The 288,358-nt window shown below is 41.9% G+C and overlaps 3 protein-coding genes, 1 long non-coding RNA gene and 2 pseudogenes across 5 annotated transcripts; 3 read left to right on the forward strand and 3 right to left on the reverse strand.

Annotated features, from left to right (window-relative positions):
• Nucleotides 1–642: 642 nt before the first annotated feature.
• Nucleotides 643–11,514, reverse strand: eif6 (eukaryotic translation initiation factor 6). The gene is made up of 7 exons (XM_049586676.1): nucleotides 11,404–11,514; nucleotides 10,957–11,111; nucleotides 7,003–7,088; nucleotides 6,419–6,594; nucleotides 4,919–5,095; nucleotides 3,433–3,617; nucleotides 643–1,784 (listed from the first exon to the last, which is right to left on the reverse strand). The coding sequence occupies exons 2-7, from the start codon at nucleotides 11,061–11,063 to the stop codon at nucleotides 1,775–1,777; spliced, it is 741 nt and encodes a 246-aa protein (XP_049442633.1). The 5' UTR covers nucleotides 11,064–11,111; nucleotides 11,404–11,514; the 3' UTR covers nucleotides 643–1,774.
• Nucleotides 11,515–14,827: 3,313 nt separating this feature from the next.
• On the forward strand, nucleotides 14,828–25,265 carry LOC125895020 (uncharacterized). The gene is made up of 3 exons (XR_007450130.1): nucleotides 14,828–14,962; nucleotides 22,698–22,836; nucleotides 23,212–25,265. It is a non-coding gene; the product is annotated as an uncharacterized LOC125895020 (long non-coding RNA).
• Nucleotides 25,266–29,145: 3,880 nt separating this feature from the next.
• Nucleotides 29,146–30,922, forward strand: LOC125894816 (nuclear factor 7, brain-like; annotated as a pseudogene).
• Nucleotides 30,923–39,274: 8,352 nt separating this feature from the next.
• LOC125894849 (nuclear factor 7, brain-like) lies at nucleotides 39,275–65,969 on the forward strand (annotated as a pseudogene).
• Nucleotides 65,970–91,202: 25,233 nt separating this feature from the next.
• mmp24 (matrix metallopeptidase 24) lies at nucleotides 91,203–198,222 on the reverse strand. Of its 2 annotated transcripts, none has more exons than XM_049586307.1 (10): nucleotides 197,802–198,222; nucleotides 147,104–147,252; nucleotides 142,497–142,613; nucleotides 128,889–128,988; nucleotides 128,249–128,453; nucleotides 116,034–116,195; nucleotides 109,610–109,824; nucleotides 99,989–100,127; nucleotides 95,684–95,950; nucleotides 91,203–92,933 (listed from the first exon to the last, which is right to left on the reverse strand). In XM_049586307.1, the coding sequence occupies exons 1-10, from the start codon at nucleotides 197,937–197,939 to the stop codon at nucleotides 92,569–92,571; spliced, it is 1,857 nt and encodes a 618-aa protein (XP_049442264.1). In that variant the 5' UTR covers nucleotides 197,940–198,222; the 3' UTR covers nucleotides 91,203–92,568. The 2 variants fall into 2 exon arrangements, with proteins under 2 accessions (XP_049442264.1, XP_049442262.1); XM_049586305.1 differs by lacking the exon at nucleotides 197,802–198,222 and adding an exon at nucleotides 197,676–197,755.
• Nucleotides 198,223–230,678: 32,456 nt separating this feature from the next.
• On the reverse strand, nucleotides 230,679–262,618 carry fam83c (family with sequence similarity 83 member C). Its single transcript, XM_049586282.1, has 6 exons — nucleotides 261,483–262,618; nucleotides 253,228–253,395; nucleotides 249,270–249,394; nucleotides 238,041–238,277; nucleotides 236,120–236,551; nucleotides 230,679–235,963 (listed from the first exon to the last, which is right to left on the reverse strand). The coding sequence occupies exons 1-6, from the start codon at nucleotides 261,990–261,992 to the stop codon at nucleotides 235,576–235,578; spliced, it is 1,860 nt and encodes a 619-aa protein (XP_049442239.1). The 5' UTR covers nucleotides 261,993–262,618; the 3' UTR covers nucleotides 230,679–235,575.
• Between the last annotated feature and the right edge of the window lie 25,740 nt (nucleotides 262,619–288,358).

Consider the following 288,358-nt stretch of genomic DNA (forward strand, 5'->3'; position numbering starts at 1 on the left):
GATCTGATCTGGGGCCTAGTGCGAAGAGTTTCCCCTAGTGACAAAAATCTAATAAAATTCTTAGAAATGTGTCGTTTTCTTAGAGTTCCTCCTTAAAGTTAAGACTACATTTGGTCCTTGTAAAGATAAATAGTATTCACAGAGCATCTCAGACCTTAAAAGAGCTCCTAAGGTGACTGTTAGGAGCAGGGAGGAGGACTTTAAGAGGTTTAAGAGTTCAGAGGAGAAAATGGTGGAAACACAAAGAAGTCAGAGAAATACTCTCCAAACACTGCATGACAGTGAGTTAACGAGATGCAACAGATTAGCTCATGCAGGGAGAATATTTGTGATCACTCTCATTAGGGATTCGCACACATCTCCCACCAAACGCTTTAACGCCAGAAATAAAATGATCACAACACTGTCACAGTCCATCTCATGTCCACTGGGTGTCCTCACACTTTACAGGCTCACTAAAGGACAACCAATCACATCTGTTAAAAGAACGCATCACACACACCGGAGAACTTTCTGAAATCACTCTAAACCTTGGACTCCTTACTGAAAACTTTTAGTTTAAGTTAGAAGCTCTCTGAGAGTGTCTCAGTACGGCCCCTGACTCTGACCCCACTGTGACACAAAACAACACAAACAGATAAAAAGAGGGCGATTTACTTTATTTTACAGACAGACGAGACTGTTTGTTCAGAAATATCAACCATGTTTACACTTCACCAGGTTTTGATTTGTTACACAAAGACTCAAGTAAGAAATGTCACGCCTGGTGCAATTTGCATCTGAATCTCATGTCATATAGTCTGACAGAAACATGCGTTGCATCTTTTTTTGTGTGTCAGCATTACAAACCAGAACACCGACACATCACACTCCACCTGTGTTCCATACTGCATGCTGTGCGTTACCAGTTTGTCGGACTAAACTATAGAATCAAGTGATTTCAGACCTTAAAAGCTGAAGCGCACATTCAGACGAAGCATCACTCTAAAACCTTCAATGACGTCCTCACTTTTAAATTAGTGTCCCATCTTTGCCTTCTACACTTAAATGGACAGATGCAACCATGACTTACATTCTTCAAGCATCAGAAACATGTTGGTGATACAGTTGGCGGTGTGAGGTGTGTTGATGGGAATCCTTTACAGCTGCAGGAGACACAGTGAGAAACCAAAACCAGTTTCCTGGCTGACTTTAAGTGAAAAGCAATCAACTGTCTCCCAGTTAAGGTTTCAGAATAACATGCAGAACAAACGGCTGCTACCTCAGAGTTCAGTTCTGTTCTAATGGTGACTTTTTCATGATGCAGGCACAGAAATTAAGTACATTTTTAAATTCATTTTATCACAGCCTCGGCCACTTTTAGTCTAACTAAGCAGGGAGAAAACATTAAATCTAATTTCTCCCTGTTAGGTTAAAATAAATTCACATCAGTGCCACAAAGGCTGAAATATCTGATTCCTTAACTTGGGTTTAACTCAGCCTTGTTTCAATATTTCTGCACAGTAATAACAAACTAGCATCACACGTCTCCACCCGTCGCAGTCGACATCAGAGGAGAGGCGGTGGATGTTTCTTTTCGGAGTTAGAAAGATTAAATTCTTAAAAAAGGTACAAATGATGACTGTAATATGTCGACAGGTGTGACAGTGAAGTGTACTGTGATGGAGGAGGTGTTCTTAGGTCGAGAAATGAGGTCCAGCAGCTTGTTGTCTTCATGTGTGAGACCAGGTGAACCACAGCGGAGCTCCTCACCGGTGAAGACAGCAGAGGTGACTTACGCCATGCTGATGGAAACAGAGCAGAGGAGAGAGGACAGTTGAGATCACAGGGCAGCAACATTTAACCGCTCACTACTCCTACTGTGACGCTGCTGTCAGCCCTAGAGTGGTCTCCTTTGGTCTGAATCAGGGACTCATGTTGTTCCAAAGTTGTATAATTGCCTAGAGTTGGTTGGTGTTCTCACGGCAGCATTTACAAGAGGACCAGATCAAATGCCTTGTGTGAGAAAGCTGCTCTTGATTGGTCAGAATTTCCATGTGGGAAAAATCCAGGAAGTAAAGCAAACGTTGAAGAAGAGTACACTTGCAAGATAAATGTGACACTTTCTAATGTCACAATGGAGGGACAACTACGCAGGTTGATTTTAGCGCTGCTCATCGTGGACTATATTGCTGTCATTGTTCATTTTAGTCAAAGCATACAGTTTGAAAACGAGGCAAACGCGGCTCCAACTAGAAAACAATGTTTTGATGCATTGGATGTGCTGAATGTGCATATTAAGGCAGTACAGGAGGAGGTGCACATTAATAATCCTCCAGGACTGTAACATGCTCATGTTTAACCCAAACAATGTGTCATGTGACTGCAGTTGCTTCACATCCAGGTCGCAACACCTTCTCACCACAAACCAACCGCACCAGAGTTCCTTTGTAACCAGACTGAGACCACCTCTTCAAGAAGGTCTCAGTCCGGTTGTTTTGGTGTGTTCACACCTGCACAGAGGAACCACACTGAGGGGGCAAACAAATTAGGACGTCAGGGGTAGGGAGGAAACTGGGAGATGAACTATCCTTCAAAATGAATCAATTTCACAGAGAGCGCAGGGAGGCAGACGATACACCGATGCTGGATTCTTATTCACATGAACATCAAAACCAAAACTGAAAATATGCTGAGTCAGGTGATAAATCTCTGAGGGTTCCTCACAGAATAAACAAACTAGATGTAACATGTTCCTCAATGAGCTTTAGAGGCGCTTCTGGACTTTTGGACAGAGCCAGACTGGCTGTTTGCAGTCTTTATGCTGAGCTAAGCTAACCAGCTGTAGCATCATGAATAAGAAGAAGAAGAAGAGGAGGAGGAAGAATAATACACCTACCAGACAATAAATGTCTTGCCTCTAATTTTATAAATGAATAAAGAAATCCTCTTCAGTAAACGTGCAGAAACAACAAATGTGGCGTCCAGGAGACGTCCAGTGTGACGTAACATTACTGTAGTACTGACACAAATTAAGTTAAACTACGCTGCTAGTGCTGAGCAGTTACAAAATGAACAGATGGTAGCCAGTGTGTGTGTATGTGTGTGTGTGTATCTATCACACAACTGCAGAAACACCTTATTCAGGCTGTGAGAAAGATGAAAAGCATCTCAGACGGTAATTTTATACAGTGTGTGTGTGTTGGCGTGTAAGTGAGGAGCTGTGTGTGATGAGAGTGTTAATGAGTCAGTCTGTCCCACACGTGTTGTGAAGGATGCGTGTTACAATCATTTCAGCAGGAAGATGTGGGTCAAATCAAATCTGGGTTGTTACGAATTAACTCTGAGCTCATTAAACGAACTCCTTCAGCTGAATATGTGAGATAATGTTTACAGCTCGTACACTGGAGTGAAGATGATGATGATGATGATGATGATGTGTGTGTTAGTCACCTGTCGATGAGCGAGTCTCTCATGCTGGTGGCGATGGCGGAGGGCTGTGCCGAGTCGCTGAGTCTGAAGACGCTCTCGATGACCGACAGCTCGGTGCTGGTGGTGTCCAGGCCGCAGAACGCGCACCAGTCGTTGACCACCATCCCCGCCGCGATCACCTCACTGCCTCTGTTCACCGTGCCGGCCTGAACAGGAAGTTAGGGGCAAAATTTCACTCAGACTCACAGGATAAACTCTTAGCTTCTACTGTTGATGGATAGAGAACATGTGCCGTCTCCCGTCTGTGCAGAACTGATCTTTATCTCAGGACTCCATGACGCCGTCTCTAAGGTTGCTCTGTGATGTTGTTCTGCCTCAGCATTCGCAACCAATCAACTACAAGCACCACGAGCACTTTTATTCACCAAGACCATTCACAGCTGTGAGAGACCACAGACTGTACAAAATAATACATGTAGCCACCGTGATGTCACCCATTGGTGTTATACACTCCCATTTTGAAGCCTCAAGTTCAGCATTTCCATCACCATCTTGGTTTTTTTTGGAGCCACAAGTGGCCATATATGGATGGGATCACACCTCTCTGAGCTTCCACGTAACGAGGAAACCTTTAATGCCAAGTTCAGACCAAAGATTCACGACGAGACTAATTCGCTTTAAAAAACTGCAGAGAAAAGTTAGTGTTTTGAAGCCTCGAGTTCGGGATTTCAGCTGTCACCATCTTGGTTTTTTGGGGACAGATGTGACCATATTTGGACGCGAGGCTGGAGGTGTAGAGGAGTGAAGGGTGGATCTGACTCACAGAGCCGCTACAAAGTCCGTTCTTTATGCCGCCTTTTCTTTAAATAAACATAAAACATACACGTTGACGGCACTTTATAAAAAACAACAATGGCATTAATGTGACAGTACCAGTCACTTCCTTTCCGTGTTATATGGCGGCTGATCTCGTCCTCTGCACCTTATTGTTTTCCCACTAGACATTTACTGCCGCTGTATTTTGTCTTAGAGTTAGCTGCTAACTGCTAACAGTGTCTTTTTACATCTCCTGTCATGGGTCACATTTATCTGCTGGTTTCACAGCCTCACACTGAACGACAGATACAATCTAAATAGCATAGATAACTCGATTCAGTTAACCTCCTCTACCCGTCAATCATCACTGGGGTTGGGCCCTGCAGAGATAGTTTCTACTCGCTATGGAGCTCCAGGGTCAGCCTCCCAGATTCAGGGCACTGTGGCGGCTCCACAGAGCTGTATCAAAGTCTGTTCCCCCATCAGATAGTGTTTTCCTCTTGTCCCTCAGTGGTTAGGGTTAGAGAGAGGGTTTACCTGACCAACTATGCAGTGCCTCCGCCTCCTGACTGAACCTGGCGTTCTCACCCACATGTGCTCTCAGACACCAAAATCTGATTACTGGATTATTTAATGTGAAACAGTACTCTGTAGTACTGAGGTAATTCAGTCAGTATCCAACCGTACTCACCACGAGGGGAACTTGTAGCAGAGACGACAGCTCGTCCTGGTCTTCTATAGACGTCTTTGGGTGGACGAGGCCTCCCTGGTTGCTGAACGCGCAGTAGGAGCCGACCAGGACCTGTTCTGCGACCGTCTGACGGAAAACCTCCACCTTCAGAGTGTCTGCAAGAATCTCCTCTGTCTCCTGGATGAAGGGGGGAGAGCATGAGTCAAATTACACAGAACTTGTCATCTCAATCATTCATTTATCATATCATTTATTTGACTCGGCCATGAACAGTTTAGGTTATGAAAGAAATCACAGTTTACTAGAACCCAAATGGACTGCTCTCAGTCTGTAGCCTCATTGACACCACCGCTTCAAGGCAGGTGCTTCTAGTCTTTAGTCTGACTCGTCTGTATAAAAAGGTACAACCACAGAACCGAGGGGCGGAGTTGTCTCGCCTCTAAGAGGGCAGTGGAGGTAGTAACAGCACCAAAATGACCGTCTGTGTAAAAGGGACAGCTGGCAGGATGGGACCATTGATGGGACAGGTGTGACGTTTTGATGACACGGTATGTGTGCGACCCACCACAAGACTTTTTTGGGCATTTTTGCCTTTAGAGATAGGACAGCTAAGCATGAAGGGGGGAGAGAGAGAGAGGGGTAATGACATGCAGCAAAGGGCCACACGCTGGAGTTGAACCTGGGCCGCTGCTGCAACAGCCTTGTACATGGGGCACCTGCTCTATCCACTAAGCCACCGACGCCCCAACTGCAAGACATTTTAAAAGCAGCTAACAGCAGTTAGCAGCTAACTCAGAAAAGAACAGCAGCTGAAAATTGAAGAAACAATGAGGTCAGGGAGCTCCTTACCCTCCGAGCAGAGGACGAGATCAGCCACCATTTAACAGAGATGGTAAATTATTGTCACTGTCATCTGTTTGCGGCTCAGTTTATGTGACGTATCGTAACATATTGTGGGTCAGAGTAGCCAGAAAAGCACGCTGACTTACAAACTGCAAAATTGGACCGGATGTAGAACATCCTGGTATTTTTGGCGTACTGCATTTGACATGCTCTGTATTGGGACATACAACATCTCTCTCTAGCATGCTATATAGTATGGTAATATGGGTTTTGCAACGCACAGGTGTTGTTGTGACCACCACAGAGGGCCCGCCTCTCAAATCGTCATATTGGACAATGGGGAAAAAAGCGGAGATGACGTGGGTGCTTTTTCACTCTGAGTTCAAGTTTTTACAACCTGACGAGCTCAGAGTGCTCTGGAAAAAAAAAACGCCAGGCACCTTGTTGCAAAAACAGCAAGAAAAAAAACTTCATTCTCATTAATAACAATTCCAAAAAGCTTCCTGTGTGATCAGGGCCTTTATCACTGTGTCAGAGTTTTGTGAAAGCACCACTAGTCAACTCCACAATATTGTTATCATGTCATTATTGTTACACGGTCAGTCGTTATGAACGTCTCTTCAGGTACAACTATCAGTGTGTGTGTTTGTCACTCACCCTGTCGAGGTCGGGATGGACCAGCGCTACGTAGTCGTTGCAGGCGATGACGTTACCGAGAGCAGACAGCCTCTCCTCGACTCTCTGGATCCTCACTGTATCTGGCAGACTGTTTCTGACGTGCTGCAGCTCCTGATCTGTCGTGCTGTTGGGCATCAAAAGACCGTGACGGTTTCCTGATGACAGCACGGACAGAAAGTGATCAGGAACACTGACATGTCTGTGTCGGTGGGTTTCTTTGAGATGACATGCCTCAGGTGGCTGGTTGGAATAAATTAAGTACAAACAGTTTCCAAAGATTTGGCTTGTGTTTCTGTTTGAGCCGTTGTGTTGATGGGAAGAGAAGAAAAGAGGAGTGCGGTCAGTGTGTTTTAAAACCGGGAAAAAGTGAGGAAAAACAAAGAAAGATCAAAATCACAGGATGAAAGAAAGAAAGGTGTTGTTGTAAAGGATCAATGTGCTATAAAGACTTCCAGCAGCCAGATGAAAGAGAGAAAGTGATGTCTCTAAGGTTGCTCTGAAAGAGAAAGTGTGTGTGTGTGTGTGTGTGTGTGTGTGTGTGTGTGGTCCAGATTGTTACTCACCCACACACATCCTCCCTATGATGCGACAGCCTGCTATGGAAGCGTGAACCACTGGGATGGTTTCTGACAGTTCCCCCTCGAACACACTGCAGTCACACAAACAACAGCCTGTCACTACTTTCAGCTCTGCATGGAAACTGACCAGCGATGAACTGGACTGGCTGTTGGTTCCTGAGCCAGCTGTCGATACACAACTCATCCAAAAGATAACGGAGCCATTTACAAAAAATCTTCTCACAACTTGTTTGACTTTTGTTTGACTAAACTGCTGATGGGACGATGCTTCTTGAGCAGCATGAGTCAGTTCAAAAATGTTGGTTACATTTAACAGAGGGTTTCATGCTGGATCACTAACGTGCTGAAGGGGGTTTATACTCGTGCGGTAGAGACTTTGTCGTAACCTACAAACATGGCCGATTCCATTATCAGCATTTATACTTGTGCGGTGGTGTGTCTGTGGCACTCTGCAGTTACACCTGCAAAACACTAGTTGGTGGTGGGGTTTCTGTGAAGTGCTGTAAAGTTTAGTTGATTCAGAACACACATTAAACACACATTAAACATGGCTTAATAGAGACAGTTTCAAACACAAATCAGCTTCACTATAACTCGCAGCATTCACAGACAAACACTTGTCTTTATCTGGACACATTTTCCCCACAAATACAACATGCTAACGTTACCTCTTTGATTTGGTAGATAGGTCATCACTATGGTTTAAATTAGTTGCACTTGGTATAAATGGAAGAGTATTAAATGTGATACATAGTATTTATGAGAATGCCAAATCTTGTGTTAGAGCTGGTTATGACTTATCTGAACAATTTGTATGTAATGTAGGAGTGCCTCAGGGGGATAATTTATCACCACTATTGTTTGCACTATATTTAAATGACTTTGAAAAATATGTGAGTCAATGGTACAACGGACTTCAACTTTTCTCAACTGAATGCCGCAATGTGATAAATGGTGAAATAGGGATATATTTGAAATGATATGTCCTGCTTTACGCGGATGATACGATTGTACTGGCAGAGACTCCTTCAGCATTACAGGCCGCATTAAATGCAGTTGCTTCTTATTGTAAAAACTGGTATTTAACTGTCAACACAGACAAAACAAAGGTTGTTATTTTCTCTAGGGGGAAATTACGGATACTGCCAGAATTTAAGTTTGGTTCAGATAAATTAGAAGTTACTTTTGAGTATGACTATCTTGGAACGTTATTTCATTTTAATGGACGATTTGATAAAGCAATAGCTAAGCAAGTTAAACTAGTTAAAAGAGCTTTATTCTCCTTGGAAAACAGAGTTACTAGATTACACTTACCTGTTGATATACAATGTGAGTTATTTGACCAGCTTATAGTGCCTGTTCTTTTATATGGAAGTGAAGTCTGGGGATTTCATAAACTTGACCAGATTGAAATGCTTCACAGATCTTTCTTGAAACGTTTACTTAATGTTAATAAACGCACAGCAAATTGTATTATTTATGGAGAGTTTGGTTGAAATAGTTTAGATTTAAAGGTAAACATGAGAATGATTAACTTTTGGGTTCATTTAATTAGTCATAATACAGCAAACATCTCTTTGACTGTGTTTATTGTTTTCAAGACTTTGTATGATGACAATATTTTTCAGTGTAAATGGATTTCCAAAGTTAAAAATATTCTTGATGATTGTGGTTTATTGTATTTATGGCATGACGCTGGACGGATGAACCCTAAATATTTGAAATTAATGATTGAACGTAGATTATCTGACATGGAACCACAGAGATGGCATGAGAAATTACAAAGCAACCCTTTATGTGATAGTTATAAATTGTTTCAAACTGATTTCACTTTTGAACCTTATCTGATTATGATAAGACCTGCCGAAAGAGTTTGTTTGTCTAAGTTTCGGTGTGGAAATCATAAGTTACCTATTTCTGAGCGCAGGTATGATCGTGAAAATGTCCCCCGGAAATGTACTCTTTGTTTGACTGGCAATCGAGGAGACAAATATCATAATGTACTTGTGTGTTCTTTTTTTTGATAAAGAGAGAAGAGAGTTGGTCGGACAGGTCTACAGAGCAAATCCAAATATTTATACGTTTCAAAAGTTAATGTCATCTGGAAAAGTAAAGGTCTTGTCAAATTTGTTGAAACTTTTAAAGAAAATCTTGAATAGTTTCTCTTGATTTGCTTTGACTTGTATGTGTGTACACAAATTCTGTTTCATTTATTTTGCTGTACATTGGCTGCCGCCTGTCCTGATTTGTTAATGTTATTTTTTGTTGTCTGCCCCTTATACCCCGGGGAGGGGTCAAAAGGAATAAATGAAATTAAATGAATTAGCACAAGCCTAAGGCATTTTACATTGTATAAATTAGCCTAGTTGCTAGCAGACTTTTCCTCTACTCACATGAAGCCAGGGACAACAGCAACATTTAACAAAGGTAACGTTACAAAATTTGGCTCCACTACAACTCACAAGGTTCACTGACAAAACAACTGCCTTATAGTAAACATGTTTTCCAAACAAATATAACATGCTAACGTTATTAGCACAAGCCTATGGCATTTTACATTGTATAAGGGCGCACTCACACTAGGGCCAGTTGTTCCGTACCGTGCTGAAGCATGAATGCCCCCCCCCCCCCCTCCCCTGACCCCCACTGGCCCACACTCACATTGCCCTGAGCCCAAGTGTACTCAAGCACAGTTGCCTCCGACACATACGTCATCACGTTGAGATACGACCTCTTCATCTGACCAACGCAAACCCTTGGACGCCGCCATTGATATTGTTGTTGTGGAGGGATGGTTGCATGGCTCACACGTCATCATCATGTTTCGCACGTTGCGTACGTAACCTTGTGCACATGCGTGACCAAGTGTACCGTGCTTAAGCACACTTCTTCCAACTGTACCAGGCCAGGGAAGCGTACTGTACTCAAGCACGGTACACTTGCACTCGCACTAGCCAAATAATCTGGTTTTATTGCCTTGTGTGAGTGCACCCTATATTAGCCTAGTGATCAGCGGAGATTTCCTCTGCTCATATGAAGCCAGGATAAATCACACACAAGACTTAAAATGCTATTTTAGTGGAGGCTTTATTGTCTTCACAATTTATTGTTTCTTATCTGTGAAATTAAAGTAAATCAAAGCTTTGTTTCCACTGAGGGAAATGGTGTCAGCTTACAGAGACAGACAGGAGGTCTGTGTTGCCGCCACATGTAGTGACATTTCTGGGGAGGTGCACGTCAGGCTACAGCGTAGGGCACACTACATCGACGCAGAGCCTACACCGTAGGTATGGCGCTAATTCAACGCAGAAGTATAAATTCTGCATGAATTTCAAAGAGGATCCCAACAAATAATTAAATGTATGGAATCATGTTCTATCTGGTACGTATGTTGTGTGTGGAAAAAGGAAATGAACAGTAAGGAAAAGTGACAAGAATTGGGTGAGTTCAAGTTTAATGTGTTTAATTTAAGAAGAAAACAAAATCCATTCTATTGCTATTTATTATTGTAATCCATTGTGTCTGTAAACAGTCGCTGGGTCTGTCAGGATGGAGACACTCGCTGTAATGTGACCGACAATATTTAAGACTTTTTAGGGACCTGCAGACATCCTGTTTGCAGTTGATGTTTTCAGCTCTCGTGCATTATTGTGTTCTGGTTTTATACCTGCAGTTGTATCACACTGTGTTGTTATATTAAGTATTAAAGAGAAACCTTTGTCATTAAGCTGACACACCTCATCTTACATAAAGTCAGAGATTACCCTGTGATGACATCAGCCACGGAGGTTCAGGTCCGATCACAGCAGCAGAAGCTAATTTAGCCTCAGTGCTACACAAAACAGACTGAACCAAGCTAACACACACACACACACACACACACACACGTTTAAACTCCATTAAACTTCAGTGCCACGTGTATTAAAGGCAACACTTCACCTGTAGAAGTTCTCCGAGCCGGCGACAGCCACCAGACAGTATGTGTTGGTGAGTTTGGCGAAGCAGCCGATCTCGTTGTTTTTCTCAAACGATGCTCTCACAGCCATGATGATGATGATGATGATGGTGATGAGGAGGAGGGTTGACTTCTGATCCTGAAACAGCACGGAGTCTTTTAAACACTGGTCTTTGATCACACTCACGAGCTGGTGCTGCTGATCACATCACACACTGAGCCTGTTCATCAAATCATTTACGAGCTGAGCGGCTGTGACAGTTCAGCAGCTCCTACCGAAGCTAACCGGCTAACGTTAGCTAGCTCTCAGAAGTTTACCGCTCAGCAGCCGGAAATGAAAACGTTTCCTCCACAGGCAGCTTCAACACAAAACACACTGATGGTCGTTTTTAAATGGCTCCTGATATTCAGTGGAAAGGAGGTAAAGTTACCTGGGTACAGCTCGTGGCCTCCCAACATGCGTGGTGATTCCCTTCGACCACACGTGTTCACTTCCGCCTCGGGGGTCAACGCGATGACGTAGAACGTACCGTGCGTTATATCACCAATCAGGTCACAGTGAAGAGTTCAGAGGGAAACCACACAGCACTGTGTCTGTAAGCCACAGGGTTTTATAATGAATTTAAAAGCAACGAAGAATGAATAATAATAATAATAATAATAATAATAATAATAATAATAATTTCTTTACTTATGCTGTTGTTCACTGTTTTTAATATACAGCCTTCACCTTTCTCCCCACATGCTTGTGTACACACAGTACTCCTGTCTATTCTTTACTTCTTTTCTTTTTTACTTTACTTTTTCTTTGTAATATGGAAAAGCACAACTGCCAAGCCAGATGGAAAAAAACAAACAAAAACAAACCAAACAAAACAAAAACCTAATAATACCTAGTCCATACCCATTGAGTGCACAGGTGCCCACGTACAGTTTCACATGGTGTGTGTTTGGGATACAGGTCATAGGAAATTGCAGATTAAATAGTCAACTGAACCCATTAAGAAGAGCAATGTATTCAGACAGAGTGTTTGTGAATTTGATAGTACGATTGCTTTATTGAAAGTACAGCAGTACCATTGCCAATAGTGGGATAGTTAGTGGGCTAAAACTGTACATTAGTAGTTGAGGTAGCACGTTGAAAGGCAGATAGTTAAAGTGTTTATATGTTGTATTGACTTAAAAGTGGGGCGCACTGGTAGTTCACATGGGAAAGGTGCAGCTAGCCCTTGTTGCAGCTGTGTGGGTTGGAATCCAGCCTTTGTTCTTTGCTGCATGTCTTCCTTGCTCTCTCTCCCATCCTTCCTGTCATGCTTCACTGTCCTGTCAAATATAGGCAAAAAATGTATATTATAGAAGCTCAGTTTTAGTAAGTTTTCCAACTTTTGCCAAGAGGGAACTTTAGATATTGGTCCCTAGATTATGTTCACCCAGTTTCATGCAGATCGCTCAAACTTCCTAGGAAGAGATCCATTTGAAGTGTTTTTCAAAACATTCAAAATGGTGGAAAATCTATATAAGCGGAAGTTATGGGTTCTTGAGGCAAATGTGTTCCTCATGAGGAGAGGCATCTCTGTGCAAAGTTTCATGTCTCTACGACATACGGGGCATGAGATATGCCCATTCAAAGTTTGACATTTCAATGGGTTGCTATAGCGCCCCCCTTTGGCCAATTGATGTAATATTGCTTCATTGGCATCCTCCCATGACCCTCTACCACTGTGCCAAATTTCACATGGATTGACCAAGTCAGTGAGGAGAAACACGTGGAACAGACACACACAGAGTTTTCCTCATTATACAGTAAGAAAATAATTAAAATATAAAAAATAAGATCAGTATCAGTTATTACCATGAAAAATATATTTTATTAGAACAATAAACTTTTCTTGTACAAAAAGTGCTATGCCATAAAACATAAAGCATGTCGTATCATAACAAGATAAGTAGTTTGTTGTTATAACATGAAATGTTTCACATTATAACAAGATAAATATTATATCGTTATCACAAGAAAACAAGGAAAAAATTATTTGAATTTTGTGAATGGGTCTTTCGGGAGAAGAATATGTGTGTTTATAAATAAGAAACCAAATCCTAATTTTCTTCATTGGGCTACAACTAACTAGCTAAACTAACTAACTAGCTAAAACTATTATTACACTTTCTTATTTGAAAAAAAAAAAAAACATTTTCAAGCCCATTTTCATATATACAGCTTGTTTGCCTTTTAGTTTACAATTCAGTACAAAGAAAATTTTTGATCAGAGTAAAAGAAAAAAATAAGTAAATAAAAATATGAGAGATATAAACAACCAATACATTCACAGTCTGATAACAATAGAGAAAAAATAAAATTAAAATAACTTCACAGTTGAAGAGATGTGGGCTAAGTAATATAAGATAATAACTAATAAGTTCTAATATCTCACACACTGTGCACATTTTTATAATGACAGTGTAATTTGTTCCTTTGCTTTGACTGTGTGTAAATAAGTAGTCTTTATAGCTTTTAAATAGCTTAATATTCATGTTTTAAATAATATTTATGTAGGAAGAAGTTATGTATTAGAATGTTATTAGAATAATATTATATTAGAATGTTATGTAAGAAGTTACTTAATCACAAACAGTAGTGGATGATGGGGATTTTATATTCATGATTCATATTTAATAATGAACAGTATAAACATGTGTTTGTATCTGTAGGTTATGACCTGTCAGAAATATCATGTGTAGCTTCACTCTGTGTTCCACAGCCTCACATTTGTCTCCACATTTTTCCAGCTGCTTCACAACCTCATGTTTTCAGTCCAGATGCTCAGCGTGTGTGTGTGTGTGTGCGTGTGTGTGTGTGTGTGTGTGTGTGCATAGAAAAGGACTTAAGTCCCTCAGCTGTCTTCCCTCCGCTCTAACCTGCATAGCAACTGCACGCGCGGCTGTCCTCCTCCTCTCCCCGCGTGCAGCGCCGGGCTCTGCGCTCTGAGCCAATCGCGTCGGCCGCTCAGTGTGACGTCTTGTTTGTTGACACTTCCATTAGCTCGCCACCTGTGTGACGTCACTGCAGCAGGTTGGGGGTGGGGACGAACCAGAGCAGAGGAGGACGCAGAGAGCATCCAGGCTCAGCAGGAGGTCTCACTCCTCCCTGTTTTTATCCGCTCACATTCAACATCTGCTTTTTCTGCTGGATCCAACCAGTGAATTTAAACTGGTGAGACACTGAGGCAGGCTTGTGATGTCAGACACATGCTGTGTGACAGGTTAGAGGTTTTCAACAGATGAAAGTCTCATATTTACTCGGACATTTGAAACAGAGGGGAGATTTATGATTTACTAGAAGTGTTTTCTGGCTTTATGTTTCGGTTTTGTCAGAGAAAACAGTTCAGACATAAGGAGGACTAGTGATTGGTTTTGGCCTACTGGTGAACCCTCCTGCAGCCTTTCTATGGGAACCATCTAACCACTGCTTCCCATCAGGGTTGGACATTAGCACCCGGTGGCAGGGGGATTTTATGAACCTGCCTCCATGTTGGGTAATAAATAATCAAACCATTGAACTGTTCCATGAGCATGGGTGTGTTAGTCTAACATGATGGACTATGTATAAGACAATGTGGAGACATGTTACTGACATAAAGACAATGGCTGATGTCACAGAGCCAACACAACAGAGGACATCTCCATGAACCGAAAGTAAAAAGGCGATTTTTTTCGTGATAAATAATAATAATAATAATAATAATACGTTGTTGTTTTTTTGCTTTGGTGTCTGCATTTTGTTTATGTGCACAGAATCCCGCCCCCTTGTCCATCACAGCGCCATATTGAAGCTGGTGTGAAATAAGGAGCGGAGTGATCCCTCCTCTCGCAGTTACAGGATCTTCGGACTCCGCCGACACGTCGCACACGAAACTCTGCCTGGAAACACCGTAAAGTAACCGGCGGCCGACAGAGACGGAGCGGCCTCTCAGGACACGAGGGGTCGATTAGGTGGGATAAAATTAATTTCTGCTCCCGACAGCAGCTCTCACGTGTGTGTGTGTGTGTGTGTGTGTGTCAGTAGGCGGAGCTCTGTGTTGTAAACATGTCCGCTCCTCTCCGTCACATTAACACAGAGGTGGACTGAAGCTGTGTGAGGACTCTGACACAGTCTGTGGTCCAGATAAGACCAACACGGCGACACTGATATTAACTGGTTAATACGCCAAAATATAATTCAACAGCTAATACCTATGAAGCAGCTTCAATCATAAATACTCATACATGGGATTTAAAACGTAGTTTCAGTGGCTTCTTCCATTAAGCCTTCGAAACATCACTTTTCTTGTGCTGCCTTTTGCAAAAACTTAAATCTTGAGCAGCTATTTGGTGCGATTTGCATCAAAAACATGGGGAAAGGCAGTGTGCAACTTGGTAAGAAACGTCCCACAAATTGCAAAAAATAACAGAAATAAAATAAATTAAAAAATAAATAAAAATTTTTAAAAAATATTCTGAAAATGATTTTAAAAAAAGAATTAAAAAATAGTGAAAACTATATTTATAATAATAATAATAATAATAATAATACATTTCAAAATTATGTTGCATAACTATTATAATTTTAAGCACTCTTTCCAGGTAATTTCTTTGTTGTTGTTTTTTTTTTTTAACCTTTCTTTAAAAACAAACAACTAATTATTAATATTTGAGTCATTTCGTCTTTTGTTGCGTATTTCCTTCTTCTGACGTTTTCAAAAGAAATCAAGCCAGTTTGCTCAGGTGTCAAAGGGTTAAAAGGCTGCACTTTATACTAAGGCCACTTCAAGAGATGTGCAATTAAAAGTAGTGCAGGTTTCTGTTTCCTCAGCTGTAATGTCTCTCATGAAGCCCAGTGTGACATCCATCAGCTGATAGCAGCAGCCCTGATTCCTTAAAGTGGAGGAAGAATAAAGCTGAGGCTAACTCCTCTCACTTGCATCAAATCAATAATGCAGACAGGCTGTAATTAATCTGCCGGCGAGAGATTATTTATCTTAATTATTTCCTAGTGGGTGAACTGCATTCATGCCAACAGTGCTTCATTTAGGGGCTGTTCGTTATTTATGAGGGGGGAGGGGGGGTGCAAAAAAGGGGGAAGCAAGTCAGATAATTCTTTAAGCACTGGGAAGGGATGTTTTTTATTTTGGCAAATTTAAATAGGCTAGTTGTATTTTGTATTTATTAGAGCTCCCACGACTAAGAACTTTCCTGTCGACCAACAGCCCTCATCAGGGTCCATCAGTGGACCAACAGCCCTCATCAAGGTCCATCAGTGGACCAGCAGTCCTCATCAGGGTCCATCAGTGGACCAACAGTCCTCATCAGGGTCCATCAGTGGACCAGCAGTCCTCATCAGGGTCCATCAGTGGACCAACAGCCCTCATCAAGGTCCATCAGTGGACCAACAGCCCTCATCAAGGTCCATCAGTGGACCAGCAGTCCTCATCAGGGTCCATCAGTGGACCAACAGCCCTCATCAAGGTCCATCAGTGGACCAGCAGTCCTCATCAGGGTCCATCAGTGGACCAACAGTCCTCATCAGGGTCCATCAGTGGACCAACAGCCCTCATCAAGGTCCATCAGTGGACCAGCAGTCCTCATCAGGGTCCATCAGTGGACCAGCAGTCCTCATCAGGGTCCATCAGTGGACTAGTCTCCTGCATGTTTCTGATATTGCTGTAATGATGAAATGATATATTTTGAGTTGAAGGTGTGAGAAAGAATAGTATCAGTAACATTGTTAACACTGTGCTACATTACAGAGAAATACAAACCGTACTAATGAACCTTCATTAATATAGGCCTATATTTTATCTCCAAGTGCACGTCACACACTGAGCGAGCCGCCTGTTAATGACGCTGTGGGCTAATGGGCATGTAGCTACTTCCATGTTTCACATGATACGTCATGTTTGTAGTCGACCAATGAAGATGAGTTTACATATCACCTTGGGTTCGTCCTTCACCTTCTCAAAATGATCCCACACTTTGGATTTCCTGCCCGACATGTTATTAACTAGCCTGTGGAATAACTACAGGTACCAGTCCTGGAGATTAACCTGACTCCTGTCTGACTGCTGAGCGTGGACACTTCCTGTGTCTGTCCTTTCAAAGTAAAGTCACACATGCTCCAGTCATATAGGTTTGGATTTATTTTGACAAGGTGCAGCTCCTGATAGAGTTTCACTATTTTTTTCTGCGACTAGGTGACCAATGAAATCGTGCCGACTGATGACCTTTCTGGTCGACTGTTAGTGGGCAGCCCTGGTACTTATTTTATCACTGATTTTTAAAGACGCCTTCTAAACCCATTGATTTGTGAGGCTTCTTTAAAAATTGCCAAATTTACACCATTTGTCTTTTTTGAAAAATAATATTTTACTGCAAGGTTTCTTTCAACATCCTACAGATATTTTTTACTAATCATTTCAAAGTCTGTTGCATATTTTTATGCCTTTTGTGTAAATTAAAGCTTCAAACAAAGGGACGAGCACCCAAACACAATTACCCGAATAAATAAATAATAAATTGCAAAAATACAAAATTTGTTGTCCACTGTCTACTTGTTGTCCTCACTCCAAAGTCTGGTTGAAATCTGGCCCTTGCAGTGACTTACAGCGTCAGACACTGACGAAAAAAGCTGTCCTTTATCATCAGCATGATGCGCGGCTGGTCGCTGTTGTAGTTTAACACCACTGGGCAGCATCAGGGGGAAACGCAGCGGGACAAGAACGAAAGTTAAGGCAGCAAAAGTACGGTGGGTGGGAGGGTTCTTATATTAACTATAAATACAGGTTTGTGCACACTTTTCCAAAGCCTTTTAAAAAATTATTTCCAAATCTACTAACTTCTTGTAGTTTGTGGAATATTTCTTGACACGTTGCTCGTCGTCTTTTTATTTTTCGAAAGAAATCAAACCGATTTGCTCAGGACTCAGAGGTTTCAATACATGTGAAGGGCGTCTGAAGGCAGCACGACAAATTGATATTGTCCATGTTTCAAATTGTTAAAGAGAAAACAAAAGAAAGTCCCACCCCAGCCACCCCTCTTCTCTGATTAATACAGAACAGTCCCTTAATGAAGGAAAGAAGAACTTTATAAATACACAGTTTGGTTACAGTATGAATTCTTGTAGCCTGCTGTCAGTGGGGTCGTCTCGTCCTCAGTAGGAATCAAACTACCAACCCTCGAGGTAGATGAAGCCACATAAGTAGATAAGTAGTCACATGTAGGTTTGTGTCGAGTCCTCACAAAGGAAACACAGATTCAGTTTCCAACCGCAGAGGGCAGCACTGAAGATAAGAAAACGCTCGAGTCAAAACCAAACCATCTCTCAGAGAAAGAGAGGGGAGCTATATTTAGCTCGGCTTTCTCTCTGGCTGGCTGTTGAGGAGGGGAAGTGAGGCGACTGCGCTGAATGCTGATTGAGATGCTCTTAAATTCATGAATGAAGCATGTGGCTCACATTAACTTGTTAAACTACTCGCCTGTTACATTTTAACCCTTACAACTCTGCCACAGAAACGATCTGCCAGTGCACATAGTGGTGTTTTTGTTCACTGTGATGTCATTTTTTCAAATGCTGCACAACCTGAGCTAAGAGGTTATGTGAGTCAGTAAACCAGAATAAGTGATGAAAGTATTGATATTATGTCATATATTTAAAAAAACACAATGTTTTTTTTTTCATCAAATTTGAAAAATAAACATACAGAACATATTGATCCAAAAGATTTCTAAATGTAAAAATATGATTAAAGTATATCTTAACACACCATAAGTTATTTGAAATAAGTACAATTTTAGTTTTTGAGATATGCTCATTTTTTATGCGCATACTGCAAAGGCATTTTGATAGGTTCATCTGCACTAGAAATGTTTCCCCAGAGCCTACACTGGTATTTTTTGGTATTTCATATTTCTAAAATCTGTCCAACCTAAAAGCTAAACGGTTGTGTGTGTCAATAAACCATAATAATTGATAAAGTATTCAAATTGTGCCATAAACTTGACACTTCTGTCGACCTGCTTCTCTGCTCCTCAGGTTTTTAATGAAAGCCGTATGGCTTTTGATGTTTGAAGTCAAGTTTGTGCGTCTTAACAGATAAAATAAGACGTCTTAACACGTCAAATGTGCGTCAAGATGTGCATTAAGACGAGTTCCTAATTGGTAAGGAATAAATATTAGCACACCGTAATGATAGTAAAACGCAGGTTCTGATTCAGTGCCAGAAACTGTGCCTATAATTCATGCAAGGTATAATAGGGGACACGAATAAGATGGATACAAAGCTCAATTTTCCTGAGTTAAACACCATGTTTGTGTTTAAGAATAATTTTCTATATCATTTATACTGGATGCAAACACCACAGGCTGTGGTTTGTTCAGCCACAGTGGCCAAAGTTTATTTGGAAGAAAAAAGAACAAAAGAAATGCTCAGATTTCTCTAAAATGCTCCTGCAGCTTGATCCTAAATGTTTTTAGTTATAATATTTAGATAGATCCAAACGTTCTGTCTTTGTCTTCCATGTTTGACTCGCTGCCCGCACTTTGCTGTGGTTAAATTTTTATGTCCGTCCAGCAGAAGCTCCCTCTCTGATGTTATATTTAGGTCTGGACTAAAGGTTAGGCCCATAATCAACTTTTATGTGAAAATTATCACAAGTTATTGCTTCGCAGTTCAGCCAGAAACCCAAAGCCGTTTGTGAGGCAGTTAATCTGTGGTTTTTAAAGGCATGCTGCCTGTTTTACTGCCGCCCATTACTTCTACTAGTGTATTGACACACTGGTTACAATCTCCATTTGTCACTGTGCTGTGAATAAAATCAGTTTTGGGAGTGTAAAAATATTCAGCAGCATTTTGTTCCTGTTTGTTACGGAATCTGTGACAGAGGTGTCTCAGCAGCCCACCAGTCTGTGGCTCGTTAGGGTATGAGTACAGCTGGGAAGTCCTAGAGGGACACCTGGAAACAGCCGTCAATAGTCGCGTTTCAGATAAATTGTCAAGCGAATTTTGAAGGTCCAGTGTGTAAGATTTAGGGTGATTTAGTGGCATCTAGTGGTGAAGATTGCAGATTAAAACTAGCTGAAACTTCTCCTGGTTAGAATTCCTTCAGTGTACCAGGAGCTGAATTATCCGCGGAGGTCTCTTCCTCTCCAAAACAGACAGACCAGCTGATTTAAAGAGGATTTATACCTGTGCGGCAGACCCTACTCTGTAGCCCACGCCATTGTGAGCATTTATACTTGTGCGGTGGTGTGCCTGTGTCGCTCTGCAGTTACACCTCCAAAACACTAGTTGGCGGCAGAGGTTTCAGTGAAGTGCTGTCAAGTTTTGTTGATTCAAAACACACTTCAAACACACATTAAACACACATTAAACATGGCTTAATAGAGATAATTTCAAACACAAGGACACAAATCAGCTTCACTATAACTCGCAGCATTCACAGACAAACACTTGTCTTTATCTGGACACACAAATACAACATGCTAATATTTTTAGCACAAGCCTATGGCATTTTACATTGTATAAGTTAGCGGTATCAATTAGCGGTCAAATGAGTTGTTATATATCACCAAAAAATCCAATATTGTGCATCCCTAAAAATTCTCAGTTGGAATATGGAAACTTAACCAATAGATTGATTATTAATTAAGTCATGTGTTGCGGCTGTAACGAACAGAGCTGCTGCCAGGCTGTTTCTGTTTGTCCTCGTCTTGTGTAATTTCCCAGCATGCATTACAGATCGTGTAAAGTGTAAAACAGAGTATGATGATCCCATCAGCTAAACTCATTGAGTTGAGTTTGATTGGATTGACATCGCGGACGGATCGTTCTGGAGGGGATTAGAGATGTCCGAGCCGATAACCTATTATCTCTCTCCTCCTCTTTCTCTCCATCTGCGTCTCTCTTACTTTGTATCTTCGTCCAGTCTCACTCTCTGTCCTCTACACACACTTACCAAAATCAGAGTATCTCTCAGATCTAAATGCATTCGTTGTCTTTTTGAAGACAGTAGTCGTGCTGAATGTCTGCCCTCTGATTCCCCTCTCATTTGACTTTTCATCCAGTGAAGCTTTGATTGTTTTAATGGTGTTAAGTGTTTTTTTTTTCCCAAAATGTCAAAATTCAGCTGTAAGTTTTCCTTTTGTTACCGAAGTTCCACCGTCACTTAAAGTTAGGGTAGGCAGTTTCATTTTGGTGCCATTGGGCAAAAATCCCATAATAAGCTTTGAGCACATTGTAATTCAAGAGGCCTGAGAGAAAACTCGACTTGTGCACCTCCTCTTGGCTCCGTTTTCAGACTTTAGAAAATTTAGCCCGTGACAGGAGACTTTGGCCGATCACAGGTCATTTCAGAGAGAGGGCGTTCCTATTGGCTGTTCTACAGATGAGTGTGCACGTCCCTTCAGATGGTGAAAGCCTCATTCAACGGCGGAGAATTCTGCAGAGAAAGTTGACATCTCAGCATTTGCAGTAACTGCCTACACTGCACAGCAACCCAAAAAAGGAAGATGGACTGATCAAATAGAGTCTGACAATAGATGTAATAAAACATGTTTAAATATTGGCATTCAAGATATGGAAGTAAAAGGGCACTAATAGTTTAGCCAAACGCGTATGTAGCTAACGTTAGCTAGAGCCTCAAATCACAGTGTGTCCTCTGCCTCATAACCTGCCAATATAGACCACCTCGCCAGGAGGAGAGCGGGCAGCAGCTCAGGAGATGAGCCCCCACACAGTGGCCGCAGCAGCCAGAATCCAGATAGCATCAAACTCCAGCTCCAGGAAACCAGACAGATGGATTTTGAAACTTTCTGTTGCTGCTGTTACACCAATTACACCTGCTACTGGCAACCAGCCCGCTGTGACACCTGGCGCAGGGTTTGTGCTGTCTGATTTCGAGCTGCTACAGTCACCAAGCAAAGGTCCTGGAGTTGTTGCCCACTCTCCTCCTAGTGAAGCAGTTCACAGCGATGGATAGCAAGGGACCTGGTGGTGGCTAGCTAGTTCTTGTCACAGTTGAGGTCTGATAAACAAAGAGATAAGATTAAATAAATAAATGTATGAGAAACCCTGGGTTACTGTATGAAGCGCATGCAGACCCCCAGTGAGCAGCTGCAGCAACCAGAAACAAAACAGTGCTTCCCTCTGGATCAGTAAACTTTGAGTCAACTTTCTGTTGCTGCTGTTGCAAAGGTTAGACCAAGCGCTGCCGCTGGCTACCAACCCAAAGTGAGATGCTGATGCTGGACAATTTTGAGCCACTGCAGCCATCAACTGAAGATCCATCTCTGGAGCGGCTGCTGGCTCTTCTCTCTTCTTGTTTAATTTGTGGTCTGACAAACAGAAAGCAAGAGTGGGGGAAAGTCAGGGTGAACAAATGCACTGCCAGTAACTCAACAGTGACATAAGATTAAATAAATCAGTGTATGGCAAACACTGGGTTACTGTATGAAACACATGCATACACCTGTAGTCGTGCGGTGGGAGGGGCTTAGGACAGACAGGAAAGAGCTGCAGTAGGAGGGAGTATTTATATTTGTATAACCCTGCCTACCCCAGCTTTAACTATGACTTACTGTTACAATAATAACAGAATCAATTCACATACAGTCAACCAAATAGAAAATGCAACAGAGAGCTTCAGAACAAAGACAACTAACTGTGTATAACTCTACCTGTGTGTTGTTGCTCAGGTGTGACTTGCTGTGTTGGTGACTGTGATGATGGGAGGAGAGCAGAGCCATGAGACGAAGGCTGAGGAGAAAGAAAAAGAGGCGGATAAACATCAACAATCTGCCCCTACTGACAGCTCAGGATCTGCTGCTGCAGAAGGTATACACTAAAGTAGCTCAGTTGTAACTGAGTACATTTACTCAAGTACTTAATAATTTACATTTTATTACTTCATATTTCTACTCCACTACATTCCAGGGGGAAATATTGGACTTACTGCATGACATTATCTCACAACTTTCCAGATTAGGCTTTTACATCAGATCGCCTTCACAGTATTTCTTCAAATTTGGCACAAACGTCCACCATCCACCCCATTGTTGTCTAATTCCCTCAGAAAGTGGCTTCGCAAGGATAAATTTCAGTTTAGAGAAGTCATCTTCAACTCTTTCTGATCCTAGAAATAAACATCACAAAACACAACTGTCACTGCACACATTGTTAAACAGATCATTATGCATTTTACTCCCACAGACACCCCAGGAGAGCTGCCCCAGTGCAAGATGGGAAACAAGAAGGTGGACAACATGTGTTTCATGATCTCGTGCACCAACTGGTACTAAACTGAACCAGCAGGTTAATGAAACAGAAGACGCTGCCTTCATGGATTCACCGAAAATCCAAAACGAAGCCGTCGCTGAAGTCCCACGTGCTCCCTGCATCGTTCCACCAATCGTAAAAATGACAAATTGCCATTTTACAGCTTAAACAAATGAGATATAACATGATCATCAGTGAGCTTTAGAGGCGCTGTTAGGTAAATATTGTCACCATAGGTCGGAGCCAGGCTAGCTGTTTCCCCTGCAGTCTTTATGCTAAGCTAAGCTAACCAGTGGGGGCTTCATTTTAACATACAGATGAGAGTGGTATTGATCTTATCTAACTCTTGGCAATAAAGTGCAAAGGCTGTATTTCCACTTTATTTATAAGGGAAGACACCTGTAGCATATCGCTTACTCTTACGCTGGCACAGGTGAGAAAAATAATTTGATATCAGATATATCATGGGAATAAGGTGATTGTTGTGAGTGTCAGTCCTTTCCTTTCCGCTTCTTCAATGTATAAACTAACCAGGTAAACACATTCATTCATTTTCCGTAACCACTTATCCTGTTGGGGGTCGCGCGAGTGCTGGAGCCTATCCCAGCTGACACTGGGTGAGAGGCAGGGTTCACCCTGGACAGGTCACCAGACTATCACAGGGCTGACACATAGAGACAGACAACCATTCACACTCATATTCACACCTACGGACAATTTAGAGTCACCAATTAACCTGCATGTCTTTGGACTGTGGGAGGAAGCTGGAGCACCTGGAGGAAACCCACGCTGACACAGGGAGAACATGCAAACTCCACACAGAAGGGCTCCCACGCCCTGGGTTCGGACCAGGGTGTTGGAGGTTAAAGTCACGATCCCACACTGGCTGTCTTTAAAATCTAATTCAGTCATAAACGGAAGAGGCAGAAGAAGGGACGGAGAGAAGATGATTCATGGACTGTATGTAAGATGGCATTCAAGGAAACCCACTTACTCTAAAACTTCAATTTAATGCCCACTCCCTTTTAGTAGTCTGGTGTGGCTACACGTTTTGACAAATAAAGGCCTCTCTTAATTCGAGGCCTGGTCTGGTCGCCAAGCGGCTCATTTTCATAGAAGTTCTTTGGATGTATAAAACAGGTTGTTGGCTACCCCCTGGAGCTGACATTAGATTGCTGTATAGATCCTGCATACAAATATAAATGTTTGAACTTCTGTCAATATGGACATGCTACACATCATTAGCTTGGTTAGATTCTCCACAATTCAATAGTTCAGTTTATTTTATTGAAACTATGAGCACCAAAGAACAATTCAAGAGAGAGAGAGAACAAGAGAGACGAAAAATGGTGGTGACTCCCTACGTTACCTCTGAACTGGGCATAAAGTCAAATTGTGTGCCCATTCGTCAGTTACCTGTTAACTTATTCATATTCCTCTGGTCAGTACGAGTCTTCAGATCAAAATAATCAAAAGGGTTTTTCATAAAAATGAATCCAAGTTGTAAGTATTTGAATAGCTTTAAGTAGCGGGTGCTGAAATCCTCGGGTGCCATAAAACTCTCTCTGATGCCCCATCTGTTGGATCTAGATCAGTGATTCATAATTAATATGTTATCCGAAGCCTAATTTTTAAACAAGTAATATTCATACTGGTTAAAATCCCTGATCTTTGCTGAGCAACAGTTTTGTTTGAAAGGAATTAAAGGCCTGTCCCAAATATAGGCCTCTTGAGTTCTGTTATATCAGCGAATAATAGCCCGGGCTATTAATTGAAGTTTTACTCTAAGTGTATTTTTTTGTGGTGCCAATAAAGACTGACTGTTCTACTGATCACAGCCGAGCCGTGTATGAATATGTTTCTCGTCATGCTTTAGCAGGTTGAAGGTCGGAGAAGTAGACTAATATTTGACTGAATTATTGAGTTTTGAATTTGATGAAAATTCTTTTAACTGGCTGAAATAAAGATGTTTGATTTTTTGTGTCTCATTACTTTTCAAGATTTAAAATTAATTGTCACTATTATATTGTTCTCCTCTTAAATGTTTAAGGAATACCTCACCCACAGAATGACCATTTGTGTATCAGTTATGTTGTGTTACCTTGAATTTGAAAACTTTGTCTTTCTTGCACTCCTCCATGGAAAACTACAAACATATTGATTTACTGATCAAGTGGGGACCATGTTTAACAACAGCACAAAAAACAGTCCCTTACAGAAACTGTTGCAAAAAATAAGCAGCTTATAAACATCAGAGTGAAAAACGAGATGTGAAAAAAAAGGTAAATAAGGTCTGTGGTGAACACGAGCTAAAGAGACTTTCACATTTTGTTCTGTGACATAAAATTCATCAGTCAATACCCCAATGTGAATTTTGAAGTTTCTATGTGTCATAAGTGGGATTTAGACTTCTGCGTCATATCAATGCCGTACCTTCTGCCATCGCCTGATGTGCATCTCTGCAGACCTCCTGTTTATGTTTGTAAGGTGAAACCATTTACCTCAGTGAAAACGCTTTGGCTAGCAGCTCCAGAGAGTCTAACAACAACAGCGCCCCGCCCGCCGTCCACCTGGAGTGGGGATGCGCCGAAGCTCCAAACTGGGCTAGCAGCTCCAGGGAGTCTAACAACAACGTGAAGTGAAGCTACGGCTTTGACCGCTTCTGTCTCTCCGCCATTACGTCTTCTTTGTTGTTGAACGGGCTGCTGACTGACGAGCATAGATTCGGCGTAATGAAAAGAATCGATAAGGGAATCGTTAAGCATAAAGGCTAATGATGTCGATGAATTGGACCAGTTGGAACCGGTTCTTAACAGGAACCGGTTCTCGATTCCCATCCCTACACAAGGGACAGGTTGGTGGACATTTGGGAACTGCCCATTGGTTCGACATCCCATTGTTCCGACCATATTAAGTCCGCTCTGAAATCATCATGATGCCCTGTGGTTAAGGTCTGGTTAGGTTTAGGCACAAAAACCACTTGGTTAGGGTCAGGAAAAGATCATGGTGTGGGTTAAAATGAAAAAGAAAGTGACAAACACATAAGCCGTGAGCCTACTCCGCCTCAAGCCGGTCGCGGCGAACCATACACCCGCCGCGAGCCGTTCAGCACCGCGGACAGTCGGACTAATGGGATGTCGAACCAATGGGCTGTCGAACCAATGACATGAACCCAGACATTTTGGGGTGGAGCGCACCGTAGCTCAGTTGCAGACCCGATACTTCTGGTACCGGATGAGAGAGGATGTCACCCTCTGATGCGGTACCTGCACCAGTTGCGCATCCAAGGCCAGGCCACTCAAGACACCTCAAGCCCCCATGGGTACGGTTCAAGTGGGAGCCCCAATGGAACGTGTTGCCTTGAACATCATGGGCCGCTGAACGAGATAGAGCGCAATAACAGATATGTGCTTGTGATACAGGACTATTTCACCGAATGGGTGGAAGCCTTCCATCTCCTGGATGACAAGGCTGTAACTGTGGTGGCAGTGCTAGCCTCAGAATGGGTGTGTCATTATGGAGTGCCACAGATGGTGCACAGTGACCAAGGCAGAAAGTTAGAGTCTGAAGTGTTCCAGAAAATGTGCACATTGTTTGGTATAGATAAAACACGTACCACACCCTTCCGGCCTCAGTCTGATGGCCAAGTTGAGCATTTCAATGCCACCTTGCAAAAGATCCTGGCTACAACAGCTGGGTGTTGCCACTGAGACCAGGACTGGGACCTCATGATCCCCTACGCTGTTATGGCCTACAGAGCGACAAAGCACAGTGCAACTGGTTTCACTCCCAACTTCATGATGACCGGCAGGGAAGTGAGTGAGCCAGTCAACCTGGTAGCTGGCCTGCCACCTGATCCTGATGCAGCCCCTTCAGCCCCTGAGTATGTCCAGCACCTGGAGCTGGCACATCAAATCACCAGAGAAGCTCTTGGTGAGTGTTGGACTAAGAGTCTCATCCTACTCTCTAATGTGCTATGTGTGAGCTCAGTCCTGCGTGTTCTTTAATGAAGCAATAGGAGAAGATATTCGGTCTCAGTTAATGTAGTTTATTAAGCAGTAAAGGAATAAAATTACAGAGCTCTGGGTCTCAACTTCACGTCCCCAACGAACAACAAAGGTGTGTCAGTTCACAAAGTCTGACCTCCTGTCCTTCCCCTGACCCAGTATATTTGAGCGTAACAGAGTGTCATTGTGCTCACTGGCAGTTCCACTTCCTCCTTCGCCACACCACGCCCCTGCCTCGTGTTAATCTGACTCCTTCCCGCTGGCGGTGGGGGCGTGGTTCCTGTTTTGAAAGACAAGAGAACAACACAACTCCCTACACGTGCTGTACCTTACTATCTGTACATCACTTTCTATTCTTTTTACCATATATGAAACTAATTATCTAAGCATTGCGATATGTGCTCCTCAGACTTCATGTCTCTTCCTCTCCTGTACTTCTCCACTTCTGCAAAGCAAACACATTCAGATCAGCTGAAATCATCTCAGTATTCTCATTGTTCACATATCTAAAACTTATATAGTGAAACACAACTGATAGTAAAACACATAAAATCATTCTATTCCCAACATGAGTCTGTGAAACGTGCAAACTGCTGTCACACAGTACCAGGTTGGTGATGCTGTGTGGTACCTCATCAAATGTACACGCAAAACCAAGAACAGAGTCATAATGTTCCTCCCATCTTATGAAGGGCCATTCTTCATCCTGGGACAGTTGGACAATCTGGTGTATCGCATCCAAAAAGGCCCTAAGACCAAAGTTAAAGTGGTTCATCATGACCAGCTGAAGCCCTATCACTGCCATGATCCCCCTGGACAACACCTGGGCTATGCAGCAGGCTCAGAGCTGGACACCAATGGAGGGGTCACCAATTCTGCGGACTCTGACCTGGGTCTCTCCCAGCTGTTCTCCAGCACCGACATGGAGGGAGCATCCAGCTTCACCTCGCCAGATCCAGTAGCGGACGTTCCTGCAGCTACAGCTTCACACGCCTCCGCTTCTCCTCATCTGGACTCTTCTGCTCCTGGGGACCTTCAGGATATTGGGGGTGGTGAGGCAGAGAAATAGCATCAGGGCCATTGTCCGCAAAGGCCGAGCCGCCACCGGAAACAAATTAGGCGTTATACAATAGAGGCATAAAAAGTGCTGTTTCTAGTATGCTAATGATCTCCTACCATTGATTTTCCTCAGCCAATACATTTCAACTGCTCTCGTCTGGCAATGGAAACAGACCAAATCAATTCAACCCAGATCGCCTTTTGCAGATCTTCCTTGTTACAAAGTTTGCACAAACCTGTAACGCAGGACTATTTGTGGTTTGTGAGTCTGAATAAAATGTTCCATGCCCACAGTTTATTATTTTAAAACCTATTTGACAGATAGTTTTGCTATTTTAAGAATGCCATTGTCAGTGATACACAACATACTGCTTTCTATGTGGATCAACACTTACGATGTCCCCCACCATTTGGATCACCTATGGCTCAATGGATAGAGCATAGAGCTTCATATGCAATAGTTTACTGAGTCACAGGTTCAAAGCCCAAATATGATGATTTTTTTCACGACTGTAGAAGGTGTCTCTTTACCTGACTCCCCTGACACAAACCAGGAAACACTTTGTTATTTTTCCTCACTGAAGAGAGACACACAGACTGAAGAACAGACGACCAGATTCACCATCAAACCAAACCCTCCTCCACCACATTCACCCCACGTTTAAACAATGTTTGAACATAAACATAACTGTTGCAACGTCCTGCTGAACACCATCAGTCTACATCAGCAATGAAGGAAGTGTAACAAAGCTCCACCCCTCACCTGACTCACCTGACACAAAACAGGAAACACTTAGTTATTCTTCCTCACTGCAGAGAGACACACAGACTGAAGGACAGACGATCAGATTCACCTTCAGACCAAACTAACAACTTCCTCTGAGTGAGTTCAGCTAAAACTCCAACACTGCTGCTTCAACCTGCTGACACTCCACACACTGAAGGTGAATCTGAAGGACAGACGATCAGATTCACCTTCAGACCAAACTAACAACTTCCTCTGAGTGAGTTCAGCTAAAACTCCAACACTGCTGCTACAACCTGCTGACACTCCACACACTGAAGGTGAGTTTGACTAAAAACACCACTCAAAGTCAAAGTACATTTCAGTGAAGTTAGTAGAGGAGGGAGGGGAGCCATGACTGACTGTACTTTCTGTCTGCTGTGTTTTCAGCTTCACTCAGAGACTAAATGGCTTCCAGATCAGAGGAGGATCTCTGCTGTCCGGTCTGTCAGGACGTCTTTAGAGATCCTGTTGTTCTGTCATGTAGCCACAGCTTCTGTAAAGACTGTCTGCAGAACTGGTGGAGACAGAAACCAACACGTGAGTGTCCAGTTTGTAAGAGAAGATCTTCAAAGGGTTACCCACCTCGTAACCTGGCGTTAAAGAACCTGTGTGAGGCCTTCTTATTGGAGAGAGATCAGAGAGCTTCAGAGGCTCTCTGCAGTCTGCACTCTGAGAAACTCAAACTCTTCTGTCTGGACCATCAGCAGCCAGTGTGTGTCGTCTGCAGAGATTCAGACAAACACACCAAGCACAGATTCAGACCCATCGATGAAGCTGCACGACAACACAAGAAGGAAGCTGAGGAAACTCTGGAGCCCTTAAAGGAGAAGTTAAAGGTTTGTGAACAAGTTAAAGTGAAGTGTGAACAAACAGCAGAACACATGAAGGTCCAGGCCCGACGCACAGAGAGGCAGATTAAGGAGCAGTTTAAGAAGCTTCACCAGTTTCTAGAAGAGGAAGAGGAGGCCAGGATGGCTGCACTGAGGAGGAAGAGGAGCAGAAGAGTCAGATGATGAAGGAGAAGATGGAGGCTCTGAGCAGAGAGATAGCAGCTCTTTCAGACACAGTCAGAGCCACAGAGGACGAGCTGAGAGCTGAAGACGTCTCATTCCTGCTCAACTACAAGGCTGCAGTGGACAGAGTCCAGCAGCGCCCCCTGCTGGATGATCCACAGCTGCTATCAGGAGCTCTGATAGACGAGGCCAAACACCTGGGCAACCTGACCTTCAACATCTGGAACAAGATGAAGGACATGGTCTCCTACACTCCTCTGATTCTGGACCCAAACACTGCTCATCCAGACCTCATCCTGTCTGAAGATCTGACCAGTGTGAGACCAGGACAGAGACAGCAGCTTCCTGATAATCCAGAGAGGTTTGATTATTACTGGTCTGTCCTGGGCTCTGAGGGCTTTAACTCAGGGACTCACAGCTGGGATGTCGAGGTTGGAAACAGTACAGACTGGTCACTGGGTGTGTTAGCAGAGTCTGTCCAGAGGAAGGGACGCATAAAGTCTGGATTATGGGTAATATGGTTCCATGAAGGTAAATACTCAGCACTGTCACCATCAGCTACACTCACTGGTCTCAAAGTGAAGAAGAAGCTCCAGAGGATCAGAGTGAATCTGGACTGGAACAGAGGAAAGCTGTCGTTCTCTGATCCTGATACTAACACACACATACACACCTTCACACACACTTTCACGGAGAGGGTGTTTCCATACATTAACACTGCTGCTAAACTGAAGATATTACCACTGAAGGTCTGTGTGACAGTGGAACAGAGCAGTTAGAGATAAAGAGGATGATTATATTTATGATGTTTATTTCTTAAAGGTAAAAGCAGCTGACTTTAACCTGTTAAGCTGCACCTGTCCTCCTGCTGATATTTTTTGTTTGTTTCACTTATTTTTGTTTTATCTTTGTTATTTAGTTAGAAACCTTGCTTTATGCTGTGATTGTTGAACACTTAGTGACATATCTTTTGGCTTGTTTTAGCCTTTTTTTCATAGATACTGTTTCATTTTAAACTTGTTCATTTCTTGTTATTCTGACTTGTGAAGACCAGAAAACACTTTATAAATAAACGAACAAGTTCATGCTTGATGTAATCAAGAAAATATGATTCTGTCTTTAGAAGTATTTTCATTTAGTTTCCATCTGTTGAATTCTGCTGTTTGTTATTTTGTCAGAGAAGGAGCCGTTTAACTGAAGAAATCACATGTTGTAAGGTGGAGGTCTCAGTTTATGCTCAGACTTAATGTCAGGTTGGTGATTTAAGAACATTTATAAAAACTGATATTAATGCTGAATGTACATTTATTTCTGTTTTTCATCAACATAATAAAATATTGTTATTTCTTGGTTGTCATATTCTGCTCCTCAGTTTATTGCTTAAAGACGTGACATCTTTTATTGACCTCTCCTTTTGGACTGGACCAATGGAGCTGGAGATTTTTAACATAAGACAGAATTTAATTTAATTTGAAGGGTTAAATAAAACCTGAGCAGATTGGCCTGAAATAGTCTTTTCCACAACACACAACAAAGGCAATGAGCAGCTCTACAAGAAATTACCCAAACATTTGCAAGAAACTGGTAAAAGTTACAGGAAGATTTCCTGACAAATAGTTTAAAAAGAGGTAAAAAATAAAATAAAATAAATATACATATATATATGTATATATGAGTTTTTTGTTTTTGTTTTTTTACCTCTTTTTTTAAACTATTTGTCAGGAAATCTTCCTGACGAGAGATTTTTTTCCTATAATATAATTTGAATAATACAATTATAATAATTATTAATATTTTTCTGGCCATTTTGTCCTTTTTTAAAATAATAATTTGCCCCTCTTTCTTTTCTTTTTCTGATAATTTTCTTGTCATATTTTACTATTTTCTTGCAATTTGCAGGACATTTGTCAAGTTGCTCACAAGAAAACTGATGTCTCTCATTATTCTTAGTCAAAAATCTTAAAAGTTAAAGATCTTGTGGAATTATAGACAGCACAAATAATATTTAAAGTAAAAAAACAAAAACTATTTACTACCTGGCAATATTCAAAACTTTATTGAAAGGTGAGGGAGTTATAACTTCAGGGGAAAATGTAATATATATCAGAATTTTTATTTTCCAGTATTTTTGTGATTATTTTATATCTTGCTGTGAGACAAATATTACTGGTATTTAATGTAATCTATTACAATAGGTCTAGGAGAATTAATCACTGTACAGCTTTATACTGATGGGGAGCTACATAAGTGACTATTATGCATTCATGGAGAAGGGGTGGGAATAAATAAGTTTGTCCTTCCTCCCACTCCTTTTTGGACATGTTAATCAAATCATTAGATGTTATTTTCAGTTTTCATACCTTGTTTATTAACCTGTTTTTATGTCTGTCTAATCCTGTATGATTGGAATAGAGTGGCTAAAAGTTTGGTAGGACTTTAGATGACCTGATCTGACCTTAAATATGGGCTGAGAATATTTGAGTTTCTTTGCATTCATATATTTGCCACGCAGTCACTCAACAGGTTCCTCACCGTTTTATTAATAGACCAGCTTCACTGACTGTGTTACACCTAAGTCTGAGATGAAAGATACTTGACTGTCGTCCTTCTGTAGAGAGCAGTACGGTACACAGAGGAATGAAAGTGTGTTTCTCCTGGTCACCGGTGTAAACAAAAAGAATGATGCGACATATAGTGGGAGTGAAGCAAACACAGACAGGTACAAGCATGTGGTGCAATACAACAGACAGATACAATCAAATGAACATGACATATTCATTTTAATGCATTGATTCAGCATCCCGTGTGTGTGTGTGTGTGTGTGTGTGTGTGTGTGTGTGTGTGTGTGTGTGTAGGCTGTGTAAGCTCAGGATGTTGTTACAGAGCGTAACGTTAGTTCAGGCAGGACACCATGTCAAGCTCAGCTCACATCCCAGCTAATGGATCAGCTGATTGATGAAGGGAGTCAGCTGATAGATCGCATGATTCCTTTCTATGCAACCAATTGGTGAATCTCATTCAGGGCGCCCTATTTAAACTGCTCTGGCCTGCCTACTGTTGCTGCTTCCTCTGCAAGCTGCTTTGCAACCTGCCTCCACCCCAGCTCCTCCTTTTCATGCTGTGTCTGACTCATCAATGTCATTTCTGTTTGTCACTGATGCTGCTCTCTCTGCCTTTAGCGGGATTTACACTTGTGCATCAGCTCTATGCAGAGCCTACATACGTGGCCCACGCTGTTGTGAGCATTTGTATTTGTGTGGTGGTGTGTCTGTGTCACTCTGCAGTTACACCTCCAAAACACTAGTCGATTTTGTATTCAACACACACCTAAAACACACATTAAAAACACCTGAAACACACATTAAACACACATTAAAACACCTGAAACACACATTAAGAACACCTGAAACACACATTAAACACACATTAAGAACACCTGAAACACACATTAAAAACACCTGAAACACACATTAAACACACATTAAGAACACCTGAAACACACATTAAACACACATTAAAACACCTGAAACACACATTAAGAACACCTGAAACACACATTAAGAACACCTGAAACACACATTAAACACACATCAAACACACACCAAACACACATTAAACACACATTAAAACACCTGAAACACACATTAAAAACACCTGAAACACACATTAAACACACATTAAGAACACCTGAAACACACATTAAAAACACCTGAAACACACATTAAACACACATTAAGAACACCTGAAACACACATTAAACACACATTAAAACACCTGAAACACACATTAAGAACACCTGAAACACACATTAAGAACACATCAAACACACACCAAACACACATTAAACACACATTAAAACACCTGAAACACACATTAAAACACCTGAAACACACATTAAGAACACCTGAAACACACATTAAGAACACCTGAAACACACATTAAACACACATCAAACACACACCAAACACACATTAAACACACATTAAAACACCTGAAACACACATTAAAACACCTGAAACACACATTAAGAACACCTGAAACACACATTAAGAACACATCAAACACACACCAAACACACATTAAACACACATTAAAACACCTGAAACACACATTAAGAACACCTGAAACACACATTAAGAACACCTGAAACACACATTAAGAACACACATTAAACACACATTAAAACACCTGAAACACACATTAAAACACCTGAAACACACATTAAGAACACCTGAAACACACATTAAACACACATTAAGAACACCTGGAACACACATTAAACACACATTAAAACACCTGAAACACACATTAAACACACATTAAAACACCTGAAACACACATTAAGAACACCTGAAACACACATTAAACACACATCAAACACACACCAAACACACATTAAACACACATTAAGAACACCTGGAACACACATTAAACACACATCAAACACACATTAAACACACATTAAGAACACCTGAAACACACATTAAACACACATTAAAACACCTGAAACACACATTAAGAACACCTGAAACACACATTAAACACACATCAAACACACACCAAACACACATTAAACACACATTAAGAACACCTGGAACACACATTAAACACACATCAAACACACATTAAACACACATTAAGAACACCTGAAACACACATTAAAAACACCTGAAACACACATTAAACACACATCAAACACTGTAGTGTAAAAAGACAGATCCTGATCAAGTAGAATGATTACACTGCATAGGCGATTAAAAAAACAGAGCTATGTGATTATCATATAACTATGTTTAACGCTTAAGTTCTTATAATACTGAGTGTGGTGCATCTATATGTGTTAAAACATTGATATACATGTTAAAGTATTCATAATATGAGTTCACATTGTATCCGTAGACTAAAGCACACACGCATTCAAGTGTAAACTATCATGCTTTGTATAAGGATAACACACACACATATTCAAATGTTTGTACTATCTGATGCACATTAAAGGTTCATATTGCATGACAGCACATAAAGGCACAAGGGGCTGCATAAAGAAAGTCCCTAAAATTCACGTTTTTTAAAAATAAAGTGAAAGTGAATCCGGAGCTAAGGGTGGGAAAACTTGGGGAACTCCAGGCCCAAAGCGAAAGTATTACACCATTAAAAACGGGCCTGTTCATGATTGGACAAAAAGAAAAAGGTATCCACCAATAGAAATGGGTTAAAGTGGGATGGATTAGCAAAAAGAGGTGGAGACACTGCCCAGTCTCCACCAGCATAAAAGCAGATGCATTGAGAAGTGGTTGTCAGTCCGGCTTCGGGGCTTGACTCGATGAGTTGTATGTGTTGAGCTTGTGAACACATTAAACTCGATTGCATTGGACTCTGCCTGTCTCCAGTGATTCTTTGAGTATTGATTAACTAACTCCAAGGTATCAGATCGGCATATAAGGACAACTGAGAAGTCAAGTGGAGGACGGGGTCGGGAGCCTACAGGCCCACTTCCAGGCACCGATTTTTACCTCTACAACACACACCAAACACACATTAAACACACATTAAGAACACCTGAAACACACATTAAACACACATTAAACACACATTAAACATGGCTTAACAGAGACAGTTTCAAACACAAATCAGCTTCACTATAACTCACAGCATTCACAAACACTTGTCTTTATCTGGACACATTTTCCCCACAAATACAACATGCTAACATTATTAGCACAAGCCTATGGCATTTTACTTTGTATAAATTAGCCTAGTGGCTAGTAGAGATTTCCTCTGCTCATATGAAGCCAGGATAAATCACACACAGGACTTAAAATGCTATTTTAGTGGAGGCTTTATTGTCTTCACAATTTATTGTTTCTCATCTGTGAAATTAAAGTAAATCAAAGCTTTGTTTCCACTGAGGGAAATGGTTTCAGCTTACAGAAACAGACAGGACAACCTGATCTCACAGAAATACGTGAAATGACCACGACCTCTTAACACCACATTCCGTGGTACAACGGAAACAATACCAATGTAAAGTCAATTAGGATCCTTTGTCGTGGTGTCCACACAGATTCCCTGATTCAACGTCACGTCAACCTCATTTTCCTCAATGATATTTTTAACATTCCTGTATACACACAAAAAACAAGAAAGTGTCCTTGATAACTCAACAATATGACAGGTTAATGTCAAGGCCATAAAATAAAATAAATGTATTTTGCCAGCTTCTGATAGCGTAGGGCTTTAAGAGCATTGTGCTGTGGGCGGATGGGGCGAGTTCCACTACTGTTTTGTAGCAACTGTCTGCCGTCTGTGGGCTTCATTCCATTTCAAATTGCCGTCCGTCTGCCGTAACTGAATCCAAACGCCACTAATAAATAAATAAATAAATAAATAATAAGAAAAAAATAAGGCTGAGCACGGAAGAACCAGAGGGGAAACACCATCACATGGAGCCGTCTGCACCTGGCAACCCGGCCACCCTCCACTCCACCAGGGGAGAGCAGACCCCAAGCCAGCACCACAGAACCAGCCCCCCCCCGCCCCCCACGGCGCACATGCTCCCACTGAGGAAACACTGGAGTTAAGAACTAAACTATGATAAATGACAAAAATTATTAAGATGTAGGTCTAACATAAAATAATTTCGTTATTAAATAAATTAAAACATATAGCCCACAGTAGATAAAAGTAGAACATGCTAAAAGTAAATACAATAATAGGCTAAATAGTATCTAAGCAATAATAAAGTGTCTAAACAATAATAAATAGTATCTAAGATATCTATTAGGCTACCATTCCACTCTGTAAATAGTTTTTAATATTTCAATATAATTTTAACATTGTTTTTGCTTATTTCATTATTGTTATTATTTGTTTACTTTTTAGTAGTATTGTATTGTCTACAGTAAAAAAGAAACAAACAAGCAAAGAAACAAACAAAACTCATTTTATACACGGGGCCTTCAAAGTGCTCTCTGAAACTACACCTGGCATGGCTTGTGTCCAAAAATGAAAAAATCAAAACTTTGTCGTAGAGCTAAACCAAATACATCATTGGAAAGGTCTCAACCTGGAGAGTAACATATGTCAGTATGAAGATTCTACATGGCTCCTGCTTTCAGCCATTGACCTTTGAACCTTGACCTCAGTGCATGTTTGAGGGCTTATAACTCAGCAACTAAAGGGGGTACAGACATGGGACCAACTGTTATAGAGAGCTCTTGACCTCGGCTATCATGTGAGTGTAGTCAACAACTGGGGGTGCTGTCAGATATGGATAAAATATGGATAAAAATAATTTTCACCCATTTAGAAATTAGATATTTAAAAGCTGATTACACAAGTGTGTTTACCATCCCCTTAAAGCCCACAGTCTACTCTCAATTCTGTATTTACAACTTCCAAATCTGAGAAAAACACTTTTTAAAAACTACAATTCCCTAGGACCGCGCCATGCAGCTGGATACATATCAGCAACATAGTTGTAGTTCTTCTGATTTGCAAAGTAGGGTTCTAAATAGGGTTGTAAAAATATATATCTACCCAATATATCTAATATCAAGTAAAGCCGAACTAGTTATTACACTGCACCTAGATGAACTATATTAAGAAAAAGTAAAGATGTCGGCTAATTTTAGATATTTTAGCTAATATGCTAGAAACGCCGTTTTTGGGACGGTAGGTTTTTGCGGCTTGTAAAATAGAGTTGTAAAAAGATAGATCTACTGAATATATCTAATATCTAGTAAAGCCGAACTAGTAACGACACTGCACCTAGATGAACTATGTTAAGAAAAAGTAAGGATGTTGGTTATTTTCAGATATTTTAGCAAGATCTCTAGAAACGGCATTTTTGGGACTCCGGTTGTAGAGTTGTCAAAGAGTGATGTAAAAAAGTAAATCTACTGAATATATCAAATATCTAGTACAGCCGAACCATCATGTTATTATTATTATTATTATTATTGTTGTTATTGGTGGGAAATTATAACAGAGGAATATATTTGCCGTTTTAATATCAAGAACACTTCCGTGTTTTTGTGTGTATACAGGACGTTGTTGAATCAGGGAATCCGTGTGTCCACCACGACAATGGATCATCATTACATTGACATTGTTTCCATGGTACCGGCACGTCATTTCAATCCATTACGTGCTGCCACCACGGAATGCAGTGTTAAGAGGTTGTGGTCATTTCACGTATTTCTGTGAGATCAGGTTGGACAGGAGGTCTGCATCGCTGTGACGTGTAGTTACATTTCTGGGGAGGTGCACGTCAGGCTATGACATAGGTTATGGTGTCGGCTCTACGTCAATGCAGAGCTTATGCTGTAGGTACGGCGCTGATTTGACGCAGAAGTATAAATCCTGCATTGGGCTTTCTGCGTAGGCCCTGGGAAAGGCAGAGAGGCCCCAGAACAGAGCTGTACGGCCAAATATAATACTGCAAATGGAAATAAAGTTTTCTTAGACTAAAGTGGTCCTGACTGAAATGTTACCAACCCATGACGTACCTTTGTATATGGACAGTAGAGACATGTCCCTACCAATATTTTGGGAGAACAGAATTGTCCTCACCAATATTTGAGTGAACTCATTCACATTATGTTTGATTCTTCTCAGGCCTTTTTATCCCTGCAGCAGTCCGACAGGAAGCCAAACTACCTGGCAGAGATGCCTTTGCTCTGTAGGCGCGGTCCTTGAAGAGGTATTTATTAACAAACATATTAAAAAGAGACAAAAATTAATGCTAAAGTATTCAACAAAAACAGCTGCCATCTCTCCTCTACTGACCACTGAATGATTTTAACTCTCAGCCTCACCTGACTGGAACCTTCCACCTGCACAGGTGAACTACCCTGCCTTTCTCCTGTGCAGACTCATTGAGATAGACCAATTACAATTGTTTTGAGTTAAGTGTAATTTATTTGCATGTTAGCCCTTTCCCTCGGTGCTCCATGATCCCATTCCCAGGGTTTTATATTTTAACTCCTCCACTACAGTAACCCTCCTTTCACACTGCTTTTGAACATAAACATGCAGCTGCAACAGGCTACTGGCAGAGGAAGTGTAACAAAGCTCCACCCTCACAAGACTCACCCGCAACAAACCAGGAAACACTTTGATATTCTTCCTCACTGCAGAGAGACACACAGACTGAAGAACAGACGATCAGATTCACCTTCAGACCAAACTAACAACTTCCTCTGAGTGAGTTCAGCTAAAACTCCAACACTGCTGCTTCAACCTGCTGACACTCCACACACTGAAGGTGAGTTTGACTAAAAACACCACTCAAAGTCAAAGTACATTTCAGTGAAGTTAGTAGAGGAGGGAGGGGAGCCATGACTGCAGGCCCGCAGACCTCAATGTGATCACCGTCACTCACCGTAATGCTCCCGGCAAAAGAAGAAGTTGGACACATGGACACATACGCCCCCTTGCTCGGTTCTGACGCCATAAATAATACAATAAATAATGAAAGTAAGTGTGACTTTTATAATATTGTTCAGTTTGTTTTATGTTTGCTGTTAGGTGATGTGAATTAGCTGCACATGAGCTAATGTTAACGTTATATTTAAGCTAACGTTTAAGCATGTGTGCAATTAAACAGCTAATGTTAGTTTATGTGCAAGTGGGTGCTATTTAGCTATGCTAACGTTTTAATTACATGTGTGTGCAAGCTTGTTCACAACACCAAACTGGTCTCATACTAATATTAGAGTGCATTCGGTGGTATACGCACTATAATAATACATAACACTAGTCTTCTTAGTCTTATAAGAGACTAATCAGAGTACAAGAATGGAATTGAATTCATAGTCAATATTTTATGGCTTTGTAATCATACCTGTCGTGTCTATTCTTTTTTATTTATGGAGACACGTACCAGTGATACAAGGAGATTATCTCCCCACATCTCCAAAAAGCAGCAGCAGCAGTGCTAGGGCCACACCGCCCGCGGAAGTGCTGCGAACCGCAGCGCACCGAAATTCTCGCGCGCGCCGGAGCATTTCCGTTCACACCAGACGCGCATTTCTCCACGCTGGTCGACAAGCGCTTCTGCTCCCAGCGGTTTTCTCCGTCACATTTGGGGCTGTTTTTCCATCATGGGTAAGTAAATAACCTCATAAAATTATAACACCATGTTTTCCTAACAACTGTACATGTATGTGCACTTCTTAGTAATGACTATACTTACATGTTGATCCAATAGCTGTGGCAACAGCATCCCAACATTGATCTTTTTTACTGTTGTCCTTGTAGAATGGGTGCTGGGGGTCATACAACTCCCTGTACTTCTCCACATCCACATTCGTTTGATTCTGAAAATTGACCGGATTCTGTTGTTGTTACTTTGTTTGATTTCCTGCCTGGCTTGACACATTCCTTCGCAGCTCGCGCAGAAAATAGACCAGATGCCGAACTGATCGCTGCAAATCGTGAGCCTGCCGCGGAGCTTCCCGGCGCGGCGCGGCCAGTGTGGACGACACAGTCGGTTAACATGGGCGCCGAAAGGAAACTGCCTTCTCTTCTCGGCGCTTCGAGGCTATTCGCAGCGCTTCCGCGGGCGGTGTGTCCCTGGATGCCTGGATGGAGATGCATCCAAGAGCCTTTTGGTCAGTAAAGAAGTGCAAATGATAATTAAAGCTGCAAGCAGCGTTGGGAGGGACCTCGGCCCCCCGCCATCGTCCCCCCACGCCGTCATCTCCCAGCTCAAGTTGTGTACATAAGCCATGTGACCTAATGAAACTTTGACGTGTGTGATGATCAAACAACACATCCATATTCAATTGAAATCATGTGACCTAGTGAAAGCTTGAGTGATATGTACCGGCTGTTGAGAGGGTCTAAGTGCAGCAAACAGAAACAAATATATACTAAGACCTACAAATGTTGAATTAATATCTGATTGTATACATATGTGACACTAATCATATGTGTATTATAACAGTAGAAGTATGACACACACAGACACAGACGGCCAAGTTAACGACATGCAGAGAGGGAGAGAAGGGAGAAAGAGGACAGAGGGGGGAGAAAGAGAGACAGAGAGAGAGAGAGGGGGACAGGGAGTGGAGTGTGTGTGTGTGTGTGTATGTATGTGTGTGTAATTGTGTCGCTAAAAATTACAAATTATGAGCTGCAGGTTGCTTTAAGGTTACATTATTATTTTTCTCCATCTCTCTCTCTCTCTCTCTCTCTCTCTCTCCCTCTCCTCTCTTTCTCTCTTTATCTCTCTCTCCCTGTCGTTCTCTCTCATACATACACCCACAATGAATATTTGGTATGTATACTCTGACTTGGAGTTAAAAATCAAAAAAAATTTTTAATATTTTTATGGTTGTTTTTCAACAAAGACAAAAAGTCCTGAGGGGAACAGTGTGTATTTTTATTGAAAAATAGAAACTGCCCCAAAAATGATAATGCATCAAAATTGGTGTTGTTATTTATCATTCACATATCACAGACTGTGATAAATAAACTAAACAAATCCATCCAACATTTATTATAAAGTTAATCTTAATTCATGTTTTTTCATTAAAGTAACAGTGACTTCATGTAAATAAAATGGCAAATATATTGTGAAAATCCTCAAAAGGAATGAATATTAGATATGCATAATCTGAATACAAGTTGCTTAAAAGATTTAAGCAAAAAAATGTAGAGAAATATGTTAATATTTAATATTTTTCTGTGTTCACACCGTTCCGAAGGGGACAGGTGTGATTATTTATGAGGGGCCCGCAGGGTTAAAAATGCAAGTTTCTTATGAAGGTGGTGTGAGCTTATAATTTGAAACTTGTAGACACAAGCCATGTGACCTAATGAAACTTTGACATGTGTGATGATCAAACAACACATCCAAATTCATTTGAAATCATGTGACCTAGTGAAAGCTTGAGTGATGTGTACCGGCTGCTTTGAGGATCTAAGTGCAGCAAACAGACACAAATATATACTAAGACCTACAAATGTTGAATTAAAATCTGATTGTATACATATGTGACACTAATAATATGTGTATAATAACACTAGAAGTATGACACACACAGACAGACAGACATAGACGGCCGAGTTCTCAACATGCAGAGAGTGAGAGACGAGAGATAGAGGACAGAGGGAGGAGAGAGAGAGAGAGAGAGAGAGAGAGAGAGAGACAGAGAGAGAGAGAGAGGGGATAGGGAGTGGAGTGTGTGTGTGTGTGTGTGTGTGTGTGCATGTGTGTGTGTGTGTGTGTGTCTCTGTGTATCTGTGTGTGTCTGTGTCTGTCTGTGTGTGCCATACTTCTACTGCTATTATAGACATATGATTATTGTCATATGTATACCATCAGATATTAATATATACTTCCCACATGTTGTACCACAATAGCCAGAATCATAAGTAAAACTCAATTTTAAAAACTGTAAAGGGTTCTTATGAAGGTGGTGATCGTATATTTTGAAAGCTGTAGACATAAGCCATGTGACCTAATGAAACTTTGACATGTGTAATGATCAAACAACACATACATATTCACTTGAATTCATGTGACCTAGTGAAAGTTTGAGTGATGTGAACTGGCTGCTTTGAGGATCTAGGTGCAGCAATCACACACAAATATATACTAGTTAATGTCAGTGGAGAAAGTGAGCAGGACTACATATATTCCCATTCTTCATGAGTTAAAAGACTTTCACCAGGACATCTTGTATTTACAGGTTTTTGGTATCAGGCATTTCTTTCAGAGTTTTAGGAATGAGTTTGGTAAATGTTATACTGTCATGTCTGTGTGACCACACACACACACACACACACACACACACACACACACACTTCACTCTGGTTTGCTATGTAAACATTATACTGCAAATATAACAATGCATAACTACAAACAAAATTTTAACACAATACCAGAACATTACCATGGAAAAATCATGAATTATAAAGGACAGTGAATAACAAAAGACAATGATTTTTACAAAGACTCATCAGTTATTAAACAAAATAGCTTGTAATTTTTCATATATCATTTCCTCAAAGAAATAGATTCTTTCCTATGATTGACTTGCACTTGAAATTATGTAATTTGCTCTAACCCTCCACGTCAATCACTTGAATTAAGAGAAATCAAATTAGTGCAAATAAATGGAAATACATTTATGGTTATTTTTACAATAATTTAAAACCTCTTCATCTGTTAAAAGCTTGGGTATACAACTAATGTATGCAATCATTGTCAAGCTCAATGTCACATGTAAAGGGTGCTTTTGAAGGTATTGTGAGCTTATATTTCGAAAATTCCTCACACATCACACTATCCAGGCACCGCTGTGATAGAAGTCAACCGAGACACTGGAGCACAAAGGCTCTGGAGAAGAGGCCGAGTTACTGACATGCAGTATGGCCGAGTTAGTGACATGCAGTAACAGGACACGAGACAGAGAGATGGGGGGACAGGGAGGGAGAGAGAGTGTTTGCTGACATTTTGACATATCTCACATGTTTACATACTTCCTGTTTTTGGCAGAGGGAGTTACAGATTGCACTCAGTATACATAGTGTTGTATGCATCAAAAAGACTACATTTAATTTTTCTGTCAATTACATCAAAAGAAAGGTGTTTGATGAGACTACTGTGTTGTTGAATGTAACATTTCCTCAAAGATGTATATTCTTTCCTGATGTTTGTAACACTGTTACTGACTTGTACTTGAAATGAGGTGATTTACTGCAATCCTCCAGGTCAGTCTCTTGGTTTCAGAGACATAAAATTGATAAAATACATGGAAATACTTTTAAGGTCATTTTTAAAGTAATTTAAAACCTCATGTGTGTGTGACCACACACATACACACTTCACTCTGACACACAGACTGTCAGAGTGAAGCCTTTGTTATGCTAATTAAGGACTGCATGCAGCTCACACACAGAGCAGAATGGCTTGAAACTTTCTCAAACAAATCCTTCCAGATGCCAAACCGTGGGTCCCATCTTCAATCTGAAAACATCACCAGATAGATAAATTTGTTCTGAACGCAAACATATAAAGCTTGTATGTCTATGGACTGAAAAATGTCACCTTAATCACAAGTTTACAGTGTGTTGGTCCTCATCTTTTCTTCCAGAGATCATCATGAGGAGTTGTGTCCTGCACCTTCTAACGCTTCTAAAATCCAAACCGTTCAAGTTATGACAAAGTCCTTCACAAGTAATGTTCAGCAGGGGTAGAGCTGTAATTTGTGCAAGTTTGAAGCAGTTATGATAAACGGTTTAGGAGCAAATAATTTTTGTTCGACAGAATTTGTCAAAAACGTCATCTTACATTCAAATAACAACAGCGCACTTCCTGTTGGAGTTAGGTCAGGGGTTGCAGCGCGACATTTGTAGGTCTTGATGAGACGAACGAGACAGTTTTGGTTTGGTCTTTCTAAGTGGTTCCTACCCGTCACAGCGGGCATTTTCGTGGGTCCAGGTGGCACAACAAATCCTCAGGAGGGTTGGGAGCACATCACCTGTAACACGCCATTATATCCAAACCATTTGAGGATTGAAAAAGTTACGCACAATAATTGATAAGGACACGTTGAAGTTTTTTGTTATACTAATTAAGGACTGCATGCAGCTCACACACAGAGCAGAATGGCTTGAAACTTTCTCAAACAAATCCTTCCAGATCCCAAACCATGGGTCCCATCTCCAATCTGAAAACATCACCAGATAGATAAATTTGTTCTGAACGCAAAAATATAAAGCTTGTATGTCTATGGACTGAAAAATGTCACCTTAATCACAGGTTTACAGTGTGTTGGGAGGGAGAGAAGGGAGAAAGAGGACAGAGGGGGGAGAGAGAGAGAGAGAGAGAGAGAGAGAGAGAGAGTGTGTGTCTGTCTGTGTCTGTCTGTGTGTGCCATACTTCTACTGCTATTGTAGACATATGATTATTGTCATATGTACACCATCAGATATTAATATATACTTCCCACATGTTGTACCACAATAGCCAGAATCATAAGTCAAACTCAGTTTTAAAACAAGTCAAACTCAATTTTAAAAACTGTAAAGGGTTCTTATGAAGGTGGTGTGAGCGTATATTTTGAAAGCTGTAGACATAAGCCATGTGACCTCATGAAACTTTGACATGTGTGATGATCAAATCAAACCTCTGTCGTTTTTATATTTATTTGTTTTAATAACACTATGCACAAGGACCAGACTGTCAGTCTGTCAGATCAGCTCTGAAATGTTTAATGCTCATAATATGTAGGTCTTATTGTTTACATTTTAAAAATCTTTATGACACTTCAAAGACGTACTATCAATGACTAATAATCTCTATCAATGATGTTATTAGTCACACTGATGGAACATAATTCCTATAGCCTAATATTGCAAATTATTTGTTAATATTTCTGAGTGAGCAATGGTGCAACATTGCAGAGTCTTTAAATTTACTACATCTGTAACTGAAATACTGTCACTGAATGCTGTTGAGTCAAGAAACAAATATCGATCAATCAATCAATCAATATCACAAATCACAATTTGCCTCACAGGGCTTTACAGCATACAACATCCCTCTATCCTCAGGACCCCATGAGACAGAAGGGGAGAAAGAGAGAGAGATGCAGGAGAGATGATCATGACAGTAGCTTACAACAACATTAATGAAAGCAATAATATTAAAATTATAATTCTAGCAATTGTGGTACAATATGTTGAATTAATATCTGATAGTATACATATGTGACAATAATCATATGTGTATAATAACAGTAGAAGTATAACACACACAGACATAGACGACCGAGTTAGACATGCAGAAAGGGAGAAAAGGGAGAAAGAGGACAGAGGGGGGAGAGAGAGAGAGACAAAGAAAGAGAGAGGGGGGGTGCAGGGAGTGGAGTGTGTGTACAATATGTTGAATTAATATCTGATTGTATACATATGTGACACTAATCATATGTGTATAATAAAAGATAAACGGTGTAGGAGGAGATGTTTTTTTAAAGGAATTTCTTTATTTTAGGAAAAATCTTACTTTGAAAGGAAATAGCTCACTTCCTGTTGGATTTAGGTCAAAGGTGCGAGTGCGTGATTTGTAGGTCTTGATGAGACAAACACGGCTGTTTTGGTTTGATCTTGCTACGACGTTCCTACTGGCTGTAGCGGCCACTTTAGTGGTCTAGACTGATAGGTGGCGCTAGAGAGCCCATTTTGGCACTTTTCAGATTAATTTTTTCATTTTATAAAATTTTTCGCCAGTCCTGACATGCGTGCCAATTTTGGTGAGTTTTTGAGCATGTTCAGGGGGTCAAATTCCAGTTTAAAGTGGCGGTGGATGAAAGAAAGAATAATAATAAACGCACCAAAAACAATAGGGTCCTCGACCTTCAGCCGAGGTCCCTAATGAAAAAATGACTTATTCTGACTGGTTAGGATTTAAAAAGACAAAACGGATCTGTATTTGGTATTTTTTTATTTTTTAGTATTAGTCATGACTTAGTCCAGTTTAGGATTTTCATCTTAAACAATTACAAATATGGTGTTATGCTGTGATTTAACTGTAGTTGTGGCTGCATGCTGGATTTTTTTCTGATTTCAACTTTGGTCTTGTAACCAGATGCAGCAGAAAATCCTTGGTGACATTCAGACAGCATGGAGCTGGGTAAACAGTCACCAAGGTTTATTCCGTGAGGAGGTGATGGAGCCTGGTATTCTCCAGATGGACCATGCCAATCAGCTGCAGACGCCCTAGAAGGAGAATCAGATGAATCCAAGAATGGCACTTCTTCTCCTGTCTTCAGAATGCATGTTTTACCCCTTTTAAATATTTATATTATTTGATTAACGTTATTGTTATTACACATATTGTTATTGTTTTTATTTGTTGTTCAATAAAAAACAAACAAAAAAACAATCTAGTGATCCCCTTAATTTTGATAACATTAAAAAAGTATCTCAGGTTACATTTGATTATGATAAATACATATTAAAATATATTACTTTTTTCATAATTTAATGAATAATTAAGGTAATTTAAAGTTTTGATAGGTATTGACTGTTACTTTGTGAAACGTGTCAATCTTGTATTTCATAAGACCATAACCAAAGATTAAGTTCATTGTGTTCATCCCTGCATTTCACCACATTTATTATGGTTTATTGTCCCTCTTTGGACACCGTAGGAGTGGGTGGTGTCAAAATTTTGACTCCACCCACATTGAGGTCTGCAGGCCTGCAATCAGGGGCTTCTCAAGGACGGAGGGGAGCCATGCAGGGGCACGTCCAGAGTATTCTCTGGTAGGGGGCACAGAGGGTAACAACAGTGAATCTGGGGGGGCACTCTAAAGTAACAAAAATGAAGGCTGCCACTGACGTCTCTCTTCAATATTTTGACTGTTTTTTTCCAACCCGCGGGTCCCGCATTTATGAAATAATTTGATCTGCTCCATCCCGCCCGCACAACCACATCTATTTTCACAACCCGCCACCTAGCTTATCACAGTAATTGCACTTCACGTAGACAATGCTGCTGTCGTCTGCTGCACTAACTACCTCACAGAAATTATCCTTAACATGAGATTTAGCAGCTTGGCCTTCTTTTCTTTTAACTCTGTACTCTCCCGATAGTAATCTTTAACTCACTTCCTCTTCCATCTTCACCGCTTCATTGATTCTGGTTTGTTGTGGCTGCTGCTTGGCGGATACTCGAATATTGGTTTCTGTGGGTAGGTATTCGTTATGAAAATTTGGTATTCGATATTCTTTTTTTTTTTTTTTTAAACATATTTTTTTGGTGCTAAATGTAGTCTTTTTGTTGTTGGTTAATGTAGGTTATCAATAAAAATCAAAACTTTTAAATTGCATTGTTAAAAATGTGAAAATATAGTATCGCCTACCAACGGAGCTTGTGTGCACGGCAGGCTTGAGCGCATCCGTCTGAGGCTGTGGATCAATGCCAAGTTTAACCACTTTATCACTATTCCCTCTAACTTGTAGCTGTCTTCTCCTTATCTTTTGAATTTAATATGAATTATGGAACCGTTTTTGTCAACGTTAGTTTCCCCCATTTTGAACAATAAATTATTGTTTAAAGTTTCGACAAGTTTCTTTTGGAGTGCGTGACACAAGTGTGTTTTGAAAACAACCGTGGACTGTCACCTGCTCAACGCATCAGTACCTTGGGATGCCGTGACAGTAATAGCCAATAATGTCAAAATATCATTTACAGACCGATTTAACAGACGATCACTGCTGCCCGACCCGCAGGTCCATTTGCGGGTCCCGCAGGTTACGGGTCGACCCGCGCATCACTACTCAGCTCAGTCTATAAGGCTGTACACAACAGTAAGGCTATAGACATTATATTCTATTCAGGCCGGCAGAACCAGCAGCGCATCGGCTCTACAGTGCACGGCACTGCTGATTAACCATTTTATTGCAGCACAGAGTGTCTGCCAGCAACCAGTTACTTGCAGAGGCTTCTTACAACTTGTTTCAACGGTTCCCATTTAATCAGAGGACAAATTAAACAGGATGACTAGCCAATGTGAAAATCAAAAGAAAGCATAGAATAATGTACTGAAGGAGACTGTTGTGCCATCACATTATTTTGTGGTTTGAGAGCAAAGATCCGGTCGCCGCTGTGCAAAACTCCGCAATACAATTAGGTCCGAAAAAACCCAGAGTCCACCCTCCCGTTACGTAACATGTATTTACCTAACCTACAACAGTTTTGTTAACAAGTAGGCTATATCCGACATATTTAATCTTTAAAGACCTGCCCCACCAATAAAGTGAACATTTCTTGACCTGACCCAACCCGACCCGTGAGACCTGTGGGTTGCGGGTCTTGCCCGCGCATCACTAGTGTGCGTGTGTATGTGTGTTTTGGGGCGAAACTCCGCCGTGCATGATACAGAGAGCAAAGGAGGAGGATTCAGGCCAATCAGGACTCTCTCCGGCAGCCATTCTCGCCTCTAAACTTTTCGCTATGCTCTCACTCTCGCCAGCTCTAGCACGCCTGTGGTGTAGTATACTGTACCAGTATACTGTACAGCCCTACTATTTTCTTTATTTACTACACAGAACACTAGGATGTTTGTTGTACAGAGTTGATTTAAGAGTCTTACAGGGGATTTATGGTTGTGCGTAAACCCTACTTACCTTCGCCATTGTGAGAATTTTTACCTGTGCAGTATTGTGTCTGTGTCTCTCTGCAGTTACACCTCTGAAACGCTAGATGGCAATGGAGGTTTTTGATAAGTGCTGTTAAGTTTAGTTGATTCAAAACACACAGTAAACACACATTAAACATGGCTTAATAGAGACAGTTTCAAACACAAATCAGCTTCACTATAACTCGCAGCATTCACAGACAAACACTTGTCTTTATCTGGACACATTTTCCCCGCAAATACAACATGCTAACGTTATTAGCACAAGCCTATGGCATTTTACATTGTATACATTAGCTTAGTGGCTAGCTGATTTTTCCTCTACTCATATGAAACCAGGGACAACAGCAACATGTAACAAAGGTAATGGCACACAGTTTGGCTCCATTACAGCTCACAAGATTCATCGTCAAAACATCTGTCACACTAAACACGTTTCCAAAAAAATACAACATGCTAATGTTATTAGTACCAGCCTATGGCATTCTACATTGTATTCGTTAGCCCAGTGATGAGCAGAAATTTCCTCTTCTCATATTAAACCTGGATAAATCCCAAAGTATATATCCATTAAGGATAAATCACACACAAGACTTAAAATGCTATTTTAGTGGAGGCTTTATTGTCTTCACAATTTATTGTTTCTTATCTGTGAAATTAAAGTAAATCAAAGCTTTGTTTCCACTGAAGGAAATGGTTTCAGCTTACAGAGACAGACAGGAAGTCTGCGTCACTGCAGAACATATTACAATTCTGGGGAGGTGCACATTACGCTTAGTCAGTGATTGATGATGTTACGCAAATTCAGTGACGGAGCCACTTCCTTTGTCCTTTTTCCAAAATAAAGGCCTCCATGAGTTCAGCACACAGTCCAGTCATACAAGGTTTCAGCTTTGCTTCCGTTTTAACATGCTGTGGTGGTAAAGAGCTTTATGGCCGGTATACACTGTGCGATTTTGGGCTGTCCCAGACGAAAGATGACCATCGTGGGAGAAACGTGGTGATATATTTGGTCGTGGCTCTAAAACGGTGGTCTTACGTCACACTGTGAGACAGGTTCAAGGACGGCCGATGTCAACGTCTTGCAACCAAAGATAACCTGAGATAAAATTCAGACGGTGGCAGAAATTTAGGATGACTATCTCACAGTGTGACAGCTGCTACGACCTACGTCTACTAATCAACCAATAGAAATGCAGCAGGAAATGACACAATGGTCCCCACGACACCGGCGCTAAACCCAAACAAATGATCGCTTGCCATGGAGGTAAAACGAACAAAAAGAAGTCTGGGGAACTCCCAGAAAGAGGAAAGTTTGGTGGAGCCCATGGTGGTGCAGATGGATGACGTACGCTGATGCGGTGCATGCTGATGACGTTGCATATTGACGTACAGTACAGGCCAAAAGTTTGGACACACCTTCTCATTCAATGCTTTTTCTTTATTTTCATGACTATTTACATTGTAGATTCTCACTGAAGGCATCAAAACTATGAATGAACACATGTGGAGTTATGTACTTAACAAAAAAAGGTGAAATAACTGAAAACATGTTTTATATTCTAGTTTCTTCAAAATAGCCACCCTTTGCTCTGAATACTGCTTTGCACACTCTTGGCATTCTCTCTCTTCAAGAGGTAGTCACCTGAAATGGTTTCCACTTCACAGGTGTGCCTTATCAGGGTTAATGAGTGGAATTTCTTGCTTTATCAATGGGGTTGGGACCATCAGTTGTGTTGTGCAGAAATCAGGTTAATACACAGCCGACAGCCCTATTGGACAACTGTTAAAATTCATATTATGGCAAGAACCAATCAGCTAACTAAAGAAAAACGAGTGGCCATCATTACTTTAAGAAATGAAGGTCAGTCAGTCCGGAAAATTGCAAAAACTTGAAATGTGTCCCCAAGTGGAGTCGCAAAAACCATCAAGCGCTACAACGAAACTGGCACACATGAGGACCGACCCAGGAAAGGAAGACCAAGAGTCACCTCTGCTTCTGAGGATAAGTTCATCCGAGTCACCAGCCTCAGAAATCGCAAGTTAACAGCAGCTCAGATCAGAGACCAGATGAATGCCACACAGAGTTCTAGCAGCAGACCCATCTCTAGAACAACTGTTAAGAGGAGACTGCGAATCAGGCCTTCATGGTCAAATAGCTGCTAGGAAACCACTGCTAAGGAGAGGCAACAAGCAGAAGAGATTTGTTTGGGCCAAGAAACACAAGGAATGGACATTAGACCAGTGGAAATCTGTGCTTTGGTCTGATGAGTCCAAATTTGAGATCTTTGCTTCCAACCGCCGTGTCTTTGTGAGACGCAGAAAAGGTGAACGGATGGATTCCACATGCCTGGTTCCCACTGTGAAGCATGGAGGAGGAGGTGTGATGGTGTGGGGGTGTGACACTGTTGGGGATTTATTCAAAATTGAAGGCACACTGAACCAGCATGGCTACCACAGCATCCTGCAGCGACATGCCATCCCATCCGGTTTGCGTTTAGTTGGACGATCATTTATTTTTCAACAGGACAATGACCCCAAACACACCTCCAGGCTGTGTAAGGGCTATTTGACCAAGAAGGAGAGTGATGGAGTGCTGCGGCAGATGACCTGGCCTCCACAGTCACCGGACCTGAACCCAATGGAGATGGTTTGGGGTGAGCTGGACCGCAGAGTGAAGGCAAAGGGGCCAACAAGCGCTAAACACCTCTGGGAACTCCTTCAAGACTGTTGGAAAACCATTTCAGGTGACTACCTCTTGAAGCTCATGGAGAGAATGCCAAGAGTGTGCAAAGCAGTAATCAGAGCAAAGGGTGGCTATTTTGAAGAAACTAGAATATAAAACATGTTTTCAGTTATTTCACCTTTTTTTGTTAAGTACATAACTCCACATGTGTTCATTCATAGTTTTGATGCCTTCAGTGAGAATCTACAATGTAAATAGTCATGAAAATAAAGAAAACGCATTGAATGAGAAGGTGTGTCCAAACTTTTGGCCTGTACTGTACGTCGTAACCTGCGATTCAGTAGTAAACAGCCATCGTACAATCTGCACACATCAAACTTGACGTCGTACCAAAGTTTATTAGATCCATGTCTCACAGTGTGTCATGCAATAGTCTTATAAGATTGCTAAAATCGTACAGTGTATAGAGGGCATTACACAATGATTGACATTACCACAAGTTAATGACCACTAGGGGGACACACGGGGTGGCTAGTCAGATTACAGGGGGGGCAGGTGCCCCGTGCCCCCATGGAAGCTCTGCCTCTGGAGCCATGACTGACTGTACTTTACTACTGGGCGGCAGTAGCTCAGTCCATAGGGACCAAAATATGGAGCGTGGACTAGTGGCTGGAGAGGTGCCAGTTCACCTCCTGGGCACTGCCGAGGTGCCCTTGAGCAAGGCACCGAACCCCCAACCGCTCAGGGCGCCTCACCAAGGGCAGCCCCCTCACTCTGACATCTCTCCACCTTGTGCATGTATAGGTCCTGTTTGTGCATGTGTGTGTCTTTCGGACCTGTGTGTTAATGACAAAAAGAGTGAAAACATTGAATTTCCCCTCAGGGGGATTAATAAAGGAAATAAACTTAACTTAAACTTTCTGTCTGCTGTGTTTTCAGCTTCACTCAGAGACGAAATGGCTTCCAGATCAGAGGAGGATCTCTGCTGTCCGGTCTGTCAGGACGTCTTTAGACATCCTGTTCTTATGTCATGTAGCCACAGCTTCTGTAAAGACTGTCTGCAGAACTGGTTTAGACAAAGACAAGAACGTGAGTGTCCAGTTTGTAAGAGAAGATCTTTGTTTGAACCGCCGTGTAACCTGGTGTTAAAGAACCTGTGTGAGGCCTTCTTATTGGAGAGAGATCAGAGAGCTTCAGAGGCTCTCTGCAGTCTGCACTCTGAGAAACTCAAACTCTTCTGTCTGGACCATCAGCAGCCAGTGTGTGTCGTCTGCAGAGATTCAGAAAAACACACCAAGCACAGATTCAGACCCGTCGATGAAGCTGCACGACAACACAAGAAGGAAGTTGAGGAAACTCTGGAGCCCTTAAAGGAGAAGTTAAAGGTTTGTAAACAAGTTAAAGTGAAGTGTGAACAAACAGCACAACACATGAAGGTCCAGGCCCGACGCACAGAGAGGCAGATTAAGAAGCAGTTTAAGAAGCTTCACCAGTTTCTAGAAGACGAAGAGGAGGCCAGGATGGCTGCACTGAGGGAGGAAGAGGAGCAGAAGAGTCAGATGATGAAGGTGAAGATGGAGGCTCTGAGCAGAGAGATAGCAGCTCTTTCAGACACAGTCAGAGCCACAGAGGACGAGCTGAGAGCTGAAGACGTCTCATTCCTGCTCAACTACAAGGCTGCAGTGGACAGAGTCCAGCAGCGCCCCCTGCTGGATGATCCACAGCTGCTCTCAGGAGCTCTGATAGACGAGGCCAAACACCTGGGCAACCTGACCTTCAACATCTGGAACAAGATGAAGGACATGGTCTCCTACACTCCTCTGATCCTGGACCCAAACACTGCTCGTTCGAAACTCATCCTGTCTGAAGATCTGACCAGTGTGAGACCAGGACAGAGACAGCAGCTTCCTGATAATCCAGAGAGGTTTGATAAATACTCTTCTGTCCTGGGCTCTGAGGGCTTTAACTCAGGGACTCACAGCTGGGATGTCGAGGTTGGAGACAGTACAGCCTGGTCACTGGGTGTGTTAGCAGAGTCTGTCCAGAGGAAGGGAGATATAAAGTCTGGATTATGGGGAATATGGTTCCATGAAGGTAAATACTCAGGACTGTCACTACCAGCTACACTCACTGATCTCAAAGTGAAGAAGAAGCTCCAGAGGATCAGAGTGAATCTGGACTGGAACAGAGGAAAGCTGTCATTCTCTGATCCTGATACTAACACACACATACACACCTTCACACACACTTTAAGTCAGAGGATGTTTCCATTCATTAGCACTAATGACAAGCTGAAGATATTACCACTGAAGGTCTGTGTGACAGTGGAACAGAGCAGTTAGATTTTTTTTTCCCAGCTGTTAAAACAATGTAGAGTATATTGTCTGAATGGATGGATATATGTATGTATGTATGTATATATACAGTACAGGCCAAAAGTTTGGACACACCTTCTCATTCAATGCGTTTTCTTTATTTTCATGACTATTTACATTGTAGATTCTCACTGAAGGCATCAAAACTATGAATGAACACATGTGGAGTTATGTACTTAACAAAAAAAGGTGAAATAACTGAAAACATGTTTTATATTCTAGTTTCTTCAAAATAGCCACCCTTTGCTCTGATTACTGCTTTGCACACTCTTGGCATTCTCTCCATGAGCTTCAAGAGGTAGTCACCTGAAATGGTTTCCACTTCACAGGTGTGCCTTATCAGGGTTAATTAGTGGAATTTCTTGCTTTATCAATGGGGTTGGGACCATCAGTTGTGTTGTGCAGAAGTCAGGTTAATACACAGCCGACAGCCCTATTGGACAACTGTTAAAATTCATATTATGGCAAGAACCAATCAGCTAACTAAAGAAAAACGAGTGGCCATCATTACTTTAAGAAATGAAGGTCAGTCAGTCCGGAAAATTGCAAAAACTTGAAATGTGTCCCCAAGTGGAGTCGCAAAAACCATCAAGCGCTACAACGAAACTGGCACACATGAGGACCGACCCAGGAAAGGAAGACCAAGAGTCACCTCTGCTTCTGAGGATAAGTTCATCCGAGTCACCAGCCTCAGAAATGGCAAGTTAACAGCAGCTCAGATCAGAGACCAGATGAATGCCACACAGAGTTCTGGCAGCAGACCCATCTCTAGAACAACTGTTAAGAGGAGACTGCGTGAATCAGGCCTTCATGGTCAAATAGCTGCTAGGAAACCACTGCTAAGGAGAGGCAACAAGCAGAAGAGATTTGTTTGGGCCAAGAAACACAAGGAATGGACATTAGACCAGTGGAAATCTGTGCTTTGGTCTGATGAGTCCAAATTTGAGATCTTTGCTTCCAACCGCCGTGTCTTTGTGAGACGCAGAAAAGGTGAACGGATGGATTCCACATGCCTGGTTCCCACTGTGAAGCATGGAAGAGGAGGTGTGATGGTGTGGGGGTGTTTTGCTGGTGACACTGTTGGGGATTTATTCAAAATTGAAGGCACACTGAACCAGCATGGCTACCACAGCATCCTGCAGCGACATGCCATCCCATCCGGTTTGCGTTTAGTTGGACGATCATTTATTTTTCAACAGGACAATGACCCCAAACACACCTCCAGGCTGTGTAAGGGCTATTTGACCAAGAAGGAGAGTGATGGAGTGCTGCGACAGATGACCTGGCCTCCACAGTCACCGGACCTGAACCCAATCGACATGGTTTGGGGTGAGCTGGACCGCAGAGTGAAGGCAAAGGGGCCAACAAGTGCTAAACACCTCTGGGAACTCCTTCAAGACGGTTGGAAAACCATTTCAGGTGACTACCTCTTGAAGCTCATGGAGAGAATGCCAAGAGTGTGCAAAGCAGTAATCAGAGCAAAGGGTGGCTATTTTGAAGAAACTAGAATATAAAACATGTTTTCAGTTATTTCACCTTTTTTTGTTAAGTACATAACTCCACATGTGTTCATTCATAGTTTTGATGCCTTCAGTGAGAATCTACAATGTAAATAGTCATGAAAATAAAGAAAACACACTGAATGAGAAGGTGTGTCCAAACTTTTGGCCTGTACTGTATATATATATATATATATATATATATATATATATATATATATATATATATATATACATATATATTTCATCAAACTGTAGCCCCAATACTGAAGAAACTTTTGTACATTTAAATCTATTAAAAATTATGAAGTTCATCACTCTGTTTTTTTCAAAAACTGTAAAACTTCTTAAACCTATCTCCTCCCACAATTTTTGCTCAATTGGCACCAAACTTGCTACAGAGCATCTTCAGACTGTCCTACACAAACTGCGTTTCTCAGATTTTTGGTTTATCAAAAATTGAGCCTACAGTGCGTCAAAATGTTTGACTGTAAACGGTACGGTAAACATATACATGCAAATTCTTGCTAAATAAATCTTCACTGTTCATGAAAAAAAAGACAAAATTCTAGAGTCATGGTAGATGATGTGTGGCAAATTTCAGAATTTTATCTCAAAAACTGAATTTTTTAACAGCATTTTGAATTTTGCTCTAATGTGAACAATTGGAGTCAATGTAAAAATGGCAATTTTAAACATCAGTTTTTCACTTATGGAGCAAATCAATCATTGTTACAAACAAATTACCAACATCTCCATGCTGTCTAGATGCAATATGTGTATTTTCAGATTTTTGTCTTAATAACTGATTTTTTTTTACAGTGGTTTCAAATCTGCCTTTCCATGCATGGATGGCTGCTTTCCAACACAACAGTGAATGGCTTACTCAGTTTGTGAAGCCACTGCTGAGTTGCTACTTGCCAATTAGCTCAGAGTGGTAGATGACCGTCTTAGGTTCCAGAGGTTGCGGATTCAAGCCTCAACTGGTGCAGAATCCACATTGTAATGTAAACATCTTCTTGTGCTCCAGCTTACTGCTTAAAATTGCCTGAGCGTGACTGATCACTGTGCAGCATCTTCAAGTCTTCTTCCTGCTAGAAAATCTGCCTTCTTATGCTTGAAAATAAACCAAACTTTGCACAAAGATCCAGTGTCAATACTTCAGTGTGAAACCATCTGAGGCTTCTCACTTTGCACATAGCTCAACTAGTTAAACATCAGTTTTTCACTGATGAAGCAAATCAATCATTGTTAAAATAAATTCCATGCATGGACGGCTGCTAAACCTGCACGTCTGGCTTAGTCAATTTGTGAAGCTACACATGAATTGTCACTGACTAATTAGGTCAGTGAGATAGAAAGGCAGATTGTGTTGTTAAATTCCTAAATGTCTTCCAATTCTTGTGCTTGTTGCTCAGAATTGCCTAAAAATGTCCGGACCTGACCCATCGCTGCACAGCAGCTATAATGATGTTTATTTCTTAAAGAGAAAAGCAGCTGACTTTAACCTGTTAAGCTGCACCTGTCCTCCTGCTGATATTTTTTGTTTGTTTCACTTATTTTTATTTTATTTTTGTTATTTAGTTAGAAACCTTGCTTTATGCTGTGATTGTTGAACACTTAGTGACATATCTTTTGGCTTGTTTAGCCTTTTTTCATCGATACTGTTTCATTTTAAACTTGTTCATTTCTTGTTATTCTGACTTGTGAAGACCAGAAAACACTTTATAAATAAATGAACAAGTTCGTGCTTGATGTAATCAAGAAAATATGATTCTGTCTTTAGAAGTATTTTCATTTAGTTTCCATCTGTTGAATTCTGCTGTTTGTTATTTTGTCAGAGAAGGAGCCGTTTAACTGAAGAAATCACATGTTGTAAGGTGGAGGTCTCAGTTTATGCTCAGACTTTATGTCAGGTTGGTGATTTAAGAACATTTATAAAAACTGATATTAATGCTGAATGTACATTTATTTATGTTTTTCATCAACATAATAAAATTTTATATTACCTTGTCATTTTAAAGTGTTAAGAAATGGGTATAAATGGGTATATATATATATATATATATATATATATATATATGTACACACACACACACACACACACACACACACATACATATATACAGACCCTTTCCAAAAAATTAGAATATCATGGAAAAGTTGTTTCATTTCCATAATTCCATTCAAAAAGTTAAACTTTCATAGATTATAGATTCAGGGCCCACAATTTAAACGATTTCAAGTATTTATTTGTTTATTTTTACATAATTTGGGCTTCCAGCTCATAAAACCCACGAAAACAGGAATTCAAAAAATTAGAATACTGTGAAGAAATCACCATTTACTTCACAGTTTTTGCAGAAAAAAAAGAAAGAAATTAGAATCACATCAAATCAGTCAAAATATGGTACTTTCAAAACGATATGTCAATCTTCAATACTTGGTTGGGAATCCCTTTGCCTTAATCACTGCCTCGATGCGCCATGGCATTGAGGCAATCAGCCTGTGGCATTGCCTGGGAGTTATGGAAGCCCAGATTTCCTTGATGCTTGCTGTCAGCCCTTCTTTGTTTTTCGGTCTGGTGTCCCTCATTTTCCTCTTGATAATACCCAATAGATTCTCAATGGGGTTTAGGTCCGGCGAGTTGGCTGGCCAGTTAAGCACTGTGATGGCATGGGCATCAAACCAGGTTTTGGTGCTTCTGGCGGTATGGGCAGGGGCCAGGTCCTGCTGGAAGATGAAATCTGCATCTCCATACAGATCCTCAGCAGAAGGAATCATGAAGTCCTCTAAAACATTCTGGTAGACTGTTGCAGTGACCTTGGATTTAAGAAAGCAGAGTTTACCAACACCTGCACCGGACATTGCACCCCAAATCATGACTGACTGTGGATATTTCACACTGGACCTCAAGCAGCTTGGGTTCTGTTCCTCACCCGTCTTCCTCCAAACCCTTGGACCTTGATTCCCGAATGAAAGGCACACTTTACTTTCATCGGAAAAGAGGACCTTGGACCACTGGCCAACAGTCCAGTCCTTCTTCTCCTTGGCCCAGTTGAGACGCTTCCTACGTTGGCTCAGGCTCAGAAGTGGCTTGACCCGAGGAACCCAACAGTTGTAGCCCATCTCCTGGATGTGTCTGAATGTGGTGGTTTTGAAGCTGTGACTCCCGCCTCATTCCACTCTTTCTGGATCTCTGCCAGATTCTTGAATCTTCTCTGTTTGATAATCCGCTGAAGCCCACGGTCATCTCTTTTGCTGGTGCATCTTCTCCTGCCACATTTTGCCCTTCCACTAGACCTTCTGTTGATATGCTTGGACACAGCACTCTGTGAACAGCCAGCCTCCTTAGCTATGAACTTTTGTGGCTTACCCATCCTATGGAGGGTATCAATGACGGTCTTCTGGCCAGTTGTCAAGTCTGCAGTCTTCCCCATATTGAACCGAACTGAGACAATTTAATGACACCTGGGGAAACCTGTGCAGGTGCTTTGAGTTTAGTAGATGATTAGTGTGTGACACTCAGTTTAAAACATTCATGCCCTGCAAAATTTGGGCTGATTTCTTCACAGTATTCTAATTTTTTGAATTCCTGTTTTCGTGGGTTTTATGAGCTGGAAACCCAAATTATGTAAAAATAAACAAATAAATACTTGAAATCGTTTAAATTGTGGGCCCTGAATCTATAATCTATGAAAGTTTAACTTTTTGAATGGAATTATGGAAATGAAACAACTTTTCCATGCTATTCTAATTTTTTGGAAAGGGTCTGTATATATATACAGTACAGGCCAAAAGTTTGGACACACCTTCTCATTCAATGCGTTTTCTTTATTTTCATGACTATTTACATTGTAGATTCTCACTGAAGGCCTCACCTGAAATGGTTTTCCAACAGTCTTGAAGGAGTTCCCAGAGGTGTTTAGCACTTGTTGGCCCCTTTGCCTTCACTCTGCGGTCCAGCTCACCCCAAACCATCTCCATTGGGTTCAGGTCCGGTGACTGTGGAGGCCAGGTCATCTGCCGCAGCACTCCATCACTCTCCTTCTTGGTCAAATAGCCCTTACACAGCCTGGAGGTGTGTTTGGGGTCATTGTCCTGTTGAAAAATAAATGATCGTCCAACTAAACGCAAACCGGATGGGATGGCATGTCGCTGCAGGATGCTGTGGTAGCCATGCTGGATCAGTGTGCCTTCAATTTTGAATAAATCCCCAACAGTGTCACCAGCAAAACACCCCCACACCATCACACCTCCTCCTCCATGCTTCACAGTGGGAACCAGGCATGTGGAATCCATCCGTTCACCTTTTCTGCGTCTCACAAAGACACGGCGGTTGGAACCAAAGATCTCAAATTTGGACTCATCAGACCAAGGCACAGATTTCCACTGGTCTAATGTCCATTCCTTGTGTTTCTTGGCCCAAACAAATCTCTTCTGCTTGTTGCCTCTCCTTAGCAGTGGTTTCCTAGCAGCTATTTGACCATGAAGGCCTGATTCGCGCAGTCTCCTCTTAACAGTTGTTCTAGAGATGGGTCTGCTGCTAGAACTCTGTGTGGCATTCATCTGGTCTCTGATCTGAGCTGCTGTTAACTTGCCATTTCTGAGGCTGGTGACTCGGATGAACTTATCCTCAGAAGCAGAGGTGACTCTTGGTCTTCCTTTCCTGGGTCGGTCCTCATGTGTGCCAGTTTCGTTGTAGCGCTTGATGGTTTTTGCGACTCCACTTGGGGACACATTTCAAGTTTTTGCAATTTTCCGGACTGACTGACCTTCATTTCTTAAAGTAATGATGGCCACTCGTTTTTCTTTAGTTAGCTGATTGGTTCTTGCCATAATATGAATTTTAACAGTTGTCCAATAGGGCTGTCGGCTGTGTATTAACCTGACTTCTGCACAACACAACTGATGGTCCCAACCCCATTGATAAAGCAAGAAATTCCACTAATTAACCCTGATAAGGCACACCTGTGAAGTGGAAACCATTTCAGGTGACTACCTCTTGAAGCTCATGGAGAGAATGCCAAGAGTGTGCAAAGCAGTAATCAGAGCAAAGGGTGGCTATTTTGAAGAAACTAGAATATAAAACATGTTTTCAGTTATTTCACCTTTTTTTGTTAAGTACATAACTCCACATGTGTTCATTCATAGTTTTGATGCCTTCAGTGAGAATCTACAATGTAAATAGTCATGAAAATAAAGAAAACGCATTGAATGAGAAGGTGTGTCCAAACTTTTGGCCTGTACTGTATATATATATATATATGTATATGTATATATATATATACACACACACACACAAATGCTCACAACGGCCTACGCCGTATTTGTGCGGTGGTGTGTCTGTCACTCTGCAGTTACACCTCAAAACACTAGTTGGCGGCAGAGGTCCTAAAACACACATCAAACATGGCTTAATAGAGACAGTTTCAAACACAAATCAGCTTCACTATAACTCGCAGCATTCACAGACAAACACTTGTCTTTATCTGGACACATTTCCCCCACAAATACAACATGCTAACGTTATTAGCACAAGCCTATGGCATTTTACATTGTATATATTAGCCTAGTTGCTAGCAGAGATTTGCTCTCCTCATATGAAGCCAGGGACAACAGCAACATGTAACAAAGCTAACGTTACAAAATTTGGCTTCATTACAACTCACAAGGTTCACCGACAAAACAACTGTCTGATACTAAACACGTTTTCCAAACAAATACAACATGCTAACATTATTAGCACAAGGCTATGGCATTTTACATTGTTTTAATTAGCCTAGCAGCTAGCAGAGATTTGCTCTACTCATATGAAGCCAGGGACAACAGCAACATGTAACAAAGGTAACGTTACATAATTCAACTCCATCACAGCTCACAAGGTTCACTGACAAAACAACTGTCTTATACTAAACACGTTTTCCAAACAAATACAACATGCTAACGTTATTAACACAAGCTTATGGCATTTTACACTGTATAAATTAGCCTAGCAGCTAGCAGAGATTTCCTCTGCTCATATGAAGCCAGGATAAATCACACACAAGACTTAAAATGCTATTTTAGTGGAGGCTTTATTGTCTTCACAATTTATTGTTTCTTATCTGTGAAATTAAAGTAAATCAAAGCTTTGTTTCCACTGAGGGAAATGGTGTCAGTTTACAGAGACAGACAGGAGGTCTGCGTCACTGTGACATTTCTGGGGAGGTGCATGTCAGTCTATGACATAGGTTACAGCGTAGGCTCTACGTCAATGCAGAGCCTACGCTGTAAGTACGGCACTGATTTGATGCAGAAGTATAAATCCTGCATTAGGCTTTCTGTGTAGGCCCTGGGGAAGGCAGAGAGGCCCCAGAACAGAGCTGTTCGGCCAAATATAATACTGCACATGGAAATAAAGTTTTCTTAGACTAAAGTGGTCCTGACTGAAATGTTACCAACCCCACAACGTACCTTCGTATATGGACAGTAGAGACATGTCCCTACCAATATTTTGGGAGAACAGAATTGTTCTCACCAATATTTGAGTGAACTCCTTCACATTATCCTCATTCTAACAGTTCTGTGCACAAAAACACAGGACAAATCACGTCTAGTAATGATTCAGTCAGGAGCAGAGCATTTACTTTTTCAATACGGGATGACCCTGTACTGTGCCTGATCAGAGGTGTTGTCAGTTAGTTTAGGTATTCCACCTCTGATGAAAAGCAGCGCACAATCATGTAAACTTTGCCTCTTCAGAGAGAGTCTCAAACAGGGCTCTGTGGCTGAGGCTTTATTTCACCCTCTCTGTAGCTGGGAATGTTGGTAGGTTATTGGCCGAGGTAATGACATTGTTGACGCTGAGTAATGGACAGAAAAGTGTTGTAATATAACATTATGATGTCATGGTGAATTTGACCTTTGACCTTTTGGATATAAAACGTCATCACTTCATTAATTTATCCAATCAGACATTTGTGTGATTTTTTTTCATAATTAGCAAATGAATTCTTGAGTTTTGGCCAAAAACATGTTTTGTGAGGTCACAGTCACCTTTGACCTTCAACTAATTTATACAATGTTAAGTGCCATAGGCTTGAGATTCCAAGTACATTTTTCTGCCAAATTTAAGGACCACCAAAATCTAATCAATCTGTTGTTGAGTCCAAGTGGATGTTTGTGCCAAATTTCATTCTCGAGCTATTGCATTCACAAGAATGGGACTTACATAAGCTAAAAACATAATGTCTTCGGGCACGGCTATCACCAGGATGGAGGCATAATAAAACAATACGTCTTCACACAGCAGCGACCACACAACCTGCCACTGTTTGATCACTGGACAATAAAATAGTTTCCTTTATAACGGGAGCAAAGGGAATACAGTAGGAGGGGAACAATGGTCAATTTGAGGAATATTTTGTCTCAACCTTTCATTACACCAAATAATAAACTCACCATGGATCCAGAACTGCAGATGAATCCGTCCGATCCAGACGATGATCTGTTTGATTCTTCTCAGGCCATTTTATTCCTGCAGCAGTCCGACAGGAAGCCAAACTACCTGGCAGACGCCTTTGCCCTGTAGGCGCAGTCCTTGAAGAGGCATTTATTAACAAACAGAGATACAAAAGAGACAAAAATTAATGCTAAAGTATTCAACAAAAATAGCTGCCATCTCTCCTCTCTACTGACCACTGAATGATTTTAAGTCTCAGCCTCACCTGACTGGAACCTTACACCTGCACAGGTGAACTATCCTGCCTTTCTCCTGTGCAGACTCATTGAGATAGACCACTTACAATTGTTTTGAGTTAAGTGTAATTTATTTGCATGTTAGCCCTTTCCCTCGGTGCTCCATGATCCCATTCCCAGGGTTTTATATTTTAACTCCTCCACTACAGTAACCCTCCTTTCACACTGCTTTTGAACATAAACATGCAGCTGCAACAGGCTACTGGCAGAGGAAGTGTAACAAAGCTCCACCCCTCACAAGACTCACCCGCAACAAACCAGGAAACCGAAAGTTATTCTTCCTCACTGCAGAGAGACACACAGACTGAAGAACAGACGATCAGATTCACCTTCAGACCAAACTAACAATTTCCTCTGAGTGAGTTCAGCTAAAACTCCAACACTGCTGCTTCAACCTGCTGACACTCCACACACTGAAGGTGAGTTTGACTAAAAACACCACTCAAAGTCAAAGTACATTTCAGTGAAGTTAGTAGAGGAGGGAGGGGAGCCATGACTGACTGTACTTTCTGTCTGCTGTGTTTTCAGCTTCACTCAGAGACTAAATGGCTTCCAGATCAGAGAAGGATCTCTGCTGTCCGGTCTGTCAGGACGTCTTTAGAGATCCTGTTGTTATGTCATGTAGCCACAGCTTCTGTAAAGACTGTCTGCAGAACTGGTGGAGACAGAAACCAACACAGGAGTGTCCAGTTTGTAAGAGAAGATCTTTGTTTGAACCACCTTGTAACCTGGCGTTAAAGAACCTGTGTGAGGCCTTCTTATTGGAGAGAGATCAGAGAGCTTCAGAGGCTCTCTGCAGTCTGCACTCTGAGAAACTCAAACTCTTCTGTCTGGACCATCAGCAGCCAGTGTGTGTCATCTGCAGAGATTCAGAAAAACACACCAAGCACAGATTCAGACCCGTCGATGAAGCTGCACGACAACACAAGAAGGAAGTTGAGGAAACTCTGGAGCCCTTAAAGGAGAAGTTAAAGGTTTGTGAACAAGTTAAAGTGAAGTGTGAACAAACAGCAGAACACATGAAGGTCCAGGCCCGACAGAGAGGCAGATTAAGGAGCAGTTTAAGAAGCTTCACCAGTTTCTAGAAGAGGAAGAGGAGGCCAGGATGGCTGCACTGAGTGAGGAAGAGGAGCAGAAGAGTCAGATGATGAAGGAGAAGATGGAGGCTCTGAGCAGAGAGATAGCAGCTCTTTCAGACACAGTCAGAGCCACAGAGGACGAGCTGAGAGCTGAAGACGTCTCATTCCTGCTCAACTACAAGGCTGCAGTGGACAGAGTCCAGCAGCGCCCCCTGCTGGATGATCCACAGCTGCTCTCAGGAGCTCTGATAGACGAGGCCAAACACCTGGGCAACCTGACCTTCAACATCTGGAACAGGATGAAGTACATGGTCTCCTACACTCCTCTGATTCTGGACCCAAACACTGTGCATCCAAACCTCATCCTGTCTGAAGATCTGACCAGTGTGAGAGGAGGACAGAGACAGCAGCTTCCTGATAATCCAGAGAGGTTTGATAAATACTCTTCTGTCCTGGGCTCTGAGGGCTTTAACTCAGGGACTCACAGCTGGGATGTCGAGGTTGGAGACAGTACAGGCTGGTTTCTGGGTGTGTTAGCAGAGTCTGTCCAGAGGAAGGGACGCATACAGTCTGGATTATGGGTAATATGGTTCCATGAAGATAAATACTCAGCATGGTCACTACCAGCTACACTCACTGATCTCAAAGTGCAGAAGAAGCTCCAGAGGATCAGAGTGAATCTGGACTGGAACAGAGGAAAGCTGTCATTCTCTGATCCTGATACTAACACACACATACACACCTTCACACACACTTTCACGGAGAGGGTGTTTCCATACGTTAACACTGCTGCTAAAGTGAAGATATTACCACTGAAGGTGTGTGTGACAGTGGAACAGAGCAGTTAGAGATAAAGAGGATGATTATATTTATGATGTTTATTTCTTAAAGGTAAAAGCAGCTGACTTTAACCTGTTAAGCTGCACCTGTCCTCCTGCTGATATTTTTTGTTTGTTTCACTTATTTTTATTTTATTTTTGTTATTGAGTTGAAAACCTTGCTTTATGCTTTGATTGTTGAACACTTAGTGACATATGTTTTGGCTTGTTTAGCCTTTTTTCATAGATAGTATTTTCATTTAGTTTCCATCTGTTGAATTCTGCTGTTAGTTATTTTGTCAGAGAAGGAGCCGTTTTACTGAAGAAATCACATGTTGTAAGGTGGAGGTCTCAGTTTATGCTCAGACTTAATGTCAGGTTGGTGATTTAAGAACATTTATAAAAACTGATATTAATGCTGAATGTACATTTATTTATGTTTTTCATCAACATAATAAAATACTACTCCATCCCCATTGGTAGCTTTGTCCCCTTCTACCTATGCCAGTCCTCAATGCCTATGTGCAGTTTCACATAGATTGACCACGTCAGTGAGTAGAAAAACGTGGGACAGACAGAATGACTGACTGACAGAATGACACATTGACAGTTTCCGTGATTATGTACAGCATACCATACCATGACTTAGTCATACCAAACATTAGAAACAACACCAACATTGGTCCACAGGGGGAGCCACAGCGATCGGTCGCATTTTAGCCATTTTGAAGCATTTTTCTGTTGTTATAGCGCCACCCAGTTGCCAATTAGAGTTAAATTTCTCCAGTCACCTTGAGGCGTCCTGTTCTACATATCTACCAAGTTTAGTAAAAATCCATATGGCGGTTAGGCCTAGATAAGAAATGAGCTCTCTAGCGCCCCCATTTTGTTTGATGGGGTCAATAATGGAGGGGTCCCCTCAGATTATGTGTGCTCATATGCCTACAAAGTTGCGTGGTGATGGGTGAAACCCTTGAGATGTTCTACACCTTTATGTGATGAGCCACGCCCTCCGCAATATTCATTGCCTTATAGAAGCTCAGTTTTAGGAAGTTTTCCAACTTTTGCCAAGAGGGAACTTTAGATATTGCTCCCTAGATTATGTTCACCCAGTTTCATGCAGATCGCTCAAACTTCCTAGGAAGAGATCCATTTGAAGTGTTTTTCAAAACATTCAAAATGGCGGAAAATCTATATAAGCGGAGGTTATGGGTTCTTGAGGCAAATGTGTTCCTCATGAGGAGAGGCATCTCTGTGCAAAGTTTCATATCTCTACGACATATGGGGCATGAGATATGCCCATTCAAAGTTTCAGTGAGGAGAGAAACGTGGAACAGACACACAGAGTTTCTGTCATTATATAGTAAGACAGAGAGAGACAGAGATTTCTCCCTATAATATAATTTTAATAATACAATTATAATAATTATTAATATTTTTCACAACGAGACAATGGCTGGCTTTGACAGTGAAGAGGTTGTAAATGTTTATGCTGGGACATACGACAGCCCACAACCCTACAACTTTGAGCCAGCCAGATGGCAAAGGGAGCCAGAGCAGCCTAGGGTTCGGAGAAATGAGAGATATAGAGTTGTGGTGTGAGGAGAATGAATGGAGAGCTAGGCAGGTGTCCTGGTGAGTGGCCAGGCTAGCTGGTACTAGCTAACAAGATCTAACACTGTGTTCACATTTTAACAATCAATAGGGGCCACCAACATTCACCATTTATATTAACAATGTAAGGAAATAATGTAATTAGGAGAATAATCCATATAGTCAATAACAGTGTATTAGCCTACAGTTTCATGTGCCTGATCACTGGCACCTGAGCAAGTGCAGCTTGCCACTAACTTCACAGAGCAAACGTGACTTTGCATCCCCATTATGCAAAACTGAAAGGAGTAGACTGAGACAACCTGGTGTAATGTGGTAATAGTGCAGACTCAAGCCGAGGCGGTGTATGAGGAAGAACTAATGTTAGCCTGCTAAACACTCACTTTGTCGGCACATGAACGGGAGTCGGATTCGGCAGGACACAAATTAGGTGACAAATTCTAGTTTTGTTATAGTCTGATGCATGGCAATAACCTTTTACAATGAGCGCGTTTACATGCGCACTAATAAACTGATCATTATCTGATTTCTGGGGTTACCTGATTATTCAAGTGGTCATGTAAACAGCATAATCCAATAGGCTTTATCAGATAAAAGCCATTATCTGATTATGAGAAATCAGATAAACACACCTAGCTTTTTCCCCAATAGTCAGATTATTCGATGCATGTATACCCTTTAATCTGGTTTCTTTCGGGTTTTGCTATTTTATACTCCCACTCCACTACAGTTTAGAGGGAAATATTGTACTTTGTACTCCACTACGTTAATCTGACATCTTTTGTTTCCTTTCAGATAAAGATTTTACATAAAATAATATATTTTTATATTCTCAGTGTTTAAATTGTCACTTTTATTTTATCTTACTTATGTTATGCACTTTGTGTGACAAGTTTATATACAATACACTTGTACATTGCACTTTGCAGTACTTTTCCTCCAAATGTGCCCAAAGTATGTAAAATTGGCTCCACATTGATAAACTACACATTAGAATGCTCTCACATGTATTTGTTAATGATAAAAACAAACAGTACTGTAAGATTATAAGCTGTCAGCATGATGAGTGCTTTATTTTGCAAATATATGACTTGCGTACTTTGAGGTTTTTCAAGGATATGAGTACCTCCTGTAACAAGAGTTTTATGTCATGTACTTGAGGAGAAATCCAACTGAAGGACTGAATCATGTAAACCAGGTTTTTCTGATTATCACATTATTGAAGTGCATGAAAAAGCGTCAAATCGGATTATTACCATTACCTGATTATTCACAGTTATCTGATTATTGTGCACATGTAAACGTGCTCACTGTTGTGACACTGCCACATTAGGTGCAGGCCTATGTTCGTCTGCTTATTATAGTTCACAGGAATTTCCCTCGGGGATCAATTAAGTCATCATGGAGCAACTTGTCACAAAAAGTGGTCGTTTTGGCTATTTTAGGTTTTGAGAACCTCCATCCACAAAAATGGGCCGAGGCAGGGTCGGCAGTGTTCCTGATGGTGGAGCCGACGATGCTGCTGTGTGCAGAGAGGGAACAGCACCCATTCTCAGTCTCACCCAGTTGTGGTGGCGAAATCCCATTTCACACTCCATCATGTCCCCGGGAATATAACGTTAATCCTCCGGTGAAAAGTGCGCTCCAAAAATTACCACGTTATTCGTTGCTGATGCCGCAGTGAAGTCTGTCTCCTCACTTGGACAAAAAGCACCCATGCACGAAAAGTGTCACTTTTCCTATTTGTTGGAAAAGTATGAACTCTATGTCCAGATAGACTAGAGTTTGTGCAGTATCTCACCATTATGTGTAAAGCCGGACAAAACTAGCTGATAAGAAATAAATGGAGAGCTAGCTAGCCAGCTAACACACCAATGTTAGCTAAGAACCAGCAGGCGCCCGACCGACTTGCTAACGTTACTGAGTCTGACTGACCTAATGTCACTGAATTCTGACAGACTACTGACTAACATCGACTACTTACTGACTAGACAACAGACTACCGACTACCAAATGACTACCCTGATACACCGCCAAACTACTACTGTGCAGTTTACTGTACGCTGCAGGCTCAGGACGACTCTCCCATGCTATGTCATCACTGTAAATATGAAAAAAACTCAGTTTTTGGCGCAAGCCTCAGAAACCTACAATTTTCACCACATTTTTGCCCTTTTTATCTGTGAAGATGAATTCTCTTGTCAAGAAAACTGATGTCTCTCATTATTCTTACAGTCAAAAATCTAAAAATCTTAAGATCTTTCACTAAGAAGGAGTAAGATCGAGCTGACCCACTCTTAACAGTCTTCTTAGCGACCAAACGCTCACAGCTCCAGCCACGTCAGGCACATTAATATTACACTAAGCAAGGAGATGTTACAACAGTGTGCACGGTATATATTTTGATCTATTTTATACTTCAGATTTATGTTGATTTGCCTGATATCGATTGATTTTGTTTCGAAATTTGTTTGTTAAGATATAAACAGAATGAAAGCAGACAAGGTAATTACAGATCTTGTCTTGAGAAATAGCTTTCAAATTGAATCAGAGATTAAATGCATTTTCAATAGAGGCAACTTTTTAAATTGCTTTCTTTTCACTTTCTGCATCCATTTAAGATTTTACTTGAGATCGCTCTTTCAGAAACAGGAGCTGGCCACTACCACGGTGCTGAAACTAAATCAATCAATGTCAGGCACATCGATCACTCACCACTTCATCAGTGCGTAAGTCACACACAGACTACTTATTTTCCGTCTTATTGTTATTTTTCTTTGGCCAGATTTCGGTGCGTAACTTGTGCCACAGCTCTGAGTGCACACAGGGTCTTCATAAAACATAGATTCAAGATTCAATATGCACAGTAAGGACACGCGTCTCCCTGCAGAATGAAATTCGTTCTTTTCTGTCACCAATTAATGCCAAACAATATAAATCTGAAGTATAAAATAGATCAAAATTTATACGGTGCGCACTGTTTTAATGTCTCCTTGCTTACTCAAATATTAATCTGCCTGCTGAGGCTGGATCTGTGAGCGTTTGGTCACTAAGAAGACTGTCAAGAGTGGGTCAGCTCGATCTTACAACTCCTTAGTGAAAGATCTTCTTAAGCTAAGAGCGATCTGGGAAACGCGGCCATTATCATGTCAACAGGGAAAATGTGTCCAGAGTTTATGACATTTAGCGGGAGAGCTAGAGCCATTGACTAAAGCTGACGTTATTACTGCTGTAGCATGATGTTATTAAGCTAAATATTACATTTCTAACAGTGTCTGAGCTGATTTATTGACACAGCATGCTTGTAGGCTGCTGTAACGTTAGGTTTACAGAGGAAATAACGGGATGTGACTTAATCGGGTGAAAATATCGTTAGTGAAACAGTGTTAGTTAGGGAACAAGAGTCACAAAGACTCACGTATGTTAAAAGTTACTTACAACCGGTGTATGTACTGTATGTGTCCGGGGTCCTTCGCCTGTGGAACAAGTAACGTGACCACTAACTTGTCCCCAAACAAACGCATGTTTCTGTTAGGTCTATGTGTTTCACTAACATTCTTTATGTATTATGAAGAATTGTTGACTGGCCAATCAGTGGCAGAGTTGGGCCCAGAGTCACAAACAGCGCATTTCGACTGACAGAACCGGCACGGTGCTGGTTGACGAACCTAATTAAGTAGGCTACTTACAATGGCATGAAAGACAATCTGATTCTGATCTGATCGCATTCTGTTTCTTGTTGGTTATTTGACCTGCTTGTTCTCGCGATATTTCGGCTGCGCTTTGGAAAGCAGAGCTAGATGGTAAACAAACATGGCAGCACACCGGTAAGGTAAGACAGCACATTTACATGTGGTTTTCTATATGTTCTCTGACATTTATCCTAACGATATGAGGCGGTCTTTGTGGAAAAAAAGCTTGTTTAGTGGACTAACTTTGCACTTGAAGGTTGCCCGTTCACTTACGTTTTAACAGGTCTGACGCTACTATGCGCCCCGGCTGTATCTAGGCTAACGGCTAACATACTAACTATTATTTCTATATCACTAGTCACTTGAAACAAATTTAGGACGATAGGAGACAGGTTGAAATAAACCGAAATTTCCCTTTAAAGTCCACAGTGTACTCAATTCAGTATTTACAACTTCGAAATCTAGGAAAAACACTTACATATTTTTTAGATATATCAAAGGCTTTTGATACGGTGAATCATGAAATTTTTTGATCAGAAATGTTATGTTATGGTTTTAAAAAAAAAACAGGTTTTACAATGGGTTGATAATTACTTAAACAACAGAGAGCAATTTGTTGTTTTTAATGGTAATCGATCACAGCTGGCTGTACTAAAATGTGGTGTTCCACAATGCATCCATTCTAGGACCCTTGTTGTTTTTGATATATGTTAATGATCTTGCTAATGCATCAAGTTTATTGTCACCTATACTATTTGCTGATGACACAAATCTCTTTGTCACTGACAAGAATTTTGATTCCCTTATTGCCAAAGCAAATGCTGGACTCATTCATTTTTCCCATTGGTTTAAGTTAAACAAGTTATCACTCAAAGTCAAGAAATCTAACTTCATTATTTTCAGAAATAAGAACAAGAATTACAATGCAGACAGAGTCAAAATTTATATCAATAACAATGCACTTGAACAAATTTCATCAGCGAAGTTCTTAGGTGTCAACATTGATGAGAAACTCTGCTTTAAGAATCATTGTGAATTTGTTTGTAAGAAGGTTTCAAAATCGTTGGGCATTATAAAAAGGGTTAAACAGCATTTGAAAAAGAGCACACTTCTAACTTTGTATTACAGTTTAATTTATCCTTACATCTCTTACTGTAACTCTTGCTTGGGCCAGCACTTACCCTTCTTATTTACAAGCAATCCATAGATTTCAGAAATCCTTTGTAAGAATTTCCTCCAACTCTTCTTATTTAGGTAAATAACAATACTTAAGTATAGTTATTTATAGGTTTAAGAAGGGAGGGTTGCTTATAAGCCCTTTGGGCTTTATGATCTTTCCTGCACATTTTAACTGTTTCTTCCTGAATGTATGTGTAAGTGCAAACAACAATAAATAAATAAATAAATAAATAAATAAATAAATAAGTAAATAAATAATTAAAATAGTTTAGTTTATTAAAGGGAGCAAAGAGAACATGGTAGGAGAGGGGGACAATGTAAAATGGTAGGAATATTTTGTCTCAACCTTCCATAACACCAAATAATAAACTCACCATGGATCCAGAACTGCAGATGAATCCGTCCCATCCAGACGATGATCTATTTGATTCTTCTCAGGCCATTTCATCCCTGCAGCAGTCCCACACATATCTCCATATATCCAACTCAGAAACTGTCCTCAGATTTCTGACTCCCTTTCAGAGGCACCAAGTTCCCCATCTTCTCAACGACCTCCTCAACATCCAACACTTCCTCATTAAACCTTCAAAATCACATTGTTGTGGTGTGGTCCTTGAAAAGGAATTTACTGACAAAACTATTAAAACGAGACAAAAATTAATGCTAAAAAAAAACCAACAAACAGTTAAAATGTGCAGCCTGACAGGAAGCTGCCCCCTCTCCTCTCTGTTGACCACTGAATGAATTGAACTCTCAGCCTCACCTGACTGGAACCTTCCACCTGCACAGGTGAGCTGAGGGGAAGTCAACAAGTGCAAAGCATCAACAATACCTGATGGACTCATGTAAGGTTTCTCAGTTACTGCTGAAATCAGAATTTACCTATGGAGACACATACACACCCAGGAGAGCACCAAATGTAACTGAACTTGATTTACTGCAGAATAATACCACCCCTCCTCCCACAGTTTAACGGTGCCCAGTCCTTCACTGCTGAGAGCGTCTAATGAGGCAAACCTGTTTCACTGTCAGTGATTGAGCAGCACATCAACACCGACATCACACACAGAGAAACACACAGTCACTCTGTGGAACACAATTATACATACATACATTAAACAAGCATGTATTTAAGAGTTTGGATATCATATTCTTACTCCCAACTCATCAAACACAAACGCTTGGTCCCATGCGTCAAAATGGACTTTAAAAAAAAAGGATGTAACTATCGGGATGTCACCCACTGGTTTGTGGACTCCTGCTTTGAAGCCTTGAGTTTGGCATTTTGGCTGTCACCATATTGGTTTTTTGAGGCCAGAGGCTGGTGCTGTGGAGGCGCAAGGGGTGGATAGTGGCGAAGGACACTATCATCAGACAGCCTGTAGCCTTTAATTATTATAATTACTACAACTGTGAGCCTTAACCTTACTATATAATGACGAAAACTCTGTGTGTGTGTCTGTTCCAGGTTTTTCTCCTCACTGACTTGGTCAATCCATGTGAAATTTGGCACAGTGGTAGAGGGTCATGGGAGGATGCCAATGAAGCAATATTACATCAATTGGCCAAAGGGGGGCGCTATAGCAACCCATTGAAATGTCAAACTTTGAATGGGCATATCTCATGCCCCGTATGTCGTAGAGACATGAAACTTTGCACAGAGATGCCTCTCCTCATGAGGAACACATTTGCCTCAAGAACCCATTACTTCCGCTTATATAGATTTTCCGCCGTTTTGATTTTTTTGAAAAACACTTCAAATGGATCTCTTCCTAGGAAGTTTGAGCGATCTGCATGAAACTGGGTGAACATAATCTAGGGAGCAATATCTAAAGTTCCCTCTTGGCAAAAGTTGGAAAACTTCCTAAAACTGAGCTTCTATAAGGCAATGAATATTGCGGAGGGCGTGGCTCATCACATAAAGGTGTAGAACATCTCAAGGGTTTCACCCATCACCACGCAACTTTGTAGGCATATGACCACACATAATCTGAAGGGACCCCTCCATTATTGACCCCATCAAACAAAATGGGGGCGCTAGAGAGCTCATTTCTTATCTAGGCCTAACCGCCATATGGATTTTTACTAAACTTGGTAGATATGTAGAACAGGACGCCTCAAGGTGACTGGAGAAATTTAACTCTAATTGGCAACTGGGTGGTGCTATAACAACAGAAAAATGCTTCAAAATGGCTAAAATGCGACCGATCGCTGTGGCTCCCCCTGTGGACCAATGTTTTTACTTCAACTACTAATGTACAATTTTAGCCCACTAACTATCCCACTATTGCCAATGGTACTACTGTACTTTCAATAAAGCAATCGTACTATCAAACTCACAAACACTCTGTCTGAATACACTGCTCTTCTTAATGGGTTCAGTTGACTATTTAATCTGCAGTTTCCTATGAGCTGTATCCCAAACACACACCATGTGAAACTGTACGTGGGCACCTGTGCACTCAATGGGTATGGACTAGTAAAATGTAAACAGGTGAGTTGTAAACAAGTTTATATCTGCTGTAAAGCCAGCCTCAAGTGGCCATTAGAGGAACTGCAGTTTCTGGCTCTATTGTGATGGCTTTTTTTTCAGCCCCTGAGGTTGTCGTTTGGTCACACTGTGACAGCTCCTCCTGTCAACATGCTGAAGTGTCCTTGAACAGGAAAGAGTAAACTCCACAGTTGTAAAGTGCTTTTTGAAGGTGCTGTCCAGCAACAGAGCTCAGTGAAAAGGACAGTATATCACCTCACCCTTGTGCTCGTTGCCTGAATGTGTGTCCTTGTGTGTGTGTGCTGGTAGAACAAACAATATTAGGTCGACTCATCAAACTGTCGCTCTGCCGTGACACTAGTGGTCAAAAACCTCCACAGGGTACCTTTAACTTTGGTAAATGGTGATATATCGACCCATTTCAAACAACGTTACCTCTGAACATAAAGTCGGTGCAGAAAAAAATGTGATGATCCATTTGGCCAAAAACAGAGGAAATAAAAGTTTCTCATGAAAACTCCAAATGACACATTAAATTGCCATGAAATTGAATTGGTGTTTGGAGGCATCAGTATCCGCAGAGCCAGTCTGTCCAGTCCCATTACTGGGCAGGTGGTCGAACATATTGCATATCACCAGAGGAGGTACATATCGATCCCTAAAGGGGTATTTCAGCAAAATACCACAAGGCAGATTTATTATGCACATCTGGTAGATTTATACTGCACATAATCTCACAGATGCCCCAAAACTGTTAATAGACTTGCAGAAATTCATTCAGTGTCAGGGCTGTTGAACGCTACCAAGTATGAAATGTACGCTTAAATGGTGTAACACTGAATACTGTCTTTAAAAAACGTTATTGAAGCAGGAAAAACAGCAGAGCAATAAAAACACTTCCAGCTGTGAGTCTAACTCAGTTTAGGTTTCCTGCTGTCCCACACAGTGAGGACAAACAGCCATAAAATAACATAAAGAAAAGACCAACAGAGAAACTTCAAAGGCAACAGAAAGACAAAATATTCTTTAATTTTATTTCAGAAGAAGGAAATATGTGTATAAATTAGGGCTGTCAAAGGAGTAGTTATTTTATTGCTATATTTCAATGGTTAATTGTGATTAATCCGTTTTTAATCACAGGTTTAAAATTCAATTTTGAAGTCCACATTAATGATGTTGATTGGGAATCAAATGCATGCAAAGAAATTTACTTTATGATCTTGCCTTTTAGATTTATTTCCTTCAAATCAGTGCTGCGCTGCTTCAACAGTGTAGTCGAAGAGACAAAATAGCAGCACACAATTAACCCTCTGACACCCACAAAGTGTAGATACATTTTGGTCCTTTTTTTGGGGAGGGCAGGGGATCCTTTGGGAGTGATAGCAGGTCAACAGTATATTCAACATTCAAGTGGTATACACTCACCGGTCACTTTCTTAGGTACCGCTGTTCTACTGCCTGTAAATGCAAATACCTAATCAGCCAATCACGTGGCAGCAACTTAATGCATTTAGTCATGTAGACATGGTGAAGATGAGCTGCTGAAGTTCAAACGGAGCATCAGAATGATGAAGAAAGGTGATTGAAGTGACTTTGAACGTGGCATGGTTGTTGGTGCCAGACGGGCTGGTCTGAGTATTTACTGGGATTTTCAGCACAACCATCTCTAGGGTTTACAGAGGATGGTCCCAAAAAGAGAAAATATCCAGTGAGCCAAAATGCCTTGTTGATGCCAGAGGTCAGAGGAGAATGGCCAGACTGGTTCAAGATGATAGAAAGGCAACAGGAAGTCAAATAAGCACTGGTTCCAACCAAGGTGTGCAGAAGAGCATCTCTGAAGCAACAACACCTTGTCCAACCTTGAAGCAGATGGGCTACAGCAGCAGAAGACCACACCAGGTGCCACTCCTGTCAGCTAACAACAGGAAACTGAGGCGACAATTCACACGGGTTTTCTCACCAAAACTGGACAATAGAAGTCTCAAGGCAATTGAATTGAACGCAATTGGACTTGGTTTTGTCTTAGAAGACGTTTCACCTCTTATCCAAGAGGCTTCTTCAGTTCATGCTTGTCTGACTAGGCTGGAACTAGTCTGACATAATATAATATCCAATAGAGCACCTCTGGGATGTGGTAGAACGGGAGATTCTCATCATGGATGTGCAGCCGACAAATCTGCAGCAACTGTGTGATGTCATCATGTCAATATGGACCAAAGTCTCTGAGGAATGTTTCCAGTATCTTGTTGAATCTGTGACACCAAGAACTAAGGCAGTTCTGAAAGCAAAGGGGGTACAACCTGGTACCAGCAAGGTGTAACTTATAAAGTGGCCAGTGAGTGTACATCACCTGAAAGCTGGAAACCTGAAGATTAATTTGAGCAGGTGAGTCACCAGTGTCCACTGGATGCACACAAGCAGCAAACATTTCAATAGTGAGCAGCAGTTTTGTGAGGGAGCAGATGAGAGACAATATCAGATGAGCAGAAGGTCCGGTATCAGGTGTACACATGAGGAAAGCCAACACACCTGTGAGTACTTGACTGTAAGCGGGCGAGGAGTTGAGGAACCAGCAGTGACGATGAGTGGATGCCACAGCGCACACACAAAGGCGGAATGTGCAGCCACAGAAGGCCGAGTGGTTTACCAGGGATCAGATGAAGCAGGAGAATCAGAGGCAGGTGAGATCGGCAATGATAAAGCAGTGTGGGAACACGCTGGAAAGTCTTGCACGGGATGACACAGAACAATCTGGCAACGAGAGTCTGTGAAGCTGGAGTGTTTACAGCTAAGTGGAGCTGGCTTGATGAGGTGGGTGTGGTGGACCAGCAGGACCAGGAGATGTGTGGACAGATGATTGGCTGGCAAGTAGATGTGGTGGAGAGGTGAGGTTAATGGGGTTAAATGAGAGAGTGGCATGTATGGCAGGCTGGAAGTGCACACTGTGACAGCAATTATGTAGATCGCGTCCAGGGAGAAAATTTGGGACTAATACTTTTTGTTGAGTCTGATGGTTAAGTAAGTTCTATGGTAGTTAGAGGCCTAATTGGAAGACAGTATACATCATTGAAAGTAGGCTGAACATGAAGATAATTTATATATTTTAGTTCAGTAGGAGGCGACAACAAACTGAATCCAAAGACAGGAGATCTGAATTTTTTGGATAACTGAAATGATGTGCACATGTGCCATCCACTCAATGAAAAACACTTATTACAGAATGAAGTTTTCACTTTTATTGACATTTCATTGTTAACAGAGCATGGTGTTGTTGGTATATAATTGGCGTGGGACAGTAAAACCAACCAAACATAGAAAAAAAAAATCTTTGCTCCAGTCATGTTAGCATTTTAAATAATCAAACTTTGTCTTGTTAGAAATAAAAACTGGAATTACAGAATAATCTTCTTAAGTCATAAACATAAACATGCCTATTCAATATAAGCATCGTCATAAAAATGGTTTAACATTATGTGCAAAGGATGATGACTTTTATCTTAAATAAGAGAAATAAAAATACAAAACTTTTCAAAAGCTTTTGTTGGTCTTCATATTTACATGAGCTGATATCTGCTGTCCGACTGGAGAGGACGACGTGATGACTCTATAAAAAAATCCTCAAACAAAACGGTGCATCGTCTTGCATGTAAAGAAGTGAGCCAGATTTTTTTCTTTTTGATTTTATAATCAACCCATTTCGTCAAAAAACCCAAAACCAAACAAAAATCAAAAAGTATTTACAGAAAACTTTTTTTTTCTTTATAAGAAAAACTAACTGAATTGAATCTCTCTTAAAGCTATATCTGATAAAATCTCCCTACAAGTAGTAGTAGTAGTAGTTTTGATATTATCCAAAGAACTTCGATATATCTTGTTACTTCAAAAAGTCTGCCCAGACTACCTTTGATATGTTTTTATTCACCTACGTATATTTTTTTAAGAAATAAGAATGTTAGAATATAAAGGCAACAACAGGCAAGTTAAAGGAAGACTTAGCCACGTGACGCCACACTCCAAACTCACAGCAACGTTTGCCAGAGACGAGTTTGTTCTGTTTTAGCTGGAATTTGTATGGATGCACCAAAAGTTGTGAATTTTAGATCTAAAACCATTTCAGGAATAAGAAATTAGTTTTAACTCAGTGGATGCAGCAGTGACATCAGAGTGAGCGGTAAATGTTCAACTATTTAAACAAACCTGTGGACAGTGTGAAAAGAGTTTTTATTTTCTCTTGCCATTCTTGGTCTTGGATGTAGCTTTCTAAAGCAGCTGTAGCCTAGAATAAATACACTTTAACAGGAGGCTAAAATAACCTAGATACATTAATAATTACATTAGCTTGTATTAAAGCTGGGGTAGGCTGAAATCTGGAAGAGGCCAAAAAACAAACAAAAAACTGAAAATACACCCTAACCCTGCAGCTCCGCCCTCTCTTTCCTAAGCCCCTCCCACCAGAAAACAACTGGCATGTGCATGCTTCATACAGTAACCCAGTAAGTCATACATTGATTTATTTAATCTTATTTAACTGTAAAGCCCTCTCTCTGTTTATTGGACCACAAAGTAGACAAGAATTAGTTAGCTAGCCACCCCATGGTCCCTCCGCCTTTTTCCCCACCACTGTGGACTATTTCCCCGGGAGGGGAGTGGGCAGCGGCTCTGTCGTGACTTGATTCGGCCAACACAAACCCCCCAGCACTGGGTGTCACAGCAGGCTGGTGGCTAGTGGCAGTGACAGATTGAACCTGTGTAATGGCAGCAACAGAAAGTTTGCTGATTCGCGGGGAGTCTGGGCTGTCTAATCCCCCTGAGCTAGGGTTTGAACTGGTTGGATTCAGGATGCTGCGACTGCTGACTGGAGGTCTGTCTTTGGAGCTGCTGCCCACTCTCGCCTCCTGGCACGGTGGTCTGTATCGGCGGGGACAGAGGTGGAGGAAACACTGTCGGTGCTTCGCAAAGTCAAGGAAGGATCCTTAAATGGCTGAATTTCAATCAGGCTATGCTATCGAATCCCACCAAAAGATTTGTTCCAATGTCAAGGATCCTTTGAATTCTACAGAGGGCCGAGCCCTTTGTTCTGAGAATTTTCAAGAATGCGTTTGTGTATCCTCAGCAGGCATGAAGTGCCCACAGTTCATTGCGCATGATTTGCCAGAATTGAAAGTGGGGTCTCTTCAATGACCTGGACACTTGCTGAGCTGTTCCGATGTGTGTTACCCGAATGCTAGGAAGGAGTCTTGCCTAGCCTCTGTAGGACCCGACTTGGAAGGACCGTCCTACCAAGAAAGAATCCTTGACTCTAAGAAGCACAATGCGATTTGAGGCCCTAGCAAACGTTAGCAACATAAACATGAACTTGAAGCTGCACCTGTGAGCCTTTAGCACTGATTAGCAGAAGGCTAACCTATTAGCATCATTAGCAGCCAATAGGAAAGCCCTCTCTCTGAAATGACCTATGAGTGGCTAAAGTCCTCTGTCACAGGCTAGATTGACCAAAGTCTGAAAACAGAGCAAAGAAGACGTGCAGAAGTCTAGTTTTCTCTCTTTCTACTAGAATTATAATATGATCAAAGCTTATTATGGGACTTTTGCCCAATGACACCAAAGAAAAACTACCTACCCCAGCTTTAGAGGGCAAGCTTGCATGTTTTTTAGACTGAATATCAAATAAATTTGTCTTGTCTTATTTTATTTAGGGTTAGTGTAAAATAAACTTTGGTAAAAGAAGCTCATGACACTGATCAGTTGGAATAAACTGAAAGTGCCCCAGCTTAACACTGTCCATTTCATTAAAATTTGTCTTTAACCTTTCAACAATTACATTATTTTTTTAAAGGAAAATATTAGGAAACTACAGGAAATGTAAAATAAGATGTCCACAGCAACTTCCACAAATGTTTCTATATCTAAAAGACAAATCTGCATCACTGTGTTGGGACTGAAGTATTGGATCGAAGATGTGAAATAGTTTTTCTGAATTTATGATAATGCAGATGTAACATCCTTGGCAAATGTCGCCCCTGTTTGGGAGTGGCGATATCAGATAACTAAGTCTACCTTTAAAGGCAACTCACTGTTGTCCAAAGCCACCAGAACGTCACCAGACCTGGGACAAAATGGCCGCGAGGTGAAGACACCACTAAGATCAGCTCCTATGCTCCTTTTCTGAGTAAAACTGTGGAGCTGAACTGTATTTTTTTTTTTTTTGAACTTTTGTGCTTGCCACAGTGGAAACAACGCTCCTCCATTACTCTTAAATTTAAAATAATGTTTACATGATGGACACACAGTAAGTGATATGGCCAAAGAGGAGGAATGTGGCACTGGGAAAGATGAGGATTGAGTGGTGGGAGGTGGCGACAGTGGCCAGTTTGTTCCAGGTCTGCGTACAATAACCATAAAAGAGGCAAATCTTCAGAGGACCCTTTGCCCCCCGTGACATGTACAAAACCGAGTTGAATAAATACGTTTCAAACAGAAGAGCGGTGGACAGACAGTGTCCGCATAAATCTCATGTACATATATTTTTTTCTTTATGTGTGTACCATAAGTAATATGAATAGCGACAATAAATCACGACAGTATGTTTTCTTCAAGTACCCTTCTTATCTTCCACTTCCACAAACAGACATCTGCTGTAATACACTGTACTTTTGTAAACTGCTATTTCTCTCTCAGTAAATATATATACACAGTTTCAGACTTTTCATTCAGAGGGTTAAATGGAGGTGGCGTCTCTTTACAAAGCACATTATTTAAACGTGTCTGAGTAGAGATTTTTTTCAGGTAAAAGTTTTACCTGTTCACCACACTTAAAAGTCAACGGATTTCACTCTCTGTTAGCTTGTTTGCAATCATGTGACTTTTATGACGTGCAAAATTCAGATGGAGGGCAGGCAGTGATAAGTCCATATACTGGGTGAACTGGAAATGGCAAAAAGTGACTACATAACAGAGGTGGATGAACCTGCAGACAGTAGTATTGTCAGAAAATTGAAACTCATGACGGATGTGATCATACAAAACTGAGAAAACCAATTTCTGCCTATAACTTCATTGATTTGCCCGGTGTGCACACGATCGTCATGACAAATAACCTTGTCCGTACGTTACGTTTCTAACGTTACTAACATTACACGGTAAGCTGGTGAAAGTGAAGCTAGTGGACTCAATTTCTTTTATGTACAGTTGGGTCCACAACTAAAACAACTGCCATCTTGTTTCTTGGCCGGGTCAGTAAATGTGCTTGAGTATAGCTGGTTTTTAAATTTCAACTCTCTACATGGATGCACTGCTGTCAGGCTAACATTACTAGCTAACGTTAGCTAACTGTAGCTACTATCTACCTGGTGTCAAACGTTCCCAGATGTCGGGTAAGACGCTGTAAGGCTAACATTGCTTGTTAACATTGGCTAACTTTAGCTGATCTTTTCTACCTACCAGGTGTCGACAGTCCCAAGAGGTCTGGTGAAATGCTGTCAGGCTAACATTACTAGCTAACGTTAGCTAACTGTAGCTACTATCTACCTGGTGTCAAACGTTCCCAGATGTCGGGTAAGACGCTGTAAGGCTAACATTGCTTGTTAACATTGGCTAACTTTAGCTGATCTTTTCTACCTACCAGGTGTCGACAGTCCCAAGAGGTCTGGTGAAATGCTGTCAGGCTAACATTACTAGCTAACGTTAGCTAACTGTAGCTACTATCTACCTGGTGTCAAACGTTCCCAGATGTTGGGTAAGACGCTGTAAGGCTAACATTGCTTGTTAACATTGGCTAACTTTAGCTGATCTTTTCTACCTACCAGGTGTCGACAGTCCCAAGAGGTCTGGTGAAATGCTGTCAGGCTAACATTACTTGCTAACGTTAGCCAACTTTAGCTGCTCTTTTCTACCTACTAGGTCAACAGTTCCCAGACGTCTGGTGAAACGCTGTTAAAGATCAGGGTCGTGGCTAAAAACATGGAGAAGTTCTCACAACATGTAACGGCATGTTTTCCCCATGCTTTAACATTTAAGATTAGTTAACTCTGCTCCTCCAGACTGAAGACAGGTTTTTCATCCACATGTGCTGCTGTGTCTCATACCCTATTTCCACCAGATCAGTTCTGGTTCTTGAACTGGTTCCTTTCAGGACTTTTGGAACCTTGGTACTATCCAGTGAACCAGTGTTTCCACCAGATTTGATCAGAGCCAGAGTAATCAACGATGTGTCATCAACTGAGGATGTTGCACAATGCACAACTTAAGTAAACAGTAATAGCAAGATGGCGCATCGCTTTGAATACCTGCAAACTTCTGTTCTGTTATCTCAGATATTCGTTTTGATCCAAAAACGGGCACAAACCAACGATCAATGAGACTGCTGCGCGCTTTTCCCCCAATGATTTCTCACTTCATTCAGTTTATTGTTGCCTTCTCCATTCTGTCGTTCCAACCTGTAGAACATGACACGCCCAGTGATGTTGTCACGTTTTTTGGTTTCAGCTGGGAGGCAACTTTTTTAGGTTTCAAACCAATTCATTTTTGGTCGAAATGCTCTGAATGGTTCAAAATTAGTGGAACCAATTCCATGTTGGTGGAAAAGAGGTATGAGACTATTTTTTTTTTAAAAAAACGTCCCCATTTACGTGCTTTTTTCAGGACTTAATGCGACCCTTGTCATTCCTAATTTGATCGATTGGAACAGCACAAATCACAGGCATTACTGCCATGTTTGTAGTCTTTGCCTCCAGTTACCTGCCCTCCATCTGGACAACACACCGGTGTATGACGTCATTTGCAAAGAAGCTTTTAAGTACTGCAGGCCATTCAGCAACCTTTAACATAACCACTGTAACCCGATGAGGATGATGTGAGAAGAGGAGTCATTCGTTGTCAAAGCAACATCGGGGCAGCAGGAGCCTAAAAAAAAAAAATCAAAAAAAGAAAAAAGCAACCAACCAGAAAGTTGCTCTAAAAACCACTGTATAAATCAGCATGAGGAACTGCGTGAGAGGTGCTCTTCTCTCCCTCAACATCGACTGCTGAAGTGCCGCGAAGCAAGGCACTTAATCCCCGATTGCATCTGTGCAGCGACTCAGCGGCTTGCAACATATAAGGAGATGAATGGAGGTTTAATCTGCCTGTAAAACCAACACTTAGTACCTGATAGCAACACTGAAGTTAAGTAGTAATCATGTACGAGAGCTATTTTCAGCAACAACTGCACCTCTGTCATTTACATTATAAATGAGCACCAAGAACAACAATGATGGCGAGAGTGAGTGAGATGAATTAGATGATATTATTATTACATATGTTGAAGTGGAATGGAGACCCCTCGTTAGCTCGGTGGAATGTTTCCCACCCTGAGGGAAAGCTCTTCCCTCGCATCATCTCTCATGTTAAATCACGCAGTAACAAACCAGCAATGCTTCACAGCGAGCCTGGAGCGCGACTATATTTACAGTGTGTGCACCAGCGTCCAGCAGAGACGCCACACAGCTGACAACCAAAGAGCCCACAATGTCCACCCACCTCTTTGCCTGTCTAAGAAGTGCACAACAGCACAAAACCTGATTTTCATCAATAAAGTGTAAAATAATCAGCTTGACCTGTAGAGTGTTTTCCATCAGAAAATTAAGGAAGACAATCCACATATTAAAACATAACACAGTGATATATTGAGATAAACAGTCCAAAAAATGGAGCCTTTCTAAACTACTACTGGCTACAGTTCTCAGTGTCATTATCGTCCCACATAACTCCACATCAACGCTAGTTTTACTGCACGTAAACACAGAGGCTTCATTTCCCATCACTTTACACAGTCTGGTTAATAACTCTGAAGTTGTGAATTAATCTCAGTTGAAAGGTTTCATTCCAAAGTGATGGACGTCGTCTGTGAAAGAAGCAGTTCATCGATGAATATTTCAAACTAGAATTACCGCCTTGTGGTTGTTTGTCTCTGTGAAATATTAAAGTTTCTCTGAGTCTCCATCCATGTCAGTGACAACATGGATGCTTCACACACAGAAGATCTATACAATCAGCACAGTTTCAAGATTATAGTCACCAATTCAGTATCTGACCAAATGTCTCCCCTTCTGTTCCTGAGATACGACGTGTTTATGCAGAACATTGTGATGTCACAGTGAAGTTGACCTTTAACCTTTTGGATATTAAAAGTCATGACATTTTATCCTCTTAGACATTTGTATGAATTTTTGTCATCACTGGCATGTGAATTCTTGAGTTATAGCCAAAAATATGTTTTGTGAGGTCACAGTGACCTTTGACCCTAAGTGACGTTTTCAACATTTGAAACTGACACATCTATTCTCCAACGTACAGGGAGAATAAATGAGCGCTTAAAGCGAATGTTGGCAATGGGTGTAAAGTGACGGGGGCCAATAGCTCCTCCCTGAATTTTGGCCCCCTTGCTCGGACCGCACCGTCTTCAAACTCGGCCTTCACTTTGATCTCAACTGCATCTTGCACAGTTTTGACATTATTGTGTTGACAAAAAGCTGCCCACAGACAGACAGACAGACAGACGCTGTCACAGCTGGATATGATGAATCTATTAATTGAGAAAATAATCATCTGATTTATCAATGACGAAAATAGCCATTAGTTGCAGCCCTGCATGTAATCCTTAATATCGCCCAAATGTTTAAAATTCTACTTTTGGAATGCAACTTTTCAACTCTACTCACTTCAGTTTTGATCAAATGCATTTTCTTTTGTCCAGACCTTCACGCTCGAGCTGAGCAAACACAAGGAGAAAGACAAGTTCTGTCCAATAGGCAATTTTCTAAAGACAGACATTCATGTTTCCACAAACTCTCACAACCCTCCCAGCAGACACAGTGTCTACGCTTCATATAGGCTTAAAGGTAAAAGAAGCAGAATGTCTTGTTCTGTGTTTATTGGACACCCTCAAGGAACAAATGTGCGTTTTTTTTTGTTGGTTTTTTTTTAGCCCGAGTCAAAATAGCGCTGTAGGGATATTGAACGACATCGATTTGTGCTGAATGCTGCGTGTGCTGAATTGCTCTCGACAGCAGCAAGTAATTGCACGGATATGCGGCGAGAACACATTCAATTACTGCAAGACAGGGAGCTCGGTGAGTAAGGTACAAAGCTGAGCGAATGAGAACAAGAGCAAGGGCAGGGGAGGGAGATGTACAGAGGCAGACATTATGTGCTCTTCTAAATGTAAAGTAGCTTTGAGAACGATTTGCAAAGACTCACTGCACCCTGCTGCATTGTTATTGTGTGGATATGTGTGTATATATGTATATATATATATATATATATGGATTTTGTAGTAGTTAATAATCTCATCTCAGTCCAAACACAAGAATTTAAATCTTCAGCTGAAAACCATCCCAACAGTCTGAATAAACAGTGACTCAGTCAGGATGTCCCAACCCGCCCTGCCACAGTGATTCCCAGCCTGTGGCGGGAGGTCATGGACGGGGGACTCCAAACCCCCTCTGGGGCGCCGACTGGCCTCTGAGTGAACCATTATGAGTCATATCGGAGTTAATGACATTTAAATGAGCAGCTTGTGTATTTAAATAAAGCATGCTCAGTTAGAACTGCAGTGCTGCTGTTTCAGAGGATGTGCTGAGGATCGTCAGTTGATTGTTACATAAGGTGACTCACATCTACCGTCTCTGAGCGTGCATCGCTCCTCCTACACGTTCCGCTGGATAAATCTCTTCATCAAAGCTGAACATATGAACTTCACATGAAGGCATCCCAAAATTGCAGCTGTTTAAAACATCCAAATTTTCCAGAAAATACTGAAAAACATCCCAACGTTAAACTCAGTCACCAGAAAAAAAAAGTGTTGGCACTGTTTGTTACCTTGGACTGTTTCATACGTGTCAAATCAATGTTTCTAAAGTGACCTGGTATACGAGCTGACCTTGTCATCTGGAGGTGGAGGGGATGGTGGATGAGGTGTCAGTTTGGCGAGACACCTGCCAAGGTGCAGACTACAAAACTGGTTGTGACTCATTGCTGTGTTTTCAGCAGCTTTTTAGGGCACCTGCCATGGGTGATTGTGGAAACTGTTGCTGTTTTTCCTTGCGTTTTTTTAGTCGAGAAAAGAAGTTGTTTGTTTACTGAGATGTGGCTGCTTTTTGCGTTGCCAGACCCGATTTGCAAAACGCGAATGGGTCTGGACACGGAGTGTACATTTCCTCTTTTCCTGAGGGGCGGGATCAACGGCTGTCACTCAAAGTGACTTCCCTTCACACAATTGGAAAGACAGAAAACCAATCAGAGTAAAGGAAACATGCGACGTAGGCTAGCACAACGCCACTGTAAACAGACCAGCAAGCTGCAGCGGAGATGGAGCTGTCATCTTTTTCCCGATCAACGGAGCCAGTTGGTAAATTAAACTTTTACCAAACCCCGTAGGAAGGACGGCAAACACATCCTTTTGTTCAATAAAAGCTTTCAGTGCAGCCGTTTGTTCTGCTTTTAAAGAAAATGTACATTCCAGTTGGTTCAACACATTTACCATCGCAGTTTCAAAATCAGTAGCCATGTTGGTTGTTTATGAAATGCATTCACTCCGCTCCTTGTCCCTCCTATTCTGATGACGTGCCCGCCCCAAAGTAATAAATGGTTCTGATTGGCCTGAATGCGCCTTAATGATTGCATGGCCAAACTGATCTGCTGAGCGAAATAGAATATGAGCTTGTGAGATCAGGATGGTTTCAGCAGGCTAGGTGTTTGTACCACCAAATTTAGTATTTTAAGCCAAAACGTGGTCTTTCCCTAACCATGGTGGTTTTTTTAATAAATGTGCCATATAAAAATGTGCAAATACAGAGGTAAGTAGTAACACATTACAAGTAATACACAAGTAAAAAATAATTTTTTTTTTTTAAAGGAACAAATAATTTTTATGTACCTTCTTTTAAAATTGTATTTCTGTTCCTTACTCTAGCATATTTTTAGCCCCTAATCTACTTGTTACTTTACCACTTTATACCTTCTTAAAGACGAGTCTGATGTAAATTTGGGGATCAAGTGTAGGGGAGTGGAGGAGAAGCTCTACTGCAGATGCTGAGTTGCCAGCTGTCTGGAAGAAAGAGAAGCACCAGTTGTCTTTTAACCACGATGCGATGATGACGGAGCAAAACCCAGAGCAAGAGGCAGCTCTCAGAGACAATCCCTGACCACATCTGGCCACGCTCTTTATACCACAGTCTAAAAAAGTGCTGCTGTGGCTCCCAGAAAACACTGAGACCTTCGCTCTTAAAAACTCTTCTGATTTGCAATCACAGTGAAGTAAGCTGAAAATATAGTCAGCTACCTAGCGTTAGCTATGTTAATTTGTCATGCATAACGTTCGTCTTTAATGTTATGATAATGACATTAACTTATCTTGTAGCTGGTGGTCTGTTGGGCTTTTAAATTGGTGTGCTTTGGTAAACAGTTAACCTGATAATGCAGAGGTCAACGTTTAACTTTCATAATAGCAGTAGAAATCATTGCCTCCCACCTGTGTGTTTTGGTTAAAACATAACATTTTCCATCAGCCTGCACACCCAAAAAATACCAAAATGGAAAGTAACATGCGCTTTGAGTAATTTATTAACCAGGTACTTTTCTAAAATTATTTTATGGGCTTTTTGTCTTTAACTGATAGTACAGCTAAGGATGGACAGGAAAGGTGGGAGAGAAACAGGGGATGACACGCAGCAAAGGGCCACAGGTCGGAATCGAACCTGGGCCGTGACCTCAAGGTCGCCCTGACCAGGCACCTTTTTTTTTTTTTTTTTTTTTTTTACTTTTATTTGAATCATTTTTCATGGGAGTGATTGTACTTTTACTTGAGTACAGATTTTCAGTACTCTACCCACCACTGTGCAAATGTAAACCTAATGTGTCAGGGGTTTGCAGAAACACACAAAGCCAACATTTTTCCTGGCGACTGGGTTGGTAAACTGCAGTGAGTTCATGTTTTTTTTTAAAGAGGCCCAATGTGATGAGAACAGAAAATGCATTTTTCTTCTGTAAAGAGTGTTTGATCGTTTCCATCAAAGACGGGAAAAGTGACCAAACCTGACACCTCAGCCATTCGAGGCAAAATTAAGCCCCGCAGAGTGACTGTCTGCGATTGACCAATCAGACTGCAGGGTTTCTAGCACCTTTCCGAACCAGATCTGTGTGCTAGGTACCCCAACAGAGGGAGGACCAAAAATGGGGACCGTAGGGAACGCTTCTGTCGGTACCATCCACAACTTTTCACAGTGGAAACAGAAAAAAAAGCGTACCGAACTGAACTGCTGCTCGGAGGAGCAGCAGTTCAGCTGCTCGGAGGAAATGGGGCTTTAGATGATCTTATCTAATGTATTTTTCAACTGTTCTCTTTTACAGGTCGTTGTAAATTGAGACTTGAAACACGTCGCAGCACATCTGATGCTCCTCAGCACACACAAAGCAACACAAAGTGTGTTTAAAATGTGTCGACAAGTAGAAGTCAAGCAATTAGAGCCAAAGACAACTTGGAATTTTGGCACTTTTTTGACAAAACTGGAGATGAATTACAAGCTCCTTAGTTCAAACCACCAATAAAAGCACTTATTAAATCATAATGAAAGCAGATGGTGCATTGATAGAAAAAAAAAAAGATGCTGAACATCAAAAGACGTAAAGAAAGACGAGAGGGAGAGCAGTGCTGACGGAAAGAGACGGTAAAAGAAGGAAAGATTATAAATAGAGGGAGAGGAGGAACAGACTGAGAGAGGAGAGGCCAGATGGACGGGAAGAATTACAAGAGGACAGTGAGAAAAGACAGAGGGTGGACAGTCGGATTAAAGCGAGGGATATGGAGGGCGAGTAGCCCCTATTAGAGCTTTGTGAACAGAAGTACTTCATTAAGCTCGGTCGATGTCGCGGCGGCGCAGGCAGCATACTAATACAGACCCACATATATCCTCTGTGCAGCCCCCCTCCTGACCCCTCTGCCTTCCTGTATTCAAACCCTCCCTGTCCTTTTAATTTCTCTTTATATTTACTCCCTTTTGAGCATCTTGAGGAGCCTCTGGCTGCGCTCGAGTGTGGAAAGAGAGAAATACAAAGATGAGGATAAGAACGGACTAACAAACTAACTAGTTCAGCGCAGGGCTCGTATTTATCAAAGTTCTAAGAACTACACTTAAGACCCAATCCAGGATTAAAAAAGTTCTTTGCTGAGTGTGAGCGTTCAGGCACATTTATCAGGACACTTACTCCTACTTAGAGCAAAGTGTGACATTTAAGTCTGAACTCACTAATCACAAATCGTGCATCTGCAGAGCAGGACGAGCCGACATCTGTCATAGTGTTCAAAATCAAATCAAAAACGTAATTTAATGTGTTCAAAAGCCTCATTCTTTTTGTGTGGACATCTTGATACCTCAAGCAGCAGTTAATGTGAAATTAATATCAGTTTCATAAATATATAGTCAACAAGTTCTCATCACAACTCGTTAAATACCAGCGCTCTGTCAGTGGACCTACACGCCTAAATATGACATGCTATGTACCCTCCCGCGTCTGCTCTGGATGTTGTGGGATGGTGTGTTACTTAATGCTCCTTACATGCATTCTGGCTTTTCAAAATAAACTTCAGTGTTCACAGGAAATGTTCAGTTTCTGTTTGTTACATGCATAGTATTTTTCAAAGTAAAACTACAATGTAGGTAAAACACTTTGTATGTTAAGTTTACTTCCTTGAGTTTAGGCAACAGAACTCTGTGGTTAAGTTTGGAAAAAACCATCATGGTTTGGCTTCAAGGAAGTTTTAACCTGACTCCTGTCTGACCACTGAGCGTGGACACTTCCTGTGTCTGTCCTTTCAAATTAAATTCCCACATGCTCCAGTCATATAGGTTTGGATTTATTCTGACAAGGCCCAGCTCCTAACAGAGTTTCACTTTTTTTTTTTTTTTTGACCAAGCGACCAATGAAATCTTTTTGACTATTGACCTCTCTGGTTGACTATTAAGGGGCAGCCCTAGTTTTTACAAGTGTCATTAGCATAGCATGCTACACATGCTAGCACAAAACATCGTTGAAAAACAAATTCAGATAACTCGGGTGACTTTTGTTTCACAGGGAAACGAACAGTGGGCTACCGGGCAAAAGTCTGGAGTTTCTTGCTCTACATACTATGATAGTTGCCTGGTGCGTATCATACCGCCAACATCACTGACAAAACAGCAGTATTGATGCGCTGAGTGAGAACAGGCTGATATAATATATAAACAGAATTGAATTAAAAGGAAATTGGCCTGAAATTTAAATAATTTTTTTTCTGCAAGAATTCTGCTGCTGGTAGAAAAGGTGTGTCCAAGAACTGGAACATGATTAAAAACAAAATGAATACAACTTTTTGTTGTCGTTTGTAGCACTGCTATATTTAGAAATATCCAATCAGCATTCAGATAAAATAAGAAAAGTGGGCTACAATTAATTTTACTTTGTTAGCAAATGTATAACTCATCATAACCAGTGATATTTTGCATGATCACCAAAAAAATCAGCAGCTTTTATTTTGTAGTTTGTGATTTTGAGTAAACATTCAATTCAGTTTTTTACTTTTACCTTTCACTAAAGGGTTTCTGATTTTTTAAATTTTTATTCTGTAAATCTCTCAATCTGGAAAGCTCTTATGCTTAAGCTTGAAAAGAGCTATATTAAAAAATTCTTCTTCATCTTCTTCTTCTTATTATTATAATTAGGGATGCGTGATAATATCAAAATGTAATCAGAATCAGCCAAAATCAGCTTTAAAATGAGAATCGTCAAACATGCTTTTCTTAATTTGTACAATAAATGAATATTACATGCACTGAAAAGTATTGTATTTCATAGTTGGTGGGGCCTCACAATAAGAGCATGTATGCAAAATATGATGTTAAATCCACAACAGAAGAGACTTGATGATCACTAAAATTAGGTAGAGAAAAAAGTGTATATATATCGATATCGGTATCAGTTATTGGTCAAATGAGTTGTTCAATCCAATATCGTACATCCCTAAATACTATAATGAAGTTTCACTCTGAGTAAGTTTGATACACACGAGCCCTGGTTGTTCGCAGTTTGGTAAATATAAGCAAATGTGTTCGGCCTGTTGAGACAGAGATAAGGCTGCTGAACTGTCATTCTATCACTATACGCTGATGACCAGCTATTCTACACCTGCTAAAACCAATCAGTCCGAGCTGTGTAAACCAAAGCAGGGGTGTTTTAAGTTGTAATGGTGATGAAGATGTGTCTTGTGGTGTGGTGTGTGTGTGGTGAAAAAAGAGAGAAAAAGGTCCTCTTTGACAGTTTTTCAGCTCATACGACTATAAATAAATAAAATTCAGAGATCCACAAAGAGATCCTTGGTTTTCTTTTTGTTATGGCCTTTCTACCTACATTTTATCTTCAAGTTTGATATTTTGAAACAATTTCTTTTCTTTTTTTTTTTCATTAAATTTCATCTGACTTGATAGTTGAAGTAGTTCACGTGTACAAGTTGTTGTTAGAACAAACTTGGAGGTGGTGTCTGGCTTTATGGAGCATCTTCTTTCTGCTCCAGATCCTCTTTCTTTTTATTTTCACTGAGAAGGAGAGTTGTGTTGTAGGTCCCAGAAGAAATAGTTAAAGTTCAGTATCGCAGTATTAGCCATGGAGGTTTTGGGCAAATCAGGAGTGTTATCTGTCCGTAGCCAATCAGATCCTCCTGGAGTCTTTGCGGACTTGTTCTCGCTGTTCTCAGTCTGTTTTGCACGTGTCTTGCACAAAGCCCAAATCAGTATCCTTCCTGTTTTACACTGACGTGCTTGTGTCACAAGACAGGCACAAATCTTGCTCTCACACACACTTGCATACACACACTTTGAGCCAGCGTCTAAATCTACTCCCGCAGAGCATCTTCAGTGTCCGCCCTTTTATCAATAGCTAGCACAATTAGCGTCTTTCAGCATTGACATTCCATAGTTTTTTTTACTAGCGTTCTTGGCTATTAGCCAACGGAAGCTAGCTAACAGTATGACCACTGCTTGACCCCCTTCAATCCATGAACTTTGACCTCTTTGAAGGAAAGTCTGTTATACCCACTCCTGAACTGGGTATTTGTAGTAGTGCTGCGTCATGGTGTTCTGCTGCACGCCTTTGTTTTTAAACTGAAATATCGTGTACACCAGCACCAGGATACACAGCGACAGAATGCAGGGGATCACCACGGCGATGGCGTTGACCGTCGTCGGGACATCGTTTATAGTCGCCATGATGTCCACGTCATCAAGGGGCAGCTGTCGGTCTCCGCGGTTACCCTTGCTGCCGGAGTGCTCCATGTCAGACTGGTCGCAGCCCATCCAGTCGCGTAAAATGGACTTGGGGTAGCCGGGTTCCACCGTCAGTTTCTGGTTGTCGAACTTCCAGTACTCCTTCCCCTTGTAGAAGTACGTGTAGTCTGAAGATGGGAGGTGGGAAGGGATAAAGGAAAGAGAACAGATAAAGGAAGTTAGTGGGTTGATTTCTGTGATCGAGACAAAGTAAATATTAACATCAATACATTAAAACTACACAAAAACCTCATACAGCTCTGATCTCTACACTGTTTCCAATGATTTTTTATCCTTTCAAGACGTCAGATTGTGACATATTTTTATATGACCATCTCCTTCGGGCACACTACTGTGTGTGTTTACATTACATACACTGCTCCATGTAGCTACATGCTAACATCAGGGAAATGTAGTATTGGTTCTTTCTGATTTCAGATCGTGTTCCAGCTGGAACATCTCCGGTTGTGAAGACTTTGGTTTAGAAGCTTTTATTGAAATTACATTTTTTTAATATTGAAATTTGTTGAAATAATGTATGAGTTAAAAAAAGAAATGTAAGAAAGGGGCAGAGACATACAGGTTTTACTTCTACCTACTCCTTTTCAGACACTGTTGTCTTTGTCTTTATGTTTTTCATTATGTTTTTTTGTTTGTTGGTTCAAAATAAGGGCATTCATTCATTCATTCATTCATTCAAAATTACCGATTCAGTGCAAAATCACATGAGATATCACTGCGAGCAGGGAACTCCACCATGTTTACTCAGTCTGTTAAAGGCTCACTGTGTGGAGACACTTCAGTTCTTCACTCTTTAAGAAAAGCTTTCTCTTTAACTAAAAAACATCCATCAGTGTCCTCAGCTCCCTCCGTCAGCGCTGGCAGATCCCTGTGACGCAGAATCTCATTAGAGGCAATAACATTTCTGTTGTGACACGGTGGTTACAGGCAGCTACAGTATTTCAGTCCCAGCAGTGGTTGTTTTTATTGAAGGGCAATATTATGTAATGCCTGTGAGACAGACACTGTAGCTGGGAGACAAATGGGATGGTATGTGAGAGGGAGACAGAGGGAGGGAGGGGGAGAAAACATGAAGTGATTCAACCTCACAGTCTCACACACTCAGGCAGATGTGATGCAAAGCTAAAACAAGCGAATGTACGTGTTAGCTAATATTAGCATTTAATTAAATATCAGCAGGTCAGTGTGATGTTTTCTGTAATGTAATGTAATGGTTCCGTAATGTCCGTTCTGGGCTCCTGAGGAAACATGGTGGTGCAACATGGCAATCTCCACAAATGAAGATCTGCTCCGTGTGTAGACACACTATAAACACTCATTCTGAGGTAACAAAAACACAATCATTCTTATTTTTAGGTGATTAAACACTAAAGAAAACATACTTATTATATTCTACTCCATTTCTGCCAACACATCCCCCTGACTCCTGCACGATGGGGCTTTAAATGTGTGTTCAGTAATGACTTTTTAATTTAAATCTGGAATCTGTAACTCTCTGTACAGTAACACCTCCACAGCAGAGAGGTTATTAAAACTACATTTGAACTAAAGATGGCAGAGAATGACAACAAGGATATCCAGCCAAAGGGGACACACACACACACACACACACACACACACACACACACACACACTCACACACACACTTGTCTGTTGCCTCCGAAGTCCCTGCAGGACTGCTTCTCATCTAACACCAAGTCACCATGCCCAACCGACCATGTCACCGCCTCTGATCTCTCTCTCACACGCACACACTCCCTCTGAGGCCGCTGCAAGGTCATGAGGTCACGACTCGACAAGTGGAAGTGATGATGGGCACTATGTGTGAGTCTGTCGGCTTTGCTTGCGGAGGATAAACAGCGTGTTGAAGAAGAAGTAATTCAATGTGAATAAAATGAATCGTAAAGAGGCTGACTGACCGTCTGTCTGCAGTTAACTGACTGACTGACTGACTTGTTGATTAGTGACCTCATCATTTAGTTGTTTTTAGGGCTGGACACGGATATCTGATTATTTGGATTTTTGTTAGTAGGAGTGTGACGATCCATTGATCTGGATCGATATATTGATTCAGTGATCAACAATACAATATCATATTTGCAAAGTGAAAACATTGATCCATATCATCATCTTATGGTTTCGCATTTAGTTCGAAATCCTGCATCACCATCAAACAGCGGCAAGCAGACGATGACGATAATGTTATTTACTTGGGAATAAATCAGCAGTGTGGAAATATTATGGATTTTGGACAAAATACAGGTCAACTGACAGCACATGCCGTATGAAAACAATGCCGTTACAGGATAGAACAGGACATCCAACATCCCTGCCTGGCTGGACATCTCATCTCACTAACTTCTTACTATGCCAACATTAGCTGCTCTTATTCAACAATGTTCAGCTGAAAAAATGTGCATGCAGACCGAAATTCAACCGTGTTGTTCTGTCGAGAGATGCAGTGACTTAAACCAACGATGAGTGAGAATAAATCTAAATAATACATGTAATTTGTGAAGCTATGAGTGGAGGAAAACTCCACCAGCATCTATGCTAATCTATGTAACGTAAACGTGCCAAAGCTAATAATGGTTGACGAGCAAAAACAGCTGTTTTGTGTGTGAACTTTGACAGTTATTACTGAGCTGAATTTAATACTTTTGTGAAATGATGTTGCTGTAAATCTGTTTCATGGCTGTTGGGAGAAGTTGGCCTTCGGGATTTTAAGACCGACAGTCTTAAACCATATAGTTCCATTATACTGGGGAGAAGGCAGACATCTCTATGGCCAATATCTCCAACACACACTTCTCATGTTTGGTGATGCACAGACAGTGAAACCAAACTGAATACTCACATCCCTCCCTGCTGATGAAGGCTCCCTGCGGTGCGTCCGGTATTCCCTTCCACACAGTGATGGTTTTGGGGTACCCTGGGTCCACTGTGCGCTTCTCCTCATTGTAGCGCCAGTACTTGTCCCCTTTGAAGAAGTAGGTTTTCCCAACCGGCTCCCAGCGCAGCGCCGTGTCGATGCCATCTTTCGGGAGGGAGCTGTCCAGCTCCACCAGGCTGTGAGGGTAACCAGGCTCAGCCGTCACCTCCTTAAACACCCAGTACTTATCTCCTGGAAGGTGAGGGAAAATATGAGTCAGGATTATAATCATATTATACAAATTTTCAGTTACTATCTCAAGTTTATTGTCAACCTCTGTTTTTTAAGGTGCATTTAAAGCCACAGGCTGAATCAAGTGTTTTTTGTCTCTTAGTTTAATATTTACAAGTGATTATTTAATGGTTGCAATCCAGGATTCCAGATCAGCAAAATGTGTCTGCCAAGTTCTGTGTTCACAGAGAAACCCTGCTGGCAGACAGACAATATAAGAACATGACCTCCTTTAAACTGTCAGAACATAAACATAACCTTTAGAAACACATCGAGTTATGTTTCCTTTTTAAATAGAACAGAAAATAGTGAGGTCACAGTCGTGGTTACACTGTACTACAACACTACAGCTGCTTTCTACTTCACTGAGAAAACCATGCAGATTACACAGCTCCTCTGCAGCTTTGTTAAATATCCACTTCTTATTGTTCACAAGATAAATGAGGGAGAATATAAAGAGAGATTCAAAACCGCTGGTTAAATCATAGAACTACTCCATAAAAGCTCTTTTACTGGGCAATTAAATTAGCCTGACTTGACAGCAACTCCTTTTAATAGCCTGTACTCATCATCTGAAAGAAAAAAACAACATATGGGAACAATGAATACAAACACAGACACTAATAGCTTTCCTCCAGGCGCTTAATGCAGCTGGACTCAGCTGAAACTTCTTTAATAATAAACTGTACACATTACTGAGAACATGCTGGGAATATAAGCAAAGGCTATAGACCCTTTTAAAGTGCCTTCACACCTGCCCTGTTTGGCTCAGTTCAATCAAACTCAAGTTGGTATGCTCCCTCTGTGCGGTTCGTTTGTGCAGGTGTGAACACAGCAATCACACTCAGGTGTGCACCAAAACAACTGGACCAAGACCTTCTTGAAGAGGTGGTCTCAGTCCGGTTACAAACGAACTCTGGTGCAGTTTGTTTGTGGTGAGAACGTGTTCAACCTCGATTTGAACCAGCTGCAGTCACATGACACATTGTTTGGGTTAAACATGAGCATGTTACAGTCCTGGAGGATTATTAATGTTAATTATTAATCAGCCATGTTGGCTGAAAAGTTTAGATTCAAAACTTTTCAATCAAAAGCTCCAGAACATTTACTAACGGAGTTCCCTCTGAAATGTGGTGTAGATGTTGAGTAGAAGTTTCAAGCAGCATAATACGTAAGTACTTCAGTGAAGTACCCCAAAATTATACTTAAGTGCAATGCTTGAGTGAATGTTCTTAGCTATTTTCCACCACTGATGAGAGGTATAAAGGACTTCTCAGCTGTCATGCCTTAAGGCCAAGACACACCAAAAAGGCTTCAGAGAACTCACAGTAACAAAAGCCCCCTGATGCGTCGCCTCACCTCGGCTATGTCTCGGCCAAAATGTTGCACATGAACACACCACAAAGACTTCAACCAACAGCCAACCAGCATGTAAGTTCTGTGCCTGTGTCAGAGGCAATAGTCTGTATTAAAAAAAGGGAAACCAGAAGACCGTCTTGACGCTAGTTAGCCAGTTAGCACATTAACAACACAATCCAGTGTTGAAAGAACAGAGCATATTTACTGTGAACCAGAGAACAATAACACACACCATCAGGAAATGTTTCTGTTAAAGAGCTCAATGGATAAAGAAAAATAATCATACTTTATATAACAAGTTTGTTTTGTTCACTCCCTCCTGACTTTAGCTTTTTGTTTACTTTCCTCACTTATGTTTCTGTACTGTGTGCTGAGCTGAACCGCTAATCAGGGTGATTTCATTCACCAACAAGCTCTACAGTTGCCGACGCAGATTGACCATGCTTAATCAGCGTGAGCCAACTATTGTTGATGAGGGCCCCGGGCGCTAACCGAAGACTCAACATTGAGCTAAAGCCGATCATTGGCTTGGTGTGTAAGGGCCTTTACAGGCTCTGGATTATTCGTAGTGCTGTTGTTGCGCAACACACCCCCAACATCATCTTCACTGTAAAAATATAAGATTTCATAACGAGGCCCTGTGAACTAGAAAAGCTGCTTCAAGTTTTTCATGTCATCCTATGTGAGCTCATGGAGCAGAGAATTACCTGCACACAAAACACACACGTGTTCTGCCCACACATGTCCACATTGTGTGCAAGAGCCGTCTTCATGTGTCACTGTGTGTATGTGTGTGTGTGTGTTTGTGTGTGTTACAGTCTGGTTGAGCTGTGTCATTGTGTGTCTGTGTGTGTGAGTGAGAGAGTCGGCAGCTGAGAGAGCAAAGCTATTAATATCTGCTCCTGGCTGGCTGCGATAGCAGGACACTCCATCAGAAGATGTCGGTGTGTGTGTGTGTGTGTGTGTGTGTGTTACAGAGAAAGTGAGAAAGAGTGAGATAGAGATGGAAGAAGAGAGAGTGACTCCACAGTCAGCAGCTGGGGGATGAGGGAGGTTTCATACATGGACTAAAATTCTATTACTTTAGGCTGGGTGCTCCCCGCCGCAGTGCCATTCTCTATTTCACACTTTATTAAAAATATTTTCAGAAGGAGGAGGAGGGCATGTCGAGAGCAGGTCAGGGTCTACTAACACTGGAGCAGATGGTAGACGGAGATTTGTTTGATAAAAGTTTCTCTGCTGAAGACTCGACCCAGTCGACAGAAGAAAATGTTGACATTGTAGGTTTCTGCAAACCACAGATACGTCACATTTACACGTTTTATACCCATCATATCAACGTTTCTTAAGTGATGTAGTGTATGAGCTGACTTTATCATCAGGAAGTGGAGGGGCTGGTGGATGGTGTGTCATTTAGGAAGGACGCCTGCCAAGCTGCGGACCACTGTTAACAACCAACAAACAGCAAAAATAGCTGCGTGTCAGGTGGCCTTCTAGCCCCCAAACATGTTTTTTTTGTGGCTGTTTGTCCGGCAGGGATAGGGGAACAAAACAAGCAGTTGTATTTTACATAACATTGCTGCTTTTCCAGCTGGAATTGTGCCCCAAAAGACAATTTTAAGCTAAAATATGATCTTTTCTGAGCCATACCCAAGTGTTTTTTTTTGAGCCTCAACAAAACCGTACGTTACTCGCAGTGTTGTTGAAGAGCTTTGATGTATCTGCTGCATAATAACGTGCAAATGTAACGTATGTGGTTTGCAGAAATGTACAATAGCAACATTTGTTTTGTTTTTACTAGTGATTGGTTTAGAAGACTGTGAGCAGAAGTAGTTATTTTTTTGAGCTGCTTTGTGAGAAAAACTCACCATTTAGTCAAATGTACAAACTTGTATCGTATCGCATCACATCACATCGTATCATACTGAAGTTCTTGAAAATGATGCCACTGAAATTTCACTGAAAGTTGTGCACCAGCTTGACAAATATAACACCTTGTCTGGACCAAGTGACATTCTCTGAGGCTGAAAAATATTGCCAAAATGAAAGTGCCAACAATTGCAGTTCCTCCAATATCCACTTGAGGCTGGCTCCAGAAGCCATGCAATCCTTATAGACCCCCATGTTAAAATGTCCAACTTTACAGCAGAAATTACAGCCTGGTACAAAAAACTGTTTTGGTCTCTGTAGCTATTTTCAAAATGCATGACAATTGTATGGGGGCTGAATTTTTATATAACTCAACTATTTGAAAGTTATTAAGGCTTAAAGTTAGGCATAATTAAGGGAACGGCCACTTAGAGGGACAGGCTGTCACTCCTACAGCTCCACTCTCCCTTCCAAATGTTCTGACTCCCGAAAAACAAGATGGTGACTGCCAAAATGCTTCAACATGGAAATCCACAGAGCAGAGCGATTTGCGACGTCAAAGACTAAAGGCCTAGTTCCAGGCAGACCTGTGATACACTGACGTTGAATATGTGGAAGAATTGTTTGAATGAAATAAAAGATAAAGTCCTTTATCTTTTATTTTATTCTTACCTTTTGGTCCAGCACCCAGCATTAAGTTTTTTGGGATGTGCGTGCTATCTTTACCTGTTTTTGGAAGAATTGTTTGAACACATGATATTTTCCTCATACCTTTGAAGAAGACAAATTTGCCGTCAGATCTCTCGTAGGCAGCATCGATGCGAGGCGGCAGGCCCTTCCAGAACTGATCGATCTGCATGGGATAACCCTCCTGCACCTTGTTGTTCCTCAGACGCCAAAACCACCGGTCCTGAAACACAACGAGGCACAAGTTAGAAATTCAATGGGTAGGTACTGGAGATGGCTGTAATAAACCCACAGCAACTTTACAATCTACAACTCCAGTGGTTATTAAATATGAGAGTCGAAATGAGTCTGAAATGATCAGGAAGTGGATGAGAGAACTTTATTTTACTGAGCTGCAGTTTGATCACCGCTGAAAGTGTCTGATTTCATATGTGAGACAGATCTGGGAGTAATAAAGCCATGAGCATGCATGGTTCTGTTATAAATCTCAGTCATTGTGCAAGTGGGTTCACATGCACAATTTCAACTCCTGCAGTTAATAATGGATATAGAGAGCTCTAAATTAACCATTTGCATATCAGTACTTTTCTCTGCTTCACCTGAAAAGAACAGCAAAAAACAGTAATGCAAATTTCAGCGTTCAGCCATTATCCATCACAAGCCATGTTTCCATCAGCCTGTTTAGATGCACATCTAGAAGTATCGCATCGGAAAATTATGACGGAAACGCCAAAATTCGAATTAAAATCCCCTGATTCGCACAAACTAAAATACGCTCGCTTTAACCGGGTTTTGGTTGATTTGAAAAAAATGCTGATTCGCAAAACGGGGGATGGAAACAGTTATGTTCGAATTAAGTGTGATGTAGCGCACCTCTCTCCATGGTGATATCCACACTCCGGGTCGGGAAGGCGGTAATGCATTTACACGCTGGTTGCCAACCACCAGAAAACGTAGAAGAAGAAGAATGTGAGACTTGTTCTGTTTCCGGTTCTGCGGAAAACTTGCGCGAGTTCGTAGTTTTCACTGAAGTCCGTACATTTAATGGAAACACACAGGATTCGTATTTCTTTTAATACACATTTCCCAATGATTCGTTAGCTAGTGTTTTTACCAGACCTCTGGGAACAGCTGACCTAGAAGGTTGAATATTGTAGCTAAAGTTAGCTTACATTAGCTGGTAACATTAGCCTGACAGTGTTTCACCAGACCCCTGGTGACAGTTGACCCAGTAGGTAGAAAATAGAAGGTAAAGTTTGCTAATGTTAGCTAGTAACGCGAACCTGACAGTGCTGCATCCATGTACATACTTACAATGTAACTGACAGTTATAGTCAAGTTAGTTTACTCATGGGCCAAAAACAAGACAGCAGTCGTTTCAGTCGTGGACCCAACCACACAGAAAATAGAGTTCAATGAGTTTGTAGTTCGTAGTTTTCACCAAAGTCCGTACATTTAATGGAAACACACGGGCTTCATATTTCTTTTAATGCGCATTTCCCAATGATTTGAATCACTTTTGGAAGGAAACATAGCTAACTAATGTTATTTCAACAGTTTGTCAGTTACTTTAAGCTAACTATTTCAACATTAGCCATTACTTTTGGCTAACTAATGCTATTTTAACAGTTCATTGGTTACTTTAAGCTAACTGTCTCAACCATTATCCATTACTTTTGGCTAATTAATATTATTTCACCTGTTTATCAGTTACGTTTAGCTAACCGTTCATTCATCACTTTTAGCTAATTTTCTGTTTCAACATTTTGTCCGTTTCTTTTAGCTAACTTATTCAATTTTAACTGATTAATAGTTAGCCTATTGTAAGCTAACTGTTTCAACTGTTATCCATTACTTTTAGCTCACTGATGCTCTTTCAACAGTTAATTGGTTACTTTTAGCTAAATGTTTCAACTGTTTATTCACTTTAAGCTAACTAATGCTATTTCAGCTGTTTCAGCCAAAAACCACTAATGACATAGTAAGTAGTGTCCCATTTCCTAAGTTGAGATTTCAAACTAACCCCTGTGGCTTCGTTCTGAAGGGCCACTACTCAGTCGAGGGCACGTTGGTTAAAACTAGGTGTAGGGCCAAGGGGGAGAATTGGGACCAGGCTGTTCCCCTTTGCTTTTCTTTGGAAACTATCAGGGACTGTCATGTGGTTCAGTCCTTACGGTATTTGCAATTTTTCACATGCAATTTATTTCCCCCAAATCTCTATGAAAAGAAAGAGATGCTAACTCTTGGAGACGCGGCTGCAGTGACATGAATAACGTCCAGCCCATAATTCACCCGAGGTATTATGGAGGTAGATAAAAGAAGACTTGAAAAAAGAAGACTGAAAACAATGAATGAGAGGGAACGACCAGACGGACGAACAGACGGGAACAGAAAACAAAGATAAGAAAAGAGAGGTGATGCAAGGTGTACGGAGGAAATAAAGGAAGAGGAATGCAGGAGCAAAGAGATGTTAAAAGGGGAGGAAGCAGAGAGGGGAAAGAGGGAGGAAGAGGAGGAGGAGAAGAAGGCAAGCATCAATCTTAGCTCATTATCATTTGGCTTCGGTGAATCTAGGACACAGCCAAGCACAGTCCCCACTGAGCACCACACACACACACACACACACACACACACACACACCCTCCATCTCAAATGATCCGACATCATCCACTGGCCGCTAATGCTTTTCTGTGTGAACCCAAAGAGAGGAAAAAAAAGAAAATCAATGCTTCACATCCAGCAAAAGAAACCATGAGTGTTTCTCACTGAGGAAACATCCCATAATGAGTGTCTCCTTTCAAACGCCCACTGGCTCTCAGTGCTCTTTATGTCCTAGTACGCTTCTGTCCCAGAGTTAAAGGGAAAAGAAAATCGGCCTTGTTTTTGTGATCGATGGTGATGATGCATTTTTTGAAGTTATAGAAAGGCTTTTCTTTCAGGGCCATAAACTCCCTCAGCACACGATGCCACAGTTTGGCGTGTTACCACACACGTCCTGCACCGTCAATCCAACTCTGAGAGGAAGTGTTTGGAAAACTAAACGAATGGCTCTTAAGAAGACGTATCAGTGTCTGCCAAACAGACAAACGCAGCCCCCTTATTACATGAGGCCGCAGCAGAGGGCTTCGGGAAACAAACACAGAATCGTGTTTTGCTTTGGTCCGTCAAACAGATGTCATCGTCAACTGTTTCCTTAAGCTTCAGCTCAGCATTCTGGCATGAAACCATCTGTGCGTCCCAATACCCATGCAACCATATTAGTTAGTATGCCGAAAACGTTTTTGTATGTCTCAATAGTAGGGCTGCCCCTGAGAAAGAATTTTACCAGTGGACCAGCAGTCCTCATCAGGGTCCATCAGTGGACTAGTCTCCTGCATGTTTCTGATATTGCTGTAATGATGAAATGATATATTTTGAGTTGAAGGTGTGAGAAAGAATAGTATCAGTAACATTGTTAACACTGTGCTACATTACAGAGAAATACAAACCGTACTAATGAACCTTCATTAATATAGGCCTATATTTTATCTCCAAGTGCACGTCACACACTGAGCGAGCCGCCTGTTAATGACGCTGTGGGCTAATGGGCATGTAGCTACTTCCATGTTTCACATGATACGTCATGTTTGTAGTCGACCAATGAAGATGAGTTTACATATCACCTTGGGTTCGTCCTTCACCTTCTCAAAATGATCCCACACTTTGGATTTCCTGCCCGACATGTTATTAACTAGCCTGTGGAATAACTACAGGTCAAATGCAGTATATTAAAAATACCAGGATGTTCTACTGCAGCCCAGTTGCCGGAAGAAAATGTCAGCATTTTACATTTTTGCAAACCATGGATACGTTACATTTGCACGTTTCAAACTGATCAATATCTCTAAAGTGACATGTGAGCTCACTTTGTTACCAGGAGGTGGAGGGAATGATGGATGGCACATAACCTTAGTGAGACGTCTGTCAAGCTGCAGACCACTGTTTGAGACCAACAAACAACAGATGTGGTTGTTTTTCGCAATTAATCTCTGTGTTTCCACCAAATGTGGGACTTTTTTAATGAGGATATTGCCATGAAAAGTGGCTGTTTCTTTAATCAAGCTGCAACCTCCAGGGCTGAAAGTGCCAAAATCTGCAGTTCTTTGAACGACCACTTGAGGCTGGCGCAGAAGCCCCCAAAGACCTCCATGTTTAAATGTCCAACTTTACAACAAAAACTAGAAAAGCACTCAGAAAGTGCAGACCTCCGCCAAGTAGGTGATATTCCCTCCCCCTCTGCATCAGATTTTGCAGCCTGCATCACAATTAGGTTATTTGCATCACTATCATTATTAGGTTATATATGCCTTCACCATGGAGACACTGTGGTGTATTTATTTCGTTTTTATTTTGTACCAACACAGAATATAATATGTTTTTTTGTATTTTTCACTTTCTTTTTTCCAACACAGAACACTAATTTCAACTTTAGAATTACAACAATATTTAGCAAGTAGAACAAGACGTGCTTTCCGGCCACCAGATGGCGCTATTTTCACCGTCTTAATTGCTGCTGAGGCTGTCAGACCATAGACTTTATTTATTATTTTATCCACTTTGCTTCATCCGATCACCACCAAAATTCATCTGTATCATTCATATCATCGGTTCCTTGTCCCATTATCCACCTTTCCTGAAAATTTCATCAAAATCCGTTCCAAACTTTTTGAGTTATTTTGCAGACAAACAAACAAACAAACAAACAGACAAACAGACCAACGCCGGCGAAAACATAACCTCCTTGGCGGAGGTAATAAATATGTTTACAGCCTGGTACAGAAAATGGTTTTGGTCTCTGGCTAAATTCCCTCTTTATGAGAACTGAACAAGAGGTGAAATTTTATGTAACTCACGTTTACATTCTTTAAGGCTCAAAGTTTTGGCTCCAAAAAAACAATATGGCGACAGTTGAAATGACAAACCTCAGGCTTCAAAAACACATCACTGCGTTTCCAGCTGGGACTGTGCCCCCAAACTGGGTATTTTAAGCCAAAACATGATCTTTACCTCACCATAACCAAGTGGTTTTGTGCCTAAACGTAACCACACCTTGACCACAGTGTTGTTTCAACCTATCTGCTCATTAATAATATGCAAATGTAACATATCCGTGGTTTTCAGAAATCAACCAATCAATTTAACAATCAACAACATGAGCAGTTATAGCTTAAAACTGCAGGTCAACAACAGCAGAGCTCTCAGGGTTGACCTCCGTATCTGGAGAGTGTGGTGAGGTGTTCGGTTGTATTGGAACCTTGAGTGATAAGATTGGCTGCATTCGCAAGTCTGAGCTGCGGACTGTGATGGATATGAGCAAGAGGGTCAAAGTTCAAGGCACAATGTCATGATGAAGCAGTATGTCCCATTTGTAAGGGCAGCTGCAGTACATACTCAAAGTAAAGAAAAAAAGTATGTGACTTGGATCACAAACGTGGTCCAGCCCGTTCTTATTCCAAACGCTTTAAATACTGCCGCTTTGTCAGTGATCTGAGCGTTAGATGCAGATGCACAAAGGCACTGTTTGCAGCGGTAGAACATGCACTAGATGGCGTCAGTTGTTGACGCAGCAGCCACCAACCAAAGTCGTCAGATACCCGTGCTATGTCAGTGGACATCCACGTAAGATACAGATGCACAAAGACACCTTTGCCAGGGTTATGAAACACATCGGCCAGCAGCAGTTTGTAACACCACAGGTAACAATGTAATATAAGGAGCTGAAAAGTAGAGTCGAAGTGTGTTTTGAAAAGAAACAATGCATGCAAGAGGTGGAATTTGACATGGCATCCTGGAACGTTAACAACAGACACAGGAGGATACGTAGAGCGTCATATTCTGACGTGAAAGTCTACAGACAGAACGCCGATTTTTGGGATGAGAACTCGTTGTCTGGTCTGGTACTGAGAGGGTGGAAATGTAAAGCTTTAGTTCGGACTTAAACCTGCAACAACTTTTCTTTTCTGGTGTCTTGTTTTCAGCTCAACAAGTTCGACATGTTCGTGCAACAGATTTGTCAGCGAACAGTTTCTTATTTCCACACCCAACTTCTTCTCTGAAAACAGCAGTGACAGTGAACCAGAGCAGTAAAGTTGTGGGACAGATAAGCAATGAGCTGAAACTATAAGATACTATAAAAGCTGTCATAAATTAAAAAAAAACCAAGCTCCTGCTCTCGTGAGGTGCTGGCTTGCAGGCAGACATAAAGGCAACTTAAATAACAGGCCGTTATCTGAACTGTGAGCCTTCAGTTTATGCACTGATGTAATGATCTTTGCTTTCCTTTTAGTGGTAAGAAGATACACGCCCACATATTTTAAAGATATCACAACGGCACTATTTAAATATCTAATTTCCTGCTGACATTTTTACTTGTATTCATAATTTTGTGTAGAATGCTGTTTTAATAGACAGCGTACATTAGACAGTGGGAGGTAAGGGTGAGCAAAGACATTCCTGAAATATATCATCACAACTTCTTACTATACCCTCTGCACCAACCTACACACCTGCACGCTACTAAGCAGGTAGTGACCCAGTTTGAAAGAGCTGATCCACATGAAACGTATATATGCTGTATAGATGCACACCTGAGCTGAAAATAGCTCCGACTTTATCTCATTTAGACCCACTGCAACTGTAGCAGCTGCTCATTTCTCCCAGTCTGACTCCTCTCTGTTATAATGATGCACTTTATTATTAATCTTCCTACGGCTGCAGTTACTATGCGCTGACGTCTGAGGTGACCTCAGATAAAACAGCGGTCTGCTTCTGTCGCGCCATTTCATTGTGTTTTACTCAGAGTATCTTACATGTGAATATAATGCACAGCAGACATGTAGCACAGGTGGTGTCTGGAGCATGTTTGATCTTTCATGTTGAGTTGATCACCTTAAACACATGCTCGTCTTATTCTCTGCCATCTCGTCATGAAATGTCTGCAGGACATTGTCTTTTGTGAGGTAATTAAAGGAGTTTGGGCGGCAACTCTCCAACTCTCACAGTCTGCTTTATGTTTTCTTTAATGTCCATTTGCTTTATCCTCTCAAAATGTCTAGAAATAAACAGACTGGATCATAATGAGGGCAGAGTTCTCTCACTCTCCACACTGTATCTCCCACCAGAGAAGCTCCCTGCTCCAGCCTGGAGGAAGGACAGACAGCCCAGCACGGAGCCTGTCAGCTCCCTCTCCTTCTCTCCCCGCCTGCAGGGCGACACTGACAGCTCCCTAACCCCACCCCCTCTGTTTCGCTAGGCCAGTCGTGGTCAAAAGCCACCAGGCCACAGCAACAGCAATGGGAGAGGGCATCAATCAATCCATCCATCTATCTATCAGTATATATGACATGTATAATACATGTTGAATTTACATTTTAAATGAATACTGACTACGATTTTTCTTCCACACACAGCCCAAACCTGGTCTGACCTGTTGGATTTTTTGGACCGGCTGAGGTTGAGGCTGAGAACTCTAAATGTGGGTTCCTTTTTTACACTTACATGGCAAACTAAAAGTGGCTACCGGGGCATCACATCTCAGGCTGCTGTCAGCCCTAGAGTGGTCTCCTTTGGTCTGAATCAGGGACTCATGTTGTTCCAAAGTTGTATAATTGCCTAGAGTTGGTTGGTGTTCTCACGGCAGCATTTACAAGAGGACCAGATCAAATGCCTTGTGTGAGAAAGCTGCTCTTGATTGGTCAGAATTTCCATGTGGGAAAAATCCAGGAAGTAAAGCAAACGTTGAAGAAGAGTACACTTGCAAGATAAATGTGACACTTTCTAATGTCACAATGGAGGGACATTACGCAGGTTGATTTTAGCGCTGCTCATCGTGGACTATATTGCTGTCATTGTTCATTTTAGTCAAAGCATACAGTTTGAAAACGAGGCAAACGCGGCTCCAACTAGAAAACAATGTTTTGATGCATTGGATGTGCTGAATGTGCATATTAAGGCAGTACAGGAGGAGGTGCACATTAATAATCCTCCAGGACTGTAACATGCTCATGTTTAACCCAAACAATGTGTCATGTGACTGCAGTTGCTTCACATCCAGGTTGGAACACCTTCTCACCACAAACCAACCGCACCAGAGTTCCTTTGGAACCGGACTGAGGCCACCTCTTCAAGAAGGTCTACTAAAAGCAGTTACACAGGCCTGACTTAGACAGTATTTGTCACCAGACTTTTGTTGATTAGAAAAGAAATACAGACACACTAGACAAGTGAAACAGAGGGAACCAGGGTAAGACCGGTCAGAGGACAGACAGACAGACAGACAGAGAGGGGAATAGAAAAATGAAATAGTTTGTCAGGAATTCACCAGAGAGGAAAGAGACGGGTATGGACAGGTGAGCAGATAGAGAAGAGAGACGCACATCAACAGGCAGGATGGCGAACAGACGGAGAGCTAGACGGGTTTGTAACCTTTTCTAACATTCAGTTTAAAGATCAGAGACATCAAAATGGATTTTTCTTCCTCTTCTACTCTGCTCCTCAGTGTGTAACTTCCTCTCTCTATCTCACGCGCGCACACACACGCACGCACGCACGCACGCACGCACGCACGCACGCACGCACACACACACACACACACACACACATACATGTATGCTATTTCAAACTTGTCTCTCTGTTCGACAGAGTCCATAATAAACCTATACTGGGAGCACATACCTGCTAATGATCACAGACTAGATGGTACCGTATGCTGCTGGGTTTATTCTCTCATCTGCAGAGCCGTGCAGCACTACGAGACCACACATTTTTAGCACGGGTAGCTCCGATGGGAGTTGAACCCGTAACGCCGCCAGTGTCGGAGCGACCGTTACCTCCTGAGCTGCAGAGCGACCTTACTGTGCTCACAGCCACTTAGGCCCTGAATCCTCCCCACTTAATGTTCAGTTAAGCTTTATCTGAATCCCCCAGTGTCACCCTGTTTTATAGAGCAACTCAGGGCTGTATGACTCACCCTCTGCAGCAGCTAACACCCGCTTAATTACATACACAACACTGCCCTGTTCTCCAAAAGAAGCGTGAAGGTCTGCATCACAACCTTTAGCAGAAACATGCGCCATGAATTCTTCTGCAAGTCTGAAAGTTTAGGGAATTCAATATTTGTGATTATGAATACAAAATACAAGACACTCACTCAGACAACATGCGAGAAGTGTTTGGAGCAGAATGCGTCCCATCAGAAGCAGTCTGACCCCGAGTCTCTACAGAGTTGTACGGGACGGACACGCTAGAGAACCCAGCAGCTGTCCTTTCTCATGCCTTTAGTTTTGTAAATGCAGCTGGGCGATCAAGTTGAAATAAAAATACTGACTGACTTAGAGGGCTGATACCACAACATGAGGGACATCATACCTTTAATATTTGCACACATGTATCACAGAAAAGAAAACTACGCCACCAAATAAAACAATGGACCAAAAACTTATAGGTAAAATACCAACAAGTTCTCAACAACTCATCAAAAGGAGTCTCTCTATAAATTAATTTACTTAAGCCCCCACCATACATTCCACAGAAACATGTCAACACAAATCTCATCCTTTCCAACAGCAGACCGAACCAGGCGAGGCCATCGTGCAGCAGCAGCACACCAAACATCTGTTCCCGAGTCTTTTTGACCTCATGTGTATTCCCCGTGTTTCTGCTGCTCACCTTGAAGACAAACATCTCCCGTCTGAAGAAGGCCACGGTGTTGAAGTTGCCGTCACAGATGTTGGGTTTGCCGTTTCCAGGCAGTGCGGGCCGGTCGCCGGGTGGGCGCGCCGGACGGGAGTGACGGTCATGCTTGCGTTCGGAGGTGGAGTGTGTCCGTCGAGATGGTAAGGTGGGTAACGGCCGAGTGGGCTCGAGCATGGCAGTGGGGATGCCTGGTGAGAAAACACACATAACAACATGAATTATTCTGGTGTGGTGATTGATTTCTGTTTGCTCAAATACTGTCTGTGGGTTTTTGAGATAATGCAGTATCTGGGAGCTACTGAAAGAGTCACTGCGTCATTGTTTATAAGCTCCATCACTGTAACTAACTGCACTCCCTGAAGAAATATTACCATATTTTTGTAAAACTGAAACAGTGATTCCAGAGAGAAGCAGACAGAGGGGTCTACAGTCTGTGTTTGAAGGATATATCCAGGATGTCAAACTGACTCAGCAGCAACAACAGGTTAAAAAGACAAAGATAGTTAGAAGCTAAAGCCGAACTATACGCTACAGATCACAGTGTAAAAGTGTGTGTGTGTGTGTGTGTGTGAGGTGAGCTGCAAATTAAAGCAACAACAGATGTAAAAACACACAGAGACAATACATCTGTGATCAGTTCCCTAATTTAATTTTAACATTTTTTTCAATCTTTCCCTCTTTTCCAATTACTCGCTTTATTTAATTGAAGTGATCAATGTAAATGCACTTGTCCTTTAAACTCAATTAAAAATAAAAGCTAACAAAATAAAAGACGCCTGGTACATTCGTTACAGGCCTGTCAGTTTGTAGAACAGTTTTGAACAAGAGGCTGCACTGCAACGTGCAAACCACTCCTTCTCGTGGCTCCCTGCGCTTTCCCTGTCCTCGCAGTGGCAGCTTACGCTCTCGTCATCTACTTCATCGCCACTGCTGTACACAATTTAAAAGCTACAACACCCATAATTCATGTAGGAACTGCTGCAGCCAATGTGCAGCCAGCGGGAGCTGCAGGACGACTCAACCACCATGATCAGTTTTCCATGTTTTATCAGGATTCGGGATTCGGGACGACTGCTTGGATTTTGGGACTGTCCCGAATTTTTCGGGACATCTGGTCACCCTAGCAAAGTTTCCCAGCTTCCCTTCACTGGTTCCTGTACAGCAGGGTCGCTCTTTGTTTCACTGTTATAATCATTAAAAAGCAAAAGCAGCATGTGTATACATTCAGTAGGCTATATCTTCAGTAGCTGGCTAGCTAACCCTACACTTTTCAGGGTTTGATTTTGGTTTTGGAACAGGGAAGAAACGTGTATCTGTTTCCAACCTCTCCAGGTAACAAGTATCATTAATACACGACGAGCCCCAGGCACAACATTTAGCTCCACATCCACAAAACCAGCCTGAAAATGAAGGAAATCTGAAACAACTGCATTAGAGTCAATGGAGCACAGCTGTGGTGTTGTCGGACCCTGGTCTGAGCCGGCCTGATGCCACGTTATTACTGCTGCTACTTAGCGAAGAGTCAATTCTATAATTTAGTTTGAGTTGTACCGATACCGATACCAGTATCGGAAATGCCTCCGATACTGCCTAAAATGCTGTATTGGGTATCGGCGAGTACAGCCTATGACCAATCCGATACCACGTAATGCCTCACGTCGTTACGCGTATGCACGCTACAGGCAAATGAAACGGAAACGGAGCAGAGTTTAAAAAGCATTCTACTGTAGCCTTTAAAATGTCTTTTTTACCAAATTGTGTGGCTGCACTTTAACCTGTGTCTTGATCTGTGTCAACACTACATAATAATAATATAAAGTTTTATGGTATTCATTCCACTATTATGTATTTATTTCTTAATATTTTACACAGAGTTTTAGGAGTTGAGACATACAACAATTCATATCCCATCCATTTTTATTTTACATGTTGGTATCGGATCGGTACTCGGTATCAGTAGATACCTAAGGTTCAGGGATCGGAATCGGTTTCTGGAAGGAAAAAGTGGTATCGGTACATCTCTAAATTTAGTGCACTTGCACAAAAATAATCTCATCAACTCAAATGCCAGAAAAAACATTGGTATTGTACATTTCTGCAAACCACAGATATGTTACGATTTACCAACCCTGTGGTTGTTGTGTAGCTCACTTAAGGTGCACAAACCACTTGATTATAGTTAGGAAATATCATGTTCTGTTTTAAAATACCTGGTTTTGCAGGAACAATCCCAGCAAAAACAGTCTCAGTTAAAAACAACTGTTTTTCATAGCACTAACCCTGCTGGAGAAACAGTGACTGGTTGCTACAAAACACCCACATTTGGTGGCTCAAAAGCAGCTGGAAACACACTGGTGAGTTGCTAAAACTTTTGTTGTTTGTTGGTCTCAAACAGTGGACTGCAGCTTAGCAGACACCTCCACCGTCCACCATCGCCTCCACCGCCCAATGAACCAGCTCCTCTACTTCATCAGTTTAGAAACGTTTATGATACAAATGAAATCCACGAATATAAAGAATTCATGGTTTGCAGAAACGTACAATGCCAATGTTTTCTCTCGGTGTCTGAGCTGGTCTCATTTTAAAGTAAAAGCCCTCACTGAGAGTAGATGGTGAGTATTTTCAGGTGCTGGAGAGACGGAGCGGCGAGGCGAATAGGATCAACTCTCAGCAGATACAATAACCAGCTCAACACAAGTGCAGTGGAAAAACACTGTAGACCTCACTGCTTCCCTTCAACACTGACTCCAAATGTCATGACCTTTAATGTGAGGATTGTTTTTTGTCCTGAAGGAAAAAGATAACCTTCTTGCTTTCGAGCTTTAAGGAAACCAGACCAACGTAACTGAAGAGCAAAACAATCTGAGTGCATGTTATAGATACTGTAGGTTAACTGGGCGTTTGTGAAACAGTAGTAATGGAACATTAAATGTGATCTGGATGGAAATATTCTCCACTCATACATTATTTCTGATCCCAGCAGATGTGTGACTTTAAGTTTCTTTATCCTGCTTCTTTGTTTCCCAAATACATGTTACAGTACATTACAACAGAAAGCTGTCATGATTATTTCAGGGCAGATAGAAAGCGTGTCAGGAAATGTGTCTGCTGTGTCTGACAGGCCTTCACTGTTCTTTGTTCACTTAAAGGAAAAAAAAACAGTTTGCTGAAATGTGAGGCATCTTCTCTGAGAGGGAACAAAGTGTCTCTGGTGTAAACACAAAGGAAAAAGACAAAGTCACACATTTTGTTCTTTAAATTTTTTCTCTTTCCAGGCAAACACTGATGAGCGCTGCGTGTTGTTTATCAGCCTCATCCTGCTTTATATTCATCTATATTTCACCCGGTGCAGCGCTCTGCTGTTGGCTGCTGGACAACAGCTCTCCATAACTCAGCCACACTCTGGGCTTTAACATGAATAATTAATATCCAAGGTGTGCTGTTTTCGCTTTGGCAAGTTTTTGCTTTCAGGGCTCAAGTGAAGTCGAGTGTTTCTTCACTTCAAGTCTTGGATTTAAAGTGTTTAATCCCTCGGATTTTCATGGAATCAGACCCCATTGTTGATGCTATTTATGGTCTGCATTTCTTCTGCAATAGACTTTCAGTGTTTTTATTTTTTGTAGTTTCCTCTCTATATAGTTTTCATCATGCTAACACAGCATTTTCAACTTTTTTTTCCCCAACAACTGCCGCTTCACATCAAAAGTGTGTTGCACCGTTATTCCACCTCACTGTTCAGTATAAAAGGTACAATCACACAGACGGGGACAGAGTTGTTCCGCTTGTAAGACATCAGCAAAGGTAGTGACAGAGCCAAATCAAAACTGTATAAAATGTGTAAGCCAGCAGGACGGGATGACTGTGATGTTTTGAGGATGTGTGACGTGTGCAAGATTTAAAAAGCAGCTAGCAGCAATGTCTGCAAACTGGGGAGACAATGAGATCCGGCAGCTCCCTACTCTCCGAGCAGAGGGAGAGATCAGCCGCCATATTTAAGGGACAGATAATGATTGTTATTTCCATATTGTTGTTAAGAAAACACTGTAAGACACATATGTTGCTGCTGACACTGCTGTGTTAGATGTCTTTTGCTTCTTGAATGCTTGTAATGCTGTCTAAAATCAACCCAATCACCAGAAAAAATGTTGGCACTGTTTCTGCAAACAACGGAACATCACATTTCAACAATGTTGTGGTAAACATTTGGTTCAGGCACAAAAAATGCTTGGCTGACATCATGTTGTGGTTTAAAATACCCTGTTTTTGGGGGCAGTATCCCGACAGGATAAGTAGCGATTTTCGGTTAAAAAATAAACTCTCTTTGCGGCACTATTCCAAGTGAATGTTTATAGTCTAAAAAGCTGTTAGAAAAACAGTCACAGGTTGATACAAAACTTCATGTTTGGGCCCTAAAAAGTCTCCAGAAAAACAGCGATGGGTTTCCACAAAGCATCATGTTTGGAGCGTAAACAGCGGATGGAAAAACAGCGACAGATTGCTAAAAAACCCACCACATTTGGAGCCTAAAAAGCTGCTGGAAAACAGCTGCGGATCTCTACCAAACAAGACGTTTGCAGCCTAAAAAGCTGCTGCAACAACAGTGACAGTTCACTGCAAAACACCACGTTTGGGGCACAAAAAGCTGCTGGAAAAACTTTGACAGGTCGCTACAAAACATCACGTTTGGAGCCTAAAAAGCTGCTGGAAAAACAGTGACAGGTTGCTACAAAACACCACATTTGGAGCCTTAAAAGCTGCTGGAAAAACAGTGACAGATCGCTGCAAAACACCACATTTGGAGCCTTAAAAGCTGCTGCAAAAACAGTGACAGGTTGCTACAAAACACCACGTTTGGAGCCTAAAAAGCTGCTGCAAAAACAGTGACAGGTTGCTACAAAACACCGCGTTTGGAGCCTTAAAAGCTGCTGCAAAAACAGTGACAGGTTGCTGCAAAACATCACGTTTGGAGCCTAAAAAGCTGCTAGAAAAACAGTTGCGGATCTCTACCAAACACGACGTTTGCAGCCTAAAAAGCTGCTGCAACAACAGTGACAGGTCGCTGCAAATCACCATGTTTGGGGCCCAAAAAACCTCTGGAAAAACAGTGACAGGTCACTACAAAACATCACGTTTGGGGCCCAAAAAGCTGCTGGAAAAACAGCGACAGGTCGCTGCAAAACACCACATTTGGAGCCTAAAAAGCTGCTGCAAAAACAATGACAGGTTGCTGCAAAACATCACGTTTGGAGCCTAAAAAGCTGCTGCAAAAACAGTGACAGGTTGCTGCAAAACATCACGTTTGGAGCCTAAAAAGCTGCTGGAAAAACAGTGAGAGGTCGCTACAAAACACCATGTTTGGGGCCCAAAAAGCTGCTGCAAAAACAGCAATGGGTTTCCAAAAAACAACACATTTGGTGCCTGAGGAGCTGCTGGAAAACAACACTCAATATCAGACAAGATTTATTGGTTGTTGGTCTCGAGCGGTGGTCTGTAGCTTAGCAGACGTCTTGCCCAGGTGACTTGTCATCTACCACCCCTCCACCTCCCAATGACAAAGTTACCTCATATGCTACGTCACTTAAGAAATGTTGATAGGATACATAATAAACATGGAAATGGAACGTATTCATGCTTTTGCAGAAACGCATGCCAACTATTCCCTCTAGTGACTGGGCTGCTGAACTCAAACCCTGGGGCTGCATCATGTTGACGCTGTTGGGTTCTGTGTAAAAAGCAAAGCTGGTGTAATGCAGAGTCTGTGCTGCAGCAGTATCGCATGATCTCTGTGTAAAAAGGGTTGTGAAGCAGCCACAGGAATCACAATGTCTTTGTCTCAGAGGTTAACACTGATAGTTACGGTTCATCAAAGATTTATTTGTAAGACAACAGTCATTAGTTGATGTTGTTGCCACTGAGTTGTAAATCGTTCGGGGAATAACAAAGAGCAGTCAGGAGCATCATTCCCCCAAATTATGTCAAAATACAATTAGTGATGTCTGTGAGTGAAGTTCCACTTAAATGATTTCAGTTTTCAGTAACTCTTTGAAATATGGCAACATAAAATGTGCATGCTTTATGTGAATATATTCAGGAGGATAATAGTAATATCACTTCTGATCCACCTGCACCCTGTGCTGTGTTTATCTGCCCCCAGCTGGAGTCCAACCAGGAAACATTTGGAGAGCTGAGCTGCATTTTTTATCTTTGAATTTCTGCCATTTCCACACAATTTTCCACACAAAATGAGAGTGTGCATGAAAACAAGTGGATGGAAGCATAGCAGTGCCCTTCTCTGACCAAAATCAGCATCACTTTGATGGACACAAAAAACAACACAGTGTCCTCTTTAATGATTAATGCATCATTTACATCATCAGTAAATAAACTAAGTGCTCACCGTAGATTTTCTGGATGCCCTGCAGGTCGTCCAGAGGCAGTTTGAAGTTGTGCGTGTCCATGTACTGGTAGAAAGGAGCCATGATGGCACTGGGATCGTTGGAGTGCTCCAAACCCAACGCGTGACCCAACTCATGGACCGCCACCAGGAACAAATCATTACCTTGAGAGAGACAGAGGGAAGGAATAAGAGAGCGGAGTCAGCCATGAGCAGCAAATACTAAAGAGGAGACTGATGCAGAGAGAGGGATGAGGAAAAGCAGTCAGAGGGAGGAAAAGAGGGAAAGAAAGGGAAGAGGAGAAAGGAAATAAACCAAGACAAAAGGATAAATGCCACAAAGAGAAACATCATCACTTTCAGAAAGCTTTTAAAAAGATTATTTCACAGCAGAAATCAGGCAGTAAAAAAGAAAAGAAGCCCCACTTTGTGCTGCTGACAGGCCGTTCACTGGTTTTATTCAGTTAAAAAAAAAGAAAACAACACAGTTTACTAAAAAAACCCTCAACATCACGCTCCTGTATGAAACGGAACAAAGCCTCCCCAGTGTAAACACGACAGAAAAGACCAAAGACACAGCATCAGACGCAGCGGAAAAGTGAGCCAAAGTTAGCGTGTGATGCTGTTGACTCATCAGCAGTGTAATATGAATCTCACATCAAAAGAAGAATTTGTGGTAAATGGAAGCGACTGTCAGCTTGTGAATCTCAAGCTCCCACTTTTAAAGTCCAGCCTGAGCCACTTCTTCAAACGCCGCTGCCTGACGGGGATTACTTAAGAGAGCCGCAAACTGTTTAGTGCCACATCAAGTCAAATTCGCAAGTTCATACTTACACAAAATGAGATTTTAAATTTATAATCTGTGAATGTATAAATAATGTGCCGCTGAGGGAAGATTTGGAAATATGCTGCGAGAACAAGCAAATCTGTTGAATTAGGAACAGGAAAATATCCGACTGGATACGCTCCACAATCTGACGGGTCGTGTGTGAATGTTTCTGCTCAAAAACACAACTGACAGCAGGAAACTGTGCTGACTTTAAATGTCTGCAGATATATGGAAATGTTGTAAATCTGAGTTTGTTGCATCTCTCCTCTGCATGCTGTTCTCCAACCTAATCATTTCTTCTTTTAATTTTCTTTTTGTTAATCTCAGTCTCAGGTCTGTGCTTCTCTCAGCCATATAATTGTGTAACCTTGTTTGTATGCCATGTGTTGTGTCTCTCAGCTCTCATACTGCCATGTGATGTATCTGATGTTGTGTCTTTGCCTTAGTTTGCTGCCACAGATGTCTATAAATGAGAACAAGGTCCTGTCAGTACTTACTATCATTAGTCACTTAAGGCGTCTTTAGTGGATCAGACAGTGAACAGATGTTAAAAGGTGTAACTGAGTGTAAGTGTCTCATTAAAGCAGCTGGAGACAACAGACTGACAGTCTCAACACATACGATCAGAAGACGCACAGAGCTGTGATATCTATTATCTGATCTCTGATCAGTGGAACTGCTGATGATCTGTGAGAGACGTGAATGACAAAAAACTGAATAGTTATTTTAGAAAGCCAAACCTATTTTCATTATCAATTAATCAAACTTTTTCTTTCTAAATTAATTTTTTGGTCAATAGATTGATCTACAGCAAAGGCTGTGTTACATAGCTGTGGTTAACGTGTGGTTTGGTTTAGGCAAAAATTAAAAAAAAGAAAAATGTGGTTATCATGACAGAGAGTATAGCCCCTTTTACGCTGCCAGATTTTCAGTGAATGTTGGGCCGTTTTGCCGCCAAGCTGCGAGCGTTTAGACACACAGAGCCGGATTGGCGAGTTGATCCAAGGTGCCCAATTTTCCGCCTCGTAAGGTAGACATATTGAAGGAACCTTTTTGGTTTAAACAGAACGAGGCGGCCTTCTGCAATGGGAGGGGCTGTTGATGACTTGTGGGAGGAGCTGTTGATGACGCCGCACGTGCGACCCACTGGCGGTGGATAAACAGGAAACAGCTGATAGCAGGAATTAGGGAGCAGCTAGTAGCAAGAGGGAAACACAAACCTGACAGACACTGTAAAGATGAGCAACTGGGGAGACAAGGAATTGCGCGCCCTCCTTGCCCTCGCAAACGAAGAGGCCATTAACTGTCAGATGACGGGGACGGTGAAGAACGGGCCGACTTATGAGAGAATCACCGAAGGACTGACCAGCCGCAGCTTCCCTCCCACGTCACTGTTTACGTCACACGCTGAGCTACACGTTTTGTTACTTGCTCACGCCCCCCATTGCCCCGAAAAAGGCACATTCTGTATAAACAAAAGTAGGTAGGTGGCATTTTGCTGCACTCCCCGATTTTGTTTTTATACTGCCAATGCTGAAAAAAGACTGATTGGGCTTTCCTGCAGATTTGCACAACTCCTGTCTAAAAGGGGCTTGTGTTTTGGATTGAAATAACCAGTCTTGGTGGCACTATCCCCGCAGGAAACACAGCTCCTGAAGTCTCTCTGAAAAACAACTACTTTTTGTGCCAATATTTCTGCTGGAAATGCAGTAATGTTTCAGTGGAAAAAAACAACCACTTGTCTTTGCAATATTTCAGCTGGAACACGGCGAAATTTCTGTAAAAACAACTGCATTTTATGTCACTGTCTCAGCAGGAAACACAGCTGTTTTTTGTGCCACTATCTCTGCTGGAAACGCAGCAATATCTCTGTAAAAGCAACCACTTTTTTTGCCACTGTCCCAAAGGAAATGCAGTGAAGGCTCTCTGAAAAACAACCCCTTTATGTGCCACTAACATGGCAGGAAACAGCTGTTTTGGTAAAACAAAAGAAAACACTTGTTTTCATGCCACTGTCCCCGCTGGAAATGGAGTAATGTTTCAATGAAAATACAGCCACTTATCTTTGTATGATTCTGGCTGGATATGAAACGAAGTCTCTGTGAAAAACAACAACTTTTCCTGCAACTGTCTCAGCTGGAAATGCAGCAATGTTTCAGTGAGACAGAAGGCTCTGTCCGTCTCCATCTCTAACACTGAGCATAAATAAGCCCGTGGTCTGGGCTAGTTTTTCTTCTTGACATGAGACACTTGAAATGAGAAGTGCAAACTGGATCTAAACTGTGTAAATATAGGATTTTGTTGGAAATAGAAATCTTAGGTTCTGAGAGATGATGAAAGAATTTGGAGCAAAGAGTGACAATGCTCTGAGAGCAGGGTCTGAACTTGAATTATTTCTTAAATAAAGGATTTTCCAGCTGAAGCGCTCCGTCACAGTAACAAAAACAACTGCTTCTCCTGTTCATATTGCACTCCTATTACAACTAATCAAAACAGCAGGAAAGAGAATGAAAGGCTGTTTTCCCGAATGTCATGTATTCCTGCGAGGTTTATTAAAACCAGGCTCTCTGTCATAATCTTAAGAGCTGAGATTCTGAGCTGCTGTCAGACGCTTAATGACTTCTTACGGTCTGAACGCAGAGCTCAAATTAATACATTTCATCGGCTCAGTAATTGGTTTGACTCTGTTTGAACCTAATTACAGAACATAATTATCTTTTTCTCTTCACTCGGGCAGGTCTGTTTGAAGATTACAGCCAACAGATGACTTATAGACTCACTGGAACTGTGTCTGTGTTCACAAGTTCATTTTATGTTTCTGTTTCTCTCTGAGTCAAACGGTCACTTCTTCTTCTCTGTTGTCCCTGCTGACGTTGAGACATTTCAGTCTGTAACTGTGGTCTAATGTAACTAAGAATTTGTACGACTTGTTTTACTACTTGTACTTTACTTGAGTATTTCCATTTTGTGCTGCCCTCTACTTCTACACCAGGAGCTGACATCTCAAGGTGCGGACACACCAAACCAACATCAAAGAACTAGCGGCGATGAAAGCCAACTGTTTCGTCGTCGTCTACGTCGCCCTGTGTCAGCTGCATTTGAACACACTACATGGACTACATCCGACGGCCAAGTAGCACGTACGTTCTGCGCCTGCGTGAGAGAGAGCGGAGTGAGAGAGTGGTACATCCTGTCAGCCGAGGGGTTTCCTATCTGTGCAGCCGAGCACCGCAGCACCTCCACGGACTATTACATCCAGACGGTCCCGGTGTTTTCTCCTCAGGCTCCACTTCACTCAGCTGCCCGATAAACCCGCTGCTTCTTCCCACTTTAACCTGAATAACAAACCAGGGCTCGGTGCTCCGGTTGGATCCAAACGGAGAGCCGGGGCTAGCTCAGAGACTAGTGGAGGCTAACTGGCTGTGCTTCCCTCCGGTCATGTTGCGGCTAATGCTCCGCTAGCCGCTCCCAGCTAGCTCCGGTTTGTTATTCAGGTTAAAGTGTGAAGAAGCAGCGGGTCTGTGGGGCAGCTGAGTGAAGTGGAGCCTGAGGAGGAAGCACCGGTTAGCCCCAGTTTCACTACAGGCAGATTCACTCGCTACAGGGGCGAGGAAATAAAACCTGAACAGCCAATCAGAGTGATCTCTCTCACCGACAAGCTCCGTCACTGATTCAGCATGCTCAATTGACACCATCGCCAAAGTGCTGACGGTGCAGGATACACTGCAAAATCTAGGCCGACAGACGCTAATCAACGGCCCGACTTTTGTCGACGGCTGACCATCGGCTTGGTGTGTCAGGGCCCTCAGAGGGAAATACTGTACTTTTTACTCCACTTTTTACTCCACTACATTATTTTAAACTTAAAGTTACCAGTTAGTTTTAACATAAACATGATTCATCAGGTAGTTTCTAAGGACCCCAGTGCACGCTGGTTACTAGTTATAAAGGACAAACACACACCACCTCCAACTGTTTATATAAAAACCCAAAGGAATCTAATTTAGGAAAGTTTTTCCTCTTGTTGGTTTCTCTCTTGTCTGTTCTTACTGCAGCTTTCATGTTTAAAGGCCTGAGTGCTCGCTGGACTTGTAGATGCGCTCAGCTCGCCAGTCTCGACAGATTTTGTGCCCAAACTAGCTCCTGGATCATATCGTCTTGTCACATGATCAAGTAGAGACTGGACATTAGACAATATCAACACACATGTGATCCAACACTCATCATTGCGTACCCGTATGTGACATAAATATTAAAGAAAATAAGACATCATTCATTTAATTGAATAGTTTTATATATAGTTTATTCAGAGATCTTTTAGTTTATGCAGAATAAGCATGTCATTTTGTTTTTGTTTGCTCCTGACTGTTTTCAACAAAAATAAAATAAAATAAAATCATGATGGAGATGGGTTTGCATTGTTGAGGGCAGACAGCCCAGAGCAAATGGCACCATTTTTAATTTAATGTGAGGATTTAAAAAAACAAACAAACACAGGTGTCGTTCCGAGGTGGCAATCTGAATCATCCGCAATCATTCGCAAGATCTATACAATAAGCAGCCAGGATTAAGGCCTTTGCACACTGAGTCTGATGAGTTTTATTGTTCTGTTCAAAGACACATTTCCTCCTTTGACTCTCTCACCGCAGCTGCATGAAGGGGCGGAGCTGTCCTCCACATCCTTTGTGCGGCCCTCATCCTCCTCCTCTTCATCATCATCCACCTGAATATCACTGTCTGACCTGTTGAACGTAGCTGTCTGAGTTATGAGATGATTCTGTGTGTTCCTCTGTCTCGTGTCCCGCCGCCACATTTTCTTCACTGATTCTTGGTCCCACGTCTCTAAAGACTCTGACGGATGAGAGAAACAAAATCGAACCTGTTCCAAAATATTCAATGACGAACGAAAGTTTACAAAGTCAGTGTGCAAACATGACTGACACGACATGGGGTCCTATTTATTTTTAGACGTCCGACAAATTCGGACGAAAAAAATTGACTCAGTGTGCAAAGGCCGTCAGTGTCAGTGTTCCTGAGATATGACGTAGAATAATGGCCAGGTAAGTGTTTTATGCAGAACGTTATGATGTCACTGTGAAGCTGACCTTTGACCTTTTGGATATAAAATGTCATCACTTTATCATTTTATCCTCTCAGACTTTTTTGTGAAATCTTGTCATAATTAAGCAGGAATATTGAGTTTTGGTAAAAAACATGTTTTGTAAAGTCGCTCTGACCTTTGACCTTCAACCGCCAAATTCTAATGAGGCCATTGTTGAATATAAGTGGACGTTTGAGCCAAAATGGAGGAAATTCCCTCAAGGTGTTCATGAGATATCACGTTCGAGAGCATGGAATGGACGAACTGATGGACAACCCAAAAACATAATTCCTCCCACCAGGGCCAACGCCGGTGTGGAGGCATAAAAATCATGAACACTGAACTGTGGGAGGATCGATCAGCCAACAGGCCGAGTTTGGCTGAAAATCAGGGAGGGGATTGGTTTCAGCGTATAAAAATCGATATTGGTTTAATATTCAAATATTTGTCCTTCTGTACGTCTGTTTTTTATTTACTTCTCCCCTTTCTCACACCTTCACACACAAACACACTCCTCTGTCCCTGGTGCTGTTTCTTTCATGCCTCTTCTCTGCCTTTTCAGCTCTTCATCTCTCACCACAGCCCTCCTCCTCCTCCGCCTCCTCCTCCTCCCTCCCTACGCCTCCCTTTCTTCCATGTCGCAGGAAAGATAAAGATGGTTTTACAGCACAAGACGTACACTTCATGTACAGCGGCTCGAGGGAATTCCCAGTGGGCTCTCTCTATGCGTCTGCCTCCCCCCCCGTGGTTGGTCTATAGTCTGCTGCGGCGCCCCGCAGTGACGATAACTGCTTCCTCTGTCATGTTTGCCCCTGCAGCCGTCTGCCCGCCTGCGATAAAGACGATGTTTGATATCGCTGTGATGAAACCTGTCTCTCAAGTAATCCCAGTTTGACGTGTCCACAGAGTCTGCTTTGTTCAGCTCCAGCAGTTCCCCCGCTGAAATGCTCGTCTTCTTTTTTTTTTGGCAGAGATGAGTTTGCATGCCAGAGATCATTTTGTACAAGCAGCGCCTGAAATTAACTTTTTGGCTCACCTGCCAAGTCCTGCTGAAGAACAAAAAAAATTACCTGCCAAGAATATTTTTCTCTCTGCGGCCAAAATCACTAATATGTGGTACATTTTTAATAGAAATACATAATTTCCTGTCAAGAAATGAGAAATATTCTTTCAATTAGCAGATTTCTTCAACACTTGCTCCGTCACTGATACACTGGAACAAGTCTGTAAATCACTAAGATAAAGGGAATAACGTAGCTTCCTCTCCACACTGCACAGAATGAAGAGTTGCATTAGGTAAAGTCTGCACAGGGACAAAGTGGCTTCAGGGTTCCCACACATTTTCATGGACAAAAATTCAAAACTTTTCCATGACTTTTAAGGACCTATAATACATACATTTTGCCCCACTTGCCTGGCGATAGGGGTGGGAATCTCTGGGCACCTCACAATTCAATTCAGTTCCGATTCTGAGGGCAACGATTTCGATTCTAAAACGAGCCAATGAGAAAATTTACACTAGATATTGAAAAACATTATTGTAATAAAGCTGGGAATACATATCCAGTGCATGCAAACTGTATTACTTACTGTGGTAGAGATGACTACACTCCACCTGTCCATCCTCCTCATCCACAAATCTCAATGGGACTCTCCTGTCCCTCGTCGACCTCCTCAACATTTCTCCTCCAGTATTTACAAAACTATAACTGACTATAACTATCTTAGAACTATAAAAACACGAAGTATTGCAAAAAGATAAACGATGGCAAAACTACAAACTATGGTGAAAACACGAAGAAAACACGGCATAAAAAAACTCAAAAGCTCTCAAAAAAACACAAATACTATTATTTACAACACTAAATATTATTTACAAAGAAAACACCACCAAAACTCCGACGTACCGTATATCACTGGAAAGCTCCGAAGCTCAGCTTTCAGAATCTGTTGGAATTACATCAATAGCGTGAATGGTCGAGGAGTTACGGTAATTTGAAAAATAAATATAAAAATAAAATTAAAATTCATTATGAGTTTTCCAAATCGATGCTTGCATTGTTCAAGACAGAATCTTGATGCATGTAGAAATCAATTTTTCCCCCACCTCTACCTGGCGCTTTTCTGACATATCAGATTCAAACTCCATTAAAACATCATTTCAATGAGCGGGCACACATGGAGGGCAGTGTTTACTTTGACAGCTGTTTTAGATTTAGTCTGGAGATGAAAATGTTAGTTAGTCATTTTTATCCTTCATAGTTTTAGTCAACGAAAATTATCGAGTGTCACCATCCTTTCCCAACTGAAATATCCACAACAGTACTGTCCTTTAAATTATTATGTCCTGTATGTATATATTACTGGGGGGGGGGGGGGGGGCACAACTAAAAAACAAAAATTAAAAAAAAAAAAAAAATTATGGCGAAAACATAGTTTCTTCCAACACTAGAATTAAGATAAAAATATTCACAAACAAAAAAACACTAATGGTCGTTGATAAATAGTGTTTAACTTTTGATTGAACACTAAATTTAAACCCTCGGCGCACACTGCAGCACAATCAAACAGATGCGCAACTCAGAGCATCAGAAGTGTCTCTGACACCAGACTCAGAGCGGACCGGTGGAACTGGAAAATGCATATTTTATATCAATAAAATCTATTTTATCATTATTTTGAGTCACATTGTTGAAGAATGTAGTCGTCTGTGTTCAAGCAGGATAATAGCAGGTCTCCACTGTGCGTCGGGCTTTCTATTTCCTTGTCGGAGATTTTTATTTTTTTAATTACTACTTACGTTTTTCAAGTGATTTCCCAAATTTGTTGTTGAGTTGTGATATGCCAATTGCTTTTGGCAAATCTGGCACTCTGCTTTCTGGGGGTTGTCGGGGCATATTTTGAAGTGCAACCACACATCTGATGACCTCTTGTACATGTCTGCCAGCTCTGAGTGCGCTCGTTGTCAGTATCGGACTGGTGGGGGTTAGTGTTGCGTTTAAGGCCTCCCCCAAAAAAAACAAAAACAAAAAAAAAGCGCCAAAGCTTCAAAAATTTTTTTTTTTTTTCACAATTGAATCCCGTGCCATCGAACGAAGCTTCGAAGCTTCATATTTTTTGGGTCAGCCCTAGACAAAAGTAAACAATAATCAATTAACAAGACCAAAAAACAACAACAACAAAAAAAATCTCTGTTTAAATATAAAGCGCTAACTGCTAGCATTTGATGACAGTAACAGCACGGCTGTTCTTGGGTTTCAATGTCTGATAGTCCACCGCTAACATTTTCGTCACGCCTTGTCATATCAACGAAAATGAATCATAGATTTTGTCCTAGTTTTTATTCTCAAGATCTATGTTTAGCTTGACCTTGTGTGTTTTCATCATGGAAAAAAGGTCGTTGACAAACAAGGACGAAACATTAATGACTGTTAACAAAATGTCACACGTCGACACCTAGTTGAGCTGCATGACATCGTTAGCTACTGAAAATAAATTTGCTACATTACGCGGAAGTTTATCCATGGAAGATTACTGTAACAATTTCATTTCACCCAACAAAATGCCTTGACTTTTCCAAAATGTTCAGTGACTTTTCCAGGCCTGGAAAATGAGATTGTTACATTCAGTGACTTTGGTCTGTATAGGACACACATCTACTGCTGATTTTGGTGATGCCCTGACTTTTCCTCTGGCGCCTCCATCAGGCTGACACTTTTGGATTGATGGTTTGATTACTGTGAAGTTTTCTGCAGACGTTAAAGGTCCCCACGAGATAAATTCTTATGACTTTGCAGAGCCTCTGACTTTTCATTTAGCGCCATCATCACATGACAGAACGGGAGACAGATGGTTTGCATTCAGCTGTTTGTGTCTTTGATGTGTTTTTCGTCTCTCTCCTGCCGCTGTTAACAGGTCAATCGCAGACGCCGTCCCTCAGCAGTGACAGAAAAAAAACTAGTTATAAAGCCGAGGTGAAGACGAGGCCTGTTTGTCCTCGCGACGTCCTTCTGAAGCCGATACCGTGAATTAGTTTCCGTGGCGTCTGAGAACTTTGCCGTCTCACTATCTAGTTTCCAATCTTTCAATTACTCAGTGTGTCTGTCTGTGTGTGTGGAGGGATTTTAGAGATAAAGAGACGCTCCTGAGGGTGTGCACGAGAGCACCTGGGTGACCGCACACACACACACACACACACACACACACACACACACACACACACACACACACACATACACACACTGATAGATGATTAACTGGGTCAGTCTATACTCTTAAGACCATATATAATATATACTGACAAAATCATCAGATTAAAACGAACGCATGTGTGTGCACAAACTCGGCTGCACTGAAATCAAACAGTCTTGATGCATGAATGCTGAGAGAGATTTCCTGGGACAGTTCGTACTGGAATGAGACGTACACACTCGCTGTAATGTGGTATGGCAAATTTAGAGCTTCTCTGTCAAAGCTAATTCTCTTTTCTGCTAATCTCTCCAACCAGATTCCTCTCCCCCTCCATCACTCCCCCTCTCTGCGTCTCTCCCTCTCTATCAACACGTTAGTTATTCAAGCAGAGGGAATCTGGCATAAGTCATTTGTCAAACAGAGATAGACGAAGAAAGAAAAAAAAACCTACAAAGTGAAGTGATTTTTTTCCCCCCTCCATTTTTCATCCAGTGACTAAACAGTGTGGAGCTCAAAGATAGCGAAGCGAGGACCGAGGACACTTCACATTAAAAGCATTTTATATACAAATGATATATTAACAAATAATAAATACTAATTTAATCAGTTGGTACCTCAGCTGTCATTCATTTTACACACTTCAACACTGACTTGATTCAGACAGTCCTCGATTCTCTCAAGGTCATATGAAATAATAAAATAAGTTGTGCTGCTGTTTTAAAGATTCACTCTGTGATATTGTTTCGTCACCTCTCAGAGTCGGGAGTGGGTAATATGCACGCCTGCTGCCTTCCTTGGATGTGGTAGCCATTTCTCAAGCTCCCTCTCCAGAATCAAACCCTGATGCCCCGTTACCCATGGTCACCATGGCAGGCACAGAAAGTACCACTGAAAGTCGATAGAGCCGACATTCGAATGAGCTGTCAACGCCACAAGAGCCAGCGATTGGCTTGAAGTTATCTATACTCTCTTTCCATTGTCACTCTTGGCCGTGCCGAGTAAAGCCACACCGCGCAGATTTGTGTTTCCATTGTCAGTTTGGACGAGCCATGCCACGCAAAGCCACGCCGGAGATGAACCTTCTCAGGAGTAGCCAGGCCACCTGCCCTCAAGCGAGTAACGGTGATGTCTTGCTGACCGCAGCCACAGTGAGATGTTGATGAAGAGCTGCAGACAACAGGCTCTTACTGCACCTCTGCAAACAGCTCACCTCCAACAGGTAAACTTCTTTAACCTGCCCTGCTGTGGAAAAACACGCAGCAAAAATAACCGGGGACTTTAGCCTGGTGTTTTTAAACGTCATCACTCAAGACAAGCTGTCATCAGTTAAAGACACACCTTCAAGCAGGCAGCCATGTTGGAATGGAGACGCAAATCCTGCCATGCTGGGCTGACGGCCCAAACCAAGCCAAGCCAGCACATGACTGTCAAAAAAGGCATGCATACCCAGACGTCAGCACTCGTTGCCGTGTAATAGTTTGAGAATTGAAACAGTTATCCACGTAACGCTGGAGCGATCGAAGGAACCATTACTGACTGAACCATCTAACCATTCGCAGTTTCACTGTACCGGCTGTGTGTACTTAGACTTGCATGGTTTAACCTTTGAGACAAGCATATGCTGCTGGCAGCACTGAGGTCAGGGTTGAGCTGGGGCCCGGCCTCAAGGGGATGGCGGGTGAGGCGACTTTGCATTGGGTGGCATGTTGGCTTTTCTCCAGTGTCCACACACCCCTGAAGGTGAAGCTGCGGACTTTGTCATTTTCTTCCCGAGGGTTTTTGTGCCCCTGCTCTCCGGATGGGCAGACTTGTCCCTCCAGACCTTCCATTCTAGCATTAAACCTACAGAAAGTTTAACCCTAACCTGGACTGTCCTTAAAGACGGACCAGAGAGTTTACTGAACAACATTTCAAAAGATGGCGGGGCTGTAATTATAATTACTACTGTTGTGGGGTTGAAACACGCACACTCCTGACAGGCCAGTCTTAAATCACGTCACCCCCCTTTGAGAAATAAGTTCAGTCCAAATAAAGCTGAAGTATTTGACTGACCAAGTACAAAGAATCTAATTCATTACATTTTAAGGAACGTCTCACCATCGTGGTTGGCGTTGCCCAGTGTCCAGGGCTCGTCAGAGTCAAAGTGTGTGTCTCCTCCGATGCCGGCGCCGGGGAAGTAGGCGTGGGCCAGGAAACCCCCCTCTCCGTCAAAAGGAGAGCTGTCACCATGGAAACCCGAGGCGAAGAAGATCATGATGTCAGCCTCCTTACCCTCGTTCTTGATCTCTGAGTACGGCACCTCCTGAACGGCGAACGAGAGGAGCAGGGTGAGAAAGTCAAGTGAGAAACATACAGACACACAGAGTGAAAACTACAGTTACTGCCTTGCAGTTACAGTTTACTTCCAAGTCTGTCCAGACTCACATGCAGACATGACACTGAACACAACCTTAAATATGGATGTTACTGCAAAGAAGCTACAAGTTCTAATACACAGATGCTTCACAGACATTTTAAAACCAACCCAAAAAAGATCCTGCCTCCGGCCATGGCTATCGCCGGCATGAAGGCATAAACATATTTATATAATTTGATCCTGATTCCCTTTAATACCTTTAAAATTAAAAGTAAGACCTCACAAAAATATCAAATGGGGACAAACCAGTGAAGCTACTGTAAGAAGAGAACTGTCCATTAGCGATAATGTAAATCTGAAATGTCTGTCGTTTCCTCTGACCTGGAAGGAGAGCGGAGTGACCGCCTGCCACACGTTGAAGGCTTGTCGAATCGCTCTCTGGGTGTCCTTCTCTCCCACTTTAGGGGTGAAGTTAGATATGCTGCAGGGAAGCAAACAGAGAATAAACATTAGTTACAACCGCACACAGAATATGAAGTATAGCAACCAGTATACTCCATCAGAGCTGCATGCTGGAAGCTCCAACAGCTCCAGAAATCTGTGCTGACGTCAGAATTGTTCTAAAGAAACTGGTGATCCAACAGTCATGCAGCAATTAGCCAGCTGAGTTAAAGTGAGCATGTCTCTCTCAGACTCTCTTTTTTTCGTTAGAGAACTATTTCTGTCGCTTTTTTTTTTTTTTTTTATGAGTGCCTTTTCTCCATATTTTAACGATTACATGACTTGTTCATCTCTACCGCGACCTGCTTCTGAGTGTGCAGCTATAAACACTTTTGGCATCTGACACCATCAGACAACACTTTGGACAAACTAGTTAACACTAAAAAAGGCCAACACGCTAACTTCTATGTTGGACAATAAATAACTTTTGCTAACTGTTAATAATACATTAATCCCTCGCAGATTTGAATATCATATACACATTGTATTGTAAGACTAACAGTTTGAAGGTAAAATATGAGCTTGTTGTGTCTGAAACAAGTCAAAATAACCACATTTTAGTTTGAGTATGGTCTGTAGGGGGTCTGGTTTGGTGACTTCGGAATTGCATCCCTGCTTTTTGCAGATGATGTGGTTCTGTTAGCATCATCACAACGTGACCTCCAGCATGCACTGGGGCAGTTTGCAACCAAGTGCGAAGTGGTCGGGAGTCAGAGAGTCAGCACCTCCAAATCTGAGGTCATGGCTCTCTGTCGGAAACCGGTGGACTGTCACCTCTGGGTTGGGAGAGAGTTACTGCCCCAAGCGAAGTAGTTCAAGTATCTCCGGGTCTTGTTCACGAGTCAGAGTAGAATGGAGCGTGAGATGGATCAGTGGTTGGGTGCGGCATCTGCAGTGATGCGGGTGCTGTTCAAGACCGTTGGGGTGAAGAGTGAGTTGAGCCGGAAGGCGAAGCTTTCGATTTACTGGTCCATCTACGTCCAAACTCTCCCCTACAGACTGGATAGTAAGCAAATGAATGACGCTGCAGATACAAGCGGCTGAAAAGGATTTCCTCAGAAGGATGTCTGGGGTCAGCCTTAGAGATAGGGTGAGGAGTTTGGACATCTGGAGGAAGTTTGGAGTAGAGCCACTGCTCCTGCCCTCCTCTGCCCCTCGAAAGGGGTCAGTTGAGGTGGTTCAACATCTGATCAGGATCCTTCTGGGCGCCTCCCGCTGGAGGTGTTTCAGGCATGTCCCAGTGGTAGGAGGCCCCAGGGCAGACCCAGAACACACTGCACGGATTAAACAGTTCATCTGGCCTGGGAACGCCTCAGGAGGTCTTGAGGAGGAGCTGGAAAGCGTTGCTGTGGAGAGGGACGTCTGGAATACTTTGCTCAGCCTGCTGGCCCTGCGACCCGGCTTTGGATAAGCGGTTGAAGACGGATGGATGGATGGATGGAGTTTGGGTTTACCCAACAGAAACGTAGAAAATAACACCAACACTGGGTCGTAAGTGGGCAAAATTAACACAGCATTGTGTTGGTGCTATCCCAGCTGGCCACCATCGTCATTAGATGCTGATATTTGGAGTTTAGGTTGTGACGTCAGCTGACCACAACATCTAATGTCTATTTTGTTGGTGTTGTGTTGTTGAGTCACCAAAATCCAACATCTTCCAAACGTCTCGTGCCAACATCATCTTGTTGTAAGGTAAGGAAAACAAAACAGTCTGCAAAATGTCAACACAACATGAAATTCTAACGTCGTTAGATATATTAATGATACTTTATCCAGTTTTTATTCTGATCTAAATTGAACGTCTGTCCGATCAAAGAGTCCAACGTCTTTCTGAGGTCATAATGCATCCGGTGCCAGCTGGGATGCTGATCCAAACTGGGTCAGTTTTTAACTGCCTGGTCTTTAGTGTGTGGAGAGTTATATCACAAGGTTCTCAAACCATAATCAGAATTAAAAGCATTACTATTTTATATTCTACAGTTTTATTTTCAGTGATTGTTAATCAAATGATCCAACACGGTACAATTTAGTAAATGTAATAGATGCATATTCTGTAGGTTTAACATTCAGACACTGTAGCAGCTGCACAGCTGGGCCTTTTTTCTGTTTAAATTGATGCATATGCAGCTGTAAGAGATAAAAGAGGCAGAGGCAATGAGGGTCATTACAGAATAACGCAGGAGAGAAGACACGCCATCCATATCTTTTCTACTGTGAGACAGGGGAGAGTTTCATCACTCACTCCACTGTTACTGTACACTGTGAGGAAACACTTTCATGTAGCACCTTTTAAACCCTGACTTTCTGACCGAGCCAGAGAACACGAGACGGAGATACGAGGAGGGAGGGAGTGTTAGAGGACAGACGGAGTGATTGGCAGAAGCAAAGAGGAGAGGATGGAAAAGAAAAGCCAGGACAAGAGAGAGAGATAAAGAAAAAGGCGGAGGGATAAGACAGCAAAGCGAGCGGCTGAGTTCATTTCACACAATCTGTCTCTCAACAGGAGGCAAATGCTTTTCTCCCCGACCAGAAAAAATACATTATGGAAATAAATATGAGCACATTACACAATTGCCATAATTCAACATTTATACATGAGCGCACAACGACCTTTTGATGTGAATAAATAAGTCCATCTGGCAAAGAAATAGAAATGTTCATCACACTGTTTGTAGTTTACGAGTAGTTGGACACGGTGCGGGAATGGATATGTTCCTGTTGCTGGTTCTGATGAACTGAATATGAAACATGATTCGAATGATCAGATGATGCAGATTGAGTTTAAATGAGATGGTAATGTTTCAGCACTGACTGCAGCCAAACTTCAGTGATCCTGCTGGCTCTTAAAGGTTCAGTGTGTAAGATTTAGGGGGATTTAGTGGCATCTAGTGGTGAGGACTGAAGGTTGCAACCTGCTGAAAATTCCTTCAGTGTTCATTGTTCAGGAAGTTAAAATCAGGAGGCGAATTATCCACAGAGGTCTCCTCTCAAAAACAGACCGAGTGAAGCAGACTGGTTAAAAGCAGTTTCACGTTACAAATCAGTGTTTCTATGTTTATCCATAGAGGTCTCTTCTGATTTAAACCAGTAAAAACACTAAATAAAGCAGTTTTATATAGTGTTGCAATGGTATGAAATGTTCACAGTACAATAACCATCCTAGAAAATACCACGGTTTCACAGTATCACAGAATTTATATTATCATCAATCAGAATAATAAGGCTGTAGAGACGTCTGCCATCTCTCTGCTGTAATAGAAATAGATGGCACTCGGCTTGTGGTGCTCAAAGCGCCAAAAAATACATCTGAAAAACTCAACATCAATGTCTCTTTCCAGAATCATGACCCAGTTACTCAAGAAAATCCACAGACCTTGTTGTGAGAAGTTTCATGTTGGAACTATTTTCTTTCTACCAAAGTACAACCTCTGTCACGGTGCAGAAGGAAGCATGCATCTACTGCGAGCTCATTTAGCACCACTGAGCTAGCTACTGTTACAGCTCAGCCGAGGAGGATGCCATTAATGTTTACATCTCGCAATGTCACGAGCCTCTTGTCCGTGAGTAGGTGCTAGGTCCCCAGCAGAGTTGGGTATAACGCATTACAAAGTAAGGCGTTAGAGTACTTTGATTACTTTTTGCAGTAACAAGTAACCTAACACATTAGTTTGCTGTTTGAGTAATCAAATACTTAAGTACATTTTCAAACAAGACATCAGTTACTTCCGTTACTTTTAGAACGCTGGTCCTTCAGCTCCGAAACAGCAACGGCTGTCGTTTGGTTCTAATAACGGAGATAACGTTAAACCTATCAGTCTGAAAGAAGCCACGGAGTTTGTGGCTCGCTACGTGGTCGGAGAAATGCTGCCGATGTCTACGGTGGAGTCTAAATAGGTGGAGCAGGACTCGTTGACAGACATATTTCAGACTCAGGACTTGCATTATGCCTGGTACACGCTACACGCTGGTACTCACCAATTATTCCCGTCGTCTTTCACGGCGTGTGTGATGTCATCGGGTTATTCTTGTCCTGTTTTTATTACTTTCACTATTATTTGAGTCACTGTGTGTGTTCATGTGTCAGCCAACATGTTGTTGTAGTCACCTAAAAGCGTCAGCAGATGGCAGGAGCTACATTTGAAGCGCCATACGTAAACTGTCAAGTTACTGTATCTTCCACAGGAAGTTCTGACAAATGTTTCAGAGTAAAAGCCTATTTAGAAAATGGAGGGATTCTCTCAGCCGAGGTTATAAGGGGCTTTTAATTTGAAACAAGTGTTGAGTTTGAAATGATGGTGCGATATGTTAACTTTAACGGAGCGGATAAAAAGTAAATATATAAACACACAGAGGGATTAATAAATAACAGACCGTCTATAATGTAGTCTGTTTCAAATGACGCTGGGAGCCTCTGCAGTTGTGGTGAGTAAAAGCCCCGCCGCTATTTGTTAATGTTATTACTTTATGTCCGACCGTGAGGATGTGCCATTGTTTGCTAGCTTGATGCTAATGACAGTAATGTTAACTCAGCGGGTTGACAAAGTGCCTCTGCTGTTTCACACCATCATTTCCCCCTTTTACTCTGTGTGGTAACATCCCTAGAGGAAATATTAAAGACACTGGGGTGTTGTTGTCATACAGTTGTGTACGGCAGCAGATCGTTGTGTGTTTCTACTGGTCAGAGTGACGGCTGTGATGGGAGCACGGGATCTCAGTGAAGGGCAAGTGGTCCATAACTTTAATTTTGGAGACAAAAAAATGTAGGCTTAGCGCCCTGTGGTCCATTGGCCAATAGGAAATGTAGAATACTCAAAAGTACTTTAAAAGTGCTTGAGTTACTTTTCTCAGGGAGTAACGTTGGAAGTACTTTTAAAGTAATTCAGTCACTTTGCTCAGGGAGTAACGCAGTAAAGTAACTGGTTACTTTTTTAAAAAGTAAAGCAGTAATGTACTTTGATTACTTTTAAAGTAACCCTTACCCAACACTGGTCCCCAGGAGAGGGCCAGGCTTTGAAGCCAATTTTGGCTGTGGCCAAACAGTATAATTACACCATCATGTGACGCCCTGAGGCCCAAAAGACTTTTTCCATTTTGATTTACATGGCGAAAACAAATGTCTGTAAATCAGTGAACACATTTTTTGAGACATCTAGTTCCTTTATACCAGAGAGAAGGCAGACATCTCTACAGCCAATATCTCCAACACTCGGCAACTCAATCTACACTGATTAACGACACAACAGGTGAGAGGAACAATATGTATTTTTGGTTTTAGGGTGAACTGTCCCTTTAAAGATATCCATCTCCAGGAATGTAAATTAAAAGGAACCACAGCTCAATTTACACAGTTAGATCGGACTTTTCTTCCTCCGTGGTAATGATTTCTGTTGATGATTGCTTGAGCAGCCATGTGAAGAATAAAACATGACTCGAAATATAAAGCTGTCGTTGTAGAGTCAGGGAGAATATACTTTAAGGACTGCTGGTGTGTTTGGACAGAGTCTGTGCTGTCTCAGCTAATCCCGAAGAGCCACACTGACTCTCAGAGTTAAGCAAATTTAAGCCTTTTTATTCAACTTTCCTGACAGGCTGTTTGCTGAAACATCGTGCAGTGAATAGCTATGAAAACAACTCATAGTGAGTTACATAAAGCAGCTGAACTGTGAGGAAACAGAATCACTTCAATCATGTTTCAATAACATTTTTTTTTCATACTCTTGTATAAGGTAGGTTTCAAATCTTCTGTAGTTATTTTTGGCAATAAAGAAAGTGACTGTTTTGGCAAACTGATGGAAGTGCAATCTTATTTTACACACTGATTCGGTGCCCTGTCTGTGTGCATCTGTGTGCTGACAGTGGACACGAGGAAGTCTGAGAACCCGAGTTAAAATTTGTCCCGCATTTCATAACTGTCGGTATGCAAATCCCTTTATAAAATTTATTTATAAATCCAACTTTTCACCCTGAAGCTCAGTGATTGATGTGTGTGTGTGTGTGTGTGTGTGTGTGTGTGTGTGTGTGTGTGTGTGAGGCAGACAGCTAGGTAGCAGTTGTCTGATTTGAGTAAATGGTGTGGAACGTTACGGCAGTGAAGCTGGCCAAATGACCTGTGGCCAAAACACACAGATGGTGTACTGTCACACACACACACACACACACACACACACACACACACACACACACGTCTAACACTTCAGTTGAATATGCAGAGGAAACAGCCATACACTCACCTGATGCATTTAAATAATAATCTGTTGTGCAGAGAGCTGCAGCAGCTACGAGTCATGAGCTTCATCACAGCTTTTCCTGAGTCACGGCAGCTCGCTGAATAAAACTAAAGTGATTCCAAACTAAGATGAACGGTGAGAGTGAAGGAGAACAGAGAGCTCCGTGAAGCTGCACTCAGGCACACAGCAACGGTAGGTATAACGTTTACCATGTTCACCATCTTAGTCCGTGTTATTAACAGTATCAGAGTCGTTGTTTTGAAAGTCACAGGTCTTTTCACTCAAGTCCCAAGTTGAGTCCCAACACCTAAACCTTGAGTTTTGAGACCTAAAGAAGTCATAATGCCGTCTTCACCAAATGTAAAGCCATTTTAACAACAGTCATAAAATAAATTTACAAATTTCATGAATACCTTTAAAATAATAGTATTTATTTGTTAAAACAAGTGTGACTGAACTTAATGATAAACTAGAATTAGCATCTTGCGGTTGTGTTCCTCCGTGAACTAGTCAAGATACACGGTTTACATCCATGTCTGTGAAAACATGAATGCCCTTGGACACACACAGCGAGGGTGAGGCAGAGAACCAAAGTCTGATCAATTATGAGATATGGATTAATATTTGTGGGCCTGTCACATGAAACACAATAAACAAATGCTCAGGTTAGCACCACAAACAGAATGGCGTGCGAGTCAGTCACTACGACAAGCGCAAGTTAATACTCCGGAGTTGAAAGACCCGCCTGCCCGATCAGCTACAACAACATCAGCAAGTTGTGTATAAGAATGGACAGTGTGCCAGCGCTGTTCATGAGTTGTATGAGATGTGAGTGGAAACATCCAACGTACTAACAGACATTTGATGACATCACCCAGATGTGCCGATCACTGGGATGAAGAAAAAAACACACACCAGACTCCAGCTCCTGATCCCAGCTGCTTTCTAGGACGCAACAGCAGAACAGGATACATTATAAGTGTATGAATGGAAACACACTGAACATGTGATGGCGATCACTGGAATCCTTCTACAACCGTCTTTTCAATGCACCCAAATGTGTACATATTCCACATACTCTTAAAGGCTGCGATCACATGACAATACGCTGACGAAAGTAAACGAGGAAGTAGTCCCCAGCACTTGTAATGCCCTCTATACACTGTGCGATTTTAGCAATCTTATAAGACCACTGCATGACACACTGTGAGACGTGGATCTAATAAACTTTGGTACGACGTCAAGTTTGATGTGTGCAGATTGTACGATGGCCGTTTACCACTGAATCGCAGGTTACGACGTACGTCAATATGCAATGTCATCAGCGTGCACCGCATCAGCGTATGTCATCCATCTGCACCACCATAGGTAGCTTGCTCACCTGGAAGTTGCAGTTCCTCCGCAGTTTCCTTCTGTGCAGCGTCTTTTTTCTGGCGGTCATGAAAGCAGCTGGAGGAAACATCAAATCAACAAGGCTTCTGCTGCCACAGCTCCACCAGACTTTCCTCTTTCTCGGAGGTACACACACTTCTTTTTGTTCGTTTTACCTCCATGGCAAACGAACATTTGTTTGGGTTTAGTGTCGGTGTCGCGGTGACCATTGTGTCATTTCCTGCTGCATTTCTATTGGTTGATTAGTAGACGTAGGTCGTAGCAGCTGTCACACTGTGAGATAGTCATCCTAAATTTCTGACACCGTCAGAATTTTATCTCAGGTTATCTTTGGTCACAAGACGTTGACATCGGCCATCCTTGAACCTGTCTCACAGTGCCACGTAAGACCACCGTTTTAGAGCCACGACCAAAGATATCGCCACGTTTCTCCCACGATGGTCATCTTTCGTCTGGGACAGCCCAAAATCGCACCATGTATACCAGCCATAAGGAGGCTGGTTTCTTTTCCTAAACCTAACCTCCATAACTTTAAGGATGTACAGTTAGTAGGATATCATACAAACCGCTCTATAAGAATATGTTGCCTTCTACAATGTAGACCATAATGACATGAAAAGACACAAATATTAGATATAGATATTTTTTCTGTGTGGATCAGCATGGATGAAATATGAAAACAGTAAACACTTAATTTTGTTTGGCGACCCGTAATGTGACATTGTAAATGTAATATTACCTGAAATTCAGGTTCATTACTTTGTTTCTGCTAAAAAGAAATATATTACTATAAACCGTCACTTCTGTAACCTGTTACCCAAACGCTGGTGACATTTGTAGGTAAACAAATGCACACACAAACACAACGGGTAATATGGAGCTCTGCAAAATGATCAAGGTCCATGTATCATACGATAAGTCAGTAACATAATTACTGTGACAGGCCTTCTGCAGGTATTTAGTCATGAACAGACGTGCTGAGCTAAAGTCATACGACTGTCAAAGATGTTTCACCTCATTCTGAAGAGATAATACATGTTTGTAGCAAATTTCACAGCAGTCCCTCCAATCAATCCAATATATTTCACTCAAAACCACAAATGAAAACCTCACTGTGGTGCATTGAGAAAAGTCACAGATCTCCAAAACCAGAGGGATTCATCCTCTGAGGAACATGAACGTCTGTACGACACCTTGCAAAAATCCATCCAGTACTTAAGATATTTGAGTCTGGACCATAGTAGTCCAACCATCCGACAGACAGTCATTTCCATCCCGACAGACGTGCCGCCAGCACGACTAAAAATAGATGAAAGAAATCTGTGATTCTTTGACATTCTTACATTTACATCAGCTCAAAATACACACACACACATCATCCACAGAGTATCTACAGTCAGAGCAGCTAAGGATGCAGATGTTCTCTCCTTCTGTTTCTGCCTCTCATCCTCTTTCAACTCGCTTTAAATCAAATGTGCTTTGTTGGCAGGAAAGTTAAGGACAATGTAGCCGAAGCATCAACATCAAAGTGAAACATCTTTTCTTGCTCCGTTTCTGTCTTCTCGCTTCTTCATTCCTCCTCTCTTATTTTCCTCTCTCTCCCTTTCTCCACTGTTTTTTAAAATTCACCTCCCTGTCCTGAGGCATCAATGGAAATTTTTCATTTAGAGATACACAGTTGCATAATCCTGCAGCTACAGCGTCGAGCAGCGGGTGATAATTTACAGTTGCCAGCAGCCCTAAAATTCCTTTCAGTGTCTCTCTGCATTGCTGTCAGTGTCAACACATTGCTCCAGCTGCTGCAGAATTACTGTTCAGAGCAGAGAGGAAAATCATCCTGACTGAACTCATCAATATCCTCAAATATCACTGGTTTCTTCAAAATCTGCTCAAAGGGAAGATTTATTTTTATTTCTCATTGTGCGGTATTCAAGAGTGAAACAAGACTTCTTTATGGTTCTGTTACTCTCTGGAAACGGTGTATTTAGCCATTTTTGGGTTTGCAACATGTGAAGCTGACAGATAGACAATAAAGAAGTGGATTTTGCAGCAAGGATATTTCCAGAAGGTCCTATAGGTTTAGTTCCTAATACACCTATCCGAGGCAGACCCAAAGTACATCGAAAGCTGCTTTTTTTTGGTACATGTACATTTAAAAGGTAACAATTTTAAGTTTCTCTCCTTTACAGTCAGAATTATTATATATATATATATACTGTATATGGAAACACTTCTAGAAAAATCTAAATTGATAAGATGGACTGAGCAGAAGAGCCATCATTTACAATAATAATAATAATAATAATAATAATAATAATAATAATGGTCTATTATCCTCTTGAGCTCAGGAGTGTAATACAGCGCGTTTACATGACATTTATTGTGTTAGTCCAACTTAAACCAGACTTTTAAAATACATGTAAACATATTTGTCTGACTGAAATCACACCAAGTTTATTTTCTTTTTAAGTGGGACTAACACACTCAGATCATGTGACTGCTGCATGTATACAGTCAATCAAACCCAAACTGGCCGAGGCGCTCTGAGCATGCTCCACAGTTTCCTCCCCGGGCTTTGACCCAGAAGTCCAATAACATTAAATGTGTAAGAGAAGAAGAAGCCGGTAACAACATGGAGAAATCTACATCCAGAGCCGTGACTTTTTGGACGGACTAAATGTACAGAGCTGTAAAGTTGTCCACCATGGTAGCAGTTAGCTGCTAGCTAACCATAGCTAACTTGCTTGGTCTGTGATGTTAAAGTCTAGTCTAGTTGAGCTATAACTGTAGCTTAACTGTGCATGTAAATGTACTTGTGTCCTTGTACTGACTACAAGACCCATAAGTCACATTGCTTGCTGTTGACAGGCCCTTCCTTTCAACACAGGCTTTTGTTGGCTATTGTGGGCTGTGGAGAGGACATGGAAGCTCCTATTGGCTCAAGTGAGGTGTCAATCAAAAGGTCAGAGTGCAGCCACAATTTTTGTATCAACCTGTCGGCATGTTGACATGCAAATTGGATTTATTAGGACAGTAGGAGGAAAAATATAAAGGTCTGAAATGATGCAATGACAGATTGTGGATATCTATGGATTTAATAACGTGACTGGATTCAATATTTTGCTGGATTTAGATCGCCTGGACCTTTGGGAGTGTATGAGGACTGTTATTGTTGGAATATTATTGATCTGTGGATTATGATGAGGCATAACAGGTGAGTTATATCTGTTGGTTGGTTGAATGCCCGTCTCACAGAAGCATTTATTGAACCTGCTGTGGTGGTTGTATCTTTAAATGGTCCACATCAATCACACTGCAAGGCCCTGAGCTTTGTAACGACTTTATGACGAGGTTGTAGGAGTAAACTACACACACCAGTTGTTTACATATCATAATCAGCTAATAAGCCATACGAGTTTGATTGCAGTGTCATATGTTGCACACAGTAAACATCAAACGAGCCACAGTGACATTGTTCAGTGTGTCATCTCCACTTTAAAGGTTGGTGACAGGGTGTGTTCCCACATCGCAATTTCCCCAAAATCTCTCAGCAACAGAAAGCCACATGAAGCATTAACTCTCACAGACTGGCTGGTTCAGTGAAAGGGATAACAGGAAGCCATGCCCACAATTAGTGCAAAGTATCATGGGAGTAAGTAAAACATGGATAAGAGCATCATCCGACTTCATGCATCAGAACAAAACATTGCCAGTGAACATAAATCTGTATCATAAATAATGTAATCCAGGCAGCATTGCGTCTCCTCCGAAAATCATCAGCCAATGAAAATGAGTCACACGAGTGCAATTCATCGGAGAGAGCTCTAGAGATAGTTTGGCGCCTCAGAAGAAGAACAATTACGTTAAAAACGATTGGAGTAATGCAGCTTGAACAGTGGCAGCGGGGCTGAAGACAACATGGAGCTGTGCTGCAGGAATGTGACAGCTGATAGCAGGTGAAACACGACACGGGGGGCTGAGGAGACTCAAATACAGTAAGGAGAAACCAGAGAGGACTGTGATCTCACACTGTGGCTTTAATGTAACTCTGTAGAGTGGGTAGCTGTAATGCAGGAGGGCTGGGATGCCTTCAGTGTCTCATGGGAGTGGCGTAATTTACATTAGACCTATAAAGCTGTAAGAGGGGATGTGTGGAGAAAAGGAGGACAGAAGGGTTTAAAGGAGTGAGAGAGAGAAGAGGCTGCAATGCCCAGCTTAATTAATTATTGTATTTGCTGCACTTCAAATGAGCTTTTGCATTTTTTCTAACCCTCGAGAGTACCTGGAAATTTAGACCCAGAGACAATGGCTACACCTTAAGTTGCAGGTTATTAAGCTCGTGAAGGAGAGAAGGCCCAAGCTCATGAAGTGCATGAAGACATATTTGGTCATGAGTGTTGTAACTAACTGATCCTAAGTCCCGCCCCTTTCACGTGACCAGTGCACTGACAGGAGTAAACATGGAAGCAGTCAGGAGCAGTCTTGTAAGGAGGCAGGTTGGGGTGGTGGATGGGGACTTTCCTCTGGGGATGCGTGTTCGGAATTGTGTTAACAGTGAACTGTGAGTCATTTTAAGGTGCGTCCTCACCACGTTTCTCTTCCTAAACAAAACCTCAGTAACTTTATGTTAATTACGGAACCGTACATTAGGGACGTTACATCATTTGTGGGGCGCTAATTTGTCGGGTATGATACAAACTGTTGTGTTTGCATTTTTCTAGGATACGATATGAACTGGTCTATGAGAATATGTTGCCAAATACAAATGTCACGTGTCCATGGTTTGCAGAAACAGATGGCTTCTCGGCGTCAGGCAATGTAGCTTCATGAAGCCGACAGCAAAGACTACAGTATGCTATGGAATGACGTATTCACCATATTAACTTCTATGAATGAGGCAAAACTTACTTTTGGTTTCAAAGATACCATACTGAATGTTTGGTGAAAAAAGGGCTATAGATTCTAATTCTGTGGGAAACATTAAACAGCAACTGGCTTTCGTGGTACTGATCTAGCTGCCCTGCATACATTTCAATCTCAGAATTTAGGGGCGTTCACAAACGGTGCCCCCTTCATTAGAGGAACGTGAAAACACCTCTCTAGTGACACACTTTGCACAAATATGAGTCAGTATAGTCAGACATTTTAGGTCCCATGAACAGAGGAAAAACACATCTTTAAAGTGGAGGGGGACTTTGAGTTTTAGATATTTTCTCTGAGGAACTACCGAAATACTTGGAGCATTGTTTCTACTAGATTCATGACACTGAGGTTTATTTTGAATTTGAGAATTTGAGAGCAGGAGTGGGAGAAAAGATACAGCGAGAGCAAGAGATGGAGCGAGAGAAAGAGGGGATAAAGTGGGCAGAAGCAACAATGGAAGCTGGGATGTGTTCAGTATCTCGTGGGACGGCTCTAATCTGCATTAGACCTATATTACATGGCTGAGCTGCCGGCTGCATCGTCACATCACACAGCGGAGGGTTTTACTGTATGTAGACAGTGAAAGACAACAGAATAAGGTGGAAAGAGAGGAGGGATGAAGAGAAAGACGGAGAGACGAGTGGGTGGATGTAATGCAGGGATGCGAGATGCATTCAGGGTCCCGTGGGATGGAGCTAATTTACATTAGGCCTAGCCAAGCTCAGACTGGGAGAGAGAGAGAGAGAGAGAGTGAGACGGAGACAAACAATAAAGGAGGGAATGGAGGAGGACAGGAAGAGAAAAGAAGAAGAAGAAAATGAATAGACAGAAAGGGAAGTTAGCAAGAAAGACAAAGACAGAGGAAGAAATAACAGAAAATGGAAATAAATAGTAACACTGACATGAACAGAGGACAGAACAGACAGATAAATAGATGGATAGATACCTGTAGGAGATCTTTTTATCTCTCCATCTTTGTCCCGTCAGAGCGTAGCGTTTATTCCTCGGCCGGTAGAAGATATGGGAACGATCTGGGACGCCACAGCGAGGTCTCTTCATCCACCTGAACACAACATGACAAGTGTTTCACTGTTTAGTTTACAGGACGCTGCATTACCGGGAACTAATACCAACTATATCTGTTATTCTGTTTATGAACATTTGCTGGACAAATTTTGAACTGTGGACATGATAGCCGTAATCCTTTGAAGATGGCAACGTGCAAAATTTGCTGTTCGCTAAGCGGTGTGCCTCTTAATAAACGCTGCACCGGCAAGATTCCCGTTATCAGACAAAAGATTTAAAATATTAAGTAAAAACTCTCATTTCTTTAGTTTGTGAACAACAACAGTAACTCAGAGTGAGATTCAGACTCTGTGACAATATTAATAGTTCAACTAAATAAAATCTACCACTAATTACACATTTAAACAGCTCCTAAATATCAGCTGATTTCTTTCTTTTTTTATGCTCTGCGATTTCTCCTCTAATCATCAGGCTGTAACCTGTGACAAGCTGTTATGATACCACAGCTATCACACATTCACATATATGGAGTTTTTTCACACAAGTTTACTTAACCAGAAGTTTATGATAAAATCACTTCACAACACCGACTCCCATGTACGCACGGCGAGGGAGGAGACGGAGAGACACTGTGTTTGAGAAGGCCGGGGCTGTTCATAAAACATTCAGGACGTCACAGTTTATTCCACACTACTGAAGCTGCTCCTCTTTTGGAACCACTGCAGTTGCTAATAATTTCGCTTTCAGCCATGCTTTTTGTTGCCGTGGGTAACAGTATGACATCAGTATGTGAACAAGTCGAAATATTGCAAATATCACGGTATGATTATATCACATGATATTAAAAATTATACCGGTATTACAGGGTTTCCGCGGGTCATTAAAAAGCATTAAACGTCATTAAATAGATTTTGCGGAAATTAAGGCCTTAAATGGCATTAAAAGCATTAAATTCAATGTCCAGAGGCATTAAAAAATTAAATACACTTGATGGAAAAAAACATTGTTATTCACAATTTATTTTGATTATATAAACATTTAATAATTTTGATCAGAAGTATAATGTGATGATTGACAGCAGAACCCTTTAATTGGCTATTGTTTACGGCCGGTGGCCCGGTGCATGAAGTCACAACACCGGATGCTTGGAATGCAATGTTCTGTGAGCATGCTCATGCTGTGGCGAAAGAGCGGAGGGAAGATTAGCAAATGTCAGAAAAATGGGAAAATGCAAGTTTCAGCAGAAGTGGTTGGATGAGGAACTATTCAGAACCTGGTTAAAGCCCGTCGACGGTAAACCCGGAGAGGCATTTTGCAGCATGTGCAAAAAGATCTTCAAACTTTGCACAATGGGCGTCAATGCGGTGAAATCACACATGCTGTCAGATAGTCACAAGTCGGCAATTAAAGGCAGGCAGCAGTTAACTGTGCCGAATTTCTTTGCCATGACCAGCAACACAACTTCTGCTGTCGCCACCACAACTGCAACTGCAGCTGCTGCTGCTGCCACCACCACACCTGCCGCTACAGTGACCGCCTCCAGCCTTTTCAGGTTAGAGTTAGTTTTTCACATCATTCTTCAGGCTGGTTTTGTTATTTTTGAAATGTGCAAATAAATTGTGAGACTGTGAACCGTCTTGTGAGCCATTTCTAATTCACTATAGAGTGACAGTTAATGTAAATTTAGATTTTCTCAAATATTCAAGATTAGCATTGTCAAATGCTTACAATTTTTCATATATATATATATATATATATATATATATATATATATATATATATATAAAATAAATAAATAAAAAACTGTATCTGCGGTTGGACATGGGCATTAAATTTGTTTAAAGTGGCATTAAAATGCATTAAATTAGATTTGCTGATACCTGCAGAAACCCTGTATTATCATGAACGAGATGATATGGCACACCCCTACATGAGACCCTGTTCATTCCTATTCCTTAGCCAAAAAAGCTCAATTTCCTGCTGCATGCAGGGATGTCAACGGTTAACCGGAAATTGATTGACCACTGATCGGAATATTTTTGACCAGTTACGCATGTCGGTCAGTAGGTTCATTTTGCTACTCCTCAGTTTACTGCACTCTGTACCAACTGGGTCTGGTGGGAGCTTGCTAGCGGCGCTGCTCATCCAGCAATTACCACAAGTAATGCCATCCTGACCCAATGGTGTTGCTGTGGAAATACTGTGTCAACCCTCCACCCTCCACCCAGGTCGCTCCGGTGAGTATGGGGCTCATTTTTTAGCTGCAAACTCTCTTTAGCATCACTGTTAGCTACGTTTGTACCGTTAGCAGTGTCAGCACGTCAAGTGATGCTAATAGTATAGTATAGTCAATAGTAACATTTGGTGAAGAGCGCAATACGACTTGTTTAGGACTTGGGTTTTGTCAGGCTTGACTTGGGACTTAAGTGCATAGACTTGTGACTTATTTGTGACTTGCAATACAATGACTTGGTCCACTTCTGGAACATCCTGCCACTCTGTTTCAGTCATTTGCCCACACCCTGTATAAAGTGTAAGAAGACAACCAGTTTTCCTACAGCAGTTGTCAGTTACCATGATAACAACCGCAAAGACGATGGCCGACGGTGACAACAGTTCTAAATTAAAAACTTAAAAAGAGTTAAATTAAAAATCCCTGTTGGCCAATCGGCAACACAAATTGGAGTTCACCGAGCTCAAGCAGGAAGCTGCTGCACACTGAGGCTAAAAATGTCAGGCCAATTAGAGTCCATTTATAATCAGTTATAATTCATCTGTAAGGCCTTTAATCATAACTGCAGTCTGAAAAGGTTTCATAACAACCATGAAATAAAGTTGAATCGCACACACAAACCAGATTTGTTTGTACAACCCAGCTGGGAGATTGAATAAGGGGGATCACATTTAAAGCAGCAATGATCAATAGTTCTGACTGGATCCAATCACTGGGTGTGACGTGAACATGGTGGTATGCAGTGACAAACACACCTGAGGTGTCACCTAACTCTGCAGCTGCTCTCAGCTCTGCACAGCTTAATGGAGTCTTTACTGTTTTGGTTCAGTCTAACGTACTGTACACTACCTGCTCAGCTCCAGTAGACAGTTAGCGACTAGCTGGTGAACACAGTGGAGCTTTAACCTTTAGGAGCTGGAACTCAAACGGAGCTCAAAGGAGAAGGAATATTAGACCTACACTTGTGAGGTGGCCAGAGATAAAACTTTGTCTGCTGGATGTGGAAATAGCAACATTCACTTAAGTTTGTCTTATATTTCATTCTGTTAAGAGAAAATAGAAGAGAAGTCAACTCCAGATGCACGGACCGTTCTTCACCATCCAAATCTGCTCTTAGCTTTGCTGACTGATGAATCCCTCTTGATCATAAGTAATTTATTGGCATAGGCAATAAACACTTTATAAGGACAGGTGTCATGTCAAAGGTTCAATCAAACTAAAGTTCAATCAAACTAAAGTTCATTTGCCCCCACAGTGTGGTTCAAACACAGCAATCACACTCAGGTGTGAACACACCAAAACAACCGGACCGAGACCTTCTTGAAGAGGTGGTCTCAGTCTGGTTCCAAAGGAACTCTGGTGCGGTTGGTTTGTGGTGAGAAGGTGTTGCGACCTGGATGTGAAGCAACTGCAGTCACATGACACATTGTTTGGGTTAAACATGAGCATGTTACAGTCCTGGAGGATTATTAATGTGCACCTCCTCCTGTACTGCCTTAATATGCACATTCAGCACATCCAATGCATCAAAACATTGTTTTCTAGTTGGAGCCGCGCCTCGTTTTCAAACTGTATGCTTTGACTAAAATGAACAATGACAGCAATATAGTCCACGATGAGCAGCGCTAAAATCAACCTGCGTAGTTGTCCCTCCATTGTGACATTAGAAAGTGTCACATTTATCTTGCAAGTGTACTCTTCTTCAACGTTTGCTTTACTTCCTGGATTTTTCCCACATGGAAATTCTGACCAATCAAGAGCAGCTTTCTCACACAAGGCATTTGATCTGGTCCTCTTGTAAATGCTGCCGTGAGAACACCAACCAACTCTAGGCAATTATACAACTTTGGAACAACATGAGTCCCTGATTCAGACCAAAGGAGACCACTCTAGGGCTGACAGCAGCCTAAAATAAAAGCAAAAAGAAGAAAACACTGGTGACTCCAAGAAACTCCAGTGGGTACTTACAAAATAAGAACAAATTGTGGATATGAACAGATCTTATATCACTGCCTGCATGAGGCCCACTGTCTTATATCGATCACAGGCCCATGAATTGAATCAAATCAAAACTGTATCGTGGCAGACTTTTGATATCGGCAAATATCCAAATAATCAATATAATATCTTATTGGGATGAAACTTGTGATTTCCTCCCCTGGTATACAGGACACAATATAGCAGATTAGGGACAGATTCAGGTGGGGAGCCGTAACTTGAGTAACACTGGATTAATAGCTTATCTTTAGTGCTCTCTTTTTTATTGTGCAAACACAAACACATGAGTGACTCACTCTATAGTCGTCTTGTCCAGTACTCCCGTCACAGGGATGCCGTAGAAGCGCTGCATGGCAGCCACGGCAGACTGCATGGCGTTCTCCTCTCGTAGATCTGACGTGCGGACGTCGTGAGGCAGCAGGTAGCCGTAGTTCTCCAGCCACGTCTGAGAGAGAGGGAAGAGGTAAAAAGACAAGGAGGAGAAGTTTGTTAATACAGTTAGAATCCATTACAATCCTTACTTTATCTCAGGGTTCAGTTTAACCACTTAAGATAGTGTCACAGACGCTGACAAGTGGCTAACTTACTAACTGCTGAGTTGTAGATGCTCAGCGACACAGTCAGCAGCTGTAGCAGTGACACAGCTCAGAGAGTGTGTTGAGGTACTTTGAAACCCTTAGTGCCTGATTGCTGCTGTTTGCATCAAAATATATGCTCCTTCTCAGAGTCATTACTCAGTCAAATCTGAACACACGGACATGATACAAATATTTTTAGATTGATGTCCATCACTAATGAAGTTTATGAAAACATAGAAACAAAGAGAGCTGCAGAACTCGCCTTAGGATCATCACATCTTAACTTTTCTTCAGTATCACAGTAAACACACGACAGTTGTTCGTACACCCATGGACACACTGCAAACAGGAACTGCTAATAGCATGCACCATAATATCAGCACATCATCAGTATTGGCTTTATTGTATTGGCTCTACTCCAAGCTCCCTCCTCACCCTGCCTCTTAGGCTGAGCCCAGTCTGTCACCCAGTCTTTCACGTCTCCATCTGCTGCTGGGCCATCATGTTAAGAGTATGCATGTTTAATATGATGTTAATTCCACTACAGAAGAGATGATGATCATTTAAATTAGGACTCGAACAAAGTGGGTATATCAATAACAGTTACCTGTCAAATGAGTTGTTACATATCGGCAAAAAATCCAAAATCTTGCATCTCTTCTTTTAACGGTTTTATATTTGCCAAAATGTAAAAATAAAAATATAGATAGCCAAAATATAACATGCCGCTCAAGTAGCCCACAGCTTACTCACTGATTTCATGGCAATAATGTAGATTTGACTTTGAAAACCAATTAAGGCAAAAACACACTGACCCATCAACAGCAGCCTGAGATATAACGTAAGTATTCAAACAACAGATGTGGCATTTTACATTAAAGTTCTCTCTTTAGTGAAGTTTTCCTCTGATGCAGCGAAGCAGAACAAGAGAGAGGAGGGAATAAAGGGTGTGGTGACGACCGAAAGAGGATGAAAACAGACTCTGTGGAAAAGAGAGAGGACACAGAGAGATTTATGGACTGTGTCAGAGAGAAACAGAGAGAAAGAGATGAAAGGACAAGGAAAGCACCATTCCTCCCAAAAATCTCACAGAAAATTTGATTCACACTGATCCAAAATCGATGCTGAATCCACAAGTTTCCTGGGATGATTCTTATTATGTCGTATTTTTCACTTTGCAGCGCGCCTGTCTCTTTAATATGACATAACACAATCTCACAGCCCTCCTGAGAGGGGGGAGAGGAAGATGAAGAAGGGAGAGGAACAAGAGAAGTAAATGAAGAAGAGGGAAGAAAGGAAGAGAGAAAATAGAACGAAGGGAGTTGAAAGAGAGAAAGAGCAGCAGGCAGAAAGATGAGAGAGGGGAGAGGAGGGTGGGGAGAGATAACGAGGGGGGAGGTTGAGCCCTTCTCCACAGTAGATCATTAATATTTCAAAGTGTGTGCCAGCCTCTCCCAGCCAGTCCGAGCCCAGCACCCAGTGCTCAGCTACAACATGAACGTCTGCCTAACCACCATGACGGACACGGAGAGGTTAGCAGCGCCGAGGGATCCAGACTGTCATTTATCCCGAAGAGAGAAATATTCCCCGTCTGATCACAGCCGACCTCGAACAGTTACACACTCACAACCTTATACACACTTTAACGTGTGAGGAGATAAACCTCTGATTTCTGTTTCATTCTAAAACATAATATCACCATTTGAAACAAAATAAAAAAGACATTTTGATAAAGAAATAACTTAAAATATGTTTAATGGGTTCGCTATAAAAACCTGTAACTTGATTTAAGTCTGCCAACATAATGTGATATTTAATGAAGGATCAGTTTTCCTTTGTTGGTGATAAAACATCTAATGAGCTCTGCCTCTGAGCTCGATGCCACTAAATCCTACAGAGGAGAGATGGCTGTAAGTTTCCTGTTCTGTGTTTCTATCAGGTGTCTGTCGACAGATAACAACCCAAACATCTTAGCTCCAGACTTATTCGAAATATTTTTATTGGCAAATAACATTACCTGCAGGATACACTGTGCTAAAGAAAGCGGCATCCATGCTAACATCTTTTTATTTTAAAACGTTCTCTGTACACACAATCATTTCAGCACCGTTTCAGAAATAATCTCCATCTGTACTAACGGGCTGAGTATTTTTTTAAATTATAATACCAGTAAGGGGTGTAAGGAACCATTGATCTGGATCTATATATCAATTCAATGACCAAGGATTCCAGTATCATTGATGCAAAGTGAAAACATCAATCTATATTGTCATCTTTGGGATGATTGTTGTTTTGAAAGTTTCTGACACCGTCAAACAGCAGCAGGCAGATGACAGCTTGCAGTAAAGAGAAAGATGATGAGGATAACGTTATATACTCCAGCATAAATCAGCAGAGTGGAGATATTTCCAATTTCGGAGAAAAAAACCCGGCACATGCTGTATGTAAACTATGACCTTATGAGATAAAACATGAAATGACATGACCTACCTGGACGGTAGCGCCGTAACGGTACATGTATTTGTGTCGAACCTTTCGGTATGCGACTTTGGGTTCAGCACGACCCTGTACCGAATTATTGGCCGCAGGATATTATTTTATTTTATTTTGTTTCATTTTAATTCCGTTTTTGTGAGCCGAACCATTTAAAATTTCTAGTTCCCCGATGGACATAATTGAGTGACGGACCGAGTCCAACCGTAAATATCCACTTTCACTTTGTGCAGCGCATTCTAGCATTTTGACAACATGGCAAGTGAACCTGACGAACCTGAAGACCCACCCGCAAACCTTAAGTCCTCTATTTGGGAACACTTTGGTTTCAGGGTAAAATACGAAGATGGAAATAAACAAGTGGACAAGACAAAAGCAGTGTGCCGACACTGCAGAACAGTGGTCGGGTATGTACTTGGAAACACGTCTAACATGCTAACGCATCTAAAGCGACACCACCGAGTTTGAACGTTAACCAGCATGACTAGAAAAAGCAATCTGGTACGAACTACGATATCGTCGTCGTTTAAAAAGAAAGAGCGTTTCCCTGACCATCGCGCTAAAGAAATAACCAATGCCATTGGAGTTGAGTAAAATTGTTTAAGCTGCACTTTAGATATAAGCATGTTTTGTTTACTGCACTTTAACAAAGCTAAGTAAGTTCCTAGTAAAACTGAATCTGAGCAGGCTTTAAAGCTGACCAGCTGCACTATACTTTTTATTTTAATTGAGTTAAACTGTTTAAGCAAAAATTTATATTTATATTTTTCATTCAAAAAATGTATTAAAAAAACAGCCGGGTTTTATTTTTCACTTTTATATTTCTATTTTCATTCAAACAATGTGAAAAAGCAGGATTTTATATATATTTGTTTCATTCAAAAACTGTGTAAAAAGAGTTAACTGCTGTGGTGGTATGTTTTAATAAGGTTAGCAATAAGTAAAAGATATTTAATAGTTGTCTATTTTTTTCATTACTGTACCGAAAAAAACGAACCGTGACTTGTGTACCGAGGTACGTACCGAACCGTGATTTTTGTGTACCGTTACACCCCTACTGAACGGGCATCTCATTCTGCTAACTTGTCACTACAGCAACATCAGCTGCTCTATTTCAACAATGTTGGGCTAAAAAAACATGCATGCAGGGTGAAATTCAGCTGTGTTGTTCTGACAGAAGACACAGTGACTTAAACCAACAGTGAGTTAGAAAAAGTCCAAACAACACATGTCATTTGTTAAGTAATGAAGGGAGGAAAGTCCGCTAGCTGCGAGGCTAATTTATGCAATGTAAACATGTGTAGACTAATGATGGGTAACTAGCAAAAAACAAATGACATGTCTGTGAACCTTGACAGCTATTATTGAGCTGAATTTTATACCTTTGTTGAATTATCTTGTTGTTTTATGTCTGTTGGGAGAAGTTTGTGTACATTAGACAGACAGGCCTGTTTTAGAAAAAAGGTGCTGGTTTAGGTTAAAATGAAAAGATTTCTACCAGAACCAGGACTTTCTGGTAGAAAGAAGAGAAGAGATCTCTTGAGACTAACAATGAGGTAGAACTGTTACTAGCAGTAACATATAAGACGATCAAGGTAGTTGAGAACAAATTTAGAGTTGTTGCAAAGTCATCAAATCATTATCCATCTCCAGTGGAAGCCACACAAGAAAACACAAAATCACAAAAGGCATGCAGACGTAGCTCTGATGTTTTGGCTTGACACATTGTGACTGATGAAACCTACTCAAAAAGTGAAAGTGTGTGTGTGTCATCATTTCCAAATGTCTCTGTTTTTGCTTGTTCAGACAAAAACGCAACCCCATAGTTCCAAACTAAAACAGGATTAGCAGCATTTTCAAAGTCTCCATTTCAGAGGTGTGGCATGGACGCTCGGTGTAAACGTGGTAATAGTTATACATCTTAAAACCGTATTAGTGTGGATGAAGCCTGACTGTTGTGTTGTCTTCTAAACACATTTGTTTCCATCCCAGGTCACTGCTGCACAAAAAATGGAGGATGTGTGAAACAAGCTATGTGAGTGCTGATCTCTAACTCTACTGTTTAGCCAACATATTTAGACTGTGATCTGCCTCTAATCCTGAATGTAAATGTGAACACAATGTGCCACATGGTCCATGAGCCGAAAGAAAACTGAGCGCTTACAATCCAATTAAAAATCTGTGGTGATGACAACATCACTGCTCTCTAACAAAACATCTCAATCTGAGTCCTGTAATTGAATTCTGGTCCATCCAGACGACGATAAAAAAAAAAAAAAAAGAAAGGAAAAAAGAAAAGAAAACAGAGCTCCGGGCCAAATTCAACAAATCCGACTGTCAAGAACAAGACCTCTATTTGAAGAAGACAAAAATAATGATTACACAGTTTAATCTATAAGAACAAAATCAACAGTGCAGTCTTAACAAGTGTTGAGATTTCAGCAAACATCAATGTTGTTCTTCATGAAGGTTTTGTGTGTCTTTTTCATTTCTCTAAACTAGTTATTATACACTGAAGTACTGATATCACAGTGTTTCCAAATCATTAATATTTCATTCTCCCTCAACAACTGACTGTCACGTGCAACACAAAAGTGGCCAAAAAGGTTTTGAAAGAGAAACTCTGTTTATTTAGAGTGTGTGTGTGTGGCTGTGAGTGTCCTTAGCCCCTTACCCTAACCCTAACTTAAACCTTACTGTAACCTGAACCCTAAACCCAAGTCTTAATCCTCATACAGTCCTTTAAAGAATGAAGGCCAGCCAAAATGTCCTCACTTTCCAAAAATGTCCTCACTCTGTTGCTAAATTACATGCTGTAGTCCTCACTTTGCAGCATGCACAAGTAAACACACACGTCTTTATCACAAAGTGAGGACACCTTAACAAAACATGCGTAGCGAGGACCAGCCTCCCTCATGGAGTCATCTTTAATAGAAGTGCCACTTTAAATTAGTAGGAACAAAATTATAATCCATCACTCTTAATAAAACTTGGCTCATGGCCTGAACGAGCACTGCAGGGACCTAAACTAAACTAAAGGTTGAAGTAATCACAAATAATTAGTTAATGTGGTTTTGATATAGAATTTTAGATCTTATTAGACAACTCATTTTGACAGATGTAAGAAATTTATGAAATTGACTTGATGGTCACACACACACACACACACACACAGACACACACACAGATACACACACAGTACTCTCTGCAATGACGTCTCCAAGGACCACGATACTGCATTAGTCAGTATGTTTGTGTGTATGTCCATGCATGTGTCTTTATACGGCCTGTGTTGCTGTGTCTATATGCAAGTGCGTGTGTGTGTGTGTGTCCCTGTGTACTCTGCTGACGAGTGGGCCAGCTGCTGCTGGCTCAGAGGAAGCAGTTTGAATTAAATAATTCACCAGCTGCTATTATACAACAATTACTCCAGTGCCATCAAAGCTCTGAACACACACACACACACACACACACGAGTTGCATACAACATGAGTGCAGCAACATAAATCACTGGTGAGATTAAAACCTCCCAGCCAGTTCTTATTCCAAAGACGTCAAATAACAGGGCTTTGTCAGTGATTTCTGCGTCCGACTCAGACACCTAAAGCAACCTTTTGCGGCAATATGACACGCCGCTGGGTGGCGTCAGTTTGTAACACTGCCAAACAGAACCTTTTTTTGGTGTTATTATATGCCACCGGTCAGCTGTCATGGCAGTATGATCATAGATGGGCAACATCAGTTCGTAACGCAGCCGGATGGCACCTATCGTAGCAGTATGATACGCCACAGGACGATGTCAGTTTAAAAAGCTGCTGATAACAATGCAATATAAGGTGCTTGAAAGTCCCTGTAGGGCCGGCAGGAGAGGCGGTGGATGGATCCAACAACTCCTGGACTTTCACCCTAGAAACTGGTTTTCACTTCCTGTAAGAATGTGGAGCCAAACCATGGTGGGTTTTTTCTAAACCTAACCACGTGCTTTTACTGACATCCCGGCGTTGGTTGTGGCATCCCAGAACGTCAACAGCAGAAGCAGAACACTCAGTACATACTATGTTGACTTGAAAGTCCACTGACAAAGAGGCGAGTATGACGGCTTGGGATGAGAACGTGTTGCAGCCGAACGTGTTTAACCTCCATATGTGAACATTTTTAATTAATATTTTTCTCTGGCTCGGACAACAAGGTTTCCCACAGCTGGTGGACAGTGATTCATCGGATGTTCTCAGAGTTTGGGAAACCACAGAGACACAAAGTTCAGTAACCAGCTCGTGAACATGAAGCCTGAGAAACACAATTATCCGGAGAGAACAAGAGGAGAAGCAGTCATGGATTATAGAGGTGCTCCCCACAGAGAGGCTGCTGCACACTCAAAGGAGGAGAGTTTCACTGCCCTGCAGGACAAAATGACCAAATTATGTCTTCAGCACGTCGCCTGGATTTATGATCAAAACCAATAAATGATAACTTCACCAGGTGCCGAGATTTACCGCTTTCAAAGCTTAATTTATTTCCTGAAAACTAAGATAAAACATTCCTACTGCTGTTTTCACTGCTCGACAACCACATCACGTAACATTTTAGATAGATAAGGTAAAGGCACAGTTGGGACTTTTTTGACACAGCAGTATGCACACATAGGTGACATCTATAAATGTATCAGGTGCTTCTTAAAGGTCCAGTGTGTATGATTCAGGGGGATATATTGGCAGAAATGAAATATAATAAGTATGTTTTCTTTCGCGTATAATCACCTTAAAATAAGAATCATTGTGCTTTCATTACCTTAGAATGAGCTGTTTATATCTGCACAGGGAGCAGGTCCTTGTCTACAGAGGTCACCATTTTGAACCGCCATGTTTCTACATTAGCCCAGAACGGACAAACTACACACTGGCACCAGAAAGGGACATTAGGATTTTTGCATCAGTCACTGTAGTTAGCAGTGTCTCTCACAGAAGTTCTACCTTTCCATTTGTTTATTTATTTATTATTTTTTGCCCGTGTGTCCTCATGCATCAGTCTGTGTCCCTTCTCAAAAGTCTGAGGTTTTTGTAGGACCCTGAATGCAGCGAAGGCAGAGCTCATCATGTGTTCTCATTTCTCCTCAGCTGTAGTTTGTGGAGTTGTGCGGTGAATAACTGTTCAGTCGATCTGATCAGAGCTAATCAGATCAGATCAGATCGATGAGAGGAGCAGCTGTTTGTGAGTGACAGCAAAGTTTTGAACAATTTAGTTTTACTTTCACTGCGCCTGATGTTCTGCTGCTCTGTCTGTGCCCAGAGTACACTCTGTGCTTCGAGAATGTGGTGCAATGAATAACCAGATGGTTTATATATATTTCAGCAGCGCTCCTTATTAACGATCCACCTCCAAAGATAGAAAATCAAAACGTGGCTGCAGATGTTGCCACAAATAAATCAATGTGTGGAAACCACTAATGCCTTGTTTCCACTTTTGTATGTGACAGGTGTCTGTAGATTCATAAATATACGGACAATGCCTCTAGTGTGTGTCCAACGCAAGGGAGTACATTTCTTCATGGATAGAAACCTGTAGCCATGGGGGAGGGGCTAATTTTGTCCGTTTTCTGCCATCCAGTAGTTTGAAAATAATACCGGGACAGAAAGAGGACCTGTCAGATACGTGGCATGTTTTGTGAAATATTTAATCAAAAAGACTGAACGAGTCATAATGAGAACCCGACTGGATATAACGGGTAAGTATATTGTAGCAGAATAACATTAGTCAGATTCTCAATGTGTTAAAACTACATTCTTTTTCATTACACAAACTCACTTGATGATCAACACAGGAAACTGAATTGAAGGAAATAGCCTGTTAGCTAGTTAGCAGGCTGTTAACTAAGCTAGCACATTGTCATATAGTCTCTGTCAATTCCACCTCAAAAGCTGAATTTTTTGAACATACTTGAGGCAAATTCCAGACAGAAATATTGCTGAGGGGAGGAGTTTTGCAGGAACATTGGATATTACAGATATTTCCATTGGAATAAATGGACTCCTGGTTCATCTCTGTACACATGCGTAAGTGGAAACGAGGGGTTAATCCCCCTAAATCTTACACACTGGACTTTTAATTTGCACATAAAAACAGTTCAAATGACAGGACTTTGAAACAAAATCAAAAAAACAAAATTTCAAACCAGGAAAAATGTTTTAGCTTTAATGGAAACTAGCTCTTTAATTATCTATGTTAGCTCATGTTGTTTTGTTGGGGTGAGTAATTTCATACATGTGATTTGTGTAAACGCAGATAACATGTTGCTGTTATTCTTGCATGATGTTTAAAAAGGTTTCTAAATACATTCTAAATATTTTCTAATACATCTGTATATTGTATCTTATATATCTGGATGAGAGCGCAGCGGTCACACTTGTTTACTACTCAGAGACGTGTTTCAGAACGCTCACAGGGTTCAACTCGGGTTCAGTTATTCTGCATAAACTTTTGACAGAAATCATAAAAATACAGTGAAACACAAACTGTGATGCTGGGATGTAGAGACCTCATAAATATCACAGCAAATAAAAAACACAGAAGGGTGCATAGCACCATAACAGAAGTGTTTTAATTTAAATATATTAACAATGCTTTAAATCACATCACACTCTGAACAAAGCTTCACTGTTGTAACCAGTGTTAATGTTTCTGTTTATGGGATGCAGCGACTCTGAACTGAGCTTCAGAAACCCCCTGCAGCTCTCTGAAGATGACAGTGAACAAAATATAAATCAAAATAAAATGAAACAACTTACTGCACAATAAATACCTCAAACTCTTGTGTTTAGTTCAGGCTGACCCGCAAAATGAATATTCACTCACAACTACGCAGGTTGATTTTAGCGCTGCTCATCGTGGACTATATTGCTGTCATTGTTCATTTTAGTCAAAGCATACAGTTTGAAAACGAGGCAAACGTGGCTCCAACTAGAAAACAATGTTTTGATGCATTGGATGTGCTGAATGTGCATATTAAGGCAGTACAGGAGGAGGTGCACCTTAATAATCCTCCAGGACTGTAACATGCTCATGTTTAACCCAAACAATGTGTCATGTGACTGCAGTTGCTTCACATCCAGGTCGCAACACCTTCTCACCACAAACCAACCGCACCAGAGTTCCTTTGGAACCGGACTGAGACCACCTCTTCAAGAAGGTCTCAGTCCGGTTGTTTTGATGTGTTCACAACTGCACAAACGAACCGCACTGAGGGGGCAAATGAACTTGAGTTCAACTAAACCGAACCAAACATGGCAGGTGTGAAAGCACCCTTCGACACTTAAAGATCCAGTGTGTCAGGTTTAAGGGGATTTAGTGGCAGCTACAGTGAGGATTACAGATTGCAACCACCTGCAACTTCTCCTGGTTAGAATTTCTTCAGTGTTCATTGTTCAGTTTTCACCACGAGCTGAATAATCTGCAGAGGTCTCTTCCTCTCCAAAACAGACTCGTTAACTTAAACCAGTAACAACACTGAATAAAGCAGTTTTATGTTATAAATCAGTGTTTCTCCAATGCTGTTTGGCGGGTCGGAGGCGTTCAGCCCGTCTTGCTAATCCAGATGTTGAAATAACCCATGTTTACATTTTCTGAACAAGCAAACAATTTTGGTTGTGAAAACACTGGACAGTAGTCCTTAAGAGGGGAGGTGGCAGCTGATGTTTTAATGCTGTAAAAAATGTCTTAGAGGAGGCTGGGCTGGATGTTGAGCACAGAAAGTATCTGACATTATATTGGTGGATGGGGTTTGACGTTATTTACTTCATTGTTGCAGCAAATTCAGTGTAATTTTGTGAGAGGCTGCTCGACTACATCAAGATCCTTGAATGATTCACAACATTTTTTCCACGTGCTTTTCATGCAAAACCAACTCATGCAATGTATTTATTTAGAAATACACAGCATTAAAGGTACACTGTGTTGTGTTTCTGTGCAAAATCCACTCTACAGGCTTGCCATACTGTAAATGACACTGTGACAGCATCTATAACTTTATGTCAGCCAAACAACAGGTCTGTGACAGCATGAAGACAGCACAGTAAAAATGTTTTAGTTATGTACTTCAGTCATGAAGATAAATTCACTGACAGCACAGAGCTGTGGCTCACGACGGTGCCACATTTCTTAAGTGCAGCTGTTGGTAGAAAACCTTCCTGCCACAGCCGATCGATACAGACAAATGACTACAGAACAGAAAACTAAATATTACAGAAAACCACCTGGAAAGCTGCTTGAAATAATTAAAACAATAAATATCGCAGATGACAGGGTCAGAGTGTCTGACAGAAGAAAAAATATACTTCAGCCTGCTGGAGGTGGAGCTGCTGCAGCTTTACACTCTGGATGTAGAATCCAGACATGCTGTGGTGTTTAACAGTTGTTCATTAGCGCCTGAGCACCGACCTGTGTTAGGACCCTGCTGACATTACTCAGTTTATTATCAGTAGTGTTTAGACAAATGAATCGCCTTTTAAAGGGACAAAAGGTGCTCGAAAAGACACTAAACTTTGCACACACATCAAAACTGGCGCAACTTTTGATATTTTAGGGATCTCATGCTCGAGTGTAAAAAAAATGGCTTGATAGCGCCCCCTGTAACCACTGCATCTAGATGTCAGAACATTGTAAGGCACATGTAACATCCTGAGATTTAAAACTAGAATTAATGCCCCGTGGTTGTATGCCTTTGAGCACCAGCCAAGCTGCAGTTACAGTCTCCATCCATGTCAGTGAAAACATGGATGCTTCACACACAGAAGATCTATACAATCAGCACAGTTTCAAGATTAGAGTCGCCAATTCAGTATCTGACCACATGTCTCCCCTTCTGTTCCTGAGATATGACGTGCAGAATATTATGATGTTACTGTGACCTTGACATTTGAACTTTGAAAACTTGAAATCTAATCAGTTCGTCGTCGAGTCCCAGTGGACAATTTTGTCAACTTTTAATAAATTCCCTCAAAGTGTTTGTGAGATAATGCGTTCACGAGAATGGGATACATACGTACAGACAACCTGAAAACATAATACCAACAGTTACAGCCATTGCCAGCACAGAGGCATAAAAAAGTCCATTTGAGCCAATCTGTAAACCCAACAGGAAGTCAGCCGGGGACTATGTTTACATGCACACGAATATTTCACTATTATTCCGCATATGAAAGTATTAGTTTGATATGGGTCATGAAAACAGCACATTCTGATAAGATAGTTCCTATTAGGCCTTTTTCTGAATTTAGCATTTACCAATTAAGACACGTCAGATGTGTCGGTATTCTTTGGACATGTAGACAGCACTTTGGGAGTCTGTGTCTTGACTGGAGTATTTAACCACAGTTTACAATTCACGACCTCTTGTCTAACTGAGTCGAGATGCATGCCTGAAAGAAAAGTCCACATTTCTGGTGGAAAGAAGAAATACAACTACTTCTAAAAATCACCAACAACTTCGTTATCAACAGGTTTCTGGATATATACAATAAGGCAACACCAAGCTTTTCAAGAGGTGGTTGAAGGAATGAGAGGGAGCCTGTTTGCATGGTCCAAGAAGTCCAGCACTGATAACTCATATTTGGATGCAAAGAACTAAAATGAAACGTAGGGCTGGGTGATATGGCTTAAAAAACCCATTGTGATTATTTTCTTCTCTCTCTTCAGCCAGTTTGAGCTCTGGGAGGCGCTATAGAGTCCCTCTGGCAACAAAAAAAAATGTATCTAAGAAGTCCTTTATTGTGCCATCAATATCCTCAACTCAACAAAGTGACTGAGTTTTAAACCACAGACAGACAATGAGTTTATTTAATGTGTTTAAGTGTTTTGTAATGACTTTGTTTTACTGACTGTCTGCTTTTTACGTCTTTTGTGTTTAGTGAGCTGAAGAACAAATTTCCACCCATAGTGGATAATAAAGATAAATTCTATTCTATTCTAGGCTATGTTGCAATACATGATATATACATCTCAATAAATTCAAATCTCCTCTAAACTGCTGTAGACTACCAAATTAATAGAATAAACTACAGTTACAATAAAATTAAATAAGGGGGCTACTGTCATATTATAAAGTTAAATTAAATATGGTATTAATAAAGTTCAACAAAATACTGTTAAATAAATCAAAGTGGAACCACTGGTGCTTTTATTTTCAAGCACCCGGCTCACCTTGGACTGGAAGTGTTGCAGAGAATTTAACTGTTGATGCTTTAAACAGGAGGATTTTATTCACTGTAAGCTGTTAACAAACCAACAGCTCTCCAGTTCACATAATAATAGTATTTGCAGTGTAGGGTATGCAAGGTAATGACAAGATGAAGGACAAGATAGAGGCCTTCGCTTTCTGCTGCAAAAACAATGAATGCTCCAGCTATTATGGTTTTTATTTTAGTTCAATATATATACTGGATTATGCAACAATGATCTCCCACTGTCATTACAGGAAAGTACCTGCGTAATTATAGCAAAACACCACGTCTGCACTGCGTGTAATGTACGGTAATGACATGCTGATAGGGAAGACAGAAGAAAACAATCAACGCTGTAACTATTATGGTTCTCACTTTAAGATCAATTTAAACAGGATCATGCAAACAATGATACCCTGCGGCCATCCACGGGATGTCCGTTATCCATCCATCCATTTTTATCTGCTTATCCAGGGCCGGGTCGTGGGGGCAGCAGGCAGCTCCTCCTGAGGACCCAGAGGTGTTCCCAGGCCAGAAGGGATATGTAATCCCTTCAGTGTGTTCTCGGGCATGCCTCTCGGGCCTCCTATCAGTGGATGCCCAAGACACCTCCAACAGGAGGCGCCCTGGAGGCATCCTGAGGAGGAGCAGCGGATCTACTCCGAGCTCCCTTCGGATGTCTGAGGTCCTTACCCTACCTCTAAGGCCCAGACACCCAATGGAGGACACTCATTTTGGCTGCTTGTATCCGCAATCTCATTCTTTTGGTCACTACCCAGAGCTCATGACCACAGGTGAGGGTTGGGACGTAGGGACATCCCAACATCCGTTATTAAAGGGTTAAAGGACGTGTTGAGTCAGCAGCAGAGGACACAGGTCGTACCAGGCAGCTCCCACGTCTGAGTACGTCTGAGTAAATAACTGTTCGGTCAGCATCATCACCCAGCTGAGCACCAGATTAAATTCATACACGAAAGTCTGAGAGACTGTCGTTTCTGTGGTTGGACTTGGATTTGAATGCATCACCTTGCAGTAAACCCTCTGCCTCTGAACACGAGACATTTCTATTTAACTTGTCTCTCCCACACGCCCACTCTCCCTCTGTGGACTACTCATCTATTCAGTTACATAAATTACATGACAACATCAGCAACAAACTAAATTTCCAGCCCCTGGTCTAAAATGTATTCTATAAATCAGAGCACTCTCACTGCAGCATGTCATTTGTATCTGTTGCTTCTGGAAGCCAGGTGAAGGGTTCAGAAACAGGGACAGTTTGTGTGAGACATTTAAGGATTCATATTTTCAGTTTACATATTCTAAACACAGTTTAAAGCTCCAGTGTGTGTTTAGGATTCAGGGGGGTATACTGGTAGAAATGGGACATAATATAATAAGTATGTCTTCCTTCTTGTGTAATCACCTCATGATAAGAACTGTTGTGTTTTCATCACCCTAGAATGAGCCGTTTATATCTACATAGGGAGCAGGTCCTCGTCTAAGCAGATCACCATGTTGCACCACCATGTTTCTACAGTAGCCCTTAAAGGACAAACCAAACACTGACTCTAGAAAGGGACATTTGCTTTTTGCGTCGGCCTCTGTAGCTAGCAAGCTCCTCCACGGTAAGCAGCATCTGAAAAGAAGTTTTAAAGTTTAAAAGGGGCTCAGCAGAATGTTCAGTGTGACACTAACGGCACTAACGATGGATAAGCAGAAGGAAGAAGAGTTATCTCAGAGCCTTACGGTGCAGAATCTCTTCTCCTCTGTGCCACTGCATCACGTCCACAGCTGTCTGTACCAAGGAGTAGCGTGAAAGTCAAGAGCGCTCACTCAGCAGGAGACTCTGGGGACCAAAATGTCCCCAGAAGAACACCGCACAGCACTGACTAGCTCAACCTGAAGCACTCTCAGTCGACTGACGAGTCTCTGACTGACAAATCTCTTACTTTAAAAGGGCAGCATCTAGCGTAAAACTTCAATTAATAGCCCAGGCTATTATTTACTGAAATCACTGAACTGAACAGGCCTATATTTGGGGCAGGCGTCTAATTGAGATAGGCCTTTATTTGTCAAAATGTGTAGCCACGCCGGGCTAGTAAAAGGGAGTGGCTGTTAAATTGGTACGAGGCTTTTAATTGAAGTTTTCCGGTAACCTGCAAGTCTTTGGACTGTGAGAGGAAGTTGGAGCACCTGGAGGTAAACCCACACTGACACTGGGAGAACATACAAACCACTCAGAAGGGCTCCAGCTGGCCGGCGGGTTCAAGACCGAAACCCTCTTGCTGTGAGGCAACGGTGCTAACCACTGCATCACAGTGCTGCCCAGAGGGACTCATGACACACACATATATATGTATATATATATATATATATGGTAAAAGGCATATAGTTATCTTTGTGCTCATTCAAAGGTAGTTTAATGAAGGACTGAATGACTCTAAAACAGGTATTCAGTTAGTTTTTTTTATAATACAGATTCCTTTGTTTTCCTGGCACAAAAGGCGGAATAAATAAAAACAACAGCAAAACAAACAAACAACAAAACATCGGTACCAGCTATCGGCCCAGAATTTCAAAACAGGTGCGTCCCTATGGCAACGTTATGGTGCATCATCATTTATTTGCTGAGTCTGTTTCCATATCCCTGAGTCCCAAGTGTTAAAGTTTTTAAATTTTAGGATACATATATTTTTTTTCTCTGTCCAATACTTTTACAAAATGTGCATATTAAAATCTGTAAATAAAAAGAGGTTGATAAAAACACACCTTCTGATATAATCTTCTCATGCAGTGAAAAATCTTGCAGCCCAGAGGTTTGTACCCAGCTGAGGTCTGAGACTTTCTGCCAGCCTGTCTGTTTGCATCTACGTCCACCTGCCTGTCTGTGTCTCTGTCTGTCTGTCTGTCTGTGAGCCTGTCTGGCCGTCTCTCTCTGATGCCTCAACCTGTGCGTCAGCCTGCCAGTGTGTCTCCTCCGTCTGTCTGCTGGGATAAAAATAGACCTTATCTCCCCCTGCTAAACTATTTACCGTCTCTCAGCTTGAGTGCAACGGGTGCAACCCGCCAGGCTCTTCCCTGTCCACGCTGTGTGTACGGCCCGATAAGTGGGCTGATTATCATACTGAATATTAGTTTGTCAAACCACCTCAAGGTGTTGTATTGCTTTCTGAGCTTCACTGAGGACACGTCAACAAAATACTGACTCATAAGTACTAAATACGGCACAACCTGACATGACTGTGCATCTTAGAACGGCGGCACTATATTATATTTTTCATAATAAAAAAGTTTCCCCTATCCCCCGACTACTAATTTTCCTAGCCGACCAGTAGTCATCATCACGGTCCATTAGTCGACTACTCTCCTGCATGGTACTGATATGAATGTAATGATTAAATGATATATTTTGGTGGTTTGAGTTGAAGGTGTGAGAAAGAATAGTATCAGTAACATTGTTAACACTGTGCTACACTACAGAGAAATACGAAAGATGTTGAATTTACTATCATACAAGAAAAGGGAAAATGTGAAATCATCATATTTCAGAAGCTCTTTTTTTTGGTTGTAAAGGTTTTAAAGGATTAATCAATGATCACATTATTTGACAATTAATTCTGTTTCTATCAATCAACTAATTATTTCAGCCCCATCTTTGTTTGTGCATCAATCTTTATACCAACTGCAAGGTGAAAGAGGTCATCCAAAAATCAAACAAGAAATTATAAATTCAAATGTCTTATTAAATACACCACTGCTCATAAACATCTCACCTTGTTCTCACACTGTGTCAGCCTTTTATTTGCACTTACTTCCAGTGGTTTGGTTGTGGCAGGTACCAAACTGTGCACCTTACATTACAGACACAGTGCACATAATCAAACTCCCCTGGGTGTCCTAGATTGAATATTTCTCAACTTTCACTACGGTGCACATTACGTCAGCGTCAGACAGAGAACACAACAGCAGCACCTGGCGAGAAACAAACACGCTCTTAAAAGGTTCCTGATGAGTAACGCTGAGTTTCCCTGCATCCTCCATTTCGGCCTGCGCTGCTCATCTCTCTCCCCAACAACAAGTAATCACCATCATCTCTTTTTATTTTTATCTCCTTTATAACCTCAAGAGCGACTGCCTGCTTCTTTTACTGTTTGAGCTACTGCTAATGTTACATGTAGGCTCTGTAATAGAGGCTGGGTGTCGTTTTTGAAATCTGTCAGTGCTGGTGCCAAAGCGTGACTTGATTTTCTACACAAATACCAGGATTATTCAATAGAAGCAATAATAAATTAATGATAGTCATGTCTAAACCTTCATTTGAAGAGTATCAACACTAATTTTGAGAGAAAATAAAGAACAGAGGCTCGCAGAAAACTAAAATACAATAAATCACAGAGATACAGATTTACACGGGACTATTATCACATGACCTCTGTGTTTGGCTAAATATGGTTGTTAATCTGACGCATTACAAACAGAGCAGATTCGCACGGAATTAAGGTCACAGATGACCTCCTCAATTACAACAACTTACTCAAGATATACCCTGGTATTACTAGTTCCATGAAAATAGGGTTTAAAAGCCCAGACACACCAAACTGACCTCAGACTAGCGGCAACAAAGGCCCTCTGCTGCTTCACCACACATTGGTCGCCTGTGTCTCAGCCAAAAAGTTGTACACAAACACACCGCAAAGACTACAGCTGATGGCTAACCAGCAGGTACAATCTGCGCCTGCATAAGAAAGAATAACTCTCCACACCAGCAGATGGCAGTAGTCTATATTTGTCATTCAAAAAGGGAAACCGGAAGACCGTCATGACGCTAGTTAGCCAGTTAGCACATTAACAAAACAATAGTATTGAAAGAACAGAGCATATTTCCTGTGCCCAAGTGAACAATAACACAAACCATCAGGAAATGTTTCTGCTAAATAATCCGACTTTATGTAACAAGTTTGTTTTGGTCTCACTCCTTCTGGACTTTAGCTCTTTGTTTACTTTCCTCACTTCCGTTTCTCTTCTTGTGCACAGAGCTGAACTGACAATCAGTCAGCAGTGTCTGTGATTTCATTCACAGACACTGCTTCAACTTAATAAATCTGCTGGGAAAAAAAGCAGATGAGGGCTGACGAGGGCGAACGGTGCAGGACACCCAAAGACAACTAGGGCGACAGATGCTCAGTGATGGCCCAGCACTGACCAATGGCCGACCATCGGCATGGTGTGTCAGAGTCTTAACAGCCGTAACTGTCCACATGATTGCCCAATCACCGGGCACTCATTGTTTTCATGTCCTGTATGAATCCCCATTCTTTGCCACAGAAACCTGGGGTTTTAAGGAGAAATGTTATGCACTATTGTTAACTGTCAACTGCCAAATGTAGCTCACCTGTTGCCAAACTGTAACACCAAGGACCTCACTACCATCTGCTTAGCCTGTTATCACATTAATTATAGCAACTAGCTATAGAGCATCACCTCATCATCATTATTTGCATTAATGGCCAACATCAACATTTTTTGCTGATAGTGAGAGTAATTACAAAAACACTGCTGACGTGCTTTAGTGATGTTGTGAGCTTACTGCTGTACGTGACAGTTTTCAAACCTCCATGCTACAAACATATTTTGCTTGGGAATCAAAAGCAGTGGTGGAGGATGTGCTTAGATCTTTGATTAAAAGTAGCAAAACTGAAAACCTATAATAGAAAATGAGAGTAACAGTCCTGCACTGAAATCTCACGTAAGTACAAGTATCTTACTGTCAGCAAAACATCTGTGAAGTATCAAAAGTACAAGCACCCATAATGCAGAACAATAGCTCTTGAGTATATACACTGTATTACTGGGTTATTATTATTATTGCATTATGTGTAAGGAGTTGTTAGTGCTGTTGAAGTTGGCCTAAGTGGAGCTATCTATTTTAATGAGCTTATATACTGTAGTTTAATCTCTAACAGTGCATCATATTTATAAAATAATCAAGTTTGTTAGGTAAAACTGTGGCGCAGCATGTCATTAAATACTTAAGTACAGTTCAAGCAAATTTGTACTTAGTTACATTCCAGCACAAGAAGTACTGAGGTTCAGTCGGCAGCTTTCTCTCTGAGCAGGATAAAAGTCTTATTTGATCTCGACCTTGGAAGAACTTTCGTGAGAGGAAACAGAAAAGGGAAGTGAGTCGCGCTGGACTTTGTGTGCTCACCTCCCCGGCAGCCTCACAACCATCACGTACAATAATAAGATTCCACTGAAGAAATCAGAAGTCTGCAGTGTTGAACAGCGAGCGATTAATGAATGAAATCACTGTTGGCTGCGGCACCCAGAGAGCAAATGTCTGCTGATGTGGTTTTCTATTTGAGAATGAAAAGGAGTTGGCGTCGTTTTGTCAGGGAAGATTCCCTCATCCGCTGAGGACAGGAATGAAGAGGCTGATTTGTAGATGTTTGGTAATGAAATTTCTTCCCAACACTTCTGCACTCGGCAGGAAAAGATGATATGATCCCGGATGTGATCAAATCCAAGGAAATGGTGAGGCAAACACATTTTCTCATTCCGTGTAAGCAGACAGGTCGGGGTGTCCGGTGTGAAACCAAGTGAACTTTGAGCTATTTTACAGTACATCTTCAGCATGTTTCTTTTCCTAAACCAAACCTACGTAACTTTACTTTCCTAAACCAAACCTATGCCACTTAAAGTACATGATGATGCCATTCATGGGGCGCCAATTTGTAAGATATTAAACAACCTATATGGATACGTTGCTCAGACTAGCCCTGGGGTTTTGGTCCACAGCCACCTGGGTGTCTAACTGATGATTAAAATTCAACCCAAACTACAACATGATTGAAGTATTTTAAGGTTATGTTTAGTGCTGGCAGCACTTGGTTAGTGTTAGGCACAAAAACCACTTGGTTAGGGTCAGGAAAAGATCATGGTGTGGGTTAAAATGAAAAAGAAAGTGACAAACACATAAGCCATGAGCCTGCTCCGCCTCAAGCCTTTCCCAGCTGACCCAGAGCTGGTCGCAGCGCACCATCAAGGTAGAAATACGCCCGCCAGGAACCGTTCAGCACAGCAGAGAGCTCCCCACACAACCCGGACCCCAGAGTTAATAACAGGAGGTTATGGTGTTTCATTCTCTCCTCTCTATGACACTTGTATCTCGACCAGTAGCCTACTTTTGTTGCGTTGCTGATCCTCTGTGGTACACAAATACAGTATTGCCTAATATAATCACATATTGGAACAAAGGGACATTGGACCAATGGGCTGTCGGATCAATGACGTGGACCTGAATATTGTGCATTTGTCTCTTTTTCTGGCAAATAATTTACACTCAAAGTACGTTACATACGTCACACACACAACAGCTCGTATGATACCCTACAAATTAGCATACCATGAATGACATTAGGTCCTCAACGTAGAGTTATGTAATGAACGTAAAGTTACAGAAGTCGAGAACCGAAAATGTTCAGTTTACTTTCAGATAATACAAAGAAAATCAGCTAATCCTCAAAATTGAGAAGCTGAAACTAGACGTTTGATGTATTTGTTTAACAAATGAATCATTAATCAACAACTCAGATTAGTCAGGCTGTTCTCATAAAATGTTCCTGTGTTTTCCTAAGAAAAATAATGCACCCAAATTCATACATATCCCAAGCATTAAATACACCACCAGGACTTTCCACCAGGACATTCCCACGAGACGTCTGAGTTTTGAGTCATTTTAAAGTACGTCCTCACCATGTTTCTTTTCCTAAACCTAACCACAGTAACTTTACGTTCATTACATAACTGTACGTAAAGGACGTAACGTCATTCCTGGGGCACTTAGTCGTAGGGTTTGACATTAACCGTTTCATGAGCGTACAAAGATGCAGACAAAACACTTTGTGTGACAGCATGCAAATTAGTGCCACCGAATGACTAAAGTTCTTAACGTACAGTTACATATACGTAAAGTTATGGAAAGTTTAGGAAAAGAAACATGGTGAGGACGTTCCTTAAAATGACTAAAAGTTCACACGGTTCTGAACACCTGTCTCTGGGGAAAGACTGCATTTCTGTGACCCATCCACCACCCCAACCTGCTTCCTTACAAGACCGCTTAGGACTGCTTCCTTGTTTACTGCCATCAGCACACTGGTCACGTGATCACAACCTTTCAAATTACTTGGGATATGTATGAATTTGGGTGCATTGCTTTTCATGGATGTTGACAGAGTTTGTAACCGTAACTGTACAAAAGCTAAAAAAAAGAAAATTACACTTCGTGGATAATGAAAAGAAAACCAGATGGCGTTGGCAGAGGAAGACAAAGTGAGAGAAGAAAGGAATGGAAATGAGGTGCTGTATTACTTACTAATGATAATATCACATGTATTATTAACATGATATCAAAAACTCGTTTTTAAATATCATGGTTATCATCAATACCGGTAAATCACGACACCCCTGTTCAATACAGAAGAGAAAAACTGAAGTGACTCGAAGCACCAGACGTGACGTGTTGTCAACATTTTACTGAAACTGTGATCTTTCACTGACTGTAACCAAAGGGCTTCTGATGCCTAAATCTAACCAAATACACTCTCACACACACACTCACACACACACTTCTTCCTTTTCCATCTACAACCCTCTCTGTCTCCATCTCGGCAGCAACACAACAACAGTTCCTCACCGCCAGGGATGCATTTGTCACAAATGTTCAGAAAAGCTTTCTGCTGTGATTGTTTCTCATCTGTCAGCTGAATGTGAGCGGGGCGGCTCAGGGGGTATCTGAAGAGACTGTAAAAGCCCGACTGGTGGCTTGATTTCTGGCTTCCTGGCATCTTGCTCGGAGCAGGAGGAGGGAGTGGAGAGCTTTACCCGTCTTTTCTGTGAAGCTTGGTGGATAGACACTTTGATTTGATGAACAGAAATACAAAATACATATATGGCATGAAATTTCCTTGTGTGCAGGTACTCACAGCAGCTACTGTGTTTACATTTCCCATGTAGTCCTACAAAGGCAGGCTCATTAAATATATTTTAGGGCTATAATGATACAACTATTTGCATCATCAATGCATGATTTTTTTTCCATTAATCAAGTTTATCTGTAGTGAAAATGCTTGTTTTGTCAAGCGACAACCTGAAAACATACAGACGTCAGAGAGGCTGCACATTTCTTCGATTATTTTGACAGGTCTGGTGCAGGCCCCTGGGAAGCGTGTCAGGCTTTTAAGCCAATTTTAATAGTGGCCAAATAGTGTAATTACAGTGTCACATGATGCACTGCTGCCCAGAAAGACTTTTTCCTCAAAGATTAAGGCCGTACCTACCGTGTAGGCTCTGCGTCGACGTAGAGTCTATGCCGTACCCTGCACTGTAGCCTGACGTGCACCTCCCCAGAAATGTAAGTACACGTCGTGTCAACACAGACCTCCTGTCTGTCTCTGTAAGCTGACACCATTTCCCTCAGTGGAAACAAAGCTTTGATTTACTTTAATTTCACAGATAAGAAACAATAAACTGTGAAGACAATAAAGCCTCCACAAAAATAGCATTTTAAGTCTTGTGTGTGATTTATCCTGGCTTCATATGAGCAGAGGAAATCTCTGCTAGCCGCTAGGCTAATTTATACAACGTACAATGCCATAGGCTTGTGCTAATAACATTAGCATGTTGTATTTGTTTGGAAAACGTGTTTAGTATAAGACAGTTGTTTTGTCAGTGAACCTTGTGAGTTGTAATGGAGCTGAATTTCGTAACATTACCTTTGTTAAATGTTGCTGTTGTCCCTGGCTTCATGTCAGAAGAGGAAAAGATTGCTAGCTGCTAGGCTAATTTATACAATGTAAAATGACATAGGCTTGTGCTAATAACATTAGCATGTTGTATTTGTGGGGAAAATGTGTCCAAATAAAGACAAGTGTTTGTCTGTGAATGCTGCGAGTTATAGTGAAGCTGATTTGTGTAAGCCATGTTTAATGTGTGTTTAATGTGTGTTCTGAATCAACTAAATTTTACAGCACTTCACAGAAGCCCTGCCGCTAACTAGTGTTTTGCAGGTGTAACTGCAGAGTGACACACACACCCCAGCGCACAAGTATAAATGCTTACAATGGCATAAGCTACGTGCGTAGGCTCCGGTCTGCCACGTAAGTATAAATCTCACTTAAGAATGTAAAAGAGACGTCTGTCAATCAGTGGATACATTATTTTGGAGCATCACATCTGCCCTGAAATGACCATCAGGTCATCATCAGGATTTGATCTATTTGGTTAGATAACATTTGGAAAGTGTACATGAGCCACAAGATTGAATCATTTTATCCCTGTTTAAGTTAGCAGACCGCTAAACCGGAAGTAGTCAGCTCAGCTGACAGAAGCCTCTAGTGTGCCAGCACAGTGGGCCACACAGTGTGAAAACAGTTCCGGGTAATTTTATACGCAGCAAGTTGAACTTTTTTTGGTCTCATGCGCCACTGAGCAACTTTCATAGGAATGAACTGAGTCCTGCCTCCAACGCTGCATCCAGGTCTCTTTAAACATCCATGGTCTGGTGTTGTGTTCACGGACAGCTGCTTTCTTGGTTGGAAGAACATTTGAGCCAATGAGTGCCTCATACGCCAGATTAAGAATAATGATGATTATTTTTTTCATGCATTCTTCTTCATTGTCAAAACCTGGTGCCTATATTATCCACAACTAACAATCTAAAACCCAAAGATACTGACGATGATGTTAAACAGACAAAAATCGTAACATTAAAATCATTAATGACTGAAATGATTATTCAGTGATTAAAAAACTGTTGTGGAAACTTTATCGATCAACTGATTGATCAACTAATTGTTTCAGCAGCATTTGATTTTCTGGGCAAAGCAGTTCCACAGACTCTCAAAAGCAAACAGAGACCTGAGCTGGAGAAGATTTCAATCAATCAATCACTTTATTTGTCCCCAGTGGGGCAATTAGTTTCGCAGCAGTGGGAGCAACACAAAGTACTAAAATACACAAATACACAGATACACACAGCATAATAAACACATTGTGGACAAGCCTAATAAATACTCACTCATACTCATGTAAAAAAAAAAAAAAAAAAAAAGAATTAAGATGTTCCGCACTAATGAATAAGCTACCTTTTCCTCCTGGTGTTTAGAAGAGAAGCAGCAGAAGGAAGGATCTGAGAAAGACTAAAAGCAGAATCTGAGCAGGGTCTGTAGGAATGCTGACTATGAAATGTAGTAATAGAGCACTAACGCAGCGAGGGTGAAGGGTTCAACTCCCACTGGGGCAATCCAAGCTTCAAATGTATGCAGTCATGTTGCCGTGAGGCACTCTGGATAAAAGCATCTGCCAAATTGCATGTTGTCGCTATCGGGTGAAGATCCTCTGTCTTGAAAATGTCAAACTCTTAAGAAACCAAAAATAACGGACCTGTTTTTAGCTTGATGACAATGCAGTTTGCAAGTTTGTCCCGTGGGTTTAAAGAGAGTTTTATAAATCCAGGAGTCTGGAGAATTTCCTTTGAATATTAACTGAGGAAAGAAGAAAAAGATGTCAGTGTAATGTTTCAGGATTTTATCGAGTGAAATGTCAAACAGTCGTTCGCTCCTGCTGCTCCACTGTGGGAAAGTTTGTCACTTGAGAATTATAAGGTTCTGACATTTGACAAAATTGAGTTATTCATATATTCTTATTCTGTGACAATTTAATTGAGCATAGGGTTAGTTCAGGCAGGACACCATGTCAAGCTCAGCTCACATCCTAGCTGATGGATCAGCTGACTGATGAAGGGAGTCAGCTGATAGATCACATGATTCCTTTCTATGCAACCAATTGGTGAGTCTCATTCAGGGCGCCCTATTTAAACTGCTCTGACCTGCCTACTGTTGCTGCCTCCTCTGCAAGCTGCTTTGCAACCTGCCTCCACCCCAGCTCCTCCTTTTTATATTGTGTCTGACTTATCAATGTCATTTCTGTTTGTCAGTGATTCTGCTCTGTTCTGTTCTTGGGGGGGTCTTTACTGCTGCTTTCCCTGCTTAAGGCTTTCCATGTAGGCACATGGAAGGGCAGGGAGGTGTGCTCTCTCGGCCTTAGGGGCTGTACACATGCTGCGCTTTTTGCACGCTCAAATTTATTGTTTTCAATGTAGACGCACAGCAGCCATGCTAAAGCACCAGAGCTATGCCGTCGCAGCGCGCACGCATTCCAGAGCATCAGTTTTTCAGGTCATGATGGCTGCGCCCTGAGATAAATCGAGTTCAACTTTTGGAATGCAGGAGCGCGCACCGCATGTCATGTAATGAGGAACAAATCACAGCCGACAGATATCTTTCCCCTCTGTAAATATCAGTCTGTGGTAAATATGGAGGAGAAGTTGATCATTTTGGTGCAGGGCTACCCAGAGCTTTATTTTTGGCTCATGGACGACATGCCCACACACAACAGGCCGACACACAAACAGCGCCTGGAAGAAGCTCTGCACTCAGGATTTCAGGTAAGTAGGCTTCGATACAGGACTTGTTTAGGTTGCTTAGCAACCTACGACACAACCTACTGCAGCGTTCTTGAAATCTGGCTCAAAGAAGGTACAAAAGTAGTGCCCTGTTTTCCAGGTGGTTAAAAAGGTGGCATGTGTACGGCCTCTTATGTTTTCCACATAGGCGTGTGGAAGAGGCTCTCTGCGTAGGCCTGAGGAAGGGCAGAGAGGTCCCAGAACAGTCATACCGCCAGATATAACACTACAAATGGAAATAAAGTTTTCTTTGACTAAAGTGGTCCTGACTGAATTAACATTATATGAGGTATGAAGTGTGTGTGTTTTTATTTTTAAATTATATGCACTTTTGGACTTTCTGTGTAAAAAACAAAAGGCTTTCTGTCCAAAATCAAACTCTTATGGTGTGTTTGGATATACTCAGAGTGCAGGACCGTTCAGGAGGTCCAAGCGCTGTTGGAATGTACCGTTCGGTTATCCAGAGACATCCGGAAGGAGCTCAGAGAAGAGCCGCTGCTCCTTCGTGTTGATAGGCAGGTGGTTTGAGCTCTGAGATCTGACCAGGATGCCCCCTGGGCACCTTTCTTTGGAGGTTTTCCGGGCATGTCCAACTGGCATGAGACTCCAGGGTAGACCCAGTACACACTGGGAGATTAAATATCTCATGTGGCCTAGGAGCGCCTCAGGATGTCCCAGGAGGAGCTAAAAAAACTTTGCTGGAGAGAGAGGCATCTGGAGTACCTTGCTTAGCCTGCTGCCAACGCAAAAATGGATAATGGATAAATGATCTCAAATACTAAGGACACACACACACACACACACACACACACACACACACACACACACACAGGTTTATGTAATGTGAAACCCTTTTGAAGAACGGTCAGGTGGGACTGATGGCCTTGCAGCTATGACCTCATGTCTGTGGTGTCATATAACACTCCACACATCATACACACAGACACAAAAGGCCCGTGGCCACATACTGGAAGACACAACGATCAATGACTGCCAGGATATAGATGATGGAAGGCCACTGGCACACACACGCACAATCAATTCCAAAATGTAACTGCCAGTGTTGGTACGAGAAGAGAGGGAAGGCAAGAGAAGAAACAGAAGTGAAGAATCTGACTGCTCTGCTGAAGCTGACATGCACCTCCTCAGCAATTTAACTACACAGCAGGGTGACGACAGCTACAGAAACACCGCGTGGGGAACATAAGAACTGTTTTTCCTAAAAATCTTTGATGGCAGCAGAGATTGTTGAGAGTGAAGACAACATTAAAGAAGTTGAAGAAAGCCATTACACAAGCAGATCTGCTGCTCACCACCATCACCGCTCTGTATGATTGAATGAGAGGAGAAACAGTGATTGCACTGCAGTCACAGTCTCCTGTTCAGGAACAAGACAGTGAAATAACTTTAAAAGTTATGTGGATGTAACTCCAGTTCTAAAAGTATGTTGCTCTACATCACAAAGACATTAACTGACACAAACACACTCACTGTGTGTCTAGCGTTGTGTTGAGGAAATCAAGGAATGAAATCTCGCTGTAAATCAAAACCTTTGCTGTAGGTGTTTACGGTGGGACTCCCACTAACGCCCAATGTCAAGCATAAATCTGGCTTCACTACATTTAGAGCTCACTACCTGCATTGGGCTGGCACTGAACGTAAATCACAAGATGCTAAATTGTCCAATATGGTTGTGATTCTTGGAATAGAGGGCTGAATGAGCAGGTTTATGTGATATGTTTTACCCTCAGATACTTCAGATAGTTCAGTAAGTTGCAGTTGCAGTTTACATCCATGTCTGTCTGGACACATATGTAGCTGTGACAGGAGACAGAGGTTCAAATGTTGCTGCAAAGAAGCTACATGTTCTAAAACCTGGACGCTTCACACACATCTTTAACGAGTTGATTATTTGGTCGCTATGCTCTCGTCCAACCAAATTCTCATTAGCTGAATAATCGCTGGTTACTTTCATACAGAGAAAAGTGCTACATCAACAGCTTTCCAGGATTCATCCATTTTTTCCTGCGGTGGGGGGGACAGACTAAGTTACCTGTGAAAACGGGGGTGTTTTCAAAGCACCCCCGTTGTTGACAGAAAGTTGAACTCGCCCATGCTCAGCGTCACGGCAAAGACGGTGGATAAACCAAGACGGTCCACTGCGAGTCAGTTTCCTGTATCAGTGTCATGTGGGGTTGGCGACCACCACGCCCCTTTAGGAGACTAACAGCAGGTACTGAGTCCATTGACTTCAGTGGGAGAAATGAACGTGATTACAGATTATGGCTGATTCTTTCGCCCCATAGTGATGGAAGCAGATATTGGACCCATTTATCGCAAGCCACATATCTTCAGAACATTCCGACACCAAAATGGCAAATTTCACACAGACAAATCAGGAGGAAATTTACTTTGTTCAAGACCTGTTTCTGTCTCAACAACACACTCGCGAGATCTGGCAACAGATAGCTCCTCTCTGGTGCTGAAATCAGTGCAGTTTCACCAAAGATACTGGATTAAAAAAATATTTTTTCCAGCGGATGTCTTAGTTACAACATGATTGAGCTAACTGGAGTAGTTTCATGTCGTATCTGACAACGGGAGGCTTTTAACAGATGACACCCTGATGTTAGCTTAGCTGCTAGTGTTAGCTGTCCCTGTCAGCTGCAGCCACTGATGCTTTCTAGACATCGTGATTTCCCAAAACTGAATAAATACCACACATAGCAACACAAAACTGCTTTGCTAGCTCAATCATGTTGTAACTAAAATATCCGCTGGAAAAAATATTTTTTTCACGGACCGTTTAATGAGTTATTACCTATTACAGACACCGCTAACGGTTAGCCCAGCTAATCTACGATAACCAAGCGAGGTTGGGGATACTCGTCTTTGATTGGCGGTTCTCCATCGTCTTTGATTGGGCTACGGGGGACAACGCCTACTTAGGAGACCGGAAATGTATACCATTTCATACATAGGTGGGCCATCTTGTTATAATACAGTATCTTTGGTCACGGTGACGCAGACCACAAACGTGTTTAGTATAAGACAGTTGTTTTGTAACTGAATCTTGTGAGCTGTAATGGAGCCGAATTTTGTCACATTACTTTTGTTAAATGTTGCTGTTGTTCCTGGCTTCATATGAGTAGAGGAAACGTTCACTTGTTGCTAGGCTAATTTATACCATGTAAAATGCCATAGGCTGGCGCTAATAACGCTTGTTGTATTTGTTTGGAAAACGTGTTTAGTATAAGACAGTTGTTTTGTCAGTGAACCTTGTGAGTTGTAATGGAGCCAAATTATGTGCCGTTACTTTTGTTAAATGTTGCTGTTGTCCCTGGTTTTATATGAGAAGCGGAAAAGATCGCTAGACGCTAGGCTAATTTATACAATGTAAAATGCCATAAGCTTGTGCTAATAACGTTAGCATGTTGTATTTGTGGGGGAAATGTGTCCAGATAAAGACAAGTGGGTGTCTGTGAATGCTGCGAGTTATAGTGAAGCTAGTTTGCGTACTTGTGTTTGAAACTGTCTCTATTAAGCCATGTTTAATGTGTGTTTAATGTGTGTTTAGAATCAACTATATAAATAAAGTTCGATTTGAACTATACTAAACTTTACAGCACTTAACACAGTCCTCCACCGCCTACTAGTGTTTTGGAGGTGTAACTGCAGAGTGACACAGACACACCACCAGAAGTAAAATAACGTGCAGATTTTTTTTCCCCACAACTAATCGATTAGTTGGAGATTATGTTTACTGTACTTTAGTCCAACCAACATTTTCTTTGGTTGACTACAGCCGTACAGAAGATCTATACAATCAGCACAGTTTTAGGTTGGGCACTCACCAATTCAGTGTCTGATCAAATGTCTCTCCATCTGTTCCTCAGATAAGACGCTAGGTGATGGCCAGAGAAGTGTTTGATGCAGAACATTATGATGTCACAGTGAAGTTGACCTTTGACCTTTTGGATATGAAATGCCATCACTTCATCATCTTATCCTGTTAATCATCTGTGTAAAATTGTGTCAGAATTAGTGCATGAGTTCTTGAGTTTGGACCAAAAGCATGTTTTTTGAGGTCACAGTGACATTTGACCACTAAATTCGTATCAGTTACTTGTTGAGTCCAAGTGGCGGTTTGTACCAAATTTAAATTATTGCTCTTATGGGCGTCTTAAGATATCATGTTCACAAGAATGAGATGGACACAAGATCACAGCTACTTTGTCCCTCAATCACCAAAATCTAATCATGTGATCTTTGAGTCCAAGTGGATGTTTGTACCAAATTTAAATTATTGCTCTTATGGGCGTCTTAAGATATCATGTTCACAAGAATGAGATGGACACAATATCACAGCTACTTTGTCCCTCGATCACCAAAATCTAATCATGTGATCTTTGAGTCCAAGTGGATGTTTGTACCAAATTTAAATTATTGCTCTTATGGGCGTCTTAAGATATCATGTTCACAAGAATGAGATGGACACAAGATCACAGCTACTTTGTCCCTCAATCACCAAAATCTAATCATGTGATCTTTGAGTCCAAGTGAATGTTTGTACCAAATTTGACGACATGTCCTGAAGACCTTGATGACATAGCGCGCTCAACAGAATGAGACAGATCTGATCACGATGACCTTGACCTTTGAACACCAAAATCTAATCAGCTCATTGTTGTTTGTGCATAATTTGAAGAAATTCAAATAACACACTCATGAGAATGCGACAGGCCAGGTCACAATGACTTTGACTGTTGACTGCCAAAAACCTAATCAGTTCATCCTTCAGTCCAACTGGACGTTTGCATAAAGATCGAGTATCATTGCAGCTGTAAAGCAAAGCAATGTAAACAGGGGAAAACATGGTCCAACAACAGATACTCTCCATCTTAACGACATCCTTAATATGTTTCAGAAAACCCATCCAGGTGTACATCAGAGTGTGCAGAGCTCATAACTTCTGTCATTTCATGTAAAACCTCATCACCATCCACAGCAGTACACTTGTGCAGCCGTCTCTCACACTGCCTTCACACTCAGAGGGAATTATGGTCCATGCATTAAGTATGTGTGGACTAAGACACTGATCAGTGGATGCCGGGTCTTTGTGCCATGTGTCAGCGTTCATTGTGTTATGATGTGCAGTAGCAGCTCGTCTCTGCACAACAGAAGTTTCAGTACATTTATTAATTTGAGGCATAAAAGTGACTTTAGAGTTTCAAAGGAGACATTTTGTTCCAGCAAACGCAATGATTGTTGCATAAAAGTTGCTTGTTAGTTGGCTAATCTATCCATCCACCCTGACATCCATTTTCATCCCTGAGCTACTTCAACTCCTTCAACTGAGGCAGTAACTCTCTCCCAACTCAGAGGGAACAATCCACTGTTTTCCAGCAGAGAACCATGGCCTCAGATTTGGAGGTGGTGACTCTCACCCCGATCGCTTCCCACTCAAACTGCCCCAGTGCATGCTGGAGGTCACTGTCTACATACAAGGATTTAAAACTTTCGACCAGTTGTTCTTCTTGTTCAGTTCCTCTTAAATGCCAAGACTACCATTCATGGTGCCACCTGCTACTCAGTAACCATTCACATGCGCTCACACACCGATGGAACAGCCATCAGGAGCGATTTCAGGTTCAGTATCTTGCCCAATACTTCGACATGCAGACTGGAGGAGGTGGACAACCCGCTGTAGCTCTGAGCCACAGCCGCCCAAATAAATAAATATAACAATTAGTGAGACACATCACTGAAGACCTGATCACCAGAAAAACCAAAACATCTCAGCACCACCGACACTGTTTGATTGACAGGTGACCTCTGTGAAGTACACGCATTAACATCATCACAGCATTACTTCAAGGTGAAACTTTTTTAGGATGCGACAAAGGCTGTGAAGCGTACGCTCAGTGTGGAGCGATGAGTGGCAGATGGATCAACAGATTTATCAACAGATCGATGGAGGTTTGACGGATGGACGGAGCAGAAGAGAGGAGGAGGCCTGGAAGATGGATGGCAGGACGTGGGAAGTACTCCTCTTCTGCGTGTGCTTCAGACAGCTGTCATCTTTTCATTCTTTTACTGCTCTCTGACGTTCAGCCACAACGCTGCTATAATCAATATCTTCATATTTACAGCAGATGAAAGGACCGTGTGTATTGTGAAAGGTGTCACTCATGGTGACAAACCCACAGACAGTTTTTTTTTTTTACCAGACTCTGCAGCTACACTCAGCTCTGCAGAGCTTTTAGTAAGACCTACACGTGTACCATGCTGTTTGTGCACGCTCACCAGCGACAGCCTTGAGTCACTCTCGTTTGGTGTTTGTCCTCTGTATCTGCGTTATGTTGGTGCTGTGTCTCTTGGATGCCTGCTGCCTATGGTTGCTACCCAGGGTCACAGACTCAACAAGGTGCTGGAAACATTCCTCAGAGATTTTGGTCCGTATTGACATGATGACATCACACAGTTGCTGCAGATTTATCAGCTGCACATCCACACTCAGACCAGTCTGTCTGGCACCAACGTCAAAGTCAATTAAATCACCTTTCTTCCCAATTCTGATGCTCCGTTTGAACTTCAGCAGGTTGTTCTTGACCATGTCAAAACCTGCATGGGTCATCTCTAGACTACCTTAATCACCAGAGTGGACAGAGTGTACTCTACCTTGCGTGTCCACCAAAGTGATGTTTTTCCTGTCACAGGGCTCAACATTAACACTGCCCAGGTCAACTCTTTCTTCAAGCAAGTGGAATGCCCTGAGGGAAATCAAAATGTGATCTCCAATGTAACGCAATGCAATATTACCCAACAATAAACGCTTGTAACACTTTTCCATCTGATCTGCCTGCAGGAGTCCGTCTCCCATTGCACAGGACTGATGAGAAAAATCTGACATACTGGGCACTATAGAAGTTAACTTTAGTGTTTAAGTTTTATAATCCAGGCTTGGACTGTGGTGTCTTTTTGGAGACTTTGTACAATAAATAAATAATGATAAAATCTGACCCTGAATGTCTGTCTGAGTTTGATTGTTTAGCTCTTTCACAGTAAAAAATGAGTTGAAAAACGTTTAACTTGCATTTGAAAACAGGCTGGACGAGTCTAACGCCACAGTTCCACTGGATGTGTGTCCATTGCGGAACTGCTGCGGTGGTTATCTGCTGCGTGCTCCGCTGTCCGTCAACACCCACCGGCTGCGTTTGCTGTGTGGAGCGGTGCAGCTCCGCCGGACAGCGAGAGTCACGAGGACCCACGAGATCTCGCGAATTCACGCATAATTGCGTAATATAACAAGATGTAGTTTCTATAAACAGAACCACAAAACCAGAGGAGTAGTAGGAAGACATCTGGGTGCTCCTCCATGATTAACATCTCCTCGTCCATGGTGTCAACGGGGTGAAATGACGTCTGAAAACCTGACCTGTTGACTTCAGGCCTGCCTCCGCCCATTATGACGTTTTCAAAGTGTAGTGCAGGGAAATATGATCCGCCGTGAACACTGTGTATTTTATTTTGAAAATTAACCGGATGTTTTATTGTGTTTCTGTGCACGACTTCCTGCCCCGCACGATCTGCTCTGTGCTGAATTGCTGCGTTGTGCGTCCGACAAAAATAGAAGTCCTGCGTACCTGTTGCGGAGGGCTCCGGAGTGCCGCAGCTGTGACTGAGCCGGAACGCAGCACAGCCGCAGCCAGTGGAAGCACACATATTGACTACAATTGAAACAGATCCGCTCCGCTGCCGTGCCGGAGTGCAGACGCAGCCAACACGCATCTGGTGGAATTTGGGGGTGAAACAGACAATATTTCACACCTAGAAGCACTCCAGAGTTTCCATTTCATTTTCAAGTTTCTGAACCCTTTCTAATGCGAGGCAACAATGTTAAAGTCCTAAAGGCAAAAAAAAAAAAAAAAAATGCTAAAGAAAAACACTGACAAACAATTCAATTACTGTAATGAACATTATGGTGCTACACTGGCATGAGCTGTTCCAGCCGCAGGCGCACAGTACAATTAAATTTACATCTTGGTGTGAAATTGTTTCCTCTTCCTGTGTGACTACAGTGATCAAACGTAATCCACTCTGCACTCTCCTTCTGCGCTGCACCCAGAGAGCTCACAGAGAAGCGAGATGCTTTTTCTCCCAACAGACAGCGTCCTGCCTGATATTCATTTTTAATTAGAGCTGCACATGCCTCTCTGTGCTGCTCAGTATCTCGTATTATGAGACTCCACTGCGCTGCTGGACTCTTATGTAGAGCTGCAACCTACTGCTAAACGTGCTGCAAGAACGCATTGTGCTGTGTATTAGTTCCTGGTGCACATTAAAAGTCATCAGCAGGGTCCTTTAATTGATGTTCTGTATGTCCTGCACAGTGGCTTTCCATTAAGGTCTTGCTGTTTTGGTGTTGTTTGTGCTTGTGATTATGTAACAACATGAGCTTTCAACATTATTTCTCCTGTTTGTCTGCAGGAAAATCACTTTTTGTTTATTGTTTCTGATTCTGACATAAACCTATAGAAAGCACAAACACAAATAAATAAATAATGCTGACGAAAATCTGCATGTTGGCGGCTTCAACTGGCAGCGAGAGGTAGCTGACTGTTGTGACAGTTGGAAACCAGGACCAGTGTGTGTTTTAAGTTGTGATTTGTCCTTTTTAGGTTGAACATATAATATGTAACTGCTCCACAATAAACTGGATAAAAACGACCAGACCAATGTTTTGTGGAGTAGTTGCATTAACCCAGACGTTTCCAATAATGTTCAAACCCAGAGAAGTTTGTCATTTTATTTAAGGATGCCTGTCAGTGGAGTCATATCTCCTTCGCACATGCGTCAGTTTTTTGGGCTGTCTGCCAGAAGGTGTCATAAACTGACTTTTTATCTGGTACATTGCGAGGGTTGCTGCTTTATTCCTGCTGCTGAAGGCCCAAAACTGTTGGAGATTAGGGCTGCCACTAACGATTATTTTCATTCTAGTGTCTTGTTTCATACTCACGCCAAAGGGTTTTAGTTCACCGTCATGGGAGAGTGTGTAAAGCTGCCAATATCTGAACGTAAGAAGCTGCAATAAGAGTATTTTGGGGTACTTTTATAGTACTTTTCTATGAAAAATAACTCAAACCGATTAGTCGACTACTAAAATAGTCACCGATTATTTTAATAGTCCATTAGTCATCAATTAGTCGAATAATCGTGGCAGCCCTATTGGAGATGCAGACGCTGCCGTGTCTGGACCTACTGGATTCTCACAGGCGCACACAGCTCACGAAATTTCAACACCTTCTTGAGGAGCTGCTCCTGGATGACCGCCGCCTCGAGCGCTACCTCACCGGTACATCCTCGGTGTCTTACGTCTCTGGAGGATCTCAAAGCTGATTGGCTATCGCGGTGCAAATCAGCTGCTGAAATTCAGATTTTTCAACTCTCAGGAATAAGTGTATGATGCAACATCGAACTACTCGCTTAATTCGAGCTGCTTAATTTGTGTCACGTCCACAGTCACATAAATACAAGCTAAACAGCCGTCACTCACGGACCTTTAAGTCTTTCTGGCCAAATCAGTGACCCTGCTCACTGCTGGGGGTGTGTGCTTTGTGCTAATGTTAGCTGCTTAATGAGAGGCTATCGCCACGCAGCGGCTCGTGAGGTTGTGAAACACTGAAGTTACCCTTTAACACTCCCTCTGTCAGACAGTTTCTGGACATGTTGGAATTCTGACTGTGGACAAACTTGTCTCCTCCCTGCCGTCTGATCTTTTGCCCTTTGTCTAGTGTAACTTAATATTTGCCTTTGCCGGTGTACAGTCGCTGCTTTGCATGTCAATGTCTCTTGCTCCACTTTCTCTGCCTCTCTAAATACATGTCTCTTTTTGTCTTGCTTTCCCTTCAGCTCTTCTCTTACTCTCTTTTACCTTTTACCATCTATACTCCACCTCCTCTGCCCAACGTCCAGACTCCTGCTGCAGTATTATCCAACTCATCCTCTTTCTCTTCTCACCTTTTTCACTCTGCTCGCAGGGCTAAATGCAGAAAAGGCTGATTTTAAAACCAGCGACATTATGTTAAAAAGGCTCTGAAAGAGAATCAGCAGGAAACATCATCATAAAGTGGTGATGTCAAAAAAGTAGACAACACAAAACACAGTAATGAAGCAATTTATACTCTGTTTCACTCACTGACACTGTGTGAGGAGATTTGATTTCAAAAGCAGCTTCAGGTGTGTCGGTTACATTCCTCAATCAGATCCATCAGTCTGACTTTCACCACACAAACTCAAGTATCACGAGTTCAAACTAGACAAGGAGCCAATCACAGCCTTTCGTAGCATCACAATTTATTTCAGCTTCATTGCTTAACTTTTTAAATTCATTTAAAAGAGTATAAAACCAGGGGAGAGAGATGTCTGTGTTAATGGCAGTGGGACAAAATTTTGCAAGGATTTCTATCAGATTTTAAAATTTCAACCTTGGATCTAATAACATAATCTCTATTATAATATAATCTGAAGGAGGCTCTTACTGCTGTCCTGCAGTCCTCTGAGAGCGAGATGTCCAGCAGGACTGACACAGGCAGTGAGGAGCCATCGGGGAGGCTTCACCTGAATTTGAACAAAATACGTCTTCCAGCTCCAGCTCAAGCGAGGACATGGAGGAGGAGGCCGCTGCTGCTTGGAAATCCAGAAATGGGCAGTTGATCTGGGCCCCAACCCCAATTCTGACCTCAGGGCCCACGCGTTGTGCCCAAAGACATCCTTTGAGCTCTTTATCACTGGGAAAATTTTTCAGCTTATCCTCAAGAACACCAATCTGCAGAGCAGACGAACAGCAGCAGATTGGAGAGATGTAGATGAGGAGGAGCTGTGGGCCTTTATTGGGTTGCTAATCCTGGCTGGAGTCCACAGATCCCGGGATGAGGCGACACAGAGCCTCTGGGCTGAGGACACAGGACGATCAATATTTTGCCCCACAATGCCCAGAAGATCAGCATGGCCCTCAGGTTCAACGACCACCTGCGTGTCAACGGAGGGACAAGATGGCTGCCATCCGGGGTTTGTGGGATTTGTGGAGCACCGGCCTCGCCGTCCTTTTCAACCCAGACCGTATTGGGATACATCCCAAGCAAACCTGCCAAGTATAGGTAGAAAGTCTGGGTAATCTGTGATGTGGAGACCTCATATGCCTGGAGAATGCAGGTGTACACCAGGAGGTATCCAGGAGCAGAGAGAGAGGTTAACCAGGGGATGCGGGTGGTACTCGAGTTGACAGAGGGACTTGAGGGCCACACTGTCATAATCGATAATTTTTTTACTATTACAGAAGAGGAAAATGACCCTGGTGAGCACCTTGCGAAAAAACAAGTCGGGGCTCCCGCAGCTACTACAGACCTGGCTGAAAGAAACACTGTCCTCAGTGTTTGCCTTCACTCGCATCCAAACAGCTGTGTCTTACATGCCAAAGAGAGGGAGGAATGTCTTGCTGCTCAGCACGAAACACAAGGAAGGAGCCAGCAGTGGAGAAGAAGAAGACCGATGGAGAAGCCTAAGATTGCGACTGACTACAACCACTGCAAAGGTGCAGTCGCCAACCCAAATAAGGTATGTGCCATTACACATTAATTATTTGCAATGTAGGTCCTGCAGGTGGCCACAGAGCCTTTTTTTGCAACATCTTGGACGTCTCCTCCTGTAATGCTTTCATCCTCTTTATGGTGGTGGATCCCAGCTGGAACCACAGGAAACAGTTTAGGAGGCGCCTGTTGTTTGAGGAGTTGGGTAAACCCCTAGTTGCCCCGATGATGGCCCGAAGACGCCGCATGCCGTGCACACCAGCAGCAGCCACACTGGTGGCACAGGTCCAAGGCCAAGACACAGAGCAAAGGGATGATCCAGCAGCAGAGGCCGGGTCCTTGAAGAGGCGCAAGCAATGCTCATTTTGCACACGACAGCTAAAGGTCTGGACCCGGTGTGCCGAGGGCAGCAAGTATTCATGCAAAGTACACATGAAAACAATCTGCAGCTCCTGCTCCACTGACACACACACAAACTGTTTCATATTTTGTGTTTTTGACAATAAAAATAGGGGCTAATATTCCTAAAATGACATTAAAGGGTTAAAATTATTTAAGAAATACATGTAAATGTAATAGTTATGATCAGGACTGAAGATGGTCACAAGATTCATTCATGTAAAATTTTATAGCACTTTATAGGAACTGAGCATTTTTTGCATGAAAGGTGGCATATTTTTTAATAAACACACAATGCTCAAAAAATAATAATGCATTAAAATCAATGTTGTTGTCAATTATTGACATGTCCAAGGGTGTAATACCCCCCTGAAAAAATCCAGTTTGCACTTAGTATATGGAAAATCTTTCATTTTTTTGTGTTTCTATTATTTAAAACATGTGTGTTAATATTCCCAAAATGGCATCAAAGGGTTAAAATTATTTAAGAAATACATGTAAATTTAATAGTTATGATCAGAACTGAAGTTGGTCAAAAGATTGAAAGCAGTGAAAGTGAAACATATTCATATGTAATATTTTAATAGCACTTTTTTGAACTGAGCATTTTTTTGCACGAAAGGTAAAACATCATCATTTTGTGTGCACAAAGGTTTAACTGGTGTCCTCTCACAGAGTTGGTGATTCAAACTAAACTTTCATCTCTGTCAGAGAAAACAGATCTGAGTTCAGACTGTTTACTTACAGCACAGCTACACTCACAGATAACTGAGCCTCCTACTTGCCTGTCAAACACCATCAACCCACAAACCTTCTCCAGTCTGGACTGAATGGAGTCCTGCGGGGTGAAGCTGTGAAGGCTGCGAGTGGAGCTAGCTGCTAACAGCCACCGCTGCAACTAACAGACTCCACAAATCCATTCAGCAGCTCCACCATCCACAGTCAGACACACACGGCTGATTATTTGCTGCTGAATTACAGCTCACAACTCGCACCAACCCAAACATCCTGGTGCAGACTATTTACTGGAGCTTACCAGCCTGTCGCCCATGCAGCATTTGGAGATAATTACCAACACGGCCGTTCTCGGCTTTCAACGTCCGATAGTCCACCACTAATATTTTCATCAGGTCTTGTCGGTGAAAATGAAACAGATTTCGTCTTAGTTTTTATTATCAAAGTCTACTTTTAGCTCGTCATCGTCTCGTTTTTGTCATGGAAAAAAGTTTCCATCAACAAAACTAACTGGCATTCATGAATTATTTATTAACTATTAATGACGTCAACAGATACAACGTACAAACCCGGCCTCGTGAGAAAGTGATACCAAACGTCATTTTTTTGTTTCATTTTGATGAAGACTTCTGTACGTAATCATAAGTGATTGTTCATAGATAAAATGTAATGAAAGACAATAACGTTTTCATCAGACTTCTACTGAGCACAGAAGTAGTAACCAGACTACATAAGAGGCAGGCACTGACGAATATCATAAATTTATATCAGAGTTTGAAAAGCATGTTAATTATTTAAAAAGGAAGGTTGACTGAGTTCAGCTGAGCCGACCATCCACCACCTCCCTACTTCTCTTCAAACTGTTCAGTAACTAGTTTGTCCCTGGCTCGCTGCATACAAACACTACAATACCCTCATCAAATGCACAATGACAACTCCTCTTATTTACAGCTGCAGCTTGCACTGAGTGTGCAGTAAAGTGTGAGTGGGTGGGCGAGAAAAACAATGGCTGGAGAGGAGGGAAGCGAAAAAACCCGAGACAGATGAATAAAGAGGCAGAGAGAGGAAGGACTGTACAACAATGACGCCGTCCATCAAAAAGCCAAAATGTTCTGAACGCGCAGCAGGTGGTGATTACAAAAAAACAGGCGTGAATGTGAAGTCCAGGCTCCATATGCGTGCGCTTCACTCCAAGGATGGCAGATCAGGACAAAGCTTAAGACTACTAGTAACAGCCGTGAATTCACACCCGCCTACACAGTGTACACACCGCTCTGATAAGTGCAGCATTGCAGGCTCATTTAGCCCATTTCTCGGGTGTAATGTGGTGTTTACAACACCCCAGGGACCAGCCTCTCTCCCTGAGCTCCTCTCCTCTACTCTCGGGAGGGAGGAGAAAAACAGACAGGAAAAAGCCCAGAGAGGTTTGGAAACATACTTTCATCTTATAAAACCATCAGCTGTGCTGGATCATCATCATCCAAACATTTGTTCAATCATCATCATTATTCATACTCATCACCATCACTATGACTTGTTACTGTTCAAGTCTGTCATCACTGTTGTTGTTATTATCATCCTCAGCACTACAATCACCATCATCATCATCATCATCATCACCACAGTCATCATGCTGGCAGGTACGTGCAGCCATTTTGAGGAGGTCTCTTCACAGTGTGGTGGAATAAAAAATATACTGGCACAGTGTGAAGGCCCACAACATCCTGCAGCCTCCTCTCAAAAATGTAAAAGTGCAAAATTGTCACCTTTTAGCAAAAATCACCACGTGTGAGATTTGTTCTGCAAGGTCATAGTCATGGGGAGTTAATGACATCAGTTTCTGTCCGCCCACACGCCTTAAAGGAATACTCCTGACGAGTTGGGAGTTATGCCCTTTCGCTATCATTTTCATATTGAGACAACATGATGCATATCTTTTTTGTGTCTGTACGACCAGTGGCTGGGTCTCAGCGGTTAGCATTGCGCTTATAGGGGTCAGTAGCCTACGGTAAAAGTGAACAAATAAACGTTACAGTTACCCTGAAGCTGGCATTTCTGCACGTGCATTTAAAGTAAGCATGTTTTAACATTAATTCAAAAAACCAGAGTCCTTTTTAGTTGTTTAAGAAGAAGTTTGATACATGGAAGTATAGTGTGTTTACGTCTTGCGCGGAGGGATACACTGGTGAGCAACAGCTGCAGCTAGCTCTGGGACAGGTACGCTAGGTCACTCGGTAAAAGCAAACAAAGACACGACACGGACGATATTACTCACTTGACTGAAAGCTGTCCATCAGCTCCTGCAGGCCTGGGGCGTTTTTTCCAGTTTATCGTAGGAACATGAAAAAAAGTTTCAATCACGCCAGGATTAGTGATTGCTGCAAAGTTTTCACTCCTTGTGATGCACTCTCTGCGGCAGTTTTCCTTTTGATGATATATCTCCCCAACGATAGTAGCACCGAGTCCCATTCTGTGCAGCAAGATTCCACCTCCGTAGACACTGGTTGGCAAGCCCTGCAGCTACACCACCAATCCTCCCCTGACCTCCATCTCCCCTCGGCCCCTTGCTGTTCCGCTGCCTCGGAGGATTCAGCCTCTCTTCTCACCTGCTCAGCATCCAACACCAGGAGTTCCTCATCTGTATGCTCCGGCTCAAACAGGTATGGCTCTGGATCGGTGTCCGCTACAAGAAACTCTTCAAAATCGCGTTCAAAGTCGTCCATTGCAGCTACTATAGTCCGGAGATATCGTTAGGCTAAATAAACTACTGAGTTTTGTTTACAGGCTACGTGTGTGCCTGCTCACCGGTGTATCCCTCCGTGGATCACAGCGCAGGACGTACTGACCCCCTATAAGCGCAATGCTAACCGCTGAGACCCAGCCACTGGACGTACAGACACAAAAAAGATATCGATCATGTTGTCTCAATATGAAAATGATGGAGAAAGGGCATAACTCCCAAATCGTCGGAGTATTCTTTTAAGGTAAGAATCTTACTTACATACTTGTGTTTGGATGTCATCAAGCTAGTTTGCTGTCTCTATCAAGCAGCTGTACGTTAGCAACTGACTCTACAGCAGGAAACAGCACCTCAAAAAAAGCTCTGTTCCAGAAATTCACTGTACTTTAAAAAAAATGTTTTGTTTTTTTTTAAACAAACTTAACACATTTGCAAGTCACTTGGGGTCTATTCAGAATGGACTCGCTTTTGGACCGCGACCCACCAGTTGGAAACCACCGGACTAAATTACAGTGCACAAGTTAAAGGATCTGATGGGATCAAATGTCACTGGAGCTGTATCTTGTATAATTACAAGTCAGAAATTAACAAATGATCGACTGATTTCCACATTAACAATAATGTTTCTGGCTGTATCACCCTGCCCTGGAGAACAGAACAGAACAGTATCAGAACATTTAAAAATCTCAGATGATTCTTATTAATAGGAATGCACAATTTATGTCAGGCTGTCTGCAGAGTGTTAGCCTGAGCTAATTAGCAGCAGCTACCATCCAACATCGAGCTTTTAAAAGGCTCGACTCTTGTAAACTTATTAATAACTTATTAATAACTGCTAACTGCTGTTATTAAACATGGCTTAATAACAATAATTTCAAACACAAGTACGCAAATCAGCTTCACTATAACTCGCAGAATTCACAGACAAACACTTGTCTTAATCTGGACACATTTTCCCCACAAATACAACATGCTAACGTTATTAGCACAAGCCTATGGCATTTACATTGTATAAATTAGCCTAGCAGCTAGCAGACTTTTCCTCTACTCATATGAAGCCAGGGAAACAGCAACATTTAACAAAGGTAACGTTACAAAATTCAGCTCCATTACAGCTCACAAGGTTCACTGACAAAACAAATGTCTTATACTAAACACGTTTTCCAAACAAATACAACGTGCTAACGTTATTAGCACAAGCCTATGGCATTTTACATTGTATAAATTAGCCTAGTGACGAGTGGAGATTTCCTCTGCTCATATGAAGCCAGGATAAATCACACACAAGACTTAAAATGATATTTTAGAGAGGAGAGATGAACACTGGTATGACCCTATATAGATAAACAGTGTTTTCTGAATTTATATCTTGCTTGAAAATATACACATTCATCGCACATAGCCATTGCATTGCCCAGTCCTACTGTTAACTGTAAATCTAATACTGATTAAATCCTTTGACACTCACATCCTTGTATTTATGATGGTTATCTGTGGTGTAGGGTTATATGGGGGCAAGGCGTTGAGGGTCGGCCTGATGTTGGCAGGTATTGAGAGTCAGAACTGTTCTTTGTTTTTATTGTGTTAACAACAGTAATGTCACTTTGATTTGGTTCGGTCAGGGTTATGGAATATTATATCCTCCATATTTTCGCACTACATCTCAGTCTTTCTTACCCTCAGGTGAACATTAACTACAGGTTATACACTGAAATTATCGCTGATCAGTTGAAACAAATCCATAATTTGTGAATCCCTCCTAATAAACCTCATCAAAAAAGATGCTCAACAATCCCAACAGTCACTCTTCTTATCAATCATTTAATCAAACAATCATGTGGACAATCTCTAACATTAGGTAAATCACCGTGTAACAATCTACACAAAGAGGCTATTCACCAGCACAGCAGCTACAGCCCACACAACAGTTGTCTATACCTGCACGCCAAAAATATTCTGTCCAAAAAACACAAACATTAGTAGGTTCTGACCTATTGTGTAAACAGGCAAACAGACAAAGGAGCATGGACCAGTGAGTCAGACAAAGAACTGAACGCCTCCTTCTCCCTCTGCTGTCTGTGCTTCCACTGCGCCTGCCTCACTCCTCAGCTGCATCTTCCCTCTGTGATCACAGAGCCGAGCAGACCAACGCGCGTGCTTCTGTGTCACTGCAACAACCTGAAGGTGAAGTGGGTGGTCAGCCATGTAATGTCTCATGGCTCATTGTGGTGCTGACGAACGCCTGACACACTTCTCGTGTTGTGCGGCGCTTTCGAACACAAACAAAACACCAAGCTCATGTTGCTCCATGTCAACGAGAAAACAGGCATCAAATTGATTTGTGTCCCTGCTGCTTACACTTTAGCATTTATTACATGTGGAATAACATCAGGTGATTCAGATTAGCTTCAGAGAAAAGAAGAAGAGAGAACTGGTAGGTTTGAAGCTAAGTGCTAACAATCTGATTAGAAGAAAACTAAAAATACACAGTAAAAATAATGGATTGATTTTGACCATCGACTAAACTGATGCCATCATCTCAACATTTACAGAAAGGATCAGCACAAAATGTTGTACACACATTCATGACGCTGACATTTTTAGGAAGAGTTCCAGTAACTGATGATCCACTGCCTTTTCATCTTCTGTCATCATCAGATCAGCATTTTAATTTGTCCTATATTTTGGTTTCTAACCAAATACCTGCAAAGCTAAAGAAAGCCTATTCCTGTCAGGGGACAGTGGCCCACAACTTGCTAACTTTTTAGCACATTAGCTAACGTTAGCTTCCATAGCAAAACAAACAAGTCCGTCCGTTGCAGAATGGCTGCGCTGGTTATCCGCTGCATGCTCCACTGTCCGTCAACACCCACCGGCTGCGTTTGCTGTGCAGCACGGTGCAGCTCCACCAGACAGCAGGAGTCACGAGGACCCACGAGATCTCGCGAATTTATGCATAATCGAGCGATATAACAAGATGTAGTTTCTATAAACAGAAGCACAAAACCGGAGGAGTAGTAGGAAGACATCTGGGTGCACCTCCATGATTAACATCTCCTCGTCCATGGTGTCAACGGGGTGAAATGACGTCTGAAAACCTCTGACCTGTTGACTTCAGGCCTGCCTCCGCCCATTATGACGTTTTCAAGGTAAGTAAGTAAGTAAGTAAATTTTATTTGTGTAGCACTTCTCACAGAGAGGACTCACAAAGTGCTTCACAAGATAAAATACAAAAAATACAACAACAGAAACAATGCAAAATACACAAAAACAAATAAAAAGTAAAGTGCAGCGAAATACAGAGATGATACAATGGACAATTAATGGAACGCAAGCCTAAGCAGATGTGTTTTTAACTGCTTTTTAAAAGTGTCCACAGAAGAGGCCGCTCTCAGCTCATGAGGTAGTGCATTCCACCATTTCGGTGCAACAGCCTTAAAGGCTCTATCACCTTTCGTCTAATCTTGTGTGAGGGACAGTAAGTAGGTGGCCTTCAGCGGACCGCAGTGACCTGACAGGACAGTGAAAGGACACCAGATCCGTCAAGTATGCAGGTGCTTGACCATGGAGGGCTCTGTAAGTGATGGTTAGAATCTTGTGCTGGATCCTGAAATTAACAGGGAGCCAGTGCAGGGAAATATGATCCGTCGTGAACACTGTGTGTTTTATTTTGAAAATTAACCAGATGTTTTATTTTGTTTCTGAGTTTCCCAGAGGACTCCGGAGCGCCGCAGCTGTGACGGAGCCGGAACGCAGCACAGCTGCAGCCGGTGGAAACACACACATTGACTAGAATTGAAACGGATCGGCTCCGCTGCCATTCCGGAGCGCAGACACAACCAACACGCAACACGGTGGAATTTGGGGGTGAGAGTGCGCTGCTCTGGATAACCCAACGCTACATTCAGACAGTGCTCCCAATTTATCAACGCTCCAGTTTGTGTCAGAGTGCGCTCCCACACTCACAATGAGTGTTTCTGAACGCACCACTCACATCATCTTCCTCCTCCATTCTCTAAAACAAGACAACACAACTTGCTAGCTCTGTAATGTCTGTGGAGAACTGTTTTGCCTCCAGCTAAGCGCCGCCCACCAAAAAATGTATTACTGAATACTAACAGTAAAAGGGTCTGTAGATGGTCTGACCACTGCTGCACTTTCTTAGAGTCTTGCTAAGGTGAACTTTTCTTATACATTTCATCTTGTGGCAAATGTAACAAAGCACACACAATGTGTTTGAACTGGACATCACAGTGCATGCGGCTCTGCAAACATCATAAGGACCTCAAACAGAAGTTTACTCCCAGAAACTTAAGACGTTATAGCAAACAACTCTAAGCTACACACCTCATTACATCCCAGCACCAAAGCTTATTTCAGGCTTTAACATGATGCGCACCACCAAGCAAAGTAAATAAAGAAATGACTGACGGCTGAGACCTGATCAAAACATGTTTTCATGCAGCTGCACGGGAAAACATCAAGACCTCCGCAACCAAAGTCACGACCCAATCTGTGCCGCATAGCTGTCATAAAAACAGCATGTGTACGTAATAATCACTTCAGCAAACACACCCACAGAAACATCCAGTATATGAACCATCAGATAAAGCAACACCAGTTCAAAGTAATGTTCACAACATCTCACTGTGTCCCTGTGACAACCAGTGTGTTTGAGCTCATCACAAACACAACAAGGCAGGCAGCTGGCAGACGACCTGTAAACCAAAGCATTCGCAATTAATACCTACCATAAACAGGAGGGGTGCATTTAACAATTAGTGTCAATTAAGATCTATAGCAGCAGCCCTCGTCCTCGCTGAAATTAACATATGAGATAGATTTTTTTTATCACTGTCAATTCTTTGTTGTTGCACTGAACCTTTGGACCCCAATTAGGACATAAAGGGTAAGTAAACACCATCTCATGTGCGCCATGTGGCCACAGCGCGTACACAAAGAAACCCTGATGCTGTGAAAATACAAGGCTGAGAGCATTTTGATTGGTTGGCTGTGACTTCACAGGAGAAGCTCTGTAAAAAAAAAAAAAAACATCACATGGTATCATCTGTTTGGAAGAGATGGAAATAGGAACTACTTTTATGCCGTTTAACATAACATTTGTTACATTAATGTTCCCACATGTGAAAACACAAAACCATCCAATTCAAAACAAAAGTTTCCACCTATAATTCCGTCTATGCACAGACAGAAAAGAAGAACCTGGTCTCCAACATCAAAGATCACTGATATGCCAGCAAAGCATATCGTTAAAGCTCAAACCACTCGCATCGTTAAATCGATTAGTCAACTAATTCAGACTGTTCTCATAAACTGTCATAAATGTTTTCCCACAAAAAGTGATGCATCCAAATTCATTCATATCCCGCGTATTTTGAAAGGCTGCGATCCTGTGACCAAGGCGCTGAAGGGGGTAAACAAGGAAGCAGTCCTGAGTGGTCTTGCAAGGAGGCAGAATGGGATGGTAGATCGGTCACAAAAAGGTGGACTTCCCCTGGAGTCACATGTTTGTAACCCTGTAAACTTTAAGTCATTTTAAGGTACGTCCTCGCCATGTTTCTTTTCCTAAACCTAACCACAGTGACTTTACGTTAATTACATCACTGTACGTTAACGACGCAACACCATTTCTGGGGCGCTAATTTGTACAATATCATACAAACTGTTGAGCAGGCAGTTTTCAAAGGATATCATATAAATTATTCTATGAGTTGTAGAATAATGTACAGATGTCACGTATCCATGGTTTGCAGAAACTTTTACAAACATTGACTCTGGCGACTTGGTTGAAGATTTCAAACCTGGCAAAGTCTGCAGCTACCCAGCTGCCTCAGTTGTTTTAAGCCATTGGATCAAAATTTAACGTCATGTCATTTGAGACACTAATTTCTAGGGTATCATACAAACTGTGTCTGCATGTTCATGTGGTCATAGAACGGTTTGTATGATATAAAAAAATGCACACACAACAGTCCATATCGTAGTCTACAAATTTGCACCCCACAAATTATGCAAAGCTACGGTGGTTAGGTTTAGGCAAGTAAAGTAACTGAGGTTAGGTTTAGAAAAAGAGTCAAAGTTCAAATGGTTGCGAACACGGGTCTCTAGGGGTGGGCGATATATATAGTTAACCATAATATCGTCATTGTTGTTTTAACGATGTGCAAATTTACGTTATTGAGTATGCAAATGACTTCACAAAAACAACTGAAAACACACGTTGAAAGGTTGAAACCCCACACATTCACTGAACAAGAGTTACGTAACTTGCGTGCAGCAGCACGCTGCAGTACGCCTAGGTGGTCACATGATCTCTCACTGGCACCTTCCCGGCAGGTAACATAGCAACACCGCCCACGGATGCTCCAGCAGCTTCGGAAGACGTGGGTCAACTGTAGTGATAGGTCCCAGCCTGTCAGGGTAAAGTTCGCAGTACCGGAAGACCGTCTATGGAGCTACCTAGCCTAGCCACAGTTAGCTGAACGAAGCGGCAACATAGCACAGTTTCAAGTCTCCCCGCCGGAAAAGTTCACCTTCAAGGCTGAAGACTGACCTAAATGGATTAAACGCTTCGACAGATTCCGTATTGCTTCTGGATTGGAGACCCAAGCAGAAGAGAATCGCAGGAATGGGATCTTTGAGAGAGTAAAGTTTAATCAGCGGCTTCAAGAAACGGGCGAGACGGCCGACAGTTTGATTACGGCACTGCACTGCCTGGTGGAGCACTGCGGTTACGGGGCTCTACACGATGAGATGGTGAGGGACAGGCTTGTGGTGAGTCTGCAGGACAAACGCCTATCTGAACAGTTGCAAATGGACCCGGAATTGACGCTACAAAAGGCCGTCGCCAGAGTCAAACAGAAGCAGCAGGTAAAAAGGCAGCAAGAAATGTTAAGAACATTTTTCCATTAACATCATCCATGAGAAACAATTAATGAGCTATAATTCAGGCTGTTAAGAACACATATATTTAAAAGAATATCTAATTATCGTTATCTTCAAAATCCCCCAAAATATCGAGATATTATTTTTTGTCCATATCGCACACCCCTACGGGTCTCACCGTGTTTCTTTTCCTAAACCACAGTAACATTGAATTAAATACATAACTGTACGTGAAGGATGTAATGTCATGCATTGGGCACTCATTTGTACGTTATCATACAAACTGCATTTTCGTACACTCCTGGTACAGTTTGCACCATACCCTACGAATTAGTGCCCAACGAATGACGTTACTTCTTCAACATATAGTTACGCAATTAACATAAAGTTACAGTTGTTAGGTTTAGGAAAAGAAACACGACGAGGACAAACCTTACAGACTCAAAGTTCACGTTTCCGAACACGCATCTTAACATGTTTCTTTTTCTAAACCTCCATAACTTTAATGCATTACGAACTGTTGTGTGCGCATTTTCGTGTGCTCATAGAGCGGTTTGTATCAGACCCTACAAATCAGTGCCCCACCAATGACGTTACGTCCTGAAACAAAGTTACGTATTTAATGCAGAGTTACTGTGGTTAGGTTTAGGAAGAGAAACATGGCGAGGACGTGTGTTAAAATGACCCAAAGTTCACGTTTCCAAACATACGTCTCCTGGGGAATGTCCCAGTGGAAAGTCCTGTTTTTTGTGACCCATCCATCACCTCAACCTGCGTCCTTGTCTACTCCCGTCAGCGCATCAGTCATGTGATTGCAGCCTTTCAAAATAAGTGTAATATGAACGAATCTGGGTGCATTACTTTACAAAGGGAAACACATGAACAGTTTATGAGACTAGTTTGATAATTACTGATTTGTGATTCAAGTCATATCAATACATTTTGTTTCAGCCTCTAAATTTTGAGGATTTGCTGATTTTCTTTGTGATATCTTAAAGTAAACTGAATATTATGGTTTTGGACTGTTGTTTGGACAAAAGCGCTGTTTGGAGAAGTCACAATGGGTGAAGTCACAACTTTTGGGCATTGTTCAGTGGTTTTAGTCTCAAAAATAACTCAAGAAAATAACAAACAGATTAATAGATTTTCACACAAACTTTTGTTTTCTGTACCAATGACGTAAATACTGACTGAGGGCACATTTTTCATTGAATTATCTTTTAATAAAACCCTGATTTATGGCAAAACTATACATCACATGTGGGGCCACATTAGCATGACATGTACCAGCAATAGCTTTGGGGGGATTATGATTTCTCAGGGAAAACCAGGCTCAGTGAAAACATCTCATCCTTTGTGTGGCACCGTGACATAGCCCGGCTGTTAGCAGCCACGCTCAGCCCAGCCACAGGCGCTTCTCTTTGTCTGAATGAAAGTGTCACTAACAACATCCCTAAATAAAAACACCGCTGATCACGTCTCCCAGAGCGAAAGACGTCTGCAAGGATTCGATTTCACAATCCATGACCCACATTTCCAAACAAGGTGTGATGCATCTTCAGCAAACAAAGGATCCCATGTTTTCTTTGACAAACATCACCGTTAATATCAGAGGATGCTTTCACCTGCTGAAGCTGAAAACACCACTGGAAGCATCGTTTTATCATCCAAGTGTTCCACATTTCATTTGCACCCATATCAACAAAGAACTTTCTGTCTGCCTTTGTGTGGCGGCAGCAGCCTGAGACGACTGGCCATCATGTGCACAAGAATTTTAAATCCATCATGTCTGCACCTCTTCCCATCTCTCCTCTTCTTCTCTCCTCCAACTCCCTGCCATTTCCATAAATTATGGAGGGAGGCTATATTTGGACTCAGTGAAGGGAGCGAGGGGGAGAATCTGGAGATGCTTTGTTCAGCACACATGAAAGCAGCACACTCAGCCTCACTTTAACGCTCTCTGCATGCTGATGGCTATTTATTGACAACATGCGTTGAGAGCTCATCACAGAGACTCCTCCAGTCACCAAAGATCATCTGCATGTGGATATTAGTGCTTTCTATCCCTCACTGTCCATCATGTGTTTCCAATTGCGCACAAGAGACGGAGGGATTAATTACCCGGATCAACCGTGAACAAGTATAATTAGCAGCCTGTAAATCAGCCAAGCAGCGTGCGTTAAGGCCGCTTCTAATGAGGGTGTCTGACACACAGTCCCCGGCACCTCACCATCTTGGACTGACTCCCTCCTCCGCCAAAAGCTCAGCCAGCGGAGGAACAAATTATTCATCCCTCGCAGCGGAGCTCTGCGGCCGGACTGAAGCCTCTAAACAAACGGAAACAATAAAACCTGATGAGCAATTACGCCACCTTTGTTTGTGATTAGGAAATTCACTGGACGGCAACTGGAGAAGTCCGGTGCGCGCGCCGTCCCAGCGCCCGAAAACAAAAGAGCACAGCAGTGAGATGGAGCTGCTCTACTGTTGATCTGCTTTCATTAATTCAGTTCACCAACTCGTGAATCTTTTATTTCCCCTGCTCCCTCCGCACATGGAGGGTGGGTGTCACTTTCGTGGCGGGGTGAAGGCGGACTGAGAGAGAGGGACGGCGGGTGTAAACATGGAAACGCGCATAAAAACATCCCGGAGCGCACGACTCCGCTCCAACCCGCGTGCGTTCAGAAACGGAGCTGACCTGCTGGGAGTGAAGCAGGGAGGATGCTCATTCCTTAACACCCATGGGTGGAGATAAACACACACACAAACACTTTGTTCTACATAACCGTGTTTAGGTGTCAGGGTGCGGGACTCTACCGCCTACCTCCACAATCAGCGTCTTCTCCTCCCCGCAGACGGAAACGACCCAGAACAAAATAGGAAAGTAGCAGGTTTTCCAGCAGAATCCCGGGAGCCCCGCTTTCCTCCTCCGCCTCACTCCTCCTCCTCCTCCCGTCGCCATGGCTGTGTCCCCGAAATCCCCCCCTCCGCTTTCCGCCGGTGATTTCCAGGCTCCTGCTCCGCTTGTTTACCGGAGCAAACAGTCCGCGCGCCCGTGCTTCATCCCGTCTGTTTTCACTGTGTCTCTCCGTGTGTGTGTGTGTGTGTGTGTGTGTGTGTGTTGTCTCTCCCTCTCTCCCGGTTCGGCTATTCAGACGCGCTATTGGTTTCCTACACTTGACGAGTGGCCATTGCGCAGGCTCACTGAGGTGGAGCGGAACAGCTGGGGAAGCCTGGCTACAAGAAAGCGCGGATGCAGGTTGGTCGGTGAGCTCGGGTATCATTGAGGAGGAGAAGGGGGAGGGACGGAGAGACACGGAGAGGTGATGGATGTTGTTGCAGCTGCAGTTTACCAACACCAGGAGCGCTACAGAGGCACAAGACTCCTCTTCTCTCTGTCTCTTCTGTCTCCCTGAAAGCAACCGAGTGTTTGACCAGAACGAGACAAATGTCACTGAATAAATGACAGAGATGAAACACATATATCCAAAGCTTACCCATACATGTGTGTGTACTTTAAGGTCCCTCGGTTCCAATAGAGGGAAATCTGAAAGGAAAAGCTGAACTCGTTTTCAGGAAATAACCACATCACCAGAGGACTGTGGTCCAACACAAGCTCTGAGTGCATGAAACAAATCAGTGATTGGATGTGTCTCAGTTTTCTTAATTTAAACAAAGACAAAACTGAGGTAACACTTTTTGGAGCTGAGGAGTAACAATTACAAGTCAGCGCTCAGCTTCAGTCGACAATGTTACAAACCACTGACAGAGCCAGAAATCTCGTCTAAGACCTGAATTTCAATAGAAGATTTCTCAGTCTCAGTCCAGGCCAGACGGGTCAGACCAGAGGCCTCATTTATTAAACTGCAGAGAGAATGGACGAGCCACACAAAATTTTTGCGTACGTACAAATGAGTAAATTTTAAGTATGCCAGAAATATTCTGATTTATAAAACTGTGAATACATCTCCTAGGAAACCCACGCTGACACGGGGAGAACATGCAAACTCTGCACAGAAGGGCTCCCCCACCCTGGATTCGAACCTCTTGCTGTCAGGCGATAATGCTAACAGTGCTAACCACTGCACCATCGTGCCGCGGCGCCAAAGACAAAACTGAGGTAACACTTTTTGGAGCTGAGGAGAAACAATTAAAAGTCAGCGCTCAGCTTCAGTCGACAATGTTACAAACCACTGACAGAGACAGAAATCTCATCTAATGCCAGGTACACACTACAGGATATCAGCCTGATTATAACCCAACACAGCGTCGTGGTGTCGGCTCAGATCGTGAACGACGATGAGTCTTGTATGCAGTAATCCATCATTTTATCTCATGTAGTGTGTCACAGTAGACGACAACTGAGGCCACGTCTGGGACGCCCCACAACGTCACAACAGAAAGTCTAGCATGTTTGATTTTCTTTCTTTATTTTCACGGCTTCTCCCGTCACAGCCGTCACTTTGACCAGTAGAAACACAGAGCGACCTGTTGCCGTGGAAACTGCATGACAACAACAGCCCAGCCTTTTAGATATTTCCTGTAGCGACGTTAGCACACAGAGTGAAAAGGAAACAGCAGAGGCACTTTATCAACCCGCTGAGTACTGCCATTAGCATCAAGCTAGCAAACAATGTTCTTTCTTCATGATGGAGGATATAAAGGAAACAAACTCACAGATAGTGTCTGGGCCTTTACTCAGCACAGCTGCAGAGGCTACCAGCTGCATCTCAAACACACTGCATTAGAAACAGGACGTTATTTCTCATTCTGTTTTTAGTTTTAATACGCTCCCGTTTGTCCTGTTAAATTTAATGCAACACACCATCATTTCAAACTCAACACTTCTGTATTTGTTTAAAATTAAAAGCTCCTTATCATTTCAGTTAAGAAAATCCCTTCATTTTCTAAAAAGGCTTTTATTGTGAAACATTTGCAGGAACTTGTTGTAGAGGATTCAGTGACTTGCACAGTTTGCACACAGTTCTTCAAATGTAGCTCCTAAACATCGCTGTTTACGGTACAGCAGAAGCATTTCAGCTGGGACATGTTCAGACGCAGTGACTGAAATAGTATTAAATAATAATTAAAGTAGGACAAGAATAATCTGATGACATCACGCACGCAAGCTGCTGTTTAAGGGTTGTTGTTGGAGATGCATGCGTTTGTATGATAAAGAAGACTCTGTGACGACTGCTGCATCATGCATCACTTAATGTCAGTTAACAAATTTACTCGCATGCGAGTAATATTTCCCCACTGAACCCATTTACACCTTTAAACGTGCTATCCACGTGTGTGTGTGTGTGTGACAGTGTGTGTGAAACAGAGGGAGGGTTAGAGTGAAAGAAAAAGGCACATGGAGGAGAAGAGATTCACCATTCAGAGAAATCACAGTACACCACGTTTTATAATTGCCTCTTACTTAGAGTACGCTGCAGCAGGAAATCAATATAATGACAGCCATGCCGACGAGCGCGCTGATAGTCTGAACCATACAATCAAATCTGCAGAGTTTCAGAAATGTCGAATCAGAGATGTCTCCAAGGAGTTAGCAGTCACTGTTTACGTCATCCCAGGGCCATGTTCTTTAACCTGGTTCCACAGGCCTTTAAATTATGAATGAGTGAGTATTGATTCAGAACGCCTTCGTCCTCAGGTGCCCTGAGAGCTTTATGTTATATGTGGAAAAATACACGGATCAGCCAAAGCATTAAAACCACTGGAGGGTGAGGTGGGATAACCTCAATCATCTCGTTATAATGCAACGTTCTGCTGGGACACCTTTGATACTGATACACCAGACGTGCTCCATCCTCCCAAACACTGTAGCTCCCCTTGCTTCTCAATCATCCATTCTTTTTCTTTTAACTTGTTCAGGGTCGCTGGGGGTGGAGCCTAACCCAGCTGACGCTGGCCAAGAGGCGGGGTCCACCCTGGACAGGTCATCAGACTATCACAGGGCTGACACATAGAGACAGACAGTGTTGGACTGTAACTCTAAAAATGTTATGTATTACTCATTACTCTTTACTTATTACTCCCTGCCAACAGTAATTCATTACACTACTTATGTTCGTTCGTTATATTACTTTTATTACACTCCAGAAAACTAGTAATTGCAAATCTCCCCAAAATTCAGATGCGTGTCTCTGTGTGAATGTCAGCGTGTAGCTGAGGCTGGACAGCTTCGATTTAGCTAGGGATATTTTCTGCCCGAAACACGGAGAGTCACTGGTGGAGCAACATTACATCCACCACATATCCCTCCACAAGCTTCATCACTTCTTTGTATCCTGCAGCTGTCCACGATTATAATCTAGTTTTGGTTGTTTAGCCAGTGTAGAGCTACAGCCGACCTCTGCAGCTGAGGAGGGCTCACCTTTGGTGGGGTGTATTTTCTGGAGCTTCAGGTTGTTGTCAGTCATTGTCAGCTTTACTTCAGGCTACAGTGTCTTTGTCGGTAATGATGGATCGTTTTCTCTTTAAACACCACATGGAAGTTGAAAAAAATTATCATATCGAGATATTTAGGCTTCTAGCTCTGTGAGATTCTTGGGCCGTCTTCATGCTCTGCTCTTTGAGCTCTATCCACAGATGTTTAATGATGTTTAGGTCGGGGGACTGTGAGGGGTGTGGCCAAACCTTCAGCTGGCTCCTCTTGAGGTTGCCATTGTGGATTTGGAGGTGTGTTATGGATCATTGTCCTGTTGTAGAAGCCATCCTCTCTTCATGTTCAAGTTTTCTACAGATGCTGTGATGTCTGGAATTTAACTGAATCCATTCTTCCCTCTACCTGTGAAATGTTCCCCGTGCCACTGGCTGCAACACAAGCCCAAAGCATCATCCATCCATCCCCCTGTTTAACAGTTTGTTCTCCAAACATACCTTTGCTCATTGTGTCCAAAAAGTTCTGTTTTACCTTCATCAGTCCACAGGACTTGTTTCCAAAAAGCATCAGGCTTGTTTCGATGTTCCTTTGCAAACTTCTCATGCTGAATTTTGTGGTGAGGACACAGGAAAGGTTTTCTTCTGATGACTCTTCCATGAAGCTCATATTTGTCCAGGTGTGTCTGCACAGTAGAACAGTGCACCACCACTCCAGAGTCTGAGAAATCTTCCTGCAGGTCTTTTGCAGTCAAACAGAGGTTTTCATTTGCCTTTCTTTTTTTTTAAAGATATTTTTTGGGGCATTTTTGCATCTATAGATAGGACAGTTAAGCGTGAAGGGGGGAGAGAGAGAGGGGTAATGACATGCAGGAAATGGCCACAGGCTTGAGTCAAACCCGGGCCACTGCGGCAACAGCCTTGTACATAGGGCGCCTGCTCTATCCACTAAGCCACTGATGACCCCTTGATTTGCCTTTCTAACAATCCTACGAGCAGCTCTCTCAGAGAGTTTTCAGCTTGACCTCCACAGTTCCTGTTAACTGCCGTTTCTTAATGACATGACCAACTGAGGAAACAGCTCCCTGAAAACACTTTGCTATCTTCTTATAGTCTTCATCAGGTCTTTTAGTTTTCAGAGTGCTAGGCAGCTGTTTAGAGGAGCCCATGGCTGCTGATTGTTGGGACAAGGTTTCAGGAGTCAGAGTATTTATAAAGCTTTGAAATTTGCATCAGCTGGCCTTTCCTAACGATGACTGTGAACAAGCCAGAGCCCTAACAAGCTCATTAAGGTCTGGACCCTGGGAAAAGTTGTCTGAGAGCTCAAATGTCCTGGGGTGCCCAAACCTTTGCATGGTGCTCCTTTCATTTGCTTCACTCTAATTAAACAAAAGTAATACTTTAATCTTTCTTAAAATGTTGAAAAGCATGTTTCATCTGTAACTTCATGTCTTTTGGTGATCAGTTCATCTTCTACTCACTGAACTATTCACAGTAAACAAAATTTTGACCAGGGGTGCTCAATGACTAAAATGACATAATGTTGTGCCTTTTTATGAGGTCAAAAAGAACAAAGTTGTGTGTTATTTATCAAAAATAACATTGTTTGGATTTTCCATATCATAACTTTGCTTTAGTTGTAGTAGGAAAAAAATGATAAACACAGTGCACATGCACAAAGCCTAACTTCCCCTCAGAGCAGACATCAAACCATAGTCCTTACCCACAATCCTCCCTGCTCACTCGCAGACAGAGTGTGAATAAACACCATCTGAGAAGAGCAGGCAGCCAACAGCCCCACAGATCCATCTATCATCAGTCTCCTCCTCTCTGAACTGCTCTGTCTGTTTCTTCGCTCAGATCTCCTTCTCCGCCCGCTCTTCCTCCTTCTTCTACTCTTCCTCATCTCAGCCAGTCAGCTGTCTACGTTCTCAACACTTCATTACCACTCTGCATCCGTTTATCATCTGCCAGCTCAACAAACCACAAGACCTCTCACACGTCCTTCATGTCTTTGTCTTTCCCCTGTTTCCCTTCATCTTCTTGTTTTACAGCGACTTAAATAAATCTTTCCTCTGCTAACATTTCTGTCCGTCAGCATCCTTCTTCTCATCTCTCTTAAATATTCATCCTCCTCCTCACTCTTTCCTGATTTCTCCTCTCTCATCTCTTCCAGCCAGTCAGATAAAATTCACACCTCCCTCTCCCTGCTGTTCAGTTATAACAGCTTCTAATTTCTGGGTTGTGACCCACTTTTCAGCAGCTGACATGTTCTCTTCTGGTCCAGTACTGAGACTCCTTCTGTTCTGTAGCCTTTAGTGTCAACAGACATTTACCAACACTCAGGATGTGATGTAACTATGGAGAGAGCGTGTAAGTGTACATACAAAACTGAACTGAGAAACACACATTTAAAGCGGCTTTAATCTAGATTTTTATGACGATGTATAAAATGAAAATGTAAAATAAACTGTGATGATGACGTCAGGTTACGGCGTCCATTTGACGCAGAGGTAAAAATCCTGCTTTAGAGTCTAGCTGGTGAACACAGAGAAGCATTTAGCAGCTAAAGAGACAGATATTTCCCTCAGGAGTTGGTGGAGACCAAAAACAGAGCTAAGAGAGAGAATACTGGACTGACATTCATCAGATGGAACAAACACAGACATATATATGTAGATGCCGATTTTAGAATCGCTGCATTGGCTCCCCGTGTGTTTCAGGATCAATTTTAAGGTTCTTTTATTAGTTTTTAAATGTCTTAAAGGTCTTGGGCCATCTTATTTATCTGAGGTCCTCCGGCACCGGCCTTTTAATCGTCCCAAAAGTCAGAACAAAAACCCACGGGGAGGCTGCATTCAGCCATTATGGCCCACACTTATGGAACAGCCTGCCAGAGAGCATCAGGACTGCAGAGACTGTTGATGTTTTTAAAAGGAGGCTCAGGACTCACCTTTTTAGTTTGGCTTTTAACTGATTTCTTCTACTCTTCTTTTATTATATTTTATTTATATTTTATTTATTTTATTTATGTTTTAATGTCTAATGTTCTTAATGATCTACTTTTAAATCCTTATGCATTTCATTATTTTTAATTTTTAACTCTTTATTTTTTAAAATTTTTTATGCATTTGATCATTATTCTTTTTTTTTTTTAAGATATTTTTTGGGCATTTTTTGCCTTTAATGGACAGGACAGTTAAGTGTGAAAGGGGGAGAGAGAGACAGGGGATGACATGCAGCAAGGGGCCACAGGCTGGACTCGACCCGGGCCGCTGCGGCAACAGTCTTGTACATGGGGCGCCTGCTCTGCCACTAAGCCACCGACACCCTGCATTTATCATTATTCTATCTTATGCTTGTTTTCATCCCATTGTCTTTCAGTCTTTTAGTTTTTAGCTCCAGTGTTTCCTCATGGGGGGCCTCCACACTAGGAGGTGTGCCCAGTCTTCCCGCGGGGATGTCATCAACCCAGGTTGACCCGGGCCCGGGGGACTGGGGGGCTCTGCACCGTGTGTGGAGTCCACCCCCGTCTATCTGGGTTGGGAGGGGGGTTTTTCATTGTTTTTTATCTTGTGAAACTCTTTGTGTTGCATTTTTAATGTCTGAAAAGCGCTTTATAAATAAAGTTTGATTTGATTTGATTTGATTTGATTTGATTTAGACGCCACATTGATTGTCAGGCCGTTGCAGCGATAGGTCAACAGCAGCGCCATATTGACCAGTTTGGAGTGGACGTCACAGTTACGTCACAACAGTTGCACGCTCATTGTGGTGAAACTGGAAACTGGAGAGAAACTTTTGAGATACCCAGATTAAAAACGTCTTGTTGTGGATCAGGAGGACAAAAAAAGATAACCTTTATTTTTATAGAAAACTGTCACCGAGGCCATTTGAAGCTAAACACAAACCTTGATGGTTGCTAGAATTTGATGAAAACAAAAAAATCTACATATATGCAATTCATAGAGCCCTACAGTTACAGCATAGGCCATATTTCCATCATGTAGCAGTATTTACATTGTTCTAAAATACATTACATAATGAAAGGAAGTTCAAACTAACCGAGCCATGAGGTGCAGTTTGCCACTTGTCAGTTCATAGTTGTTTGACTTGTTTGTGTCTTATGTATGTCTTGCATTATTCTTTCATACAGACGCTGGGTTTTTCCACAAGCTGTGTGAAGATGTCCGGCCACTGTAACTTCGGCCTCTTAGTTGGATCCTTGACCCAGTTACCCGACAGTTTCTCCATAGTCTCCACATTTAGGCTATCATCACTGCTGGACGCTCAGTATAAGAGTGTGTGTTTAGGCTTACAGTAACTGAATTACTGATGTGAAAAAAGATAATTCATCATCGTCAGGAAATGGAAGAACTAACTTTTGTCAAGCATGGATTTGGATTTTTGTCCTTGATTAATTGTTGGAAGAGACGTCCCCTGTATGATATAAATTAATGTATTAGTAAACGACGTATGGGCGCTCCTAAACACCAACCTGTGTTGTTGGTGTTAATTATTCCAGTCAAACCATGACAAGACGGAGTTTGTTGCTAATACTCATCTACCCTTAGCAGTAGTGATGATTTCATTGTCCACAAAATGACGGCTGCATACCTTGGTGTGTTGGGTCACTGTAAAAACCCTGTCCTCCTGATTTTGTACATCCACAGTGCATGAAGGCTGGTGTTTTTTGGAAAGCAGTGGAAGCTCAAATCGCAGCTGAGCAAAGTGGCACCCAGCGATGATCATCAGAGTCTCCCACAGCTCTGAGAAACTTGTAAAACTCGCATACGCTGTACTTCTGTGGTTAACGTGCAGCATTTATTGTTGTTGTTTGTGTTTAGCGGTTCTGGCTGAGATGGGAAGGAAAGCAGAAACTAGTATGCCACCCTCTGGCGAAACCGGATGTGCACAGAAAATCTGCAGCTTCCCCTTTCACTTGGATTTGTTTACAGGCCAGTCTTGCCTCATCCAGTGTGTCAACGCTGTTGACCCGGCAGCCACAGAGGCATCTATCTATGGACACAAACACAAAAGGTGTTTCTCCAGGTCAAGGAAGGATCCATAAACAGCTGAATTTCAAGGAGGCTATATCTTCAAATCCCACCGCAGGACTGTTCCAATGGCAAGGATCCTGCAAACTGTACGGAGGACAGAGTCCTTCCTTCAGAGAATGTTTAAGGATGCATGTGTGTATCCTCAGGGGGCATAAAGTACCCACAACTCTTTGTGCATGATTTGCTTGGCAGGATTTGTATAAACATGTCATTTATTGAGATTAATATCCACAGGAGTTTATATCAAACATGAAAAAATATTGGTACAAGCCTTATAATTTACACTTTCAAATGTGACCACTGACAAATAACATGATTTTTTAAATTAAGCTGTCACTGCAGAGATATAAAACATTCTTCCTTAAAGGGATAGTGCACCCAAAAATGAAAATTCAGCCATTATCTACTCACCCATATGCCGAGGGAGGCTCAGGTGAAGTTTTAGAGTCCTCACATCACTTGCAGAGATCCAAGGGGAGAGGAGGTAGCAACACAACTCCACCTAACGGAGGCTGACGGCACCCCAGATTCAAACATCCAAAAACACATAATTGAAACCACAAAATATCTCCATACTGCTCGTCCGTAGTGATCCAAGTGTCCTGAAGCCCCGACATAAAAAGTTGTTTGGAAAACGTCATTTGAACTCTGTTTTTAGCCTCATTGTAGCCTGTAGCTCTGACTGCCTCTCTTTTTATTTTTATTACTAGTAATATAAATTAAGATCATTTTTGGGCACAAGTTATGTGACAACTTTTTTATTGTATGTGTTTTGTCAATCTCTGATTTTTTTTAAACAGATGTTGCTTGTCCCATATGGTTTATTTCAACTTGAATATTCTGAATATTTTTATCATAGTTTTATATTTTATTTCTTATTATAATTTTCTGATAATATTAATAACAAATAGTTGTATTATAATATTATTTTTGCATTGTTAATTATGTACATGTTGATTTACTGGGTTTGACACCTGCTTTTTACATGTAAATACATTATGGACATAGAGATGTATCCATTAATGTTATTAGTAACTCGTGTGTGTATCTTTAACACCTTTTATGCCCTCAACCCGTTTTAAAGCACTCCTGTTATTGTTTTATTGTTTTCTGGACTAATATTTATTGTTCGTCATGCTTCATTATTTTAGCACTTTTTACTAACACACAAATTTACACTTTCATTCTATAAACTCTAAAACACAATTAAATTCCATGGTTGTTTATTTTATCATTCACATTTTTATTGATATTCCACCTTGATGACAGGCTGTGTAAACTCAAGACATACTCTACATGATAACTCATACTCCTCTGCCCCTCCAGAGCCTGAGTGTCCTCAAAGGGTTTTTTTAAACGTTTTTTCTTTTTCAAACACTCCAAAATAAATAAATAAATTAATAAATAAATACTACTAAAAATAAATACACAAAAAATCATTTTAAATTACCTGAATGTGGTTTTAGTGGAGAATCATTTTAAAGTAGATTTTACAGCCCAAGCGTCTTGTGCTCCACGCAACACTCATTTACCAAACCTAACCCTCAACCTGAAAACCAGGGGCTGTATTCACAAAGCTTCCTCGTACAAAGAGTTGCTCGTAGAAACGAAATTCTAAGAGAATTCTTGAAATGATTATGTTTTCTAAGAATTACTCCTTAAACTTAAGAGCAGTTGCTAATAAAGGTAGAAGTCCTCACAAACCACAACTGTCGGGAGGACTTCTCGGAGTCTTAGGCCCCGACCACACAGAAGATGTTCTGCATGCGCTTTTTTAAATGAATGCCACTATAAAAAAAACACATGCTCCGCCTTTTTATTGTTGCCAGGTAACCACCTCATCACAACCTTAGACTAAACTTCCTGTGTAATCAATCTACTGGTTTCTGATTTGTTATTAATTTCGCAGTAATCAGTGTGTAGCTGCTGCCTTGTTGAGGCAGAGGGTGCTGTCTGTAGCTCTGGTTGAGGGTGAGAGGGTGTCAGCAGATAAACAGAGATCTGTGTGGGTACATGAGACCCTAAAAAAGAGGCTGGATCATGGGGAGTACCACCAGTTGGTCCAGGAGCTTCTCCTCCATCATGGATGTTTACAGGCAGATTTTAGGATGACTCAGGGGCAGTTTGACAACCTGCTGTCTATCATCAGGCCGTACAGCTCTGGGTATCCAGTAGGGTTTTTTTTTTTTTTTTTTTTAGGAGGGTGATACTAATTGTTGACTAACTATGATAGACTGTGAATATGACAAAGAAATGGTGTGAGACCGGGTTTGGCAACAGGTCAGTAGCCTACGTGCTCCGTTCTATTAAGAGGGTCGTTTGCCACTGGGCTACAATGAGTACCGGGCCATCAGATCACAGCATCTGCGGTGAGAGGACACGGAATTGTTTGCGCTTTTATGCGCAGGACGGATGGACGGACAGACAAGCCACGTATCTCGGTGCCGCTTAAAAACAGGTAATACATTAATCAGTTCAATTAGTTTTATTTATAAAGCCCAATATCACAAATCACAATTTTGCTGTTTCAGTTTTTCAATTGCTGTGATTTGATGCCGGTACTCATTGTAGCCCACTCTGATAAGACCCAGTAATAATAATAATAATAATAATAATAAGTAATAAGTTACTGTGGACCTATATGCCATGCCTTTTAATAAAATTACCAGAGGAGTTTGCTGAAAAACAGGTGAAGTCAGCGTGAATTACTCGTGTGCGTCCCCGGTCACTGACATGCATGGGGAATACGGCTTCTACAGGCTCGCCATAGCTTACTGTCAGGACTCAGGGACCAGAATTTGGGATGGCGGACCGTCGGAATGGCGATATTTCGGTGTGGTGGCCTGTAACCGTTGGTTAAATGGCATGTTCAGTTGGTATTCGGATAACTGGGGCTTTACGTATAATGCAGTAGCACCACCCAGCGGTGAAACCCGTGTACACGTTTACACGAAAAAAATTACCCACTCTAAACGTTTAGAGATTTTTGTACACGAACTCACCCCTAGTATCCAGCAACTCCTATCACCAGTTTCTCCTCCAGTGTTTACCAACTGTAAACTTGTTGTCGTGACCACCACAGAAGGCCCGCCTCTCAAATCATCTCACTGGACAATGGGAAAAAAGCAGGGAGATGACGTGGGGCACTTGGCGCATCACAATGCAAAATCGTAAGTAAAAAGCTTCATTCTAATTAAAAACAATCAATTTCAAACAGTTTCTTAAGCAAGGTGGAAAAACAAAGGCAGGAGAAATGATCTCCAAATGCTGAGAGTGTGTTAATAAAACACTGCAGGTTAGATGCTGCAGGGATCATGTTTGTGGTCAGTCTCATTACAGATGCAGTCTCCCATCCAACACCGCTATAACGCCAGAAATAAAATGACCACAACACAAAGACATTAGAAAAAACATAAACATACAACAGTTGAGCAGTGATGACTTGAGTCTGTCTCAATCTTCCATCAGCAGAGTGATCACACAAACACTGACAACACTTTGACAGTCTCAAATTGGGATGGTGAGTTTAGTTCTTCTGGGTGTCCACACCTTGCAGACTCACAAAAGGACAACCAATCACATCTGTTAAAAGAATGTGTCACACCTACTAAAGGGATTGACCACACCTCCTCACTCAGGTCAAAGTTTCTGTCCCTTCCTCGCTCTGATTTGCTCTAATAACTCTCTAAATCACTCCTAAACTACGATGCCATGCTAGAAATTTTAAGGCTACGTTAGGAGCTCTCTGAAAGTGTTCTCAGAATGTTTGTGAATACAGCTGCTGGTCTTAACCCTCAAAAAGCCTCTTGTCCCAAAGATGTCCTCACTTCTAGGTTAAAACTCATCGGTCCTCACAAAGATAGACGTACAAAAAGACACACACACTCATGCCTACACACACACTCACTGGTTTGATGTGGTTTACTCTTGTGTGTGGTTTGTATGAAAGAGAAAGGATGTGTTTATGTCTCCGTGTGTCTAGGTGTGTGTGTGTGTGTGTGAACCCTTGCAGAGATAATGGTTGCTCTGGCGTCAGCACACTGGGGCTCTGCTTCTAATAAAAGAAAGCGATTACCCTCAGCCAATCACACGACAGAATGTGTCCCACTCTCACCTGCCTCGCCCAATCAGGTGTGAATGTGCGGCTCGTTAATGGAGCAACAGTTCGGCCAATGAGAATGACGGGCTGCTGTGGTCTGTCCTGAGTTGATGTTTGTCTGTGTGTGTGTGTGTGTGTGTGTGTGTGTGTGTAAGAGGACAAACCAGACAGTGAGACTGAGAAGAGTTTAAATAATGCTGCATTCAAGTTCATTGGAAATTTTGACATTGTGTCTTAAGGTGCATTTATTTATCTATTTATTTATTTGGATCCCCATCAGGCACTACCAAGGTAACAACTACTCTTCTTCCATACAAGCAAACATTGCATCATAGTGTAAAACAAAGGAATAATTAAAAATCCTTACTTATTCAAGTAACACTGGCGGTCCCGGAGAGTGAGTGACCTGACATGGTGCGTTGGTAAATTCAGTCTGACGCTCTACACTAAAATGAGAGCCCTGTTGGTGGAAGAAACGCAGCGTTATATTTCTACATGAATGAACCAACGGTTAAGTTAATCACACATTCACTCCGCTCGGCGCTCTGCTGCTCCGTCTCCACAGACAGAGTGTCCAGAATGCGCTCTGCCACTCTGAGAGTGCGCTGCTCTGGATAACCCAACGCTACATTCAGACAGCGCTCCCAATTTATCAACGCTCCAGTTTGTGTCAGAGTGCGCTCCCACACTCACAATGAGTGTTTCTGAACGCACCACTCACATCATCTTCCTCCATCGACTAAAACAAGACTACAGAACTTGTTAGCTAGCGCTAGCTAATGTCTGTGGAGAACTGTTTTGCCTCCAGCTAAGCCCCGCCCACCATAAAACGTCACACTATTTACTAACAATAAAAGTAAAACAGCATTTCAGTGTGAGCTTATTCTTCTGTCTGCATATGTAGCCATGCAGCGACACTCTCACATAAAGGACAGAGACAAGAGCTGGCTTTAGGCATTTTAATGGAAGTGGTGTAAAACTGTAAAATAACACAAAGACATATAGTAGGAGACCCAAATAACAATTATGCAAGGTGATATATAAATGTATCAAGGTAGTACAAAGAAATGCATAAATGTATCTTGACACACATAAAAAGCCAAGCACAACATACTGTAGCCATCATGGTGGGATGAAAACAGGCCAAGCAGGCGCATGAATCTAAACAAACACTGTGAAATAATTTTAACAATACTTGCATCTGACATTTGAAAAGTATGTAAATAAATAAACTTACAGATTATGCTTCTTGGCAAGCACAGCAAAGCAGATGAAGATTCTGAGACACTTCTATCCACCTGTGTTGCATCTGACAAAATGGCCGATTCAAACCTGATAACTTTATTGAATAACTGTGGGGGAACGGGAGAGTCGCACAGCCAACAAATCTGCAGCAACTGTGTGATGTCATCATGTCAATATGGACCAAAATCTCTGAGCCGTGTTTCCAGCACCTTGATGAAGAATTAAGAATTAAGAATTAAGGCAAACGGGGTCCAACCTGGTACCCGCAAGGTGTACGTAATGAACTGGCTGGTGAGTGTGTCGTCAAGGTAGCATCAAATATAGACATTTAAATAACAACAGAACTCATTTTAGTTTGATGTTTATTTCCTGATATTTGTTATTTATTTCAAACATGTATAAAAACACACAAACATACAAGCAAGCAGAAAGAAAGTAATATTAACAAATAATAAAAAGCACAACGAAAAACAATCGTAGGTGCATAGTTACTTTGATTTACACGTCCAAAAGGAGTGAGAGGAAATATAAACTTATTAAACCCCACCTCTTCTCCATGAGTCACTGAGTGAAATGAGACAGACAGCTTCTTGTACAGATAAACCTATACCTAAGACTGTATTAAATATACCATTGTTATTACCTTTTAAACTTTGTCACACAAAATCAACCTGTGTATATGTATATAACATTAATTCCCAAATATCTATCTCACAAAAACCCATCTTAGTATATATTATGACTTACAAATATTAGACAGTTCAAATGTATGACAGATATATCTTCATCAACCTATCTTTTATTTAAATAAGTAAACATATGAATCATATGCCTGTCCCTCCTTCTTCAAACTACCCTCGTTATCACAGCCACCACAGTTAACACACAGGTCAAGTGCCCTGCGGAGCTGCACCCACATCTCCTGTTTGAGTGTTGTTTCCCTTTAACCTGGTCAGAATCTCTGTTAGCATCATTAGCAGTGCATAAACCCTTCAGTTTTCCAACAGACAGCAGCAGAACTGTGCTCAGTTTGTGTCTTTACTTTAAGACGGACAGCTCTGCTGCAGACGCCCTGCTGTGTAGGTGAATATTTACACCACAAGATGGCAGCACCGTGATGTAGCTCTGAAGGTAACCGTTGCACTGACAGTTTCAGGCAGCCTGTTCACAAACACCAACTGGTTGTAGCACTGGAATTATGCTTACAAATAATATACACATTACTTTTTCACCATTTAGTTTCTGCATGTAAGTTGAATTACGGATTATTATGTTACTGAAATTGTTTCATCTCCATTAAACATGTTCAAAGCATTTATTTGTATAACACTTTACCTGTAAATGGAAACACACTGAACCACTTACATTATGGGCAAAACAATGAATCTCTTGTGCTACAAAGCTACAATCACAAAGGGTTAATTCTTCAGAGACACAAACACCTAAAAGAATTTTGATGGCAAATAATGAATAGAATAATGAAAGGTCTTTATAAATAACCAAAAAAAGTACTTAATGTTGTGTGTGTTTCTATAGGACAAATGAAAAATAACCATGAAATATATTTATCTATTTTCTGAGGATGTTCCTGTACCCTGAACATCTCATATCATTACAACCCCATTACTGTTATATTTACACGATTCATGATATTTAAGGTGAGTGAACAAAACTAAACTATCCTCTAGACGGCAGAAAGAATGAATCATGTTGGTTGATCAGATAGTTGAGGTTGCTCTTCACGTTTAAAAAATGAGTCTTAATACCTACAATTGCTTCATATCTTGAGAAGAAAAGGTTTACGTAGGCCTCAACCAAACCTTCATCTTGACAGGGGTTAGAATGTCGCACAACATTTACTCTCCTACAGTTTGTGCCACCGTGTCCTATAGAACATGTTGCTGGCACGCATGAACGATGAATGCAGTTCATATTATATAAGGTATAAGTAGTACTGAGCTTGTGAGTCTTGTATTTCTCCAGCAACTTATCCAGGTCCTGCACATACAAATTGATGTTAGTGTCAATTGCATTAACATAGTCTGATGCACATCTGCCAGTCAGAACATTCAGTCGAGCCTCATGGATCAACATCTGGATGTGGAAGGAAGCTCCGTTAACCCAGACTTTGAGCCCATGGGTGCTCATTTGCCCGTCATACAGCAGGGAGTTTTTGAGGATGGTGAGGTGGTTGCTCATCTGCCCCTCTAGTCTCCGTATTTCCCCCCGTAATCGTTGTTCGTTGTTCACAAACGTGCGATGGCGCCTCAGATACTCTGACATTGTGTCCCGGACCATTGAGGCTTTCTCTTCACCAAAGACCCGTCGGAACATGTTGTATGAGTTATCACCTGTTTGAGGGCTGCTTGTGATGGCGATCTCTAAAATCATGGAAATCACCAGTGCTCCAAGTCCAACAGCATTTGGGACTGAAGTCACCGGACCCAAAGCAGATCCCAGCTTCTCAACGAGGCCTGGCACCATGTTGATGAGCTTGTCTGAGTAAGCCTGCAGCACAGCGTTTGAGTCCGTACCTGAATATTTCAGCAAAGACTCATCTATGCCGATGTCTGGTAACTGGCATGGATGCTCAAAAGTGGCTTCATAAAGCTGAAGAGCATACCTGTCGAAGTCCTCTTGTGAGTATGTAGTGCCCATGTTTTTCCAAGTACGAATGTCACTTGACCAACAGGCTGAACACCAGGTAATCAGAATGAGATAAAATCCAGTCAGCTCCCTCACATATAACCAGGATGACAACACCAGCAACCAACCACATCTCTGGAGAGGTAGGTGTATTTGTTGACTTTCCTCTAAAGTCCCAGTGTGTCCAAGGTCCAGAGAGAGTCCCCATGTATTTACACTCACAGTTTGCCATTAAAATGCAAACCACATTCAACAATTGTGGATAAATAAAGAAAACCTTCCCGGAATCCACCTCAGAAACAGGCTGAAGCCAAAAACATGAACAGGATATTGGCTAACCTTGCTCAGCATTTATAATGTACGCTTATATAAGATGTGGGCAAGAGGGCAGACACACACACAGCTTCTTTTTCCAGTAATGAGTAGCGCATTCTCGGAACCCATCGGCTGTATTCAGCGTCTGACTTCTGGCAGACGGCGATACAGCCTCTGGGGGCAGACCCCCGATTTTTTTGCATTCCGGTTTGATTCGGGCGGAGGAGGCGAATTTCCGCTTCCGACTTCCGTTTATATATAAGTAAATATGCTGAACCATTGCGATGGATTCAGAGTTTGCAGTGACGCCAATTATGTTCCACCTCGTTAGTTCACCGCAGTGATGCACTGGACCGTTTAACCTGGCAACAACTGCAGGCGGCTCAAACGTGATTGGTCAATATCACATGGACTACAAACAGCCTACAACCGGAAACCAGGGCTCTTCCGCTCTTCTTCCGGAGGCAAGATCTCCGGGGTTTGCCTACAGACTCTACATTCACTGAATGTACAGTCTGTATATAGAGACTACGAGTAGTGTAACTAATTACCAATGAAATTTCAGTTATATTACAATTACTCCAAAACCAAACAACTCGTTACAATGAAATACAGCAGTCACTTCAGCGTAGTCATTTTAGTAATAGTTGCACTGCGCAAGCACGTCATAAAGCAACAGGCTAGTTGGAAACACTTACCTTAGCAGCTGGAAATATTCACATCCCTTTGGTTTAGTCAGGAGGAAAGATGATAAGAACTCTGCTTCTGCACGTGATCGGACTAAAACTCTTTCCCCTGCACAAAACACGTCCCCAAACCTCTACTCTGAAACATCTCAGCTACTACAACTGACAACACAACAACCTGAAGCTCCAGGAAATACACCCCACCAAAGGTGAGCCCTTCTCGGCCGCGGGTGTTGGATTTTAATCGTGGACAGCTGCAGCTACGAAGAAGTGATGAAGCTTGTGATTGGATATGTGGTGGATATAATCTTGCTCCATGAGTGACTCTCCATCTTTTGGGCAGAGCGTTGGGAAAATACCGGTCACAGGCAACAGAAACCCCCAGGTAAATAGAAGCTATCTAGCCGTAGCTACTCTTAATGGTGACTACCCGGACCTTCTCACAGAGACACGCATCTGAATTTTGTAGAAATACACAAATACCAATTTTATGTGGTGTAATGGAAAAGTAACATAACAAGTGGTGTAACGAATTACTGTTGGCAGGGAGTAATAAGAAAAGTAATTTTATTACTTTTGAAAAGTACTTTATTACATTTTTAGAGTCACAAGCCCAACACTGGTGAGGAGTAGTTTGTCAGAAATTGAAATCTTCTGTTGAGACATTATGTAAAAGGCAGAGGGTCTCATTCATGAAATCTTAGTATGTGAGTAGATTTGCACATAAAAAAACACTCGGTACTAAAAACCTACACTGGATTCATGAATGCTGTGAAACACTTGGATTTGATCGTAGGCATGTGTGTATGTTCATGAATGCTATTCAATCTAATTGACAGCGTGCTCCTGCTAGTCAGCAATTAGCATACATCCCCGAACATGAATAGCCGGTGACCACCATATTTGGAGGTGATAATTACTATGGTCAGGTGCATAATGTCGACCTGCGAGCATGGAGCAAATAAAGAGAGAGAAAGAGAGAAACAAAAACTCTGACGCTGAAACTGAAGTTATCTTGGTTCGTGTGGGGTTGAGAAAAACATTTAATTTTCTTCTGTTAGTAGCGGTGTGACAGGGACAGGTAAATCAAAGGCCTGGAAGGAGGTAACGGGTGCTGTTAACTCTGTGTCCTCTGTTGAAAGAACCGTCCAATGAGCCAAATGATGCTGCTGTCGTTTGGTTCTGTGTAAAAATGCAAAGGAGGCAAGAAGACGGGACTTCGTAGATGCTCTATAGCGCCATCTCTGAGTATAAAGGGCTACTGATGGTATAACACAATGAAGAGACACACAAAGTAAAGAATCACAAGACAAACAGAGAGATGCAAAAAGAGGACAGCACAGTGAAGACCAGACAGGAGGGCAGAGACTGCACGGGTCATTGTTACTCACAGCTCTGAGGAATGAAATGTTGTGACACAGAGTTACTATGAGTCATGTGTCTCCTATGCGTGATTCCACCTGAGAGACACATAAACACAAAGTTGCACAAACTGCATGTTTGTGTGCATATTTTTGCTCATGTGTGCAGGACGTAAACAAGGCGTGTGAGTGACACATGCTGTAGTGATGCTGTGGTTTAAGGCTCAACCAGGCTCAGGACTCCAGGATGAAGACACTGCCGAAGAACGCCCCCCAAAGAGACGTATATTTATTATTATTATTACGATTATTTACAGGTACCATGAAGGTGGTTATAAACCTGCTCTGTTAACTCAGGCTTTTGTCTTCAGGCTCTGTGCATGTTCCCATAAAATGAGTCAAATGACGCATTCAATGCACCATTTGACTCTTACAAATAATCGATTCGCCTACTTCCGCCTTTGAATCACAGTAAAAGATAGAGGACAGGGGGACAACTGTGTCCAAAATCCAGCAGCTTTACTACGACACATATGTCAAAATTCATTTGGATTTCATTTTTTAAAAACTTTCACAGCTAAAATTGATGAATGCGATTAATTTAGATACATTAATTACAGAGCATGTAATAAGTAGAATAATTGTTTTAATGGCTTGACTAATCTTTAGTTTTTGTAGCTTTTATGTCACATTATGGCTCAAAAAATGAGATTAAGTGCAGATATAATGTGTTCCCCCAGCAGAGAATCTGTGTCACTCATGGACTGACGTTTACTATAGAATGACGCTACTCAGAGAAACTATAAAATGTGCTTTTTAGCTGATTAAAAGCCAAAACTCTGAGCAAAAAGTGGCCCCAACCAGATAAAGTCTGCAGCACAAGTTACCACCTAGCCAGGTTAGAAGAGAGCCTCCTTTGTAGGACTGAAAACTCCAGCTTAAAACTCCACATAACACATAACCCACTCCTCTGGACTCTGTCTTCTGTTTTGCACACTGATTCGCAGCTTTAGTTTCTTTCATGACGTCAGATTTGGAGTTACTGACTCAAATCTGAGGTTCAAACTGTTTCACACTTGGTTGTGAGTGACCCAGTGTGCACTGGAGGTCACTGTCCCATAAAACCAGCAGAGCTATCATCGGCCAGAATCACACTCTCCCCTTCTTGGCTTCAGATTCTATGAAAAGGCATAACTGTGGTTGAGCACATCGCACAGTGAACAACACACTTGACTTTGTTTGTTGACTTGTTTATTGCCTTGTTTACCATAAAGAAACATTAAGATAAAATTCTGAAGTAAGTTCAGCAACATTAACAAGGGTCAACAAGAGAAAACAGTGGACGACAAACACACGATGGAGTCTTTGTGTTTGAGTATTGCAAAGTACAATTTAAGATGCCGTTCTTTTTACAAATGCACCACACTGATTTTCTTCCTGTGTTTCTTCACCCACATGACTGATACTGTTTGTTTTGAACCTGTTGTGCTACTAAAGCCTCAAACAGACACTGGTTGGCTTTGATCCTTTGCAATAAGTTCCAGTACATTCCTCTGCAACAAAAGGTAAACCACAGTCTGCCAAGTTGAACGCACCCAGTGGAACTTTGCATGTGACACTGAGCTCTCCTGTATTTCTCCTCTTGTGGAAACCTAAAGTTGACTTGGAGCCAGACAGTTTGGTGAAGTAAGATTCATCACGGCCTCTTCAAAAAAGAAACAACCAACGCCACCAGTGCTGACAGGGCTGATAATACATATATATATGTATATGTGTATATATATATATATATATATATATATATATATACACACACACACACACACTCACTGGACAATTTATTAGGTACGCCTTGCTGGTACCAGGTTGTACCCCCTTTGCCTTCAGAACTGCCTTAGTTCTTGGTGTCACAGATTCAACAAGGTGCTGGAAACATTCCTCAGAGATTTTGGTCCATATTGACATGATGACATCACACAGTTGCTGCAGATTGGACTGAGATCTGGTGACTGTGGAGGCCATTGGAGTACAGTGAACTCATTGTCATGTTTGAGATGATGTGAGCTTTGTGACATAGTGCTTATTTGACTTCCTGTTGCCTTTCTATCATCTTGAACCAGTCTGGCCATTCTCCTCTGACCTCTGGCATCAACAAGGCATTTTGGCTCACTGGACATTTTCTCTTTTTGGGACCATCCTCTGTAAACCCTAGAGATGGTTGTGCTGAAAATCCCAATAGATCAGCAGTTGAACTTGAACTTGAACTTCAGCAGGTTGTCTTCACCATGTCTACATGTCTAAATGCACTGAGTTGCTGCCACACGATTGGCTGATTAGATATTTGTGCTAACAAGCAACTGAACAGGAGTTTTTTTTCTTTTCCAAATTTGGCACAAATATCTACTTGGAATAAGGATGAACTGATTAAATTTTGGTGGTTGCAGGTCAAATGTCAAAGTCACTGTGACCTTGTCTGTCTTATTCTTGCGAAAGCGGTATCTCAAGAAGGTCTTGAGGGAATAAACTCAAATTTGGCACAAACATTCACTTGGACTCGATGATGTACTACTTAGAATATAGTGGTCAAAGGTGTGACCTCACAAAAAGCCAAAGCTCAGCTTCACAGTGACATAATGTTCATGAATTTCTGGCCATTACTCAGCGTCATATCTCAGGAACAGAAGGGGAGACATTTGGTCAGATACTGAATTGGTGACTCTAATCTTGAAACTGTGCTGATTGTATAGATCTTCTGTGTGTGAAGCATCCATGTTTTCACTGACATGGATGGAGACTGTCAGAGACACTGGACTGGTGGGCGGAGTCATACAACCACAGGGTGGACTGGTGGGCGGAGTCATACAACCACAGGACATATATTTGACTTTATAAGGACACAAGACCGAACTTGCAAATTCAAGATGAGGTTTTTCCAGGGATATACATAATGGAATAAATATTTCTTTGCATGATTTTTGAAAAGTTTTTCTGGTTATCGTCAGCATAGAGTTTGCCTTTTTATTTTTTTTCTGACATATGTGCGTGGAATTAAATTGAAGTGTGTATCTTTTTACTCTTCCACCTGCTGAACCACCAGATCTCCAATTGTGTCATTAACAATATTATTATTTCATTTCCCAGTGTGTAAATGTTCCTCTGGGTTTACTTTCAGTCACCAATGATCACACCAATTACTCACGCTACGGAGATCTTCTTGAAGATGGGTTATGTCAGTGTCCTGCGTAATTATTCGAAATATTTTCGTGTCAAAAAGATATGCATCAGATTGTACCACACTTTGTAAATCATACATATAGTCAACAAAGAGTGCAGGGCTGTGCATGGATCCCTGTGGGACTCCACAGGTTATGCAGGTATAGTTGAGGGTCATTAAGTTTGGGGAGCAAACGTAGACAGTAGCAGAGCTTAGTTTGGTGCGTGTATGTGAATGTGACTCAGCTTCTGCCTCAGGTGACACACCAGGGTTAAGCCCTCAGTACGAAGGAATTCCCTCTGAGTAAAGACTGTTGTGAAACTGGCACTGACAGTGACAAGGAGACACGCAGAGACTAACCACAGGAGGAGAGGGATTGGTACAGATCATGAAAGGGTTTCTCTAGGTTGTCACAGATACAGCCTTCAGCTAGAAGAAGAAACATATCTGGCTGTAAAACATGAGGCAGCTTGTAAAAACCTGCAAAGTTTCTGGCGGTGAAGCAACTTAACCGCATCACATCCAAAATATTATTGCTCAGGCTGATAATTGGTATTTACAATGATCCAATTCATCTGTTGAATAGCAATGTAATCATCGCCATGACTGCTTTTGAAGCATGTGTGCAGAATGTCTCTGACCACATCTGGAGGTCATTTACGTGTTTGGGTTTCTATCGCTGCTGATGCATTCACACCTGAGGGTTTTGTATCTGATGTTTAAACCAAATGCACATGGGATTTAAAGTGTACAAAGTTACAAAGGCAGAGACGGCAGAAATGAACAGAAAGCTTGTGAATGGAGGTGTTTGTTGAATGACACCACAGAGAAAAGAAGATGCATCCATGTGTGTCTCAGTTGGAAACAGGACAGAGTGAACTCAGCTTTTATGAGCAGGGCTCAGGCTGACCAGGTGAGCTACATTTAGCTAACGACCATCCAAGCCAGCCTGCTGCCTCCTGAACTCAGCAGGAGTCAAATGTAACATCAGAAATAACATGAAATAAATGGTCAACACTGTTGCTTCATTTTAACGTTTGGATCCCTTTGTGAGCTGTGAATGGCTACCGCATGTCATGTTGATGCGTCGAGGTCGGAGGCGGTTAGGATTAGGGCAAAAAGAGGTCATGGTTAGGGCCAGTACTAGCCAATCTCAAATATTCTCTGAGATTGAAGTGGCAAATTTACAAGAAAAACCTTACGAATGTACCGCCAGAAAGTCCAGTGATTTAGTATAAAGAGCGACACAGTCCATAGACATAAGACATGGTGGATGAATGTGCTAAGCTCACATATCCTCATAGTAATGTATGGTATCCTATGAATTATTGTCCCACAAAGGATGTAATGTACTTAACGTAAAGTTACGCAGATTGCAAGACATTCTCATCCCAGTTTGTCACATACTGTCGTCAGTGGCCGTTCACGTCTACTTATTATGTGCTAGATATCCTCTTGCATCTGCTGATGATGTTCCGGTATGCTGCAAACAATGTCAGGACGTCAACAAAAGCACGTAGTTAGGTTTAGGAAAAGCATTGTGGTTTGGCTCTACAGTCATATGGGAAGGGAAAACTGGGCTCCAGGGTAAAAGTCCGTGATTTGTTGGACCCATTCACCGCCCCTCCCACCCGCCCTATAAGGACTTTCCAGCTCCTCATATTACGTCCTTACCGGTAGTGTTGCAAACTGATGCTGTCCAACAGTGTATCATAACGCCGTTACAGGTGCTGTCTGTCCGCATTATTAACTGATGCTGTCCATCTGCATATCTTGACCTCTCTAACTCCACCAGGACGCCAACGTCCTCACTCCCCTCCTCCTCTGTTAAATGGTATCTCCCGGACGCACTACATCATCAAACCATGTGATGTTTGGTATTGCTGGATTCAGGAAGCTCTCGACTTTTCAAAAATAACATTGATTTCTTATGTATTTCGCACCAGAGCAGCCTAAACACAGAAATTCCAAAATCGCAATGAGTGGTGACAAGTCATGTCATGCTGTTTTTCGACATGAAAAGTTAAAGGATTACACGGGATCTTATGTGGAGCTGTTAGCAGGGACTTAGCTGGTTTATAAAAGGTAAGAGTCTCACTCCTACCACTATTTTTGGCTGAGATACACCGTCTAGAAAGTGGGATCATAACTTTCACGTTTCATCTGGCTTTATTTGGTGATATTTTATGGTGTTTCTGTGTCATAAACAACATCAGCTATCATAATCACACCTGATTTCAATAAGGTACAATGTTTGAAGCTGGCTGAGTGTTGTTTGATCACTGACAGTACTGTTTTGAAGCCGAGTGACCGACTTGTCATTTGGAGCTCCGCCTGGATCTTTTCATGGTAAAAACACTGTAGAATGGTCATACTTTGAGCAGTCTTCTTCAAATCTGAAGCAAGTGTTCATTGATAGTGTGCCTACAGCCCCACAGTGTCATTTACCTGCTCAGATGAAGCCACAGACAGTTATTCATCCTGAAACAAGTTTTATTTTAGGCAAAATTGTCAATTTTTACTGATTTCAGAGGCCCATTACTCTGTCTCTGTATCACCTAGAGTGTTTCTGACACTTTCACAAGAAACTTCAGGGAGTTTTCTTTCTGGCAAGACCTCATGCATGCATGTAGTCAGAGCGGTTCAGAAGCTACAGTCATTTTAATTTGGGTATGTCATGTTAGGCATTTTGGCTACAAAATGGGGGTGGAGTGCAAGAGGTTTTAATGCCACGACAGGTGCCGGCAAAACTCCTGGTGGTGTATCATACTGCAGCAAAAGGTGGATTTTGGCGTCTGTGTCTGACGCCGACATCTACTGTATGTAACACACTGACTGTAGATAAGTAACCCATATAACCCCACTGCAAAAAATCACAACTATTCGTGGTCATTTTAGTGGTTGTGTATCTCTGTGAGTTGTTCTGTTAGTCAGCAGATTGTAATTAATATTTCTTAAAACACTGTGTGAAGTTACCAAATGTTACAGTGTTTTATAAAGAACAATGTTTCTCTGTGTTCTGTGAAAAGAAGAAAACTGTGATCAGCTGGCGGGAGCTAAATCCAGATTAGAAAGTTTAAACCTGTCCCACAATGCTGAGAGGACAATACACCAAGCTTCCTGCTGTACACACACACACACACACACACACACACACACACACACACACACACAGTAGAAAAAGACTGTCCATAAAGAAACCAAACAAAACATATCAGACTCAGGGGACAAACACAGTTCAAAACACAGACCTTCATGGACACTGATACACACACATGAAGAAATACACATGAATACACACACTCCACAGACAAAGCGTGAACACACTCAGGGTCTGTTACTGTATGCACACACACTCAGTCAGCAGAAAATAGCTCTGAGAGGCAGGAAGAACGCTGCATCCTGAAGATAACATCAAGATGCACAGTCCGATTCTCAGTGTGTCGCTGCAGGAAATGCTGCGGCTGCATCCAAGTAGGACGACAATACAGCAAAAAAAGAAAACAACTGTGTTAGACACATAAATATTAACGGATTACGCCACAATTCTTTGAATTCTGCCTTGGCTGATTGCAGCCAGAAAGCTTGCAAATAAAATGTGATGGGATGTCATGACTTTGAATTCATCAATATGAACTGAAGAAACGTACATGTGACCCACCATCCATCCACAGCAGCAAAACAACTTCAAAAAAAAAACCCACCTGGTTAGCAGTGTTGGACTGCAGCGTCACTACAAGTAGACACGGGTAGCCTGTTTTCACCTCAGAGAAACTGCTAATAGTTAGATCTGTCCTCTCACTGAAAGATGCTGAGAGCCTTATCCATGCTTTTGTGACATCTAGGCTGGATTATTGTAATGTTCTTTTATCAGGGTTGCCTAAGAAGAGTTTTCATGGTCTACAGATGGTGCAGAATGCGACAGCTCGTATTCTGACTGGATCATCTAGATATGGGCATATAACTCCCATGTTGGCCTCTCTTCATTGGCTACCCGTCCAGGTTAGAGCTGATTTTAAGGTGCTGTCATTGACATATAAAATTTTAAATGGTCTGGCACCTTTTTACCTGACAGAACTGACAGGTGTTTTTCTTACCGCACACCAACACTGTGGAACAATCTTCCTCTTGAAATTAAACAGGCTTGCTCAATTGAGGTCTTTTTTTTATTTTATTTTTTTTATGGTGTCCTGTTTTAAATTGTGTTTGTGTTTTTACTAGTGTTGTGTTAGTTAGTTAGTTTTTATTTCCAAGTGTCATTCACCAAAGGTGCCCAGCCCTCATGGGCTTACAAGACACTTAAATTGACATAAAGAAGCCGTACAACATAAACAAAAGGAAAGTACAGGAAATTATGCTTTCATATATGCATCCACACACCTACACACATATATATATATACATACATACATACATATATATATATATATATATACCCATGAACATTCTTAGCTACATACATATTAATGTTAGGTGGTAATAGTGTACTCCTACGCTGCTCGTATGCATTTGGATGAACTTAGCTACTAGAAATACCTTTTCTGAAAATAAATACTAGAGCCTGCCTTCATCAGACATTGAAAACAAATTCGGTCCATCTTCAGATAAAATTTTACAGAAAAGCCTTTGCCTATGGTCGAGATACAAAGGACAGTAAAACAAAAAATGAAAGTCATTTTCAATCTCTCCCAGATCACGCAAACAACACTTTCAGTCTTCCTCAGGGATCAAATGGAAGCGTCCAGTTTCTAGAGCCAGAGGCAGAATACCAAACCTCAGCTGGGCGCAAACTGGCCTCTGAGCTCTGGATAGGTTGAGGGTGACATAGTGCTCTGGGCCATAATTACCTTTGATCAGACAACATGTTCTCAGTTTTGGTTTACACTGAAATTCTTCTGACCATTTTTGTTTATAATTTTCAAATAATACTCTTTTAATTTGACTGACAGAACAAGATAATTCATCTCTGTATACATACTGAAGACCAGCCATACCAAATCATTTTTCCCAAGAATAATTGTTGAAACGTGCAATATGTAATTTTCTGCCGCTAGGGGTCTCAAACCAAAACAATAACAGAAGACGGAGTTGGATGATGTCACGAAGTAGTGTGGGATCATGGGAGTTGTAGTAATATAACAGATACAGATCTGACGTTCCTCACTCCGTGAAACCGTTATAAACAGTTATTTACACTCTATTCAGAAATGCTACTTACTTTAGCTGAGCGGTTAGCAATCTGCTAGTTATTTGAGCAAACTGCTAGTTACTTAGCTTTACAGTTAGCGATGGTTTCTCCCTCTCTGCTGCGCTCTCTTGACACACGCGAGGTCGGCATCGAATTGTAGTCCTAGATTTTCACGAAGCTCTCTCCATCTCGGAAAGGCCACACCAATATTTATCCTTGATTTAGCTCTCTTCTTATCCCAAATTCCTCTGGGATCGCTTGGTTGACCCGTACGTTTCCGTTTTACCGGCTTGTTTACCGGGACCGCTTCGGTGTCAGAAGGTGCAGCAACCGTCAATGCATAATCATGATCCATGACGAGTTAGCTTAGCCTAGCAACACTAACATTCATTCTCTGACGTCTCATCCGGTCTGCTTCTTCTTCTTCTTCATTTAATGGCTATGGTAACTGGAGTTACGTCGCCATTGACATGCGACCTAATGACACGGTCCGTAACTTTTATTAACATTTCATATTTATCTGGGTTTGAAAAATTGTAGGAAACATTTCTGATAATCAAAGTACACAACTAAACAAAATATATAATATTGGTTTAGTTGTTTTAAGAAATTTTTATGTGGAAAAACTACATATTATACCTTTAAGAGATCCCATAAAAAAATTTATTTAGTAAGTCTATTATCTGGCATATTGATCAAACTGTTCCACAAACGCACCATGTCACCCCCATGCCTCACCTCACATGGCTCCCACCCATGTCAGCGCATAATGCAAGTATTGGGGCCAATTTATGCACAACCAGAAAACAATGCAAGGCTCTGTTCTGTACTGCTTCACACTTTATACGTTTACCATAACCCCAAACTCCTGCGCCATAATTTAAAATAGGACAAACACAAGATTTAAACAGCTGAGAGTAGGTTTTATAGCCAAGATCCCTGCAAAACTTAACCTTATTAAGGACAGCTCCCAGGGCCCTACACGCAGAGTCCGACAGAACGTTTATCCCCTCTTCAAATGTGAGATGGTCATCTAACGTAAACCTCAGATATTTATACGACTTAGTGTAGGATAAAGGTACTGAACCACAAGAAAAAGTAAAATCAGACTACACCCGTCCCTTCTTCCTGAAGTACATGACCTGTGTGTGTTGTGTATGTTTTTACTAAATTCCCCTGTACAGCACTTTGATGTAAAGTGCTCTATAAATACATTTATTATTATTATAACTTGACTACATTTCTCAGTAGCATGCTGATAACGTCACTACTTTCTGAGTCAAATAGCTTTTCAGTAGCGAAGCTGACTGATTTACTGAGTAGTGCGGTAGCGTCCACAAAAGCTATGACAAAAGCAGGGCACAGTTCCTGCAGGAAAACCCATTGTGTCTCAGTAAAAACCTCCTGCACTTGGTGCCTGAAAAGCCGCTGGGAACTCAGCGATGGCTCGCTAAAAAACAACCGGTTTTGTTGCTTGTAGGTCTGCAACAGTGGTCTGTAACTTGGCAGAGGTTCACCCACGTGTTTATGTTCATTATTGGGAAGAGCAGTGGATCTCAAACGATGTGCTGCGGTACTCTGGTGTGCCGAGGGATTTTGTGATAACCACACATTATGACTTCAAAATTTAACTGGGCCTATACAACAAGTTACGAATGAATTTTTAATTGACTGTATCAGTATGTTGTGTGCACCCATTTCCTAATAAAGAGGCAAGCTGTAGCTGAAAAATTTAATTTAAAAAAACCTATTTGTTGGTGTTCGCATGTGGGAATTATAAGTCTATGACACATCACATCATCTTGCAGTATTCCTGCTTAAATGGATGTGTTACTGGTGTATTTCCTGAGTTAGAGTTGTTTGTCAATTGTTATTTGATATTAGGTGAATAACAACAAACATTTATGTTGTGATAAGAGTAACAACACACGTCATAGAGGCTACTGTGCACAGATATAAGTACAAGTGTGCCTTGAGAATTTGGCTGTCCCTTTGGTGTGCGCTGGGCACAAAAAGTTTGAGAGTTCTCATTATTATTTAATAACAGTCATACATAATTAGTAGCGGATAACTTGTCTTTAGTGCAGAGGGAACAGGCTGAAAAACCCCCACAGGGATAAGTTTGGTTGAGCGTGTGGAGTTCCTCTCTCTCTCTCTCTGGCTGATTGTCACAAAAGCCAACAACAGAAGTGGAGTAGGAAACATGACCAGGGAAGCTTGTGTTACGTCTGCCCTACAAACCACTGACAGACACGGAGAGAGTGGAGCTTTTAATGCTTTGTGTGTCACTATTAACCCAAGTGTATCAATAACTCTCACAGACCCTCAGTCAAATGTCTTTTTTAAAATCTACTGTGTTTACTTGTGAATTGTCCCAACAATGCCACACTTTATTTTGAAAGGATCTTATAACATAAACAATTAAGCAACATGCAAGGCCTACGACCTACGTCAACTACACACTGAACCACAGATGTTTACAGAGCTCACCTGCAGGACGCTCGACATACACAAATGGTAGATTACGTGATTCGAAGTTCAAGAAGATCTCAAATGTTTTGAGGGAACTGATGCCACGTCTCACTGTCTTCCACCTGCAGAAAAATCCAGATATATAGACTGAACCTGTGTTTAGGTTAATATTGGTTTCTGTTATCACAATGCAAAACCATCTGTTCAAATGTGTCAGCCGAGCAATTCCATTTGAATGAATAGGTGCAATCATGTATTTCCATATTTGCGTATGCGGGCCACCACGGACACGAAGAGTATTGAAGCTGATCGAGGGATCACATATTAACCGAGATTCTGTTACTACGAAGCCAGTTTCAATCTTTGAATGTTTTCAGAAACATGTTTTAGCTTACTGTTAAACTGTAAGGCAGGATTTATACTTCTGCGTTGAATCGATGCCATAGCCTGACGTGCACCTCCCCAGAAAGGTAACTACACGTCCTGTCTGTCTCTGTAAGCTGAAACCATTTCCCTCATTGGAAACAAAGCTTTGATTTACTTTAATTTCACAAATAAGAAACAATAAATTGTGAAGACAATAAAGCCTCCACTAAAATAGCATTTTAAGTCTTGTGTGTGATTTATCCTGGCTGAAATATGAGCAGAGGAAATCTCTGCTAGCTGCTAGGCTAATTAATACAATGTAAAATGGCATAGACTTGTGCTAATAACGTTAGCATGTTGTATTTGTTTGGAAAACGTGTTTAGTATCAGACAGTTGTTTTGTCAGTGAACCTTGTGAGTTGTAATGGAGCTGAATTTTGTAACGTTACGTTTGTTAAATGTTGCTGTTGTCCCTGGCTTCATATGAGCAGAGGAAATCTCTGCTAGCTGCTAGGCTAACTTATACAATGTAAAATGCCATAGGCTTGTGCTAATAACGTTAGCATGTTGTATTTGTGGGGAAAATGTGTCGAGATAAAGACAAGTGTTTGTCTGTGAATGCTGCGAGTTATAGTGAAGCCAGTTTGTGTACTTGTGTTTGAAACTGTCTCTACTAAGCCATGTTTAATGTGTGTTTAATGTGTGTTTGATGTGTGTTTAATGTGTGTTTGATGTGTGTTTAATGTGTGTTTGATGTGTGTTTGATGTGTGTTTAATGTGTGTTTGATGTGTGTTTTGAATCAACTGAACTTTACAGCACTTCACAGAAACCCCACCGTCGACTTGTGTATTGGAGGTGTAACTGCAGAGTGACACAGACACACCACCGCACAAGTATAAATGCTATAAATGTTGATGTGTAGTAATTCATGTCAACATACAGGAGCTGCTGATGGCCCACTGTGACCAGCTCAAAGAAACTTCCATCTGTCTATGTTTCCTTTGTGTCTCAGGACTGTTGTGGATGAATGATGGATTTACTGTGTGTGATGACATCATGGTCCAGTCCAGTTTTGGGACTTCTGGGGGCACTGTTTTGTGGATGCTCCATTGTTCATGTTGTGTATCTGTCCTTGCTGTTTTAATTCTGTCACATTGTTCCTGCTGTGGCCTGTGACCGAGCCCCTGGGCCGGATTTCCTGACAGGAAAACTTTCTGTAGAGCAGCTCAGAGGGGAAAGGTAATCCTTAAAGTGCCTGACACACGGCTCCAAACACAACGTCCTCGCCTCACTGACCCACTAGAAACCACAAGATGGTCTCGGCATCACTCATTAATGTTCAGATAACCAATTATCTCAAAAGGCGTCTTATGAATGTTTCTCCAGCTGAAGTCAAGTGACATTTTTTAACATTAAGAACACAATGTCCCCTTTGGCAAGTATCACAGCTTCTAAACACTTCCTGTATCCAGCTCAGAGTCTTTCACTTCTTGTTTGGAGGATTTTTACTTGTTCAGATGTTCCTTTGCAAACTTCTGATGCTGCATTTTGTGGTGAGGACACAGGAAAGGTTTTCTCCTGATGACTCTTCCATGAAGCTCATATTTGTCCAGGTGTGTCTGCACAGTAGAACAGTGCACCACCACTCCAGAGTCTGAGAAATCTTCCTGCAGGTCTTTTGCAGTCAAACAGGGGTTTTGATTTGCCTTTCTAACAATCCTACGAGCAGCTCTCTCAGAGTCTCTAAGTTTTCAGCTTGACCTCCACAGTTCCTGTTAACTGCCATTTCTTAATGACACGAGGAAACAGCTCCCTGAAAACACTTTGCTATCTTCTTATAGTCTTCATCGGGTCTTTTAGTTTTCAGAGCGCTAGGCAGCTGTTTAGAGGAGCCCATGGCTGCTGATTGTTGGGACAAGGTTTCAGGAGTCAGAGTATTTATAAAGCTTTGAAATTAGCATCAGCTGGCCTTTCCTAACGATGACTGTGAACAAGCCAGAGCCCTAACAAGCTCATTAAGGTCTGAGACCCTGGGAAAAGTTGTCTGAGAGCTCAAATGTCTTGGGGTGCCCAAACCTTTGACATTCTTTAGTTTTGTTCACTCAAATTGTAGAAAACAAAATTAAAACACTGATCCTGCTTTAAATGTTGAAAAGCATGTTTCATCTTTAACTTTGTGCCTTTTGAAGATCAGTTCATCTTCTACTCACTGAACTATTCACAGTAAACGAAATTTTGACCACTGGTTGCCAAACCTTTGCACGCCACTGTATTCCTAAACTAAAAACAGCATCTCTACCTCCTACTTATACACGGTAGGGTCTAACTGCCAAAGAACTTTAAATCATTAATCATATTATGCATTTTTGTAATAAATTATTGTTAATTGGAAAAATAAGCCTCCTGACTGAAGTAGATTACTGGCTCAAAGGAACATGAGAAATACTCTTTCCATAAAATAAACAACTTTATCACTAATGTTTGTTCCTTGTAACACGTTACTACCCATCCCTGCAGGGATCATAACATTTCTTGTAAATACAGGCATTTTTTTTTTTACTCTCTTAAGACTAAAATCTTCCAAAACTGTTTTCAGTTTGTTTCCTTTTCTGATGAAGACGTCAAACTTTGCTGTGATAAAACACGTACACACAACAGCTCTTAACTTCAACTTTGTTTTATTAAATCCTCGTGTTCATCTTACAAATTACAACCAAGTTTTAAACACAGAAAGTTCACATTCTCCAGTAAATAACATACTGTAAAAATAAAATAACAGAAACAAATCTCTTTAAGAAGTGTTCCTTTAACAATAACCCAAATTCCTGACGGTCCGTTCGTGTATTATATACAATGTAATGTACATTAGTCTGACAAACATGAGATGAAACGATGCCTACAAATTGTCCGGCTCGTTGTTGTAAGACAAAAAAGATAAAAAAAACAAAACAAAACAAAAAACAAAACATCAAAACCAACTGAAATGAGCAGTAAACAAAAAAAAGTCACATATTAAAATCAGAGATCACTGTCAATCGTTATTGCTTCGGTAACAGCAGTAAAAATCAGTTTTCCATGGCTACTGCTCCACGCTGAGGAGAAACGATTTAGCCCTGTAGTGCTGTGATGAAAAACTACTGTACATCAAAACAACGCATCGTAAAAATAACTAAAACATAAAGTAAATAATACAATTAGTATTAACTGTGTCTAATTTGTTTTAATGAACAGTCTATGTACAAATCTACATGTGTGAAAAATGCTGTTTATTGTAAAAAAAAAAAAGAGTACAATACAAGGAGCTCATCGTAAGGGCTGGACAGCACTGTAACATTTAAATGCCAGTTCTTTCATCACGCATCACAAACAACTTGTTGTTAATCTCATCTGCGGTTGTTCCACCTGCTTCGCCTCAAAACATTTTAGAGCCCTTCAGTTTCTATTTTTACACCTATTTTCCCCAGAATTGTAAATAAACACAGCACCAGGAATGTTGTCGCGCTGCTTCTGCTTACAACAAGTTTTGTTCCCTGTGGTGACAGCGGAACAAGTGTGTACCTTTATTAACACTTATCTTAAGTCACTGGAGATATTTCTGTCATGTGATTGTAAACCTTAAGGCAGGATGATAAGGCACGACTCATACGCTATAATACAGTCGGTACTTTTGGGAAAGCCCACAAAACATCATCCTTTTACGCTGAGGGAGGAAAACAAAGCATTGACTAGCATGTCTATCAACACATCAAATACACTCAAAACTATTCGATCTGGACCCTGTTTGCCCATGATTTGTGTCCAAGTGACTGATGGGGACAACTTTTTTTTTAAATTAAAACAGCGGCCGGGCTGCAGTGTAACCACGTGCATGTTTGCATCATTAATGTACGTCCACCAATTGTGATTACCGACTGCAGCTACACAGGAGTCTTACAGGAAAAATCGAAACTAAGGAAAAAGTGTTACAATCAAAAGAAAGAATAATACAAAGGGTGAAGAGTTTTGCTTTACAATCACAGCTGCTTTAAATCACTGCGTCTTTACACAAACTACTGTAAAACTTTTAACAATTTAATGCCCATTACCCTTTTACTAGCCCGGTGTGGCTACACATTTTGACAAATAAAGACCTGTCTGAATGAGAGGCCTGGTGTGGCTGCCAATCAGTTCATTTTTATAGAAGTTCTTTGGATGTATAAAACCAGATTGTTGACGACCCATTTGACTTAATGTTAGTAGCCTGCTTAGATCGCACATAGAAATATAAATGTTTCAACTTTTGTCAATAATGAGATGCTACACATCGTTAGCTTGGTTGATTTCATTTTATGAAAACCATGAGCACCAGATGACCGGACAAAACAATCAGTGACTCCTCGCTCCTCTGTAGCTGTCACAAAGTCACAATATGTGTCTGTTTGTTGATTACCTGGTGAGTTATTCATATTTGTTAAGTCTGTAAGGGTCCACCAACCAAAGGAATCAAAAATGTTTTTCATAAAAATGAATCCGAGTTATGAGTGTTGTTTTAACAGGATAAAGTGGTGTTGTGTCAGTATGCCGGGTGCTGTTATCTTCGGGTGACGTGTATTTCCCATCTTTGCTGAGCAATAATTTTGTGTAAAAGGAATTAAAGGCCTGTCCCAAATATAGGTCTGTTAAGTTCAGTGATTTAGTTTGTATCAAATTATATAAAAAACAGTAAAAATCTGACCATCAAAGCTGATCTGGACATTAAAATTTTAAAATTCATTTTTGCTAAGATAAGAGACCCCGGCTGCGTTTACTAGTATTCCACTATTATTCCGAATATAACTCTGAATGTGATACAGGTCACGTAAACAACATATTCTCTTCAGAAATTCCAAATTAGCCCTTTTTCCAAATAAAGCATGTTCGGATAAAGATGGTGGATATGCTGGTATTTTTCAGGCATTCAGCACATTAAGAAGATGCGTGTCAGCTGAGGTTTGTAACATACACCCTCGTCTGTTTACGGTCACCTCTGTGCGTTGTCATGGATACGTTGTAGAAAAACCAGCTAGCCAACAGTTAGCGAGGCTGTTGGGTAGAGATGTGCGCCTGAATGAGAAGCCCACATTTCTGGTGTGAAGTTGAAACACACCTACTTTTAAACTTCATAAAAGACTTGGGTATCAGCAGGTTTTTGGATACGCACAAACATCACAACACCGACCTTTTCAAGAAGATATTCAAGGAATGAAAGACGGAGACTGTGTTCGATCCGTTCAACAAGAAACTTGGAAAAAAATCATATCAATCAATAAACTGGAATATTAGTGGAATATTTATTTTCATTGGTCACGTAAACAGTTTCGTGGGAATCTTGGGCCTCAGTCACAAACAGCGTGAACGCACAAATCTGTGCCCAAAATGTGCGCATGAAGTTTTTAGTAGAAATCTGGGATTCATCAAATTTAGACCTGCCTCAGACCACGCGTACAAATGATAAAGGCGTGGGGTCTCATTTATAAATATTACATATTCACAAAACGAGGCCTGAAGGAGGTGTACGCCACATCACACACAAAAATTGTGAACTATAAAAACAGACCCATAGTGATGAACATTTTAAAGATGGGAAACTGGCGACACAGACGGCGAGGTTGAAGCCTGATTGTAGAAATTAAATTTTTTTTGGCGCATGCCATTTTTGGCTTTTGTCCATACGTACATTTTTAGTATGGATCCTACACACTGTTTTATAAATGAGACCACAGGTTGAATGTAAACACAGACCTTTTAACTAAATGCATAACATTAAAACTGAAATTGACACAAGGCTTTAACAGACAATATTTAAAACTGTTAATTTCCAAACACACTGTCCAAATGTCTTAAATGACCATGAAACTGACACCCTTTCATCCTCATCAATTAATAATCAAAAACTTAACCTATGAAAATGGAGTGTCCCAGTTTTTATTTCGTAGAAATTGTGCATATGTTCATTTGTAGCCAGCTAATTATTTAGTCGCCTATTACCAGGCATGCAGGGTATATAAAAGATTCTGATGTACCTCTGAGCAGGCGTTATGATGGTATATCTAATTTACTTGGAGGATATTTCAGTCAGAGAGAGCCAATCAGAGATCGACATGTTTGAACATGTTTTGAAAAGAGTGACTGATGGCTGATCAGCTGTTTCTGACTGTCATTACAATCACAGACGCTCACTGACGGCCCTACGTCAGGGCCTTTAGATGTGCGTAGAGATAACTTCCTCCACGGTAACCTTCTAGACAAGCGTATATCCTTATATAGAGAAATGGGGGCGTGGCAGTGGCTTCAGCGCACAGGTCAGCTGCCATCTTTTTTAAAACTTTTGTGTTTTAGAAAGAACCTTATTTCATAAACACAGTGACTCAGGTGGTTGAAAAATGGACTGATGGGTGATCTTCACAGAACATTTTCAATATTTGATTTTTTTCATATGTGTAAACTACGACCCCACAAAGAGTCACGTCCCCTCTGCAGCTGTAAAGGCTCCTCACAAGATAAAAGAGGCAATATGGTTTCAAGAATCTCAGAGAAGGAGCCTGTGAGCCAACATGGCTGTAACGGCTCCACGTCCACCAGGAATCACTGTACAGAGGAAGAAGATGAAGGACCGGCCACTTTATAAAAACAACCAGAGTCCATGGAGACTTGTCTTGTCTGGGGGGAGACCGGAGAGTGAGCACAATGTCTCCACAGCAGTGCTGCTGGACTGGGACAGCAATACACGAGGTAATCGCCAAATGGCTGGTACTGCTAGCTAGCTCCCAACCCAACCCAACCGGTTCACAGTGCAGAGCAGCCAAGGCTAGCTATCTGGAGACAGCCTGCACGATGTTTCTGCATACGAACACGACTGGCAGCCTCACTATCTCCCATTAGATCTGGTTGGTGCGCAGTGCAGCAAACTGAAGAGTAGCAAAATTAACCTACAGACCAACATGCGAACACGTTCTCATCCAAAGTTGTCATATAGCGTCGCTTTTCATGTCTACAGATTAAGAATGAGGTATCCTCCTGCATCTGCTGCTGATGTTCAGGCGTTGGTTGTGGCGTCCTGGACTACCAACAAAAGCAAATGGTTAGGTTCATGTTTTGGCTCTGCATTCATACGGGAAGAGAACACCAAACTCCTGGGGAGTAAAATTAAAGTCTGGGGTATGTTGGACCCATCCAGCACCCCTGCCACCTGCCCTATAGGGCCTCTCCTGCTCCTTACATTATGTCACCGGCAGCGTTTCAAAGTGATGCCGTCCAGCGGCATCATACCACTGCAACAGGTGCCGTCCGGCCGACCAGCAGCGTATCATAACACCGCAAAAGGTGGCTTTTGGCGTCGGTGTCTGTCGCTGAAATCACTGACAAAGCAGTGTTATTTGATGACTTCAGAATGAGAACGAGTTGGACATGAATAGCCGGTCACAAATATTGTTGTGGTTAACGAATTAACAGTTAACCGTTGACATCCCTAGCTGTGAGTGTGTAATAGGAGACACAGGAGGAATGAAGGGTTAAATAATGACATCAGTCTGAACTTAGTTTAGTTGGTGGTCTTGAGCTCAAAGCGGCTGTACACCTGCTTGGATTTCATCTTGTTGTACTGGTTCACCAGGTCCAGCTTGCTGTGGCCCAGCGTCATTCGTTTCTGGTCCTGCCGACTCATCAACACGCCCGGCGAGGGTGGAGGCGGTGGGCTCTGCTGGCTCTCCGGCTCACTTTGAGAGAGGTCCGGTCCCCCCCAGGGCGAGGTGCCGTGAGGGGAGGGCGACCTCCGGAAGTTGTAGGTCTCTTTGTTGGAGGGGGGCAGGAAGAGGTCTGAGAGTTTGTTGAGGAACTGGTTGGAAGAAGTCCTCTGCTTGGGGGTGAGTTTGCTGTCATTGATTGGGGTGGGTGTCTGGGTCTTGGGATTAAGGTTTGAGTTCGGGGTGCTGGGGACGAGCCCGGCGCCGTGGAACATGCCTGGTTTGTGGTCGTACAGCCCCAAAGCCTGGAACTTGGAGGAGGTGCCGCCAATATTTGACCGCATGACGTCTGTTGGACTGGGCTTGGGATTAAGGTTTGAGTTCGGGGTGCTGGGGACGAGCCCGGCGCCGTGGAACATGCCTGGTTTGTGGTCGTACAGCCCCAAAGCCTGGAACTTGGAGGAGGTGCCGCCAATATTTGACCGCATGACGTCTGTTGGACTGGGCTTGTTCCACTCGATGCCTTTTTGGTGACCGTAAGGCGGCGGTGGTCGGTCCATAGCTGAGGTATGATTGGTTCCTCCGTTAGCAGAGACCCGTGCACCCGATGTGACGTGAGTCTGAGGAGTCGGGGTTTGTCCTCCGCCTCGGTCTGCACTTCCACCTCTCCTCTCTGGGCTGAGGTGAGGGTTGTTGCTGGGCTCCTTCTTGTCGTGACCTTGAGTGACCTTGTAGACCGTGTTAGCGGTCATCCCGGGAGCAGCCTTCACACTGGACACGCTGTTACTTGATTGGCTGCTGGAGTTTTCAGAGCACACCCTTTCCCTCTGCCTGCTGGAGGAGGGGAGAGAAGAGATCAGGTCAATATGATAATCCACAGATTAAACATAAACTAGTCAAACTGTCAGTATTTTATATCATCATACAAGATCCAACAAAAAACAAAAATCTATATTATTCTACTGAGAACTGCTCAACTCCAAAAACCTACAGCAAATAAAACTATTTTAAATATTGCAGTTATTATTGGGACTGATCCTTCAGCAAGTTTCCAGTTCCATTTCAGTTTGTGTTTTTTTACTGTATTTATAATATTTTGTACATCTTATACGAAGCTGGTTCTGATTCTGATCCAGCTCTGGGCAAGAAGGTGAATAAGAGCATTTCACAAAATGTTGAACTTGTCGTTATATTTAACAGGTCTGCAGAGCGCACACACCATGAGCTTACCTTGTTTATATTGTTTACTTCACTCTGTGTTTTATGTGCCAGATTGATGCTGTTAAAAATGTTTATAACAAATTATTTTCAAATCTTTGTTGACATATTCAATCAAATACAGTCCAAAGACAAAATATTCAATGTTAAAATTTAAAAATCTTTGTTTTTGTAAATATGCACTTTCATGCTGCCACTGGGGACGGCAATTGAATATGGGTCAAAAAGGAGCTGTTTGTATTTACGTTTTAAGCCCAGTTAAGACCAAAGATTGGCGACGAGATGAAACCGTTGTAGGGCACAGACAAGACAACAGCCAACGAGCCCTCTGTTTCCGTCCTCACAATGTGCCAGTGTCAGACGGTGGTTCGCTGCTGCTGCTGGCTCCATCACTGTAGCCAGTATCTCACTATCACTATCCTCATTCAGATTTTAAGAAGCTACAAATTATATTCAGCCACAAAATAAGTCTGAAAAGCTGCAAATCAGAACGAAGTACAGAGAGTTGTTGACTAGAGATGATACACCGTCTCATGGCGGTCACTTCCTGTCAACGTTACAGATCAGAAGTACAGAGAGTCGTTGGCTAGAGATGATACGCCGTCTCACGGTGGTCACTTCCTGTCGACGTTACAGATCAGAAGCACAGAGAGTTGTTGACTAGAGACGATACGCCGTCTCACGGTGGTCACTTCCTGTGAACCGGCAGCTTTTTACAACACTGCAGAACGTCACATTGTGAAGTTGACTGTTTCAACTCGCCTCGGCTTGGATCTTTGGTCTGAACTGGGCTTTACAGAGCATCCCAACTTTTTTTGAATCAGGGTTGTGTTAATTTAGTGTTGTAAATTGAGTTGTTTTATTTTAGTTTTTTCTATGTAAAGCACCTTGAAATGTTTATATGAAAGGTGTTATATAGACACCCCCTTGTTAACCTGCCATCCCTCTTCATCCCCCCAAGTCTGGACCCGTCTCATAAGCGAAACATAGTGCAGGCCTCTAAGACTGGAGACACGTTGTAGATTAAAATGTATTACTAGTCGTACCCCTTGAAAAAGAAAAAAACCCAAACAAATGTCTTAGCAGCTAGACTCCAGCTTCGTACCTGTCAGAGAGTAAATCCAGCCCCATGACCGGCCCGGGCACCATGCCCATGCCGGGGCCCATCATGGCTTGATACGACGGGTAGTAGGGCATCCCCTCCTCCTCTGGGTTGTAGAAGCAGTCGATGATCTGCGAGTCGGCGTACAGACAGCGGAACTCCCGGTCAAAACTGTCGGTGATGCGACCTGAGAAATGCATCACCATGTTGCTGTGCACCTGAGCCGACAGCCAGGTGAAACTAGAGAGGAGACAGAATACGAGAGTGTGAAACCACCGAGCTGCACAGAGAGATTCAGGTAAAACATACAGTCTGTTGTGTTGCTTCAAAATAAAAAAGAAAGATAAAAAAGAGTAAAGTACATATAGAAGTAAATATTCAACATGTGTTTCAAGAAAGTGTGCTTATGCTCAGGGTCGTTCAATTCTCACACTGCCCCCATAAAATGTGTTCATCAGGAACAACTGAATAGTAAACAGGACGCAAGATAAGAACAGGAAATGACATCACCTAGTAATTCCAAATGTGACCCGCCTACATGACTCTGCATACTGTTTACTATGTAGGAGTGATGTTCAGCATGTGTGTGGCATGTTTTTAAAGTGTGCGGCTGGTCACTGTAAACACGATCCTGATCATGACAACTGGGAATTACAAAACAAAACTGTGACTTAAATATCGAACCTGTCTGTCAGTTGTCTCTGTGTAAATGATCTCCGTCCACCTCCGGCTGATAAACCGGCAGATCTGCCTTAACAATTTCCTGGACGATGATGAGTCAGTGCAGTGACTCAGCTTATCATCTCTCAGGACACCGGCTGAGAGGTGTATATATGATCACTGAAAACATCTGACTTCAAGTGAAAGCAACATATCACCCAGCAGGCCCGAGGCATGCGGATAAAGACATATGATCAAAACCAAATATTTAGAATTAAGACGAGTGAATCGTCAGCAGACAGGATCTGTAGTGACGATGTCTGGAGCCTCAGATTATTGACAGAGATTTTTTATGAGAACATTTTGGACATTTAAGAAAACAGTGTATAAGATTTATGAGGATTCAGTGGCAGCTGGCTGTTAGGATTACAGGCTGAAACCAGCTTACACTTCTCCTGGTTAGAATTCCTTCAGTGTTCATTGTTCAGGAGGTTTTAAGCAGGAGCTGAATTATCCTCAGAGGTCTCCTCCTCTCAAAAACAATCAGACCAGCTGATTTAAACCAGTCAAAACACTGAATAAAACAGTTTCATGTTACAAATCAGTGTTTTCCCGACGCTATCTAGAGGCAGTGTTTGGTGTGTCCATTCTGGGCTACTGTAGAAACTGGGGGTGGGAATCACCAGACACCCCATAATTCGATTTGATTACGATTCAGAGGGCGATGATTCGATGATAAAATGATTATTGATGCATCACACATGATTTATTTTTCTCACTGTGTGACTGTAATTAAATTAACAGGTCAATTTTATTCATATAGCACATTTCACACGACAAGCGTAAAGTCAACGTGCTTAAGATACATGTCAAACAAGTTACCATACATGATAAACATAAAATATCATAATATAAGATGATAAAGTTTTACATATGTAAAAACGATCAGGACATGATAAAACAAATAAAACATGGGGGTACTATTATTATCGTTATTCTTAAAAAGAGGGAGATAATAAAAATAAAACACTAATTCCTAAAACAGATCTAAGGGATCTCTCTGGTGTGTACAGATGAATTTACCTGCATACCATCTGGCCCTGGTACAGGTCCCTTTTCCATTCAACCACAGAGCCAAAATGTCTCCATACCTGAGCTTTTAAACCACTCAGATTGTATCCATCTGCAGTTGCACACACTGATCTTTTGTGGGATATTTATGCTGGTGTAGCGTCCAGTGTTTGCATACTGTACGTACTATTGAATAGTAAAATTATTATAAAGTTAACTGCATTAATAATTAATTTAAAAGCATTCTGCAGTCTCCTGCCTGTATTGGAATAGCAATATAAGGGGGAGGCAGCATGCTCTTTGGCTCTGCCGTGTTGTGTTAATGTCTCCTCTCCGTTGCAACCTCAGCTCTGGGAAAAACCAAGACACTCATCGGACTGGTAGCAGGGTTTTTGAGGTGAGCAGAGAGTTCTTTTCATCACCACAGAGTTGGTTTAATTTATTTAATGCTGCAGTGTGTGTTGGTCAGCAGGGCTTGTTTGTTAACGTCACTGCTGATCGCTGCTCCGTTAACATCTCTGGGTGACGGCAGAGGAAAGTATTCACAATATATTTCACGCTCGCCTTGCAAATGTAATTATTTATTCACTACAATAAAACATGCTGAAACTGCTGCTTTTTGTGAAGATGAATTACAAGTTAACTCCAATGTGTCTGCGCTGTAGACTGTCCCTTTGCTCCACTGCTCTCGCTGTTGATCAACATCACATTATTAACAAACATTTAGATAACTGAATAATGACATTTGTGAGTCAATGCTGAATCGTCCATCTCTGCTTTGCGATGCATCTAAGAATCGAATATTTCCCCCACCCCCAGTAGAAACATGGCGGTGTAACATGGTGATCTCCGTAGACGGGGACCTGCTCCCTGTCTAGATGTGAACGGCTCATTTTAAGGTAACGAAACCACAACTATTCTTATTTTTAGGTTATTATACATGAAGGAAAACATACTTATTATCATATTCCATTTCTTCTGAGGGATCCCCCTAAATCCTACACCTGGACCTTTAAAAGCAAATACAATCCCTGCTCTAATTAAAACATACAGCTTACTTTTTTGCTGCAATTTTAGTCCTCAACTAATCTGAATCTAATGTCTACAAACATCAGTTAAAGAATCAGAAATGACCAAAAACGTATCAGCTTTAGTTGCTAACTTTTCTTTCAGCATGAAGAGAGCTAAGAATTTTGGAGGGATGGTGCCGTGACAGTGACAGATAACTACAGTGTTTCATCTCAGGCTTGTTTACAACACGTACGCTAACTTATCCCTGAGAGCGTCTCTGCTCAGCAGGTGTTGTTCTGTTTCACTGATCCACTTTCATTTGCAGAGTGTTTCAAACAGCCTCATAAAAACTAAATATGAAAAGGTTTTTAATAATCTCTGCAGAGACCAAACCACATGCAGTGCAAAACAAAATCAGTTAAACAATACATCTGTCTCTGAATTTAAATCATGTTGAAGCCATTTAAGGCGTGCTGCGCTGCGGGAGACGCGAGCTGAGACACCGTGTTCTGCAGCAGTCAAGAGGAACCTGCAGGACGGCTTTCCTCAGTGATAAATCACTCACTGCTCAGATATGTTGCACACGATTCACTTAAAGTTAAATTCCTGGTATGTTGGGAGGAGGAGCTGATCATGGAAAGCCTTCACTGCATAAACCATAAATCAGAAGGTCATAAAGGACAGAAGAGAGTCGTCTTACAGGCTGCAATATAAGCTCAAATCTATTATCACTTTAACACAGATGTCATAAAATGATATGTGGGTCAAGATAAAATTTGCCGGCTTCCTGGAACAGTTAATATCTGCTGCTCGACATCACCGATATATCTGATAAATATATTTGTGGATTGCAGTTAAACGAGCTCCATTCAGCACTGATTAAAAACAATACTGTAAAACATGTTAAAAAAATATCTGGAGTATTCAGGTTTTTCAGCATTAAAAAGCACTTTATAAACATTTATTAAATAAAACATCCTTTAACATTTTATAATAAATAACGTTTTATAAATTACAACAGCGATAGAATGCAAGAAATACACAATTGGGGAATTTATTGATCAAAAGAAAGCACTTGAAACTACAGATTGTGCCATCTTAATGTCTAAATGATACACGTGTGGGGTGAGAGGAGTAGTTATGAAGTGGTGAAGTTATTTAGATAACAGACAACAATATGTGCAGTTTGCTGGTGGTACATCTGAGTTTCTGAAGATTGAATGTGGAGTTCCACAAGGCTCTGTTTCGGGGCCTAAACTTTTTGTTTTGTATATCAATGACATATGTGAAACGTCAAATATATTGCAATTTGTGTTGTTTGCGGATGACACAATATTTTGTGACAGTGTTAGCAGGAAGTTTCACAAATGAAATGGTGAAACTGAAAAGAAGGTTTCATGTCAACACATTATCCTTAAATGTGAATAAAACTTTATGGTTTTTGAAAAAAAGGATGGAATGGTTTCACCGTCTATAGATGGAGTGACACTGAAAGAATGTCTCAGGTCAGATTTTTGGGTTTGATAATGGATGACAAACTGTCATGGAAATCTCACAGAGAACATGTAAAGACAAAGGAGTCTGAGAATATTTTTGTTTTAAACAAAGCAAGGGTCGTGTTGGATCATAAGGCAATGAGCATTCTGGACTGATCACTTATTTTGTCATACTTTAATTATTGTGTGGAGCAACACACACACGAGTAATATGAAGGCACTGGTTACATTACAGAAAAGAGCAGTTACAGTTATTCATAAAATAGATCCAAGAGAGCACAAACCAACACACTGTTTATCAAGTCAGGACTATTGAAACTTAAAGACTTAGTTGATTTATGGACACTGTTCGTTATGTATAAAGAGTGTCACCAAAACATTTACATGGGCACCCTCAGGAGGAGTTATAGTTATATAAATATGTTACACAATCATACTGTTATTCCAAAACTACATAATAGTGTGTTTAACCATTTATGACGTGTTACTATAGTGCTTGTAAACACTGAGCAAGAGGAGCTGAAGTTAAGCCCAAAGACTACGCCCGCCACGTCAGTTTGTTGGTATTATCTCTGTAAAAATATGAAGAATTGTTTCTTTTGCATTAACAGATATCAGCGAGCATTATCTGCTTATTATCAATGAATCACTTTTATTATTTGCTTGTCAAACACACTAATCAGTCCTGAACGTATCACACTGTAACGGCACTCCCCTGGTATCAAAGATCGAACCAACATCTTTATAGGTTTTAATATCAGAGCGATGAGGACGTTTGAAGATAGTGTAGGAGGGAGGCAGAGGTGTGCTCAGGTGATAAGACAACACTGCCTCCACTCAGCCACCTGGCACCTCTCCAGACCTCACCCTTCATTCCACAGCCAGCAGGTTTGATGCCTGACTCGACCCATTCGGTTGCCTAACACCTGAAACCACACTTAGTTTACGAGTGAAATCACTCAGCAGCAGCCATCGGGCCAAATCTGACATAATGTGCCAGGAGAAAATAAACTAATCAGAAAACAACTTGACCAGACAGAATTTGACACAACAAGGAATAAGAGGAAGAAGATGAGCTGTGGAGGTGAAACAAAGAGTGGATTAAAGGTGCGCGGGTGGTGATGCCTGAATCCGCTGACTGATGGTACAAATATGAAAGAATGTGTTGATATGAACTCTACATTATTTCTCAGGAATTTTACACGTCATTGTTAATGTAAGCTGCTGGTTGGTCTAGTAATTGACTGATTCTAAGTCCCGCCCCCTTAGTTACAGTTCAACTCAGTGTGAGAGAAGAGAAACAGAAGTGAGGAACGTAAACAAACGTCTAAAGTCAAGCGGGTGTGACATTGAAACAAATCTTTGGCTGTAGCCTTTGTGGTGTGTTCAAGTGCAACTTTATGGCCGAGACTCAGGCAACATGAGGCAATGCAATAGTCGGCCTTCATCAACACTAGCTCTTTGATGTTGGTTTGGAATGTCTGGGCTTTACCAGCTGCACCTCAGCTAATTGTGACCTCTTACATCTTTCTAACAGACCCTTTAACTGTTAATAAACAGTGTGACAGTTTTTTGGTGGGCGGGGCTTAGCTGGAGGCAAAACAGTTCTCCACAGACATTAGCTAGCGCTAGCTAACAAGTTCTGTTGTCTTGTTTTAGACGATGGAGGAAGATGATGTGAGTGGTGCGTTCAGAAACACTCATTGTGAGTGTGGGAGCACACTCTGACACAAACTGGAGCGTTGATAAATTGGGAGCGCTGTCTGAATGTAGCGTTGGGTTATCCAGAGCAGCGCACTCTCAGAGTGGCAGAGCGCACTCTGGACACTCTGTCTGTGGAGACGGAGCAGCAGAGCGCCGAGCGGAGTGAATGTGTGATTAACTTAACCGTTGGTTCATTCATGTAGAAATATAACGCTGCGTTTCTTCCACCAACAGGGCTCTCATTTTAGTGTAGAGCGTCAGACTGAATTTACCAACGCACCATGTCAGGTCACTCACTCTCCGGGACCGCCAGTGTTACTTGAATAAGTAAACACTGACCAGCGGGACCAGACTGGCCGACCCGTATGCTCTCACTCAGTGGATGGATGATGTCACAGGAAGCCAATCTTACAAAGGAGGACCACACTTGTTTGTTTTGCTATGGAAGCTAACGTTAGCTAATGTGCTAAAAAGTTAGCGTTGCAGAGAAATCCAATCTTCCTCTTAATCCCTCCCCAGTTTCTGATGAGGTGGACATGATAACCCTTAATACACATAACCTTATTCATCCCTACAACAGGAAATACTTTTTCCCTAACCTGATATGAAGTGTGCGCTGCACATGTGAGCATTTTTGATGATGGCCTCCGTCCAGTCCTTTGGTCTTATCACATTTAACCATAGTTGTCTTTGTTTTTGTTGACGGGCAGTGGCGGCTGGTTTTGAGCCATGACTCCTTCTATTCTGGCTCCCAATAACACAACAAGACAAACACATTTTAACACTCCTATGGAGCCTACAGCCCTGTGGGGGAGAGGCAGCTGCACCTCCAGGTGATAGCATGACGTCATTGTGACATCGGCTCATAAAGGGTCCATATCAGTCTCAAGCAGCTTAAACGTGCGCTCTCCTAACTGTATAAAATCACAGTGACATCTTGCTCATTGTTTGTTGGTCAGACACAGTTACCAGTTCGCTGCAGCCAGACAGCACAGATGGGCTCCACAAATCTCCACAAGAAGCTCCAGAAGTTCACACTTAACAAAAGAGTCGATCTTCAAATGTCACATAGTAAATGTATTTTATGAAGTTCAACAAAACTAACAGTGTCCCATTCATGACAGAACAACCTCAGGTGTGTTAACTGAGGCAGCAGGTAGAATCACGACATTAAAGTTGTTAAAATCAGCAGTTTCACAGCTCTGTTTGTCCAAACACACACACACACACACACACACACACACACACTTCTCCCTGTGGGAGTAAAAAGCAAATGGTAAAACAAAATGATCTGAGATGAAAAAGTAACATCAAACGATCAGTTAAGGAAAAGTTGATCGTAGAGATTCAACGATTTCAGTATCAGTAAATATTCGCCTGGTCAGCAGCCATCAGCCAATCAACAGATAGGATGACATTCACCAACAGCAGTGCCCGATGTTTTCCTGTTGTGTCACTTTGATTTTGTGCAGGCTTAAAAGCAGAGCTCCAAACTAACATCATCCTGTCGTCCTGGGAACAATAATAACATGTTCGAGACAAACACATTTTCTTTTCCGGGACATCTTCGGGATGACAGGACGCAATAAAGTCATTGTTAGTTTCCCTGATAATGCTCCACTGTGAACAACAAATCTGTGTTGACATCAGCAGGAGGAGAGCTGATTAACGTTAGCTGTTAGCTGTTAGCAGCACGTGGCCGCAAACAGCTCACAGAGGTTATACTGAGTTACGTTATGATGCGTTCAAGCTCTTTTCAGTAGAAATAAATATTGGGCGAAGGTGAATTATAACGTTCTAATGATGTGTTCACATGTAATCTTGTGAAATGTAGTTTTTGGTGAAAAACTTATGAATGAACGAATAAATCCAGCTGTTTGAGGGAGATGTCTTCACAGCAATATAAAACAGATATTAGAGAGGGAATTATAATATGTTACATTTTGTAAAGAGGCGTTTGAAGCAGTTATTTAAAAAATGCTTTTCATGTAAAAGACATTTGTAAAAGTCATGTATTAAAATGGGTAGGACTGAATTTGTGCTCATTCAAAGGTGGTGTAATGAAAGGATTAATTACTTAAAAACAGCTTCTTTTTCATAATAAAGATTTCTGTGTTTCCCTGGCACAACAGGATGAATAAATAACATCAAAAAAAAAAAAAAATCACCTAAACAACATCGGCGTCAGCTGTCGTCCAAATTATTTTAAACACCAGTATCAGTGCTGGCCCAGAATTCCACAAATGCATCCCTGGTTGATTGACAAACTATTCTGATAATCAATTAATCATTTATTTTGAGGAATTGATGCCTTTGTTTGTCACTTTGGGCTGTGGGGAATTTTAACGGGCATCTTTCACTGTTTTCTAAAATTTTACTGACAAAGATATTTATCAAAAAATAACCAGCAGCATTATTTGATAATAAAAATAATCATCAGTTGCAGCTTTAGACTGGGCATCCAATAATTTTCCAGCTGAACTGAAATCCTACACACACTGCAAAGAGTTAAAGAAACCTGAGTGACACAAAAGGCCGAGTACAAGCGACAGACACGTAGAAAAAATGAATGAGAGTGACATTAAATCTTAAAGTTGAAAGTCCTGTCTTTTCCTGTGTGATTAAATGTGCGCTCAATAAACATTCCTCTGCAGTCTGCTGCTGTTCAGGCTCTCCGTCTCATTAACTTGTTGAGCGTGTAGCTGTAATTACAGTCATTACTCAGGTATTCTCATAACAGTTTCAAATACCATCAACAGCTCCTCGCTGTCGGCAGCGCGGCCACTTTGCCGCACAACACGGGCATTGTTACACAGTTTATACACACACACACACACACACACACACACACACACACACAAAACTCATGATGGCCTCTGAGCTCAGCTGGCCTCCTCCTGTTACCTGCTGACAGTCCTGCTTATCAGGAAACATGCAAAGTAAATGTCAGAATGCTGATCGTGAGCAGTTCACAGACTCTGCTGTCATTAAACACCTTCATCTTTGTTCATATGTGCTGTATCGACTGTCTGAGTGTCTCCGTCTGACGAGTCCACCTACACGTCTTCTTATAGATACAGATCAGCAATCTGTGATCCTTTTTTTCTTCTTCTTAAATTACTGCGGCATTATGCAAATTATAGACATCCTCACAGTTACACTGATCAACATCACCTCCCCACCGCCATGTGTGTTTCAAATCAATTTACTATCACACTTCCTGCAAGTTGCAGGACATGAAGGAGACGGAGGAAAACAAAGATGGTCAAAACTGATGCAGCAGAGGCCGGGACGTCCTGGGGCCGGTCACACAAAGCACCTCAAGCTAAGGTTTTAAGGTTTCCTTTAAATAAAATCAGTTGCACAAAACTTTAAGGACAGTTGTAATACTGGTGGTTTTATGCAGCGCGATCTTTCCAATCAGTTATTGGGGAGGCATTTCATGAACAAGTTGAGGGTGGGCAGCGTCATTTACCTGGTTTCAAACACCCTCACCTGTCTGCACACACTGCCGTGAAATTTCCATCCAAACGCTGCAATTTCCTCCCACGTTCATTGCTTCATGTTTGCTCTTATTTTCAGTTTGTTCTTTCTTTAGTTGGATCCTCTAGAAGTCTGATTCGTTTCTTCCTCCCACCAATTTTTTTCACGTCGTCTTATCTTCTGCCATTTTTTTTACTATCAGGTGAACTTTGTGAGAGGACAACAGGTAGGCTGGGCTATCACAAGCACACGCTCAAGCAAACAAATGGTCTCCGTGGAAACAGTCAAATTTTACGATTGTAAAATCTCTTTCAGTGCAGCCAATGCCTTAACAGCTTTCCTTAACTAAGGTACCTTTTAAGAGATTCTGTGCAACACCTCAAAGTAACATCCTCAGCTAAGGTAAAAACTAAACCTTAAGTGTCATACTTAAGGAGGAAAATTAGGGGCAGTACACGTGCTGTGTTTTTTGCGCCCTCAAATCATCATTTTCAATGTATACATGCGGCAGGCATGCTCAAATGCCAGAGCAGTGCTTTAGGTAACCGGCCTCTGACCTCTAATCTCTAGTGTGAGTCAAACTCCAAAAACAATGGAACCTACATTTCCCAGAACGCAACTCAACAGAGAACAGGCAACAGCACAATGGCACGTTGCATTCTTGGTAGTAGCATCCTAGTCTCGCCACCAGACAATCAGAGATCTCCGCCTTCTGATAGTCTGGGGACACTCCTTTCTAAAGTGCGTTTAACACACCGGCGAAAACGGCCGGCAACAAATCAACGCCTCTTGCATTTTTGAAAAGGACACGCCCTCCCGGAAATGTGCGCTCCCCCTTTTCTCGTCTGCAAGGAAACAAACTCACAGAGAGCTTGAAAATGGATGCCGAGAGATTAAACTCCGTTTTATCAAACGTGTGCTCAGTCCACAAGATTGTGGAAATGAAGGACTTACAGCGACTTTGTTTAAAACTTTTAACGCAGTCGGACTATGTTTACGAGCACGAGAGTTCAGCGAGCCACCGAAGGACCGCCCTGCAGATTTACTATTGGTTCTGCAACGTAGGGAGTTTTTTTAAACTCTGAAATTGTATCCGCCCATCTAAACACAAAATCAGGGAGAAAGACATCAGTCTTTAGTTAAGCAAAGCGTCTAAAGACTGACTTGTGAGTCTAGTAGCATCCGTATTTTAGGACATGCTTCCTCAACAGAGACAAAACACAAGAATGGACCAGTCAAAGAGTGAGTACAGCATCACCTACAAGAGAAGCCGAGAGTTTGTTTGAGCTGAACAGGGAAGCAAAGGAGCGAAATAACGACCCTGATCTGTACGAACTAGTGATGCATTCGGGCGCTTCGGGTATGCTTGTTAAAAAGATACTGCAGGTTTCAGACAGGTGGGTCATAAAGTGACAAAACAGAGTCCAGAGTAAGTTCAGAGACGTGCCATTATTCTGCTTTGGAGCAGAATAACGATCAGAAAAATGTATTCCTTGTTTGTGTCTGTTTTACAGACGTTCTTTTCCTAATGATTGTGTATGAGGAAAAGGCTGGTGTGTGTCACATGACACTGCAGTGTGTGGTTACTACGCCAAAATTGCCTCACAACACAGCCGCTCCTGCTGGATTGGCGACAGTGATTAATGTCTGCACACACGCCCTCTGTTTATGTAGTTAATCCTTTAAAGTCCACGTTAACGTCACAGGAGTGGTGGGTTTAAAGAGACGAGCACAAAAGAAGCGAGTGAAGGGGTTACGTAAATGCTTAATGACTGATAGTGTGTGTGTGTGTATATGTGTTGCTAACCTGTATGACCCGGCGATGACCTCTTCACAGTCAATGATCATAAACTTCTCCAGGACCTGGCCGGTGAATTTCTTGCCGCTCTTGGTGCAGTACGTGTCCCCACACATGCTGCGGACTCGCATGTTCTGCAGACAGACACACATTTTACGGTTAGACACACACACACACACACACACACACACACACACACACACACACACACACAGAAGCTCACAGAACAAACACAGTGTTTCAGTTACATTTAAGGGTCCAGTGTGTCAGATTTAGGAGGATCCCATGGCATCAAGCAGCGAGGACTGCAGATTGCAACCAGCTGAAATGTCTCCTGGTTAGAATTCCTTCAGTGTTCACTGTTCAGGAGCTAAATTATCCACAGAGGTCTCTTCCTCTCCAAAACAAACAGATCAGCTGATTTGAACCAGTAAAAACACTGAATGAAACTGTTTCGCATTAAGAAATTATTGTTTAACTGTTTCTGCTCGTCACAGAGCGGCTTCTTCCAACAGCACCTTATGCAAAAACGCAAATGGCCCTGTCTGGAGCCAGTGTTTGGTTTGTCTGTTCTGGGCCACTGTGGCAGTGACACAAAACACAACATGGCAGTGAACATGGCAACCTCCATGAACAGTGACCTGCTCCCTGTGCAGGTATAAACAGCTCATTCTAAGGTAACCAAATACAATAGCTCTTATTTTCAGGTGATTTTCTCACGTTGTCAAAATGTCACACACATGATCCCGTCCTGCCGGCTGTCCCATTCATACAGACATTGTTCGGACACCATTACAACCTGTGATGCCTGCTTCAAGGTGTCCCCCTATTCTGAGACTGTACCTTTTATACAGAATGGCCAGGTGGCAAACTGTGTGGAATTCCCACCTTGAAGAGGCAGTATAAAAGGGGCTGCTGAAAGAACAAAGCAGACACGCCTTATTGTACGATCCAGATCAAATCAAATTTTTGTTCATTTTCAGTGTGTAAGAAAAGCCCTGGCTCTGACCACTTTCAAGTCAAAGCTGGTGGTGCACACCCGAGTATGACTGCTGTGTTCACACCTGCCCAAACGAACCGCACTGAGGGGGCAAACAATTTGAGTTTGATTGAACTGAACCAAACTGGGCAGGTGTGAAAGCACCCTGAAAGACAGCGAGGTGGGAAGCAAGCGAAGCGTGTGAAGGTCAGAACAGAGTGTCCTCCACTCAGGTAGATTTAAGCTGAAAAGTTCATTTGCAGCAAAGATTTTTCTGCAGACACACTGGTGCTTTGAATTATTTCCTTCCATTCAGTCATCATTTGGTTTCAGGTAATTTCTGCACACTATTAAAATCAACATGCAGAGACTCAATGTTTGCATGGGACGGATGATTCATCACTGTCACCTGTCGAGAACACGACTGTTGTGTGGTGATGCTGTGAGAACACAGTGTTATTAAACTCTCCTTTCTGATGAGTTCAAAAATGCTCCAACATCTAAAGTCTGAGAGTCCGTCTCCCTCAGTCACAAGGATAAGAAAATGAACTATGTGAGAAGTGACTTTAATTTTTTAAGTCACACCTCACAACATTTAAAAACACCAAAAGGTTGAAATGTAATGAATGAAGGAGCAGACAGACAGACAGGAGGATACTGTACACGTCCTACTGTAAAATCCTGCTACATGTTACACTCTCCATTCCTCTTCTCTAACAGTCCACTGTGACTTCTAGAGGTTGAGTGTAGAGACAGATATATACTGCTGAGGGTGCAAAATGTAACAGCAGTTCTACAAAAGTTGGGACGCTGTGTAAAAAATAAATAAAAACAGAATGCAATGATTTGCAAACCCTTCTTCAGAATATTTAATGCTCACAAACTTGTTTTTTTTTTTAAATAAATACACAGGCAGGTCGGTCTGGTTCCTGCACTCTCTCACTACGAAGCCACGCTGCTGAAACACGTGCACAATGTGTCTCAGTGTCTCGCTGGAATAAGACGGGACGTCCCTGAGAAAGACGTCGTCTAGATGGCGGCATATGTTGCTCCAAAACCTGTATGTACCTTTCAGCATTCATGGAGCCTCTCAAGACAGATTCTGCAATTTACATTGTAGAATCTGCCTCTCGGCATCCATTTTCAATCTGCCTGTGTGAAAGACGACTACAGGGGTTTGAACGATGCTGCGCTTTAGCCAATCACAATGGAGGGGGCGGGGCCGAGATGTGCAGGTGTCCCCAGGAAATGTGTACCTACAGAAACAGCAAGCTCTGCGTCCATAGCGACTGCTCCACCCAAAACGCCATCTCGCCAACGTGAAAATTATTTTTGTTTTCCAGCAGATGTCTCAGTTACAACATGACTGAGCTAACTGGAGTAGTTTCATGTCGTATCCGACAACAGGAGGCTTTTAACAGATGACGTCCTGATGTTTGCTTTGCTAACTGTCCCTGTCAGCTGCAGCCACTGATGCTTTCTAGACATCGTGATTTCCCAAAACTGAATAAATACCACACATAGCAACACAAAACTGCTTTGCTAGCTCAATCATGTTGTAACTAAAATATCCGCTGGAAAAAATATTTTTTCATGGACCGTTTATTGAGTTATTACCTTATTTTTATACAGTCTGTGGTTATTACAGACACCGCTAACGGCTAACGTTAACAGCTAACGGTTAGCCCAGCTAATCTACGATGTTATTATTGTTATTATTGTTATTATTTACAAAATGCGCACACAGAAATAGTAACGTTTGTTCAGTCATTGTGTTTATAGACTTTACAAACACCAGATTAGTCTACACGGTGATATAGTGACGTGAAAAATGTGATATATAGCTAAACTCTGCTGGTTTTCTACCCGAAGTATTTGTAAACAACACGGCGATTCCCTGGGGGCACCGCCGGAAGTGAAGGGCGTGAGCGATGGCTGAGGCCCCTGCACTTCCGTTAGTCGAAAAACTCCGGGCTGTGCCTCCAGAGGTAAAGGAAGAAAAAAATTTTTTTTTTTTAATTTTATTTTATTTTATTTTTTTTTTACCGATGGATTTCCAGATTGGCATGCATGTAGCCTTCACAGATGTGAAGTCATGGGCACTAACACACCTCCACGCCATCACAGACGCTGGCTTTGAACTTTGAGCAGGTAACAATCATATACAATATAATGTTGATTATCATTTTAGTAATTTAGTAACTATTGTTCGAATCCCACTCCTGCTGTTACTCTATTAGGCACTGTGTTTTGCTTTTTGCCCCTTAAACACGTTATATCTTATATGTTTTTTGAATATTCTGATACTTAATTCTCTAACACTATGCCCAGTGTGTGACCCTGACCTGGGGAACCCACTGGTTGTCCTGGTTGCTCCTAGTTTGTGAATGTTAATTGTTGTTACTGTAATTTGTGTTGCTGTAACTGAAGCATTCTCTTGCACACGAATTTAATGTGGAATAAATGAAGTTCTATTAAATTGAATTGAAGTAATTGATTTGTTGAGCCGTCACAGCTGATCAGATCCGAGAGGAGCAGCTGCTGCGAGTGAATGCAAACTTGTTGACCCAGCACAATGAACGGTTAAGTTTCACTTTCAATGCTATTCTACCTCTCTGTCTCTGCCCCAGGTGTGCTCTGAGCCCCGACAGTGTGGTGCTAAACATGACTGAACAGACACAGCTCCATAGAAAGCAAATGTATTTGTGGCGGCAGACGTTTTAACTGTGATGGGACACCACAAATAAATTAATGTATGGAAACTTTCACATAATAACACGCAAATGTAACTTATCTGTGGTTTGCATGAATGTACAGTGCCAACATTCTTCTGGCAACTGGGTTGCATAAAGTTGTTTAGACAGAAATTTAACAGATCTTTCCTGTCTCTGCACCTGAGGCTTAACTCAGTCAGTGTGAACACTGTGTCCTCGTCTCTAGAAACGTTCTCTGCATGAGAAGTTACACCAGGTGAAACTCAGTACTTACACTCATGTGTGAATTCTGAATGTCGAGTGCAGCACACATGTCTGTGAAGTAGTCAAGGTTTTTCTCGTCCAGCAGGATGTAGACGGGGACTCTGCGCTTGTTGGACGCCTCCATGAGATCACACAGCAGGTCCACATCTGTAAACACGTCCATCACCAGCGCGATCACCTGGAGGAGCAGGGAGACATGGGAGACGTTAGCATGAGTGTGGGCCTCTTCATGGCACAGCACGAACACTGTCGGGTTTACAGGTCTGATTCACAGTCACGATTCAGCAAAAACTTCACTGTCAGACTGTGTGTGAATGCCTCAGTGGGCTCCTGTGGAAACAGGAGCAAACCACTGCAGCTGATGAGAAAAATGATCTGACAGACACTGACAGACACTTTTACTGCCCCACATCCTCTGGTTCCAGCCTCTTACGTGTGAGAGGATGATGCTTTTTGGTTTTACATCACTGTTGATTGAACATGTTGGGCGTTTGGGGCTGTTAGGGTTCATTCATGCTCATTTATTTGTACTTGTGTGTCAGCTCTATGCAGAGCCTTTGCACGTGGCCTACACCGTTATGAGCATTTATAGGCTACTTGTGTGGTGCTGTGTCTGTGTCACTCTGCAGTTACACCTCCAAAACACTAGTTGGTGGCAGAGTTTCTGTGAAGTGCTGTAAAGTTGAGTTGATTCAAAACACACATTAAACACACATTAAACATGGCTTAACAGCAACAATTTCAAACACAAGTACACCAATCAGCTTCACTGTAACTCGCAGCATTCACAAACACTTGTCAACAAGACAACATGCTAATGTTATTAGCACAAGCCTATGGCATTTTACATTGTTTAAATTAGCTTAGTAGCTAGTGAGAGAGATTTGCTCTGCTCATATGAAGCCAGGGACAACAGCAACATTTAACAAAGGTAACGATACAAAATTCAGCTCCATTACAGCTCACAAGGTTCACTGACAAAACAACTGTCTGATACTAAACATGTTTTCCAAACAAATACAACATGCTAACGTTATTAGCACAAGCCTATGGCATTTTACATTGTATAAATTAGCGACTAGCGATGATTTCCTCTGCTCATATGAAGCCAGGATAAATCACACACAGGACTTAAAATGCTATTTTAGTGGAGGCTTTATTGTCTTCACAATTTATTGTTTCTTATCTGTGAAATTAAAGTAAATCAAAGCTTTGTTTCCACTGAGGGAAATGGTTTCAGCTTACAGAGACAGACAGGAGGTCTGCGTCACCGTGACATGTAGTTACATTTCTGGGGAGGTGCACGTCAGGCTACAGTGTAGGGTATGGCGTATGGCGTCGAATGTTCCAACAGTGCTCTGACTGAACGGCCCAACTCCAAAAGTAAAAAATCAATATGTGGCGGTGAACGCTGATATTACTGTGGGCCGCAATAAATAAATCACTCAGTTATAAACCCTGTAATTAAAGCTTCAAAGTAACAGTGTTAGTGAGGAACAAGTTTAACCTGTTCTGGGGTCCAGGTGCAATAAGTTCCTGGCTGCAACAGTGCAGGACCTGACAGATGTTTTACTTTAATGGTACAAATTTGCAAGTAATCAAACTACCAAATAAAAACTGGCTTGTGTTAAAACCAGGCTCTTTGAGCTCCTGGAGGAAACTAGAGATTTAACATGAACAGCAAACATCTCACTGAACAAGTAAACTCAGTCACATGCATTGGAAAGAAATGAAAGGTACCTTCAGGCAGCATTATGTAAGTCTAATATAACACACACACACACACACACACACACACCAAGAATGAGTTTGACTGCAAATGTAGAGACATATTCATGCTCACGGCCATATGCACACAGGTGTGCAAACACTGGTGTAAGGAAGTTATGACGGGCCGCAGTGCACACTACCATGACTGACTCTAGTGCACGCTATTGTGCATGTATTGTCTTCACACAAATCGGACAACATCAGCACACATATTACCCAGCAATCATCACTGCATATCTGACAAAACTATCAAAGAAAGTAAGAAATTAATTTAATCGAACAGTTTTTTAAAGTATATCTGTAGATCTCATAGCTTATATTTTGTTAAAAGTATATAATTTTGTTTTGACAGCTACTGACTATTTAAAAAAAATGAAATAAAACCATGACGCAGAAGGGTTTCCCTTTATAAGGACATATATAGCAAATGGCACCATTTTTAAATTCATAATATTCTTTTTTTTTTTTTAATCGTTTATCTTGCAAGGGCTCGCTCTCTCTACGGGCCCCTCCACCCCAGGGGCCCCAGTGCAATCACACTGCCTGCACTGTCTATATTTACACCCCTGTGTGCACATGAATAGCACATACTTAAGAACAATTGCAGGCACTTGAGATTAGGGCTGCACGATATCAGGAAAACATGCAATAGACGATAACGCGGTAAGGGTACATTTTTGACATATTGTTCAGCCCTACTTCAGATGCAGTTAACTCTTTTGTCACAGGTTTTCTGTTTAAAACAAGCAACAGAAGAAAATCTGAATGACAGCACTGATCAGTTTGAGATCAGTTGGTGCACACAGGAAATATTTTCATCTGAGCAAAGACAAATTAATTAAGAGATCTACTTGGGTGCACAAAAAACACGTTTGTCCATCAGGTGAGTGCTGCATACTGTCAGAGCTACAGACTGATGGTGTGGAAAGAAAGCTGAAGCCAGTTGACCTCACTGTGCGTCTCCTTCACTGCACTGAAAGCACCTTGATGAAACAGAACAGGAGTCAAAGCTCCTTCTTTGTTCTAATCTTGTGAACGAGTGAACTTCAGATGAGCGGAATGAACAAATGTGCAGCTCTGCTATCAGCTGTTTATCAGCTGTATCCACTGACGGACGAGCTGCAGTCAGACAGAGTGTCATTTGATCTGAAACCTGCTGACTCTGCACAAACATGTGAGAAAGAGCCCATTGTGACAGTTTGTTACTTAAGAGGGGGGAGGGGTGGTGCGAAGGGGGAGGCAGGTCAAATATTCTTTAAAGCACTGAAGAGGGAGTTATGGTTTTCATTTTGGCTTGGGGAGAGGAATACAAATTTAAATGGTTGTTCTTTGTATCATTTTAACACAGCTGTTTCTTCCATTACCCGTCCGCCCTATCTGGACTTTCCAGCTTCTTGCAATACGTCGTTACCGGCAGTGTTTCAACCTCACGCCATCCAGTGGGTATCATAACACCATGAAAAATGGTGGCATCAGGTATCCGAAATTACCGACAAAGCGGAGTTAATCACCATCTTTGAAATGAGAACAGGCTGCGTTTGTCATAGCCTGAAACTGTAAAAACTGAAATTATCGTTGGGTTTTTAAATTTCCAATGACATTTGGACACATTATGTGTGACGAATGCTTCCGTCACAAAAAAGCACATCTGAACTTAAAATAGTAAAACTACATCAAAGTCACTCTATTCAATGTGTCGTTTCAAAATTAGCCAGAAATTAACCATCTCCACAAACTAACCAGCGTGCAGGATCTCCAGGGTCTCGTCTTCAACTTGTAACTCTGAACTATCAAACATCAAAGGTTAAGTTTTAAAAATCTAATAACACATTTATGGTGGAGGGAGGGTCAGGCATTTTCACCAGTCACTCAGGAAGGCTCAAGGACAAATATTTGTAGCAGTAGGGAGGGTAAAACAGAAGCCAAACCCCAGCTAACCCCCCCGATAAGTAAAGAACAGTCCCTTGCTGCCATGTTGAGAGACAGCAGCTCCTCCAACTTGTTGTATTTCTGTATTTTCTAGAGTATGTCTCAGAGGGACTGAACAGGTACCAATGTCTTTTATAGTGGGTACAACTGTTTCATATTTGAGTCGGCAGACTCGGCCATCATGCATATAAAACAAGACACAGAGAAGAGGAAGTGTCTGAGGAGAGGTGACTCATGCAGCGTGTGCTGGACTGTCTGCCAATAAACCGCCTGTGTTGCTTATTTAGCTGTTGTGTGGTCAGTTCAGTGATCATGAGACAATTTGCCAACATTCTCCATGAACTCAGAATCTGAGTTACAATTTGTGAACAAACTGCTGCAGATCACAGAGCTGATAACTGTGCATATAACTCAAATCCATTAGTTCCATTAATCCAAAGTGGCTGCCAAGCCCAACGATGGAGCGCTGAATGGGTGTACCAGACACAGGACCAGGGGCCCAGAGGGGCCCCAGCTGGGTCAGAGCCTCTGTTTGGAGTGACTGTTGACATATTGTGTCGGACAGTAAAGCAAACAACTACAGAGAGACACAAACTACCACAAAGACACGACTACACAGACACATCATCACAACCAAGAGATGCAAACTACCACAATAAGACACAGAACAACTGCAGAAGGTTGTGCAAAACAACTACAAAGCGACACAAAATGTCCACCAAGACACAAAACGAATACAAAGAGACACAAATACCAAAAAGAGACAACTACTCCAGATACAAAATAACCAAAAGCTGCGAACTACCACAACTGACACACAAAACTATAGAAGGACACACACCATCCACAAAGACACAAAATGACTACAAAGAGTAAGAAATTACCACAAAGAGACAGCTACAGAGAGACACATGACAACCAAAGGATGCAAACTACCACAACTAACAGACACAGAACAACTAAAGAAAGTTGTGCAAACAACTACAAAGAGACACAAAATGTCCACAAAGACACAAAATGACTACAAAGAGGCACAAAATAACAACCGAAGGCTGCAAACTACCACAACTGACACACAAAACAAGTACAGAAAGACACACACCATCCACAAAGACACAAAATGACTACAAAGAGGCACAAAATAACAACCAAAGGCTGGAAACTACCTCAACTAACAGACACAGAACAACGACAAAGAGAAACAAAACGTCTACATGGAGAAGCTAATGATCACAGAGATATAAAATGACTATGGAGAAACACAACATGCAGTCCAGTCACAGGTCAGTCTATAAACCACATATACATGACATTTTCACGTTGTGATGTAGCAGATACTTTTCAACAACACACTGCTCAGTGTGTCGTCAGCTTTAGACACAAAACCCACTTGGTTCTGTTTAGGAAAAGATCATGTTGCGGATTTAACTACTCAGTTTGGGGCACAATCCCGCCTGGAAACAGAAATGTCTGCAACAAACAACCACTTTTTGTGCCTAAAAAGCTGCTGGAAACACAGCGATGACTCACTGTATCATGACTGGTTTGGCTGTTTGTTGGTTTTGAACAGTGGTCTGCAGGCTGACAGTCGTCTCCCCTGGGTGACACCATCAGCTCCACCTCCGGATGACAAAGTCAAATCTCTTGTCTTGTAAATGAAACGTATTCATGCTGTGCAGAAACACACAATGCCAACATTTCCTTCTTGTGACTGGGCTGCAAAATGACTACAAATAAAAAAGCTCCTCAGAGACACAAAGTGACTCAGGAGAGACAGGATCCGTCCATGTTCACAAAGCCAGCGATTAGAGAGTCAAACTTTTTCGATCCATGACCCGAGGTCAACTGCTGAATGAGTGACAGAGCGGGCCGCCAGCCTCGGCGCTCAGAGATAAGAGCTGATCAAACACGACAGCAGCAGGCAGACCGACCTGCTCGGGCCTGCTGCATTTGTTTGTAAGCAAACCAAGTGGAAACCACTGGAGGGAGGAATGAAGGCATTCAGGTGGAACGGTGAAAAACAAAATACACCCAACTGACAGTAAGAGACCCTAATGATTTCTTTATCATGCTGTTTGTCAGGAAACCAACACTACCATGACGTGTGAGGACACACACACACACACACACACACACACACACACACACACACTGGGACTCTTGTCCCTTATTGACATTAGTATCATGTCAAAGGTTTAACTGCTGGAAACAAGACGACTCCTGTGTGTCACTGCAAAGACAATTAAAAACACTCTTCTTTCAAGTTTTATTATTTCACTTCTATGATTTCTCATGTGCATTTGTCTCAAATGTTCCTGGTTTGTATTTATACTCTCTTTAAGTCCTGACCTAAACACAGGTGTTATATGAATAAAGTGTCTTCAACTGATTGATTGATCAACGTGCATACACTGGAGGCTTCACGTTTCCATTTCACACTTGTCTTAGTTGCACATCAGACATCAACTGGCTCCAAGATTAGTTGAGACATTGCAAAATCACCTTGCACACACACACAAACATTCACACACATCCTCCTGAGCAAAAACCATCATAAAGAAATCCTATTGTTAATAAGGGAGCACTGTAATGTTGCTACGTCTGCACAAACTGATAAATAGTGATGGAGGCTCTATGTCACTCTTAAATTTTTTCTTTCATTGCTGACTGCTATAATAAACTGGAGTAACTCAAAACATTTAACCACTCTACTATTGTTAAGGCCATTCTTATCCAACATCTAGTGAATGATTCTGTCAGCTCAGACTACAGTATAAAGTCTTTTAGCTGAGGAGCGTCTGCAACTGCAAAAATGTGTTCAGTACAGAACTCTGTGTGCTTGACTTTTATTCTGCCGTTGATTAACAGATTGATTAGTGTTTATTTAGGTGTCATCACTCATATACATGAATCTGCTCAGCTTTTAAGAAGATTAAACAAGAAAGGCTCCACAAAGTGTATTCATGAAGGGACTGTTCTTTACATGTTGGGAGGGTGGCTGGGCTGAAGACAAAATCCTGGTATTGAAAAGGCTTCGGTTTTCCACTGTCGTCATGCATGCTGGTTAATTTCCTGCAACTTGTTTAGTTTTGGCCAAAAATTTTGACAAAATAGTATAATTTTAAACTCTGCTTTGGTAATGTTTTTCTTTTCTGATGGAAGCGTTCTCGCACATGATGAGTCCAAGGGCCGTGGGAAATCTGAAAATCCAATGATAATTTCTACTTTTACAGTGTCTGGCTGAGAGAACTGGTATAATTTTGGCGATTTTTAAAGAAATCATGCCTTTCAAACCTGCAAAATCTGAGGAAACATCTTACTCGTTATCTCTTCTAGCTCTACGCCTTATACTGCTTCAACAGAAGGAAAACTTTCAACCTTTAAGCGACGGATTAAAGACCTCGTACACCATCTGACTCTGGAGAAAATTCACTATTCTCCAGGACAGTGTGCTCAGAAATGTTATGCGATATGATAACCTTTTTTATACTGTGTTCATACCAGGCGCAAATAAAACAACTTGAATTACATGTAAAGTCAATGTGAAGACGCGATAAGACATGAATTCCTGTTGGATGGCACGATGGATGCGACACAAATGACACAAAATACGTAAGTTAAGCAGCGCTAAATAAGTGACTAGCACGTTTTTGCGTCATACGCTTATTCGTGAGACTTGAAAACTTTGTACTTCAGCGCAATTTTCCAGGGACGTATGACGCCGAGGATGCACCGGCTGAGGTTGATTCATCAATTCAGCAACTTCACATGTGTATGACGGAGTCATTGACACGATTGAAGCGAGTCAACACAAAATATTCTAATGTTCAAACTGGCAAGAGAGATACAATGTGAGTTTGGTGTGAACACATTAAAGAAAGAGACACCACTGATACTGCAGTCCTGTAATTCTGTTAACTTTTGTTTTTTGTAATTCTTTAATTCAATTTGTAAATCATAATGTACATACTGTTTTTATGAGTATTATTTTCTCTTTTTTCCCAACTGTCCAATTGCACCGTTCTAATTTATTTTATTTTGTGTCTCGCCCACCATTGATGTCACATTAAATTCTCAAATATAGAATTAAATGTGACATCGATTGTAGGTTAGACGCAAAATAAAATAAATTTAATAGTTGTAAAAATTTGCAAAAAAAGTAAACTATATATAATATAGGGTCAGTATTACAAGACTGTAGTATCAGTGGTGTCCATTATTTCCAAATACTTTTAAAAAAAGCTGAAATAAAAACACAGGTCCCTCCCCAGCGCTTTAAAAATTATTTGACATGCCTCCCCCTTTTTGCACCACCCCTCCCCCCTCAGAGGTAACGAACAGTCCCTCATCATTTGCATATATTAGTGTCTGAGTGTAAGGTTATTATACAGGTGTCTGATATCAGGTGTACTGTCCTCCTCCAACTCTTTCTCCTTATCCTTAAAATCGGCCTCCTGTTTCTTTTTGTTAAATCAACGCACACTGTAATAAGTTACTGACTGACCCCCCGAGGTCACAGATACACACTGTAACTACACATCCTAAATACACACTGGGTCCTCTCACCTTTTTGGCTTTGTTGATGAGGGACCTGATGAGGTCTTTGACGTTATGAGACTTGTCCCTCTGGAAGTAGATCTGCGTCTCCGACGGTCCGTGCCTGGACGGGGTGTCCGGCCAGCCGAGCTCCAGCATCGGCGGCTCCTCGTCGGACATCATGGGGAAGTAAGTCCCGGAGGTGAGCTCGGACACGGCGTCTCCGTCCCCGAAGTCCCGGTCGTTGGGGCCGATGCCGTTGCTCTCGGAGCCGCATGTTTTGGCCGCATGCTGGGTGATGTAGCGGATCTCCAGCGGGGACAGAAAGTTGAGCTCCCGCTCCTCGGTCAGGACCTTGCGGTACTCCTTCTCCCCGTGCTCCAGCAGCGCGTCCGTCGCCAGCCGGGCCGCCTCGTTGTGGCTCAGCTCCAGCGTGGAGACATGCCGCCACGGGTTCTTCACCTCCTCCAGCCGGGAGGCGAGCTTGCCCAGGGGCTTCCTGCCGGACGTGGCCGGCCGCAGGCCCTCCGAGTTGATCATGGTGTGTGTGCCTGTGCAGTCAGCAGCAGCTCAGGGATTAACCTGCGTATTACAGCGGAACAATCCTCCTGTGCGCTGTGGTGTGGAATGACACTAATCAGACACAACTATTTCCGACTGGAGAAACATTACTGCACAGAAGGAGGAAGATGAGGAGGAGGAGGAAGACTCCACAGGGCAGCAGATCAATAATCTACCACCAGGTCGAAACTCCATGTAAATACAGCACAAACAGGAACCTGCAGGGCTGCTGCGACACTTCACCCCTCCAGTAAATATATTCAAACTGTAAAGTCACACTAACTCACCACACACACTCTCTGAGTCCTTATCAGAGGGACATTTAATCTGTTTCTGTAATTATGTCGGTAATAATCCAAACAAAGCGGCTGTGCTGCAGTTTGTCCTCCGAGGCGGTGAAATGGTCCTCGCTTCTCTAGTTGCCCGTCATGTCAGACAGGATCCGCAGGCAGTCAGTCCCAGGAGCCTCTCAGCTCCGCAGCCGCCTCTTCCTACACGCTGTGTTTCCGTGTGTGTGTGTGTGTGTGTGTGTGTGTGAGGTGTGTGTTCTCTGCTCACCTGTTGCTACCTGTGCTGTCATTGGTCTCCTAAGTGGACAAGCTCCTCCCTCCTCCTCCGTTGTCAGGCCAACCAGCTCACAACAGAGCGGTCCACTGAGGGGACGTTTCAAAATAAAGTCCCATGAGACACCGCGCACCTGCTCGGATTTCATCTCCACAGCTGATGATGATGTTTTATTTCACAGGTCCAGAGTTTCCCCAAGAATCATTTCCTTCCTGTAAATTTGTACTAATAATAAGTAAATTTATTTTTGGAAACTTCATCGTGTTGATTTCTTTACTTGATTGTAGCAGATTTCACATGTTTTGCATGTGTAGTCGCTCATGCAAAGCCCTGATGTGATAATGAATGAAATCTAACCAATAAACAGGTTCAAAGTTCACTTAACTGTTTTGCATGTTTAGCTGATCTGCTGTGGAACCAGACAGAAAACTTTGTTCTTTGTTTTGGACCGCTAAGGGACTGTTCTTTACTAATCAGAGGAGGAGGGGAGGCTGGGGTGTGACGTTTATTATTATAATCATCATTATTACTATTATTGCTATTATAATTATTTGTTTTATTTTTTTATCTTGTCCCTGAAGCTACAAATATTTTTCCTGGAGCCTCTCTGAACGATTGGTGGAATATCCATGACCCTCCCTCCACCATAAATGATTATTTGTTACTAGTTATTTTAAAACGGTTACTGCACTCAAATTCAAAATACTGCTGCGAGTCGTGGCCGTACTATTGTTGTCAGTGAGATCAGTATGTTATATAAACATTATTCCTTAGTCTCTGTGACATATTAGGATGATCTGACGACTATTTGCTTTAGATTTCTTACATATAGCTCCTTTAAAACGTACCCTCTGATGTTTAAAAGTTAAAAGTCAGAGGCTGAAGACGAAAATCTGGAGTTGAAAAAAACCTCTGTTTTTCACTCTTGTTGTGCAAACAGTTTATTTATGGCTAGATTTTAGAAGAGAAGTAGAATGATGTGATTTTGATGAAATATCTCAGATTTTTTATTTATTTATTTTTAGTGTTTGTCGCACCTGATGTGTCCAAAGGGAGTCGGAAATTTTAAAATCCTACGATTATTTCTGTTTTTGCAGTGTCTATGATGGCTTTGTCAAGTAACGCCACTTTGTCATTGATTTTGCCATCAGACACCTGAAACCAAAAGCCACCTTTTGCAGTGGTGCAATACGCCACCAGTGGCTTTAAGATAGAACATGGCTGGCTGTAACCTTTCATGGTGTTATGACATGTTGCTGGTTGGCCAGATGACGCCTGCCGCTGAGGTATGTTAAGCTGCTGGTGTCAAGGCTTTATTACATTTATTATAAGGAGCTGGAGAGTCCCTGTAAGGTGGACAGGAGGGGTGGTGGATGGGTCCAACAAACTTGTGAACCTGCCCAGGCTTGGAAGGCGTGTTCTTTAAAAATACGACCATTTAAAGTTGTATGCCCTTCCCCTATGCCAAAATAAAAAACACAAGTCCCTCTCCTGTGCCTGAAAAACTTATCTGACATGCATCCAATCTTTGCACCACCCCCTGCACCCTCATGAACAACAAACAGTCCCTCATGTAAAGCACCAATATGATAAAGAATGAAACCTAACCAATAAACAGGTTCAAAGTCCATTTCATTAAAAATAAAAACTTGAATTTACCACATCAGACACTTCTTTATCAGGATACAGGCTGATCATTGGCTGCGCTCTCTCCGAAATCTACAATAACTGTTAGTGAATCAGTCATGACCTTTAAGCAGAAAGTGTCCATCCATGTTTTAAAAACAATAATTTCATTTAGCAGGGGAGTGACTGCAGTGTGATTTCTTTTTTTCTAGTATCATGACTGGAGCTACAAATATTGAGCCTCCCTGAGTGACTGGGGGAAAACGCTTGACCCTCTATCCATCATAAATAACCACATGTCACACTTTCTGGCGATGATAAACACTGAGATTCAAGAGATCTTTAAAGAAAACATGCCTTTAAACCCGCTTGCAGGTTTTGGGGTTCTGGGGGTTCATTCATTCATTTTCCATAATCACTTATCCTGTTAGTGGTCACAGGGGGACAGCCACTCACACTCACATTCACACCTACTGACAATTTAAGCCTAGTTCACATTCCTCAATTTTGACGTCGCAGAGGATCTTGAGAGCCACCTTGGGTCGGAGGTGAGTCGGCAGATAGTCTGCCACGACGAGTCCTCATGTGTGAACAAGCCTACGAGCAAGTCGCCCCCTCGTCTGTGACTGGGACTGGATATCTGGCATGCTAGAAAACTGGAGAAGTGTGACACGACTGACAAAGAGCATCAGCCAATGAGAGGCGGGATACGTCCCACGTTGCCACTTGCCAGGTCCGCTTATTAGCCGTGACTTTGGGCTTGTTTCTGAAGTGGAGTTGCTTATTTGGGCTTGCCCTCTAAACGTCACCCTCCTCTATATATATCCGTCTAATAAGTTATTTAAACGCATGATAGTCGCTTCTTTTGGGCTTGTTTCCATAGCCCTGGTTGCTTGTTTCTCTCCCAAGATCTGGCAACACTGACAAGCCGGCAAGCAACAACAACAATGGCGGCGTCCACAGGATCACGGGGAGCGCGTTGTGTTTGGACCCAGGCCCTGGAGGCAGATCTGATTCAACACTGGGAAGAGTATCCATGCCTTTACCATGTGTCGTCTCCAAGTGTGGTGACGTCACCGCGCTATCTGGGGCTCTGTCAGCGAGGGCTCGGGGGAGAAATCTTGTGGTGTGCACACACAGGTCATAACGCAGTTGGCAAGACTCCCGCTGACAGAGACACACATTGCCAGGTATGAACACTCAAAAGATTATGATGCACGATGCAAAATCAGGGTGAAAATCGTGTAATGTGAACATGGGTTCAAACCCCCACCCTGGGTTAGAACTGGGTACCCTCTTGCACCTACATGCTGCTGCTCTTTAAGCATGAGGTGTGTGTCACCAAAGATCACAGATATCAATATCAAGAATAAAACGAAAGGATAAGATTTATACATCAGTGAAAGTTTAAACTCTCCTTAACTGAGCGCAGGAAGGTTTCCCAGCAGTTTTCTCTGTGACTGAACAGATCATTCATTTAAACCTTTAATGACTCAAAAACACATTTTCAGTTTTAATATTTTAGGGAACAAACACCTCTAATAAAGAAATGTTTATATCTTTGAGTGTGTCACTCTCTCTGCTTACACGATTTGTGAAATGGAAAACCTTCCCTCTCCTCCCTCGAGACTCTGTGTCTCTGTGGTAGCACGTTACATGCAGGCTGCAGCCCCAATTCACCTAAAAGCTTCGTCTTGTTCTGGACCGTCTCCTCCTCAGTAAAGATCCCATAAAATAATATCAAGGATGCTCTGAGGTCGGCTACAGAACAGCTGCTGCACTTCCATCAAAGGCACTTTAGGGTCAGGCATGTGCTTGTTTGAGTGTTGGGAATTACACTTAACACACACACACACACACACACACACACGCACACACCCGCCTCCATCTGCCACGTAGGGATCAAGTAATTATCAGGCACCAACAGAGATTACTGCCCTCACACTTGTATTATGGTTGTTTTGTTGCTCAATAACAGCACAAGCAGTTGGCAGACTGACGCTCCCCTAATGTGCACATTCATTTTAAATTGTGGGGAACCTGATCTCAATTAGCATATCTAATATGTGAGGTGTATATTATAACTGCATGCCTTTAATTTATGCATTGCAATAACTAAAACTTCTCTGACAGATATCTTCAACACTGCTGCAGTGCAGTGAAACTCACAGTATTTATCAGTATCAGTAAGTGCTCTTCCATTAACGCCCTTTCACACACTTTAATTTTGTAAATCATTAACACTCGGGCACTTTAAGTAGTTTAAGAGGTGAACAGTGGTGGTTGAGGTGCAGCCATGAGGAGTTTACAAAAGCTTTACTAATAACGTCCAATAAAACGTTCAGAAAGTTTTTGTTATAATCAGTTTTAAAAGAAACAGTGAATGATTTATGTCATCACAGGCAAATATTCCATGTTATCATGGTTCTGTAGGTCATATGACATTCAGAGCATTAATTTAGCATCAAACAGTGTGAAGATAAAGCAGAGCGATGGCGTCCTGAGAGGAGAATGAAGTCACACTCCCTCTGTGTGTGTGTAGTAATCGGAGCTTCTCTGTGGTCCGTTGTGGCATGTTTAGTGCTGTTTATTAAGGATAATACTAATTCACACAGATCACTGCCAGCTCAGCCACCGCCATGTTGAGAGCCATGTGCAGACAACTCACACAGTCTGAATTTCACATACAGCCTTCAATCAACAAATGGCTAAATATACTTAGATCGTTACCTGGAGCTGTTTTCCAGAACAACTCACAGTGAGAACAGGTGGACACATTTTAATGTTGATTACTTTTGTCTTAATACTCATTTCTTTCTTTTAGCCCATTACAGGGTCCTGAGGAGAGAACTGAAGGATTATACGGAGCATCACAGTCGCTGCTACGAGCCATCTCGTCCTTGTATAACCAAACTAGGAGCTGGGTCAGCATACTCAGCACAAAGTCAAACATGTTTCAGTGGGTGCTGGCCTCCATCAGGATTGTTCCTTGTCACTGATTCTCTTTGTGGTTTTCATGGACAGGATCTCAAGGCACAGCCGGGGGGAGGAGAGTGTCCAGTTTGGGGACCTCAGAAATGCATTTCTGTTTTTTGCAGATGAAGTGATTCTGTTGGCTTCATCACACCGGATAAGAATTTCCAGATGATGCTTGGACATATACCCTTAATTCTAGTTATGTTTTGTAGATGAAAATAGGCTGCTTTGGTTATTGACTTAATGTGTGCATTAAAACTTAGGTCTGAGTCCAAAATGACACCGAGGTTTCTGACCTGGTCTTTACAATTTAGTGAGTGCGCTTTGAGCTGGACACTAACACCAGTCCTTTTTTCCTTAGCTCCAAAAATAATAGTTTTTTCTTTGTTTAGTTGCAATATGTTTTGACACATCCAGTTATTGATTTGTTCCATGCAATCCAGTAGGGACAGAGATATGTAGATCTGCGTGGCATCTGCATAGGTATGATAGGCGATGTTGTTCTTTTGAAGAATTTTGCCTAATGGAAGCATGTGTAAATTAAATTAGAGTGGGCCCAAAATTGACCCTTGAGGGACACCACACTTCATGCTTGTTCGATCAGATGTAAAGCTGCCGAGGGAAACAAAATAGTCCCCATCTTGTAAATAGGATCTGAACCACTGTAGTACTGTGTCAGATAGGCCTACCCAGTTTTCAAGTCTATCCAGGAGTATGTCATGGTGGTCGATGGTGTCAAATGCTGCGTTAAGGTCCAGCAGGACAAGGACTGAGACTTTGCCTGCATCTGTGTTGAGGTGAAGGTCATTTAGGACTTTGATAAAAGTAGGTGAAGTTGCTGTTTTTACCCAACACCTGTTAGCTGTAGCCACAGTCAGTGTGATGTCATGTATGCAGTCATCAGTGCATATTTAAAACCCCTGTACTTTATGGTTTCTTGTTTTTAAAGTCAGCCAGAGAGCATTTTTAACCAACTCATGGAGCTAATGTTTGATTAATGAGCTAGCCAGTGACAGTTGTTATTTCAGGTGACAAAAAAGTTTTTGTGAATTTCGGTGGTAAATCTGCCGCCATTTTCACTGTAGCCTAATGCTGCATTCACATGGAAACAAGCAGATGGAAAACAGCTCCTGAACGGCAGGAAAAACAAACTGAGTCTGATGCAATGGCAGGACTGTAAAACTAACAAATGATAGCATCATTAATAGGTATGAAAGGGGCATCCTGAAAAGGCTCAGTGGTTTAGGTTGTAGTAATGTCCAGTGTTTTCATCTTGTGTGAGGAAGCTACATAACATCTGGTTGTAAATTCCGTCACAGAGGACGGCAAAAACTTAAACTATTTAACAGTGAAGGGCAACGCTGTCTACTGTTACCATCGCCGATATTCTCTGCTGGCTTTATCTAATTTTACCGTCCTGCTCTCATCTACTAACATTATATCTGTGTGTGCTGTGTGAGAATGAAAAGCTCGACAGGCGTAGCAACAGTATTGGATTGAGTATTAAACCCTGTCGCCAGTTTTACTGTTGGAACCAAAGTTACGTGGTTCTTTCTAGGAGTCTTTGTTAGAATTTATGGTTTCACAGCAATTTTCTTTCTACAGAATTCCGACTAAATTTTGGGACCCGTGAAATAAAGCGTTACGGTATAATGTGCACTGTGAGTTTTCCTGTGCAGATGTCAGAGAAACAGAGAGCGTTTGAAGGAGACAGAGAAGGATTCATCAGCTCTGCTCTGCTCCCCTGGGCTGCATGAGAAAATTAATAGATGAACGCAGAACGTCTCTGATCGTGTCTGTCCTAAATGATTTTCTGTGTTAATCTGGAGTTCCAGGGTCAAACAGTCAGTTTGCTCACAATATGCTGTACATACACTACTAGTATATATATGACACAACTTGCCAATAGTAGAAACGACTCTGGAAGAGAAAACACAGAACAGAAACAACAGGTTCTCTTTTTCACTGGAAAAAGGCGGCTTATTATGTCCGTAAAAACATCCGCGAGGAGTTCATGTTAACATGTGACTTAGTATTTACCTAACAGGGTGAGGTGTAGCTGCTCAGACCAAACACCTCTGCAGTGCAAGAGCTCCTGATTGACATCATCACTCTGCAGTATTTGAATAGGTAAATAGGCTGCGATGTGCAGAGCAAAGGCTGACACTTACTGTAAAAGCAATCCTTTTACATACAGTATGTGCACGTCATGAGGCAAGTGGAAAAGTAAAGTAGTCTTACTCGACTAGCAGGTTAACCTGCGCTTAATACGGCATTATCTACACTATGATAAGGCAATGCTTTTAAGCTGCTGCCAAACCTTTTGTTGGCATGCTGCCTGCATGACGGAGGCCGCAGGTAAATTTAGCCAACACAGAATGAGGTTATATGGACAAAGGGTAAATGCTCATCTCAAACTATCTGAGTGGATTTCCAAAGGTAGTATTCATTTGATCTTTCTAAATGTTCAGTCATGGAGTACAAACACGTACATGCTCACTGAGATGTTTCAGTGTTTGTAAGTTTGTAACTGAGTCAAACTGGTGTTTCGAGTTTTTTCTATTTCCTTGAAATCCTCAGAGCAAACAGCACTCGTCTGTCATGTCTGCCTGTCTGTCTGCACTGTACACTAAACTAAAGATCACACGTCAGTATGTTGACGTCTTTGTCTTTAGTACATCTGTCACTCATGTTCTTTTAATGGATCTGTCTCTGCTGGTTGTAACCAAGCTGTAACCTCCAGGGCTGAAAAGTGAAGCCAACGCTCAAGTGCAAAAAACTGCAGTTCCTCTTACGTCCACTTGAGGCTGGCTCCAGAGGCCATTTAATCCTCCCATGTTAATATGCTACATACTACACCTGTTTACAGCCTGGTACAAGAAACAGTTTTGGTCTCTGTAGCTAGCAGAGGTGTTAGCCAACTATAGACCAATATCTAATCTTCCCTTTCTTTCAAAGATCCTTGAGAAAGTAGTCGCAGACCAGCTGTGTGATTTTCTCCATGATAATAATTTATTTGAGGAATTTCAGTCAGGATTTACAGTGCATCATAGCACTGAGACAGCTCTAGTTAAAATTACAAATGACCTTCTGATTGCTTCAGACAAAGGACTCGTCTCTGTACTTGTTTTATTAGATCTTAGTGCGGCGTTTGACACAATTGACCATCAAATTCTGCTACAGAGACTGGAACACTTAATTGGCCTAAAAGGTTCTGCACTGAGCTGGTTTAAATCTTATTTATCTGATCGTTTTCAGTTTGTTCACGTTCATAATGAATCATCCTTACGTACCAAAGTTTGTTTTGGAGTTCCGCAAGGTTCTGTGCTCGGACCAATCCTATTTACTCTATATATGCTTCCTTTAGGTAACATCATTAGAAATCACTCTATAAATTTCCATTGTTATGCGGATGATACACAGTTGTATTTATCGATGAAGCCAGAAGAAAGTAATCAATTAACTAAACTCCATAACTGCCTTAAAGACATAAAAACCTGGATGAGCACCAATTTCCTGATGTTAAATTCAGACAAAACTGAAGTTATTATTCTTGGCCCCAAACAACTCAGAGACTCTTTATCTGATGACATAGTTTCTCTAGATGGCATTGCTCTGGCCCCTGCCACTACCGTAAGAAACCTCGGAGTAACATTTGATCAAGATTTGTCTTTTAGTTCTCATTTAAAACAAACCTCACGGACTGCATTTTTTCATCTGCGTAATATTGTGAAAATTAGGCCTATCCTGACCCGAAAAGATGCAGAAAAATTGGTCCACGCTTTTGTTACCTCAAGGCTGGATTACTGTAACTCTCTATTATCAGGTAGCTCTAGTAAGTCCTTAAAAACTCTCCAGCTAATTCAGAATGCAGCAGCATGTGTACTAACAGGAACTAAGAAACGAGATCATATTTCTCCTGTTTTAGCTTCTCTGCACTGGCTCCCTGTAAAATCCAGAATTGAATTTAAAATCCTACTGTTAACTTATAAAGCTCTAAATGGTCAAGCTCCGTCATATCTTAGAGAGCTCATAGTGCCATATTATCCCACCAGAACACTGCGCTCTGAGAACGCAGGGTTACTCGTGGTCCCTAAAGTCTCCAAAAGTAGATCAGGAGCCAGAGCCTTCAGCTATCAGGCTCCTCTCCTGTGGAATCATCTTCCTGTTACGGTCCGGGAGGCAGACATTTAAGACTAGACTTAAGACTTTCCTCTTTGATAAAGCTTATAGTTAGGGCTGGCTCAGGCTTGCCTTTTACCAGCCCCTAGGCTGACTTAGGCCTAGTCTGCCGGAGGACCCCCCTATAATACACCGGGCACCTTCTCTCCTTCTCTCTCTCGCTCTCTCTCTCTCTCGTATTCTATTTCTGCATCTTGCTAACTCGGCCATTCTGGATGTCACTAACTCAGCTTCTTCTCCGGAGCCTTTGTGCTCCACTGTCTCTCAGATTAACTCATATCACAGCGGTGCCTGGACAGCGTGACGTGTGTGGTTGGGCTGCTGTCGTGGTCCTGCCAGATGCCTCCTGCTGCTGCTGCCATCATTAGTCATTAGTCATACTTCTACTGTTATTATACACTTATGACTATTGTCACACATGTATACTGCCAGATATTAATACATACTTTCAACATATTGTACCGCAGTAACCAGAACTATAACTATAATATTATTACTTTCATTAATGTTGTTGTAAGCTACTGTCATTACCTGCATCTCTCTCTCTCTCTCTCTCTCTCTCTCTCTCTCTCTCTGTCTCATTGTGTCATATGGATTACTGTTAATTTATTATGCTGATCTGTTCTGTACGACATCTATTGCACGTCTGTCCGTCCTGGAAGAGGGATCCCTCCTCAGTTGCTCTTCCTGAGGTTTCTACCGTTTTTTTTCCCCATTAAAGGGGTTTTTTTGGGGAGTTTTTCCTTATCCGCTGCGAGGGTCATAAGGACAGAGGGATGTCGTATGCTGTAAAGCCCTGTGAGGCAAATTGTGATTTGTGATATTGGGCTTTATAAATAAAATTGATTGATTGATTGATTGCCCACAGAAGAGGAATGCCTCTGTTGCAAGGAATGGGACCGGTTGCAGCCTTATTTTCAAGGTGTGGATGTGACCGAGGACGAGACACCTCCACCTGGAGTAGTATCCAGCTGGGCTTTATCTAGAGCTTGCCAGATATATTTCGGCTGCGCTTTGGAAAGCAGAGCTAAATGGTAAACAAACATGGCAGCGCACCGGTAAGGTAAGACAACACGTTTACATGTGGTTTTCTATATGTTCTCTGACATTTATCCTAACGATATGAGGCGGTCTTTGTGGAGAAAAAGTTTGTTTAGTGGACTAACTTTGCACTTGAAGGTTGCCCGTTCACTTACATTTTAACAGGTCTGACGCCCCGGCTGTATCTAGGCTAACGGCTAACATGCTAACTATTATTTCTATGTCACTAGTCACTTGAAACAAATTTAGGACGATAGGAAAGGATAGGTTGAAATAAACTGAAATTTCCCTTTCAGGAACAGGTTGGCACCTTCCATTTACAAGTTGCTACCATGGCAACAATGTTGGTTAGGTAACCCCATTTTCAGAGTGTAGGTGTCGCCATGGGCGGATTATAAGACAATGGGCCTTTGGGCACAGATATGCAAAGGGCCCCACCTCCTCCTCTACTAAACAGGAGCAAGATAAAGATGGCTGTGGTGGTTTTGCATCTCTTTGTTGTCATTTTGTGTCACTGAGTGGTTGTTTTGTGTTTTATATTGTGGTCATTTGGGTCTCATTGAGGTAGTCTTGTGTTGTATTGAGGTTGGATATCTACGTGCGTTATTTTTCATAAGACACAGTGCATAAGGATACTCCGCACAGTTTATCATAGCCATGCTAACCAAGCTAGCAGCTAGCATTAGGGTTATTTAAATATGGTCACTTCTGGCTCCAAAATCCAAGAAAGGGACTTCTCTCCCAGTCCTGCTCCACAGACAGACAGAGGGAGTCTTTTGTTCCCAGGCCATAGGACTGTTCAACTCCTCCCAGTGATGGCAGGTTGGAATGGACTGAGCTGACTGAACACTCACCTGCTCACCTGCCTCCAGGCTGTGGGGCAGTCAGTCACTGAATACGTCAGCCTTGTTGCACAATTTGCATTGTCTTTAAATATTTACTCCATATTTGCATTTGTATTTATTTATTTCAGATTGAACCTTCTGTGTGTTTTATATTCTATATTTTCCAGCCGTCCTTATTCCTAATTTAACTCGGTTTTACTTTTAAGCACCTTCTTTTCTTTCGCTATCCTGGGAAACACAAATTCGCCTTCCTGGCCTTCATTTGCAAAACATCACATGTCAAATTAACATTTAATGACCAGGAAGAAACTCAAAGTGACCACAAAGTGACACAACACCACAAATAAAAACAGAGTAATGACTACAAAGAGACTACAAAGACTCTGTGTGTCTAACTCCTCTGTGGGAGCAACACCCATCCATCTATCTATCTATCTATCTATCTATCTATCTATCTATCTATCTATCTATCTATCTATCTATCAAATAATTTAAATCGATCTTTAAAAAGTCTTAAAAAAGGTTCAGCAGGATTTTATGAATCTTTTCTTCTGCTGTTGCATTGCAAAATCTCAAAATAATTTATAACATCTATTTTTAAATAATTAACTGAGTTTAACGTCACACATATCAGGATAGAGCAGAGGTAGGCAACCCGCAGTTCAGTGGCTCCCTGTGGTTTTGACAGAGAAGCCATATGGAAATAAATGACAGTTTATTTTATTTAGTTAATTTTTTGACATTTAAGTTTTCATTTAACATTGTTGTGGGCCTAAAGAAATTATGCTGCTATGCACTAAATTAAAAAAAAAAATGTTTGAAAATGAATTTGATCAGTCATCCATCGGTCTCGCACCTTTTCCTCCAAATTTTGTCAAACCTCAAGAGCAGTGGCTCGTCTTAAATCTCCCTAGCTGGGCTACCCCTGGGTTACAAATCCAAAAAAGTAGGCGTCTCAGATGCGAAGAGAGAATTTAGTCGTATTGTGCGGACAGTTTCATTTGCCTTCACCACTGACTGCAGAGATAAAGTTCAAAATAATCATAACTAGCATACTGTATACTAGCATATTAATGAATGCTCATTGAGACCTGTTAGTAATGTTGAGTGGCTAATGTAGACCTAATACACTGTGTTTCTTTCATTACAGGGTTCAAACATTCTCTGTGGCTCCAGACAGATTTTTTAATTATTATTTTTGATCAAAAATAGCTCTTTTGATAAAAAATGTGACGACCTCAGGGACAGAGGAACCAGCAACACTCATTTACAATTGAAATGTCCAATCAAAAAAAAATAAATTAATAAATAAATGAGCAAGCTTTGTCCAGTGGATACTTCATGAAAACGTAATTTCATTTTGTTTCGGTCTTGAAAGTTCAAATTTTTTCAGCATTTAAGGCAGATCATCACTTTTTAACGTAAACAAAAAAAAATATCATGTTTTATGTTGAAATAAACATTTGAAAAAAAAAGTCCCCTAACTCGAAGTATCTGATGTTGGTTCATGTTTGTTTCTTCTCTTCAGTTTGGGTTAGTGTGAAATCTAAATTTCATTCAGAGTGGTATTAAGAAAGTCTTTGAAAGTCTTGAATCTAACTTTCCTTTAACTGTGGGATCCCTGAATAATCTGCTTTGGACTTCACTGTATCATTAATTTCAGCGCTTACACAGGAGCAACACAGAAACTCAATTATTCGTCTGAGGTTAATAAGATAAATAAATAAGTGTGAGTGTCCCTGTAAGGAAATGACTTCCTGTTTGCAGGTGTCAAAGTTACATCGTCACATGTTTGAGGTGACTCAGCTGTCACGCTGCTGCAGGGAAACCACCTCGCCTGAGTCACAGTGAGCGTCTGTCATAATGGAAACAACTTGAGGCTCGTGTACATAAATGAGTGGTTTACAGAAACCAGTGAGTCACCACTGTGAAGTACGACTGGGAGGATGACTGATGGAAGATGTTTTCAGATAAGCACAGGTACCAATACATTAATGTAAGTGTCACCCATCCATTCTGAAGGAAAGGATCAGGCTATCATCAGTAGAGTGTACATGTTGTGCAGTAAAGTGTCTCCTGTGACTGATACCTGATTGTGACCTGATCAGATCAGTAATAATGATGCGTCTGGAGCTGCTCCAGGTGGAGCCGGTCTGAACTACTTTATATACAGTTAGTTTGGTCCAGTGGTTCTAAACCTCAGGGTCAGACAGGGGTGGTAATATAGACAGTGCAGGCAGTGGGGCCCGTGAGGTGGGGGGCCCATAGAGACAGTTGGCCCTCCAGCAATCTGCATATAAGGTTATATAGCGTAAGGTGATGATGTGATGACGGGGATTATATATATATATACATCTTACTATATAACGAAGACTCTGTGTGTGTGTGTGTTCCACGTTTTTCTCCTCACTGACTTGGTCAATCCATGTGAAATTTGGCACAGTGGTAGAGGGTCATGGGAGGATGCCAATGAAGCAATATTACATCAATTGGCCAAAGGGGGGCGCTATAGCAACCCATTGAAATGTCAAACTTTGAATGGGCATATCTCATGCCCCGTATGTGGTAGAGACATGAAACTTTGCACAGAGATGCCTCTCCTCATGAGGAACACATTTGCCTCAAGAACCCATAACTTCCGCTTATATAGATTTTCCGCCATTTTGAATGTTTTGAAAAACACTTCAAATGGATCTCTTCCTAGGAAGTTCCTTCCTTGCTGTGAGGCGAGAGTGCTAACCACCACACCACCGTGCCGCCCCCTCCATTATTGACCCCAAGATTTTATGGTTCTTATTTCAGATCAGTTTAAACAGACTCAAGCAAACAATGATCTCCTGCAGCCGTCTGCAAGGGTCAATAAGACTTTTAATTTAGAGTGATGTCATAGCCTTCGTCTTAGTTTTAATCATTAGTTTTTATATATTTTAATCCCTAGTGTTTATTTTATTCTTATTGATTTTTATTTATTGACTTCTAACATTTTATTGTTGAAATGTTTGATTTGGTTTAATTTTTATTTTAAGTTGTTTCAGTTTAACCACATGAAGAACTTTGGGTGCTATATGAATGAAGTTAAGTTGGAGTGTATTATTATAGGAGGTCATTTGACAAAGTTTTGTATTTTATAAGGTTATCATTATTGTAAATTCATAATTTGAAAAGTAACTACAGTCAGGTGAATGTAGTGAAGTAAAAAGTACAATATTTGCCTCTGCATCTTTGAGGAGTTCAAGTGTATAGTGGTGTAACATGGAAAAACTCAAATGGAAAGTACTTAAAATTATACTTGAGTGCAGCACTTAATTTACATAGTAACGCTGGAGAATGAGCTCATGGGAAAACAACTCAAACAGCAGGAAGGATAATGACAGAGAGAGATTTTGAAACAGGAAACTCCTCCTGCAGAAAAATTCACAAATACTGTGTTCAGGTGATAAACAAGTAAGAAGAAAGCAAGTGAGAGCAAGTTTACACTGAAGGCAGTGGGAGAAGTGGACGGACTGGTTTCAAACTCTGCGTACACAAACACCGACCACACATGTCTTCAGCAGGTCTCAGTAAAAACCCGGTCCTTGTTCAGGGTCACAGTGCATGTCGCAGGACTTACACACTAAAGCTGTTCAAACTTTAAGTTTTAGTTGTCCATGGAAGAAACAGGGATAAAAGGGAGGAGAGATAAAGGAGAATTATCAGAACAAGTTCAGATCCCAGAGGTGCTGGATGAGGTCAGGGCTTTGTGCAGACCAGTAAAGTTCCTCCACACCAAACTGGGAAAAGCTTTTCTTTATAAACCTGACTTCATGGTAGATCGTTATGGAACAGGAAAGGGACAAACACAAACTGTTGGACGCACACTAATGTCCATGGGTCCAACAACCACCGACTTTAACCCGGGAGACCTGTAAGACTGTAAAGCCAAATCCTGTGTGTGTTGGCTAAATGTAATCTCGTACATGTGTTGTTGAAGGATAAAAACACCAACTCACAGTGCTGTGCTGACGTAGTGCTTTTATTTTGAAAGCAAACTGTACATTTCCTGTGAAAACAGAAGTGTATTTTGAAAACAGACAATGCATGTAACAGCATCAGCAACACACCCAGGGTACCTTGGACGTCATATGTGGACGTGGAAAGTCCATGACCAAACGTGGACATGTGACGAGGTCACAGTGAGGATGAGTTGCAGAAGAATGTGGACAGTTAGTCGGTTCATTCTAAAGTCATCAAATGCCGCTGCTCTGTCAGTGACTTCAGGATCAGACACTAATGTCAAAAGCAGCCTTTTGTGGCGATATGATACACGACCGTGTGGCGTCAGTTTGTAATGCAGAAGGATGGAACCTTCCACAGTGTTATGGAACGCTGCTGGAAACGATGTAATATGAGGAGCCCTGGAGTCTGCAGGTGCTCCCTGTGTCAGCGTGGGTTTCCTCCAGGTGCTCTGACATGTTCTCCCTGTGTCAGCGTGGGTTTCCTCCAGGTACTCTGACATGTTCTCCCTGTGTCAGTGTGGGTTTCCTCCAGGTGCTCTGACATGTTCTCCCTGTGTCAGCGTGGGTTTCCTCCAGGTGCTCCCACATGTTCTCCCTGTGTCAGTGTGGGTTTCCTCCAGGTGCTCTGACATGTTCTCCCTGTGTCAGCGTGGGTTTCCTCCAGGTGCTCCGACATGTTCTCCCTGTGTCAGCGTGGGTTTCCTCCAGGTGCTCTGACATGTTCTCCCTGTGTCAGCGTGGGTTTCCTCCAGGTGCTCTGACATGTTCTCCCTGTGTCAGCGTGGGTTTCCTCCAGGTGCTCCGACATGTTCTCCCTGTGTCAGCGTGGGTTTCCTCCAGGTGCTCTGACATGTTCTCCCTGTGTCAGCGTGGGTTTCCTCCAGGTGCTCTGACATGTTCTCCCCGTGTCAGCGTGGGTTTCCTCCAGGTGCTCTGACATGTTCTCCCTGTGTCAGCGTGGGTTTCCTCCAGGTGCTCTGACATGTTCTCCCTGTGTCAGCGTGGGTTTCCTCCAGGTGCTCTGACATGTTCTCCCTGTGTCAGCGTGGGTTTCCTCCAGGTGCTCCAGCTTCCTCCCACAGTCCAAAGACATGCAGGTTAACTGGTGACTCTAAATTGTCCGTAGGTGTGAATGTGAGTGTGAATGGTTGTTTGTCTCTATGTGTCAGTCCTGTGATAGTCTGGTGACCTGTCCAGGGTGAACCCTGCCTCTCACCCAGTGTCAGCTGGGATAGGCTCCAGCCCCCCATGACCCCCAACAGGATAAGCAGTTACGGAAGTGAATGAATATTTTGAAATTAACCACTGTGATAACGTGTTGGACAAAGAAATGGAGCACCCAGTTTAGTTTGAGGAAGCAGTAAATGCAGGATGATTTATTTCATGAATAAATTCTCTTTGCCATTTGAAAGGCTCAGAGGTTTCGATCAAGATCAAAGGAAACAGGAAATAATGACTTGCGTGTTATCAGATGAGGACACAAGGAAACAAAACCTGATACTTTTAAATGCTTGACAAACTCCTGCTGAAGTGTGATGTCATGAATTTTTTCTATCTGCACGATCTGCTTTTCACAGCAACTGTAATCTGATATTAGAAATGAACACAGGTGTAAGTTTGTAACAGTGGCAGCTGCAGATGAAGAAGATCAGATCCAGGTCCTTGAATCACTTCATTACAGCACAGTTTGGCACAGGACCGGCATTACTGCATTGTTCTCTAGATTATTTTACCGGCACTGACTGGAGGATCTCCAGTTCTACAGGAACCTCATTCCAGTCTCTTACCTGAGAATACAAATGATGCATAATCACTTTACGGTATTATGAAAGCGCAGATTGTTCAGATAAGGCGATGATGGATGTCTTCTGCAAGCCACGTCACCTTTGTCAGATTCTGATGGTTCATCTTTGCTGTGGAGCAGCTTTCTGCAGCCGTCACACCTGCTCTCAGTAACACATGAACTTGTCTGCACCAGGTGTGTGCAGTGAGCGACCTGGAAGGGGAGAAAATGAGCTGCTTTGTGAATGATATCCTCCAAATTACATACGTGCACCACCCGGTTACATGTTTAATGTGCTGTGTATGAGGATATGACTATAAGCTGTGTGTCTGCTCTCAGTCATGTCTCACTGAGTAAAGGAAACCTGTCTGTGGCAACAGGCACAGCAACACCCACTTTTGGAAATCAATCAAATGTTTAAATGCCACCCGTCAGTCTGAATGCCAAACTTTAAAAACACAGTTCATGTGTTGTCATCACAGAGGCCTCTCCCTCTCTTCACTCACATACAGACACAAACCTGCAGGCATTCCACATTATTTATATGCTCCTCATCAGCATCAGAAAGATACTGTGTTTAAATCAGGTTTACACAGAAAACTTTGTCAGGCCTGTGCAGACGTGCATCATCACATATTTAGACGCTTACAGAGCTGCAGACCACTCTTCAAAACAAACAATAAAAGCAGTTGTTTATTAGCAACATGTTGCTGCTTTTCTGCCCAGGATAGTGCAATGAAAAGCAATTGCTTTTCCCAAGGCATCACCGTGTTTCCCATAGACATATATACGTAGACGCCGCATCGAGTGGGTTTGCCCGCTGCTGCGATACGTCAGCGTTGCCGCCATATTGGATGTGGCAAGGCTGCATTGTAAACTAATAGAAGTGAATGGACTGAATTTCATAAAGCGCCTTCCTACAAAGAAATATACGTTAATGCCTCTCGTTTATTCATTCACACACACACTAATATACTTGGGAAACAGTTAGGCACCAAAAACAACGTATTTGATCTTCTCAGATGGCTAAGATAAGAACTTTATTGATCCCACACAGGAGTAATTCACCTTACATCAGCTATAGAGAACAAGGTAGTGCCGAAAAACAATACACAGTATATATATATATATATATGTATATATATACATATACTACCTACTGTAGCGTCCGCCAGGACGTGTGGAAAGGATGACGTAGTTATTCGGCAAACCACCGTTTATTACTTAACAGTAACAGGTTACTGTTGGCCGTAACCACGCCAGGACAACCAACAAACAAGAACTTAGCTGTAACTCCAACTGTGCACTCCTGCTCTCTCCTCCAGCTCACTCCTACAGACACCACACATTGCACCCATCTCCGTCACACTCGCCCCCCGCCCCCCTACCCATATTCATTCAATCCCAAACATGCCATTAACTCACAGAACACTGACATTATAACAGAACATTTACTGCAGGGTCGCTACTATATATATATATATATATATATATATATTTACATACATACATATAGGCCTACATAGATATATATATATAGATATACCTATACGTATTATATATATATACTGTGTATTGTTTTTCGGCACTACCTTGTTCTCTATAGCTGATGTAAGGTGAATTACTCCTGTGTGGGATCAATAAAGTTCTTATCTTAGCCATCTGAGAAGATCAAATACATTGGTTTTGGTGCCTAACTGTTTCCCAAGTATATTAGTGTGTGTGTGAATGAATAAACGAGAGGCATTATCATAAATTTCTTTGTAGAAAGGCGCTTTATGAAATTAAGTCCATTCACTTGTATTAGTTTACAGCACAGCCTTGCCACATCCAATATGGCAGCGACGTTGACGTACGGCTCAGCGCTCGATGCGGCGTCTACGTATACAGTACAGGCCAAAAGTTTGGACACACCTTCTCATTCAATGCGTTTTCTTTATTTTCATGACTATTTACATTGTAGATTCTCACTGAAGGCATCAAAACTATGAATGAACACATGTGGAGTTATGTACTTAACAAAAAAAGGTGAAATAACTGAAAACATGTTTTATATTCTACTTTCTTCAAAATAGCCACCCTTTGCTCTGATTACTGCTTTGCACACTCTTGGCATTCTCTCCATGAGCTTCAAGAGGTAGTCACCTGAAATGGTTTTCCAACAGTCTTGAAGGAGTTCCCAGAGGTGTTTAGCACTTGTTGGCCCCTTTGCCTTCACTCTGCGGTCCAGCTCACCCCAAACCATCTCCATTGGGTTCAGGTCCGGTGACTGTGGAGGCCAGGTCATCTGCCGCAGCACTCCATCACTCTCCTTCTTGGTCAAATAGCCCTTACACAGCCTGGAGGTGTGTTTGGGGTCATTGTCCTGTTGAAAAATAAATGATCGTCCAACTAAACGCAAACCGGATGGGATGGCATGTCGCTGCAGGATGCTGTGGTAGCCATGCTGGTTCAGTGTGCCTTCAATTTTGAATAAATCCCCAACAGTGTCACCAGCAAAACACCCCACACCATCACACCTCCTCCTCCATGCTTCACAGTGGGAACCAGGCATGTGGAATCCATCCGTTCACCTTTTCTGCGTCTCACAAAGACACGGCGGTTGGAACCAAAGATCTCAAATTTGGACTCATCAGACCAAGGCACAGATTTCCACTGGTCTAATGTCCATTCCTTGTGTTTCTTGGCCCAAACAAATCTCTTCTGCTTGTTGCCTCTCCTTAGCAGTGGTTTCCTAGCAGCTATTTGACCATGAAGGCCTGATTCGCGCAGTCTCCTCTTAACAGTTGTTCTAGAGATGGGTCTGCTGCTAGAACTCTGTGTGGCATTCATCTGGTCTCTGATCTGAGCTGCTGTTAACTTGCGATTTCTGAGGCTGGTGACTCGGATGAACTTATCCTCAGAAGCAGAGGTGACTCTTGGTCTTCCTTTCCTGGGTCGGTCCTCATGTGTGCCAGTTTCGTTGTAGCGCTTGATGGTTTTTGCGACTCCACTTGGGGACACATTTAAAGTTTTTGCAATTTTCCGGACTGACTGACCTTCATTTCTTAAAGTAATGATGGCCACTGGTTTTTCTTTAGTTAGCTGATTGGTTCTTGCCATAATATGAATTTTAACAGTTGTCCAATAGGGCTGTCGGCTGTGTATTAACCTGACTTCTGCACAACACAACTGATGGTCCCAACCCCATTGATAAAGCAAGAAATTCCACTAATTAACCCTGATAAGGCACACCTGTGAAGTGGAAACCATTTCAGGTGACTACCTCTTGAAGCTCATGGAGAGAATGCCAAGAGTGTGCAAAGCAGTAATCAGAGCAAAGGGTGGCTATTTTGAAGAAACTAGAATATAAAACATGTTTTCAGTTATTTCACCTTTTTTTTGTTAAGTACATAACTCCACATGTGTTCATTCATAGTTTTGATGCCTTCAGTGAGAATCTACAATGTAAATAGTCACGAAAATAAAGAAAACACATTGAATGAGAAGGTGTGTCCAAACTTTTGGCCTGTACTGTATATGTCTATGGTGTTTCCAGATGGAACAGTGCCACAGGAAGTTGTTGCTTTTGAGCAAACCATTGTTGTGTTTCCAGCCAGGATAATGCCGCAAAAAGTAGTTATGTTTAACCCAGGCATTGTTGCGTTTTATGCTGGAATAATGTCATAAAAAGTGATTGTTTTTTTTGTTTGTTTTTTTTACCAAGGCATTGCTGTGTTTTCTGGGGTTGCTTTTAGTGACCTGTAGGGTTGGGATCCGGATCCGTTTTTTCGTTTTTCGTTTTGTTCCGGTTCCATCACACTTGGAGTAACAGTTCCTAGATTGTAAATAAAAAAAAAACAAAACAAAAAACGCCACGTGCATTTCCATTAGGGTGCAGCATGGGTCGCATATTTCTGTCCGAACCCGATTTAAAATGGGAGGGAGAAAGAGAAAGGGAGACCTCCGTGTTTGAGACGGGAGCGGCGACAGGAGGTCCGACGCTTCCAGCGAGGGGAGAGGGAGAAATATAACAAAATAAGATAAAATAGGAAAAACCTGTCTCCCTCTTTTATTTAATTTTCAGCATTTAATCAAGGCGGAGGCTGGAGGTCCGATGCTTCCAGCGAGGGGAGAGATAGAAACAAACAGCCAGTGTGTGTGTGTTCTGTTCAGGTGTTGTCACGTAAATAACAGTGCCCAAGCATGAATGCATATAAGTATTTTTTATTACATTGCTGTGGTTAATTTGAGGTAATAGTGTTACTGTAGAAATCAGAGAATCACTTTCTGTTGTTATATATTTTCAGGGAGATGATACAAGCTCTAAATCTGAAATACACACCACACACAAATGTGTGTTTTCATCTAATTGTACTGTGCAACAGTTAGAATAAAGTTTTTGTATTTGTATGATTGCATTTGTGTTTATTCTATACTTGTTTAAGTATAGCAAGTATAATGAATATAATGTAGGAATCGGTAAGAGGAATCGGTAAGGAATCGGACCGTTAAAATCCTAACGAGTCCCAACCCTAGTGACCTGTCACTATGATTCCAGCCGGGATAGTGCCAAGAAAAGCTGTTGGTTTTTTTTGTCACCAACAACATGTTGCTGTGTTTCCAGCCAGCAGAGTGCCACGAAAAGCGTTTGATTTTTTTTACCAAGGCATTGCAGTGTTTCCTGCCAGCGCACAAAAAAACTGTTGTTTTCTGGCAACCTGTTGCTGCGTTGTCTCCCAGTATAGTGCCACGAAAAGCCACTGCTTTTAACCAAGACGTTGCTGCAAGACGTTGTATTTCCCGTTAGGATACAGCCATGAATAGCATTTTTTTTTTACTGTGACAATGATGTGAATAAATAATTTGTTGTTGGCACGTCTGGTGATTTACATGACCATTCATCATGGGATTATACAGACACACAATATCATCCAGCTGGCACAGAGCCATGAATAGCAATTGTTATTTTTGTTGAACCGGAATAGTGACACTAAACGTGTGCATTAATCTTTTCTCTCTAATTATAATCTTTTCCTAACTGCAGCCAAATGTTTCTTTTTTTGTGGCTAAACATAACCACATGTTGACGATAGTGTTGTTGAAATGTAAAGAAACATTATGTTGAAATGTTCGATGCTAACATTTATTCTGGGTTGTAATAAAATCTAAATTCCACATTGCTGTCATACAACTCCTCCGTGTTGCACATGGGTGGATACACACACACACACACACACACACACACACACACTATGGAGGTTCTCACATATCTCCTGTTCAGCTTGACTTGTTTCTTTCATCGAGTGCTCGTGTCACTTCTTGTTAACATCAGTTCACAAGCTGCTGAATCGGCACATTTTCTATCTGTACAGCACAAGCAGCTGCAGGCAAACCATTCCCAGATAACTGGTATCCTCTCTGTGTGTGTGTGTGTGTGTGTGTGTGTGTTGTTGTAACACATTTCAGAGGGAGACACTGAACCTTCCACAGCTCTGAGTTACTTTATAAATTAAGCTAAATAAATGTCACATTCAGAATTTATGCTTAGAAGCTTTAATTGCTGCCAAATCAACGTCCAAATCACTATTTGATTGCTCCGTTTTTCTTTACCATCACTCCTTAAATCCCACAGAGCACATTGATTTAAGAAATAATCATCCAACATTATTTATTATGGATCAACATATATTATTAGTTATTCTCAGACAAGGACAGTTAAACCTAGTGATAGGCCGTGTTCTGTGACTGCGACAATTTGCCCACCTGTGACCGGCTTAGAGATACGCCAGCGAGATGTTGAAAAAGTCAAGTGTGTGAAATAGTTTCAAAATTTACAAAGTGTTCTTTTTCCTCACTGTGAGCAAATGTTACTGTGACCTGATAAAGTGGCTAATTGTAACGTTCTTTTAGGTGTGTCAGAAAAGTGAATCTTCGTAAAATGTCGCTAAAAAAAAAGAAAAAAATACTGCCGCTTTGTCAGTGATCTCGGTGTCACACACCAATGCAAAAAAGCACCTTTCACGGCAGTATGACGCTGCGTGCTCAGCTGTCTGTCAACACCCACCGGCTGCGTTTGCTGTGTGGAGCGGTGCAGCTCCGCCAGACAGACAAGGACCCACGAGATCTCGCAATTCACGCATAATCGTGCGATATAACAAGATGTAGTTTCTATAAACAGAACCACAAAACCAGAGGAGTAGTAGGAAGACATCTGGGTGCACCTCCATGATTACCATCTCCTTGTCCATGGTGTCAACGGGGTGAAATGACGTCTGAAAACCTCTGACCTGTTGACTTCAGGCCTGCCTCCGCCCATTATGACGTCTCCAAGGTGTAGTGCAGGGAAATATGATCCGCCGTGAACACTGTGTATTTTATTTTGAAAATTAACCGGATGTTTTGTTTCTGTGCACGACTTCCTGCCCCGCACGATCTGCTCTGTGCTGAATCGCTGCATTGTGCTCCGGCGTCTGGCAAAAATAGAAGTCCTGTGAATCTGTTGCGGAGGGCTCCGGAGCGCCGCAGCTGTGACGGAGCCGGAACGCAGCACAGCCGCAGCCGGTGGAAGCACACACATTGACGAGAATTGAATCCGCTGCTGTTCCGGAGCGCAGACGCAACCAAAACGCATCTGATGGAATTTGGGGTGATACCCCGCTGGGCAGTGTCACTGTGTACTCAGCCTGATGGCATCAGATCGCAATGCCGCCCTTAACAACGTATATACGGAGCTGGAAGGTCCCCAGAGGGTGGGGGAGAGGGGAGGTGGATGGGTCAAACAAACCACAGACTTTCACTACAGAGCCCGCTGTATGCTCCCTGTCTGAGTCTTAAGCCAACCATGTTGCTTTTTTTTCTAGGAAACAAGGAAATAAACGAGGTGTTTAACTACAGTTATACTTTTATTTTGAAAAAGGCAGAATGCATCAAATGAACAAAAACAATGACAAGATGGGACGAGAGTCTGCGGTTGTCACCATGTTTCTTTGTCTAACCTTAACATATGTAACTTGCCTGCACCTAATTTACATAACTTTACATTAAGTTACTTTACTAATGTTATGTCATTTGGGGCGGCAGTACTTCAGTCTGTATAGATTTGGGTTGGGAACCAGAGGATCGTTAGCTCAAGTCCCTATCCAGACGAAATATAGAGCGTGTACTGGTAGCTGCAGAGGTGCCAGTTCACCTCCTGGGCACGGCCGAGGTGCCCCTGAGCGAGGCACCGAACCCCCAACCGCTCGGGGTGCCTGCCCCCTCGCTCTGATATCTCTCCATTAAATGCATGCATAGGTCCTGTTTGTGCATGTGTGTGTATTTCAGGCCTGTGTGTGTATGACAACAGAGTGAAAAAAATGAATTCCCCCTCAGGGATGAACTTCTTCTTCATCTTCTTCTTCTTCTTCTTCGTTTCTGCTTTATATCATACAGACTGTTGTCTGGTGTGTGCTACTGTGTGTCTTTGTGTGACATACTGACAGTATGTAAAGTATGATTCTCCATTTCTACGTGACAGATCAGGTTTAACCTGCCCCCCGACACACACACACACACACAATGCCTCTCACTCTGAGTGTAACTCTATTCTGCTGCTAAATGGGTACATTGTGTCTGTGTTCATAAAAAGGAAACAGGCATTCTGGATAAGTGTGTGTGTGTGTGTGTGTGTGTGTGTGTGTGTGTGTGTGTGTGTTGTTGGTGGACTGAAGGTATGCACCTTAGCACAACAACGAACACAAAGACGTCACCGTGAAGTCAGTGGAGTGTGTTACATAACGAACATCAAGGCAGTCGTACTGTACTGGAATCAGTGTGAACATGAGACGGCCGGCTGAGCTGCGAACGGCTCATTTCACAAAGGAAACACTGATCTCTGTTCTTTGTCAGCTGGAGACAATTGTGGACTGTGAACGCAGCGAAAAGATTTATAAAATCTCTTTGTTAGAAACAAACAGCCGAGGATTATAGATTTATAACAGCCAGGTCTTAGAGCCTGAAACATTTGGTGGATGCAGGAGGTGATGATGATGTCAGTGATGACCTGATGCAAAAACAGCCACAAAGAGTCAATCTGCAGGATCAGCCTCATTTTCTTAAACAACAAACAAAATGAAAGTGTAATAATCTGTGTGTGATTAAAGGTCACGGTCTCAGTGGACAAACACCAGATAAACATCTATGACCCAATAACCAACGACAGGTGCAACTCTGCGCTCCTGAGCACCGCAGCTTTACAGCAGGCAGTAATGAACTCTATGTATCTCATCTTTATTCAGGGAAGTTATATGAGGAAATATTCTCATTGACAGTAATTGCCTTGCAGTGTTGCAGAAGGGGGAGGATTGCACAAACACACTCACACTTTGGAACAGCTATTAACACCCACAGTGTTCATTCACACTCTGAGCAGTGAGCTGCATGTGTTACTTTATTCCACAATGAGGATCCAATTCCATCGACAGCCATGAAGCAGGCAAACGATGCAGATTCTGCAGCTTTGGGTCTGCGTGCAAAATGTTATATTGTTAATGATAATTTGATGCAACCAGCTGTTTGGCCAAGACAAAGGCACAACTTATAAAAACTGGAACTTCTCAAGATATCCATCCATCCATTTTCAACCGCTTATCCGAGGCCGGGTCGCGGTGGCAGAGGCTGAGCAAAGTATTCCTCTCCGCAGCAATGCTTTCCAGCTCCTTCTGGAGGACTCCAAGGTGTTCCCAGATGAGATAAGTAATCCCTCCAGTGTGTTCTGTGTCTGCCCCGGGGCCTCCTACCAGTTGGTCATGCACGGACCACCTCTAACAGGAGGCGCCAGGGAGGATCCTGATCAGATGCCCAAACCACCTCATGCTGTCAGCCGAGGGGTTTCCTATCTGTGCAGCCGAGCACCGCAGCACCTCCACGGACTATTCCATCCAGACGGTCCTGGTGTTTCCTCCTCAGGCTCCACTTCACTCAGCTGCCCGATAAACCCGCTGCTTCTTCCCACTTTAACCTGAATAACAAACCAGGGCTCGGTGCTCCGGTTGGATCCAAACGGAGAGCCGGGGCTAGCTCAGAGACTAGCGGAGGCTAACTGGCTGTGCTTCCCTCCGGTCATGCTGCGGCTAACGCTCCGCTAGCCGCTCCCAGCTAGCTCCGGTTTGTTATTCAGGTTAAAGTGGGAAGAAGCAGCGGGTCTGTGGGGCAGCTGAGTGAAGTGGAGCCTGAGGAGGAAGCACCGGTTAGCCCCGGTTTCACTACAGGCAGATTCACTCGCTACAGGGGCGAGGAAATAAAACCTGAACAGCCAATCAGAGTGATCTCTCTCACTGACAAGCTCCGCCGCCGATTCAACATGCTCAATCG

Source organism: Epinephelus fuscoguttatus, linkage group LG1, assembly GCF_011397635.1.
Source record: "Epinephelus fuscoguttatus linkage group LG1, E.fuscoguttatus.final_Chr_v1".
Lineage (NCBI taxonomy): Eukaryota > Metazoa > Chordata > Actinopteri > Perciformes > Serranidae > Epinephelus > Epinephelus fuscoguttatus.

What these genes read in the sequence shown, in the direction of transcription:
- mmp24 (XM_049586307.1), bottom strand. Translation starts at nt 197,939, where the DNA reads ATGGCGACGGGAGGAGGAGGAGGAGTGAGGCGGAGGAGGAAAGCGGGG. An exon ending in GGGAGATGTTTGTCTTCAAG is followed by an intron (nt 100,128 to 109,609) that starts GTGAGCAGCAGA and finishes GTTGTGTTTCAG; the next exon opens with GACCGGTGGTTTTGGCGTCT. An exon ending in CTTCATCAGCAGGGAGGGAT is followed by an intron (nt 92,934 to 95,683) that starts GTGAGTATTCAG and finishes TCCCATCTTCAG; the next exon opens with ACTACACGTACTTCTACAAG.
- fam83c (XM_049586282.1), bottom strand. Translation starts at nt 261,992, where the DNA reads ATGATCAACTCGGAGGGCCTGCGGCCGGCCACGTCCGGCAGGAAGCCC. An exon ending in TCATCAACAAAGCCAAAAAG is followed by an intron (nt 253,396 to 261,482) that starts GTGAGAGGACCC and finishes CTGCTCCTCCAG; the next exon opens with GTGATCGCGCTGGTGATGGA. An exon ending in GGCATGTTCCACGGCGCCGG is followed by an intron (nt 235,964 to 236,119) that starts GCTCGTCCCCAG and finishes GCTCGTCCCCAG; the next exon opens with CACCCCGAACTCAAACCTTA.
- eif6 (XM_049586676.1), bottom strand. Translation starts at nt 11,063, where the DNA reads ATGGCTGTGAGAGCATCGTTTGAGAAAAACAACGAGATCGGCTGCTTC. An exon ending in TCCATCCCGACCTCGACAGG is followed by an intron (nt 5,096 to 6,418) that starts GTGAGTGACAAA and finishes CCCTTCATCCAG; the next exon opens with GAGACAGAGGAGATTCTTGC. An exon ending in TGCTACAAGTTCCCCTCGTG is followed by an intron (nt 3,618 to 4,918) that starts GTGAGTACGGTT and finishes CTTCCTGTTCAG; the next exon opens with GCCGGCACGGTGAACAGAGG.